We start from the raw sequence: 288358 nt of genomic DNA on the forward strand, positions 1-288358 counted from the left end.
TTTAATATTGTGCTTCACTGCTAAGCAATTAATAAAAAAAAGGTATTTGTTATTTGTACATATTGCATATCTGTTTTTGCATCAGTGGTTACACACCAGCGTACATCTTTGATTAGCAACATACCTGTTCAGTTATAATACACAAATGTAATATATAAACGACTAATAAAATGCATATTGCTTTGAAAATTTTGTGACCACAGCAGTCAAGATTTTCAATGAGTATAAATGAATGTAAGCATTGCTTATTGTGACTATTACGGTCTTAAGATTGCACTTTTGGATCTCTTTGTTGCTTTCTGAGGAAGAGTTTTTGCTAAATTAAATTAAAAACAATTAGAAATTAATAAAAGTGATTTTATCATCCTAAGAATAGCTGCATATTGACCAAGCAACATAAAGTAAAACAAAAATCAAATGCATGCCTTCATCAAAAAGCTGTTGTCAAGTTGCACTGTGGGAAATGTAGTTTTGGATAAATTTTAAAGTTAGCACATGAAAAAAGCGATTTTGACACTTGTTGCACACTTTAGATACTCGTTTAACATTTTTGAACGTCTTCACTGTTTTAGCACATTAACACAATGACAATAAGGTGACTTACAGTTATTTATTGGGACTTTATTTTATCATTTTAACACGAGAAGACAACGGAGTCATCATATAGGAACACGAGAGGTTTCAACAAACATGTACACCCAATCAGCATTTAATATCTATCCAAAATAATGAAGTCCACTGAGACAGTTTAAATAAATACACCATACTGAGCAGCGTTTCCTACACGGAGCGTCCTCTGTAGCAGCTCTGTTCAGCCGGCTCCGAGCCCTGGTGTTTTGGACCCAGGTACTGTTCAAACTCGCTGCGGTCCAAGTCGTACAACGTGTCCAGCTGAACCTGCTCCAAGTAAACGTCCAAGGGGGGCCCCTGCTGGAGCCCGTAGGCCCTGGACTCCCTCTGGTCCATGGGAGGACCTGCGGAAGAGGGCAAACCATGCTGCAGGTGTCCGTGCTGGGAGCCGAAGTACGCCTGAGGCTGTGCCTGGCAGGCAGGAGGGTACGGGCACACAGCGGCGCTGCTTGAGAAACTGTTCGCCGCCGCGGCTGCGTCAGAGTCGTGCACCGCAGGGTTTATGTATCTGTTACAGTGCAGCGAGGATTGTGGGAAGGCAGGTGGGTTCTGGAAGGCCTGCTGCTGGTGGTTCTGGAGCAGATAGGTGAGGTTGTAGGGGATGCTGAAGCCGGGGCTGCAGAGCGGAGAGGCTTCGGCAGACTGCGGCTTGGGGCTCTTCTTCAGCTGCTTCCTCCGACGGGGCCTGTACTTGTAGTTGGGATAATCGATGGTGTGCTGGACCCTCAGGCGCTCGGCCTCCTGCATGTAAGGCCGTTTCTCGGCCAGGGGCATAGCCTTCCATGTTTTTCCTGCAAGAAGAGATCGTGGTGAATAACTTTTACAGGTCCAGTTAAAGTGAAGACTGAACTAAAGTTTAAACCAGAGTCGGACCAGGACGGTTAAAGGCCCTGAACAGAGTTTCCTTTTTAGCCCCACTTCCAATTCATGAAGTTAAACTCATAGATTTATTACATGCAAAGTAAGACATTACATCTTACAGTTAATGAACACCCAAAATTCAGTTTCTCTGTAAATCAATCAATGAAATAAGAACAATAAAGAATGTTACGGTGTGGCCGTATTATGGCCTACACACACAATCATGAGAAAGACTGCAGTGGCATCGCCCACAAGGAGGTTAAGCCCCAACTTGGGAAATTTCATGGAAGAAAACTTTTTACCAGAAAAAGGAGCACAAGTGACAGATGCAACTGCAAACCCTTTCTTAAAGAATTGTTTAAGAACAAAGCTGGCAGAAGAAAGGGTATTAATAGGCTTGCTTACTGTTTTAGGCTACCTGCAGGCCTGGTACCCCAATAAAGTGGAAAATAAAAAAAAAAGGTTGTGAATCCTCAATTTTTATTTCTCAAAGCGAGTTTTTAATCCAGGTTGAAGGGTGCCAAAGGTACAAGTGGATAAGTCAACATGTTCGGTTGTTCATTACACCGTCCTCCAGCGTGCTACGGAAATGGCCCGTTTGGAGACAAGTTGCTCTCAGAAGCTCCTCAGAACAGGGGACGTAGCGGTAAATTAACAAGAAATTCAAAGTAAAGCATTGTGGTTTTACTTTATAAAGGCCACAACTGAATGACTTCAATGTGAAAAGGAAGAATAGAGAAGTTAAGTAAATCTGAAAGTTCAGTATTAAGAAATAGGAAAAGGCCTATTGCATAAGGCCACTAGAAAGAGTTTAGCTTGTGCACCCTTTTCTACCAAATGTCTTCCTTCCACTTAACTTTCTATTGACATGTGTGGATACAGAATTTCATCACTGTGCAGACAATCAATTTAACATTTCTGTATAAAAAAAATATTTTTGTCTCATTCAAAATTTCTAATTTATGGAGAAACAAAATTTTAGATTTTCATAAACTGTGATAATTTTACTTTCACAATTAAAATAACCACTCGAAATATGTCCCTTTTCAATTGAATAAAAATAAATAATATTCTCATTTATCTGGATGGACCTTCATATGTATACAACTAGCACATTTGTTAATTTCTTGTGATTTAATCTCTTTTGGGGCCCCAAGGTCTCTGAGGGGCCCCATTTAGTTCACTTATGGAGGTGCTGTTTTTTAATTATTTAATAATTAAATAATTATTAAAGGGATCTAATCCCTTTAATAATTATTTAAAAAAATATTAAAACGACATAATTACCAAGTATTTTGCTGAGATCCGTGTTCTCCAGGTCTGGGTTGAGCTGCGCCAGCCGCCTGCGCTCCTCTTTGGTCCAGATGATGAAGGCGTTCAGCGGCCTCCTGACCCTCTGCTGCGCCGGGGCCGACTTTGGCTCCGGACTGGCGCAGCTGGACTCCGAGTGGATAGACAGGGGACTGGAGGGCCCCGAACTGGGGGAGCGCACGTCGCTCATCGGCTCTCCGCCTTCGCTCTCCAGCGGGTTTGCGCATGGCTGGAAACCGAGGGCCTTTTGGCTGAAACGCATGGTTTTGTGTTGATGTTTTTGTGCTCCGCTCGCAGGCCGCTGTCACCCTCCCGGTGATGACGAGTGACGGGATATAAGAGGCCGCTCCGCCAATGGGAATCCGGGGAGGAGTGGATTTAAGGTGTGAACTCTCAGGTTGTATAGATGGGACCCATCACACCCCATTCAATGATCCCTTAAAAATTTTCCCATGGGGGTCTTGGGAATGTAATAAACGTAACATCTAACACGTCGACGCTGATGGAAGCGCATAAATTCACGCCAAATTAAGCCATATATAGCCTACATGATGCATGTTTATCGTTTTTCTAATTTTACAACCAGAAAAAACAATAATGTGATCAACCAAATTGCCTTATTTTTCGGTTAGACTTTTAACTATGTCAATTAAAACAGACTTTGGCAATATTCGTTTCCCCTGATTCACTCATTAAAGGCGCGTCGCCCCTTTACCCTCTGCACAGAAACGGAATCAATAGGACCTGTAAAAGGTGGGGAAGGGAAACATCAAAGTTATTTTTTTTTTCCAGCACGTAGAGCGGGTTACTAATTACATTGAGCCTCTCAGCTCTTATCGGCCATCGTCAAAGTACATTTTACAGGACCGGCATAAAAAAAAGAGAAGAAGAGCATGATCAAGGCGTGTTTGTTGCGAGATTAAAGCGCACAAATATTTACTTCACGTACAAGAACGAAAAAGAGAGATAACAGGCCTGTACAAAAAGGAGGGTGATTAGCTCAAAACAAAAACACAAAAGTAACTTTGTCAGAAAAGAGGAATCTCATCACATCTTGAGTTTAAGCCTGCAAAGAGCTGGAGGATTCCTTTCAAATTTTAACATTTCGTTACATTTTATTTCATTATTATTAGTGTGTTTTATTTATTTATGTTTTGCGTTCACTTGTTTGCCATCTACATGTAAAGAAAGTGGCACACTCTATACAGTTTTGATCGTTTCTGACCTATTATACTCATTATGGTAATATTATTAGGTAAAAAAATATTTATATATATATATATATATATATATATATATATATATATATATATATATATATATATATATATATATATATATATATATATATAATATTTTTGCCCAAGAATAACTTTTGGTTTCATTGTCACAATTTTTTTTTAAATTGAAAACGTGCGCTTTGTTTTGCAAAAAATAACATGTAATCATAAAGTAACATTAAGAAAAACATCATTGCCACTTCGTCTTTAATCTGTAAAGTTAAAAATCTTTGTAACCACACAAAAGGAGGCAGAACATCGATTGATAATCGTGAATTTTGCACCATTTCTGGTTTGGGAAGGAGATGCATATTTGACACGCCGTTTGATCGTTTTTATTTTTTTGTTTATTTGTTCACAATTATATATTTATGTATGATGAATGTATACTAAAGAAAGATGTAATCTGCGGTTTGAGAATGCTGCAAATGCATTTCCCTGTCACTTTTCGCCGCGAAACCAAAAACGTCCGGCAGGATCAGCGTCAAATCCGCAATCCACGCACCTGCATACAGCTTTGATCCTGCAGAGGCCTTTTAAAACTCCAAAACGTCTCCTCTACATTAGCGATCAGAGCAAAGAGCTAATAGACACGGACTAATTAAAAGCAATCAACAGCGTTTTCTCTCGGAATATGCATGTTGCAGAAATCCCATAAATGGCTCACATGTCGTTTTAGACCTGCATAAAAAGCCGATTTAGCGGCTGTAATTAAATACCTAGACTGTTAAGCCCCATTCATTTAACTACAGCGGCTGTCTAGTGCGTAATTGCTTGTTGCGTTGCAGCTCGTTAAGAATTAAACGCTGAATCCACATCCGGAGTGTTGAACATGACGCACACTCCAATGCGCAGTTAGAACAAGCGCTAATGGATTTAACCAATTAGCTTGTACGACCCAGCATGAATACAATAACGCAGAGTTTCGGCCCACTCTCGGCCTTACATGGGTTTGAATAAATATTATAGCCTGGATTCTCAAAGTTTTTACAGCAAGTACAGCCTTGCCCAGATGCGGCCAAATGCTCATTGTTTACTTGATGTAGTTCTTCTGTATTTTTTTTTTTGGAGAAGAGGGACTGAGCTGAATGTTGCCTTTTACAAGCACCTACATGAAGGCAGTCAATCCCCGATCCAGGGCCGGTCCGAGTTACAAGAGACCTTTGCGACTCTTCCCCCTTGGCCTTTCATGGAACGTAAAAGTAATACTCATCATTACACACACAGGGTCATATTTTAAATATTTATGTTTGTTAATTTGGATGATTTATGACTTCAAGCTAATTGAAACCCAAAATATCCGTTTTAGAAAAATAGTGGATTGCTTAGGATGGCAAAAAAAAAGGATTTTTAATAAAGAAATGTCTTCTGGAAAGCATGTCCATGTACTGTACAGTATATGCACGCCATACTTGGCGCTCCTTACTGCATCAGTGCGACATGGCATGGAAGTGATCAGCCTGCTGCTCTGCTGAGGTGGTAGGAACCTTATTAACAGCGGCCTTCATCTCCTCTGCATTGTTGGGTCTGCTTCTCTTCTCCTTTGGTAATACTCAGATTCTCTAAGCTTGGGTCAACTGACTTTGCAAGTCAATCAAGCACAGTGATGCCCTGGTCACAAAAGGTATTTAGTCTGTTGACAGTATGGGGAGGTGCCAAGTCCAGCAGTAAAGTTAAATAATACGTTCTATTATTCTCTACCACGTTTTTTTTCCTCTCTCTGAACCTTCCATCACTATAATTGTGGGCTGCACAGCGGTGCAGTGGGTAGCGCCAGGCCCGGATTATGCATAAGGGCCAGTGGGCCAGTGCCCAGGGGCTCCAACCATGGGGGGGCACCACATGACACATGCTTTAAAAATATATTTTTCATAAATTGTTATATTATTTACTCGAAATTGTTGAAAGAACATGCATTATTCGTTTTGTGAACACAGATGTCACAATAATATTAAATGATAAATAAATCAAGATTTTTTTGATTTCAACATTTTAAAATTAGATATTTGAATATTGCTCACTGCTCATATGCCTACATGTAGTTGTGTAAGTTAGTAAATAGTAAATTGCATTACAGAAATCCCCTTGATTATGTCTGATGTTTTTGACCGAAGGACAGCATGGGTAAGGGGGGGGGGGGGGCTGCTTTGAGGTATAGTGCCCAGGGGCACCACGTTGTCTTAATACGGGCCTGGGTAGCGTTGTTGCCTTGCAGCAACCTTGGGTTCGAGTTCTACCTTTGCCCTGGGTCTTTCTGCATGGAGTTTGCATGTGCTCCCTGTGCATGCATGGGTTCTCCACAGTCCAAAAACCTGACTGTTAGGTTAATTCTCCTTAGGTGTGAGTGTGTGCGTGAATGGTTGTTTGTCCTGTCTGTCTCTGTGTTGCCTTGCGACAGACTGGCGACCTGTCCAGGGTGTACCCTGCCTTTAGCTGGAGATAGGCACCTGCACCCCTTGCGACCCCAATAAGGATAGATGTGTTGGAAAATGGATGGATGGATGGATAACATAATTGCATGTAACACTCAGAGGAGCCATCTTCTTCAGCAATTAACCTGTTCTCTTTTGGTGGGTATCGATGTCTGTGGCGGTTCACTGTGAAGTTCGGCGGTCTTCCTCTTGATTGTGTAAGCCATAACATTTCTGTTTTGAAGATGTGTGTTTAACTTTGTGAGTTGAAAGCGGGCCCCCAATTGAAATCTGCTCGAGATTCGGTTTCAGGACCCAAGTTAATTTTCTAGAAGTAAACACTACTAATGTTGTTTGCTACTATTACTACTGGGAGGTCCCTGAAGTATTCCCCACTGTAGTTCCCGTTTACCAATGCCTGCTTGGAGCAAAGATCAACGTGATTGATCTACTCACCTTCTTGGGTTGTTTGGGCTGGCTGGCTCTATAGCTCATTCACCTTTAGCAGAATTTGAGAAGCATGGTTTTTTGACTATAAGCCACGTGAGTGTGTGGATCTGCATTTTGAACATTTAATCAGGCCTTTATTTGTCTTAAGCACATTTTAACACATACTTCATTTAGCTTGCCCTTTAATAAAACCCAATCATCAGGTTGCAAATCAGGTATCAGAGCATTGTCACATACTCAAACAAGCAGATTGCTCGTGCTCAATGGGCACTGTGCTTTCTGAATGGGGATTGTTCTATTCACAATGTGCTATTGTGTCGGACAAAACCCATAAATGGGACGCTCCTCTCCGTCTTCACTTTGCGATCAGTGATGTTCAGGCTGGCCACAGGTGGAGGTGAGCGTTCGTGCTGCAGCCGCATGAAGGGAGCAACTTGCTTTGGATTTATTTTTTCAAATTTTTTTGGGAGCATCGTCGCAGATTTAGCTGGGAGAGATTTGTGGTTTCATTTCCAAAGAAGATGCAACAAATTCAGCTGAAAACTTTTATTCCAGCATCTTTTTAAAGCAAAGAGTGTAACACAGCTGGCAAGATCTTCCATGTTGAGGACCCGTTTGAAGGAGAAGGATGTGGGGAACTCTCGATAACGAAGCTCTGTATTCCAGCTCCGTCCCATGACAGTGAGTCATTTAAAGGCGCTGCATTGTTTCATGAAGGTGTGAAGAGGATATGATAGTGTTGTCTCAGGTAACTATGATCTTCGCAGCGTGGGGAATGCGTTGTTTTGTGCTGTATTGTATGGACTCAGCGGGCCAGCATCAGGATACATTCCATTCTACGCAACCTCTGCTCTCCTAATCAGATGTTTGAGCAGATTCAGCAGAGTTAACGGAGAACCACGGGGGTGAGTGTGAGCCTCCACACGCCCCTGTGTAAACAGCACCCTGCCCGGCCCGGCCTGGCCCGGCCCAGCCCAGCCCTGAACGTCAGGCCCACTGAGAGGATTACATGCCCCCCTGGTTCAGACAGGCTTAAAGGGGCCTCATTAGCAGAATACAATGATGTTCCCCACCCCTGAGCAGAGATAAGATGCAGGTTGGTTTCAGAATCAGGTCGGAATCAGGCCTGTTACCAGGTAGGGCAAAGTCCATGCATCAGTTGTGCATAAGAACAGGGGGAAAAAAACCAAAAGCTACACCAAAAAAGTAGAAAAAGGACATTTTGGAAGGTTAAATTACAAAAATTATCTAACATTTTTGTAAAGTACATTTGATTCTGAAGATAGAGTTTAAATAAAATATTTCCTGAATATTTTTATTAGAATTGATTTTAACAAGTTGGTTCAGTCAACTAATAGCTTTTCTCTGTTGTCTTTCATGATATCCAGATCTTCAAACAAATTTTGTCTCAGATCATTAAACTTGTTAAAAAGAGGATTTGTTAGATAAACAAAACTATCCATACCAACACTGTGTTAAGTGAAAAAAATTATTATGCTCTTAACCTAATACCTTTGATAAATTAAATCCTCATTCTAAAACTGCTTTTTGAATTTACTACGGCTAACTTTGATATTGAAACAAAATACTTGTAGGGGAGCAAATACTTTCACAGGAAAGTATTCACAGAGGCTCAGCCGGCTGTAATGAAAATATACAAACTTTTTAAAAGTCAAAAACTCTCATAAGACTTTTTCCATCAGAGGAAGATCTAAGTTTGTAAACAGGTTTAGCTAGATTAGCGACCTAGCTAATGCTAAAGTTAAACTTGCTATCCCTGAGGCAGTTGTTTGCTGCTAAAAAGCACATCCTAGCTGTGTTTTCAGGAAATAGTTTAGCATGTAACCTTGTTTAACCCTTGTTTAGCCTTGATAAATTTCTAAATGTTGTATCCAACCAACTTTAAATAGTTTATTAACTAAGAAACGCTAATGCTGTCAAACTTGCTAGCGCTACTCATGGGAGGAGGCCTTCTCTCATTTCCTGTCTGATTACTGCAAATAAATGCTACTGGTTCCACAAAATATAAAAAAACAAAAACAAAAACAAAATATGTGGCGGCAAAGGTAGCCTTTTAAAACTGAAGCCACTGTTGCCTATGAAAAGTTCAGCAATAGCTGCTCAGAGAAATGGTTTACGTGCCATCTATGTAGAACAATTTTAATAAGTGTATTACTATTTCTGTAACATTCTTTGTCTTGTTCTCTTTTTGTTTTTGTTTTAACAGGTTCCTGTTCCTGCCAAGGAGGATCCAACAGATGCTTCAGTGTGATTAAGGCTCCTCTGCATCCTTGAAACTTGATTCTGTTCAATAATGACTACAGTTTTGAGAATGCATCCTTATTAATCATGCATTATAGGTATTTACTTATCTGAGCATGTAAGTTTTAGATTAGCTATATCAATAAATGTGAATCTCATTCTTAACCTCGTTATATTTTCACATTACTGATCTTTTATACTGATAAACTGCAAGGTTAAGACAAAAAACAAGCCTGTAAATGCATGTTTAAAATTAAAGGATTGTGTGCAACTCAGACATGTGTCATGGTACCTACACATTTTCAGGAGGAAATTAAAAATGTTTTCACTCTCTTTTTGGACTACTTCTGATCTTTAATTACAAACAAACATACTGGGAATGAACAGTAAATGTTCAGTTGTTTGACTTGATCTGAACTATATGCTCCATAAAAAAACAAGTTTCAAATGCTATTGATATATTTAAGTTCTAAATCAGTCTCAAAATCTCAAATACAGATGGCTGAAATGATCAATCAAAACTTTGTTGTGAAAATGAACAAAAAAAGTTTGGTTAATGGTACTTTTGGAGAAGTATTTGATCAAAACATCTTTATTAACATTCATGTTACTGCTTAGTTTAAAACTTTCAATACTTTTTCATTCTTTTGCATGCGTATTCAACATTTTCCAACAGGCAGTAGAGGGGATGAAAATAATCAAAATACAACATAAAAAACAAGAACAGCAGACATCATTAACAGGGAAAAATAGAAAAAGGTGATATTTTAAATTGAGTGGGGCAATAAGACTTAGAATAGGAAAGCTGCTTAAAAGGTGTTTTTTTTTTTAAATTTCTCTTTCAGGACTTTAAAGTGACTGAGGTGGCTGGCGTTGCAGGTTGTCTTTCAAAAATCAGCATGTAAATCGCACTCGTGTACTAATAATACATTATCCAGAAACAGTGTGTATTTTTGGGTTAAGTCACCTCAGAATTGTAATTCATGCTTGCACCCAGCCATCAATCATCAGTCTAGCTCCTTTCCACCTCAAGCTGTAATCAGTTCAAAGCTCCACTCGTGCCCCAGAAACAGCCCTATTCTTTGTAAATTAGGAACCGCATTCAGCTCTGATAAGACTCTTTATCTGGTGAAATGAGGAGGTCTTTGGAGTGTTTTATTGTCCACGCACTGATTGAGCCCCGGTGGTGGGTTAACGTTCCCAGTTCTCATGATTCACTACCTAAGCACCAACCCAACAGCATCACATTTAGCTGTGATTAGCCCTAATTATTAACCGAAACTGGTCTCAGACTTGTGAGACAATCTGTCCTAAATGGCTCGTTCGTGGCAGCAGTCTGGCCCTGCTGCTGCTGCTGCTGCTGCTTCTGCTGCATGTGTAATTAAAAATGTGTGAATTGGTTAGACTCAGACATTAGATTATTTGGAGCACACACCTGAAAGAGGCCAACAAATCCATTGTGGCCAAAGTGAATTAATAGAATCCATTTCTCCCCTTGTTTTTTTGTAAACCCTCAGGATTGATGTTTGCGCCTCAGTCACTCCTCTCTTTCTGCTGCTGCTGCTGCTGCTCGTCTGAGACTTGATAGAAATTCAAAAGGATCTGCTGCTTTGAAGATAAGCGCCGCGGCTCTGCCATAAACAATGATTGTGCTGTTTCTTTCCTGTGGCGTGATTTATTTAAAGTATTATGCTGTAAGGATTTGGGCTGGTTTTTCCTGGCGGGGCCCGCTGTGTGTGTGTGTTTATCCTCGACCTGTGAAGCTTATTGGATAGTTTGGACTCAGGAAAACACTCAGGGAACCACAAGCAGAGTCATCAAAGTGAGACCTTTGACTCAGGGGGTCTGATATTTACCATTTCCCATAACACAAACTGCCTAATGTCATGTAATTCACTTTGGGTGAACATACCTTAATTTTTCCTCAACAAAAAAAAAAAACCACAGGCATGTAGAAGAAATAAAATGCTTTGCTTTCACACATGGAAATGTGGTGCCTCGCAAAACAACTTTTTCATATCTTGGGTTTATTTCTTTTCCCAGTTTTCTTAAGAGTATTTCAAGCTCAGTCAGATGTCATGTAAAGCACCTATGAGCTTCATATTTTCAAGTCTTGCCAGAGGTTTTTAATTTGCTTTTCTTCTAGACGTTGACTGGGCCATTCAATCACATAAATATGCTTTAATCTAAACTGATTACATCACAGCTCTGGCTGTTTCTAGGGTCGTTGTCCCGCTGTAAGGGGGAACCTCCTTTCTAAATCTCAAGTCTTTTGCAGCTACTAACAGGTTTTATTAGATAGAGGATTATCCAGTACCCCCCCCCCCCAAAAAAAAGTAAAAAAAAATTAATAAAAATAATCAACTCTAAGTTCTCGATTCCTGCTGAAGAAAATGATGCCTGCAGCACGTTTCACCAGAGGTGATCACATTGTTGTTTTTCATCATTACCAATTAATTTGCTTTGCATGTAGACCAAAATAAACTCATATTTGGTCTATTCTGATCCAGAACCTTTTTCCACGTTAGCTGTGTCCCTACATGACTTAAGTCAAACCACAACTATTACTACTTTCTTTAGTCAATCACTTTTTTTTTTTTACCACTCTTCCATAACTCCTGTAGATCTGAGGAGCACAGATGCTCCTACTGATGGTAGTTGGTTGCACTTTATTATGTTTTGTGGCATCAGGGCTGAATAAAACCAGTGCTTTTTTCTTTTCTTTTCATATTTGTAGAAAACCATGCATGAGAATTGTGCGCTCGTTTGTGTCGGCCGATCGTGTAAACCGTGATTTAAAACTATTCGATTTCTGGCTGCAATGTACAAAGATTTAAGAGATAGTTTTGCAGGGCGCTGTGTGCTTCCTTTGATAAAACTCTTCACACAATCTGGGTAAAATACCAAGTTATTTATAGTTTGACATTTCCACCTCGTGGAAACTTCGCATACAAGAGTTCCTAGTGTTCTAAAGCAGTAAACAATTAAAATATAGCAGGTATGAGGCAACCTGTCAGCATTAATCATAAACAAATCAGAAAAAAAAAAAAAACAATACGCCGAAGAGCCCACACTTGGCTAACTGAATAAAACGTCTTTGCTGGGATCTGATGTGTTACAGTGGTGTTTGCCTGTGATTGTATTCCAATCACACGGGGGGTGGGAGTTGGGTTTAGAGGGGGCAGATGGATCTTTTGAACGTCCACTCCAGGATACAGCTGCATATGACTAATTTCAAACCCCCCCCCCCCCCCCCCTTCTAGGGGCCCTATGCAAAGCCATTTCACAAGTAACACACATCACCAGGCATCTGTTTCCTGTTTTCATTCTTTGAGTTATCTTATTTTCCTTATTTCCCCCTCACCTGTTACAGTTCCTTCCATCATGCAGTTTTTGCCGAGACGACAGCGCGTTCAGAGCCACGAGATTTAAACAAACAAACAAAAAACTCTAGATGGAATCAACATAACTTTCAAGATTAGGTTTAATTTGGACATATAAAAGGACATGTGTACCAAGTTAGCACCTATGAGGAGTAATATTGCAGCAGTTTCTCGTCAGTTGGTTTCAGGATCTTCTTCTCCGGCATGTTAACGACCCAGCCTGGAGACAGGCCAAAGAAGATCTGTCGAACATCCTTCCTCATGGCCAGCATGTGACAAAGTTCATCCTTTGAAATATCTGGCAGCACGTAGCCGTACTTCTGCGCCAGGGCCAGGCGGGCCTGCTGGATTTCTTCCGGATCTGCTAAGTAACCTCGGTTTTCAGCACTCATGTAATACGGAACCATGTCCTCCCGCGGCAGCATCCGCCTCGGGATCGGCTGCCCCCGCATGAAGAACGGGACGGGTTTGATAAGAATTCCTGTAAAAACAAAATCAATAAAGATTCACCAGCCTTTTATCAATAAATACTGTGATAAATTAGTGGCATAATAATATTCAGTTTACCGAGACTTATGGGATCATAGAAGCTGGTGGTGATGACGCCTCCGTTTCGTTCGATAGCAGCTATGGCTCCCTCAGACGCTCTCTGAACCTCAATGTTGATTTTTGCTGCAAAAATGTCAGACCCCTGAGAGAAGGAAAAAATACATTTAAACTAAAGAACTGCGCAAATCAGAAGTCAACAAGAATTAGCCGCAACACCATCATGTGGCGCCACCTGCTGCTGGAAGGTGAATCATAATGAATCTATTGAAAACCTACAATTAGGCAATTTTTATGCACATTTAAAAGGGTTTTCAGATGCCTATATGTTGCCTAATCAGATGCAGAACTGTCTATGACTTTTTATTTTTTGACATTTTCTTCTTTGCATCACTTTGTGGTGTTTTTCTGTTTAAAATGCCCAACTTTGAAGCAGATCTACCAAAATCTGGATCTGCTTTATAAAGATCTAGCTGAAAATATTATAATCAATGATATGGTTTAGCTTAAAATCCAAAAAGTATTTGCATCCTATTCACATTTTGTGTCACGAATCAAGTATATCAAACACAAATCTAACTGTAATTTATTGAGAATTCACCTCATTTTTCGGACAATAAGGCTACGTTCACACTGCAGCGTGAAGTGACCAAATTCGGATTTTTTTTTTTGCCCATATGGATCTGATCTTTTCATGACAGTCTTAACAACAAAGATCGAATTTTTTCAAACACAACCCAGGCCACTTGGATATGTGGTCCTAATTCCGATACGTATCTGATCTTTGCATATGCGACTTGTGTCTGTACGGCTAGGTCGCATTAATCTACGTCACCGATACTCGACAAACGTCACTATTCTGCAGAGCGTTGTGTGGTGCAGCTCGAAGGGCCCAGATGAAACAGAACCCTGTTGTTAGGCTGTCTGTGAAGCTAATAACAGCTAGCGCTAGCTTACAACTCTATAGTCCGGGTTTTTTTTAACTTTGTTGATACACCTGAGCTTTATGTTGCTCTGAAACATCCACGTCGTACTGTTAGCTTAGCACGTAGCACCACTACGCTCACTGTCTAATTTTGGTGTAATTTTGACAAAACTTTGCTGCTTGGAGTTGCTAAATTATCCCATTCATCCTCCCAGGTATGTTCCACGTTATTCAGCTGTTTTCTGATGCAGCTGTGTAATTTAATAAACTGGTTTACCAGATTAAAGGTCAGATTTTAGTCTTGGATTTCGTGAAAGAAATTGCTAAATAAACAGGTGTGACTTATATATGTTTTTTCCCTCTTTATGACACATTTTTTGAGTGATACGACTTTAAATCCGAAAAATACGGTACGTCACATACCAACATAAACTAGCACATAATTGTCAATTGGAAAGAAATTGATGCAAGCTTTTTACGATCTAAAATCTGAAACATGTGTATTTATGGTGTGAATTTATACTTTGGTCACAGGGCAATATTTTGCAGAACCACCTTCAGACGGCGTTACAACTGCAAATTATTTGAATTTGTAGTGTTTGTTATTTTCAAAAGGAAATGTGAAAAACACATCATTTTACTATTACTTTACAATTGTGCACTACTGTATGTGTGTTATTGTGTGGTCAGCCTGGTTCATTAAAGATCATGATTTTTTTTCAACAAACAATTCAGATGAAAAGCTAACACTGTTCATCCTACGATGTGAAAATAAAGTTTTTTCTTTGCCTTTCCTCTTTAGCAGATGTGGGTCATTGAGCACTAATGAAGCTACTGCCTACCTCATCAACAAGCTGGACTCCATAGTCCCTCTTCATAGGCTGGATGGTCACTCCTCTGGCATTGACAAGCTGGGTCAGGTCTATGGGCTGTGTTGGGTCGACCCGTCCCAGATCAATCAAATACTGGAGTCGTTTCAACGTCAACGGGGGATACTGTGGACGCAGACTAGGAAGGGAAAACAACAGAAACGTACGTATGAGAGCTAATACTGTTACTTTAGGAATCATTAAGCACAGCATTTAATGAAACTAGGCTCATTGTTTACCGACAGGGGCAAACACAAGTTTATACTTCCTTTTGATCCTTTTCATTCATAATGTTATTTCTTTTTACTTTTTTTTCCTCCAAGGAAGGTTGTGTTTTTCTTTTACTGAACTAAATGAAAAATTTAATTAAGAACTGTCTGCGACAAGTTTACTTACAGAAAACTTGCGTATAACCCATAAACTCTGCACAACATTCGCATACTTGCACATTTTGCATCACTGCATCTCCATCTAGCATTACAAATGCTGCCGAACTCTTAGTTTTTAAATGCATTCTTGCACAAATGCCCTTTGCACAATCAAATTCTGTACATACAAATGTTTTTTTTAAATACTCACCTGTACACTGTGACTTTCTCCTGCATTGTTTACATTTCAATTGTTTTACTTTTAAATCAGTGCTGCACCTTATACTGTATTTTAAATCTATTGTAAATTACAAGCTGTATTCTTGCACAAATGCCCTTGCACAATCAATTCTGCACATACAAAATTTTTTTTTCAAATACTCACCTGTACACTGTGACTTCTCCTGCATTGCCTACATTTAAATTGTTTACTTTTAAGTCACTGCTGCACCTTATACTGCAATTACATTTTTACTGCAATTTACAAGCTGTATGCAACGGAATTTCGTTCTGTACGCACTCTGTGCATACAAAATGACAAATAAAGTTCTTTAAGTCTAAAGGCCTTTGATGATGCCTTTGCAAAAGAAAAAACACATTCACCATAAATAGATGATGCAGTGCTAACCTGACAAGCTAATAATCGGGAGATCGCGGTCACCTCGCTAGCAATCAATGCATTTCTGATAAACAATAGTCTGTATCTTCTGTGGCCCCGTCAGCCACCCACGGGTCGTTCTCACTTAATTACCTGTGGCCTTCATTGAAGCCGTATTTGGGAATCAACAAATAGAAGGGGGTCTGTCCTCCCTCGAACCCCAGCCGAGGTCTGGTTCCCCTCTGCCGCTCTCCTTTGTGACCTCTCCCGCTCCTGTTGCCACCGTGCTGCCCTCTGCCCCGCCGCCTTTCCTGCAACACATCAGCGGCACCAGATCATGCTCATGCCCTCCTAACGCCAGCCACTGTCATTCTGTTATTTACTGTAGCCATGCTAGCTCCTGTTAGCCGCTAAGCGTAGCTACTAATAAAGGAGGGAGACAACACTTACAGCCTTCTTTGCTCCTGGTTCAGGCCGTAAATTTGCTAAAGTTATTCTCGGCAAATTCTGCAAAACGTCCAGTGCCTTACCGCCGGTCTTTTTAGTGAAAGACATATTTTTTGCTGCTCACATGTCAGATGTTAGCGAACCAAGGACACGGAGGTCACGTGACAAGATGGCGGCGGAAGTATTCCTTTTAGACGGACCGTTAGATGTTTCAGAATAAAAGCCTAAATTTGCCATCGTTCAATCCCGGCGTAAAAGTGCGGAGCACAGCTCGGACAATGTTGTTCTGGTGCCAAACAAACAGCAGCAGCAGAACTAATTAATTAGTACTTAAAATAAGTTGTTGACATATACGAACCGATAAATGCAACGAGGCTGTCACGAGGGGGCGCCAAACTCCCTGAAACACGAGCAGTTCGGTCAATGAAAATGTGCAAATTCCTTTTAACGATTACGAAATAATAATAATAATAATACTAAACAAATACATGCACGTTGTAAAGAAAAACGCAGAGAAATAAAATAAAATGTTTAGTTATAATTATCCATAATCTGTTTATCCTTGCATGGATGTGGGAAGTAGGATTGTACACAGGGCAGGTTGCCTGCGCGTCACAGGGCAACTTAACCATGTACAAACACACAACCAAGGCCAATTTAGACTAACAAGTTTAAAAAATAAAATAAAAATAAATCGTGCTCCGAAATCAAATTCCAGCTTAGTTCGATTCCGAGGAGCTTTTCTTTGATGCAATCATTTTACAAGGTAATACTTTGTTGCTTTACTTTGTTGCAATCGTTTTACAGTTTTACAGGCTTTTTGAAAGTACCTTTTTTCTTTGGAGCCTTTTCCACTAATGTGCAACGCAACAAGTGAGCAAATTCGGAGGAATATTTTTTGTCAGACTCAATTTATCCCTTGAATATGTATTATTTATTTATTTATTTATTTATTTATTTATTTATTTATTTATTTATTTATTTATTCTTAGTAGTAGTAGTAGTAGTAGTAGTAGTAGTAGTAGTAGTAGCGTGTAAATAAAGCTCAAAATAAAATACTATATTCCCATCAAACGTGCTCAGTGCCATTATTTTGTAGTAGGCGGTGTTATTTTGCAAAGGATTTAACGTCCTTTGACCGCAACCAATGATTGACTTGCATCTCCAAAGAGGATCTGTTGAAAGCCAATCAGGTGACTCCGGGGGCGGGACTAAAACAGGCCGTTAGTTGGACTTCAGCTGGAAAACAGCCTCCTAGTAGCTTCGGGAGAGGCAGCTCACCTTTTGGATTCCCAGGGAGTTCAACTTCCAGAAAGACGTTCAGGACAGGGTCCCTGTCGGTAAAAGGAGGCGGGGTAGCGTCCACCTCCACCCGCTGTTTAAAAACAGATCCTCTACAATTACTGTGTGTTTTACCGTCTAAAAATCACCGTTTAGTGTTGGTATTTAGCCGAGAGGAGCTAACTGGTGGCCGTCTCAGCGCTGTATGTGCGGTAACAACATGTCAGCGCCTTTACCTGCCATCGTGCCTGCTGCCCGGAAAGCCACTGCGGCGGTGAGTTAACGAGCCGTTTCAGAGAGCAGACATTCCTGTTTAAAGTCGGCCAAAAATAAATAAAAACAAACTAAAAATAAACACAGCTAATGCCTCTGAAGAGTTGGAGAACAGAAGCTGCTAAATTCTGACAGCTGTCAGTCTCTACCTTCATATTTAATTAAACACGTGTATGTTCTCCCTTTTTTTTAGGTGATTTTTCTGCATGGCCTTGGTGATACTGGGTATGTGAAAGCCTCCATGTGTCCTATCAGACTGATTGGTGAGCAAACAGTGTTTCAGCCGGGTTTGTTTGTCGTTGTTGTTGTTGTTTTAAATTTGACAGGCATGGCTGGGCAGAGGCTTTTGCAGGCATCAGAATACCTCATGTGAAATACATCTGCCCTCATGCGTAAGTGCTGGCAGTCTGTAGAGGATATAAGAACACCTTCCCTTTAAACCACATTAACTGATGTAAACATGTCTAAACCTGCAGCCCCACAATACCTGTTTCTCTGAACATGAGGATGTCCATGCCTTCATGGTGAGTCTTTTATCATTTTATTAATCCTTTTTCCCCCACCTTGGTTTTAAGTTTACAGGGAATTTGTGGCAATAGTGACATTTTTATTTATCATTTATTTGTCTTAGTAATTTAGATATATTATATACATTTCTTTATATATATATATATATATATATATATATATATATATATATATATATATATATATATATATATATAACATTTTGATTGACTTTTATTTTATACCACTTGTTTAATATTGATAATAATAATGCTATTCTATTATTGATATTGCTTTTGTTATAATTTTTTACTTGGCTTCTAGTTTTTTTGTGATGTTTGTTGATGGTTATTTGTGTAATTGTTTTTATTTAATGCTATAAAAAAGGCAGATTGATTTGTAGGTGCACATTTCAGTAGACCGAGTTATAGAGATGCACTGACCAGATTTTGGACCAATATTTGATCCCTGATTTTATAAGGCTAACACCTGCCGGTTTTGGAGTTTTTGGGAATCAAATAGTTTTTTTTTCAGTCCCTACTTTTTTTGGATGAATTAAAATTTCATAAAACGTAAAGTATAATGAAGCAATTACTTCTGAATAAACGATTTAAAGCATCAAAGAAAAGCTACAACTTGAATAAAATCCTGCAGATTCTGCTGCAGACGTATCTATATATAAAATCCAACTAAACATAACTACTATTACAACATATCTCCTATAACTCCTTTAAAATATAGATTATAGCTCTCTATCTTTTTAAAAAAATGTGCCCACCTCAAAATATACATATATAACACAGTAATTACAGAGATGACAATTCTAACTCTCCTTTACAACTTATATCTGCAATTAGAAGGGTTTGCTTTGCTAAAACCGCAATATCTGTGTATTCCCTTAAGAGGAAGTAGATTCATAGCTTAAGCATGAGATTTTCAAATGACTGCCAACATTTCAATGTCCTGCATATTCCATAAAAGACTAAAGTGGGTTCCTCATAGGGATAAAAAAAAAAAGCAACTTTGTTTTAATATGTTCACGCATCCTTTTTACCAGCTGATTCTTAAAGTGGCAGCTGAATGAACCGCTGGCATCTCTCTCTTATTATTATTTTTTTAAATATACCGGTATAAGAATAAGTAAAACTGGGCCAATATTAATAACTCATGTTTATTTCTTCTAGTTGCTGTTTGTGTATGTTTTTCGGGAGCGGGTTGGCCGTGTAGTGTTGTTGGGGGTATGTGATAGTGATGCAGCGAAGGATTGTGGGATATTTATATGAAGCAGTGAATCTACATCAGCGGTGTGGCCATTTTCTTTCCCCTACCTGTCAAAACAATAGAGCTGTGTCTATATCGAAATATATCAGTAATTTGCCATAACAGCGACATTAATATCGTATATCGACATAAGCCCAAATCTTTGTGTCGGTGCGTCCGTGCCTTAGAGTGAGGCTCATGCTTATTCTACCATTTTTAGGTTTGATATCCACGGGCTGAGTCCAGAGGCAGATGAAGATGAGGCCGGTATCAAGAGAGCGTCAGAGAACAGTAAGTTTAATAGTTTAAAATAAAAAATTTGCACCCATGTTTTCCGACGCTAACGTTCTCTTTGTCTTCCGTTGTGCAGTTAAAGCTTTGATAGATCAAGAGGTGAAGAACGGGATACCGTCACACAGAATCATGCTGGGGGGGTTTTCGCAGGTAGGCGTGCCATGTTTGGAGGGTTTGTCACGTCACTCGTTGGTTCTTCACATGTACGCAATCCACAAATCTGTCTTTTTTCTGAAAGCTCTGAAGGTCTCTGGTGCTGGAAATTGGGCTGAACATCAATTAAGTCAGAATATTAATATAAATCACGAGGGCAATCCTACAGAGAGCAATGCTACAGAGTCATTTAAGGTCATTTCTTTAAAGGGACAGTGTGTAACTAATTTAGCCTTTAATTAGTAAGAATAAACTCTATGAAAGTCTGATATCCTTCTGCATCAAAGTGTATGTCCCTAACGTTTAGTACTTACTGTTTTTTTTTGTTTTGTTTTTTGGGAAAGCTTGTTAATGCAGATCCCAAATGTTTAGAGTTTTTATGTATTTAGCAAACAGGTAAAGAGTATCTTTGTAATTGTAGTTTTTATTTCTTACTGTTTGACCTGCTGATCAGCGGTCAGAGTAGATAAAAGGAGAAACGGATCGACTTGTGCATCCATTGCTATTAAACACTGATGTTGAATAAAGTGTTTTAATAAAGTTTATTATTGATATTGAATATTGAACAGTGAGATACTTTTTTTATATCAAAAGCAAATGTATACATAGATTCTTGGCAATAAAGAAGAATTTATAATCTGTAGAAAATAGATGTATATCAATTTTCATTATTATTCCATTTCAGTGTGGCTTGTTGTTTTTGTCCTTTTTTTTCAATGTGTTTCCAAAGTGTTTTTTTTAATTTTTTAAAGCTGTATATATTAAAGTGTCTGTGTGTTCGAATAGCAATCTATACACAGGGTCCCACGATGATCTGGAAAAATGTGGAAAAGTATGAAATTTGAATTAGTATGGAGAATTTTGTTATTTATTTTTTATTATTATTTTTTGCAAATTGCATTATCTAAAATATCCGTTGGCCAGCTTGTCGTTCCATTGATCCGTTGTTCTCTCTGTCTGCCCCTTCACCCATGCAGCCACTCAGCCTTCCACGCATCTATCATTTAGGAGTCCGTTTGTCCATCCGCACATCCACTATAAAGACACCTATTGTCCATCTATCGGTCCGTTTTGTTGGTTGGCTTGTCCGTCCGTCCGCCCACCACCTTTAACTCCTCTGGGTTTTCCACGTTCCACGTTAAAAGCCAGACGACTGTAGAAATATCTGCCCTAAATTAACACTGAACCTTTTGCGCTTTATGCTTTAAAAGTATTTCCAAGAGGAGAGAGGCGGTAGATCAGGCGGCCCATAAACGGAGGCTATTAGTCCTGGACACGGTTTCTCATTCCCTCATGTGGAGGTTCGTTGTCTGTCTGGAGGAATGTAACACATTGGCCATAACAACTGATTGTTGCTTTGTTTTTCTCAGGGCGGAGCTTTGTCTCTGTACACGGCTCTGACAACTCAGCAGAAGCTCGCCGGTGTGGTCGCTCTGAGCTGCTGGCTTCCCCTCCGTAAATCCTTCCCTCAGGTAAGAACAGAGGAGGAGGAAAAACAGAGCACTGCAAAAAGGGAAATAAAAGTAGGTAAAACCTTCTCGAAATTAGTGTATTTTCCTTGATTTGAGCAACTAAATAAGACTATTTGCCAATGGAACAAGTATTTTTACCCCTAAAATAAGATAATTAGACATCCTACACTTGAAATAAGATGACGGAGATGAGTTGTTCCTATTTTAAGGGCAAAAATCTTATTCCATTGGCAAATAATCTTATTTACCTGCTCAAATTAAAGAAAATATACTAATTTCAAGAACATTTTACCTACTTTTAGTTCCCTTTTTGCAGTGAAGCGCTACATTTTAAGGAATTATTTAAATGCAACTTCAGGATTTAGTAAAGAAAAATGAGTCTAGCAAACAAGATTTTATTAGTAAGAAAATGTTTAGAAATGCACACGTAAAGGACTTTTTTTTTTTCCATTTTATTTCTGAACCGTCCCTTTAATGAAAGTACACTGCAGGGATATTCCGCTCCTGCTCATAATCTGTCATAATCGGATCATAAAAACAATCCTAATCTCTTCTATTCTCAGGCGGCTGCCAGCGGCGCTAACAAGGACATGCATGTCCTGCAGTGCCACGGGGATGCCGACCCCCTCGTCCCGTTCATCTTCGGCGTGCAGACGGCGGAGAAGATGAAGAGCCTCATCAACCCGGCCAACATCACCTTTAAATCGTACCGGGGCCTACCTCACAGTGCCTGCCCGGAGGTGGGTGTGCTCTCTCAGCAGCTCTAGCTCTCGTTTCTGTTGGGGGGGTCACGCTCTGCATCGCTTTCTACTCCTGCAGGAAATGATCGACGTCAAGCGGTTCATAGAGAAGCAGCTTCCCGCCATCAGGGACGAGTGAACACAGCGCCCCCCCACCCTTCTCTGCTCGTCTACTCAGAACGCTCCCAGGCCCTTTGGCCTCGACTCCTCCGTGAGATTTGGTGGACTTAACGACCACGGACTCCACCTGACAGTAAATCTGCGCTGCTGCTCCAGAGACCTGGGGCCCCACTGTGACAATGCTGCATCTGCTCTGGAGCCACAAACTCAAACCCGGTGTTACAGTAGAGGAACGTTAGCTGCTTGGTTGTAAAAGCATGTCGCCGCAGAGACGAGCCGTTTTTGCACGAACCGTATGTATTATTAAAAACTAGGGCTAAACTTTTTGAATTCAGTACTCACATACTTACAATAAATGGCCTCTTTTAAACAAAATAAAGCTTTTTATAGTTCAACTTAATTTATTTTTGAGCGACACATCCCTTTTAATTATGGGAGTTTCTTTAGCTGAATTGCCTTGTTTCTAGAGATGCACCGATTCTTGGGTGAAACTGAGGTCCGACGTGCCGATTTTGAAATTTTCTTTTTTGTTTCAAATGGGGAAGAAAATGCATTTCATGTTCCTTAACAGAGGGAGTCTTTGTTATGACAGGGTTCCTTCATTTTATTCTCCGTCAGACATATGGAATTAGATTTTTGTCATTTTCAACACAGCATGGGCATTTCAAAATTTCACTTTTTCCTAACTTTACTCCTTATTCCATCCATTACCTGAAACGTAAATGATAAACAATATACAAGGATTATTTAGATTCTTTTTTCCATTCAGTTTATGCCTTTTTTTTCTCTTTTCTGTTTTAAAACTGTGCAACGCTTATTTATTTTTGGTAGTGACCAATAACCTACTGGTAAATGATTACTCAATACAAAATAAAAAAAGGTTCGGTTATCGCTTCTATACTTCTTAGATCATAGTTTTAAGCAGGACACATATTTATTAACACAACAATTAGCTTTGAGAACCAGATTTTTTTTTTACAGACAAATCCATCTGTTGTTTCAGAAGTATAATTATTATACATTTTGAATTAGAACTGATTTATTTGGGGAAGATATCATAGAAAACAGTTTAGTACTCCAGTAAGTCCCTGTGGGCAACTTTAACATTCAGTCGTTTCATGATTTAGGAAACAATAAAAAAGCAGCTTAAATGTTCTTAAGTCAAGTGTCAAGTATGATGTAAAAACTGGTGAAATAGAAAGAAATTTGAAGTATGGAAAATATAGGAATCCTCTTATAAGATCATCCCTGTTTTTGCAATAAAATACACAAATAACCTCGGATTTTTATTTATTTATTTCTAAAAAGGCATCAGAGTAAATGCTTTTCTTAATAGACCAAGGAAGAAGAAGAAGTAGCTCTTGGCTTCAATGCATTACTGGCCAATCAAGGAGGGAAATAAGCTGATTGATTGGTGCATCTCAGCTAGTTTTAGTTGCTCCCAACTTCTGCATTTTGAATGTTTGCTCACATTGTCATATTCCCAATATAGTGTAGCTTTAGTAAGTATTTAAGGCCGTGAGCCTGGCATACAATGTTGCTCATCACTGGGGAGATTATGGACCTTTAGTGATCTAATTGAACTGATCTTTCATTAAAGTGGAAATGTAAACGACAACGAGCATCTGTTGATTTTAAAGACAAGAATTTGGTGTGCACATTTAAATTTCTCGTGGATTTTCTTTCACCCTGAAATAGTCAAAACACAGACTTAACAATATACATGCGGCGCCACCGTTTTGAATAAATGTCAGGTAGCAAGTTGCAACTAGACTACATGCTGTTTCTAGCCTTCTTGCGAAATTTTGGCCAGATGATAAACCTCTCTTCTTTTCAGAATTATTACATTATTTAAATGTTTTGGTTTTCTTTCCCCCGGACTCGATTTTTAAGCCTAGTCCACAAATGTTTGGAGTTGGTTGAGGGTGGGGCTTTGGGAAGCCAATATTGATGTGCTTTATCCATCTCAAAACTTGCTTCAGTCTCTGGGATCCAGGCCCTGATTGAACACCATACTGGGTAGACTGTAGATTAGTGGATATAGTACTCATTTTGCTATCTGAAAGTTATGGGTTCAATTCCAGCGTCTTCCTGCCACCTTTTAAATTGCCTATTGGTCGCTGTATGAATCTGAGTCCAATTGGATGACGTGCCTCTGGTGTAAAGTGCTTTGAGCGGACAATATCACCAGAAACGTGCTTTATAAATTCAGTCCAGTGACGACTGAGGAGCCGTTGTTCCTCTTACGTCCAAACTGGAGCCTTTCAGAAAGAGAGTTCAGTATCCAGTAGCACGATGTGGTACTGAAACAGAGGGAAGCTGGTTTGCAAACCAAATGCTGGGGGATTATTGAATCAAAGGCTGAACTATAATCAACAAACAGCATTTGTACAAAAGTGTTCCTCGCCTGCAGGTGTTGAAGACTGAAATGAAGTACGGATGAAAAGCCCTCTTCTGTAGAAAGGTTTGAACGGTAAGCAAACTAGAATGGGTCAAAAACACGGCAATAGCCCTACAGAACGGTTGCCATTCAGGTTATTGTGACCTTAATGGACGCTGTTGTGATGGTGGCTGTGTTAAAGCACGATGGAACAATGGCCTGGGTCAGAGAGGTATTGAAAATATCTGTCAGAACCTCAGGTACCTCATCCGGCCTAACTGCCTTCCTTATGTTGACGTTCTTCAGCGTTCTCCAGACCTCCACACTTTCAAAGGACAGTGTCTGTTCTAGAAAGGACTCAATTTTTTTTTCCTATAGAGATGAGTGCCTCAAACCTGCCCAGGTCGTCTTTACAGGACACCTGTGAGGTGTTGTGACATACTACGACCCTGATCCTTTTTTTAATTCAGTTTTATTTATATAGCGCCAATTCATGAAACATGTCATCTCAAGGCACTTTCCAAAGTCAAATTCAATCAGATTATACAGATTGGTCAATTTCCTAGATAAGGGAACCTAGTAAATTGCATCAAAGTCTTGACAAGCAGCATTCACTCCTGAAGAAGTGTAGAACCACAGGGAGAGTCGTCTGCATTGTCCATGGCTTTGCAGCAATGCCTCATACTGAGCAAGCATGAAGCGACAGTGGAAAGAAAAACTCTCCTTTAACAGGAAGGAAAACCTCCAGCAGAACCAGGCTCAGTATAAACACCTCTGCCCTCCCGCGTCCTCCGCATATTGGTAGACTGGTAGAGACTCCACGTTTTATGGCCATAATCACTCTTTGCTCGTCTTGTTGCAGGTTTCAGGTTGGCTGTAGCGATTTTAAGAGACATCGGGTCTCACGATTCAAATGCATCATTTCATGCTTTGAGCGTAGCGCACATATCTTGCTGCAAATGTGTCCGCACCGCTTATATCCAGCGCGGAACATACACGCGTCAAGCATTAACCAGCTTTAAAGGAACAATAAGTAATAACGACGCCTCGTGGTTCAGATCTGAACGACACACACGACGCCTTTCACGGAGACCCGCCATTTAGACAACAGTCCTGCAGCTGTGAAGCTCCACTGAGCCGAACAGGTATGTATTCTGTTCTATTTCTGGTCCGCTTCTCTTACTGGCTTCATTGTTTGCAGGCTGTTGCTGTTTTTCCAAAATAAAATACCAAATGATGCGCTCTGTTTTGGGAACCCTGGGAACTCTCATATGATTGGCTGAGGAACCAGGAAGTAAACACACGGGCTACACTCTGAACCAAAGTTCTTCTGGACCGTACCTCTAGGTTTGAAAGGAGAAAGATAATGGTGACGGAGAGGACCGATTGTTTATAAGGAATGTTACTTCCATCCCAGGTGAAAAATCTGAATAATTTTGCTTGATTTTACAGTCAATATCTTACTTATAGCTCCTTTAATGCATGCATTTAGAGGGATGTAACGTACTATGACTTTACAAATTTCTACGGCAGTAGCTCTCTCTGGTTGTACATAAATGTTTTCCCATTAAATTACCACCCCCTTTTGGCTTATTGTATTTTATTTCTGTGTTTTTCGCTTAATTTTTGCTCTATTTGTTGGTAACCAGAGCACTTTAAAACATTTATTCGTTATCTGATCAGCCTCTCCCAACAGATTTTTGGGGATTATTTGCGCTCCTGCGCCTACAGGTTCCTCCAGCAAAGGACACATTTCTGACATTTCCTTGTGCAGATCTCAGCTAAAAAGTAGGAAAAACCCCAGTGTTACAGAGTAAGTTTTGTCATAATTTGATTCAGGGTAAAAGTTACCCAGCTTTCTGAAACAGAAAACCCAGGGTATGTAGGAATTGACCCCAGAACATACTCTGCATTTCTACTAACCTAACCCTACTTTGTGAAATGCATCCCAGGACAAACACTTGGCGTATGTTGTTTTATGTGAAGATGAATATATGTTTTTTTTTGGTGTTTTTTATAGTGACTATGCTCATTTAAAAGTTTGTATGTATTTTGAGATGTTGAAGATGTGCTAATGGAGCACTTATGCAGCCTAATAAAGAAAATAATGAACATTTGGTCAATGCTCGTGTCAAATGAACATATAATTGTGCTTTATTCAATTCGTGAGAATTCAAATAGCTATTTCACACAAATTCCCCCTTTTTTTATCATACATAAATATATCAGTGTTCATGGTCATTTATTCAGCATATTTTTCCCTGTTCTGTTGAAATCAAATATATGACTAATATCACAGTATTGAAACACACAGACAAGATCAATTTCTGGGTATCAGCTCGTCGAGTTGTAAAAACTTTTTTTTTTTTTTTCTTTTTTTTTACTTTGAGAAGAGCTGAAAGCACCAACATGATGTGACGTCATTGTCGCTCCCTTCACGTCGGACTAGAAGGTGCTTGTGTAGAAGATGTTGTTCCAAGGCACTTTCCTTTCTTCCTAAGGTACATTTAAATAAAACCTACAAGTTTCTACAAGACTGAATATGCATTAGGCTCACAGTATACCTAAATACAAATGCAGTGCTCACAGATACATGCTTTCCCGCTTTAAATAAGGTAGAAAAGTGCAATGTCAAGCGCTAGGGAATATATTTATATATATATGTATAAAAATATAGATATGTTTTCTGAACAAATATAGTAACGGATGCCGAGCCTAGCATCCTTGTTCTTGGTTGCTCTGAAGGGTTTGGAAATCCACTAATCGTGCGGAAATAAACAGCAGTTACAAGCTAGATAAAGACTGGCTTTCAGCTGTGTTCATTTTCCTGTCTTGTCCTTCTCTAAATAGCAGGTCTCTGACTTTTTTTCTTTACACAAAAGATCCTCCTTTTTTTTTTTTTGTTAAAGTATGTGTGTGTCTGGGGGGGGATGCATGCGCTGGAAAGCTAACGGTGCTGCAGCGGAGGGAGTTCACGGCTCGGGCGGAGGCTCCTCCAAGCTCTTCAGCAGGTCTGTGTACGCCGACGAGTTTATGTAGCGAGGGTACGAGTCTCTCTGCATCAGCGTGTAGATCTGCTGCTGAGCGTCGTCGAACGTGCACGAGGTCGGCTCCAGCATGTTGCGATTTATCACCTCACGAACGCGGGAGTCCAAGCTGACCTGCGGCGGCAAGAAAGAGGAGTGATGCAGAGGTGAATAATAGCCTTATTTTATTTTGATCAATCATGAATTAACTGAGAAACCACATCTATTTGGTGCAATCTCACTAGTCACACCCATACCTGATTACCCAGTGGTCTGAAGAATCAGGAAATGACTAAAACTGAACCTGTCTAACAGCACAAAGTAGGCCAAAAGACCTCAGAATGCAGCACGTCATGCCCCGATATAAAAATGTTCAAGAAGATAAGATTATCTTTATTGATCTCACAATGGAGAAATTCACTTGTCCCATCGGCTCAATAGTCAAAAGTCAGAAGAAGGTGCCAAAGTACGTAAGTAGAATCAGTTAGATACAGCTATATACAATTCTATACACTTTTATGTATAAATAGGTTATTGCACATATGTTATTCACTTTATACAGGATTATTGCTCAGGATTATTGCACGGGTTATAGCACCTTGTATAAATAGCTTATTGCACATAGGTTATTACAGTTATTGTTGCATCTATGGTGCATGGTTGCAGTAATTACTATAATGGTTACTATACTACAATACTATACTATACTATACTAATATACTACTACAATACTATACTATACCATATTTCCCTAAAAGATGGGAAACACAGTTATTGACCATCTAACAGCTTCAAAAGGGAAGCATTTCTAAGGTTTTGGGCATGAAGTGAACCACGGAGACGTGGAACGGGGGTGAAGCTTCCCAGGAGGGACCGTCCGCGTCGTCCAGGAGGTCAGAACAGAAACCACGAAAACATTTAAAGCACCGATGGCCCCAATTTGAGTCATTAAGGAGCCGTAAGAACGAAACTATAGCAAAACTTGCATCATTACAAGATGACAGCCACTGCTGAGAAATAAAGAACCGAAAGGCCGAGCACATATTTATTAAAAGCATCTTGACTTTAGCACAAATGTTATGCGTGCCATCACATGTTAATTGCATTTCAGAAAAATAACAGAAGAATGTGGAGGCAGTGTGATGGAGCCATGCATTCTGCTCCTTTCCTGCAGGAGAATAGCAGATAGAAATGCTGTGATAAAGGAAATACTGCATGCATGTGCTTGATCCAGTACAACTTCGGTTGAAAATTTGGATCCCTATGGGTCGTAGAGGTGTTATGGGGTTAGAAAACAAAATAATTCTTTATGATGGTTTAAGACCCATGTAGGATGTCCAACAGGTTTGGACCCAATGGGCCTTTTTTAATCAGCCAGAGGAGGTCCGACACAGGAAGCCTGTTTCGAGCCTCACTTCCACCTTAAGCAAAGTGCACATACCAACGCTGCCGGGATATCTGCTCTGTTTACACACACATTTACAAGAATTTTGTTGAAATTGCTGTTTTTCACGTACAATATGGCCGGGACCTGTTGAACCACTAACGGTTCTGGTTGATTTGTTCCTTGTTTGGTTCTTGTACCGTTATGGAAAGAGATCGTACAAAACCGAGAACCAAACTGCATGTTGATTGAAAAAAAAAAAATGAAGGCTGCAGGTAGAAAGTGATGCTTGCATTTCTATGTGTTTCACGACATTTTGGAAGACCCACAACGTCCTGAGGACATCTCTGATATTTCTGACATCTTTCGATCCAGCTTGAGCCCAGAGTGCTGCTCTCATGGTCGCCTAATTCTTTATTCTGACTTCTCTCGGGTCCAATTATCGTATCTGGCAGGACCTGAGCAGTGACGGAGGGTCTGATCCTGTTTTAGAAAACTCATTTCTGTGCCTTTTTCCTCAACAGAGTTTTATGGCTCTGTATCTCTTCAGGCTGTTCGACATTCTTCAATCTGCTTGATCTTACATTAAAGCTTAATTTCTGATCGCTGTGTCTCGCTAAGAAGAAGCCGGGACTAAATTCTATTATTCTGTCGACGAATCGTAAAAATGATCCAAAATGGTACAGAAGAATATCAAATGTGAAGCTTCGGTTACACTGCTAAAAGTGAACTAAAATTAAATAAAAAAAATTTCTTAAAATGAGTGTATTTGTCCTTGATTTGAGCAGGCATGTTTAAATGATCTGCCAATGCACTTCAAACAGTGACAACTCATCTTCGCCATCTTCTTTCATTCCATTGGCAGATAATCTTTTTTCTGCTCAAATCAAGGACAAATAGACTAATTTCAAGAAAAAAATTACTTACTTTCAGTCCCCTTTTTGCAGTGTAGTGGAAACCCTTCAAACTTTATCGCAGATTACGATAAAAAAAACCCCAGCAAGGCAGGCCTGCAGACCAATCCCTGGACCAGATCAAATAATAACTTCCATTTTCACTTATTGATTCATTTTCTGTCCACTCCCTTTTCTGTCCACTTATTCTAACCAGGTTACACCCCCCCCGTCGCCTCACCTCCTTGGGGGAAAGAATGGAGATGAAGTCCTCGTATATTTGGCGGACCTTCTCCTCCACCACGGTCTTGTTCGTCTCTTTTTTCAGCTCCTCACAGGCGAGCCAGAACATCATGTTCTCCTCGCTGAACTCCGTCCTCAGGAACTGCCTGAAGCAGCTTCGGCCAGCTGCGCTTTTCATCAGCCTCTCAAACGACACCGCCCAGCAGCGAGCGTCGTCCAGAGTGGGTTTCGGGCTGGGGGAAAAAAAAAGGGAAGATTTCAGTTCGCAGCGATGGTTTGGGTTTTTGACAAAGTCATTTCTTAGTGGAGGACGGGGAGGAGTCACCTTTCTTCACAATTAGAGTTTCCCTCTGGCCGCTGCTCCAATGTTGACCTCTGTATGGTTTCTTCCTCGCCTCTAACAGTCAAACTGAAATAAAGAACAATTAAGAGGAGGCGGTAAATTTGTCAGCCCTAACAATAAATCCCATATTCAGAATGTTGTCCAAGATCTTCAGACATTTCTTCAAATATTGCTTTCATCTTCACAATGGTCTTCATCAAGGCACGTCCTTTGCAAAGGTATTTCTAAAACATTCGCTTTTTCAATTTTTATCTCATATTGGACCCAGAATCCTAAAACTGATCAATTATGAATGTTTCTTTATATATATTTTATCACGAATGAAAGTACGACACAAGCATTTAGGATTCAGGTGATGTAGGGGACACGGCGGTGGTGGACACACAGAAAACACCGTGTGATGTAAAATAACGCTGCGTATCACATGGTGAAGCACGGCGGAGGCAGCGTCATGCTGTGGGGATCATTTTCTTCAGCAGAGACAGGGAAGCCGGTAAGAGTTAAACACACAACAATCGTGGAGGAAAACTGGCAGCGAAAGCCTCCACTGCAAAAACCGAACTAAAAATAAGTAACATTTTCTTAAAATTAGTGTATTTGTCCTTGATTTGAGCAGGTAAATAAGATGACCTGCCAATGGAATAAGATTTGTTTTACTTAAAATAGGAACAATTCATCTCCACCATCTTATTTCAAGTACAGGATATCCAATTATCTCATTTTAGGAGTAAAAATACTCATTCCATTGGCAGATGATCTTATTTAACTGCTCAAATCTAGGACAAAAACACACATTTTTAAAGAACATTTTACTTATTTTTATATCCGTTTTTGCTGTGTCGGGACTGGGGCAGAGGTTCACCTTCCTAGAGGTTTAGATCAAAGGATATCCATCTGCTAAAATCACCAAGTTTGTGACCAAGCATGGATCTGATTGAGGATTTAAAAGAGCTTTGGACAGATCCGACTCACCTGTCGAATCTGACTCAGCTGGAGCTTTATTGTTCAAAGAAGAATGAGCTGAAAACTTCGGCCTCTAGATGTGCAAAGGTGGTAGAGATGAGCCCCTTTGCAGACATAATTGCACAGAAAAGCCTTTTAGATTTCTTCTCGTAAAACAAAAGGAAAGAAGGATTTCGCAACCTTATACACCTTGTTCGTACACTGCAAAAACAGAACTAAAAGTGAGTGAAATTTTCTTGAAATCATTGTAATTTTCCTTGATTAGAGCAGGTAAATAAGACTATTTGCCAATGGAATAAGATTTTTGCACTTAAAATAGGAACAATTCATCTCTATCGTCTTATTTCAAGTGCAGGATGTCTAATTATGTTATTTTAGAGATGAATTGTTCCTGTTTTAAGTGCAAAAATCTCATTCTATTGGCAAACAGTCTTACCTGCCTGCTCAAATCAAGGAAAAATACACAAATTATAAGAAATTTTTACTTATTTTTATGGTAACGTGGCAAAATGGGGGGAAAAAGTTCAAGGGTGGAAAAAAAACCTTTGCAAGGCAGACACACGGAGAACATCCAAACACGAATTCTCTGTACGAACCTCCCGACGTTCTGGAATTGCTTGAACCAACCCGGTGTTTGTTGCTCATTTGAACCGACACAGCGGCGACGGCGGGTTCTCCTGGGAACACCTCGGCCGATAATTAAGCGTTTCGGCTACCTTGTTGCTCCTGTGGCTCTCACCTGTGCATAATTAAAAGCATTTCCCTGCTTCTGCTGCAGCAGCAGCTGTGCACGGAGTAATTGGTTCAGGTGAGAGTCCCCCGTGGGCCATCCCAGCTGGGAATGTGGCCGCTGTGCAATGATTGCAGCCAAATTCATGTACAAGTAGAGATGTAATGAATTGCTCATCTCCTGCGGGGGTGCATTTAAGGTGGCGTCTCCCAAGGGGGAAGCTCGGGGTCCGCCGGGGCGTAACTGCATAACAGGTTAAAATCTCCAGGGTGGGCTCCAAGTGTGGCCCCTGAGGGCCTGTTGTTCTGGGAGGAGGCTGTGGTTCTCAAGAGATGGAGCTGAAATCTCCCACTGAACAGTTCTGGTCAGAGACACATTTATATGTATTTAGAAAAGCCATAATATCTTCAACTGTGTGGAGATAGTTTCAGTCTCTGTGGTTTATTTACTTTTTTTTCTCCCCCACTTCCAAACTTCTTCCACCCTGAGTGAGACGATTCAACTTCAATTCAGTTTTAACGTTCAGTCTTCTTGAGTTCACCCCCGCAATAATTAGAGTTAAATCCGACTGACCTGAAATAGAGTTCAGTAAGGTCTTAGAGGGATTTTCATAATATTTCTTCATTTGCATCCTTTACCTAAAGCCAGAGTTGCCTGTGGCCTGACTAAATAATTTCATTTTGCAAATATATCCAACAGGGGAACATTACACTGCTGAAGAAATTTAAGAAATTTGGCCTGTCTTCTCTAACACCCAGTGGGTCGAGGCATATGACCGTTCACACTGAGCCTGGTTCTGGTTCTGCTGGAGGTTTTCCTCCCTGTTAAAGGGGAGTTTTCCTCCCCACTGTCGCTTCATGCATGCTCAGTATGAGGGATTGCTGCAAAGCAATCAACAATGCAGACGAGAGAAAACTTTTTGACCAACTTGTCTGGAAGATTTGATTTTGTAAAGTGCCTTGAGAAGACACGTATCATGAATTGGCGCAATATAAACAAAATTGAATTGACTTGAATTGAAGTGAGAAATCCCTTTTAATCAGAGTATAATGTAAAGTCGGATCAACTTGTGGAATATTGATCTGAGTGGCTAAAAATTACACTTCAGCAAACTGAACCGGCCTGCAGCACCAGTTTTTTTTTTTTTTTTTTTTTTTAGTTTCACTTTCCTGCTGACTTCAGATTAAGCCCTGTGTGGGTTGATCATTTTCATTTTCATCAAATGATGTGGCGTCCTTTTGTTCCCAACATATCACCTTATTCCATAGCAGGATGGATGTCCAGCAGGGTTTATTTCCAAAAACAGGAGGACATTTCTCCTGTTTTAGCCGCAGTTCACAGGCTACGGAACCATTTCCAGATGCATTTTTAAATTATTTTATTTTATTTTGAATGTTGCGTGTGGTTTTATGTTTTTTTATGTATTTGCTCTCTTTTTGAGTTGTGCTATTGTGATTGTGCTTTTATATTTTATTTAGCAATATTTTTTCTAATGTTTTATTTATTCTTTTTTTTTTTTTTTTTACATTTTTATCTTTTATTCTTGGCATTTCCTTAGAACTAACTTTAGATTGGACTAGTTTGTTTATATTTCTTCCCAATTTTCTTCCCAATTTTCCCTGCTAATAATTGTGTAACTATCTGTGTCCTTGCCACTGTCACACCCGAATTTCCCCAACGTGGGACACTAAAGGAATTCTTATCTCATCTTTCTATTACTGTGTTTTATGAGCCTTTAGGGTGTATGAAGCACTTTGGCCAAGTGAGTTGTATTTAAAGTGCTACAGAAATAAAGTTGAGATGAGTTCAATGTAATGCAACACTCTAACAAACTGGAAGTTTTTCCAGAATGGATGAAAAGCGAGGACAGAAATAATGAAGCATGGTGGTGGCAGGGTTACTTTTCTTCAGATAAAACTGAGCTTGTGTTTTCAACGTGGATGAAATCATGAACATTTTCAAATGTTCTTTTCAGTTGCAATGTTTTCCAACATTGCTGCACTGATTCCCACTCACTGTATGATAGATTCGTCACAGACGCTGCGCCGTAGTCTGAAGATCAACTCATCACCAACATGTGGGATTTGCACAACTAATTGTTACCCTGTCAACAAGTTCGACTCAGGTGAGAATCTCTGCAGCTCCTCCCGAGTTATCATGGATCTCTCGGCTGCTTCTCTGATCAAACGCTGTCCTCTTAGCTCAGGCGGACATCCATGTCTTGGCAGGTTTGCAGTTATGCGTCAATGTTTCTATTTATAAACGATGGATGGCGGACTGAACAATACCCTGTGAGATTATTGGAGGTTTCAATGTTGTCTTGTGAACTAGTCTGTTGTGTTCTTTGGTCCTTATGGTGCTGTTTGGCTAATAATATTAAATATTGTGTGTGTGACTTCACAGTCCTGTGCTACTCTTTGTCGATCTATATAAAAAATGCCAGTAACATACCAAAAACAAGTAAAAAACAAAGCAACTGGACTTGTTTTCTGTAGCTGAAGACGTTTCGCTTCCTCTCCAGGAAGCTTTCTCAATTCAAAAAGTCTGGATTAATGTGGAGTACCAAGCTTTATACTACTGCCTAACAAAGGCTTTCTAATGGCTTAAATGCCAGTAACATAGTTACATCCGTTTGCAAGGCACTATGGGTAACTGGTAAAAAAACATGCATTAAACCTGTATGAAAAAATGTTTTTAGGCTAGTTTTAGTTTTGCAAAGTACATTGACTGCAATTTTTTTTCCACCTGACCAGAAACCAAAGTCCAGGGTGAAACCAATCAGTTTTTAGTTGATTGTAATTTCTGAGAATGTTGACCATAGCCAGATCTTAACACTGTTGCGGCGGCGGCGGCGTTATTACCAGGAGCAGCTACAGCAGCAGCACCAGCAGAAGCAGCAGGCGTTTGAGGCGTTGGTGGGGGTGTTTCCCATTTTGTGGCGCGCTTGGAGGACACTGGCAGCTGCTTCCTGGTGAACCTGCATCTGTCTCTTGCGCATCTCCGCCCGCTCTGAGCCCATGGACTGCAAGCAGAGGAGAAGCACAGAGTTAGAGGAAGCCTTGAGCTCGAAGCATTAGGAGCAGGAACGATGCGAGACGTCGGGGAGCGAGAGACACGAGACGGGAGACGTTGAAAGGCCTATTTGGTGATAGGATCACCTTAGATTGGGAAAAAAAACACATGAAAATGACAATATATAAATTGGTCAAACCTGGACTGGACTTTCTATACTCATTGCAAATTTATCAATAAAAAGAGTGTAGTTTGGAAATTTTTGCTATATTACTGAAACCAAATATCCATCCATCTAAGACCTCCTGGGGGGGTCATCTCCAGATTTATGGATTAGAAATTTTGGAGTATATCCACTTTTTAATATGGCAGATTTCTGCTTTTGAGCATGAAAAGTTATATTTTTTTCATCGTAAATTTACGACTTTTCAACATTGCAGAACATTTTTTTTTGCTCTGATGAACAAAGCAAGTTTTTTTCTCGGAAAGTTTTTGGTTTTTTTGTGTAAATGTACTCCTCCGTGGCCAATCATTTATTTTCTTTAACCTACGATGGCCCTAATCCTATATTTTGTTTTAATTACCAGAATGAACAAAGTCATTATATTAGGTGTATAAGGTCACATATTCGTTTGCGCAATAGTTTCAGAGTCCCGATACTAATCATAATTTCATGATGAGGTGCAAAAACGATTAAGCATTTTCTTATATTCTCATAATTTACACCAAAAGAGACCGAAGGAGGTCGCCAGTTTCTGGGACTGTTATTTTGCGGATCACAGCTTGAAAAGTTTGGGAACCTCAGTTTTAAACATATGTTTGACGTGTTCAACAGGACCAATCAGGCTCATCACAGACTCCTTTTTTCAACAATTTAAGTTCTGTCAGTTGTTTTATTTTGGCTTTTGATTTTCAGTTTGAACCTTGCTTTCAGTGATTCGCCTAATCTATTTGTATTTGTCACTTGCTCCTTGTGCATTTTGAAACTCTGCTTATGTATAGTTACAATTCAGTAGCATCAATGCAAACAGTTGCAGTTTCGTCTTCATCCTATGCAACTGTTCATAGAAAGACAGCGCGAGAGGAAAACACCGCCCACACCAACGTGGAAAAAGCACATCACTGTGGAGGAACTCTTCTTTGCAGAATCGTTAAAATCTGACCACATTGGAGGGTCTTGAAGCATGACCAGCCTTTTTATAGCATCTCAGTTGGATTTTGTAGACTTTGACTAGGCCACACCAAACTCACTAGTAGGATTTGGACCACAGATCTACGGCATAGTCCAGGTGGTCATGAGTTTAAAGCAATGAACTTAGATTTGACCGTTCAGATGATGTTGTTGTTCTGAAATGCCGTTGGTTTTCACTTGCTGACTTTGGATGAACGCCTTCCACTCTCGTCTTCTCAGTTTACAGAAGATTCTCCCTACAAGCTTGAAGATCATCCAGACGCTTTATTTATTTACTTTAGGACAATTTGAGAATTTTTCAGTTTATGTCCAGCTGCGCTTTTGGCCTTGCAACTTTTCCCCAGTTCTTATCTAGTGGCTGAATCGTGAAGATGGATCCAAACCAAAACAAGTAAAGTCTGGGTTGCTTTAGATGTTCTTGGTTCCTTTACGACCCACTGGAAGAGGTGTTGGAGGACCCTGGGAGTAATCTTGGTAGAATGGCCAGACCCTGGAAGGTAGATGTCGGCATCCACTGATCGATGTCAGGGAATTTGTCACTTGAATCTCTTTAGTTCGTGTCATGATTTGTTGCTTTTTGAGCTCTGTTAGCCTATTTCATGCCATCATCCAGCTTCTAGATAACACATTTCTTTATACCTGAGTGTTGCAAGTGAAAGTATCCAAAAAAAATAAAAAAATGGTTAAACCCGGTTACTTTTTCCCCACAGCTTAGGTTGAATCCCCTTTTACCTTAACCCCCTAAATCCTCATTTGAAACTTGTGACTTGTATTTACATAAATTATATTTAGATAATATTAGAAAACAGTTTATGGGTCTGGCACATTTAAGCATGTCGGAAAAAAAAAAAGCAAAAGCAGAGGAAAGATACTTTTTCAGAACTGTTGGTAACCGATTTACGCCAATAAATCAACTTTTCAATGATATTCCAATGTATTGGGCCTAACCTGTATATATATATATATATATATATATATATATATATATATATATATATATATATATATATATATATATATATATATATATATATATATATATATATATATATATATAAAACTATTCTTTTTTTTTTTTTTTTTTTTTTGCAGGATGCATTTGTACATTTTGAGATCATGTTCTGTGCAGCGTTTTAGGTTTTGTTAACGCATTTTCAGAGCCAACTGTAAAGGAAATCCTCACAGCATTCTGGATTAGGCTGAATGTAGAGGGGGGATGCCAGCATGACGAGCAGCTCCCCTCCTCTCTGTCAGTGAGCATGACAGCGGCTCGGCGTCACTCCTCGGACCGCAGAGATCACATCCATCAGATGCATCCTCGGGAGGATACGCACGCGTGATGGCACATCCAGGCAAAAGCGCTCAGCCCAAAGCGAGCGGCCATTTATAGAAATACAATGAAATCATTTGATCAGAAGGGCTGATAAGATGTTGCTTTCCTCCCGATTGCTGTTGTTTTTTTTTAAGCAAAGAGCACTGACAAAAAAATAATAATCTGATTAAATTAGCGATGATCATACAGAAATCATGATGCGGATGAATAATCCTAACATTTATGTGGATGCTGGAGAATCCAGATAAAGATGTTCCTGATTTACCCGCGTTGCGTGATATTAAAAGGAGCACAAACGCGAGCGCATAGCGTTTATTTACACGAAGGGGGCATAATAAAAAAAAATGCAATAAATCGCTTACTTACTGTGTCACCATGAATGCCAGAATACAGGTGATTTTCAGCTCGATCACATCCGTCTGCCTCCGACTTGACACAAACCAGTTGGTCTCCTCTGCGCGCATGCGTTCCCTGCAAGTGTGAAAAAGATTTGTCTGCAACCACATGCTTGCAGGCACGGCCAGAACACGATCTGCCGAGGCGACGGCGTCTTCAGGAACAAACCGGGAGCCTGCAAGGCTTCTTCGTGGCTCTGGTCAGTGCTCATGATTCTGACACTAACCAGAAATCTTTTTTTTTTAAACGCAAGATGCTGTTTATGATTAAAAAGCCTGGCTTCACACAGCATATTTTAAAATTGCACACATGCTATTGCAGTTATATCAGGGTCTTGAATTTACCAAGCTGATAACGTTTCTTCTTTCTGTACATGCTGACGCTCAATAATTCAGTCAAACATCTGAAAAAAAAAAAAAAACTCCTTTCCAGCATCCAGAATCCCTCAATCTGCATCCCCACTTCTCCCGATGCGGCGCAACAATGCTTGACTCCACCAGAGGGCAGTAGAGATCCATACAAACAAACGAGGGTATCGACAGCAAAAAGTTTTATTTTAATGTAGGCAAATACGTATTTATGTAAGCGGTAGGGAAAATAAAAAGCGTGGAAAATAAACGAACAAATCATAGAAATACCAGCTAAGTGATATATTAAATGTATAATTAAAGTTTGAAGTGGAAATCCATTAAAATAATGCTATTTATGTATTCATGAACGAGTTACAATACTATCTATCAGTCTATCATGAAATAGTTTAAACAGTTTTTGTAGTTCATCAAATAAGCACTTTCATGTGACTGTTTACTGCACAACAACAACAACAACAACAACAACAATAATAATAATAATAACAATAATATGAAGTATGTTGTTTTACAAGAAACACAGGACAATAAAATGTGTAATCTAATGTTTATATGAGCTGTTATGCATTTTATTCCAACTTGCTTTTATTCTGTTTTTATTTTCCTATGTTTTAATCATGTAAAGCACTTGTCTTTGTACTGAAATGTGCTATAGAAATAAATTTGCCTTGACTTGCCTGTTATTTAAACTAATGGTTCCCATACTTATTTGTGTTTTACAAATAATTTACACATAAAATATACTTATTTAGTTCTGTAATGTATGCATTTCTAAGACATGAATAGTAATCTGATAAACTATTAACTTAATGACTTATTTATTTCAAGGTAATCTGAACAAAAACAAAATGAACAAAAGCATATACATATGGGGGAAGCAAAGCTGGGTAACCATGGCTTTATTAAATGACCACGGAGTTATAAAACCAGTCTGAGCAACTTCCTGTTCAATCTCCTCTGTTGCACGCCGAGAGGAGCCAAGAAGTATAAATGTTAGAAATAAATTCATTTCATAAGCAGCTTTTAGTTAATCTATGAAATATTTGATTTTAAAGGCTGTTGTGCAGGGAATTACTAACATCATGGGACTGCATTAAAAAGCTGTGCATTAATATTTCATTGTATTGCTAATCCATATATCATAACTTCAGAAATAAATTATGCACATTTTACTAAAGTGCATTGCTGAATACTAACTGTGGCTGTTTCATCACAACCACTCCTATGAAGATTTTAACGACATTAATATCTTCAGCCAGGAAGTAGATTTTGTAGTAAGTTTATTTGGTCAGAATAACTGTTGCCCCAGCTTCTCCGAAGATATTTCTATGTTTTTGTTTCAGCTTTGGCTCCTTTTTCAGCCCCTTGCACCCAAACATGGTTTCCAGTTGTGTGGCATCTGCTTCTGAATAAGGAAAGTGAACGAGTGTCAGGTTTTGAACTTTATTTGCAAGTCACGCCTCTAAGGAACGGGAGGAAAACAAATCCAGTCGCTTCATCATTGGCTGCTTTATGCCAAGTTTATGGCTCACGCAGTTCCTGGTTGTATTGTTGGACCTGGAATGATTTCTGCGTGTACCAACTTTTTTTATTGCTCACTTTTTCAAAGATTACGCTAAAAAAATGTTGTCTTTGTGACCTGCTGCTAAGCATCTGCCATACCTTATGCAGTGTGCTGCTTCAGTTTAGGAGACCTTTTATGTTTTATATGTTTATTTTGTGTTGTGAGTAGATTTTTTTTGCATGGCCTCGAAACCCCTCCTCTCATTTGCTTTTTGAGATGGTTTTCAGTTTTTTTTTTTTTTTTTTTTTGAAAAGCCGTTCACTCATCCAAGGTTGTATTTTGAAATGATGGAAAGGAGGGTTACTTGACTTGGAAAAAATGCAAGAGAGCAGAAATTTAAGGAATAATTATTCAGCTGTTTGTGCTTTTTGCTTATTTCTCCCTATCAAAATGAAAATGAGATGTTGCACCTTTAGCGTTTACTGTGCATCACTGCAGCCTTTCTGTTTTAAGTAAAAACACAGAGCTTATGTCATCCATTTCTGTCAAAATGTCTGTGTGCTACTGTTGCACCCTGGTGTTTGTCCCCCAAGATTACCCAAACCATGAGAATCTCATCCTGGCCCATGCTTCGAGGGGCTTTTGTTACTCAGCATCTTTGCAGTCAAAATTGCTATGTAAAAGTGCAATTAACTTTTAAAACCTTTATATAACGTAAGTAATACACACCTTCTGGATGTTAATCTAAATTACCTTCACCTTTAATAGCTCCAGTGGAAGAACTCTGTTTATGAATATGGTTAGGCTTTTTTTTTTTTTTTTTTTGGACTAAAAGTGTTGCTGCTGCTGCAGCAGTGAGGCAGTTTAATTTAATTTATTCATTGGGAGGCCCTGCCAAAGTTTGAAACATTCACTCAGATTAAGGCTTGAATAACAATTTATGTCCATGTAAAACCCTAAAGTCGTACGCATTATAAACTCCCAGAGGAGGAAGGGGGGGTAGACCAGCCAATTTAGCTTTACAGCCACATCCCTCACTGGCTTCTCTCAAACTGCGGGCACAACTCTCAAGAGCTGAATTATTTTTCCAGGAGTCTGTTTTTATGCAGCAGCTGGCATCTCTCGGGGGCGGCGGCGCACAATCTGACCAGAACAAGATCTATACGTGTCACTGCCGCGGCGCAGGCGCAGTCGCTCCATCTTCTGCAGACACACGCGGGTGAAAAGCCAATCAATTTTGGGAACACTTCTGATTTGTGTGTGTGCCGGAGTTTCATTGGCCGCTGCGCCTTGTAAAATGTGATTATCCACTTCAGCTGAAGTTGCGAATGTGGCGGTGCGTTGGTGATTGCAGGAGAGGAGATGGCCTTCCCACTGTATGTTGGAAGGCCATCTCCCCCCCCCCCCCCCCCCACACACACACACACACACACACACGCACACACACTGGGAGTAAATCAGACGTCTTGTAAGCTGCAGCAATCTTTAGGAGGGATTGCTTCTGTAATGGACCCTTCTCTCTGGGGACAGCACCGTTACTGTGATCTACAGCTGGAACACATCTGCACCTCTGGGAGCATTTTTATCTTCCCGTACAGCACGGAGCAGGAAAATCCAGCTTTGACTGTACGAGACGAGAGTTTTTAAAATTCAACGGGGTGTCAGTTTTTTAAGAGCTCGCAGCCCCTAAAAACCTCCACACCGAGAGTAAATCATCAGCTGCGACACTTTCTCACAGATTGAGCTCGGAGGATGTGCGCTCTGAATATTGTGTTCCACGTTTTTTTTTCTTCCTTCCTTTCCAAGTCTGCTGCTCGATTCATTAAAAGTTATTACGTTCTGCCTCAGAAGTAATTGTTTCTCACTCATCTTTCTCCGTCGTAATTTAAAGCGGAGTTAAATGCTATGAATTCATGAGCACGAGTTTATCTCAGAGCCACAGAAGGTTTGAACCACACAATAAGTTTAACATTTAAAAAAAAAAATATATAGAAATAAATTCTGGATGAAAAAGCTCGGTTACCCATGCTGCATTGGCGTTGACTGAAAAGGCACAACGGATAGATAGATAGATAGATAGATAGATAGATAGATAGATAGATAGATAGATAGATAGATAGATAGATAGATAGATAGATAGATAGATAGATAGATAGATAGATAGATAGATAGATAGATAGATAGATAGATAGATAGATAGATAGATAGATAGATATGTGTTTTTGCATAGTGGATAAACAAGTTTAATGGTGATGGTCAAACCTGGTTGTTCACGTGTAAAAGAGGACCATCAGCCGATCAACTGATCATGCTCTGAAGGTCACTTATTGTTCCCTTTGGGCTGAACCAGTCTGTGACTTAATGTTTTTTGGGGTTTGAAAGCCAATGGTGTGTTATATTTAGAAAATGAAGGTCTCCGTTTCTCTGAAACTCCCACAGCATGGGGGATGACTGCTGTGTCTGGGTTTGGGACCCTCGTTTGCACCTGTTGGCTGGATGGAGTCCTCAAGAAAACCTTCAAAGGGAGACCCTCGGAGAGCCTGAAAAACTGTTGACAAAGACCAATTTAAAAATCTGAGAAAATATGGCTGCTTGGAAGCAAAAAAGCTAAGAAATGGGGGCTGATTCAAGACCTTCACACACTAAGTTGTAACTACATTATTACACCAAAATGTCAAAAATATATTGAATTAAAGGAAAAGGAAAATACTAAGCTATATTTTTGTGGGTGGAAACAGTAGAATCTCAATTTACGGTTATGTTTCACAGAATTTACCGGATTAATAAATAAAGCTCATCAGAAACACCTTCCAAAGACGAGTTCCTAAGAACAAAATATTTTTTTGCATGCATGCACAATAGGCATGCATTATTGCTTGTAACATTTAACAAGAAGACAGGAGCAACTCAGAGGGAAGCCTGTGTCCAGAAGCTGTTTCGTTGTCTGCTTCCAAGCAGGTTGCTCCTAATCTCACCTATTAACACATGATTCCTCATTTGTTTCGTCGGTTCAAAAATCAAAGTGTAAAAACTCCAATTTGCTTGTGAACACGAGCAAACCGAGTAATTCAGAGCACGGAGCTGTTGCCTGGTAACTGGTGGAAACTGGAGGAAGTTGCTGCTTCCAGCTCCTGTTCGCCGCTCAGAGTTTACTGTAAGTCACTGATCAGTACGGAAATCCAAATTCATAACAATGGCTCATGTTTTCTGGGATCTATGGCACCCAGCCCACATCAGAGGGTTGTAGGCGATCGCTTTTGTTGGCGCTACACAGCGGTGCGATTGGTAGCAATGTTAACTAGCAGCAATAAGATCCTGCGTTCAAATCCCGGCCCCTGGTCTTCCTGCAGGAGTCTGCATGTTCTGCCTGAGCGTGTGTGGCTTCTCGTCTGGTTCCTCCTGCAGTCCCAAAACAGGCTGTAAACATGTCTCTAAATTGCTATGTGGGGCTATTTGTCCTGTGGGTCGCGATGTTGCCCTGTGATGAACTGGCAATCCCCCCGTCCAATGACTGCTGGAGATGGATCTTTTTCCTTAACTTTAAGTGTGCTAAATGGGATCTGTGAAACATTTAGAGCCAAAAAAGGTAAGCTAGTTATTTAGACCTGGATGGATGGATGGATGGATGGATGGATGGATGGATGGATGGATGGATGGATGAATGGATGGGTGGCTGAAATGAAAGAAGATCAATAGATTTATGGATTAGGTGGAAGGAAGACAGGATGAATGGTGGAAGGAAGGACAGAAGACAATATGGAAAACAAAAAAAAGGAAAGAAGGATGATTGGAAGGAGGAAATTAAGGAAGGAAGGATAGAATGATTGGTGGGTGAAGAAAATAACAAAGAAAGAAACTCAGTAAGTAAGTAAGTAAGTAAGTAAGTAAGAAAGAAAGAAATTAAGAAAGACAGAAAGAAAGAGAGAACGAAAGAAAGAGAGTGAGTGAGTCAGTGAGAGAGAGAAAGAAAGAAAGCAGGCAAGAAAGCAAGAAAGAAAGAAAGCAAGAAAGAAAGAAAAGAAAAAGAAAGAAAGAATGAAAGAAAGAAAAAGAAAGACAGTAAGCAGGCAAGAAAGCAAGAAAGAAAGGCTTGGGATGTTAAAATTGGTCTCCTGTGAGCATAGCTCTGACAGATTCTTCTAATTTCACAAAGAGCAACCAGCCCAACATCATATTACAGTAAAACCGCTTTTGATTTATTTTATTTTCCCACTAAATAACTTCAGTGTAACAACCAGATTAATCTCTTCTTGATTAGCGGAACTTCATTCGAACCCAACATACAGGACCACTCTGTGAGCGAATCGATGGTAATTTCCCACATTCCCCCAAAGCAACGTGTCCACTCAGAAGTGGACGTGTCTGTCTCCATTTCCAACCGGCACGCCGTCGCCAAAGATCAGAAGAAGAGAGAGAGAGGACCTCAGACGGCGGCACGTTGCTTTCATTCTGACAAATGAACACTTCAGGGATGCATTCATTTGCTCTCTTGAACGCAGCTGTCGTTTTGTTTGTTGCCGAGAGAACAAACTTCATCCATAACGTTCTTTGCAGCCAGGAGGTTGATGAATATTACCTGGGAGTGGAACGTTACGCTGCCGTTTTTTCTTTTTATTCAGAGCTGGAATTAAAAATGAATGTTCCCTGACTTTCTCTACAATGTGCCTGGACACTAAATAATTTCTCAGGGCTGCCAGATATTTCTGCACAGACCCAAGCTCTCTATTATTTGCTTCCTCCAAAGGCAGGAGGTTAAATCTGTTGTTCGGCTGACTGTCATGTGTGGTCCAATGAGATGACAAAATGTAACGAATTTATAATATCATAGCCACAGGTCTGCTTTAGACACAAATGAGGGTGAATGTTCATAGCAGAAACTCAATTCAGGGATCTCCACTGAGTTTCCAGCAGACCGTGCACAGAAGCACCTTTGCATGAGACGAAAAAGCTCATTTTGCTTTTATAATAACTGAAGGTCGAGGAAAAACAACCAAGGTGTTACATGGAAACGTTATGCAACGCGTATAATTGAAACAAATCAAAAGTGCACTCAGATTTAATGAGCTTTTAGCCGTGAAGAATTTGTCTGGGTTTTGCAGCAAAATTGAAACGTGCTCGTCAACAAACAAAAAGATGGAAACACGCAACTTTACCTCCTCCACGTTCATTTGTTTGACAGCTGACATGCAGCGGTGTATTTGAGATGCACTTATCCTGTTCGGAATAAAGATTAAAACATAATAAGATCCGACAAGGTGCATTACAGCAAAAATACGGTATAATATTGTACAACTGCATACGGCAGGGTAAGATGCAATATAACAAATATGTTAACGAGACAAGATAAAAGAAAATAATAGAGGAGAAGAAACCATAAAGATACAATATGATAAAATTTGATGAGAATAAAAGAGCTTATAACAAAATAAAAGAAGAAAACATATGATACAACAAAATAATACTGGAAATAAAGGGGCAAAAATATGGAAGAAGATGATACAGTCTGAGGCAGGATATGAAACAATATGATGCAAATAAAATAAGAGGTGATACAATATTATGCAAATTGATACAAAACAAGTAGATAATATGCTTTGATGATATACACAATACTACAGATAAAAGATAAAACGCAATAAGATTTAATAAGATGGGAAACATTAAAAAGGACTAGATTTTATACAATAAGATACAATATAAGATACAACTATATATAATAAGGCAGGATAAGATACAATGAGAGAGAGAGAGTGAGAGAGAGGATACGATACAAAATAAGTTCAAAGTAGATATAAGATACAATAAGATAAATTATACATTATTAAGACATATTGAGATACAAAATGTTTAGACAAGATACAAGACACCAAAATAAGACACTATAACATGAAATACAGTGTGACACCGAAGGATAAGATACAATCAGATAAAATAATTAAGATAGGATGGAATAAGATGAGGTAAAAGAGGAAATAAGATGCAGTGAGACAGAATACATTTTTACACCATACAACAGAATAGAGTAAAATAGCATGATGTCAATGTAAATTTTATTTATAAAGCACATTAAAAACAGCTTGTGACTGCAGCAAAGTGCTGTACAGTTTTCATAAAACCATAAGTTAAGTATGCACATTTGAATAAAACACATACTAAAAAAACGCCACAAATAAGAACAAATAGGTCAGGTAGTTTACAAAGGCAGACTTTATTTAAATGCCCAGAAATATAAATGAGTTTTCAGGAGTGATTTAAAATGTTCCAAACTTTGTGTTGGTGAAGATTCTCAGTCCTCCAGGTCGTGATCAATTCAAAAAACATAAAACAACTGGATTTCTAATCTGGAGCTGAAGACGTTTCGCTTCCCATCCAGGATGTTTTCTCAATTTAAAAAGTCTGGAGTCGTGTGGAGCTCTAAGCTTTATAGACCTGCTGGCAACGCCTCGTTAGAGCTTAGATTCACCTGGAACTGATCGCCCCAACAATGGAGAGTCGTTAAGATCATCGTTAGCCTGGCTCACTGGAGAAATGTTGTGTTCACATAAATGGAGGTGTGATTTGGATTGAAACTTGGCAGGAATCTCTGATAACAAAAGGCCCGTTTACACTACACTTTTTTAACCGAGACCAGTCCGAGCTCGGTAACCGAGATAACTCTTGTGTGTAAAAGGTCAGCAGACTGAACTGGACCGCGCTAAACATAACCGGACCGCGCTAACTGCAGACCAGTTCCTGAGCAGGTCCCGAACTGTTTTTTTTTTTATCCCGGTTATCTGATAAAGAGCGCATGAGCAGACCGCGTCATCCCCTTACAGTCAGCTGACTGTCCGTGGTTTTTCCGGCGTGTCTGGCTGCACGTCCCGATTCACACTCCATTCAGACAAATTTCAGACATTCATAATAATACTAGCTTCCTTACCGTGCCACACGATATCCAGAGATGATTCTGCTTAGCAGTGTGATGAACCTCAGTGTCTGTCGTTGTTTCCTGCGTCTGTAAATCCTTATTAGACGTTTGTTTGTCTTATCCACGTCCCAAAAGCCGACTCTGTCTAACAATAACATCCTGATTGTTAAGGGGTCCGCCATTTTGATTTGCTCGATCCCGCCTTCAATCCCAGGGAGCAGCAGTACCACAGATCGCCACTAGGAGGCGAGGAGCAACCAAGGAACCGGGATAGTGTGGTGTGTAAACGGTCGTCTCAGCTTGGTTAACTGATCCAAGCTCAGACTGGTCTCGGCTCGGCTCGGTTAAACAAGTGTAGTGTAAACGGGCCTAAGGAGTGCATGAGCAGACCGCGTCATCTCCTTATAGCCAGCTGACATTTCAGACATTCATAATAATACTAGCTTCCTTACCGTGCCACACGATTTCCAGAGATGATTCTGCTTAGCAGCGTGATGAACCTCAGTGTCTTTCATTGTTTCCTGCGTCTGTAAATCCTTATTACACGTTTGTTTGTCTTATCCACTTCCCAAAAGCCGACTCTGTCAAGTAAATTCACCAATAGTTGCCTTCTTCGCCTGACTCTCCGCAAACAACGAAATATCAGAATTATAACCAAGCATAACTTCCTGAATGTTACGGGCGCCGCCATTTTTATTTGCTTGAGTCCCTCCTTCAATCCTAGAGAGCAGTAGTAATGTAGATCGTCACTAGGAGGCGAGGAACCGAGCTAGCGTGATGTGTAAATGGTCGTCAGAACCAAGCTCGGCACGTTTAACTGATCCAAGCTCGGTCTGAACTCGGCATGGATCGGTTTAACAAGGGTAGTGTAAATGGGGTTTATGTCTCTTGGCTAGTCCTGGAACCTTTTGGGCTTTCCCCAGAGGAGCTGGAGGAGGTGGAAAGAGAGGGAGGGGAGAGGGAAGTCTGGGAGCCTCTGCGACCCGGCCCTGGAAAAGCAGAAGATGACGAGTACGAGTACAACAGATTAAGATACAATAAGAATACATGATAAGAATAGACAGTGCAATACAATGCAAAAAGACAAATGATGAATACATAAAAGAAGATTTAAGGAACAAAATGATAAAATAAAATCTGATACAATGCAAGACCAAAAACAACAGGCTGCAACACCATACAATACGGTGAAACGCAGCCAGATGATACAATAGAGTAGCGTGAGGTGAGAAAAGTTGAGAATTCAAAAATACACAGCAAGAGACAATGCAATTTAATGAGATAGAACAGCATTCAACAAGGTACAAAAAAATACATACTTTTTTTCATTGTGAAGCAGTGATAAAAGCCGACTTTATAGTGTGTGATCACGTTTTATCCATATCAATTGCTCTTGTTCTTCCATGAAAAAGGCAGCAAGTCTCCAAGCGTGCAGTAATATCTGTAATCAGTATTTCCAGAGAGAGCGACTGTAATGGGAGGCACAGGGAGCAGGTAATGGGGTGACGAAGAGGACTGGATTTGAAGCTCAAGCCTCATTCACTTCAACTAAACAACAGTGTCCGCAGTGTGTCTGAAGGCAAACAATACAGGAAGAAAACATCACAAATAAAAAAAAAAACCTGCATAACCTGCATGTACTGTCTGTTTTTAAATCTTTCTGTATCAGCTTAGAAAACTGAAACGTCGTCAATTGTTTTCATTACAACAAGCTAAAATCTAAATCGTCCGTCTCCTCATAAAAAAAAAAAAGACAGAACTTCTTCCTGAAAGCCACACGTTTCAGTGTTTTCAGGAGGTTCTGTTTTTTAAAGCCTGTCAGATTGGAAACCCTGTTAAGGTTTAATGTTCCTCCACGCTTATCGCTCAGTTTCAAGGCTCGCCTCGGCTCCAGCGGACGGCAACTGGAACAACTTCTCCAACTAATTACTGAGCTTTCAGGAACAAGACGAAGGTTGGGAGAAAAGGGAGTCGGTTCCTGCAAAAGATAATTGGACTGAGAAGTTGATGGTTTGCTGATTTTTTTCTGTGGCACTGAGGCTTCATAAAAAAAAAAAAAAAAAAGGTTTCTATCCTCCCACCTTATTGCTGTTAGCTTCATCTTTTCGTATTAGTCAAGGAATCATCCGTATTTATTCATTACCGATGATGACATAAACTGTTAGGAGAACATCAGGCTCTTATATGCCACAAGAGAAAACAAGCTAAAGAGGAAATATTTCCTCTGCTGTGGCACTATTAGCCACTATAAATCATCATAAAGGAAAAAAAGTAATAAAAACAGAAGCTTAGAAATATATCTATGAAGTTTTCTGATATATAACTTCAAACTGCAACAGTGCCGAAATCACTGCCATGATTCTAGCTTTATTTGCTTCTTCTTTGTGCTACTGGGCTTGAAAGTGATTACAAGGAGCAATCAGTCTCCATTTTTATTGAGATATATCCATGAAAATAAGGTTGCAACGCAATTCTTTCTACAACGAAAGGTCACATTTGGAGGATGTGTGTGTGTGTGTGTGTGTGTGTGACAGGGAGTGCACATTCAACTTTAAATTTGCTTAGCAAACTTTAAATCCGCACTTTTGCCTGTGTTTTCCTAACAAACCTCCCCCCAGAGAGGGAGAACTGAGCTGGATCTGCTTTGTAACTTAAAGTAATTGCATACTAAGTCTAAAAAAAATTGCGTTTTCCCAATACTTTGCCAATGCTTTATGCAGGACTAACCAGAGATGCGCTGAGAAATCGACTGGCGACCAGAATCTAAAATTTTTTGATTGATAGATCCAGCCAAACAAACAAACAAAAAAACTATCCAAACCTTTTCCGTTCAGTGAACTGACCTGCCAACTATACGTCTTGTGTGCATGTTGTTAATAAGCAAAGAAGACCCAAGCTTGGCTGTTTTCTGTATCGACGAGGGATGCACAGAGATATAGGAAAACATTTTAAAGGAAACTGTATTTTCCACAACATGGTGAGTTGTGTGAGCAGTTCGTTCAGGCTGTAGCGGAGGAAGAGAGCGTGAGACTTCAGCAGGTTACAGGAAGTCTCAACATAAAGCAAAGTTGCTTTCCTGTCTTTAAAAAACATGTTTTTAACCATGGCTTTAACTCTGGCAAAGTGCAGCCTACCCTTGTACTTGTAACAAACTATTAAAGCAGGAAGAACCCAATCCGCTTTACTTGAACGGTGTTTTTTCGTTACCTGTTTTCATAGTTACCTATTTAAAACTGCTTATGAACATTATTTTACCATCCATCCATCCATCCATCCATCCATTCATCCATCCATCCATCCATCCATCCATCCATCCATCCATCCATCCATCCATCCATCCATCCATCCATCCATCCATCCATCTGCTTGTCTTGAAGAGTACCCATTTTTTCATGTATCATGTGAATTTGACTTTTGTTGTGTTTTCATAGAAAAACAAAGACAGAATTTAAAAAAAAACACATGCTGCTGTTATGTCAGAACAGCATATATTGCCAGATAGACATATGCTTAATTTTTATCCAACCCAAATAATTCCCGAGTAACAATATGAACCACAGCCAGTTTTTTCATTTTTATTTTAAACATGAAAAGAAAATCAAACCAAATTTCCGCACTAACTTTTTTTTTTCCACCGCTAAAAGCAACTTGAATTTCAAATTAATATTGCATTGTTTGGTTTTATTTATTTAGGTTTTTTTCTCTTAATGCCCCTGAAACTTCCTTTGTGTCTGGCAGTTTCTACTTTCAAGAAAAAAACAGTACAGTCAAAACCGATTTTCTCTTTAAAAAAATGAAAATAAATTCAAATATGATGAATAATTCTCCATTGCACATGCACATTAGAGAAAATGTATACCAACCTGAGAACTTATGCTGTTTTGACAGAACACTGGCTGCTAGCTCCAAGGAAATGGCCACAAACAGGAGCAATGATGATGTAACCCCAAAAAATAAATAATACAATAAAGTTATGACACAGTGAGAAGAAATAATGTATCCTTAAGGTCAAACCTACTGGGAGCCAGAAAAAATAAACGGAACAGCATGTGAAAGTGTGTAAAACTGGGTTGGGAAGAAAAAGTCCATATAACTTGTTTCTTTGCCACCACCATCCTGAAATACACCTCCATCTTTATCTCTGATGTCCCTAAAATAAACCACCATCTTTGGCATTGTAAACCTAAAATTCCCAGTCTTAACAACTTCCACCCTAAAAGCTTTTATTGCTTTATTAAAATCATGTGCAAAATGTAGCAAGACAATTCGCATGTACTCCAAAAATTGCAAATTACTGTTGAGGAACTTTATGGAGTGAACTTTTAATTTTCCTCTGTAATGATAAAAAGAAGAGTCCCCCCCTCCCGCTGCTGAACGAGCTGTGATGGTTTTCTTTTGAAGCCAACAGAACTGCCTTGTTGAATCACCGGGAGCGCCCACATCCCAGCAGGTAAGCGCCGACCCCGGCTTTTTCTTTTCATGTATGTCAGAGGGAGCAGGAGGACCCGGGGTGGTAATCCCACACATACGACACGGGTCGTTTACTCTCTGGTGGCTCATTGCCTCCAATCATCACAATAAACACGGCTCACATCTCATTTTCTAAAAGCTTTGGCCTAGTATGCCAGTTTATTTGAATAATAAAAAACAGGAGATTTTTAATGATATTTCAAAGCAAATGTCTTGCTTTGTTTTAATTTAATTTTGTTTAAATCAATGTTTAATAATTTTGAGGCAGTGCAGGCGAAGAGGTCGGCGGGGACATTTAAAAAGATGAGCTGTCTTTACGTTTGTGTTGCATGTGTACGTTAATTCAGTGTAAAACATTTTAAAGCAGCGTCGTCGTGAATTATTCTGTTGTTTTGCCCAGTTAGTCATCATGACTCAAATTCGATGTAAAAGTGCAGCTTTTATTCTTCGTCGTAGATGTGAAAAGTGGAAATAACATCTTCATGATGGATAAAAGGCCTTTCTCATCTACCGACGTGTTTCAGATGATTAATCCCTTCTTTCTAATCTTTTGTATTCAGTACACGTGAGTAATTTTCCGCTCCTGAATCAACGTGTTAGATTTTATTTATTCTGGTTGTCATAAAGTTGTTTTTTAGAGAGCTCTGCTTTAATTCACCTGGTCATAGCAAAATGCATTTTTTTCTTGTTTGTGGTATAGTGGCTTGGAAAAGTATTCACACCCTTTGAACTTTTACACTCCATCCAGTAAAGGCACAAAATATTAGGTATCTCGTTAGTATTTTATGTGATAAATCAACACAAGGTGGGCGCCGGGAGGTGAATAGGTGTTCAGAGGCCAAACCAGCAGCTGTAGTGTTTGTGACACAGTACTGACCCAGATTGATAAGCGCTGACGCAGGTTCTGGGCCTCGTATGTCAGCAAACTAACTGATAATGATAATTAATGATGATTGGTTTACGTCAACGCTCTGCAGAACGAGAATAAGCTAGAATTACCTGCTTCATCACCAGTCACTGTCCACTCCTCTTCACTCCATTCATTCAGGTCTGCTCTGCTGCCCTCCCCCCCTCCATATCGCCTGCTTGTGACATTCGTGGACGACAGCACCGCGTCGGGACTCAGTGGTGCTCAGATAATGACCTTGTCCTGAACAGCAAAACTAAGGAGGTGAGCAGAGGTGCCAGCCCCAGCCGACACCCAGGAACCCACGCCCATCCCCAGCCAGTGGCGCCTCTAGAAATATTTCATAGGGGTGGCCAGATGGGGCCACTTAAACTTTTGGAGTGGAACACTGAAACTAAAAGCTATAATTTCAGGATTTTATTCTACTGTGGTAGTAAAGCTGCCTGTAGAAAACTATTTTAAATTCTTAAGTAAACACCTACTAACGTCTTTTGGTTTATTGTTTGATTTTTAATGTTACTAATGATCTAATATGCATATTGAGTTGAACAACAATTATTTTTGTGTAATTATATTAGTAATAAGGTGTGCTTTTATAAATTTATTGAAAAACAAAACAATTACAAGGGGAAAGTAGATACTGGCAGATACAAATAAAAGCATGATACAAGGTGAAGAAGAGTGGCTGCCTTGCTGGCTGTGCATCATGGTAAGAAATGCTAAATTGACACTACTACAATTTATACTGGCCAGTGGGGGGGCCAGGACATGGAATGGGGGGGCCATGGCCACCCCTGGCCACCCCTGGCCACCCCCTGGTGGCGCCACTGTCCCCAGCCCAGACCCCACCTGGGTGGCACACTCCTCCTCTAGGCTTCAAACTCTGGATGGCAATCGGAAATCAGGGGTGTGAAAAAGACGGCAAGTCTGCCTCCACCTGCTCAAATGTTGTGTTGTTGTTGTCATGCTGTTCTCAAGTGCATTTAAGACTTGGAAGGTTAAAAAGGGGGAGTGAAAAGGGCAGCGCCGGCTGACCTCCTCACCCCCCTGTGTCCCTTTGATGCTTTTTCCTGCCTGCCCTGTTGTTCTTTCTCTCTGCAGGTATGGAAGCAGCATCCTAGGATGCTGTCTTGTATTTGCTTTATCCTTCCGTCTCTCTATTCTCATATCCTCTCCCTTATAAACTTTTGCTTCACCTCTCTCCCGTTCTTTATTCTCTTCTTATCTTTTGTTTATGTCTGCTTGTCTATTACATTAGAAACGATCCAGAAATAATGTCTAATAAAGAATTTTATATACATTTATATATCAAGCGGAGCATTATAGCGAAGTCTGCAATGCTCCGCTTGTGAAAGTTAATCTGTTGGGCTTCTCCTTGGCACTAAGAAAACTATTTTGAGTGCTACATTGGAGGCGTAAAAAACCCCAACAAGATCTGGTGCAACAATAACCTTAAAACGTTACATACAAGTGTCACATCACCGTCAGTATAAATCCTTATTTTTCTGAAACAAAACATCCCAGAGGGTACATACATACATACATACATACATACATATATATATATATATATATATATATATATATATATATATATATATATATATATATATATATACATACATACATGGCTAGAACTTTTATTTTCATGCATTTGATCATCCCTGTATTTTAGCTTAGCTTAAAGCTTTTTTATTTTCAGGAAATTTTTTTCTTCTGAAAAGCCCAGCTTTAGTGTTTGTTATTTAATACTACTACTACTACTACTACTACCACTAATAATAATACTAATAATTTAGGACCAAAGTGCAGACACACACTTGGGAGCAGCGGGATTCATTTGAGGGTTTTAATGTAATAAACCTACAAGACCAGGATGAGGTGAATGAAGCATCAATCACAAAAACTGCACAGAGAACACGGAGTGCCTAAATAGTTCCTGAAACAGGTGCAGATTAAAGTCAAAATGAGAAGCTGCAGGTGAAACAGAGATGTTTAATAACCTTGTGGCTACGATCGAGGGAGAGTAATTACAGTAACGGGTAGACAGGAGGAAAAAAAAACACAGGGAAGAAATCTAATCAAACACACAAGACCAAATGAAGAACCTATAAAATAACTAACTGGTCCATGAAAGTAAGAACTAATATAAAGCAAGTTTAAAAGAAAATTAATCAAAGAAAGCATTATCTAGGACACAACAAAAATCAAAACAATAATATATTAGGTATAAAACAAATAAACATAATCATCACAAAATAAAGATAGGACACAGATGGGATAATGTTCTACAGTTCATCGCCCCTTATTTCCTCAGACGACTTAGAATTTAACCAAAAAGATTTGATTTGTCTCATTTTGAACAGAACATAAAACAGAACAGAACAAAAACTGTACAAAAGGTTTTGCACCCTATATTCCTGATGGTGAAATTTCCATTGACGACTATGAGACAGGTCTTAGATTGCTTAGAAGCTGGTCTGGCGTCTTATCGATCTTTATCGAGATGAATGCGCCTTTATTCTCAAATTCATCTTGTCAGTTGACAACTTCTGGAGTTATTTGGAAACCGTCTCCCATTTCCCTCCTCCTGCACACAGTCGGTCACCGGCAGAGACCAAACTCAAACCAAAAAGAGGAAGCGTTGCAAAGAGCACAAACAGCCCTCCTCTCTGAGCTCCTCAGATATCTCCTTCATGAAGATTAGGTTTAAAAGTAATTCTAAATAATAATTTGTATTATATCCATACATTAAAACAAGTTTAAAAACCAATTTATTTCTATCTTAAAACAGTCCCTTGTTGTACACCCTCCTATGGGTCATGTCTGCTACACTTCAAAAACGGATCTAAAAATAAGTAAAATGTAAAATTTGTGTTTTTGACCTAGATTTTAGCAGGTAAATAAGATTATCTGCCAATGGAATGAGTATTTTGACCCCTAAAATAAGACAATTAGATATACTGCACTTGATATAAGATGATGGAGATGAATTGTTCCTATTTTAAGTGCAAAAATCTTATTCGATTGGCAGGTCATCTTATTTACCTGCTCAAATCAAGGAAATCTTCACACATTTTAAGTTCTTTTTTCCTTTTTTTTTGGTTCGGTTTTTGCAGTGTAGGAGGGAAATTACTACATATGGTCATTACGTTAGAGGAATTATTGCTTCTTAAATCCCGTCTCGGTCTATCTGAGCAATATTGTGATTGAACTGTGAGAGAGAGCTGTGCTGAAGTCCTTTAAAGAGAATCAGTGATGACCAGAGTAGAGAGTGCCGGACATAAGCTAGAGAAATAAATGCTTTTTAAAGTAAAAGCTTTGTTTAGAATCAATGTTTACCATGAAAGTTATCGATGTCATCTTGGTGCTTGACCTTCCGATTAGCTGCATTCAATGCAGAGTGATTGACCGTAATCTGCACGATGAGAGATGCATATCTGCACCAACAAGGCCGGGCTTCGTCAGCTGTTCTGCCATTAAAAGGTGCGGCAATAACAGGCTTTCAATCAGGCTGGTATACTGAGGAATACGGCATCGAATTATGACTCAAGGAGCACAAGAAAACAAATGGTATTATAAAAAACAAAGGAATGCTAACAATGAAAAAGAACAATAACCCTCCTCATTATAAGGCAGGGAAGGTGGCCAGGTTTTTATCGAGGCTTCCAAGATTTCTGCCTACAAACCTCCTGTTTCAAGCTCCTTCTCATGCACCGTGCGCAGAGTGATGAAGCTCTTATATCTTGCTCAGGGAAACACCACGGTGGTGTCTAAGAATATGTGCAGGCTGCGGATAAAATAGCCGTATCCTTTCTGATGCACATTTCTTTTGCAGCATGAATATAATTTAGTGGGTCATTTATAGATGTGAATAACAAGAAAACAAAAAAAGAGAAAACTCTTTAAGTGGAACTTGGCCTGTAGGAAAGCTACAATGGATGTCTACGAATAAGAGAAAATGCATTAAAAAAAGAAAACTACCGTCCACCTTGATTCACAGTAGCTACATGTTCACTTTTAAGCTTTTAGAGTCGAGCAGGTTTGATTTTCTGCTTTAATGTGTGTTTACCACAGTGCACATCACCCGAGAGGATATCCATCCACATCAGGGCGACTGTATTATTAAAAAGTAAAATATCATCCAGCTCAGTCAGAGATCACATGGTACGTTGCATGAATTATGTTGTTACTTTTAACCCTTTTTACATTAAATAAGACTTGAAGGATCAGATTCTGATTATGCATACCAGCTTATTTATTTGCTTTGTCAAATAAATAGTTATTTTATAGGTTCTTCATTTGGTCTTGTGTGTTTGATTAGATTTCTTCCCTGTGTTTTTTTTTTTTTCCTGTCTACCCGTCACTGTAATTACTCTCCCTCGGTCGTAGCCACAAGGTTATTAAACATCTCTGTTTCACCTACAGCTTCTCATTTTGACTTTAATCTGCACCTGTTTCAGCAACTATTTAGGCACTCCGTGTTCTCTGTTTGACAAATCCAGACAACAGAGGCATTAAATTTAACTTTTCAAATTAATGCCTTTTTGCACCATCGTCTTTGCACTATAAACATGGTTGAATATTCTTCTGAAAACTTAAAAACCCCCAAAAACTAACAAAATAAATCTGCTTTTCTCCTGCACTGTACATTATTATCACTGCTGTACTGTTTATTGTAATGTTATTTAATTTCAATTGCAATCTCAGTACATTGTCCTAAGCTGTATGCAACAAAATTTCGCTTTGTATGCACGCTGCATACAAAATGACAATAAAACTTGTCGAAGTCTAAGGTATAAAGATGCAGCTTTCTCTATACTTTGGGAAGCTGGAAATCGATCATTTATGTGTGTTTATATTTTTAAGCAGTGATTTACTAAAACGGATTTGGATATGATTCAGTAAATTACCACTCCTGTTTCTTGTTTGGTGGTAAGTCGTGTACCAATCTTTAGGGTGACAATTTCATTTTCACGGGGCGTTACAAGCAAACACGGCAGGGCTTTTGGTGGTCTTTAGATTCTTCAAGTAAAGTCGTTTTGGTTTCTCATCAGATGTTGATAGATGGACAATAATCCACGGATCCCATAAACAATCTGTCTATAAAAGGTACCGGCCGAAGCCGCGGGTCGATTAAAGGTCCAACCACAAATAACGTGACGTGTAGGGATGTTCAGCTGTGTCCGAGCTTCAAAAGGTCATCTTTTCAATTTCATTACTTCCATAGTAATTTGGACTTATTTTGTTTTGTATATATCAGTACCTGATAAAAATGAAAAGTACAATTTTCAAAGAAATAATGTTAAAATACTGCAAATATTTCATTTCGACCAGAACACAAAAAGAACGATCAACAATTTTCAAATAGGATGTTATTGAAATCACATTGTTATTAGTTTGTTTAGTAAAAGAAAAAAAAAGCATAAGTAGGGATTCTTTAGGTCTCTTTTTCTTTTTTAGACAAATAGCAAGGGACATGTGAGGGTTCAAGCACAAAATATATTTCCTGAACGTCATATTGTGTTCATTCTGGTTTCAAGATGGCTTTTTTGAAGATCTTTTGTTTTCAGGAAGTTTCCAGATGCAGGTGAATTGAGACCAGTGAGCCAAGTGTGGCTGCAATTATCCCGCACACCTGGGAAGCCGGGCGAAACTGTCAGAGTAGATCGGATACAAAGCTGAAGGAGTCCTAAAAATACTCAAGAGAGCAAGAGAGGCGTCAGACTGCAAATTAGTACCTCTGCTCGTGATTTTATACCTCCAGGTTTAGTCCATTACATAAAAAAAAGATAAGAAAAATAATTTACCTTCGCTATGATCCATTAATCATTCTGGTTTTATGCAACATCCTTTGAGGAAATATGTGTGGATATTTAGTTTTGTGAGTGAGACTGAAGAAAATGGAACTCAAGCTGGATTTATGTGGTTGACGTCGTCAGGAAACCAAACTAGAAGGACTATTAGAATATAAATGTGGTAAGAGAAAGGAAGAAAAAAACAAAAACAAAGCAGCAAATATGCCGAAGGAAAGTAATACAAGTCCTACTGATTACATGAGGAGGTCAAATGAAACACCAATCATTAGTCAACAGCAAAAAGAGAAAAGAACTTACCCTAAAGATGAAAAATGCGTTCTACAATGAAGCACAGGAGTTATTTAAATATTGCCATATGATAAAAACACTTTTTATATTACTTCTTAATTCAGAATGACTCATGACTCATTAAAAACCTTTTTATGCAGCTGTTTTAGCAAAGTACAGTATATCTAATGTGGTGCAAATGCGTCATCTTTTGCCTTGAAGAGTTGCACTGAATCCTCTAACACTTAACACACACACAAAAAAAAAAACTATTTTTAAAGTTTAAATTCTGCTCAACCTTTTGTAAGAACTGTCATAAAGTGATTTGCTTCAGTCAGATTTTCTGAAATAACTCTTCTGCCTTTTTCTTGTCTGGGTTATGACTACTGTGTGACTATTGGTTAGAGAAGCTCTATACACTAAAAATCACTGACTATTTCAATATTGTCACATTTTATGAACTATGTAATATTAAAAAGGTTTTTAATTATTATTAAAAATTATTCGCTCCCAGATATTCATAGCTACGTCACCTCAACGCAGTGAAGCCATTGCTCTGAGGATTACAGAGAATCCCTTGCTACTCATACTACTTACTGCTGAAGATTGAGGATCATTTAAACATTAAAAACATTATACATTTATCCCGCTTTGCAGAAGCCCTCACTCTGCACAATTTTTACACTCTTTACAACCCCCAAAATTAAATAAATCCATGTGGCCTGTATCATTTTGGTTATAGTAAGGTAAAACACCACAATGTCCCACTTAAATTGAGTCTGGATTACTCAATTTGAACCCAGTAGATGACAAAAATCTTCATTCATTAAAAATAGATTTGTGGTTGTTTCAGCTACTATACCTGTATTACAGCGTACAGGTGCAGTATACAGCTGCACGTATGATGGTTTTCAGTAAAACCTGGAAGTTTAACAGAATTCAGCTGCAGCTTCTCTGCTTGTCTTTGGTGTGTCGCTTGCCCGTTAATAATAACATCTGGTTCAAAAGAGGAAAAAAATTGGTTTAATCTTTTAGTTTTTTGGGTTGTGGTGTGAGGGCTCAGTTAATAGCTAAAATGTTGATGTATAAAGTGAAGTGCACTGTCACTGCTTAGTTGCGTGTAAGCTGCAGCAGGTGCACACACAGACACACAGCAGTCACACAACACTCACCTTGAGGGAAAAATGCTGCCGCTGGTTCACTATCAAATAGTTGTCCCCTATAAAATGGAGTGTAAATCTTTCATTCATTAAACTTCTCCTTCAAAAAAGTGTTGTTAAATGATATGAGTTAGCTATTGCTACTTTCATGTCAGTCACACAAAAACACAGAGTTGTTTCTGCTCAAAGGTCTCAGAAATATGAGCTCTACTTACAACACTGACTGTGAATATGATGGTGGAAAAAAACTTTTATTGTTCAGTACTGCACTTCAGGCTATGTCTGATGGGCTTTCAGAGGCTGTGCGTGTGCATGGCCCTGGATGGTGTGTTTTTATGCAATATTCATATTTATTTGCCTATGAAACACAGTATTATCAGAAAGTATCGTAGGAGCTCTGTGTTTTGGGAATGTTGCTTTTCATAATGAAGTCATCTTGATCATCTTAATCTTTTAATTTAATTAATAAAAAAGTTGTTTTTGTAAAACAAAATCCCTCAAATTTACATTTTCTAACAAGCTGTATTAGCGCCCAATTTATATTTTTTCCCCTAATCATTAAGGTTTGCTAAAGTTTTCTGACAACAATGGGATTATTCATCACATCCTTACAGCTGATGCTTTGCTAATTCACATTTTGACATCATTTTTTACTTAAGTAAGGAACTTGGGAATGACTGTGGCTCAGTGTATAGTCATCTTGAGATTGCAAAGTTGTGGGTTTGATTCCACCTTCCTGGAACAACACGACACTCTGCACATCAGTGTTTGCATCTAATATCTATACTATTTACTGAAATAACAGTTTGAAAAACCACATTAGATACCAAAAGGCCTGACTGACACTAAAAGGCATCTTGGTATATTTAATTCACAATCTGAATGTCTGAACCTATTTTTACCTGCTTTCCAGTTGGGATATACAAATTGTATCAAACCTGAGAGAACAGTGGTAAATATGGAGACACATTATCTTTGTTCTGACAGAAAACCAGAATTGCTCCTTAGGATGTTTTAATGGTTCTGTTTTCTTTGTTTCATTTCACTTAGTTTTGTCTCACAAGAAGCGAGTCGCATTGAAATTATCTTGTTCCTCAGACTCAGCCTGTGGGAGTGCACCATCGCTCAAAACTACTCCCTTTGTCTTTCGGTCTGACTAAATGAACCGGCTCTGCTTGGCTGGAACCATTTACACCAAAGTAGAACGATAATTGCTCCCTTGTTGACATCCTAACTTTAAAAGCAATAATTGGAGGCTGCAGAAATCACACATGCACCTCAAAACAATTAGAAACATCACCTTTCCTGTATGAAAACCTGCTCATTGCATGTAACATCAATGTGTTAAAATGTGTTTTAAATAATTTCCTATCAATTTCTAAACCAATCTGGATATTAAAATTGCTGTAATTTGAATGCTGTAGATATACGTGTGATTTTCAGCGGACTACGTAGTATGAGACAACAAAGGCTTAGTTTAATCTTTGCTGTAAATGAGATGTGCTGTCAGGCTGAAAGAACTGCTAAAGGCAGATGATCAGAGCAAAGCCGAGAAAAATAACTGTGGAAATTAGAAGAAATTAAGTTGTCATAAAAGCAAAAAAAAATCTTTTTCTTGTGAGAAATTTTCCATTAAAATCAGATTTTTTTTTGTTAACAATCATTCTGTAAAAAGATTTCTCTGCTTTCTTATGTCAACTAAATAGAGTGAAAATCAGTTTAGATAAAATACTGCAACCTGAGTAACCTAAGTTAAACTAAATAAATTAGTTTGAAGGATGAATCACCTGAGATAGACTGGCGACCTGTCCAGGCACCAGCACCCCTCGCAACCCCACAAGGGATAGACGTGTTAGGAAATGGATGGATGGATGAAGGATAAATCATTGTCTTTCCTTAGACAGACCTCTGTAAAAATGTAGAGGAGAATAAAGAGGTTTTTAATACATTTCTCAGGATTAGGAGTTATTTGAATTGACCGCAATGTGATAACACCATAATTAAAATAAGAAAAATAAACAGATGAAAGAATCCAGAATTAAATTGCTACTAATAACACTAAGATCCATTACCAAATGATTTATTCACATCAAAAGAAACGCATAAAGACACTAATGCTAATTCTACTCAACAACTACAATCTGAGGGGGAAGTTTTATCAATAGACAATTGAATGTGGAAAATATTAAACTAATCATAATCTGAAATTCTTCAACAGTTTCTCAGCCTGTCTAGTGCCTGTAGTAATATGATTTTATACAGCTTTTACTTTTCACCCTATTTTCATTGATTGCTTCCATGTATGCTCACCCTAGCTAATGAGATATGACAGATAAGAACTCTGACCAAACCAGATAACTGTAACACCAATTTGAGACTATAGCCCCATTTACACTACCCTTTTTCAACCGTGTCGAGAACGGTCCGAGCTCGGTAAGTGAGATAACTATCGAGTGTAAATGGAACGCAAACTGAACTGAACCGTGCTAAATCTAGACCAGTTCGATAGGTGGGCTCGGTCCGGTTTTTCAGTAACATGGTTCTCAGATAACAAAGAGTGCATGAGCAGGCCGCGTCATCTCCTTACAGTCAGCTAACTAGTTTTGCGGTTTCAGGAATTCATAAAAATAATAGCTTCCCTACCGTGCCACACGGTTTCCAGAAATGATAAACCTCAGCGTCTGTCGTTGTTTCTTGCATCTGTAAATCCTTATTAGACGATCGTTTGTCTTATCCACGTCCCAAAAGCCGACTCTTTCAAGTAAATTCACCAAAGGTTGCCTTCTTCGCCTGGCTCTCCGCAAAAAGCAATTATAACCAAACATAACTTCCTGAATGTTACGGGCGCAGCCATTTTTATTTGCTTGATTCCCTCCTTCAATCCTAGAGAGCTGTAGTACCGTAGATCGTCACTAGGAGGCGAGGAACCGTGCTAGCCTGATGTTTAAACGGTCGTCAGAACCAAGCTCGGCACGGTTAACTGATCCAAGCTCGGTCTGAACTCAGCATGGATCGGTTAAAAAAGGGTAGTGTAAATGGGGCTAATGTTCCACGCACTTTACTGAAGACTGTTTCCTGAATTTGGGTAAATTCAAGTCAGGGTCTTCGAACAAACAGATTTTGAAAGAAACTTTGTTACCAACACTGAAGGTGGCGACCAAAACTCTGTCATTACCCGTAAGTTTATTTAATTTCAAATGCTATCTTGTCTGATAAACGTATGTGCACTTTCATCAGAGCCCACGATGCTAACACACGTTAGCCTCATGTGCTCAAACACTCTATTGTGAATATATTTTCAAAGATAAAATCTTTATTTGTATCTGTCTCAAGTAAGTGGTTAAAAAAATTGCGACTTTTTGAGTCTTATGTGTGCGCTCAGCAGTGTCTAAACAACCTCATTTAAGCCTGTTTTTCGAGAAGCACACATTAATGTCAAATGTAAGGAAGGTGTGTTTATAACTGGAAAATCAGGTAACTGACTGAGTGACCAGCTAAAGCGCCGGTTCTTATGATGCCAGCTGCATGATGTTTCTGCAGCCAGCTCTCCTACACGGTCCTGAATACACCTTTGTACTCTGGTCCTGCTGTGTGGATGATGAATCGCGTCGCCAGGGTTAAAGCCTTTGGTCAGCTTGGCCTCACCGGTCTGAGATCCTGCAACACAAATACTTCCATTAGCCGTAATACCAGAATAATGGATTTGAGACGGAGTGTTGCACCGAGCAGAGCGGTGTGGATGGAGGGAGAAAGGGCGTGATTGACTGGTTTCCCAAATATGGTTGTAGCCAATCAGAGTGAAGTCGACTAGGAAGAGCTGCATATCATTATCATTCCCAACCCTTTTACAGAGGATGGAAATCTGGCCAAAACAACCCCCTATAAAAAGGTGACATTATTTTTTTTTAAATGAAACTGTCTGGAGAATTTACATGCAGCAATATCAACTGCATGAAATAGTTTATATTGTACAGTGATGTCACCACACCTTTAATATCATAGCTTATATGACAGCTATAATAAAAGTTAGAAGTAACGGTAGCAATGTGCATTTACCATGATGTGGGATAACAAAAGCTGATGAATCACTGTCAGGAATGGATAAGCTCAATATCACAGTTCAGATTGTAACTCACACTCCACTCCAATGTTAAAAGTCTGTATTTTTACATCAGAGGTCAGTCAGTTTGGTTAAACCTTTAAAGCAAATCTACAAGTAGATTGTGATATTGTTGGAAGCCATTGAAAAAGCAAATAAACAACAAAAATCTGAATTTAACCTCAGCCAAACCATATTACCCCACAGGAGGTAACTCTGTTTTTAATACTCTCTGGTCATTAAAAATGTTGGCATTGCAACGGTTAAACTTTTTTTCCCCCTCCTACACTTCTGGGAGATAAAGGGCAAGCCACTGAGTGTTTCAGCTTCAAGCGGTGCTAAATAAGCTGCCATGACATAATTGAAAGAAGCCGACTATAATCCTGTGCACCCAAAGGCATGACAGGATGGAGACGGTGTAATTAAACCAGGGAGTAAGAAAAGCCAGACCACAGAGTATTGATCTGATGTGTTGTCATTGTTTGTGCTTGGAGAGGCGGGGGTGCCTTTAACTTAAAAAAAAAATACCTCATTTATTAGATTATGGATGGTTTTCAATTGTTTTTCCTTCAGAAGTAAGCATTGGTTTTAAATTCAAGAGGTCATTCCTGTAAGGTGAAATTACTTAGAGTAGAAAAGTGAAGGTTTGATTCTGCTTTACTCTGGGCATGAACAACAAAGAAAGGGCCTTTTTTTATGGGGAAAATGTGTAATAATTTAAATCTATCTAAATATTGCCTATTCTGGGTCAAAATCAGTTGTGTATAATCAGAAACATTTAAACAGTCCCCTGCTGAATCCATTTCTAATCAAATCAGCACTGAGCAAATCAGTCAGGTTTTGAATTATTCAGATTTCCGATATTAATTAAGCATTTCTGTTTTTTGCAGCCGTTCTTTAGATGCAAAGGAGGAGGACGGCCAAGGCACTGTGGTTCAGGCTGTTGCAGAATAAATAAACAAACTTCTGTCAAACATACAAAATGTTTTAAAGGAACTGATGAGGGTAATAAAGGGTAATATTTATAGCTAAATATTGATGACTGAAAAAATGGCTTCTGTCATCCAGGGCCAAAGGACTTTAGCACCACTAGGGGTCTAGCTGTGCATGTGCCGGGAAAAAAGGAACAACAGGGAAAATCGCAGCCTTGAGATGATTCTCCAGTAAAATCCATTCAAGAAATTAGGCGAGCTTCACTAGGATCGATGCTGGATGTCAGCGCTTCAAGACAATTATTTATGTCCAGAATTCATCAAAAGTAATACACAATGGTTTGAGTACAATGGGTGTACCCGTTAGCAAAGGGCTAAATCTGACCCACAGCCAATTAAAGCAGGACACAAAAAAACAAACTGATCAACAACAGGTAATAAAAAGAAAAAAAGCATTAATGGTGAAAAAATCATAACTGATTAAATGTAATTTTAATTTCCACCAAACAAAGAGGATACATAGTGATTACATGATCTTCTGTCATGTTACGGTTGTTGAGCTAAAAGAGGCGCTAACTGACCATACTTTGATGTTTCATATTATGTCATCACATTTCTGCCCTCAGCTGCTCTATGGTGTGGGTGCTGAATATTTCAAAAAGTGGGAACACCAAAGAAAGGCTGCTGCCTCAAGTGTTTGAGTGCAAGCAGAAAGATCCAGATCTTTACTTACACTACATTGATTCTCCTCACTCCCGCATCAAACTCTGTACTGCCCAGACCTGTAACACACCACTCAACACTTAAAACGTCGATAAAAGGTTGAACGGAGGACTGTTTTTCAGTAAAATGATCATATTTAGAGCTAATTTTATTTGGGAGGTGTGTTAATTAAAAATGTGGCTATAAAAAAAAAATCTTTACCCACCTCAGTTACATAAAGATAGACGGTGGGAGTAAGACTTGCAGTGCATAGCTAGATACTGATTTTTCCTGTCTGTCTTAAGAAGAACATTCTGAGAGGCCACTCAGTCATAAGCAAAGCACGAGGCGGCAAAGAGCAGAGCTGCAAGATACGCTATGATGTTTAAAGTACAGATGTAAAAAATAAAATAAAAATAAAGTACAGATGTCAAGCATACAGTTAATGCTACCACTGCCTGAAACTGTGTGAATGCCGGATGCAAAAGATGTAATCTGTTGTAAAAAGGGTCAGGTTGTATTAACATGTATTTATAAATACACAAATGTTCAACCGGGCCTTTAAAAGCTAGCTTTTATTGCAAAATATTGTACTTTTCTGAGTGAAATAATGTTCTTTTTCAGTGCATACAGTCATATTTAATAAATTGGAATATGCATTTCTAAGATGCTTGTTTGTCAGATTAAAAGCACCTATTGAAGCAAAATTACCTTTAAGCCAGAATTAAACATACTTTTCATTAAGGCTCCATTTCTGCATGAAAATGTTGCTTTTTTTATTGGTTTGATGCAGTTATCTGATCTATAATGAATTAATTATAGATTATTCCAAAAGCTCCTCTGACTTCAAAGCTGGCAGAATAGGCTCATTCATTATAAAGAGCACTTTGACGTGTATTGATCTCAACAGTATAGAAATTTCCTAAAACACTCGCTAGCTCAAAGGAATAAAATAAAAGGTTAAGACCAGGTCTACAGTCAGGGCGAGGGTGTCTCAGAAAACCTGGGTGGAAGTAATTAAATGTGTGAAAAAGGTCAGATCCGAGGTGGTCATGTGCATTTCAACAAGGTCCATACACAGAAAAATGTCTTTTTATTTATTTTTGACGAAATCAGTTTCAGTTTTAATTAACACCCACAAATGCTGCATGCTTTTGGTTGGTTTTGTCACAGCGAAATAGCAAAACAGATTGGAATAGCAGGCAACGACGTTCTGTTTGATGAGGGGGAAACGTGAGTTGGATTGATTTTCAGTCTTTGTTTGGACAGTTTGTTTGACCCCCGATTCAACTGGCAAGTCAAGAAACCTTAAGAATAGATCATCGTTTTGCTCAAAGATCAGGCTGAACATGTTTTTGTCTGTTCTACAGTACATAAGGCTGTGAAATTTCAACGTAGCAAAAAGGTATTCCAAAGTTAACAACTCTTTTAAAAAGCTCTAAAAAACAAAGATATACCAAAAATCAACTGAAATTTCAGAAACTTTCTGAAGTGCAAAGAGATATTGTTTTTTTTTTTTAGGTATTCGCAGATAGTAACTGTTGGACATCTGTCGCAAAGCAACAGTGATTGCTTTTCAAATATTTCTGGATATAGAAGGTTTTTAAGGTCCAAAACGATGCATGCTGGGTTACCTGGGGATCCTAAACAAATCATTACTGAGAATATGAACATGCTTGATTGTTTGGCTCTTCTGTCTTAGCATCAAAGTACAGCTGGGAACACCCAAAAATACTCACCACTGCTATTAAAACAGGACTAATGCAGAACATTTTTGTCATGCAAATTTGACAACCTGAGATTGAGTATTTTTTGGAGGTCGAAAACACCCAAACCCATGAATGTCCGTCAGGAAGACAAACCCATTTCGTGGATGGTCTTTGTGTTTTGGTGCAACCATAAATGCAGCGTTATCAGATACAAGGAGAGTGATGAAACCATAAAAAAGAAAAAAAGCAACACCTTTACTTTCATTTGCTATAGGTGCCAACCAGTGGAGGAGCTGAATCTGTTGGAGTAGTTGTTACTGATAGAAAACAACAAACAAAGCTTCACACTGTCGCTGCGGGCTAGGTGGCACCCGGGGGTGGTTGACACATTAATGTTTACAGTGGAGGATAAATGCTATAAAAGCTTTTTAGCTGTTGCTAATGTATATTCAGCCTCTAAAAACACAACATTTGTCAATATACGGTTGTTGAGTGTGCAATGTAATAAAAAACAGACCTAATAAATACCAAAAATGTGCAAATGTGCTATGCCTGCCACAAAAATCCAGCACAACCAACCTAACCAGTAAACGGAGGTGTAATTTAATCTGAGTATAGATGCAGCTTTTCTGTGAGGGTGAGAGAGTTTTGTTAAGGGAACGAACAACATCATGAAGACCAAGGAACACAGGGACAGGGATTCATCAAACAATGTCCCATGATTTGAGCATTGGCCAAAGTGCCGTTCAATCCATAGTGCAAAAACTGGAAAGAGTAGGGGACTGTCATAGTTTCACCAGCTTCTTTGTGGACCTATGTTATGCAAAAATCACTCAGAGAAGCAGTTCTAAAAAATGATTTCAGCTTTATTTTACAGCTTTGATTAACAACATGTTATTGGAGGAGCTGAGATGTGAGCTCTATGTGGTGGTTCTGCAGAGATTTTAAGAGTAGGAAAACAGACGTTAAATCAGCACCAGGAAGCTAGGCTGGAGGAAGATACATTATATTACCAAAAGTCTACAGTCATATTCTCAAACTCAGGCTTGATTGACATCTTTGTCTTTGTCCCTAGAGATTAATATAATGTCAGACCACCCTTTGCAGCTATAACACCTTTAACTCTTCCAGGAAGAGCTTTCCTCAAGGTTTAGGATTTTTTTTTTTTTTTTTTACAATTTTTCCAGAATGACGTTTGAAAGATCAGACACCTCACAACTGATAAGGCGAATGCCTGACTCGGGTTCCACTCTGATTCATCCAAACAAATGGCATATCAGCTTATGGTTTCGGGACTGTGTGGAGTCCAGCCAAGCTCTTCCCCATCAAATTTGCTCATACGTGCCTTTATGGACCTTGCTTACTTTGTCACGTTGGAGCAAGAAGAGATGGACCCCCAGGCAGGTACCTAGGGAGTTTAGCAGAAGGTGAAAGTGTTAGAAAGACTTTGGTGAAGAAGTTTGAACATCACTGCAGCTTGATATGATACAAAGACTGTCTCAGCGTTTTCAATCTTTCTCAGATAATGACGAGAGGTAAGACTCAGACAGGTCTCTCTGGGACACGTAGAGACTCGAAGTAAGATACCTGCGGATATTCGGGAGCATAGATCGGACTGACAAAAATATAAGGCTATGTGCAAATCCTGGTCTTTTAAAGACAACAACGAAAAGATACACAAATAACATAATTGCAAAATAACAAATTCAAGCAGAAGAAACTTCTCTAAACCATTTTTTTTTGCAACATTAAACTTTAAAACAATACTTACAGCAGGTAATGTATATAAAGTACGTTACAACAATGGAAAGTGCTTCCAAAGGCGATATCTGCCGTGTACAGTACGTTCATTTGACCTCCATTTGGCTCAATGAGCTCTGCCGATAGAAAATAAGATTAAAATAACCACGCCTGTGTACGAATAAGAGGTCTCACTTTAACATAAACTCTAGGTTTTTGTCTATCTGGTGCATTTTTGGTTAAAACAAGTGAGTTCTTTATTCTTGAATTTGCTCGCGGTAGGTAGAGTTGACGGAAGTACCAGTAAGAGTGGCAATACTTGAGTAATAACTCGACTCAAGTAAAAGTAAGTACAGTGCAGTAAAACAACCCCAAAAAGTACATTCTATTCAAAAGGTTACTCAAGTAAATGTAACTGAGTAAATGTAATTAGTTACTACCTACCTGTGCAGCTACATATGACACCACAGCAACCTAAAGAGTTGCGAGAAGGAGAAAACACCACAAAGATCTCCTAAAATCATGGTAGGCACATCTCATAACATGACCATCCCTTCTGGAGGGTCTGCAGAGATCCACAGCCCGGCTGGCAGAATCTGTTGATAGGACAGTTGTTAGTTATGCACTCCTCAGGGGAGCAGCAAGGGGCTTGGAAGCAGGTCAGAGTCGATTAGAGCTTAACACATGCTGCAAAACACTAGACTGGAGCAGAGGTTTATCTTCCAGCAGAAAAACAACCCCAAACATGCAGCCATAGCTACAGCGGGAGGGTTTAGATAGAAGCATACACACGTGTTAGCATAGCTCATACAAAGTCCAGATCTACTGTATTTCCAAGCGACAATTTTTGACTTTAAAATTGCTGTTCAAAGTTGCTCTCCATCCAGTCTGAGTTTGAGCCGTGTTGCAAAGAAGAATTTTGGAAAGCTGGTGGAGACAAACCTAAAAAAGCTGTAGATGGATTTGCAGAGTATTTATTCTGTTGGGCTGAGTACAATGGCACACAAAACTTTTGTAATTCACAACATAGGGTAAGAAACACTATCATATTTCATCCTCTCCACAATTATGCAACACTTCATTTTGGTTTGTCGCATAAAATCCATGTAAATTACATTGAAATTTTATGCTCTAACACAAACAAACTTTCGAAAACATGTGTGCAAATCTGTTTGCAAAGCCCTGACTATTAGTATTACTTGTTGGCAGCTTGAGTTCCCTGAGAGGCAGACTATTTATGGTTAACTATCAGCACGTGTGGAGCTGAAAATGGGTTTGAGAAGGCCATGACAGATTATTAATTATGTTTAAAGAACCTTATGATTACGAGAAGCCTTTTAATATTGAGAATTAGTTGTATCAGAACATTTCTAGAGAATCTCGGAGGTAAGCTTTGCAGGGTGCCCCTTTCAAAGCTCACCAGAGATGGATAAACCAGTGTGAGTGATTGTAGCTCGCTGCTGCTGATTGATGAAATCATTTAGAGAGAAATTACAGATTGTCTTGCACATACTGGGGTGTAGAGGAGCAACAGTTTTCACAGTCCAAAGGAAAATCTTGCTGTTCTCTAATTTCCAGGATTTTTGCCCCCTTTATATGTTTTTGGTGACGAGAAGATGAAAGATCAAAACCACAGCAGTCATAAGGCTTTTAAAGTAAGATTATTGCGGTTCGATGTTGCTTTTGTTCAGGTTGTGCATATGACCTGCTTAGCTTCTCTCTCCATTGTTTTGTAACACCTCCACCGATCCATTACCCCCACCCACTCAACCCCAGCTAGTTTTCAAAGGACTGCCTGTTTTTTTTTTTTTTTTTTTTTCATTTCGCCGCAGGCTTGAGTCCATTGAAGTCATCAGACCAGGAAAAAACTTAAAGTTGAGACCGTGGGTGGAAATCCCTAGCAGGCTGAGGTTTTGACACTATGCTCACCTGTTCAGAAACCCTTGCTTTTTTACTGTTTGAGATGGTCCTTCCATCCTGATTGTAATCAATGCATTATGTATTCAGAAAAAAGTAGGTAAAAAAGTGATCTCTGTTAAAGCTGCAGGTCTGTAAAAACTCTGACCAATCACTGTCCTTCACACCCAAGAGTAGTGATTGGTCCTGCCCTCACCCCCCTCTGTACCTCAAGCTCCGGGGTTATCGCCTTATCTATTGGTTGTCCTATATCCCAATCAATCTGACGCACTAACGTGACGCCAATGTGCGTGCTCGTTCCTTGTTAGTTTCCGTTTGCTACCTGCGCATGTGCACTTCTAGTGTTTATGTATCTGGTTAGCTAAGCGGTTAGCTTAGAGGTTAGCTTCCGAGTTAGCCGTTCATTATAGCTCCTCCGCTCTCACCGCTTTGAAAAAGAAAACCACGTACAAGTTTATGAGAAGAAGAGGAAGGCCTCAGTAGAAAGAAATAAGACCAGGGTTGATTTGGGGGATTTTTTTTCATGCAGTCCCCCTGAGGAGTGAAAGAGCAAGGTAAGAGGGTTTTGCGTATGTGCAGTTATTCAAAAAGAGACTTGGGTAAACTTCTGGAAAAATTGCAAACTCTACCTTTAAATTCAACAAATAATTTATGATGTTTCTTAGTGTGAAATTTCAACCCTACTGAATAATTGTAGCCACATAAAACAGGGATCTTACGTAGTCTAGACAAAAATAGTTTTGATCTGAAATATTTCTCAGGTCTGGATAATATGTAAAAAGAAAATATTTGTATTTTAGGCCATCGATTTCAGTCTAATGGTCAAAATGGTCCATCCATCCGTCTGTGTGTTGTTGTTTTTTTACAGGTTTTATATATAAATCTTCTATCATAAATTTAAACTTTTTCACTTTTGTATTCATATTTTAATATTTTAAGAACTAACAAAAATTGACTATGCAAAAGTATACAATTTCTTATGTGACATAAATGTTTATGCTGATGATATTCAGAAAACTGGCCCATTTTACAAATTTAAACACATCTTTACCAGAGATGCCCAACAATAGGAAGAGTGGTATAAATCTATACACATCTTTTGTACGGGAATTACTTCTTTGGTGTTGTTGATGTATTTCAGCCTAAAGGCTAGCTAAAACTATAAATGTTCTCTTATGGTTTGATTTATTATTTTTTTTTGTTTTTACAACCAAAGCTTTCAACCAACTTTGAGCCAGTATACAGTACATCTATTTGTTGTGTTTGCGTGTTTACCCAACAAAGATCAATTTTGCGAGCTGTGAGTGTAAAGATGGCTTGCTGCCCCCTGATAGCGTGCTAATTTAAAGTGTCATGCCCCTGTTTTCTTAAACTCCTAAAGTGTCTTTGTGGCTAATAACTGCCTTTTAAATACTCTAGTTAAAATTATGACAGGGCGATAATGGCATCTGCCATGTAAGTTTAAACATGTAAGGTCAGCCGTGTAACCATACAAGGGAGGAAGCTCCCATTAGCTGGCCACCTGTCAGGCTAATAACTATTATTAGGATGGCACTTGCTGGTTGTCACCTCCATTAGAGAAAAGAGCAGCGAGAAGAGCTTCACCCCCGCTCCCCCCCCCCCCCCCCCCCCCCCAAAGGTGCCTTAAGCCTTTTATGAAGCTGGCTGATGGGGAATGGAAGCACAGATAGTCATAAATTAAGGTGATTTTTACATGAATGTTATGTGTTTTCTGTGTGAGAATGCCCCAAAAAGCAATCATTCAATACTCCAACATCCAGGGATGCGAAAGTCAGCAGTTTTTACTTTTAGATGAATGCATGTATAGATCCAGTCACTCACGCATGTTTGAGCAAGTAGGAGATTATTATTATTATTGATGTTTTCTACTGAGGAGACAATATTATTTGCCCCTTTGTCTTATTCTGATTACATCTTGGGATGAAAAATGCGCACTGTTATTGTTTTCTGGCAAAATGTAATACCCATCAATTCCTATCTGAAGGGTGTCTGAAAAGGCGTGTTAGCATCTTAATATATTTTAAAATACCAGCTTTTAGGATTCAGGGAACCTTTATAAAGTAGAGATGCGCTTACAAAGTTTGGGAGTATCACAGTGATGGGCTTCAAGTGTTGAGCTGGACAGATGTCCTCATCGTTGTTTCTGTCTGACAGCAGTAATTTGACATGACAGGAAATGACTGAAAGAGCCGTCCTTCAATAGAGAAACACAACATGCGTAACCGTTCACACCTTTCTGCACCCAACAATTCTGGAGGAGTGGGAATGGCAAAAGTCAGTGTGCAGGAAAAATGTTGGATATCGCTTCCTCTTATTTTCCTCTTCCTCCCATTTTTTCTCCTATTTTTCTCCCTGTTTTTTTCCTGAAATAAACCTTTTATTTTTGTTCTTGTTGTTCACCAGTCCTGGAAACTTAAGATAACAATGTGGTTGGTCTGGTTCACTTGTGGTGTTGGAGGTTTATTTGCTGTACAAGAAAGTACATTTTATTTACACAATACCTTTTACAAGTCAAAAACCACAAAGTGCTTTACAATTAAAAACAAGCATAAACCCACTGAAGATAAAGAAAAAACAAGAAAAAGAAAGGATGCACAGGGAGTTATTACATTTAAATAACATTTTTTCCTTCGGGAACCCCCAATGCAAATTAATTTTTACTGTCAAGGAAAGTTAAGTTAAGAAGGTTTGAGTTGCTCTCACAAAATTAAGAAATCAGACATTTCTTTCTTTTTTGCTTTCTTTTTTTTTTACTTTGATAAATGTATTTTACCAAGAATTAATACCAATTTAGCAACATAATAAAAATAATCAGTTTTGCACAGAGATTTAAAGTCATTAGTTTCAGTAAGTAATTGAACCCTAAACCTAACAGCTGGTTTTGCCAGAAACTGACATCAAGCATTTGCAATCACTTGGAAATTAGTTATTTTTAATTTTGAAAGCAATTCCGTCCCACTCTTCTTTACTGAGTTGTTTTGATTCTGCAACATTGGAAGGATTTTAAGCATGAACATCGTGTTTTAGTTAACCTCTTTAGGTTATTTTAAGCTACTCAGAGGTGGACTTACTTGGGTGCTTTGAATTCTTGTCTTGCTCCATAACTCAAGTTTGCTTGAGTTACAAATTGATAGCCTGACATTCTCAATAGTATTTTCTGGCGAATCAATGGCAGAAGTCGACCAGTTCCTGAAGCAGCACAGCAGCTCTGGACCATAATCCCACTGTCATATGGCGAGAAAACATAGCTGAATATATCTGCGTGTGTGTAATACATGATTTGTAAACAGTTTAAAACGGTTTGTGTAGCTTTGGGTGCTTGTATGTGTAAAACGTGATTTGTAAATCCTAGAAAAAAAAACATTTTGTGCATAACTTTGAGTACTTGCAAACCTGTGCTCAAATGCACACACATAAAAAAAATTAGGAATACAAAATAAATATGCACACGATTACAAATTACACAAACATTACAATTTGACACTTGCGGCCTCACAAATGTGATAATTACTAATTCAGCCCCTTCTCATAAAAATCGTTAAATATGTTTGAACTGCCTGATACAAATGGACAAAACTACATCTACGTTCTGATCAGTTTACAAATAGACAAAAGGTTCTGAGACTCATTTCATGCTTCAGGGGAGCATCACAGATTGAGTGCATGCATGGTGCGTTTATATGCTGGAGCAAATCTGGGTTATTTGAATTTTCTTCGGAGTCGAGCTTTATCTCCCACTACTTGTACCAAAGTGGTAAAAAACATTTTTCTGTGGAAAAAAAAAGAATATCTTGGCATTTTTCTTGGCAATATAGTTATAAGATAGACCCACGTTTACCTTGTAATATTCTGGAATTGTTTATAAAGACATAAATATATTTATGTTTATATAAATTATTTTTTTATTAATCATTCTTTTTAATCTGCCATTGAGCACGCATTTGCAAGTACCCGAAGTTATGCTTCACTAATCGTGTTTTACTCATACAAGCACCCAAAGCTACAAACAAAGAGGTTTACAAAGCAAGCATTAGATACACAGTTATATTGACTCTATTTTCTATTTTATGACCTGCAGGTGACCTGTCAGTGTAACTTTGAAAGGCTGACCACTCCTGAAAAGGTCGCTTCATGTTTTTCTCAAATATTAACACCTCAAATATTGAGGTGTGATAAAAAAAAACAACTAACAAATAAGCAAAAAAAGTCAAGAATCTCTTGGGGGTATGATACTTTTCACTGCACACATTTGACATCCCGTGAGAGATTGCAGGATTTATTTCCCCCTTGGAGAAACAGTATCCTCTTAAAATTATTGATTTTACGTTATCTTGAGAGACAGGTGATTTATAACTGTGTCATAAAAAGACCAATCACATCAAAGGGTTTGCAAACAGCCTTCGGGCGCTTTAAGGCATTCCAGTTTTATTTTGCTTATGCCGGTCATCCTTTGACCTGGAAATCAACGCACTTCTCAACAGTAAAAGAAGAGTATACTTCACTCACTGAAAGCCTCGGCGTGATGATTAACTGGCGTCGGCCTCCGTGTGGGGATGCAGGAAATGGAGAGTTTTTGTAATTGGCTGATGGATGTGCAGCATGCTCCGCTTTGACAAGACTTATTAGTGAGAGTAATGTCTGCTGTCAGGAGGCCACCTCTGCCCTCCCACTGATGGTATGTATGGCCGTGTGGGATGTGCTGTTTGGGTTTCTTCGTCATAGTTAAGAATAGGGACAAGTGTGTCACGCTGCCTGTTGGTAGACGTGCGAACACCGCGATGACAAATCAGAGAAACATCCACGGCCTCCACTCAGCTGAAGTACATCTGAAGTGACAGGGATGCGACTTCAGAGGACATTAATATAACAACATAATGACTGCCATGTCATGAAATGTTACTGTTATTTTCATCTCACAGAAATGAGGGAATCGGCACGCAAACCGCTCACAGAAGGCAGATTGCAGTTCTGGACATCACAGAAGTTGAGGAAACCCCAGAAGAGTAGTAAGTCGGCCCATCTGGCCTTTTTTCCTCAGAAATCCCAGAGATTTGCTTTAAGTCTCCGTCCTGGCATGGTTGACTTCAACCTTCTGTCTCCAAACTGGAATTAATGCTGCCAAATTATGGAGAGAAAGTTTGAACACCAGTTTGAAGCTGAGTGTAAATTGGTGTAATTCTGTTTTACTTCCCTTTAACGCATGGATCTGCACGTATTAATAATCACACAAGTAAATCATTTATCATCACAACTATTATTTTAATATCTCCTTTTTCAGATGAATCAGTACATGCCACATCCACTGACAGCCAGGCAGCCGGTAGATGTGAGGCGTTTAAGGACCTCTTTGATCAGCAGTGTCTCCCCTACAGCCTGGATCAAGAGTTTCCATGATAACCAACCGCTGTGAGGTCAGTGGGTGGCAGCAAAGGGTTGCCAACTTTTCTGAACTATTCTGAAGTAAGCATTCAGAAAAGTTCTGGGGAAATCTAACAACCTTTTCAAATTTTCACAGAGAAGCGTACTCGTGTACTTGTGTATAGTTTAAGTTCTGTAGAACTTAAACTTAAACTTATAGTTTAATGTAGAACTGCCACTGGCTGGGCTGCAGCTTCTTAGTCATGGAGACCTAGTTACGTACAGCAAGTATTCATCTTTTATTAAACAGACTTTTGACATTCTCTTTAATTTCACAATAACATCTATCCAATGATATTGAATTACTCAGACTTTGGTGCATTAAAATCTGCTTTGAATTCAGTTATGAAAACTGGCTAATTAACAGCAAGTCTTCTCAAAGAACAACTGATCCAAATATTGTTCTTATATTGCTAGACCCAAAAAGGGTTCCATTTATGATTGTTAAAAAGTCAAATTAAATTATTCAGAATAATTTGCAAACTGGAAGACCATATTTTATTATGACAAATGAGTAAAACCCTTTTTTTAAATCTGAATCTACACTGCTTTTCTCATTCATTTCCTTCGAAAAATCTGACTAACTATTTAATATGATAATTCTATGATAAATCATATTTTGTAGAGCAGGTAAAAAATAACAGAATTTTTCTGGTTTAATTTTTTTTTTCATTTTTTGGCCCTCAAGTTCCTTTGACTTGACAATTTTGGCCCATGTACCGAAAAGTTTGGACACCCCTACTCTTGGCTCTGTGGAAACCATTTCCAACAAGAGTGGAAGCTGCTAAAGCTTCAAAGGGTCAAAAACAAGCAAATACTTCAGGCAATATATTGTGTGTACTAAATATTCATGTAAAGAAACTCATTATTATGCTATGGGAGTTTACTAAGATAAATTTCTTATATCCCCACGCCTATGTTTTAACCTCCATTTTCATTTTTGCAGAAACAAAAAGAAAGCCCAGCAAGGCTCCCAAATGTAAAAACCCTTCCTCGGCTCTCAGCTGGTCGGCTCCTTTGCAAACAGATTAATTACACCATTGTGAGACTGCTTTGAGAAATTGGATTTGTGCCTTATTTAGAGTGATGAATTAACCACAACCGCTCGCTGAAAGTCTGGACTTTTCTTACTGTTCAGAAACCACTCAAAATGCATTAGGGTGCCAAATGAATGAAGCAGTGCCACATTATCTTAATTATGGTGGAAATATGTTAAAAGTGCAGCAGCTCACCAGAGGAAGCTTTAAAATAGAAGAAGAAAGCAATGTAAACTGAGCTATCAAATAACTATCTTATACACCTGCTAAATAGAGATCTTCTCCTCAGATATTAAGTAAAACCATGGGTTGGTATTCAGAAAATAGGATAAATAAACAATTAACATTGATTTATTCCGAATACTTGTTGGAATATAGATGAAAACACCTGGTTAGGTGTATCTTGAATGCTCTAAAATGCCTGTAATTAGCTTTTCTACATGAATAATTGTTGATCTTGTGTTCATTAGCCGCAAATGATATGTATAAGAGATTGCACATGGTTTTAACCTTGCAGATAATTATCACCTCTGCGCTTCTGCAGAGGAAGCATTTCCCAATCCTGCTGTGAGGGACCCCTGCCTCGCTCGCTCGTTTTTTTTTCTCCTTCTTTTTTTTTTTTTTCTACGTTCTCCTCCTTCAACACACCTGCTTGAAATGCATGAGTCATTATCAGGTCTCTGTGAGCTTGATGACAAGCTAATGAGGCAAGCCCAGCAGCTGAATGAGGTGTGTTGGGCGCTGAGAGACAGCAGGCACAGACACAGCAGGGGGGTTCCCAGGACAAGGATTAGGAAGAAATACTCTCAGGATGTTTGGAGGATAATGCTGTTCTTTCTCTTCTTTCATTTCATTTCTTTTTTTTTTTTTTGGATAAGCGTGAGTTTTTGTGTAGTAACTCACTCCAGATGAATATTTAAAAAGTAAGGGCTCAAATATTTTCTTATAGATTGTACTCATGTTTGCAATTAGCTTTTCAAAAACTGTCACAGAAGGACTGTTTGTTATTTTTAGCAATCAAAAAGGATTATGGGATGACATCAACATGCTGTTTGGTAGGCTGCCTTGTGAGACAGCTAAATTGTTGGCTGCGCTTGACACAAACCAAAAAAGGTTTAAAAAAGATAAAACAACTGGACATCTATTCTGAAGAGGAAGACATTTTGCTTCCCGCCGAGGCCTCGTTAGAGCTTGGATTCACGTGTAGATTCACCTGGAACTGATCGCTCCAACAATGGAGAGTCGTTAGGCTCATATCGTTTGCCTGGCTCACAGGAGAAATACACGGAGGAGTGGATTTGGGTGAATATTGGCAGGAATCAAACCTATAGCTGGGTTGTATGTTTTTGAAAGTTGAAATCGGAGTCGTCGTCCCTCTATTTAAAGTTTTTTTTTCTCGCTTTACATAAATGGCTTCCTTCATCCCTCTCTCAAACCATTTTTCTTCTCTGTCCAAAATGTGAACATTTCGGTCCTCAAAAGAATCCAAGCTCTAACGAGGCGTCGCCAGCAGGTCAATGAAGCTTGGAAATTCAGACGACTCCAGACATTTTGAATTCAGAAAACTTTCTGGATGGGAAGCGAAACTTCTTCAGCTTCAGAATAAAAGTCTAGTTGTTTTGTTTTTTAACCTTTTTTTTGGATTGATCATGACCTGGATGACTGAGAATCTTCACCAACATCTTAACACAAACTTTCTGTAATTTCTTTTCTTGTACTTTTCAGTTGTTAACTTTTGTATGGCATTTTAAATAGTTTTAGATTTGTTCTAACTTTTCTTGCCGGTCTCAAGTTTTGTGTTGTTTTATAGTTGTTCTGTACATTTGTGTTTGATGTTCTCTAAACTATAAAAGACATTTACTGTGTCTATTTGTAAACCCACTTTTACCCAGAACATCAGGTACGTTTTAAAATTGTATTCAACCTGGTCACATTCCTCCTCCTCCTTCTATTAGACATCTCTGCATCCCACTCATCCTCCTCATTACTTTTTCCAACTCATCTTCATCCTGCTCCTGCTTCTCATTCCTCTTTATACCCTACGTCAATATCCCTGGTCACAATCCCTCTTCATCTCATTCACCTTGTATGACATCTCTTTATCCCACTAATCCTCCTAACAACAAGTCACCATCACCTTCATCCTCCTCATTGATGTTTATGACACCTCATCATCCCACTGATCCTCCTCATTCAGTCTTAAAGATGCCTCTCATTTATCCTAACTGTCCCTGTTTACACCTTTTTTCCCTCCCACTCATCTTTTTAACATCCTGTTCGTTAATCTTTTGATTCTCATCAATGTATACATTGACTCTTGGTTTCACTCGTCCTCTCAGTGCTTCTTGACAATCCTCTTCATCCCTCTTTACAACACCTTATCATCCCTTTTATTCTCCTCATTCCTGTTTATGAAATTTTATCATCTTATTCTTCCATCTCTTTCCCCTCGACAACACATCTTCATCCCACCCATCCTCTTCATCCCTCTTTACAACCCTTCTTTGTACCTCCCATCATGTTGATCCCTTTTTCATGACACTTCTTCATCCCACTCATCTTCCTCTATACAACCCTTCTTCATTCCACTATCCCCCTCATCCATTTTCAAGACCTATTGTTCATTGCAATTCAGTTCTATTTAGCTTTGTTGTAATTTATAAAATGTTTATTCTTACTTCAGAGCACAACCAAAAGATATCAAAAACACAAGACTTCCGAACCTTCTGATCCTTATATTCCCTCATCATATTTACAGTAATTGGTAAACCAATAAAATAACAATGTTGTGGGATGGATGTTGCAAGAGAACTTGCCTTAGCTGTATTCTGATGTCCTCAACAGTTTATAAAGAAATAAATTAACCAAATTGGCTGGGTGGGGGACAGAGTCAGTTGCTCTGAAGAGCTTTCCAGCATCTAGTGAAGCACTTTCTATCAGAACAACAGTACAGGACAGTTTATTTGAAAGGATTTAAGATGATAAATCACCTTTTTATCCAGGAGGAGCCCAAACATCAACCTGTCAAAATCTTTTATTCATTAAACCTTGAAGTTTGCAATCCCCAGTGGCCTTTTGCTTATTCACTTTTTATGTCATATATATATATATATATATATATATATATATATATATATATATATATATATATATATATATATATATATATATATATATATATATATATATATATATATATATATATATATATATATATATACACCACAATTTTATGACTAATATTTAGAAGCAGTCATTTAGTGAATTGTATAAAATTTCCCATTGAGAAAATAAAACTTCTGATATTCTAGTAAAAAGGAACACGTCACACGACCAGCTTTGAACCTTGGTTTGCTTTCTTCCCCTCATCTTCTTAGGTGAATTTTAGGTTTTGATGACACCCACTTCAATTTTTCTATTCCTTGAAGGTGCATTCAGATTCTCCATGCATTAAGCCCTTATTTTCCATACCCTATCATTACTCCCCCTGAGGCACTCTCCGGTCATTTGCGGCACCACTTCAGAAAAGAGTCAGCGCCACTGGAGCCAAAACCCTTATTGCTCAGCAACAGATGCAGCCGATGTGTCGAATCCATGTTTGGATGTCATTGTTGGAGCAGCTGGGCTTTTAGAAAGCAACGCCGGGCAGAAAATTGCTCCAAACATTTTAGGCTATATCAAAATGAACTTGTTCCAACCTTGAGCTGTGCGTGGATGTTTTTTTTCCCCCCTAAGTTGCATAGAAAGGATAATTAATCTATTTTATTTAGGCATGAATTACTGCTTTTGAATTGTCCACCATGAGCTTATTTGGGCCATCAGGTTAGAGGCAAATGGATTTATTAGGTAGCTGGAAAGGAAATTAAGCTGAAAATGAAAGTTTTCCTCATTCTCTTTGTGCTGTGAATAGAAAAAAAAAAGAAATGAATATATGTGTATAGGGCTCTGCAGTGGGGGCTCCTGGGAAGCTTCTGCTTCATCCGTTTGTTGTCACTTCAAAGAGTAATTTCCAGTGGGGGGGATATTTCTCTTCTCTTTCCTCCCTTACTGATATGAGAAAGGTCTGTAACTGCTTTGCTTTTTTGGCCCTGAAGGGTCAAAAGTCTGAGCTTCTGTGCTTGTTTACCAAACACAAGCCATTCATTGAGTTTTAGTTAGAATATTTAACACATATTCCTTGGCACATTGGGAAATTTGGAGAGGGGAAAAAAAGTAAAGTATCACTAATTGTAGACCCTTATATCACAGTTATTATTTTCTCCATTGCATGGATGGATGGACAATAAGGTTGGGTCACAGATTGGTCACATTTGATTGACAGTTGGTCTACGGTCTTCTCACAGTGGGATGCTCATGAAAAGCCCTCACAGACAGGAGGCCAGGAGGCATCCCAGTGAAAAACAAAAAGCCACCTCGATGGACTGCTTTTTGAGCTGTGGCTCTGCACCAAACCTCCCCCAGGCAACAAAACCCCGTTCTCTAGTGCCGAGCTGGCCTCACCCATGGAGGAAGCTCATTTCAGCTGGAGAGTCAGGATATTCAGTCAGGACCATGTTGTGAGACGTTGGACGTGACCAGACCAGTAAACTGAGAGCTTTGCCTATCAGCTCAGCTCATTTTTCAGCCAGTCTGGAGTAAATGTTTTATTTTTTATTTGGAGGCATGGCATCAGACTTACAGTAGATGAGTTGACTCTCATTCCGGTGGCGCCAATCTCATCCAATCTAGTGTATCCAGAAAAAAAAGGACTTCAAGAGAAATACATGTTCTGCATTAGACCCTGAAGTTTAAAGACCTCTCACCCTGTTTTGATTGACTAAGCTTTGAGATCTTGACCATGATCACAAGCAGCGCAGCCCATATAAAGCTCCAACTTGTACCCGAAAACAAAGTTTGTACTGGGAAAGCTTCTGCAAAGAGCCCAGGGGGAGGACGGCTGTGAACCTTCTCCAGAGCTCCAACACACACATGGATCAGACCATCAAACTTTTATGGACAACACATCCATTCTTCGTCATTAACTATGCAAGGCCAAAGATGTGGTCCATGAAAGCAGAAGCCTCACTGTTCCCCTTTAAATCATTCACCAGCGAGTGCCTGGTGGCCTGTTGGTCAAACCTGCACCACCTGCTCTGAGTCTCAGACGCATGAATTCTCAGCATGAGGATATCACGCACAGTTTTAGTTACTTTTTGTCAGATAAATACGCATTTTTAATCAATCTCCGTTTTGCAAACGATTTAGTGGAACTTCCTCCAGTTGAGACACTATTATAAATGACTATTTTTACTGACTCAGCACTAAGCAGCACAATAAGGTTGCCTCATTGCTACGTCATCAGGTACTTTTTAAATCCCAGGAGCTTTTAGGAAAAACAAATCTTACACATTTTTGGAAGCCTACAGTTAACATGTTTCAAAAGAGACAGGATTTAATAACATCACTGCAAAAACCGAACTAGAAATAAGTCAAATCTTCTCAAAATGAGTGTATCTGTCCTTGATTTGAGCAGGTAAATAAGATGATCTGCCAATGGAACAAGATTTTTGCACTTAAAATAAGAACAACTCATCTCCATCGTCTTATTTGAAGTGCAGGATGTCTAATTATCTTATTTTAGGGGTCAAAATACTCATTCCATTGGCAGATAATCTTATTTACCTGCTCAAAGCCAGGGTAAATACATTAACTTTAAGAATATTTTACTTATTTTTAGATCTGTTTTTGCAGTGATTAGATGACGCTGGTGGGAGGCAGTACAGGAGACTTTATCAACTGAGTGTATAGAGTGTATGGCAAGGAGAAAAAGATCCCACTTTGTGAATGTTACTTTGACGAGCATCCAAATCAAAAGTTCATCATTCTTAGTCCTAAGTATTGCATATGGACACTTATGAGCACGATTGGGGGTTTGGGGGATAGAAGACTGTATTTCAGCTCAAGTAATGATAAAAATCTGTTTTACAGTCTTGTTTAAAATGTAAGATGCATGCATTTACATGTAAGAGGTCAGGTTTTTGTGAAAATGTGATGCCAGAGTCTGCGATAGACTGGCGACTTGTCCAGGTTGAACCCTGCCTCTCGCCCATTGACAGCTGGAGATAGACACCAGCACCCCTCATGATCCCACAAGGGATAGACGTGTTAGAAAATGGATGAATGGATGGATGATGGATGATGCCAGAGTCACAAGAATCTGTGTCATGTTGAACTGCCACACTACATTATTTTTTTATACAACTACAGGACATGTGGGCATCACAAATGGCACACCGTTTTCAGCACCGTTGGTCTTATATTGGAATCTGTACATTTCGGTTTGGGGGTTTGATGTTGATCTGTATGCATTCTGGTTTCCTTTCACAGTCCAAACATATGCATGTTAGGATAATTGATCTCTCTGAACTGACCCTCAGTGTGTGTATGCATGGCTGTATGTCTGTGTTGTCCTGTGAGGGACAGACAACCTGTTGTGCTACATTTTCTGAGTACACGATAAAAACAATTAAGATTGTTCCTTTTCCTCATAACTAACAGCCTGGTGAGGGTATGCCATGCCTTTTGTCTAACTTTTGAAGTTACAGTACTCATTTTGTCAGTCACAAAGATATTATGGAGTGCACACATAGCAGCACTGTCAGGTTTTAGAAAGGACTTCTGTATTAATTCAGATTTTTCTTTTGAGTTATGTGGTTTGGTTGTCGACTCCCTCCTTGACGGGCAAACGGTGGCACAATGTCAGAAATCTGAGTGCTTGGCAGCTACTGTAGGGGTGTTTTCTGCTGTGTTGGTATTTTTCTGTGCTTCGTTTAAATTCAGATTACCTTGTGCTCCTCCATTGTGTGCAATTGATTTACCATTATACAAGTTGCCCTCCTTTGTCTTTGTTTTAGGTCCGTTTCTTCACTTGAGCTGCTTAAACTTTGATAAGTCCGTCGTTGAGTCTAGTTGTATTTAGTGGAACTCTTTTATGGACCAAGTAAATATATTTTTTAAAGCTTTGGTTAAAATTTCACTGTTCAGCAGCTCACAACAAAAATCTAATTAATCACAATCCAACCGTGGATTTGGTGGAAGGTTTTATCCATAACTGGTGGTTCTTTAGGACGTTTGCAGCGTTATGTTGCCCTTAAAAGCCTCTTCCACTATTATGAAGTGAGTGTGAAGCTTGTGCATTTGAGGCCATTGTGTTTGTTGTGGTGCTCCATGGCTCTAATCAATGTATCATAGAGAATAGAGTCAGTTCACCTTTCTGTAAAACTGATTGCAATAAACAAGGGGGAAAAAAAGGCTGTAATTACTTTTGAGCTCACCGGGCTGTTGCTAATTTGTAATTGGAGAAAGTCTTCATTATCGGGTTCACTCATTCGGATTGCTGTTCTCCTGTGTTCATTATTTGATGTTTCACAACCAACTCTCTGCAGGAGAGTTCTCAGTCTGTCAAACTAAAAGTTAGATTACTAAATGTCCTCTGGAGGTTTCTCTAACATGTCTTGGTGCTGGTAAGATCCAAATGATATGAAACTATAATTGTATAAAAGATGTAAAAGTTGCACATCTGATGCACATTTAACAATCAAAGCATGATTACTGATCACGTCCCTCTTTCTAACAAGCCCATCTGGTGAAAGGCTGGCAAAAAAAAAAAACAATCATCTGTTTGGACAGCTCTTATACAGATGATTTTAGATGATGATTCTGACCATTGTCTTCACATATTGGACACACAGCTCAAGAATATAGGAAATAAAGCTAAAAAATAAAAAATTTTCTTGTCTGACAAAGAAGAAATCGCTCAAACTTTGTTTTGGATGTGCCAAACCCTTTCAATCAAATCTAATGTCTGTTGTACCAATAAGACTTTCTGCAGCTGCTTGATTTTGACCTCCTTTTTGAGATTTTCCTGACCCAGTTTATGATTATAGACACAATCACAAACGCCCAGATTGTGCATCACCTGTAGGCTGGATGTTTTTTTTTAGGCATCATCCATAATTTTAGGCAATTCAGTTTGATTTGTATGACGCTAATTCACAACACATGTCATCTCAAGGCACTTTACAAAGTCAAATTCATTCAAATCATACAGACAGATTGGTCAAAAAGTTTCCTATCTAAGGAAACCCAGTAGATTGCAGTCTTGACAAGCAGCGTAGAGCCACAGGGACAGTCGTCTGCATTGTTGATGGATTTGCAGCAATCCCTCATACTGAGCATGCATGAAGCGACAGTGGAGAGGAAAACTCCGCTTTAACAGGGAGGAAAACCTCCAGCAGAACCAGAACCAGGCTAAATGTGAACGTTTATCTTCCTCGACTGACTGGGGGTTAGAGAAGACAGAGCAGAGACACAAAATAGCATAAAAGTACTGATGCAGGTGTACTTTCTATGTTAGAGAGGATAGTGGCAGATGATCTGCTCCCCAGGATTGCGTGTCTGTCAGGTTTGAAGTGTGTGAAAAGGAGCTGAAGTACAGACAAGGGCTAGGGAGCGGCTTGATGATGATTTGTTGTGAAACCAAAAAACAACTTATAGGTTAGGCAGGTGATGACAAGAGCCAGACACATGGGGGCATAACGGAGGACCTGACAATGAGTATGTGACTATACTGAGTCAATAAACAGGGGAGGAGACAGAAGGGAAGACAGGTGGAGCAATTAGTGTAGGTGAAAATTCAGAGGTAATTAAGATGAGGGAGAGAGAAAGCAATGATCTGACAGAGACACGAGGAGAGCAGAACCTAAGGAGAAAACATGGTCAATGAGCAGATTTGATACAATAAGCTAACCAAACTGAAGACAGGCAGGCAAGAAAATAAGGATAAACAATAATAATAAATAATGAACAGAAAACTCCACTGCTACCCGTTACACATTGCACCCGACCCCTTTGGCCCCTCCGACAGGTGGTGAGCCCATCGGAAGGGGGACCCATGTCGCCTCTTCGGGCTGAGCCCGGCCGGGCTCCATGGGCAAAAGCCAGGCCACCAGACGCTCGCCAACGTGCCCCACCTCCAGGCCTGGCTCCAGAGTGGGACCCCGGTGACCCGCGTCCGGGCGAGGGAACACGAGGTCCAATAATTGTATTCATCATAAGGGGCATTTTGGGCTGCACTTTGTCTGGTCCCTCACCTAGGACCTGTCTGCCTTGGGTGACCCTACTAGGGGCTTAAAGCCCCTGACAGCATAGCTCCTAGGATCACTGGGACACTCAAACCCCTCCACCACGGTAAGGTGGCAGCCCAGGGGAGGGGACTCACCTCGACGCACCGCTCTGGCTCCGGAACCAGTCTCCTTGAGAGGGGCTGGACATTCTTCCACTCTGGAGTTGCCCATGGTGAGAGGCGCCGAGCTGGGGTTGGCATACTTGTTGCCCCCCATCTCGGTGCCTGCACGTTGGGGTTTTCCCCGGTGAACGAGAGGGTGGCCTCCCTCCGCATTCGTGTGGGGGGACGGGTTCTGACTGTTGTTTGCGCTTATGCGCCAAACAGCAGTTCAGATTACCCACCCTTTTTGGAGTCCTTGGAAGGGGTACTGGAGAGTGCCCCTCCTGGGGACTCCCTCGTTTTGCTGGGGGACTTCAACGCTCACGTGGGCAATGACAGTGGGACCTGGAGGGGCGTGGTTCGGAGGAATGGCCCACCTGATCTGAACTCGAGTGGTGTTTTGTTGTTGGACTTCTGTGCTCGTCATGGATTGTCCATCACAAACACCATGTTCAAGCATAAGGGTGTCCATATGTGCTCTTGGCACCAGGACACCCTAGGTCGCAGTTCAATGATCGACTTTGTTGTCGTTTCATCTGACCTGCGGCCGCATGTCTTGGACACTCGGGTGAAGAGAGGGGCGGAGCTCTCCACCGACCACTACCTGGTGGTGAGTTGGCTCCGATGGCGGGGGAGGAAGCCGGTCCGACCGGGCAGGCCCAAACGCACTGTGAGGGTTTGCTGGGAACGTCTGGCGGAGTCCCCTGTGAGGCGGAGCTTTAACTCCCACCTCCGGGAGAACTTTAAACACGTCCCGAGGGAGGCGGGGGACATTGAGTCTGAATGGACCATGTTCCACGCCTCTATTGCTGAGGCAGCTAGTCGGAGCTGTGGCCGCAAGGTTGTCGGTGCATGTCGCAGCGGCAACCCTCGAACCCGCTGGTGGACACCAGCGGTGAGGGAAGCCGTCAAGCTGAAGAAGGAGTCCTACCGGGCTTTTTTGGCCTGTGGGACTCCGGAAGCAGCTGATGTGTACCGGCAGCCGAAGCGGCAGGCGGCTCGGCTGGTCGCCGAGGCAAAAACTCGGGCGTGGGAAGAGTTCGGAGAGGCCATGGAGAAAGACTTCCGTACGGCTTCGAAGCGATTCTGGTCCACCATCTGGCGTCTCAGGAGGGGGAAGCAGTGCAGCACCAACACTGTTTACAGTGGGGGTGGTGTGCTGCTGACCTCGACTCGGGACGTCGTGCGTCGGTGGGCGGAATACTTCGAAGACCTCCTTAATCCCACCAACACGTCTTCCATTGAGGAAGCAGAGCCTGGGGACTCTGGGTCGGGTTCTCCCATCTCTAGTGCTGAGGTTGCCGAGGTTGTTAAAAAGCTCCTCGGTGGCAAGGCTCCGGGGGTGGATGAGATTCGCCCTGAGTACCTTAGGGCTCTGGATGTTGTGGGGCTGTGTTGGTTAACGCGGCTCTGCAACATTGCGTGGACATCGGGGGCAGTTCCCCTGGATTGGCAGACTGGGGTGGTGGTCCCCCTATTTAAAAAGGGGGACCGGAGGGTGTGTTCCAACTACAGAGGAATCACACTCTTAAGCCTCCCTGGTAAGGTCTATTCAGGGGTTCTGGAAAGGAGGGTCCGTCGGATAGTCGAATCTCGGATTCAGGAAGAGCAGTGTGGTTTTCGTCCTGGCCGTGGAACACTGGACCAGCTCTATACCCTCAGCAGGATTCTGGAGGGGGCATGGGAGTTTGCCCAACCAGTCTACATGTGTTTTGTGGATCTGGAGAAGGCATTCGACCGTGTCCCCCGGGGGATCCTATGGGGGGTACTCCGGGAGTATGGAGTACCGGGCCCTTTAATAAGGGCTGTCAGGTCTCTGTACGACCGGTGTCAGAGTTTGGTCCGCATTGCCGGCAGTAAGTCGGACTCGTTTCCGGTGAGAGTTGGACTCCGCCAAGGCTGCCCTTTGTCACCGATTCTGTTCATAACTTTTATGGACAGAATTTCTAGGCGCAGCCAAGGTGTTGAGGGGATCCGCTTTGGTGGCCTTAGGATTGCGTCTCTGCTATTCGCGGATGACGTGGTCCTATTGGCTTCATCAGGGCGTGATCTACAGCTCTCACTGGAGCGGTTCGCAGCCGAGTGCGAAGCGGCCGGGATGAAAATCAGTGCCTCCAAATCCGAGACCATGGTCTTGAACCGGAAAAGGGTAGAGTGCCTTCTCCGGGTTGGGGAGAATGTCCTGCCCCTAGTGGAGGAGTTCAAGTATCTTGGGGTCTTGTTCACGAATGAGGGGAAGATGGAGCGGGAGATCGACAGGCGGATTGGTGCAGCGTCTGCTGTGAAGCGGGCGCTGTACCGATCCGTTGTGGTGAAGAGAGAGCTGAGCCAAAAGGCGAAGCTCTCGATTTACCGGTCGATCTACGTTCCTACCCTCATCTATGGTCACGAGCTTTGGGTCGTGACCGAAAGAACGAGATCCCGGATACAAGCGGCTGAAATGAGTTTTCTCCGTAGTGTGTCTGGGCTCTCCCTTAGAGATAGGGTGAGGAGCTCAGTCATCCGGGGAGGACTCAGAGTAGAGCCGCTGCTCCTCCACGTCGAGAGGAGCCAGTTGAGGTGGCTCGGGCATCTGGTCAGGATGCCTCCTGGACGCCTCCCTGGAGAGGTGTTCCGGGCACGTCCCACCGGGAGGAGGCCCAGGGGAAGACCCAGGACACGCTGGAGGGACTATGTCTCCCGGCTGGCCTGGGAACGCCTTGGGATTCCTCCTGAGGAGCTGGCCTAAGTGGCTGGGGAGAGGGACGTCTGGGCCTCCCTACTGAAGCTGCTGCCCCCGCGACCCGACCCCGGATAAGCAGAAGACAACGGACGGACGGAACAGAAAACTAACTAATGGCACGAGCCAAATCTACAGATAAACAACACTAAACAAGAGCAAAACATAAACCAGACGGGACGATCCCCAGGAACCTAAAAAGAATCAAAGACCTGGGGATCATGACAAACAGTTCAAATAAATTTTATTTGTTACATTGTCCAAGAGAAGGCTTGTCATCTTATCTGGTGACGAGGAGGTAAATGGTGGACAAAAACTCAACCATTTATATTTAGAATAAAATTAAGTAATTTAGTCTTACTGATTAGAGAAGCAGGATAAAAAAAACAGGTTAATCATTCTGTGCTTTCTGTAGAAAGTGCAGAATCCTCATATATTTATTGGGAAATACCAGGAATTCTGTAAATCCTCAAAGTTAGAGTGGAAGTTATGTTTTGGTTGGTTGACCAAGAAAGCAGCAATGCAAATGTATGAGCTGAGAACGAAGACAGTATCAGCGTTATGATGTGGCCATCCCTCTAATTTTACATTTAAATTTCACACAATCCAGCAAATGGTCTTGCAGATCCTGGAGATTGTTGGGCAGACTTAATAAAGGTACCTTTCTGATTAGTCATCTGAAACTTAGCTCCTTAATCAGTTTTCCTTAGGATGCCATAAAAGAGCTAAATTGCTCCAAATTACATCTGATGGCTTCAATGGCTTGCTCGCACCATTTGCTACAGTAAATTTGCAATTAGTGGAGAAGGAAGCATCACTCATTTATACGGATAACTAAAAAAAATATCCTCTTTTCAGGAGGACTTCTTGGTGAGCATGCATGTGATTAATTGTGACTCATTTTCTGTCCCCTTACTAAAAGAAAAGGAAAAACATCAGATCTAAACCCATAGTTCTAATCTCTGACATTAGCATCTTTTGTTTCTGACTTTGCTGAGGCATTAAATGTGCATCCAAACTGCTCAGGAAAATGCTAATTTTTAGTTGTACACCATCACTTCTTCAGAAATACTATTCTTTCAACACAGCCTTTGGGTCCTGTGATGAATCGGCCACCGTCTCCCGCTGATTAAAAAATCAGCGTCCATGCGTGCATTTTCCCTGACGAAGCACCTCGGAGGACGGAAACAACAGGGCTCGATGAAAGTCAAATTAAGTCAATTAATTTGAAACAGCATATTTTTGACCTTTGTACGCAGAAACCTTTTCTTCAACAGCTCTTCGCCTGACTTTGGGTTAGCAGGCTAATCTGCTCGTTCAACCGGTGGTCATGACAAAACTCGTCTGGTGCATTTCACAATACCTGCTTCTTAATTTGTCTCACTGTGAAAGAAAGCCCCCCCCTGATTTATAAGTTTAATATACAGCGCACAGAACCGGTGATTTAACGGATGTAGGAGGGCTTACACGCAGCAGGAATCAGGGCACAAATTAAGTTTGGGGCTGACATCCCTTCAGGAAAACGTTCAAAAGCAGCAGGGTGACTTTTTCACCCGAACGGTTTAAGTCAGAGCTCTACGAATGCCCCCCCCCCCCCCCTTTTATCATTTCAGACAAACTCCCTCCACTTAAATCTGTGGATCCACAGAGAACACGGGAACCACCTTTTAACCACTGGTTTGCTTTCCCAGCGCTCCCGCTGAGCAGAAGCAAACAAACTGCATTAATGAGTCCCACATTTGCAAAGCTTTTGGGATCAAAGCGTTTATTTTTTTTTTTTTTTTGTTGTTGTTTCTATCGTGCCTGACTGAAAGGCTTTTTTCATGGCCGAACTGTATATGACAACTTTTACGGAGCAAACCGTTTCATTAAGCCGTACCTTGAGGTATATTTTAATTAGTAGGAAAACGGTAAAAGCTTTTTCTTTTCAGCTTTTGTCAGCGGTTGTCCTAATTTCTTCCATTTGTGAGTCATCATTTTTTACAGCATATGGCCATGCGCGTACCTCCATCACTCAGGCCTGATTAAGGTGGTTGTAAAACTGAGAATGAATCTATAAATACATGCCGAGGCAGCGCTGTCGGCCCTTTTTTTGCACTGATCATTCAAATTGACCTGACAGCACTTAATAGAAATGCACTTCCAGCACCTTTAACACCCATCTCTGCCTGATGTATTTATTCAGGACTTCTGCGTAGTCTTCAAAAAGCAGCTGCTTCCTGTCTGTAAAGAAAAGTGAAGTCAGGACAAGAAATCTCAGCTTTCGTCCTCAAAGAGAGAAATTATAACTCTTCCAACCTATTTGATCCATTTTGGGGGAAGTGGATTATGTTGACTTCACAATCTGTTTATTAATTTGTGGTATTCACAATTCAGTACCAGATAATGTAACTACACCTGTTTAGACCTGAAAAACCATAAATGTTGGCAAGAAGATAAACAGATGTATCTAAAGCATCCTGAAACATCATGAAAGGAGCATTCTGCAGCATCCTGTGGAGTTGAAAAACGATTGATTGCAGAGTTCTGGCTCTTTATCCTTTATTTAAATGAAACATGCAATGTTTTTCACAAGGTGTAATAATATTCGGAGGACCTAATAAAATGTCTTGTTCTTGTTCTGCTGGAGGGAATGTAGGAACACGGTGTACCCTCACTTCCTCAGGATGGGTGTATTGACTGAAATTACTCTCAATAAACCATGATGACAGACTACAGAGCAAAACCTGACTCTTCACATGATCCAGGTTCTGAAAATGCTACACTGAGGATGCAAAATTAATAACTCATCCATTAATAGCAACATCGCTGGTTTACATTATTGGGTTCTCCTCACGAGTCAGCTGGCAGAACATCTGGAAGTGCAGATGAAAGGATGAATTGTTTCTATTTAAGGGTTTGCTAGCATGACAGTATAAATGGATGGATGGATGGACGGACGGATGGATGGATGGACGGATGGATGAATGGATGGATGGATGAATGGATGAATGGATGGATGGATGGATTGATGGATGGACGGATGGATTGCTGGACAGATGAAGGAATGAATGAATGAATTAATTCATTCATTAATGGACAGACAGACAGATGGGTGGATAGATGGATGGACAGATAAATGGATGGATGGATGAATGGATGGATTCTATTTAAGGGTTTGCTAGCAGGACAGTATAAATGGATGGATGGATGGATGGATGGACGGACGGACGGACGGACAGACAGACAGACAGACAGATGGATGGATGGATGAATTAACAGACAGATGGATGGATGGATAGACAGACAGATTGCTGGACAGATGGATGAATGAATGAATGAATAAATTAATGAATGGACAGACAGATGGGTGGATAGATGGATGGATGGACAGATGGATGGACAGACAGACAAATATCTGGACCGATGGACGAATGAATGTATTAATTAATTAATGAATGGAAAGACAGATGGATGGATGGATGGATGGATGGATGGATGGATGGATAATTGAATGAAGAGATAAACAGATAGGTGGATGAATGAATGAATGAATGAATGAATGAAGAATGATGAACAGAGGGCTGGACAAATGGACGAATGAAGGAATGGACAGACATATGGGTGGACGGACGGCGGACGGATGGATGGATGGATGGATGGATGGATGGATGTACAAATAGATGAAAAGGCAGCTGCAATCCAGGAGCAGAGAACATTACTGAGAAAAGTCAACTCTGACGATAAATAACGATGAAGATCTAGTTTAAAGAAAGCAGAAGAAGCCAAGATGACAAAAACATGGAGAGAAGCCGAGACAGGCAGCCATACAAGTCCAGGATAACTTAAACTAAAAGGAAGCAACAACAAAATATATGACACAACAGCATATAAGTCTTAAAAAACACCTAACTTGTTTCAGGACTTGAGAGAAATGTGTTATTTGAATATTAGCTGGCACTGCAAACAGAGACGCAGGAAAAAAAGCAGTTTAGTTTTCCCATTTTTGAAGGTACAGTGAATCCAGCATGAGAGCTGAAGCTGAAGTTTTGAGGAGATTAAGATAAGAAAGCATTGTGTTTTCTACCCTGAACTCAATTTTACCCCCCGCTAATCTAAACTGCTCACTGAATAGATATTTTAAAAAATATGGGGCCCTTAATAAAAGTGACGGTAAAATGAGCATTTTCTGAGTTTTCCAGTCGACAGTAACTTCATACACCTCGATTTACATTGTGAACCCCAGACATAGCGAGACATTTTAATTAAATGTTATAGATATGGCAGGGCAAATATTAAAACTGCCATGGTTTTACTGTGAAGCAACTGATCTGAAACAGCACCATTAAAATTATCCACAGCACATTACCGCTCTTGTGATAACGTGTGTCAGCTTCAGCGCGTCTGCAGGAGTGTTGATGAAACCACATTCCTGATGTGGTGCCACAACAGGTTTTCAGGCAATTCACTTTCGGCACTAATGCACAGCAGCAGTGGCCCCGGTGCCTCTGCTTCAAAACATACTGTGAGCTGCTCCAGCCATATGTTATTAAGTGCATGTTATTAAAAAAACAGCTTTGCTGGGATTTATCAGGTTAATTCTTCTGACAGGTGGCTCGTACTCACCCAAACACACACATGCAGCTGATGTTAAACTCTGCACAACAGAAAATTAATTGCTGAGCAAATTGTGAAGCAGTGATTAGAGTACCATCATTGTTTAGCAAACCAATGTTGGATTTATATTAACATTTACATTTTTGTGACTTTCTGCAGTGTGACTATATTATTTACGTACAAACTTTTATTTGAAAAGAGACAGTTTCTTTGAAAGTGGACATATCATGCTTTTTTCGCCTTCCTTTTCATATTTAAATAATTCAATTGTAGTCTATATAAAGTGGAACTGCAATGCTTTGGTCTAAATTCCTAATTATTGTTGCCCCACAGCCCCTCTTTTGTTTTGCGACTTGTTTTGACGCTATCTCTTTAAATGCAAATAAGGCACTTCACACCCCGCCCCCTCCAGGTCAGAGAACGTTCCACTCCACCCCTTTCAGCCATTTTGTAGTATACTTGGGGACTCTGTAATGAACAACCAAACATTTTGAGTTAATCACTTTGCGCTTCGACATCCTTCAGCACACTGCAGAAAGAGAACTTAAAAATAAGTAACATTTTCTTGAAATTAATGTATTTGCCCTTGATTTGAGCAGGTAAATAAGAATATTTGCCAATGGAGTGAGTATCTTTAACCCTAAAATAAGATAATTAGATATACGGCACTTGAAATAAGATGATGGAGATGAATTGTTCCTATTTTAAGTGCAAAAATCTTATTCCATTGGCAAATAGTCTTATTTACATGCTCAAATCAAGAAAAATACTTTCATTCCAAGAAAGATTTTCTTATCTTTAGTTAAATATGTGCAGTGCATGGACTACGAAAAAGTCAGCGATAAATAACAATGGCGGATTCACTAAATTGGAGAGCTGGAAGTCCATGACCTTGTCTAGCAGCTCCACTGCAAATACTGTGACGTAATTGTTCAAAACATGTAATAGGGGACAGAGGAAAGTGAACAGCTTGAAATATATGACAAAAACAGAATATGGAGATATGTACGCAACCTCTGGAGAGACAAAATTCAAATTTCCTTCACTCCTAGAGACTCCCAAGCCAACTAGCAAATGTATCTAAGGCCTAAATAAAGTGGATTTTGTATGATATGTCCTCTTTAAATATTACAATATCACTTGGGACACATTGGGACGTTTTTAATGACAGTAAAAAATGATAGAAAAATTAGGACACCCAAGAAAAGTGATGGTTTTTCAACATGTGCAGACATCTGGATTGTTTTAATGATAACTAAAAGGGGTTTATGCTTACAAGATAGTAACTTAGTCTGAAATGTTTAATATAAGCAACCCTAGATGAAATACATAGTTGAACAGATTACAGATTTGGCAAGAATCCAGTCTGTTTTGTCTCTTGCGCTCCTTTAATTAATGCATAATAAACACTTATAAACACACTGCAAGTGTTTATAGATTAACTTATAACATAGCTGTAAACTATTTATCAGCCATCTGTAATGGAACCCGTATAGCAAAGTGGTACCAAAATTGCCTACTCTGAGTAATCCTGAAGAAAAGATATCACGAAAGTCTCAATTAAGTAGCAACATGGGGAACTTTTTGCACAGGACTATAGGTGTAGCTGTACACAAAAACTCATTCATGCGGTGTTTTCAAAGTTTTGCCAGATTGTAAAAAATTGAACTGCTTCTACATAAGGACCGGTTTTTGGGTGGCTGGAACAGCCGCCTATTTTTTTGCTAAATTGAGCCAAATGATCCAGCTCTCTGATAAGAGCTAGAAAGCCCATCACAAATGTGATCCACAGATGACCGAGCCCATTTCAGATTTTAGCAAGGGACAGAGTGGGACAAATAGAAACAAGAGTCCCTTGCAGATGTTTGCTGTGCGTGTTGCATGCTTTTTTCTCCTTCCTGATCTGCAGGATCTGAATCTGTTACATCCTTAGTGAAAGGCGGACAACAGACCAAACTTTGAGTCTGATACGCTTTATTATGAAAAACAATGAAATCCAACCTTTAATGAAAAAAATAAATCTTTAAGACTAATGAAATCCTTTAAAAAATACTTCAGTCTCTGACATATAGAAAGTAGAGTCTGATAGAACATTTCAAGGACATGTTTTAGTATTTTTGGCATTTTTGCTTATTTCTGATAAAAGTTTTTTTTTTTTGTCTAATGTTTTTCATTAAATTTGCGCTTGCCTAAAATCTTGTTCAGCTTCTGCAGATGTTGAACACAAAAACAGATCATATTTGCCCATTGACCTACAAGCCCCTCTTACCTCTGTCCCTTCAAATCTGATCTTATTTCTTATTTTACAAAGGTGGACCACTGACATCTCCAAAAAAAATAATACTTTTATGGCCTGGTTGAGCCAAAACGAATTCCTGTCTGACCTTAATATACAGATGAAACCAGATGTTAACAAAAACTAGGCGCAAAGACAGATAACCATTTTCCTCACTGTCTGAGATAGTTTTTCCTGTTTAGGTACCTTAGGATTACCAAAATTATTTATTTTTCCTATGCCCTGCGATGGACTGGCAACCTGTCCAGGCTGTACCCTGCCTCTTTTTTCCTAAATGCCAAAATAACAGCAGACTTTTTAATCACTTTCTTCAAAGTCAGGGATTTACATACAAAGCCTGATACAACCTTTTAATTTTTATACCTTTAAATAACTTGTGAAAGCCCAGATGATGATGTCATGTTTTGTAAGCTTTTGACATGGATGTTTGGATCATGCAAGATGACCTTTTGCCGATTTGTAATTTCTGAAAGTTTTGAAAGAATCCTTGATTTGTCAGAAATTCAAATAGGGATCATTGATTTGTTAAACCTTATATCTGAATGTGTATTTTTAATCAACAGAAGAACTATATTTTTGCAATCTTGAATTGGATAGCTATTTTATCTATAATGATAGCTGGTTGAGATTCTTGGTCCCTCTCTGGTCTGAGGACCGTAGTTTCAGAAAAGTAAAGGTATTTGCTTTTGTTATTCGTTGTCTAAAACAATGTATCTCTTGTTGTATCCCAAGTCTGCTTCTGATTGGCTGATCAGCCCCCCCCATGACGATTCCTCTTCCAGTGGCATATTCTGCTGAGAGGTGAATTTATGAACAATTTTAAATATGTGAGATTGATTGCTTTATGATCTTAGTAGGTTTATAATTGTGGAATAAAGTCACATTCAATAAATTTGAATATTATTTAAAAACTCATTTATTCTAGTAACTTCATTAACTAAGGGGAACATATTATATAAATTAATTACACACAGCTCAATGTTTTCATGCCTTTATTTGTTAATGATGATTTTCCACTAACAGTTAATGAAAACATGGCATTTTATATTAGAAATTTACATTGGACCAATAAATAAAATTTTTAATGCAAAATTGTGAGATTAATGAAAAATATATTTACCGTACTATCTGTTTACATGTTGATATTTTTAAAAGGTACCTTTAATCTGCAAACAAGCCTCAGAAGAATGCATATTTCTAATTGATTGAATACGATTGTAGTTTAACATAGTGTACTGACATTACAATAACTATACAAAACTTTATTCAATTACTTCAATTATGTACTTTTCATACAGGACGAAAATTAAAAGGTGAATCTATTCTTGAGATATGATTAGTATTTGCCTCTTAAATTTCCCCATCAAACATAATAAATTAGCATGTATGATTGGATTGAGTGCTCTCGTAATTTCGGAGTTAATTAATATCACTTACCTTAGAGAGGCTCGTTAAGTCCCAGGATTCAACTGTATTTCCTCTGATCGAAGTACACAAAATGAGTCTATTTTTAGGAGACTCAAAATCAGGTTGATGCAGAGGCAAAATGACATTATCACTCACTCTGACTTGAAAATATAACAAAAATGGAACAAGAGAAAACAATTGTGTGGCTTAGAGAGAACCTGAGAACCTCATAATGTCACTATTTGTTTACATTGAGTTCCATTCTGTATTAAGATTCTATTTTTGATCATGAAAAAGTTGATATGACAGTTACAAAAGATGCTTGATTGTGCTTGTTTGAAATTTATTATGTGGTAGGATTTTGACATTTAAAAAAACTGTGAGTGTTAACTCTTCGGTCTGATAATGTACTCACTCTCTGTCAGTAGAGAGAAGAGACTCAAAGATACTGGGATAGATGGACTCACGTAGCATGGTGGATAGACCCACATGAGTTAGGGAACTGGCGATGGGTAGAAGAAGCATGTGGTAGTAACCCCTGAAGTGCCAAATGTGGATTCAGGAATGAGTTAAGGCTACAAAAGGACCAGAGACAAAACCAGGATAGCAAAGAGAAAGGATGGATGGCTCTTAAAACATCGGCGAAGATGGCAAGCTTTTAATATCAAAGGCTCAACTAACCAACTGGGATTTTATTGCTTGATGAGTGTAATCAAGTGGTCGGTTACTCAACAGCCAAATAAATCAGAAAAATATATTTCACTTTCAAGTTTCAAGCATCCAGAGGTGAGTGAAGCATCTGCATAGAATAGGTATAGATTGTAATAATAATTGTAGTAATGCTACTAATGGGTTATTGCAGCAATGTTTGTGCTGCATTTGCATTGATTTTGTAGAAGTAGTGGATAAATGCCGAAGTTTTTGACATGTCCAAAATAATCTGTGGGAGGCTGCCACATGTGATCAAACTGTTTGTGATACAATGGTAAATGCATAGAAGGGCAATATGAGAATGTTGTTTTGGACAGCATCATATCTTGCAGTTATACCAACCAAAAGGCTGTTTTTTGATAGTGTGCTACGGTAGCCCAACTGATCATATATGATAGTATGGGCAAAAACAGCAACGATGAGTTTGTCCTCCATTATTGACTTCCTGGATTTCATGGTCCTTCCATCCCGTCGGAAAATCCCCCACATTGTGGGGTGACTGTGGCTCAATGGGTTGAGAAGTTGTCTTGCAATTGGAAGTTGGGTTTGATCACAGCATCCCCTGTCACACCAAGTTGCCCTCTAATCTGCGTTTGGGTGTATGAATATGTGCGCGTTAGTGAGTGCGATTGAGTTAATGTGGCTATGGTGTGAAGCACTTTGAATGGTCAGTATGACTGGAAAAGCGCTATACAAGTTTTCAGATTTTCCAACTCTAGAGTCTGTCGCTTTAGATGCTCAGACGCTTGAGTTCTCAAAATGTTCCACAGCCGATGGGTGAAACGCACCACTCTACGCGCCGAGATTTGCGTCCAACATAAACCAGACACCCCTGAGGCTTAAATCGCGTTTGGCCTAAAGCCTGGATTATGCTTGACGCATCCTCGAGGTTAGCTCAGCCACATTGTTATTTTGTCTACCACACTGCTCCTCCACGCGGCTAAAAGTTTCAGCTTCTCACACCTAGGAAAATTCCTAACTATGCGGACAGTCCCTATGTGGATGTGAAAAAACATGGCGGACGAGCAAGCGCTCCGTCTTGTGGAGGTTCGTAAATATAGCCGTCTTTATGATTCTGCTATATGTACTATTTTTAGGTGAAGTCTACGCTTGGTGTAGGAGCACAATGCTGCCCTCTAGAGTCTTGGAGAATAGTGCTACTTCGGAGGAAAAGCTGAATGGAGCATACGTGTTGCAGACCTTGTGTCCGCATGTTTAATTTCTGCGCAGAATATACATGCATGAAGCATAAAACAGGTTTTAGGGTTGGCATAAATAACAGAATGACACAATGGTGAAAAATAAAATAATTTAAATAAAATAATAATATCCAGGTATGATCCTACGATTCAGACCTGGGTACTATCCAGCTGTGTAGTGCTTTTTTATTATTATTAAAGCCTATATTTAAATATATATATATATTTAAACTCATTTAAACAGCCTGATGTCTTATTTTTATTCCTAGAGGGTACATTTTGTCAAGCTCTGTTGTTGCAGTACCCTTAATTTTCTAAACTGAATGTACAAACCACTGAAGTTGTGCAGCTTTCCAACACAAATGTTTTTTTTTTTAATGTCCTTGCCCCGAGGCCTCTTGTCTCATAGTGTATCCATATTCTAAAGTCTCAATACTGCCTGTGAAGAGCAAAGATGGCAACAAAGGGCTATTGTTTGTCTGGCCTATTTACTTTCTGTTACGTTTTCAAAGAAATGTAATCATAGAAATAAAACAAGATGCTGGGAATGTTTTCTGACAGTGACCATGTGAGCATGTTTTATTTGAAAAGCTCCTTGTGTGGAACTAGTTTAATACAGAGGCCAGCGTTGTGCATCAGTGGGCTGACCCGAGATTGCAGGCTTCCTTTGTTAGAAAAGCAATGGGACACATTTTAACAAGATAGAAGGACGATGCTTGTCTAAACTCATAATGAAGCCAAATACATGGCCTAATTTTTTGTTTGATAAAAAGATTAGAAAAAAAATCCATTAGATGTATTAGATTTTGAATAAGAGAGGAAATTCTAAAGTGTGCGAATGCAATTTTTTTCAGATTGAATAGGTCTTTGCAATACTGCTATTTGTATTTGTGTCTTTACTGCTAAATTCCACATAGAGTAAAACCCCATCTAAAATAAGAGAAAGTACAAATAATTCATTTAAACTCATGGTTACATTTTGTTACCGCTGTCAGTTCAGTTCGTCTGTGTAGGACCAAGTCTAAAGAAAAATGTCAAATCTTGAGGCATTTTACAAGACAAAGGGGCATATAAAGGATTCCCGTCCAGTTACACAGAATCAAAATTCGGCTCAGATTGAATCAAGATCACTTTAATAAATCAGAATACAAAACCACTCAGATTTAGATCCATTTTACAACACTGTTACACCTTAGCAACTGAACTCAGAGAGTTTTTGGGCTCGTACGGTTGGTTGTAGGTTTGAGATTAGTCCTTGGCCAATAAAAGGATTTAATAGATTTTCTGACCAGAAACGTTCTCAGAAAATTTCTCCCGATCCAGTTAAACTCCCACCCATGAAAAACCCTATATTATCTGAGCTATTCCTTGAAATGAACTTTGTGTCCTGACTAACAAATCACAGTAATTAATTTCTAACGTCACCACTCACTTCTTTAAGATGAGAGATTGCTGCAAAGTCAAACCCCCTGATGCAATTTTCTCCGCTTCCCTGGTATAAGATAAAATTTTACCAACTTGTATTAAATGATCAAGTGAATCAGACCATTTTGTGCTTTAGTTCAATTGGACTGCATTTGATTGGACTTGGACATGACTGGATTATATTATAATGAAATTAGTTTATTTGAGCTTGACATGATCAGGATCTGAGTCTGAAAAATAAAATTCTCATCTGGGAATAAAAACATGCTTTAAATATGTTGTTCCTCTTTTTTGTTGTATCAGACTGAATCAGGACAGACTGATATTTTGTTTTGTGTTGTTCTCATCACTTGAATTTAAAAGCACAAGAATATTCGATAGGGTGAAAGGGATGAGTTGCTACTCTTTCAGACGGGGGAGTTGAATGTGTAAAGACCTACATTCAAGGCTTATTTCATCAGATTTAACAAAAAAAACCCCGTTATTTCTGAGCATGAGCTCTAAATCCTTCAGGTTGAGACACACTATTCGTAGGGGAAAATAAATAAATAAAAACAAAACAAAAACAGAAGCCTTATGTAATATCAGTAAATAGCCCTGACATGCACTGAAATAGCAGTGTAAATTTTAGCTTTCACCAGGCTCCGTTGGCTAAATTATGAATCATGTGTACTCGCTTTCACACCCATCAAGGCCATCTCTCTTCAGAGCTCTATATACATATAAATATATGTGTGTGTAGGAATGAATAATCAAACAGTACAAAAAGTCAGGAATCACCGTATGGCAGCGAAATGAGAAGTCAAGTCGCTGAAGTTTGCACCAGCCATCCTATTGATTTTGTTCATTGACAGCTCTCAGTTCTCATTAAGTGGCAGGCATAGATCAAAAAGCTGGATGTTTCCCAGGTGGATGCTGGTGGAGGATCACAACAGGATGCATTAATGAATCATGCAGGGCCGGGATTGGAAAAACCTCCCATCGTGTGGGGAGTAAAGTCCTGGCTGCTAAATAGACCATGATGACATCTGACAAAACATCTGAATGTGGTTTGGATCAAAACACTGGCCTTTATATGTCTGAAATGTACGGAGCATCTGTAGGGGCAACAAACCGTTTGTGACCGCAGGAAAATTACAGAGAATTGCAGAGAGCACATCTGCTGCTGTGAAAAAAAAAGAAGATTACTGCAGACCTTGTCAGTAATATCAACTTACGGTGGCTTAGTGTTTTACTAATAATAAAGATTTGCAATAGGGTTGTATTTACATGGTGTTTCTGACCCAGTGTGAAGTGGTTCTAAAAGTCTGCATAACCCAGTAAAAATGTGAGGTTTCTCACTTAAAATATGACACTAAATGCCAATTTGTTTTAATATTACACCTCCTGAAAAATTCATGAAATATTTAATCAGCTATAGAGGGAAAAATGGATTATACAAATTAGGGTGCAACAATCTAAAAACACAAGTGTGCTTAGTTTAAAACCAAACATACTCCATTACTATACATTTTGCTAAAAAAAAATGCATGGAAAGAGATTGTGATATAGTTCTAAAAATGCTAAAAGTTTTTTTTTATTTTAATGATTATATTTACATAAAAGCTAAAGACTAATGTATCAGTTATGATACAAACAAAACAGAAGTCACTTCCATATTTTTTTTCTTGTATCTGTCATCATTTAGATTTGGTTTTCTCTGAAACTCTCAAGTAGAACAACGAGAAAATGGAAGTCAGATCTAAAATGTTTGCTCTTCAGCTCCTCGGGGAGTTTCTGAGAGAAAGTGGAAGGAAGGCAAGATGACTCGAGAGGAGTCGGTCCACAGATGAAGAGGATTAACATGAGAAATTGATTTAAAGAGCTCTGATATAGCCGTCTCACTTGGCTAGACGGATAATGGACTCAAAGGAGAGGGAACCATGTTGCTTTGCAAATTGAAAGACGGAGCTTGCATCCTTTGGAGAGGTTCCCAGGTGGATCTTTAAGTAAGGTGGAGGAGGGTGAACAGGCAGGTGAGTGGTTTCCAGGAAGTGGAGCAAGCAACTTAGGAGAATCTCTTGTGGATACGAGGAGTATGTGAACACGAGACCTCCCAGGAAATCCGAGATAGAGATAGATAGATAGATAGATAGATAGATAGATAGATAGATAGATAGATAGATAGATAGATAGATAGATAGATAGATAGATAGATAGATAGATAGATAGATAGATAGATAGATAGATAGATAGATAGATAGATAGATAGATAGATAGATAGATAGATAGATAGATAGATAGATAGATAGATAGATAGATAGATAGATAGATAGATAGATAGATAGATAGATAGATAGATAGATAGAGTAAAGGTATCAGTCAGGATAAGAATAAAAGACATTTTGCCCCTAAAAAAGCCCCAGACAAGAAATGTACTCATAATCCGATAATATCGGAAAATTTCTGCAAAGTAGAATGGGCAAATATTAAAAGGGCAACTGGTGACATCTTGAGATTTACCTACTAAGGGAAACTTAATTGTAACTGAGTCAAACGGTGCTTAAACAAAGGGCTAAGTTATAACCAGGTTATTACATATTTTTCCTCTAGATTTTCCACCTAAGGTCGCATTCAGGGAATCTATAAACTTGACATGCATATTCAATTAATATGTATTATAATTAATTATCTCTGATACAGAACCTTTGTCAAGTCAAATTACAGTTGAGATGAGTGTATTTTTAATAAATAAATAAAGATATAACTTGCACTAAAGAGATTCAATACAGGTGTGTACAATTCACTGACGACAGTAGCGTCAAGCACCAAAATGGAGACAACCTGCTTAATTGCTGCCTTTTGCGCTCAAGAGCTCACGACGTCACGCACCCGACGCATCCCTGAAGCGCAGGTGTGATATCAGACCCAAGTAAGAGCAGAAGTTGTTGAGACACGGATGAGGATCCTGTTAAAATTAATACCAACGTAGCACGTTGGTTTGAACGTCTACACATATTGGAGAGGCAGCCGGTAAGAAGCTAAACTTAAAATCTGTGCTACGGAGCTGCTGCTGCTGAGCCGTGTGGGAATGGTGTTTGTTTACTTGGTAGTGTGCAGCAAAATGGATGCATAGCTCTGTTTAATACGCGTTATTTGCCATGTTTTGATTGTCTTGATGAAATGTGTGTTAGTATGACCATAGGCTGCGTGTTTCTTAAATATTCTTAGAAAGGGTTTGGTCGATTGGTGTAATGAGAGGGTCTGCTTTTTAATTGGGTTAACAGATTTAAAGGATAAATAGGTTAAATGGGGTTTGTGCAATTAAAGTGGCAATATGTGGTTTGTGCTACGTAAGCTTATGTGTTTCAGTGTTTGGTGTTATTTATCAAGTAGCATTTTGTATTGAATGGAATATTTAAGACTGACATTTACATGTAAATTTGTAAATATTTATGGATATTTATGTGTTTATGCGATTTACTTATGGGTGTATTTTTTGGTTGTTTAAAGGTTTTTTACCTGTTTGACCACTGCTAAAGAAAATAAAAGGAAAAGAAAGTGGAAAAGGAAACAAACTGAGTGGATTCCAGTTTTATTCTCCATGTAGACGGGTCAAAATCCCTTTCAAGTTGGGGAATCTGCACAACTGAGCTGACAACTTGACAACCTTTCAAAATGAATTTTAACAGTGCATTGTTTCACTTTAAAATAGGACATTGCTTTAAATGATGTGGGCCTGAATTGGTAATTCAATTGTAACAACATCGCCTTTCACATATTGTTGAAGACTTACCTGATAAACAACCTATCAGTGTCGGCATTTAGACGCATGCTGAAAAAGATGAAAACACACGGCTTCCTCCGAAAGCTGCAAGGCTTCGGTGTTTTAAATTTTCTTTTCACCTTTACTGCTGACACTCCTGTGTTTCTTTGTTTGAGCACCAACGCTAACACATTCAGTCATTACACCCCTACTCTACACATTTGCTTTCCACTCAATGCCACAGAAACTACTCTGCGATGTTACATTTTAAGGTTTGACGCTTGAGTTTTAACGGAAGTGTTTCAAACCAAGAATCAGCCAGATCAATCTCCCAACAGAACACGTAATTACATTACATTGGTCCACAGGACAAAATGTTCCACGGGCTCGGAAACGTGTTTTCCTTCTTGTTCACATTTTGTGTTCAACACACAATCTGCCCATGAGCCTGTTGGTCACCACGTCAAGATGTGAAGCCTCTTTACAAGATTACATACTGGTGATATTGCTTATTTTGCTCTAAGTTGTCAGAAGAAGAAAGAGGGGGTGGCAAGAGTGTTAGACCATTGGCAGCCGTGCCAAAAGGACATTGCATTGACCATTTTTAAACACCTATTCAGTGGAAATGATTGGAGTTGGAGGTGAAAGTCGCTTTCGATACCTGCTTTATGTTGTGCAGGGTCGAGAGTGGGCAGAAAAATATGGCTTAGGATATAACTATCTCAAAGAGGACGCTGTTTCCAACATCCATCAAACAACAACAAACACCAGGCAGAAGAATTGAACACCAACCTCCACGTATTTACCTGGAGGAAAAACAATAGGATGCAGCATGTTTGGATCCCCTTAAGAGGATGGAGTTCCCATCTGGCACCAACCCAAAGAAAAGAAAGAACCTTCAAGGCACCAAGGATTTCAATAATTGCACAAGTTTTTTTAACGTTGGATTCAGAAACAAAATGTAACTTTTATGGAAATGTGATCTTCTCAGTTTTTGTATTTCTAGCTCAGGATTTATGATGCAGACCGTGTTATTAAGCTTTTGTGTACCTAGTAGGTCTTAGAGGTCTTCAGATCATTTTTATTTCAGATTTAAATGGGGCGGGGGGGGGGGGGGGGGGGCAGCACCCAGACTTTCTAACCAGCTCCCTCGAAAGCTGATTTATTCAGGCTGGCTTTTAATATCATGTAGCACCGCAAGATTCTGTTCTCCATTTTTAGACTTTATTGGCTGTTATGATGTTTTTATGGTTAGTTTTATTTTGTTCATCTCTTTGTTTTTATTTTAGTTTTTAATTGTCAGGACTTTAACTTGCCTTTGCTGGCTGTGTAAAGGGTTATATGAATAAAAGAAAATTGATCGAGGCCCGGGAGTGATTGCATTCAATATCTTTCAAAATACTGGTTTGTCTATTTTTGTATTCGATTCGATTCAAAAATACTGTATTAATCTAAAAGGAAAAATAAATTTCATCACTCATATTATACTGGTTTCTTCAATGAGTTTTTGTGGATGCTGATGGCAGTGGGCTTTTTAGGAGCAGATCTAACTTTCTGTGTATTGTGAGTAAATGTATGGTTTGAAGGAACTTTCTCTTTTACTTTTGTTTGCTGCTAATGAAAGAAAATTTCAGACCTAGACAGATAAATCCTGAGAAATAAGAAAAATTATGTCAGAAATCATGATGAAATGGTCATTTCAGTGGAACGAATTTCGTCTTTTATATTCTCTGTAATAAAATGGGTTTAAACTGTCCTTGTCCTTGTCTGGTCTCATGTGATTCAGATTAATAATTTCTATCATTGACACAAATATTACTTTTAACAAATGCATAAACCTTTTTGCAAATTTTTCTATATTTTCCGACTTAGTTCATTTATTTTAAATTTTCTAAATGCAAAGCAATAATCCAGCTCCTATTATGTGTTAGTAAAAAGTTTTCCAAATCCAGAGCCAGTTTCTGTATCATCTGGACAATAATCCCTCCATGTTATCCCTCGCTTCATCTTTTTCGAACCTTCCATCATTTCTGCCTCTGTTCCCAAACTTTCCCCCCACGTCAACCCCTTAAATTTTCCATCTGTCCCCCATCTTTCTCAGTGATGTAGAGGACCATCTGAGAGCGGTCCGGTTGCCCGGTCATTGATTGTAAATGTGCCGCGCTCCCACAGTGCACATTCAGCAGCTTCGGAGATGATCAGCCGTTCCTCTGAGTCATAGATCAAAACCGAGGCGTCTCAGCGGCTCCACTCTGCAGACAGCACTGCAGCAGGCAGAGGAGACTTTGTTGCATTCACGCAGCAGGATGTGGCGTATTAGTAAAACCAAGAACTGGTCACTGCTGGTTTTCACATCGTTATGATCTTTACAGCGAGCTGCTGCTCTGTTTGCTGTACTACATTGACTTCATTGTTGTAGAGCCATTGGTCTGTGGCAGGGATTTCATCAGCAGACATTCACAAGAGTAAATTTGGTTTCTCATTTTCCATTTGAATGCTGTCGTAGACAAAAAAAAAAACTTGGGGCGCTCCTTTCAAGGTTCGGTCATTCGTTGAGACTTGTTGACACGTTCCCGTTTTTCATCTGTGGTAAAGAAAGTAAGGCACTGCACCAAACCAGCAAACCCACCTTGTTTTACACGTTAAACTGAAGTTAAGATAAGAAAAATGTGCATTCCTGCTTAGGAAAAAGGTTTGGGACCCAACCCTCTCATAGCTAGTGTTAGCCTTTTAGCTGATACCCCTACCTGTTTCTGGCATCAGTCCGAGAAATAAATTATCCTGTTCTTTATTTTAGCTGGGAGAGTTTTGAGGGGTTTCTTACATTTCATTGAAGCACCCTCTGATAGACGTTAGAATTACAAACGGGATTTTTTGAAGGTGAGCTGGTCGGATCCTGTTGGAGCAAAGCAGCTCCAAAACATGACATTTCCAGCCCCGTGCTTCACGGTTGACTTGAGTGGTCCAAACCACTCAAGCCTATCAGACTCATCTTTCTAAAGATTATTATTCCAGATTTCCTTGTCTTTAAAGTTTTCCCTGCAAAGAGCATCCACCAGGCCACTGGCAATGTGTACTTGTTATTGATCCAATTTCAAGAATCGATTCCGGTTCTTAAGATTTGGAATCGATTCTTTTTTTTTTCTTTTTTCGATTCGATACGATCCGATCTCAACCTGGATTGCTTGTATTAAAACATTTTTTAGCTCTTACCTGAATTCCATGACTGTGTAGTTATGCAACATATTGATGGTAGTATTATATCAACATATAACTGCAAGTTAATAAAGCAATGTTAATGTTAATAAAGCAAATTAATACAGTAATGGGCGACTGTTGCTTGATGGGTTAAGTAATCGTCTGGCAATCAGAAGGTTGTGGGTTCGATTCCAGCTTCCCCTTGCCACATGTCGATGTGCCCCTGGGCAAGGCACTTAACCCCAAATTGCCTACCGAGCTGTGTCTCGGTGCATGGGGAGTGTTGCCCTAGTGGTTAGAGCAGCGCGCTTGCACTCAGTGAAGGATGCAAGTACCTGGTTCAGCCCCAGTGCCTGCACTCTGGGTCCCTGAGCAAGACCCTCAACCCGAGAACACTACCCGGGCGCCGCACATGGCAGCCCACTGCTCCCCAAGGGTGATGGGTTAAAAGCAGAGAACAAATTTCGTTGTAATGTATATTTCAATGACAATAAAGATGATATTACTATTACTATTGGTGGCTTTGAGACAATTGCTTTCACAAAAATGCTGTGGGGCAGAATAATGGTTTGTACTTGTATAGCGTTTTAACAAGTTCGACGACCCCAAAGCACTTTACACTACAATCAGTCATTCACTCATTCACACACACATTCACACCATGACGGTGGCGAGCTATGTTAGAAGCCACAGCTGCCCTGGGGCAGACTGAAAGAAGGGAGGCTGCCATACATCTGCACCAGCTGTCAAGGTTAAACAGCAGAAACTAACATTAAATGGAGAGGTTTCATCTGTCCAATATTACATTCACACCTCTTTGTTTGCTCGTCCACAAAGCCTGTGTGAATCATCTGTACCCCCCCAACCCACCCACCCACTGGGATCCACAAGAACTCTCTCTGGATGTCTGGTGACTGGGACCAAGTCGGGTTGGTTCGCTTTCTATCCCTTTAAAATTTAAGTCATAACTTGAAAAATGACTTACTTTTTTGTGACATTTTGAATTTGTCTTGATGATATGAATTTGTTTTATGACATGGAAACATTTAAATGTGGCAAAAAGCCGGAAGAGAATAAAAATGTAAGGGGACAAACACTTTTCTACATCACTGTGTGCAGTTTTCATATTCCGGAGAGGTCCGACTGTTGTAGTCACTAAAACGATGGCTCACCTCACAATGATGTCCATTATATAGACGGCTTATGGACAAAGGACTACAAACACACTTCCAAATGGATTGAAAAGGATTTCCATTGGCAAGACGCCCGTCTTGTTAGAGGACAGTCTAATTAAACGAAGGCCATCAATATCTGCCAGTTTAACAACTTTGTACAAGCTAAGTCGTTCGAGGAGGGCAAGTTTTTTTATGGCATGTTGTTTAAAAAGTTGTAACAAAGCGACACTTTTACAGCATCCATTAACATTCAAAACAACAACAGCACGAGTCTGCCCGCAACACGTTCCATTCTGTCCACTCAGTGAGGAATCAGTCTGGCCAGCGCCGCCTTTGACTCAGCTGCTCGCGCTGATACGATTTAGAGAAAACAATTCCTCCCTCTGACCTCTGAGATGGGAGATTATAAAGCCAGACTCTTAGTTTTCTCTCTCCAGGGTGCACACACACGGACATTTCAATGTTTGCGAGGGACACTAATGCCTTTGCAAACACAAAGCAACAAACTCCCGCTTCCCCACATATAGGCTATATGTGTCCAGGATGGAAAACCTCCAGGGTGTAATAACTCCAGTCGCATCAGAACCTACACATTTTTTCCCATTTCTGCCACGTTGTAACAAGATGTAGCTCTGATCGTACACAATAACACACAAACACAACTGCAGCCTCTCAGCAGTGACCTCTATCTGAAAAAAAAAAAAAAAAAAACAAGAAAAAATCCCCGTGGGTTGGAAAATGGGTAATGATGCCTGTGGAACTTGTAAATCAGGGAGGAAGAATGATTTGCTGGCAACAGATAACGAACGGCGTTCTCTTTCTGTCACGCAGTTTCTGTTTGGTGGGTCTGATTAAAACCTAAATGAGGAAGCTTTAGGGGCGTGAGCATCCACTGACAACACAAGGGCATCAGGGAAGTCGTTATGCACAACAACTAAAGGTTGAAAAATACAGTGCATCGCATGAGTAGTCAACCCCCTTGATCATTTTCACATTTTGTCAGGTTACAGCCCCTAACTTTATCACATTTTTAGGGAATTTGTTGCGATGAACCCAAACACAAATAGTGCATAATTGTGAATTGGAAAGAAAATCCTTTGGTTTTAAAACTTTTTGCAGATAGCAATCTGTTAAATTTGAATTAATTCCCTTTAATTAAACCAGCTAATCTCTCGTGGTATGTCTGTAACGGCATTTCACATCAAACGAATAACATCTTTGTCCGTTCTTCTTTGCAAAATAGCTTCAACTCATTCAGATTGGTGGGAGAACATCTATGATAATCTACATAATATCCAAAACCCAAAACCCACTTGTTCAAGATTGCCTTTTCGCTAGGATTTTCTGTTAATTTCCTATGTGTTTTTACCGGTGCAGTGTCCTTGGGTGATTTGAAAGGCGTTTGAAATAAAATTTATTATTATTATTATTATTATTATTATTATTATTATTATTATTATTATTATTATTATTATTATTATTATGAGCATCACTTTTTCAAGTCTTGCCACATGCCTCGATCGGATTCAGAGTTAGGACAGCCCATTGTGCTTTGAGCTAAACCGTTTAATTGTTGGTGTATCTGTGTGTTTTGGGTCTGTGTCCAGCTGGAAGGTGAGCTCCCTCCCTAGTCTGAAGTCTTTTGCAGCCTCTGACTGGGATTGTGCCATGGTTGCCCTATAACTCAATCTGTCTTCCATTTAACTCTGACCAGCTTCCCTGTTTCTGCTGAAGCAAAGCACGATGCGGCCAACACCGTGTTTCACCAGTATCGTGTGTATGGCTGGTTTTCTGCCAAACATGGCATTTTGCATGAAGGTCAAGAAGCTAAATTATGGACCAGAACCCCTTCTTTCACGTTTGCTGTGTTTATGGCTAAAACACACAAAGAAAAATAACTATGGTGACTTCTGCCTTTTCCGAGTCAGGGTAAAGGAGCAGCAAACAGAATTTTTTTCCCTCCGCATTAGACAGAAAAACACAAGCCCTCAAAAGACAATCGCTGAGAAAATTTGTCACCCAGAAAGCAGAAACTGCTTTATATTCCTCTCATGGCTGTGGTTTTCCCTGTCGCTTGTGCATTTCTTTTTTTAAACCTTATTTTTTTCCTTTCACTCACCTTTCTAATAACATCCGTTGGAAACATCAGCCTGTAAACTGCCAGCAGGTCCGGCGCTGACCTAATATAGCCTTTTCTCTTTGTGGAGCGTCAAAAACACACTGCAAAGAGGGAACTAAAAATAAGTAACCTTTTCTTGAAATGACTGTATTTGTCCTTGATTTGAAATAAGAGGATCTGCCAATGGAATATGATTTTTGCACCTAATATAAGATAATTAGATATACTACACTTATAATAGGATGAGGGAGATGAGATTTTCCTATTTTAAGCGAAAAAATCTTATTCCATGGGCAGATCAATGTGTTTACCTGCTCAAATCAAGGACAGATACACTCTCTGACCTGCTGTGTCCCCCACTCCCACTCCCCCACACACACTTATTTAAAAAAATACAAAATAAATGAGTAATCATATCTCATTGAGGAACTCAACTCCTAAAAGTAGAAACATTCTTCTGCAATTTTCTTTATGTTTTCATTAGATCTGAGAATCCCCTCAGACCCTCCCCAGGTGTGGGGAGGGGAGAGTGAAACATGTCGAGGTATCCATCAGTCCTTTTGCGGGGCTTGCGAGCTCAGACCAAGATGTGAAAGATACTCCTCCATCCTCCCACACGGTTCCAGGAAAGCAGCGAAGCACGGAGCGCTGGTAACGGCATCATCAGCGCCGTGCGTGAGTAAACGGCCAGATCGATCGAGCTTTCTGTCAGAACGACATCAAACCAGTCTCCCACCATGTGGTTGTGGTTTAAAAATGATCCACCTGTACACTGCAAAAACTGAACTAAAAATTAGTAAAATATTCTTAAAATGAGTGTATCTGTCCTTGATTTGAGCAGGTAAATAAGATGATTTGCCAATGGAATAAGATTTTTGCACTTAAAATAGAAACAACTCATCTCCATCATCTTATTTCAAGTGCTGGATGTCTAATTATCTTATTTTAGGGGACAACATACTTATTCCATTGGCAGATAATATTATTCACCTGCTCAAATCTAGGATAAAAACACAAACTTTAAGAACATTTTACTTATTTTTAGATCCGTTTTTGCAGCTGTCAAGATGGACACAGATGTTAGCAGATCGAGCTTGACAGCAGCAATTCTATGGGTATTTTATAGAGAAAAAAAGATAGATAAATAGATAGATAGATAGATAGATAGATAGATAGATAGATAGATAGATAGATAGATAGATAGATAGATAGATAGATAGATAGATAGATAGATAGATAGATAGATAGATAGATAGATAGATAGATAGATAGATAGATAGATAGATAGATAGATAGATAGATAGATAGATGAAGAATGATGAAGTCAGTCAGTTGGCTGCACTAGTTAAGCTCACTTCCTGAGATTGTTGTTTTGTTATTGTCTAACAAAGCAACAGGGATGCAAAGATAATCTTCTTCTAAATCTATTTAATCCCTTTCTGCGGAGATAACCTTTAATTTTGGGTCAGAACGGTCACGGATTGACAGGTTTTCCTTTTAAGCCCAGCAAATCATGATCCCGTGGAGAGAGCGGATTGGATTGTTTCTGAATATTAATGCTACGTTGAGTCCCGAAGGGAAATTCTCCTGACTCTGCCATCTCTCAGAGCAGACCACAGGTCAGGTGTTGAGTAAGGAGGAGGAGAGAGCATGACTGAGGATTTGTTCATGAGTCCTTAGACTTGGATGTACAGTTTACTTCCTGAGTCATGTCTGGGTCATTCATGAAGCTCATTCTAAAACAGCATAGGTCGGCCAAAGTGCTGGACAACTGAAAATGTATCCCTGTCCTTGCAAACATTTAGTCACGATTAAAAGCCATAAACTTTCAGAAGTGTATCAAAAATGTCTAATGTACAGAGACGTCTTTCACACTACATGAACAGCTACTCCACAATGTTTAAACATGGATTTGGGAACAAAAAAAGAAAAAGAAACATTGACCATTTTTCAGCAGACGTCAGTGATCCGTGCACGAATTCTGTTGGGTGCAGTCCTATCCAAATGTACGAAAAACACCCTTTTGCCTTCAGAAATAACTATAATCATAGCTTATAAAAGGTGTCAGATACATTCCTCAGACATTTAATGCCATATTGACATGATAACATTTTATATTTGCAACAGATCTGTCGACTGCACATCCCAAAGGTGGTCTATTGGATCAGGATCCGTGACAGTGGAGGTCATTGGAGTACAGTGAACTCTCTGTCACGTTCAGGGAAAACTGTTTCAGATGAGATGAGTTTTGTAACATGGTGCATTATCCTGCAGGAGGTGGCTATGATCAGAAGATAGGTAAAGCCTGGCTGTCTAATTAATCTATATAACGTGCTTCACTTTGTGCATTGAATTGCTGAAATGAATAAACTTTTCAATGATATTCTAATTTATTGAATACTGATGTATAAATAAATGTTCTACTCAGGCGATTCCTTGAAGCTTAGGGTCCTTATGAAAAGCCTGGGGGGCATTAGGGCATTGTGCCGATTGTGTTTCTAGGTCTGCACTCTTCTGGGCAGAGATCACTGCGGCTGTTCCTTCAATCCGCTGTAGCCGCGCCTCCCGTCTCAGGATGCATCATTGACTATTTTTACTATTGGCTAATAATCTTGCTTTTGGAAAAAAGGCTCCTCTCTACAGCATAGAGAGCGCACGCCCGGATTTAATTCCTCGGAGCACTCACACCCACAGTGTAGAACTTGTAGGGTTTTAAAATGCACAGTCCTACACCAAATGCCTTCAAAGGATTACAGCAGTCTGCTGTGGATTATAGCAAAAATTCAAATTTAAACACGGCTATGTCTAAGATTTAGAGAGGATGTTCACACGCTCATTTCTTATGCAACTGTCACCAGTGCAGCCGAGCTCCTAAAACAAGGTTCAGTCATTCACGCTGCATAAGCCCCAGAGATTTAATCCGGATCCACAATGAAATGTTTGCACACAAATAACAACTTTTCGGTCAAGGATTTTGTAAAGTTATTGTTCTTCGACTTTTCTTGCTCGCAGAAAAATCTTACTTTGGCATTTTTAGCTGGTGTTTGGCACATGGATAATAAGTTGGCACAAAAACCTGTAAAATTAGACTCGTACTGAGTCAGAAGGCCGCAGACATCTCGTCAAAAAGCTGCGTTTTAATAATACGGGGCAACCATGCACAACAAAGTGAAAGAGTTTTTCAATTTGCTTCTGGCAGACTCAGATTGTTATGATGTTATGAAGCTGTGAAAAGGGGATTTTGGTGTGGAGAGTTGTCAGAGTCAAGAATAGAGAAGAGAAGAGTGTAAAGATCAGCGTTTACTGAAGATGGTTGGTCTTCTATGTGCACACTGGGTCAATTAGTTAAAAACCAACAGGAATCCAAATACATGACTAGGAAATACAGCAAATGTTCATGCAATGTAAGGAATTCGGTCTTGAAGGCTTTAGCTGCTAACGTAAATGACTGAATGTGATTGTATATCATACACTTGAACTACTTATAGAAAGGACACAACAAAAAACGTGAGCAAAACAAAAATGTATAATTTCTATATAAATGATATAGTAAATACGCTAATTGAATTTGTGTCCAGAACCTGGTTGTTCTTTAAACTTTAACTGATTAAAACATAATTAATGAATGACAGCTAGTATGTGTGGATTCAGGTCAGGATGTTTGGGTGATGATTTCAGTGGAAATGGACTGAATTTAGGAAAAGCTTTTCTAGTCATACTGACCCCTCAGTTCTCTTTACCTTGGAGCCATATTCAGCTAATTGTGCTCACAAACCCGCACACATCCATACATCAGTGGGCTTATTGAAGTATGTTGACACGTGACAGAGGAAAGATGGAATCCAACCAACAACTTTCCAATAACAAGACAACTCCTCACACGCTGGGCTAAAGTAGTCCCAGTTGAACACTTTGGAAGTGGTTAACACTGTTAACGCCTACACAAAATACATCCTCCACACAATAATCAATTAAATTGAAATTCAGCTTTCTTTCCAAAACTGTTCATTCCTTTGGCCACCTTTTTCAGTAATGTGTAGGAGTGTTTGAATGGTGTCTGGACCCAGATTATTAGCTTGATGGACCACAAAAACTAACGTTAAACCTGACGGGCCTTGATGTGGGCCCAGCCGATACAGGTTTTTAAATTCTAGACAAAATGAAACATGGCTTTTTTTCTTATTGGCTCGCAAGAGAAGAATTTAAAGGAGCTATAAGTAAGATATTTACTGTAAACTCAACCTAAATCATTCTCATTTGTCACCCAGAATGGAAGTAACATTCCCTATAAACAATTGTTCCTCTCCGTCAACAATGTCTTAGTCAAGTTTTTCTACTTTCAAACCTAGAGGTACGGTCTGGAACTACTTCAGTTCAGAGTGTAGCCCGTGTTCACTTCCTGGTTCCTCAGCCAATCATAGGAGAGTTCCCAGGATTCCCAACACAGAGCGCAGCATTTGGTATTTTATTTTGGAAAAACAGCAACAGCCTGCAAACAATGAAGACAGTAAGAGAAGCGGACCAGAAATAGAACAGAATACAATATCATATGCCTGTCCAGTGTAAGTAAAAATTCACAACAGTAGCAACACCGTTTAAAAACTGCATATTAAATTGTTGTGATTAGCAAAAAGCTGTTGTACTGATTTGAGAGCCATGATGTCAGTATTACTTATAGCTCTTTTAATGTCTCCAAAACACCCCCCCCCCCCATTTTCTTTGCTCAAATTCTATGTGTTAAAGCTATATAAATATACCTGATGAGATTTAAAGGTTCTCTAAAAATGGTGGACATTTAGAAAAAAAAAAACACTACACAAAACACACATCTACCGACTCAAATCACTCATGTCCAGTATCATGTGAAACTAGAGACAACCCCCTTCGAATTTTGTAAAGCTTATCTTTGTCTGTATGCGTAATTTTTGTCCATAATCTAGTCTATGATTTAGTTTTACACATTGCTTTGCGCATTATTGATATAACGTTGTGCACAACGGCACATTTTGATGATACAAGGAATAAAAGTGTAGACCAAAGACTAATTCAGTTGCATAATGTGTCCTACAATGGAAATCAACTCTTTTATTTGATCAGATTCAATTTTATTAGGTGAAAAACAGTTTTGGCACATTTGGTTAAATTGTGCCAAAATCACAGGTCCACTAAAACCTTTGTGGAACAAATATGCTTCAACCGATTCTGTCCAGATTTGCTGCAGTTGTAATTAAGATGTCGATCTATAAAAGCTGATGCTCTTCCTAGACTTTCCAAAAGGTTTTCATAATGTTTTGTAATGTTTGTTTACAAACAAATTAAGCGAGGCTCAATAAATTGTTTTTTTTTTTTTTTTTTTTGCTCAATCACCATTAAATCAGGCATAGTAACAGTTGCAATAGCGGCTCCACTTGGAAAATATTCTCGTATGTCCTACCTCTACACAGGTAAGAAAACATAGCTTTGGTACTTTATATTATGGAGCTGTACTTGATTTACACCAGGTAAGTAATATCAGGAGAAAACTGCTCCTTGGCACTTCACAGGTAGGCCTTGATGCAAGGCAGTAAACAGTGATAAACCGTAGGGATTTGTAGGACTTGTTACATTTAGAAGAATGTTTGGGATGCAGTTCAAATTATTCAAAATTATTATTTCTACCCAAACCATGATAGTTTTTGGGGATTAGTAAAATGTGGTAATAAAACCGATTCAAAAGATATTGTGTTTATAACAATTTCTTGTATTTGGGAGAGAAGTTGTTTGTGTTTACTCTGTACGTGTGCAATACTTGCTGTTTGAGAACACCAGAGCATGAATTCAGTGTATCTGGCCGGTATTAGTAAAGCAATAACTGACAGAGACTGAGAGCGGTTTGGCAATTATTTCCTAACAATAATGATCATTTTGATTAACTTAACAAACTTTATTAATAAGTGCTCTTGACATTATTAGTTATTCACAATCTAACCAAAACTATAGTTGCACAACACATAATCCCTTCTAGGAACACTTGAAATGCTGCAAGACCCTTTAAGAAATGTTTTTTTTTTTTGCTTATTTGTTTTGTTACAGGGGTCAGACATGCAGAGTGTAAGAGGGTAGCATTATATCACCTTAGGTTTGATGTAGTCAAACCCAGATGCAGAGAAAAATGACCAAAGCTTCACTTTGATCATGTTTGTTGTGACGATTTTCATTTTGTACCCATCTGTAGCATGGGTGGCAATTGAACTAATAACTCTGTGGAGCTCTCATACTGAGTGTTGTAAGCAATATTCAGATGCCCTGAAGTTAAACTAGGCATTCATAAACCTAACAGAATGACAACTGCATTCATAAGTGCTTACAGTTACTGAGTGGTTGTTTAGTCAATCAATTAGCATGAAAAGATACTGTAGATATAAGCTGCTAAGTCGTATGGCACAGCTTGAATTACCAGAAATGGCCCAACTCTTTTATATTATCATGATTTTTGACATGTAAAGGAGTTTTCCTTCAAACTAAATATTCACAATAATTAGTAAAATAAGCTTGCATATCCACAACCTACTGTGAGCCTCCAGGACAGAACAGATGAGACCCTGTAATGTCCTCAGACATAAGCCGTAATGTCGTACACTGGACATATTCTGGATGACTCACTTTATGACCGACTATTTATCAGTGCATTAAATCTCACTAGGAATGACCAAAGGCATCTAATCTACATTTCTTTTAGTCTTTATTAGAAATGATTCATCTGAATTGCTGTCGTCCTGAAGGACTTTGTTCGGTTGTGAGAAAAAGGAAGAAGAAACCGCGTCTGTGTGTCTGAGAATTGGAGTAAAAACTGACGATGGCTACAACTCATCAGATTTTTGATTGTGAAACATAAAACAATCTATTCATTTTTATGTACTTCTTTGTGTCGGTAAGTCACATGAATGCCAATAAAACACAATGATGAGTTTGATTGAAAATGTTTAAAGGGTGTGAATACTTCTAAGACACTTTACATTGAGTTTGCGATATACAGCTTTCTTAGAAAAAGTGTTTACCGTACAATGTTGATGGAGTATACATGGTACAAATTAATAAATGTGTCTTTAAGAAGTTTAGCATAAAAAATAAGTGTTGTTCACTAACTTTGGCAAACATCGATAGATAGATAATATTTTATTCTAATGTTATTGGTACTTTTTTTTAACTGAATTACAACCAATAAATCAGAATCAGCTTCACTGAATAAGATTGTGTGCACAAACAAGGAACCTTTCATGTATGTGTATATATATATATATATAAAATGAAGGAACAAAGGTAAAAACGCAAAGTACGAGCAAGAATAGTCACATTCCATAGATGCATCATGTGAATGAAGCAACTAGTTTTAATGTTACAAAAAGGTGCCGGGCAATAAATCTATTTAATTACACAATTCGAATTTACAAATTATCAAGATTTAATTTTTGGAAAATTGGTATTTTATCTTGCAAATGCACTCACTGGGCTTCCATGAAGACAATAGCAAGCAATGCTGAAAATATGTTCAGGAAAATATATTGTTAAAATATTGTAAAGAGGAAACTTTGTTTTACAATTAGATGAGGCATTTCAATTTATTTATTCTCTTTTATAAAGTGTGCTTGAAGTTACACAAGTGAAATTAAGCTTGTTCTTAGCTCATTGAGTAATACCACTAACACCAAACATTGTTTGCTGCCAGTGGCAGGGCCGCCATCTTGTTTGGCAGCTTGTATTTAGTTGCACTTTTATTCCTGGTCAACTCCCGGACAAAATGCTAGTAATGAAAGTAAGATTTTAAAATAATTAGTTTAATTTCTTTTTGTGAAATGAAAAGAGCCTAAAAAAATCAGTTAATTGGATTTGGTATCATAAAATAAAAGATTTTATGTATCGCCCAGCCCTAGGTAAAATCCTAACATCCACCAATTTCTGGATATTGTTAATTTAACATTATTAGCATGCTTAAAACTGCATTTGACTAAATAAATATGACTCAAACAGATGTTTTCCTTCCTCTGAGCGTGTAGCAATTCAGTCGGTCCCACAAGTCCTCAACAGAATAACAAGCAAACATCAGTGAAAATGGTCCCATTTGTTTTTGTGTTGTTGTGCGACCAAGATTTGTGCCTTTTCTTAGGTCTGTTCTCTGTTTTGAATGTGCAAGACTGTGACCATTCCTGCTCCTCTGGACCGACACGTGTCTCCAACCCAAGCTGAGCATATTTATGAGCTTTCTGCATATTAAGATTTTCTTTTGTCCTGCGATACACGGTCACATCATACCACACACTCTCATGGAGGTTGTGAAGGATATATACTTGAAAGCGTGGTCCTCTTCAACACTCTTACGTCCTGGAAAAACAAGCTTTCCTCAAGCGGTGGTAATACTCTCCGGGTGATTCATGTTCCTTTTTGTAGGATTGCCAAAGCATCAAAAGCAGCGGAAGGCCGATACAGAGTAATCTCCTCTTAAAGCTCGGCAGAGAGCTGAATAAATGTCCCAAATGTCTGTGGGAAGAGTGTCTATGAGCACATGAGCCCCCCCTAATTGTTGTTTGCCACATTAGCTTCAGTTTTTCCACGAGAAGATGAAAAGGATGGGTCAAGGAGACACCTCAGCGTTCGACCTGTCGCAGATAATCATCAGTATTTGAATCCTGGCAACCGGATGGGAGGGACTCAAGTGGGTGAGTGCGAAGACCATAATGAAAAGGTGGGCCTGGCCTATCTGAGAGGTCCCGCTGGTGACGTCCATGAAATGGTGGATGCATTCAAACTAACCTTTGAAGAGGCAAAGGAGATTGCTCGTGGCGTAATTGAGAGCTTTTCAACATGTGAACTCGTGCATTTGATGGTGGGTCAGGTCTGTAAGGGCCACTAGAGCCCTGTGGGTTAGTCTCCTGGTCAGAAAGGAGGGTGGTACGAGTAACCCATAAAATAACGTATCTGAATGGACATATATGCAGTGGAATATTAGGTTAGATGCTTTTATTACTGTATAGTTCAGTCAGGTTGCGAGCTTTAGTCTTGCACATAAGAACACACTAGAATAAGTATCAGCATCTGGATACAGATGTGCAGTAAATTTGAATCAGATCGTGAGATTAGTTACAAAGTTAAACCAACGTCAAATCTATGGCCAACACAAAACAAACTGAAAGGTTTAAAGGCATCTGATTATTGGCAGACAGCAAAACTGTGAGGTTGAATCAAGTCTCAAACTATTGCCTACACACAAAAAAACAAGATTAGGCAAAGCGGTTTGGTTATTCTGTGAGTAACTATTACCAGGAGTAATTGCCATGTCAGTTATTAATAAAGTTGCTCATTTTAATCAAGATGACCACCTGATTATCAGCCGCCGTTCTCAAACAGCAGGTGTTGCACACAAATACAGAATGAACACAAGTTCTCTCCTAAAGACAAGAATTTATTCACAAAATACTTCAAATCCAGTTAAAATTCTTAATTCAAGAAACTCTTTAACGAGGCTTGTAACGTTCGACTAAACAACTAAGTAAAATTTAAAAGAATAGGGAATTAATGGGAATAAATAAGAATAAAACTGAAACACCAACGACCATTAAAACAATACGGCGATATCACAGTTTAGCGTGAAAATGTATGTTGAATAACCAAGCTTTGTTTTGAAGCATTGGGAATAAAGTCAAACTCCCTCAGCAAGCTAACAAGGAACAACAGTTGCTTGGTGTCCAATAAGCAGTTCACAATGCATAGCAGAAGAGAAAATAAACCATTATTTTAATGAAAATTCTAAAATTATTTTCAGGTTTAGAGATCAGTAACATTTGGACAACCGATACCTAATGTTGTGTTAACTTGCAATCACAGTGGCTTCTTTATATCAGTCACTATATAACGGATTAATCCACATAGCATCTCTATAACTTGTTTTAAAATGGACTGATATCAGACTTCTCAGACTCGGATCCAAATCTCAACAAGGCCTTAAGACTGTTTCTTGTTTTTGCATGCTTTAATGTAAAAAAAAAAAAACCATTGTAAATACTAAGTCTGTGTATAATGTTATTTGTGTACATCCTAAGCCGGTGTCGGTCTCAAAGCAAATTTCACCATGGTAACACATGGTAACACAATAAAGATTCTTGATTTGAGTGATGGACTACCAAGATTAAAGAGCCAAAAGGATGTGGACCTACAGTTGTAGGTTGTAGTTATAGAGACTATGCAGACATATTTTTATCCAGCACAAAATCTTAACTTCATTATTTTCAGTTTTACTTAGTGGTATTCACGTTGCAGGACTTTTAGTCCACCAGGTCGTCACTTGAGGACGTTGCAACTTCACTAAGTGGTCAAGCCATGTCAAACATTATTTGAAAACAATAGTCGACCAGTTCTACACAGGGTATAAAAATCACAGTTAAAAAGTGGAATAAAACAATGCATCACAAACAATGGTAGTAAAATAAAATAAATAATGAAAATTAAAATCTTCTGTTCAACTAGAACAAAAGTACCGTAGTGGGCTCTAAAAACGATGTTAAAATGGTTAACAGTGTGCCTGCCGTTTTTAACCATCCAGCCTGATAACGAATGAATGAAATCATTATTCTGACCTTGTAAACAACCCACATACACATTTTGGCAATGCAAAACAACTGAATGACTCGTTTATTTTTCTTATTTTGCCAGTTTATCTGAAAAGAAGAAGCAAACGATTAATTGTGTAGATCTTAATGAACAATATTCACCTAAACCAAACTTATCACAAATATATGTTGTGAATCCCATTATCTTACACTTATTCAAGAACAGGTTGTGTTAATCAGTTAAATGATCTGATTGCATGCTCACGTGTTTTTGCATGTGAGCAACCAGTTTTGACTGACACAGTTAAAGTTGTTGATCCATTATGCGAAGGTACCTCTTAGAGAAGAGACAAAACTTTTCAATAAAGAAGAGCCTGTCCAGTGGACCTATTTAATTTTTATTTTTGTCTAATTATATTTTTCTAGCTTAAAATGTTGTCAAAATGAAAAAAAAAAATTTTAACATATTGCATGGGATCTGGCAGTGATACATCCGGATTTAAGCATGATTTATAAATGTATTAAAGGAAAGCCTGTAAAGTCTTGATATTTCATTCTTATTTTTGCTGAAAAAGAAGGAAAGGACTCAGTCGGGGTTAAAGTTTTCAACATGGCTTACAGATTAAGTTTTTAGTGCATTGAAAAGTTTTTTTTTTTTATTTGAATTTACATAGTTGGTGTTATGGAGCAGCATGCCAGCAACAGCATGACATATTTAGAGCTGATTCCTTATTTTAAACAAAGTGTGTCTTTTCTTCTTAAAAAAAAAAAAAGGTGAATTTCTCAGATTGACTTTTTGGTGAAACTGATATTATCGTATGAAGACAAAGATTGAAACACGTTTTCTTCCCAGTCAAGTTGCACAACCATAGAGACAAACGCAAAGGTTTCACACCGGTTATCGCTGCATTTATTTTTCCAAAGGCCCGTGGTGCCAAAGCTGTAAGACAGAGAGAAGCAGTTTCTGGCAGCCACGCTGCAGGCTTTTCTTTGGAGAATAGTAGCTTAATACAGCAGGCTTTGAGAGCTTTAGATCTCAGGAAAAACAGCACACAATCCATCAAGAAATGATCCTATTTCTAATGGGGCCGGTCTGAACACTCGAGAAATATTGTGAGTTATTCCTAAAACTCAAGAATTAAAGAGTTTGTCGCTCACGGATGATGTCAGAGACTTACACACGTGAAAGACTCGAGTTAAAACGCACCACAACAAGCTCATTCCATTAACCCATAAGAGGGGACGCGGTGAGCCGCCGTGACACTCAGTTTGGCCTTTTCAGGCTGCATATTGAAGTGGCAGAAAAAAGGATTTGGTATGTTCTGTACTTGGTCAGGTACCCTGAGGTGGGTCCCAGCTGGGAGCAGCAGGATGGATTGATGGAGGAGCTTTAAAGAGTCCTCAGTAACAGCAACTTTCTCTTTGCTCTGCTTCTACAAAGAGGTTGGGTTCGAGTGCGGAGTTGGGACGAGTTTGTGTTCTTTTACTGGCAGAGAAGGTGTTGTATCAGGATGCAATATTGGCTGTGAGGATGTGCAATGCTTGGAATAAAAAAAATATGAATAGCTGTTGAACTTTATTGCCATTTTGTCACTTGCCAAACACAAACTTCTATGTATTTTTGACTATTTCATGTAATGGATTGACACAAAGGGGTGTTTAATTGTCAGGTAGGGGGAAAATTGTGGCTTGTGTTGGTGTATCACATAAATTCCCATAAAATGTTTCACAACAAACATGGCTTTTTGGGGTCTTTCAGTTGAGCCTGCCCACAAGTTGCCTGCTAAAGAGCAGGAGTTTCACCTGTTCCAGTGCCAGCTCCTACATAATTGAATGGTCCAGAAAAGATATGGGCTGTAACTAATGCCACGGTTTATGTACTGGAACTTTATACAATATAAAACCTTAATAGGGAGGATGAGTATGGGTGTGCCTAATGGAACTGTTGCATTAAGCTTCCCATTTGCACACTCCTCGTGTAGCTGTCTGGTATTTCTGTGGGAATCACTGCTTCATCAAAGGCCAAAAAACACTCATTTAAGGATGTCAATAAAGTGACTCTTTGGAAATTACACTCGCTGAGAAAAACTGTAGAGGAACTAAGTGAGGGAACGCTCTGATCCAAATGCAGTTTAGTTATACATGAGGACCAGTGATGGAAAGAGCTAAAAGGTTCAAATTAGATGAAACTGACAAATCTAAAACGCCTCCAGCTCCGATGAAGAGTTAACATCCACGCATCTGCTCGAAACTCATTCATTTGGGGATTTGAATAATTTATCTGAACCATTAGTTTCCAGGTTGCATAGAACTACCAAAAAATGTGCTATACAAATTAATTTTGCTGACTTACTTATATTTTTCAAAGAACAAATGACAAACGAGTTTGACTGCATTGTGAATTTTCTCTAACCCACACAGGGTCAAAGTTATACGCGCAGATTCAAATATAAGCGTATGCAACCTTTGGTTAAATCCGTGTAAGATCTCTGACACACTGTTTTCATCAAAAAGGAGCTTTTGGGGATAACTGGGGCTGGATATTTAACTACTCTTCATTCAAACTGCTTGCCTTTTGCCAGCAGATGCAGCTTTTAATCTAGACCAGGCTTTTTCCATATTATTTAGGTCAGGCCATTCCAGAAGCTTAATGCTATTCAGCGTCATCCATTCCAATACCGGTATGATGTGTATGAGTATTTGACCACAGCGTTTTCTTTACATTTCAGTCTCACTCTGACTTCTTTACCCTTGGTTTTCTTGTCATTGTGGCAAAACAGTTCAATCTGTGCCTTAGGTGATCATAAACAAAACTTCCCCAGAACAAGTTTAGTTTGTCTTTATGGGTATTTTGTCCTTTTATGAAGGTGTCAATTATTATGCGCTCCCTCAAGGTTAACGGAAATGCAAACTTGCTTCACTTCAAATGGATCAGGTGGTTGGATTGACATGATGCCAACTGTAAGATTGCTCTGCGGAACCTCTGACAAACAAAACATTGTAATGGTGGTGATGGTGAAGCTCACAGCGTTACTAGAGGCATTTTAGCCTTATCTACCAACATTAAAGGAGCATAACATAAATTCCAGGTTTTTAGCAGATGTCTGCCCCCTCTGGCGACAAGTTGAAATTACACCAGTGTTATGCGCATGCATGCGAGAAGAGGAAAGCATCTATCGATGCCACTGCACAAGTCTTTTGTTTAGAGGCGTAATGTATTCTGTGGTAGGAAAGTTAAAAATATCTAAGTTAACCCATCTTCTCTCCCTAATACATCAGTTACGTCGGAGTGTGAACAAAGCAGCCAGGTGAACAATAATGGCCGCAAAGCATTTGGGGAAACTGTTACTGAATCTTTCATGTCGCTTTTTGCGTCTTGGTCCTCTCTTTGCTGCAGACTTTTTAAGATGCAGCTGCCCTTATGGTATTTCAAGCGTAAATGCGTCTGGTTAAAGCCATCCATCAGCATCTCTGGCAGATTAAAGTACAGACTTTGATTTAGTCATTCAGAGGCAGACTGGCTGGTAGGCCTTGTATCAATGTTCTGCTGTATAACCAAAGTGTGTTTGAGCTCAATGTCCCAAACTGATGGACAGATGTTCCTCTTCAAGATTCAGAACGGAAATCATGGTTCCAAGTTGTCCGAGTTCTGAAGCAGCAAAGCAGCCGGAGACCATCCCTCTACCATCCCAGGCTTTGGATCACCAAGCTGTCTTTTGTGAGACCTGTGACAGGTCTTTGTGTTATTTTTAGCCAGCAAAGGTTTTGAACTGAAGCAAGTAAGGCCTCTTTTTTTTACCCTTGTGTATGGGTTGTTAATTCGCTCCTATAGTAATTTTGATTGGCCGGCCCTTCCTAGAAAGGTTTGCCATATTTTCTCCCTTAAAACGCACCACTACAAGCCCATTCCAGGCTGCAGTGCCTCCGACTGGAAGAACGTGAGGAGAGTGGTGAGGACTGCAGAAGGGATCATCGGGGCTCCTCTTCCCTCCATAAAAGACATTTCATCTCAGCCCTGTGTGTCCCGAGCCCGTAACATCATCAGAGACCCCTCACACCCCCACCATTGACTGTTCTCCCTGCTGCCCTCTGGGAAGAGGTTCTGCAGCATCCGCTGCAGGTCCACCAGGTTCTGCAAACGCTTTTTCCCTGTTGCCATCAGACTGTTGAACTGCTGAACTACAACCTATAAACTCTGCACAACATTTGCATATTTGCACATTTTGCATCATTGCATCTCCATCTAGCATTATAAATGCTACCGAACTCTTAGTCCTTAAATGCATTCTTGCACAAATGCCCTTGCACAATCCAATTCTGTACATTCAATGGTTTGTATACTGTGACCTTCTCCTGCATTGTTTACATTTCAATTGTTTCTATAGTGTATTTTAAATCTATTGTTTACTTTTAAACCTCTGCTGCACCTAAAACTGTAATTTAACTTTTACTGCAATTTACAAAGCTGTATGCAACGAAATTTCGTTCTGTACGCACTCTGTGCATACAAAATGACAAATAAAGTTGTCTAAGTCTAAGTCCTGTTCGGACAATGATTCTAACTGTGGCTCACTGCAGTCAGAAAGCCTTAGAAAAGGTTTGTGACCCTTTCATTACTGACAGATGTCAGTGGCTGCTTATCCCTCTTAACATTTTTATAATGTTTTGCTTTTTCAGATATTTTCAGCCTACTTCATGTTGCCAGACATGTTCTATTACAGGTTGCCTTGATTCCACTGTCATTTTACACAGTTTCAGGTTAGTCTGTAGAAATTCTTTCCACACAAGAAATGAAATCACATTTTGAAAAAGCTTTGATCTTTAGTGTCCCATACTAGATGTGCCATGTCCTCACAAATCTAGTCATTACATACCCATCACTAGTCATCATGTGTAACCAACAACATGCAAATCAGACCACGGTGATGCCCAACTGTTTTGATAAGTGAGTGTATTTCCAATGAGAAATGCAACAATAAAAGGCTTCTGGTATGCCTCCTCATTGCTTCTAGAAGCTGTGCAACCTTCAGCCACGCGGAAGAAGATATCGTGTCATTGAATCATAAACAAACCACCATGTGCAACAGCTTCATTTCACAGGCAGTAAAGCTGCTCATTTCCCTTGTTAAAACGCTGGACGGCCTGAAAGCTCCGCATGCAATATTTCAGCAAAAGTAAATTTAGTGGGAACTTTATTATTTTAGAAAATAGCATTGGGTGTTTTTGATAACTGTATATGACTATACACCTTTGATTCTGTAAATCTTTTTTGTTTTAAGTTAAATAGCAGCCTGTCATGCCCACAGGCTACATGCAGGTTGTGTTTGTCCGTGCCTCGTACCTTTTCATTGCAGGATGTGTCTTGCAGGTGCATCCTCACAGCTGGTGCTCATCCTGGTCCAGTCAGGAGGAGCTCACAGAGGAGCACATCCCCTGTGGCAGATGCCAGATGTTTTCCAACTCACTGAGTGGTAATCAGGTCGCTTCGTAACTTGTTCGCTTACCCTATGCTCTTCCTTAATCTCTTGTTGTCCTCCCAGAAAACTAGAATCAGGTCTACGGTCCATTCCAGGACTCCAGTCCTCTGCTTCCTCGTCCCCAGAGTTCAATAGAGAACTCATCTCAGGATCGTTTCGACAAATCTTCTCACCGTTCGTCTGGTCGCTCCTCTGGATCGCTGTCTGGATTCGCTTTCATCATCAAAAATGAACTTATATTGCTTCCCTTAATAATTACTCACCTCTCCTCTTCGGTACTGAGCTGAACTCCTCCCGTGGACCCGGAAGAAAGAGTCATTTTTTCACTTTTGTCAATAAACCACTTTAGTATGTCTCTGTGGTCCCTAGTTGAGGCCTGCACATATCAACATCATGACCCAGAATCACTTTGTTACTAGGTTATTAATTGTACTATAATAGCATTCGCTCTGCTACACACGAGAAAGTGACGCTTGAAAAGCTGGTGTCACTGGTAGGTTTCTGCTCACAGGTAAAACTATGAAAAGGACAAATAAAAAATCCAGATTTTAAAGCAAAAAGCTTCTGCTTTAACAGAAAGCAGGAACAACATATTGCAGGTACCTTTGTGTATGCGTGTCGGTTCCTTTAAGGTAATCTTTAGGGGATTTATTGAAACCCTCCGGATTTTCCAAGGATTTATAATTGCACACTTTTAGATGTACTGAAATACTTGGGTTTTTTTGCTTGTAAATGAGCCCACATTGTGAAATTATGGGTCAGTTTCCTCGCTGGTTGGGTGGTTTAATATCTGTGTAGGAACTCAGTCATTCATCATCTTTTTTTTCCCTTTGTCCCTGAACGTTTCTCTGTCCAGTAAAGCAGAAATCCCCTGAAAAGTGCAGTGTTGTGTCCAGTGAAAGTGGTTATGACCCTCATCAGCGCGCAAACACCGCAGCTGAAAGCTTTCAGATTCATGTCTCGTGTCTTCTCTGAGCTCTCGCTGCATTTCACGATTTAAACCCACTCCAGAAAACATGAAGACAGGGACTTTGGAAGCGCAGCTGGGCCTTTGTTGTGGACTCACATGCAGCTGAGACAAGATATTTTCTATAAAATAAATATACTTTTTTTTTTTTCAGTTTCTGAAATTAACATTTCCAGTTTTAGATGAGCTAGGATTACCAAAGTGAGTTATTTTTGCTAATTTCCAGGATAATGAAGGAGAAAATGATTTATTACATTCTTTAAACTCAGAAGTTTACATACATTAAGTTTAATAGGTCTTTAAAAAATGTGGTTGAAAACTCAGGTGTGTGATGGGTTATTAGCTTCGTCTCTCACATCGTTTGAGTAGATTGCAGGATTGATCTACTATCATAATGGGGAAGTGAATAGAAATCAGCCAAGACATGAGGAAGAGAACTGCAGACCTCCAGGAGTGTCGTTCATCCTTGGGTTACACTTTCTAAAGGCCTGAAGGAGCCACAGTCAAATAATTACATGCAGGTAAGCACCATGGGAAAGTCCAGCCATCATAAGGTGATAGGTTCTCGGTCCCGGAGATGAGTGTGTTTTGGTGTGAAGTGTGCAAATTAACCCCAGAGCAGGAGCACAACTATGCCGTGAAGATGTTGGCTGAATCTGGTAGGAGAGTTTCATTATCCACACGAGCCCTGGACAGAAAAAAATCACTCAAAGAGGAAACATGGCAAAATAACAAGCCAGGTTACCGTTGGCAAATGCACTCATAGGTCAAAGAACTGTATCTCTGGAGACACAATATGCGGTCTGATGAATTTAAAATGCACTTGTTTGACCATAATGACCATTGTTAGAGTTGGAGATCACACAGAGAATCATGTAAGCCTGAGAAAACCGTCCCAACTGTAAAGCAGGAGGTGGCAGCATCACGTTGTGCAGTAAAAAAGCTACTAATAATAATCTAAAATAATATAATGTAAAATATAATATATAATATAAAATAAAAAAAACATGAATTTATTGTGTTTTCAAAAAGGTAGTTGTTCTGGGGGAAAAAACACTAAATGAAATATAGATATCTACATATATATATATATATATATAGATATATATATATAATATATATCTATATATATATAGATATATATATATATGTATATATATATATATATATATATATATATATATATATATATATATATATATATATATATATATATATATATATATATATATATATATATATATATGGGGATTTTATTACTTTTTTTTTGGCCATTTGCTCTTTTCACACCTGGACCTTTGTTTCAATAAAGGCATGAGCCTCTTGCATGACCCTAAGTTGCTCCTGAGAGTATGTCTGGAGAACTTTCCATAAATCATCAGCGGGGCTTTTATTGAATCTCTCTATGCAAATCTACTGCTCTGTGTTTCCTACGGACACAAAGCAGGGACGTCCTGCTCAATGATGCCGAACGGTTTTTCCTCAGTTATGACAAATATTGCGGAGAGCTCTGCGCCTGCCTCCAGGTTATTGTCATCGCACTGTCATCTCGTATTTTGTGCGAAACGTGTGTGTCCATGCGTGTGTGCGGTGCGCGCGCACGTGTAACGTGCCAGGCAGGTCAGGTCTGATTGCGCGCGCGCGCCCTCCTCCATCTGCGCGTCTGCACGACTGTCCGCATAGCCGCCGACACCGCCGCTTCTGTACTCCGAGCGCGCAAAGCCATCGCACAAACTTTGATAAGCTGGATCCTTCGCGCAAAGGAGCAGATCCCATCGTTCTTTTCCCTAAAGTGCAGAGCGACTCGCTAATTCTGGGTGATAAAGGTGAGTAAACCGCGAGAATTACAGCACATTAGATTAATAGACTATGCGTTTTCCCTTTCTCCGATCGACTTAATTTCTATTGGGATAGCAATTGCGCATGATCCACAAGTGTCTCCTGAATCAAATGGTGTCAGTTTAGATTGACTGTTTTGCATACACATGTTCAAATGTGTGCTTTTAAAAATGTTCCGCATGGTTAAAGAGATTTGGCCACTTTGTTTGCGAATTTCTGGTATTGTCGCGCCTATTTAATTTCGGGTACCACTTTGTTTTCTATTTTTTTTTCTTTTGGTGCCCAGCTTAAGAATAAGATCTGGACATGGAAAGCACTCCAGTTGAAATTTTTAAAGAAGACACTAAGTGCCTGTCCGGGCTGCTGGAGGACTGCCCGGTGAATTCATCGGTCTGGATATCCGGAGAAAGCCGCAATGTGACCCGCGATGATGAGAGCTGGGAGCAGGAGAGCATGTCCCCCATCATCCCCATCATCACCGCGGTGTACTCCGTGGTGTTCGTAGTCGGCTTGCTGGGCAACTGCCTCGTCATGTATGTGATCATCAGGTGAGCTCATGTTTCACTTCAGACGTTTATTTTGGTTCGGAAAATGCAATAAGAACAAAAAAAAAAAAAAACATGTTATTGCGGTGAAAGAGGGATGGACGCGTTTAGGTCTCAATAAATTAGAATGTTATTGTAAAGTTGATTTCAGTAATTCAATTCAAACAGTGAGACTCGTAAATTATAAATGGATGATTATGGATTACGACTAATGAAAATACATAACTTTGTTTCTTAGAAAATTAGGATATTACTGGTAAAATCATTTTTTGAGGCAGAAATGTTGGTCTACTGAAAGGTATTTTAATACTGCCCCATTAATGTGCTTAATACTCGGTCGGGGCTCCTTGTTCTATGACTTATCAGTGTGGGGTGGTATTGAGGTGATCGTCCTCCAGGTGTTAGGGAGCTCATGTTACTTTTGTAGTGTTCATCAGCTGCTCTACATTGTCTGTTCGTGTGTCTCTAAGGGCTCTGCTGGTGCAGCTGTTTTTCTTCCACTCAACTTTTCCCTAACATGTAGCGCTCTGTGGACAGATGCCTTCTTTGGCATTGACCTTTTGCTGCTTACCCTTTATGTGGGAGGGAGGTGCCATTGACTGTCTGCTGCATAGGCACTCTTCCCTGTGATTGTGTAGGCCATTATGTGAGTGTAACTAAGCATTTCGGAATTTAGGGGTTTTCATTTCCTGTACGCCATAATCATTAGATAAACGCTATTATACAATAATATTCTAATTTACTGAGATGCCCCTAGGATCCCAACATCATTTTGGTAAACATTACCCAGCTAGAGAACTTTGTGTCTCTGCTTTCTTTTCTATGTAGGTAGTTACTTTCTTGAATAAAAAGAGGGGTGTTTTAACATCTCAGTATACAGGGTAAGATAGCCTACTGTACATATCAAGTGCCGAAAGAGTCATAATGTAAAACAAATTTAAATATTTTTGTCTATTGTGTATAGTTAGATGAAGTAAAATCATACAAAAAATGAGTAAATGGATTAATGATTATTTAAATGTGGCAAAAAATAAATACGTTAGTAAACAGTATTTTCTGTTAGCTTAGGACACATTACACCAAAACATTCTGAAATAACCAATTATTTCAGTAATTAGTTTTTAGTTTTGTCCGAATAATTTCTCGTAAACAATGAATTTTTATAAGTGGCAATAAACCACTGTTTTGTGAAATACCGACAGGTGTACTCCAAGGATCAGTTCTTGGTCTGCTTATTTGTAGGTAATGCTTAAATGATAGGCCATATTAATGTCCTGGCGCAGGCTCTTAGGTGTATGCTGACTCTCACACTGTTCCCTCCCTCTGCAAAGTCTCTATATGTCTTTATTTTGCAGTCTTACTATGTAATTGAATTTTATGTTGTATTTTAGTTTGACAGTGGTGTAATGTTGTGATCAAGGTGGTGCTCTAATAATACTCAAGATTGTACAACCCACATTAAGTTGACTTTATGCAGTCAGTAAAACAAAGTCTTTATTGACTTAAAGGTGCATATCGACGTTATTTGACTTTTTTTAAAAATGTGTACATCAGTAACTCACTCTGGTTAAATACACAGTTTTTATGAAAGATTATCACATCCTGCTGGCGTATTAGTTGTTATTTTGGTGTTTTATGCTTTGTTTTTGCTCAATTGGTTAGTAAATAAAGCCTTTCGGGATTTTTTAAAATGTATTTGTGATTTTAATGGAAGTTCGTACTGCGCATGCTTAGTACGGGTTAAAACAAGGAAGTGGCTAACAGCTATTAGCATCTCCAGGGGAAACAATAAAGAATGTTTCAAGATCTAGTTAAGCAAACCAGCATTGTTATAGTTCTGCGATACTGTCTTTAGATACCGGCACTGTATATATCTGTTTATATCTGCTAATTGCACCCGGCACTGGGGCTATATTCATCCACAAAAAGGACCATCAAAACATTATCAGGATGGAGGCTTGATGTATATAACCTTATTTTATCATGATCAAACTGTTTTTGGTCTTTTTTGTAAAGCATATAATGTGGCTATATATGGAGCTTGAGCACTGTCTGTAGACCAAACTAAGACATGTCTCAAGTCATGCCTCTCTCTATTTCCCTTTCTCACCCATTGACTCGTATCAGTCTATTTGCAAAGGATAAAAACACAGCAGAACAGCATCACCTTTCAGAGGAGCATGTCTAGAGAAGAAGTAAGTAACTCATAACTTTATTATGTTGTTAGCAAGAGAAGGTTTTGAACCGATGGGTGTGCTCTCCGCCATTTTATGGGCAGGGTGTGGGTAAGCCCTGAGTGGCAGCTGTTCGCGTGCACGTACGAGCACCCGTGGCCGGCCCGGCTGTGTAAACAAGAGATTGGAGAACAATACAGAGAGATCATGTGTGATGTTTACCCATAGTCCATTTAAAAAGATACCTTTAGTTCTTCACAATTTTTTTTATTTCTTAGTTCTATCTAAAAATAATTTTGCTTATTGCTCCTTTAAGAAGACGTGATAGTTCATCATATCTGTAAGAAATCAACAACTTTAAACACTGGTTTGAAAGCAACACCTGTTCCTAAATAATAATTATTAAAAAAAATCAGAAGCAGTGGTGTTAGACCCCAAAGCGGTTTGGTAACCAAACTTCACTGATCATTCATCAAATCGTGGTCAGTCAGGTGGGCTGTACCTGTACCTGAGGGTTCAATTAGCCAGCATGTTTTCTTGGAACAAGCATATTGATAAACAACAGAACATGACCTGGAAAGTTTTAGTATCCTTGTTGCCCTTTATGTCTGATCTTCCAAATCTTGAATTGTTCTTTACAGCTTACAAATTTATTTAGATTTCAATGACTTTTATATTTTATGTTGAACTGTCTATACTGTCAATATTTGATTGTTAAATTACAACATTTTTTACTGTCTCTACTGTCAATCAAGGTTCACGTCCCCAAAACAAGTTTCCCCACAGGGAATATAGAAGTATATTGAAATGGATTGACACAGTTTTTTATGTAGCTGGAAAGCTTTTTCACTGAGTTTTTAACACAACAGTTTTTGGTATTTTTTGTTAACCTGACTCCCGCCAGATGGATGTAGTTCCACCGAGCTCCACACGGCTCCACACATCCATCTGGAATCGCTGCTACTGGGAGGGTTTTCAGTACCCCATAAAATGAACGAACCAATCAGGATCGCTGGGTGGGATTTTCGTTGAGGTGATGCATCAGAGAAGTGACTGTTTGGATTCAGACAACAATGGCGGCTCGCAGCGAGGAAGCAAGCCCATTATGGATGACTTTTCCCCGGCAAAAGCTGTTCCAGGAAATGTCCCCGATTTCTGTGTATCGTGATGGAGTAAAAAAGTTTATCGCAGCAAGAGGTATTTACCCGGCCCTGCCGCTGTCCAGTTTGTCTCAGCAGAGGAGCTGAGACACCTTCCCCGCCCTGTCGGCGTTGCAGATCGGGCAAAACAAATCAACCCTCCGACAGAGACTCTGTGCCCACCCGCTTAGCAAAATCAGAGACGTCCCCGGTTTTCATTAGAGAAATCTGGTCCCCCGGTAACATTGATGTTGCTTTTTCATCAGTGTTGTCCAAGCTACTGATGAACATTATTTATTTAAAAGAACACCAGAGAACAGCTTTGATGGCTTTTGTTAGTGGAAACGATAGTTTCGGTTTCGATGTGGTTGAAGTAGCACGTCAGTAAAGATGACAGACAAGTGGTTTATCCAATCATATGCAAGGATTTTTGATAAGGCCCCTCCTTCTGAAATACAACTCGAATGGAGCGATCCCAGATGGATGTGAGGAGGCCTGAGGAACAAAATCCATCTGGCGAGAGTCAGGTTAATTTTTTGTATCAACAAAAGTGATGTTCCACGTCAACTGTTTCTGTCAATTTTCTTGCTTGAAGGTAATAATTCAAATCTAAAGATCCCCACTGATTAAATCAGTCTAAGAAGTAACATATGGGTGTTAATGTTGAATTTTTATTGAAGAATTGAAAAATATTTCAAAGAACGTTAAAGAGAGTTGCAAAAGCAGTTAGTTAAAGTATCGGCTAATTGAATACTGCAATGTTCTTTCCCCATTGAAAATAATCTGTGACTTATTGGTCAAAAGCAGCATTTGCAACAAGCCGAGGCACTGAGAATGACATAAATCAAGTGCTAAAAGGCCACATTAGATCACACTTGGCTATGAAGAATTTTGAAATTGAACTAGATTCTCAAATCTTAGGCTTATTTTTAAATGTCCATATCCAGGGATTTTTGAGTGATCTTTTGACACCACTTAAAGCTGCAGGTTCAGTAACTCATGGAGCATCCAGTGGGGCTTGATTGATACCTTTTCTATAAAACTTCTTTGGGACATTTCTCAGTCTTCTTAGACATTTCTGTCTTAGAGGGAACATTGCAGAATTAAAACTGATTCAAACTGAAGCAAGACTAACTAAAATGATAAAATAATTTTGTCTTGTGCACTTTGTTGTGACCTTGAGCAAGACACTTTGCCTGCTGGCGGGTGTCATAGGGCCCGGTGGCGCCAATGTATAGCAGCCTCGCTTCTGTCAGTCTGCCCCATTGCAGCTGTGGCTGCTAACATAGCTCACCACCGTCAGGGTGTGAATGTGTATGTGAATGGATGAATGACTGACTGTAGTGTAAAGCACTTTGTGGTCGTCAGACTTGATAAAACACTATAAAAGTACAAGCCATTTACCATTTCATCACTCTTTATTACTCTTTGCTTTTTGTTGTTGGGCTGTAAGTACTGCTTAAAGGGTAATTCAACCCCAAATCATCTTATTTTTTAACTAAGCTGTGAACAAGGTTGTCCTCTAGTACTGTCTACATATCCTGGTCATTATTTTTAAAAATTTGTGCATAATTGTTGAAATCCTGCTATTGTGTCTAAAATTGTCAGTGAAGCGACCTCCTAGGGTTAAATGGTGGTCTTGCATTGAGTTTGGTTGATGTGATGTAATTCGGACAGGGTGATGTTGGCAGCTCTGCCACTGTGGGGTATAAAAGCAGCTGCAACTTGTGCCTCCATAGCGAGCACTGTTGCACATCTCAAACCCTCTAGCAACTTTTTTTTCTTCAAAGAAGCGACTAGATACAAATCCACCAACTTTTTGTGTTACTGGCGAATTTACGTGAAAACAACCAATTGTTCTTCCGTTGGTGTCTTGAGGCAGCCGGGAAGGGGCTGGTGTGAGATCGCGCTGAAGTTGGTTTTGTGGTGGATATTGGGTATTCGCGCAGCAGACAAAGAGCGGCAGCCCCAGATCAGCCTCCCTGTATCATCTCGAATAGGAAGCAGTCGCCACTGAAGCCGTGCAGCACGAACCTCTACTGTCCAACCTAGGACTAACTTCACCGCGGTTGCTGTGAACTTCCCTCTCAGCCTTCCCTCGTATTGAAACCTGCCTGCAGTCAGAGCAAAGAGATTAAAAAATGAATCATGATGTGCAAAGCTGCCGGTTATCCCACCTGGATTACAAAGCGGGAAATAAATCTGATAATATATAACTGTACCGATCCTGTCCTCCATTGCCTCTGCAGCATTGGGTTTGGGCTTCACTGAGTCAGCGCCTTGAGCCAGCAGCTCAAACTGAAAATGCCCATTCCCGCTGGGCTCCACAAGCCTCCGCCAACCTCTGTGGATGAGGGTATGAAAAATCACCCACCTCAAAAGAGAGAACCTTGGTGTAACTACCAGAGTAACTCTGCTCACTTCCTTATAAAAAAAGATCAAAAACCGTTTGACCATGATAAAATACATCAAGCCTCCATCTTGACAATGTTTTGATGGTCCTTTTTGTGGATAAATATAGCGCCAGCACCGGGACCTATTAGCAGGTATATACTGACGTGGTGACATCCTGCGACAGTATCGCAGAACTATCATAATGCCGGTTTGCTTAATTAATAAATCACTTGTAAAAAATAAATAAAGTGGCAGATTGGCGTGATCGAAGACCAACCGTTATTAATTTAAAAAACAATCTAAGAGCAACTTTAAGAACCTCATATCAGAACATTTACTCACGTCAATCAACTCTGCTGTCAAATCTGAGTCTCGGCAGGTTTAGCGTCTGTGTCAGTGAACACCAACGTTCATACTGTATCCCTAGCCGTATTTTAGAATACGTAAAAATTGTTGCTATACAAAATAATTGTCAGCATTGTTTCCATAATAAATTGAACTAAATATTTAAAGCTCTTAAAGCCATAAATAAATTTAGCCTTTATGTGTGCAGTTAAAATAAATCGTAACTTTCCTTTAGTGAACCTGTTGAGCAGGTCAACCACGGCAGTGTTAGCCCCTCCCATTTCCTCTGACGAGTGAAGCCCCGTCCACACGAAGACGGGTTTGGCTGTTTCCAACACACCGCTTGATCGAATAGGGGATCCCATCCAGACCAAGGCGTAGCGAAACTGACATCTGAGCCTTAGACCTCATCTCGCCTCTCCCTAAACAGGCATGTGCGAACACAAACAACAATAATGGAGGACTTGGGAGTTGTGGGTGTGTTTCAAACATTACTCAGTTTACTGTGGATTTTACACAAACACATTTTTCCTCTCTACTGATCCCCTGTGGACCGCTTTGTCATCAGTCCACACAAACGGCTCATTTCTCTCTCCTGCGTTCGTTGTTTCCACCCTTCCTCTTTCTTCTTCCTTCTTTACTTCTGTTGGAGTGTTACTGCGCCACTCACTGGCGTGGCGTAGGTATTACAATGCCGATTACGGCTTTGCGCAGTTTCATCTGTACGCTCAAACGTTTCTGTGTGGATACGGTGTGAATGTAGGCTGAAAAATTAAATAAAATCATTATGTGCTGCAGCAGGCAATCATAAAATTATTGAATATTAAAATAGTTTCATATACTTTTTCAAATTTATATATACACTGTTAAGATCTTATTTAACATTTATTTACTTCTTTGTATATTTAACAACTCATTTATGTTACCTCCCATTTGAATTATGAAAGTCACATTTAAGCAATAATTTAAGTTTGCATTTATTTATTAAACTGTAGCAATTTTGTTCTTCCACAAAGAAAAATCAGAAACATTTGACTTTTTCATTTGACTTTGAGGCTCTGATCATCACAGGCCAAATTGCATTTAGGTGAGGGAAAGGTTAGGATGTGTGCTGTCAGTTCAAATTCAACATATAACAGCAGAATCGCACTGATTCGATTCTGCCTCCTTCAGAGACAGAAATAGCTTGTTTTTATTAATCCAATAACTCTCAGGACCTCCAAAATGTAACAACGGTATTAAATAAATCATTTAAAGTCAGTTGAATGGGATTTTAAGTGCAACTGAAACTGGCTGCTTTTAATCACACTGATATCCTGCAGCTTATTGGACATTATTTATGATCTGTGAGGGTGACAAATCCTCTTATTATGTTATGTAAAAAGCAGACGTGCCACACGGGATGTTTCAGGCCATTGACAATCAGTGGAAATGGGATTGATAGCTCTACTTGTAATTGAAGGAACATCTTATCACATCAGTTGCAGAAAACACTTCCTTTAATCTAGACGGTCTTTGGGGGACAATTTAGCTGAAGGGAAGGAAAAGGTTTCATGATTATTTATTGGAAACAAAAAATTAAATTACACTAATAAACAAGAGTCATAAAACAGGGTTTTGCTTTTATGAAACACTTTCAAAGCATCTATTTTTGTGCTCCCATTTCATTTTGTTTCCTGGAATTAACGCTGCGAGATACGTTTGTACATTAACCCTTTCCTGAAAAATCTTTCCATTTTATATCAACAGAAAAGAAAAAACATAAAAGACTGTTTGCATTGAGGTGCCCGACGAGAACATTTCCTGAATGCTTCATGCAAACTTGGAGCTAATGTTTCTGCATTTTCAAGATATAGATAATAATCCCCCCAGGTGTGTCGTTACAGTGTTGATTATTCAATCTTAATAGCCTTGCCATCCTAGTAATCCTGGCCACATATTGCTCTTTTGCAATATGCCATATTTGCTACAGAGGCTGTTAGGGATGTTGCGTAACCTGACCAATATCAGTTTAGGAAACCACTGAAAAAATATGCAACAATTATGGCAAGAAATCTACAAAGGTATCATAAACACTCCCATTTTTATTACCCCAAGAGGGATAAGCATGTAGGAAAATGGATGGATGGATGGATGATACTGAAAGTAGTGAGTAACTAACTTCCTGTGGCAGCAAGCTGAGCTGGAGTATGTAGAGATTACAAACACCTCAGGTGTGACCGTTAATTTACTTCTTTATCTATAGTATTACTATATGCGCTCACATAATTTTTAAAATGCCATCACTGAATTCCAGTTTTCTCTGAAACATTACTCTCCATCCATGCAGATGCCGTCTCACTGCCATTCAAATGTAGGAAACTTGAACTCGGTAGTACCCCTCCTGTCTTGAAATGTAAGGAGTTAAAAATAATTCACGATTAGCTGTAGGTTTAGATATTATCAGTCATTGTGCCACATGTTTAATGTGAATGTGGTGTTATCTAAATATGTAAGGCAGTAGTTATTCATTGACCACGAGCTTGATGCTTAAAATGGCTGGGTGGCCATCCTGAGGGTAATCTAGACTTTTAAAGTGATTGATGGTTTTCTGACAATTTGAGAGAAATGTCCATTTTCTTTTTTGTTATGGATTGAGGAATATAAACTGGTATTAGTTAAGGATTAACTAAAGAGTGGTACTGATGAGACTTGACGTAGTTATCACTATCACGGATGTGTGAGTCACTGTTAGCGTCAACCCCTTCCAGTCGACCAAGAATGGACCATTAGAGATCATTTTAGAGAGATTAACTGGACTACAGTGAACTGCTTTTGTCAACATAGCACTATAGGTTGTTGCGTTTACTCCTTAAAATAATTTTGTTGATTCCCTTGCTTCACTGCGCTGTCTTGCTGCATCTTTTGGTGGGTCACGCTAACATCTGCCTCAGTGTGACCCAGAAAGCGACAACTACCTAACACCTGTGCTGAGTGACAGCATTGCGCCATCTGCAAAGCAAACCCAGGGGCTAGTTCAAAGAACAATGCTCTAAGGAGGGTTTTTCACTAGACAGAGAGAGGAAGCGGGTCCCTGGACAGTCTGCTTTTTAATGAGTTTTGTCTTTCTGCTGTAAGTGACCAGGTGTTTAAAAGGCTGAACTGATCCCCCCTTTACTAATCTCCTTTAAAGATAGATTAGAATGGGAATAACTGAAGATATTTACGTTTGGGTTTCTGGGAATCAGATAAGCTCTGAATGACCATTACCATTTCCGAATTTAAATGACATTAATTCATATTTCAGATAATTCCCCTTCAATTTCTTTAGCAGTAGAAGTAGTGTTGGCTTCATACACAGACAACAAAACATTTATCTGAATAAGACAGGTGTCTTTATGTTGTGAAAACAAATGGATTAATTAATCTAAATAAAGTTAAAACCAGGAATTTATTGTATTTTCAAAAAGGTAGTCTTTCTGGGGAAAAAAACACTAAATGAAATATAGAAATCTACCCATATATATATATATATATATATATATATATATATATATATATATATATATATATATATAAATTTCAGATTTAGAATGTTTTTCACATCACACACAACACTTGCACAAACATTTAACGTGATTCTGTATGTAAATGGGGTGTAAAAAGAAGGAAAGTAGTAATTTAGCACATCCTTAGCAAATGATGCTTACCATTTGTTTTGTTTTTTTGTTTTTTTTGTTAACACGGTTTGAGCAGTCAAAATCTTACCGTCAGTAGATAACTCTCTCAGTGGTTTTGCGTTGATGAAATAGAGGTATTTCCTTAACTAATTTATCTGCCCACTGCAGCTTTTAGCTAGCTCAAAATGTATACATTTCATTTCATGTCAAAACAACTTTAGAAACCTATAAGCAGCCATAACATTAGGGGGCTGATCCTACTGTCCTTGTGTTAATTAACCACCAGAGATACTTTTAATATGTGCTTTGAAAACATTTTATCTGAAGTAATTTTCTATAATCTACTTATGTCCTGCTGTGAGAAATTTTTATTATGTTCTATAAATATAATTAAACAGCAGGTGGTCACTTGGAGTTGTCTTGTTAGATAAAGGGACAGATTCAGACACGTTTCATAAAAGTAAACTGGACCAGACGTTGGTCAGAGTCAAAACTAATGGAAATGGTGTGTTTTCATGTTTTCATGACCATTTCAGTGCATAATTTGGAAAAAAATTAACTTAAAAAAGACCGATAAATAGTTTAAGTACAACGATTTTAATGTTTTCAGTAGGTATAAAATGAAAGGGATGAAATGGCAAAGGGGTGTTAAGATTCTGGCCCAGCTGTCTGTCTGCTGTCATTTACCTCCTGCACTTCACATCTGTGATCCTCATCCCACAGCAGCCCAATCAGGCGTATTCCTTTCACCTGTTTCCCTCCCTTCTAATACTGAGGCCTTAAGGACCTGTCTCAAGCCTCACCCCTCATGCTACAGCATGACAGAGAACCCTCTTCTGTTGTCCGTCAGAAATACGGATGAAAGAGCGAAATGCGTCAATTTCTGAAAACGAGACGAGCCAGACAGGAAGTCAGACCCAGGAAGTGTAAAATGGATCTGGTAATATTTCTAAATAAAGGAGGAAGAGGGGCAGGGCTGTCTTGTAGCATGACCGGATCCAGTCTGGATTGCTGTGCGGCACATTTTGCAGTTTAAGCTAGAGTTGGCGATTTTTTCCTCTTCTTCTCATAAACATGTACGCAGTTTACTTCTTGCAATTCTCAGATTAGTTGTAGTTTTTACGGGCTTGCAACTCTCACAGAAAATTTGTTTTTAACCTCCATTTTGTGAATATATAACGTATTGGCTACTTTCATGGTTTAAGGACGATTTTATCCAGTAGAACAAAAAGTGTTTCTGAATTGGATTACCAACTATAGTGTTAACGAACAGCCTGCACAAGGAACGTGGTAAATGTGAAGCTGGCTTCAGTCCTGTCTGCCTGTCACCTCCCAGACTTCTGCAGAGGTTTTGCCTGCCTGCACCAGGGCTTGATTTATTATTTTTTTTAAGAAACTTGTTTAAGGCTAACACCGTGTCTGGCTTGAATATCAGGTTCTCTATCAGTCTGTGAATTACAAGGGGTGAATTGACCCAGAGCTATGTGTTTGATTATGGTAGAGTCTACTTGTACTTTGAACTCAGATTTCCTGGAAAAAGGTTCTCATCATAAATAAAACGAGAACTTCTGAGGTAGTGTAAACTCTAAATGAGGAAGTTGGAAACCACTGAGCTGCCTAGTTTTAGATATCAGAATCAGAAATACTCCAGAGGTAAATTATTTTCGTTACACGCTCCAGATATACAGATATACAACAACATTTTTATATATATATATATATATATATATATATATATATATATATATATATATATATATATATACACACACACACAACATTCCACACAAAAAATGTAAATATATACATATCTAACTATATATATATATATAGTTAGATATGTATATATTTACATTTTAAATTGAAGTGATATAAACCTTTTTTTTAGCACTTCTGATCATTTACCTCATTAAGGCAGATGCATACATAGTACTGTAAAACCTTTATTTGTTCCCTGATGATTAAATAAATAAAATAAAATGAAATACTTTATTAGTAGGTTGTATTGCTAATATTAGCTACCGACCATTAATCAACAACTGATTTGTCTGACTTTGAACAAAATCGCACTCTACCCAGGTGTAAGGTTGTTCTGAGAACAGAGTCTGCTTCTTAATGAAGACTCCCCCCCTTCACACACACACACACACACACACACACACACACACACACACACACACACACACACACACACACACACACACACACACACACACACACACACACACACACACCAAAGTTTGGTGAGCTGTCCCTTTTGGCCTAACTTAGCCTCTGCATTAATCTTCATGAACATGGCTGACCGATGGCTCTGTGTGTTCGGTGTTTTGTTTTAAAACTTTAAATTGAACTTAATGGGTAAACTTTGCGGAAGCAACTCTACTGAGAAGGCCATCATAATTTAATGAAGCTTAAACAAAGCGATCGGCAGAGGTCTGCAGTGAGCAGCACGCCATACATGACAATGAAGTGTGAGTCAGGCAAATTGTGTTTCTGATTCAGGAAGGATTTCTGGGTTAATGCACTCTGCTTAACACTTAATGAGTAAAGAGGAAACGTCTTCCACAGAGAAACAAAAGCTAAAAGCTGCTGCTGATGATGTCTGGCTGAATGCTTGGCTTGAGTCGTATATCTCAACAAGAGAGCCTTGTGTGCTGCATGTTTAACAGATACACAAAGATGAAGACAGCCACCAACATCTACATCTTCAACCTGGCTCTCGCGGACGCACTCGTCACCACCACCATGCCCTTCCAGAGCACCGACTACCTTCTGAACACCTGGCCCTTCGGGGAGGTGGTGTGCAAGGTCTTCATCGCCATCGACTACTATAACATGTTCACCAGCATCTTCACTCTCACCATGATGAGCGTGGACCGGTACGTGGCTGTGTGCCATCCTGTTAAAGCCCTGGACTTCCGCACACCCATCAAAGCCAAGATGATTAACGTCTGCATCTGGATCCTGTCCTCAGCTGCAGGGATACCTGCATTTGTTCTGGGGGGGACACAGACAAACAGCGGTAAGGAAATACTTTCATTCCTGATCAAATTTAGTTAGTTTTCCATGCATTCAAGGTTCTAAATTTTACTAAACAGACTTTAGGAGCAAACAAATCTTTCAGTTTTAGTAGGCATAGTCTGGCTTGTGGGTTCACACAACTCCCAAATTTGTAACAAAAATGTACAAGGTTGTATTTGTTTTATTTAGAACAAAATAAGCAATGCTATTCCATACTGCTAAATTATTTTACATATTATTGTTTAAATGTAGGGGATAAGACAAGACAATACACAATAATGGGTTCCTGAGAAACAGACATGATTTTAGCAATATCTTTGGGGAAACCAACAATTTTGTTTAGAATAATCTCTAATCAGTGTATAATAATACAATCTAGTGATGACAAGTTTATATATGAATTTATTCTATGAACAATCCAGTTCAAGTATGATCAAAGTATATAGGATTTTCAAGTAAAGATGAACAAGTCGATTTACACTTATTTGAAACTTTAAAATTGGCTTTTAGTTTTATTAGATGATAACATTGGCATTGTTACTGACTTAAGCCAGGTTTATGTTTATGCATCTGCATAGTACCTTTCTTTCAGGCAGCTAATCAGCAATCAGAAGTAACAGGTGGGGGGAATTTAGCCCTCTCATCTTCAAAGAATAATGCAGGTTATTACAAATTTAAGTGGAAGGACAACATGTTTTAGTAAAAGGTGCAAAAGCAACACAGATAACTGCAGCATATTTTTATCAGTCATTTCTTTTCTTATCTTCTGGAAATTTTATTTTTGCGTTTCTTCTAGCTGTTAGCCATGATCGTTAAAATGAACCAAAATAGTTCATGTAAGACATATCTCTGCTTGTTCTGAATCTAAATAAGATAAATTTTACCTTTATTCTGTTAAATAACTATTCGGTGATATTTCAATTTATCAGGCAAATGCAAACTGTTGTCCTTTTTTGACATACGTGGGGCCCTTATGGGTCACAAATTTTCCTTATACCTCAGATAGGCCTTAGTACCTCTCTCAATTTTTTGGCTAGTTTATAGATTGTACTTTTATTCTTAAACAATTATATTATCAGAAGAACAAGCAAAGTGTTCCCAACTGCGAGCAGATATCACAAGAGAGAGATGAAAGTGGAAATTTATGAAAGAAAAAAACCCTTCTAATCTCTTTGTTCCCCCTTTCTTTCTGCAGACATAACTGAATGTGCCTTACAGTTCCCCGAGCCTTACGCCTACTGGGACACGATGATGAAGATCTGTGTGTTTGTGTTCGCCTTTGTCGTGCCTGTGCTCATCATCACCGTCTGCTATTCCCTCATGGTCCTGAGACTGAAGAGCGTACGGATGCTGTCCGGCTCGCGGGAGAAGGACCGCAACCTGCGGCGCATCACGCGGCTGGTGGTGGTGGTGGTCGCCGTCTTCGTGGTCTGCTGGACGCCCATACACATCTTCATCCTGGTCAAGGCGCTTGTGAGCGTGCCCGAGACAACCGCCATCATGGCCGCGTACTTCTTCTGCGTGGCTCTGGGCTACACCAACAGCAGCCTCAACCCCATCCTCTACGCCTTCCTGGACGAGAACTTCAAACGCTGCTTCAAGGACTTCTGCCTTTCAGCCAAACTGAGGGGGGACAAGACGTCTGGCAGCAAGAAGGTGCCCAGCACGGTCCGGGCCACCGCCATCCCCCTGGAGAACCCGGACAGGACTAATAAACCCACCTGACTAGCGGTGGAACTGTCTTCAATTTCCCAAATGGGAAAAGAAGACTCCCATGACCTGGGCCTAACGCACATCACTTCAGCGATGTAGACTTACTCTGTTGTGAAAGCTGATCCACCTCTTGTTTTCATAATCACCATAAGGGGGAGCAAAGCTGACAAGACGTGTCAGCAACTTTAGCTTAAAAGCACATGAAAGTCATCTGTTTGACAACTTCATCCTCTTTGGTGTTTTAGCATTTGAAGGTGATGTATTGAATTTGCAGGCGGATGCAAAGAAGACAGTGGTTTAAAGTTACCTATGAGAAGGGTACATTGAGAGGGGAGGGGTCACTAGCAATGCTTATGAGTTTGCTAGCCCTTCGTTTGGCCTGACAGCCTTATATGTCTTAGATTTTTTATGTGCGTTTAATCGTGGAGATTACCAACTTGAAGTTACCAAATTTATTTATTTTTGTGTAATTTGTTTATATTGGTTGACTTGTGAATCTCCCTCAATCACTCATGACCCGTCTCCATATATATATATATATATATATATATGTATGTATGTCACAATAGCATAATTAAACCCTACGTTTTAATTGGATTTAGTTTTCATGTGTCACCCTGGTATCATTTTGGGCCCCCACCATGGATCTCCTTTTTAAAATACCTTCTAGAGGTCCCTCTAGCAGGCTTAGGAAAAAGCATTAAAAGAAAATACTACATTTACCCAGTAGGTGCATCTCAGTGAATTGAAAAAACATCAAAATGTTTATGTATTTTAGTAAATACATTCAAAAAGTGAAACACATTACATTACATTGATTCATAGAACATCAAACTTCATTTTTATGATTATTGCTCAAAGTCAACGACAGCCTAGTTTGAATGTAGAATGTTACTTCACACCAATAACAAATGTTTTTTTAACTATTTAAACTTTATTTAATGGCCATTTATTACTCATTTATTGATCCATTACACAAAGACTAAACAATATTTAAGGTGTGATTTCTATATGTGTGTATTACAGCTAATAAAAATCCAACATTCTCTTTGTCGCCAAATCAGAATATTAGATATATAGGACCAACAAACCAGGGTTTTTAATCCAGAAATGTGGTGTCAAGGACATTTTATGGCTTAAGTAATCATAAGGAAGGCTACCAGCTATAAAGGAAAGGTAAGCCAAAAGAGGGCTTTGCTATTGAATATGTTTGCTCCCAGCGTGCTGAGATAGTAATGGACCATTGAGTGGAAGCAAAAAGGATGTCCAAGCTACAGGGACCATCGTAGCCTTATGTTGTGTCAAGACCACAGGCTGTGGTACAAGAGCCGCCACACCCAGAGATATTCAAGACATGGACTCCAGCTCTCCCATCTCTGATGCTAAGCCATCCATCCAGAGTCTATGCCCACTTATCTGTGCGGGGTTGTGAGGCTGCTGCCTTTCTCCAGCTGCCATTTGGCAAGAGGCGAGGTACACCATGGAAAGGTTACCAGTCCATATTAAGCCATTCCTTCTTCTTTTCTTTTCATTGTCACGTCCTGTTGCACGTTTGACACCTGGAGCCGAGTGAATGGTAGGACCAAGGTAGGTTCATTGGAGGTCCCTGGGAGGTCAAGAGGGAGGGTTGGCCACCAGAATCCAGAGTAGCTCCTGCTACCCAAAACCAACCTAACACATCCCCAGGACCCCATAGGCCACCTGACAGGACCCCATCCCTCTGGGCGTAGCCCGAGCACCCACACAAACAACCCACACCACACCCCACCCCTGCAAGGTCAATCGTTACACACATCAAGACTCTGGTGATGTGTGGCGTTGCATATGTTAAGGAAGAAGGGATGGGGTCCAGCTCCACAAATACAAAATTTTTTTTTTTACAATTCTAGCCCTTGTCCTGGATACACCAGTGAGTGGAGGCTCCCCATCCAGCTCAACAAGGCAGTTATATTACAGGTCCCCCCTTTTTATCTACCCCAACTTTTTCCTTCCACTCAACTTTCCATTATTATGCTTTGACAAAGCATCCTATAAACGGTTAGCTTGTTTAGATGTTTTGTGGAGGATGTCAAAGACTGTCTACTGGACAGTTAGGTCGGCTGTCTCCCCATGATGGTAGAACCTAACACAATCCTTCTGTATTAAAAAGCCCTTTCATTGATGCCATGCCACATTCTTACTTTATGATACACTTGAATTGGGTTTTTATTGGCTGTGAACCAAAATCAACTAATTTTTTACCAAACCCAGAGATGAAATGTATCACTCTGTGTGTCATGAACCATATAATATTTCACCTTAAATTTTTCTTTTAAGTTTCTGCAAAAAAAAAAAAAAAATCGATTTATTGATACGCTTCTGTAGGTGCAACTTTGTGTAGCAAAAATGAAAAAGGTGCATTTTAAAATTTGCCCTTCACTAAGAAAAGCATTTTGCAAGTGAAAATTAAATTAAATAGGATCTAAATAAGTCTAAAAAACAAACATGATTTACAATTATGGCCACATCAAGATATGTCTAAAATTTAACTCTTTTTTTTTTCTTCAGTAAGTTTGATATTTGCCAGCAGTGCCTTTCACAGTCCAGGATTTTAGGCTTGTCTGAGCGATGTGTGACATGTCTGGAGTCAATTAGCAGTTTTCCCATGAATTAGTTTGGCATGTCGGCGGTTTGGTTTGCGAGAAACTCTGAGAGTGGACGTCCGCCAAAAGCTTTTTCGTCTCCGTGAAGTGTGTGAATGGAGCTGATTGGTCGCAGTGTGAGAAAACTGACTCACGGATGGACTTTGAAGTTGCGTAAGAGTCGGTGGCGGGTTAAAAATAGTCAACCTACAGCTGCGTCACAGTAAGCTTGGCCAACAGGGAAAAGGAGTGGAAAAAAATAAAAATAAGAAATACAGGATAAATCCTGGACTCAAATGTGCATTTAAAATTTGTCCGAGGGCTCTCCGTCAGTTTTCACCTCTTCAGTGGGGTCCAAACTGATGCACTGTAAAATTGTACTCAGTGTTAAAAATTAATATATGCTTTTTATGGCTTTTACAGTGATGACATGTTCTCCTCTCATGCTGTAAATGTCGTGCAATCTGTTCACATGAATGGCAGACTTTACAAGTTGTGGACCTGTAGTCTATATAAACACCTGCACAACTGGGTTGTCCGTTTAGGATTTTGTAAAGACTACAAACAGGACACCTTTGCACAATCATCATGTAAATAAATTGTACATGTAGCATGTGAATCATCATCAAAGTGATGTAAAAGCTGACATCAGAAGCTACAACATGCTTAATGGACTGTGCTGTGTGTTTCGAATGTGCTGCCAAAAAAATAAAAAATAAAAAATTGTGTAAAATATGTATAAATTCACCTGTTTTGCTAAGGAACAGCCATAAAATATTTATTTCAATTGTTCTGGCTGCTACATGTGTAATATGGAATAGAACCGGATATGAACATGTCTTTAATGTAAAAAAAAAAAAAAAAGGGACATTATTCAGAGAAGCTGCACTGTGAATGATGCATCAGTTTTTTTAATTCTAGTGGTTTTGACCTCTGTGTACTCTCTTTAAATCTGCTGTACGTTGGATGCTTACATTTGTGCAGGACGTGTATTGATCCTGTCTGTGAAGCTGTCAAAATTAAATTAAAGTTTAATAAATCCAACATAATTCTTTCCTCTTGGAATGAAATTTTCACTCCACTCTTGGGTTTCATTCGCAAAGCACTCTGACATGAAGATGGACTCCTGAGGTGCACTTTGGGTTTTGCTCAGCATTGTGGTACACTGGGACCAGAGTTTGGGAGTAATTATTTTTTTTAGTGTCTGATATTGTGAGCTAGCAGCGCCACCAAGAGGACAGCGAGTGCTACTACGAAAACAGGGTTGAAAAAGGAAATTCCCAGTAACAGTTCACACAAAATCAGATGTGACAGTAATATTAAAGGTATAAATTGTATTTTCTATTACTTTTTTTCATCTGTGTGCAGCGGCTTGAAAAAAAAATATGTTTGACTTTTTACTTTTTTTTTTTTTTTTTTTTGGTCTTGCATGGCTGTGAAGGAATTTTGTCCCACTTCCCTTTTCAGACATTTCTTCAGTCCGTGGAGGTTTCCAAGTATGAGTCTGTGCAGAACTCTCTTAAGTCATCTTAACAACACAACATTTGAACAAGGTCAGGAATTCATAATTAATAATTTTTTTTAGTCTTTCTGTTGTGGAGTTGCTGGTATGATTTTTCATGTTCCGGCACATTTTTAGCCCATTTTGGTGTTAAATAGCAGGCTATACTTTGAGTACTTTGGTTTCTGGAGCGCATCGTTGACTAAATGACCTGCAGCAGCTACTAAATAATCCACGGTCATCACCCCTCCACCACTGTGCTTGCCGGTTGGCATAAGATGCTTGTACGCTCGTGCTGCGCTTGGCTTTCTTCAAACATGATGCTGTGAATCATAACCAAACATATCTATGTGTAATCTGTCTAAAGTAAATTCATCAAGATGTCATCTGATTAGTTCAAATGACTTCTTGAACAATTTACTGAGAGAAAAGAAAAAAGTCATGGTACCACCGCTCTTATTAATATTGTATTTACGAGTATAATCTTGTATTTGGCACCACGACACAAGGCGAGCAGTAATTGCTTGTCTAAGCAGATCTCTTTCCTTCTTGGTATTTTCATACCTTTGTTTTTCAACCTTGCAAACTGAAAGATTTCCTGGTTTTACAGAGATGGTCACACTTGCCGAAAACCACACAATCCAGTATATTTTCTCTAATTTGTGATCAGATTAAGAAATATATAAATTATGGAAATAGCAGCATCCTTTATTTAAGACATGGGTGTCAAACTCATTTCTATATTTGGCCACTTTGGCATCATGAAGTCATTAAAAGGGCCGGTTGCATGTGTTTAGATGATACTTTTGATTTAATTTCAGTTTATATGGAAATTAAAAAAAAAAAAATCACAGTAGCATAAAAGTAGCACCTTTAGGCCCCGTTTATACAGTTTATCTGCACAAAAAAAAAGTTGATATAGGGGTGAGTTAAATTTTAAACTCATCATTCTGCATCACCTTTTTCTCTTTTTTTGACATTTATAGGTTGTTTTAATGTGTTGTGGGAAAAACTGACATCTATTGGCAGGATCCTGTTACTACATGGTTTAAAAAAAATCAACATTTGCTGCAGGGGGCACAGGTTTAGCCACTTTATACAGTTCAAAAGGATATACGCTTCAACTTTATGACACAATATGCCTTTTTAGGCTCTTGAGGGCCGGATTGGGCCAGCGGGCCTTGAGTTTGACACGTGATTTAAGCCATACTTTTAATAATATATAAGCCAATGACAATTTCACAAATGCATGACATAGCTTTAAAGTCTAATGCCAAAATTGTGTAGAACATCTATTAGGATAAACCAAAAATTGTTAGAATGAACCGTCAACATTTCATACTTTCTCTTCAGGATTTGTGAACATGCAATAAACCTACATAATTAAATTAAGCATGTTACCATTAGTCAGATGGAAATACAAAATTTGGTTTCATGATAACACAGAACATCTGAACTTTTGGGGAAAAAACACATTGGGAAGCAGTAACTACACACACACGCACACACACACAAAACGTTATCAAGCAAAACATTTACATAGCTTTTTTGTCTTCAAATGCAGATCAAGGAAATAAAAGTAAAACTTTTTTATGTAAAAGGACAGTTTTTCTGGAGAACTCATGTCATCCACAGTGGGGTATTATTATTATTATTATTATTATTATTATTATTATTATTGCTGTTGTTGTCTGTAATATCTCAATATTTTATCTCGTTCTTCTTCTTATTATTAATACTATACTGTACATCTGTTTTACCTTTGTCTTCAATTTAATATAATTTTGCATTAATTTTTTTTTACTTGAATTATCCTAAAAACAGACAAAATTTCATCAGAATATAAAGAGATGAACACAGGTATGTGGAAAATAAACACCGAGGGGCGAGATCGCTGGAGGGCGTGGCTGGCTGGACGTGTCACGATCAGGTGACTCTTCTTACGTCATCGCAGAACCTTCCGGGTTGTTTCCCTGGTGTGAACTGGACTGCGGACTCCGGGGCTTTTGTGGCACTTTTAACTGTAGTATCGCCGACATGAATCGTATTTTCGGCCGAGGTAAACCCAAAGGGCCGCCCCCGAACCTCACGGACTGCATAGGAAGTGTAAGTAAAACCATTTCGTTAAACTTTCTCAACGGGGAGTTTACGTAAACAAAAGCCAACATGGATACCTGCTAACCAACTGTTAGCTAGCTTTAGGGGCAGGAGAAAACTAGTGGATATGTTATGGCGGTTTTTGGTTATGCGTTGTTATACATATATACGTAATCTAAATCATATATTAGTTCAATTTGTGATTATTCTTTTACCACAGACGTTTTTTTTATTCCCTGACCTGTTAGCCTGTAAAATAAGATTTGAAAACAGAACTTTCTCATTTTTCTGTTCGGGTAATGACTCAGCGTTAATACAATATCTACCTTACAGCCAAATAAGGAGGAAAAAAAGTGTTATTCTTTGTCAAAACCAGCTGAAAGAAACCAGTCAAGCCGGTCGGTTGTGTATATGGACAGCTATTAATACCTGACAGGAGCGGAAGAAGAAAACACACTTATAGTTTTTTAATTTAGGCTGTTTTTGTGTATTTCTAACTCTTGTCTTTTAGGTCAGAATGTCTTGCTTTTGAGTGTTTTTTTTCTTCTGGTGAAATCCTCTGTCTGTCCAGCTGAAATGTTGTTTGTTTTCCCATGTAGGTTGACTCCAGGGCGGAGTCCATTGACAAGAAAATCGCCAGACTAGATGCTGAACTTGCCAAGTACAAGGATCAGATGAAGAAGATGAGAGATGGGCCTTCAAAGGTGAGATCAGCTGTGTGAAGCTGCTGGGAAAAAGTATGACGGCTGGGTGTTTTCTCCCCACCCGCCGCTCCACAATAGATCCGCACAGATTTCAACACAGAGGCCTCGAACAATGACAGCGCAGGAATGCCTGTATGCAGATCACTAACCTGAGAGGACTTCTTTTACAATGTCTTACCTAAATGAAGTCATCTTCCTTGAGTTTGAAAGATTTATCAAGTTTCAAAACAAAGGATTCCATATAAAGGAGCTTTTTAATCATACCAGGATCATGTATATATTACAAATGACGTAACTGCGGGATTAAAAAGATCAAAATTCTGCCGCAATTAGTGCCAGTTTACATTGAAACCAGGGCTGGGCAATATGGACCAAAATCAATATCTCAATATTTTTCGGCAAATGCTCATATACAATATTTATGTTTTTCTTTTCATAAAGTAATTTTAAAAAGGCATCTGTAAATCAAAGCTTTATCCCAAATATTTCACAGGCATGTTTTTTTTTTTAACAAAACAACTGTAGATAAAGTTGAGAAACGGCTGTAAAATAACCATCTGGAATACATCAAAGTATAATTTTAACTCAACAAAGACCATCTCGATATAAACGATATAGTTTCATCTTATATCTCTTTTACAAAAATCGCGATATATTGTCCAACCCCAATTGAAACCCATGAAAAGTTGTGACCAAAAACGAGGTTTTGTGAGGTTGTTGAAATTACTTTTGAAAATGCTGCCTATATCTGACTCCGGTGTGAACCGTTTGCGGCTCTAAACTGTTCTGCATGCGCAAAAGAAAAAAAAAAAAAAGAACAATAACGATGACGGTTTGGTCCAGAAAACATGGAAGAAATAGGCTTTCTGCTCCTAAGTGTTCAATGGAAGCTATTCATTGTGCCAGCTGGTGTTAAGGGGAAACACAAATAAAAAGAAAACGTCCCTCATCCAAACGGTTCCTGTGTTTTCTTATCAGGCTTGGATAGAAGTTTCGCTGCATGTATTAATGAGGTGCAGCATCTCGCTGTCCCTCCATGGAGCAGCGCTGTGGCAGAGCAGACAGCTGCCGTATTTCTTGCTAATACTAACTGCTGTCACTTCTAGCCGGTGCAAAGTCGTGACAAATGTAGATGGTGACGTCAAAGACGTATGAAATCCGCCTTGGTGGTTCCCAAAAAGATCCGATATGAGTCAGATTCAGGACCACATATGGAGGAGGCCGAAATGTGACTTGAAAAGATCAGATCTGAGCGGTCCCACTTTTTCTAAATTGTCTGACCTGGTCACTTGAAGCGCAAAAAAATCTGATTTGGGCCACATTAGCCCTCAGTGGGAACGGGTCCTGCTATTTTATCCCAGACGTTAGAATAAATATCAGTGAATTGACCTGTAACAGTCATTTGAGCCTAGTCTGTTACTGTAGAAAAGTGGCTCTGTATCTTGGGGAAATTAAAGGTACAGTGGACAATTTTTCCAGAAATGTAGGTAAGAAACTCCCAAGTCCCTTTTTGAATAACTGTGCATACGCAAGACCGTCTTACCTTGCTCCTCTGCTCCTCAGGGGGATCACCTGGGGAAAAAAAATAAATCTCCCAAATACTCTGGTCCTATTGCTGTCTGCTGAGGCCTTCCTCTTCTCATAAACATGAACACGGTTATCTTCTTGCGACTTTTCAAAGTCTACGGTGAGAGCAGCGGAGCTACAATGAATGGCTAACACAGAAGCTAACCGCTAACCCAACCAAATACATAAACACTAGAAGTTTGGATGCACAGCCAGCAAGAGGAAACTAACAAGGAACAAGCACACATATTGGCATTACGTGAGCGCGTCAGAATGATTGGCTCATGGGACAACCAATAGATAAGGTGATACGCCTGGAACTCAAAGCCAAAAGTAGATTGTCCACTTTACCTTTTAAGCAAAATGACCCAAAAAATATTATTGTAAAGCATATTTATGCCAGAGTTAAAAAAAATAATAAATGTAGTACTTAAAAATACATGAAACAAAACGTTGGCGGACATATTGGCCGTTGATGCTGTTTGTGTTGTTGTCGTATCCCTGATCGACTTTAGTAGAAATTCTGTCATAAACAGCTAAGGTCAGGGTCACAGATCTCTTAGGATTCTAAAAACTAACCAGCAATAATTAAAAAAATTAGGGGCTGTTTAAAGGAGGTGTGGCACAGCCTGTTGCTTGATCACAAATGTAAAAAATGAGCCAAAACTAACAGCCACTAACTCGCTGATGGAAAGATAACCTACTGCTAGTGATCAAAATAAACCCATTTTTCTTCCATCGGCTCCGATCTGCTGCATTAGATTAAATGGAAAAAAAGTCTCGTCAAAGCCCCACAAATCCTGCTCTTTAAGAAAAAATCTAAATCAGCAACTTACTGATCATTTATATGGCTGCTCAGGACATCAGTTTCAGTAAGCGGTGCAATTTTGTTCTTTTAAAAAAGCGCATATCCGAAAAAAGCTAAATTGCTGTAATGGAACCAACTGCTGAAAAAGACGAGGGACGTAACAAGCCCAACAATACTTTTAGCTTTTGGAGAATGTAAACATCATGCTGTAATTTCTCATTGCCACAATAAATCATAATTCTCATTAGCATTAAATAATAATCCCAATAATGATAAACTTGTACCATAATTTCATACGGTTTTTAATGTTTTCTAGAACATGGTGAAGCAAAAGGCCATGAGGGTGCTGAAGCAGAAGAGAATGTAAGTGATTTAATCTATCAAACTCACTTTTTTTTTTTACATTATGTGAATTACTCATTTTTTAAGATTTTAAATGTTTTTTTATTTCAGTTAATTTTCTATTTTTATATATCTATTTTGGCAGGTACGAGGGCCAGAGAGACAATCTCATGCAGCAGTCGTTCAACATGGAACAAGCAAACTACACAATCCAGAACCTCAAAGACACTAAAACCACAGTAAGACGCCTTTATGGATCTCAGAGGCAACTACCGGGGACATTTTTATTTCTGTTTGTACTTACGTCACATTTCTCTTCAGGTTGACGCCATGAAAGTGGGCCTCAAAGACATGAAGAAAGCGTACAAGAACGTGAACATCGATAAGATTGAGGTGTGTACTCTGATAAATGCCTGAAATTATGACTGAGTAAATCAAATAAGATTAATTTCTTTGCACTTTTTTTTAAAAAGTCGTATAAATTTGCCCCTCAGCAATGGTAAAGTAATGCTTAAAATGTAACAACCTTTACAATTGTAACACTTTTTAACATTCAGGATATCCAAGACCAGCTGGAGGACATGATGGAGGACGCCAATGAGATCCAGGAGTCCCTGAGCAGGAGCTACGGCACTCCTGACATCGATGAGGACGACTTGGAAGCAGGTGAGGGAATGAAAATATTTTCATTTCAAAGACAAGTAGAAGTACGAACCTTTTGGTGAAACGGGGAACATGATTCTATTCTCAATCCTTTAGCAATTGACTGGTAAATAATTACAGTCCGCAGGCTCCCTGCAGTCTGGACAAGCCTAGAATTTGATTTAAGTGTTTTCTAGGTCTAGAGAATTACAGAAAAGAATATGGGAACTTTGTACTTAAAAATGCATCCATATAGTTATTCATGCATCTAAAACATTGCTCTGTCGATCCTCTTTTCAATTATCCATCCGTTAGTCCGTCTACTTATTATTGGAGTTCACCAACCACGGGTCTGTATAAGGACTTTTAGTGGTAAGCTATGCAGGAATGACCTGTCCAGGGGGCATCCAGCCTGTCGGTCACTAGCCACGTTTACACGGACAAACAAATGTCTGTAAACAGGCCAATCATAAAATCGCGATCAGATTAAGCTCGGTCGGAAAGAAACTGTAATCCAAATGAGATCCTTGTCAGGATCAAGTTGTTCTGAATGTGGCAAACGCACCTGAGTGCCCATGTGCGCCCGACGCAAACTTGACGTATTTCCGCATCGTTGAGTGGCGGAAATACGCCGTGAAGCAAAACTGGCTGCACCCCCAACACAGCCTGTCTGTTAGAAACATTGAAAGAGCTCCAAATAGTTATTTATTCAGTAAAGTTTCACAGAAGATGGTGCAAGTCCAGCCTGGTCGCTTGGAAAATAAAATAACTCGTACAATACTGCTTTGTTTACTATTTTTTGTTGTTCAGCAAAGACGAAGGTTCTTGTTTTTTTTAATGGCAATTTGATAACTACGCATATCAAAGAGGTTCTATTCTGATTAAATCCAGGCGCATGTACACGCACATTATGATCGGATTAATTTTTGTGCCCATATAAACGGCAAAAACGGATTATTTTGTTTTTTTAATGCGTATACTTTTCAATCCGACCACGTAAACATGGCTGTCGACCAAAGGAGGGAGGCCACTCCACCCCCGCTCTGAGGATAAAACATTTATTGATTTCATTTTGATGAGCATTTTGAGTTTTAAAGCATTTACGCTCAGTCAAAGAAGTAGAATATAAACGCTCCCAGTAATTAACTATATTTTGACACAGCTGACCGTTTTAATGCTTTTGCGTCCCCAGAGCTGGACGCCCTGGGAGACGAGCTCCTGATGGACGACGACAGCTCCTACCTGGATGAGGCGGCCACCGCTCCCTCCATCCCAGAGGGCATTCCTGCAGACAGGTCCACCAACAGGGTAACACATCGCCTCTCTTATTGCGTTTTTTTAATTACCGTAAAGTCCTCTTTAGTCTGTTTTACTACAGGAAACGCTTTTTGTCTTCCAGGAGGGCGTTCTGGTGGACGAGTTCGGCCTCCCCCAGATTCCTGCTTCTTAAAGGACTTATTAGATCAAATGATGTGCAAGTTTTACATGTATCATATTATTCTTTTCCCCTTGTTTGTGCGTATTTACCCAACTGACACTCCAGGCCTTTGAACACAGCAATGAAAAAATAAAATAAAAACCAAAGCATCTTCTGCCCGTCGAATGAGAGAATAGAAAGTGGCAACTAAGCTGCTTTAAGTAAAATTTGTGATTATGTTTCTTTAACTGGGCTCATCTCGGTTTGTCTGAATGGTTGGAAATGGGTTTCTCTTAACTTTGTACAGTTTCCGAATTTAGGAACACAATAAATTATATTTTTCAAACTGTAGCGACCTGCGTCACTGAGTTAATTGAAAATGATCATGTGTGTTTACAGCCACTTTAATGGTGAATTAAATAAGTCACAGTTCTGAACATACATCTTAAAGGCATTATTATTATTTTTTATGCGTTGAATTGCAGTTAGCAAAAATAAATAAGCATTTATTTAAACAAAAAGGCTCCCTGATGTTCACAGCGGGTTACTTCTTCTGATCACCAGCTCAGCCTGAACGTGTGAGGGAAGATCTTCTGGTGGAGATACTCCACCACGCTTCTCCTGCTGTTCAGCTCTTCAAACTCATAAAAAGGAATCTAGAAACAATGAAATCCAGTTAAAAAAAATAAATTAAGATTAGCCGGCAAGAAGCAGTCTGCACAGATCAAAGCTTGGGGGGAAGGCGGCCGGTGTCAGACCTGCACAACTTCGTAGCCCAGCAGCTGCAGGTGCCTCTGCTTTATGACCTCTTTTCCAAGTAGCTGTCTGACGTTGGTGGTGAACCTCTTCTGTCCGTCGATGCAAAGAGCTATCCTGTAAAACAGTAATAATCAGTCGTTTCTATCTGGAAAGTGGGCCGTGCGTTTGGACACAGGCTGCTTTATTTTGAACAAATTCAGAGTGATCAGCTGCCTTGTGGGACTGATTTCTTTTTTAAACGTATGCACTGATTGATGGCACCTTTTTAAATTTCGTTGTTCTTGTGACAATGACAAAGATTCGTTCATTCAACAAAAAAATGTCTGGTTAGTGAAAGGAGTCTACCTAAGAGGGATTTAATCTGGTTATAAACGCTGCTGTCCTGTGAAGGCTCGGAGGTTTATTAGTGAAGAAGACTGAGGTGCACAGATATAGCCTGACTGACTTACGGCGTATCTGTCTGGAAAGGAGCTAGTAGAGCCCGGCTAAATCCGAATACGTCAGCGGTCTCCATGATAAGTGCTGTCCAAATAGTGCAGTCAGTAAGGAAGGAGGTAGGAAAAGGAGCCTTTATGCTTCCTCCTGACGTAAATCAACGAAGATGTCCAGAGAGCAGAGAGAACAGTTTGTAGTTTGTTTTCCTGATCTGACTCACATCCTCCATGATGTCCGAGTTAAAGCTCCTTTCCTCCCTGCGATAGAGTTCGCACCGTTGACCCCGTGAAAGGTCAAGGAACGGGAGCCAGAAGCTGTTATTTAGGGTAATTCTGATGGAGCCCCTGATTTCAAAGGAGGGACCAACAGGGTCAGCGTCAACAGGTTAGCTCAGATAACTACGGCTGTGATGCAGAAAAACCCATTGACGCGCTCCGTTTTTGTAATTTCTGGTCCGAGAAACATGTCATGCCACTGAGCAAACTCTCCAGTGAACCATTATTGCTGCTTTTGTCAAAAAAAATAAAAATAAATCTGAAGCTGCATGGCCTATTTTCTTAGTTTTCCGAGGCACCAAGCAACAAGTTTCTGTGTCTATCTTGACTGTTATGGTTACAGAAAAGCACTGCTGCATTATGGGTAATGCTGGCGCCCCCCGTGCTGCGATTGGTCCGGTCTGTTCCAGGCAGGAAGACCATGGAGCCTTAAACCGTTTAAGTCAGTCGGGCTGGTGCAGATATAGACATGCAAAGCTGGCAGGAACCTGCTTCAAAAGACTTCCGGCTGTAATTGTAGTAAAAGAGGATTGTTTGATGTGTGAAGGAATATAAATGCACACAACACTTTTAGAACTTATTCATAAAACCGGGGATCTGTCAAAATGATGCCATACGTCTTGTTGGTCAAAAGCATTAAACGGTAATAAAATGCACAGAATTCTGCGCTTGTAACAGAACATGTGGAAATATTCAAGAAGTATGAAGACTTCCTCTGAGGAATTTACCTCTTGTGCACGTCGCTGGTCTGACTGGCTGGCAGCACGTATCCGTCCTCGTCGAGCTTTACCTCCACATCTACAACAACAACAACAACGGGTCAGTCTCCAGGAGGATGAGCTTTGGGAAACACTTTGCTTACACACTTAAAACAGGGTTCCTACAGCATAAGGCAAGTTAAATTCAAGACTTTAAGACTTTTTAATGCCGCTTGAAATAAAAAGTTAAGACCAACTTCCCGATAAACAAGATAAACCTGGTTGCGACAACTTCACCCAAATGTTTATTTTAACATAAACCATTACTTTCTGGCCCAGTAGACATGTTTAAAATTTTAAAAAACATTCCATATAGGAAGACAGCTAAAAAAACACAAATTACAGATATATTTTTAACAACTACTGAACTGAATTTACAAACTTTGTTTTGTTCTCTACTAAAATACAGCTATGGTCCGGCCGCAACAGTTTATATTGGTTCTGCTATCGGGGCGAAACCAATAATGGTTACATTGAGCCGTTCTGTAAATTAAAAAAAATATAAATAAAATATTATTTTACTGTTTGGTAAGGATTACAAAAATAAAATCCTATTTATGACCTGGCAACAATTTTAAGACCTAAGAAAGACTGATTTAAGACATTTTAATGCTAATTAAGGCCTTAGTTTTATATTACAGAATTAAATGCCTTTTAAGACTTTAAGGATCCACGGGAACCCTGTTAAAAGATAATTAAAAAAAAAATAGCACAGTGCATACCCAGTGTGTAGCAGTACGGCGTGAGAACTTTGGATCCAAAGAACGATCGCGCTCCAAATAAATCCACCAGCCCTGCTTTCACAGAATTATACAGTTGCTGATCGACTGGCGACTCAAGAGAGCGACTGGACATGAGGAAAGACTTGACCCGGTACTTTGGCAGGAGCTGAGGACCCTGATGTGGAGACAAAACTAATTATATACAAAAAAAACAACTATTTAAAACAAATGTGCAGAATTAATTAATTTAAGATCATTACGAAAAGCTTCCTCACCACCCCAGAGTCTATTGTAGCGACTCTGGATGGCTTAGCTTTCTAGAGCTAAAGTATATAAGCAGCGCTGGACAATACTTGTGCAGCATAGCAACAGCAAAGGATGGCTGGGATGCAATATTCAATAAGCTGGTATAGTCCAATACTTCACACTAAAACTGGGTTTACTAGTAATATAAATGCTCTCTTTATACTCATAACTGATACAGATCCTAATGATTCGAAAGCTCAGTGAATTAAACGATGGGGAGAAAAAAGGCACATCAACTGTATATAATCAAATTTAGCTGTGTTAAAACATTATATACAAATATTTAAGAAAAAAAAAGATTGATTTAGTCATTTTTGGAAGGTTGACTGCACCAAAGGGGTTCACATCACTAAAAACATAATTAAATACTAAAATCACTCTGTTTTATCATAACTGCATTAAAAATTTAAGTTACATATATTTTTTTACTGCATCATTTTTATGTGTCTCATCCATTAGTGAGTACTTTAAAGGAAATGTTATAAATTCATGTGATAAATTCACCTTCTAGAGTTCGTGAGCCCTTATCGCTCGCTTTAAAATATAAAATACTGCAGCTCTATGAATTTATGGCAGCCAGGCTGTAAGTGGGACACCAGTTAGGAAAGGGAAGGCAGGAAGAAATAAAGAGAACGGATGCGAGGAGACAAAGACAGCGAAGGACTGATAATAAAAAAAAGGAAGGAGAGACAGGAGGGAAGAAAGGATGCAAGGAAATAAAGAGAGGAGCAGCACAGGGAAGGAAGGAAGGAAGGAAGGAAGGAAGGAAGGAAGGAAGGAAGGAAGGAAGGAAGGAAGGAAGGAAGGAAGGAAGGAAGGAAGGAAGGAAGGAAGGAAGGAAGGAAAGAAACAATGACACAATGAAGGATACATAAATGGACAATTTATGAAGTACAGTTGTGTTCGAAATAATAGCAGTGCCTCAACAGCAGCAAGAAAATCACTGGTGTTATTAACATTTCAAACTCTATACCCCAGATAAGTTTCTGGGGGGTAAAATAAAGGTATAGAAAACCAACAAACCCAACAGGACAGCCATGCATACTGTGGATTCTGTGAAATTGAATGATTAACTGAAAAGGGTGTGTTCAAAAAAATAGCAGTGGTGAGTTCAATTAGAGAGGGCATCAATTAGGGAGGGTATTCTGGGAAAAAAGGGTGTTAACAGGTGATCCGTATTTAAGGATCAAGACAACTGGCATGCTGGCTGTGCATTTGTCCTGAAAAAACAAGGAAAATTGGTCGTTCAAAACACTGTTCTGAAGATGAGCGTTTCCTAATAAAAAAATTGATTAAAGAAGGGAAAACATACAAAGAGGTGCAGAAAATCATTGGCTGTTCAGCTAAAATGATCTCAAATGCCCTGAAATGGGAGCAAAAAACTGAAAAAACGAGGAAGAAAAAGAAAGACAACCCCTCGAATGGACAGAAGAATAGCCAAACTGGCGAAGACTCAGCCAATGATGGGATCCAAGAGGATCAAGCAAGACCTTCAGTTGACAGTGAGTACTGTGACAATCAGAAGACGTCTTACTGAGGTTAACCTTCCAGCAAGAAGCCCCCGCAAAGTCCCACTGCTGAGAAAAAGACATGTGCAGAAGCGTTTACAATTTGCCAAAGAGCACATTGACTGGCCTGAAAAGAAATGGCATAATATCTTGTGGACAGATGAAAGCAAGATTGTTCTTTTTGGGTCTAAGGGTCACAGGCAGTATGTCAGACGCCCTGCAAACACAGAATTCAAGCCACAGTACTCACTGAAGACCATTAAGCATGGTGGTGCAAGCATCATGATATGGGGATGTTTTTCATACTATGGTGTTGGTCCGATTCACCGCATACAAGGGATCATGGATCAGTTCCAGTACATCAGGATCCTGGAAGAGGTCATGCTGCCATATGCTGAGGAGGAAATGCCTTTGAGGTGGACCTTTCAACAGGATAATGACCCCAAACACACCAGCAAGCGAGCAAAAGCATGGTTCCAGATGAACAAGATTCAACTGATGGAGTGGCCAGCACAATCCCCGGACCTTAATCCCATTGAAAACTTGTGGGCTGACATAAAAAGTGCAGTGCATGAGGCAAAACCAAGAAACGCTGAGGAATTGTGGAATACAGTGCAATTATCCTGGGCTGCAATACCTGTGGAACGATGCCAGAAGTTGGTTGACTCCATGCACCACAGATGTGAAGCAGTCATCAGAAACCGTGGTTTTGCAACAAAATATTAGTTTAGGATACTCAGCTAGGTTCACTTATCAAGAATTTCTTTGTTTGTACAGTACATTTTTGAGTTTCCAAGGAAAGATGGCAACACTGCTATTCTTTTGAACATGCCATTTCTTACTTTATTTGAAATATTATTATTATTATTTAAGTTTTGATGACTTTGCGCAATTGTTTTGCTTTGGAATAGAATGTACTGTGTCCCCAATGTATCTGTGTTCATTAAAGTACAATTTCTTTGAAGAATTTTGACATTTACTCATTTTTCTAAAGGCACTGCTATTATTTCGAACACAACTGTAAAAAAGGAAGTAAGGAAAAAAGGGAAAGACAAGGAAGGACAGACAAAACTGACAGAATGAAGAAAAGACACAAGGAAACAGGAAATAAAAAGATTTCTCATACTCTTGTTAATTTTCCCAGACGCATCCAGACCTAAAACTATTAAGCAGAATTTCATAATACAAGTATCATTTACGTAATAGAATAGAAAATAGTGGTTGCGCAAGTACCAGTATCAGTGCAACATTCTGTTGCTTATATGATCTAGAAAATAAACTGCAGGATGTAGGAAATCCCCAAACATCTCCGATAAAACAGAACATGAGAAAAGCGTTATAACATCCGAGTTCTGTTCATTATACGAATTTCAGGAGGGAAGGGGGGCCCACAAAAAAAAAAAACAACAACAACAAAAACAGTGAACTGAACCGACAACACTGGTGCTAATCCGTAGGGTGTGTATTCAGGTTTCTGTCGCGGCTCTCTGCCGTTCCCCCTCCCGTGTGTTCATCCCTCTGAAGCCTGTTTACCTCGTAGGAGGGACACTCCAGCTTCACCGTCATGTAGAGCTGCGTCAGCTGGGCCAGCACCGCCCGTTCAGTTCTCACGTCCTCACCTAGGGCACAAAACCAGACGCCGTTTCATCACCGATCCACAGAAAAGCCGCTTCCTCTTCAATTAGAACAAGTAAATAAATCACTCATCGAAAAGTTTACATGTAAATTTTGTATCGGTTCGCCTCTCAAAAGAATTTGATGGTTTAACTGTTGGTTTTTCCTCATTTTGAGTCAGAAAATGAAAATTAAAACCCGAATTTCTCAAATTATGGCTTCCACGGTCATGTTGCAGCGGTCAATCCAAACTCCTCGTACCAGACGAAAGGGGACTTGTTTTTATTTGGTAAATCCCCATCCAGGAGTGTGGAGGAAACGCAGATGCAACAGCATCCATGGTGCTCGAGGTCCAGTGTGACATTCCCCCAGTCGGTGACGATCCGGGGAGCCATGCCGTCTGCTGGTGTCGGTCTACCGTTTTACCCAAAGCCCAGAGTCAGCAGAACGGTCCACCAGGAAAGCACTTCCTGCTTCCTTCTGCTGAGAAGCGTTCAGGAAAAGCAACGACCAACACCTGCTTTTATGACCGCAGCAGAAAGCTGGCCTGACCTGAATCCCAGGACGCAAACCTGCGGAGTATTTTAAAGAGAAAAATGGCAAACCTAATTTTAATCACACTTTTTTCTTCCACTAAACTTTCCAGGAATATACTTAGATGCAGCACTTTATAAAGACCCAGCCTTTTTTTTTTTTTTTTTTAAATCAATAACCCAGGGTTGGACGATATAGAAAAAAAAAAAAAACATATTGATAAAGTAGAAATCATATTGATTGATAATTATCAACAAATTCAAAACATGTATTTTAAGTGCAGCCCTGGCCATTTTATGCTGTTGCTTAGCAACCTATTTGTAGATACAGAACACATAAATACTGAATTGAAACTCAACCCCTTATTCAAGCAACTTTTTACCAAAACTAAAAGTTTTTAAAAAAAGAATATGTGCTCTCTGAACTCTTTGAAGGGGGCGGAGCTTGTGACGGAGCGTTCCTGTGTCTGCGTTTGTGATTGGCTGGGAGGATGTAATGACTGTAATATTAAACGACATCATCGGCTACAATGCAAAAAAGGAAGGATACTGTTATTCTATTGAACTTTTTATTGGCCCTTTTTTTCTATCATTTCTACATCTATTGATCAATATAAATTTTTATTTAATTACTGTCCAGCCTTACAATAACCATTATTATTGCTTAACCTCCATGTGGAGGATGTCGATCAGTCTTCCCCATGACAGCGTCGGTCGTAACATCACATTTCTTTATTAAAAAAAAACAAAAAACAACTTTGCTGAAACTAAACAGAAATAAACATCTGAGATCCCCCTGTGTGTGACGACTAGGGCTGAACAATTAATTGCATTTTTAATATAATCGCGATTTAAAAAAACGCAATTTCCAAATCGCCGAGGTCTGCAGTTTTTGGCTATGTAACAATCAGGGAATTAGACACGTCCATTAGGTGTTGCTAAAATGTTTAAAGTGGGTTTGCCTCCACATGGAAGGGAAGACAGTTGCAGCAGTGAGATAATCTAATTTTATTACTTGTTTTAGAGTTTATATAATCATACATAGCATTACGTACAGGTCAATCAGTTTAATACATAGACTTGTTTGTTGGTCGGACTTTATGTTCAACAAAGATTGATGTCCAAATCAACTAAAAGCTGTTCTCTTGAATAATATTCTGATTAATAGAAACATTAAAAGTTCTTGTTTTAAATAGTCCTTGTTTACAAATGTCTTTATTTAGACGCCATTTTTGTTGCTTGTGGTTAATGCAGAGAAAAGTCAAAATTGCAATTTTGGTTGAAATATATTGTAGGTAGAAGGCAATAATTTCTGCTCTGAGTTTAGATGCTGTGGGTCTTTTAGCAACTAATCTGCACAGCGAGGGAAAAAAAATGATTTGTTGTTTGTATATGTTTAAAAAGACATGATAAATTAAACTGGAAAAAAAAAATCGCAATATTAAGAAAAAAAATCTAAATTAGATTTTCCAAAATCGTTCAGCCCTAGTGACGATTTGTGCGTTTCACCCTTTGAACCGGGCTACTGAAGTCATCCCCCCTTCTCAGTGAGGTTCCTATTTACCGTGACGCGCCGACAGCATCTCTCACCTTGCAGCTGCTGCAGGAAATAACTGCTGAAGACTTTGGCGACGTGGTTGACGGGGAACCTCTGCACCAGGACGCAGGCGTGCAGCAGGTCGAGCAGCGTCCGCGGCTGGAACTGGGAGAACCGCGTCTGCAGGACGGTCTCCACCTTCCTGAACAGCTGGCTGGCGTTGGGCGGAAGGTAACCCAGCTTCCCGAAGGCGGCGATCTGCCGGGCGATCTGGCTGGTGCTGTAGCCGTCGGCTCGGTACACAAAGCTGCCGGCGACGGCGTCGAAGACGGCCGGGGACAGGATGCCCCTGTGGCCGAAGAACTGCGCCACCGTGGCCACCGTCTCCGGGTGGGCGGTGAAGGCCGCGGCGGGGACGTGCTTCTCCATCGCCTCCACGAAGTAGTGATCGCTGTGGCCGAAGTGGATGAGGGCGCGCAGCACGCGGTTCAGCTCCTCGTCGCTGAAGTGGGCCACGTGCCGCACCGCCTGCTTGCACAGGCTGATCACCAGGGGCATGGCCTGCGTTTGGTTCAGGGCGACCAGACAGCTCAGCACGCCGCTGACGGCGGCCGGGTCCATCCTGGAGGTGACGGTCACGGCGTGGGTGTGCATGGCGTTCAGCAAGTCCCTGTGTTTGCCCTCTTCCCCCACGCACCCCTCCAGAAGTCTGTACACGGCTACCAGGTCTGCGAGGCTCCACTGGCCGGGCTCCTGCTTCTGGATCTGCGCCATCGCCTGCTCCAGCGTCCCGGACCCCGGGCCCTCCGTGGCCAGCACGGCCTGACCCAGGGTGCACAGCTCCCCGACCGCCATCCGCCCTCTGATGAGCCTCCTCTGGCTCTCCGACAGCAGGCGCTCCATCAGCGTGCTCCGGGGGTCCAGAAACAGGCGGGCGCACGCGTGGAGGGCCGACACCAAGCCGGCTTCAGTCAGCCGTTCGGAGTCCTGCTCCAGCTGGTAGCAGAGGGCCCGGATGGTGTCCGTCTCCAGCACCGACGGGTCCCTCAGAGCGGCTCCCTCCCGCTCCAGGTCGGCCACGCGGTGAAGGGAGGCCGCGGCCATGGTGTCCGACAGGACCTCCACGGAGCGCAGCAGCTTGAGGACCTGCGGGGAGGCGGAGCAGGTCTCCAGGGCCCGCCGGAAGCCCCGCTCCTCCTCGGCCGACGGCGGGTGCAGCTGGGTCAGGCGGAACCGCAGCTCGGAGTCTCTGTGGAGTCCCACGTAGCTGCTGGCGGCGAACGAGCCCCCCCGGACCACGGTGGTCACGCTCCTCGTCCCGCCTTCTGTCCGGAGCTTCCAGCAGCCACGTCTCTGGACGCAGCGGCCGGACGCCGTACGCCCGCCGGCCGCAGACGAGGAGGGGCCCGCAGCGCCGGCGAGGTAACGATGGACGCCGCCCAACGGCGCCAGGAGCCGAAGGTTCTGGATGAGCTTCGGGGCCATGAGTCCGGTCCCTCAGCTGAAACACAGAAGAGGACATCTGAGCATCAGGGTGGGTGGAAATGCCAGAGGCAAACTAGAAAAGCAAGGCCAGGCCATACCTGAGCCGCCTCCCTGAGCACTAAAATGTGTTTATGAGGTTCATACATCATCAGAATTGTGGAAAACAAAATAAATTACATTTTGAAAGTCCTGTGGGTGGCTGGTCGAAAATTATTTAGGACAGTCTGAAAACACAATCCTTACTGATGGAAACAAGAAAAAAAACAAAAAACAAAACAATAAATGGTGCCTTCATGGTCCTGTAGGAGTTGTTTATTTGAAGCAGGGACCCGGAAGCTGGTCAGAGATGAAGGACAAAAATGCTCGTTTTCCTTCTCTGTGACGGTCCGCCACACAAACCTCCAAATAAAACAATAAAACCACAAAGGTTTCTGATTCTAATGTGACAGAACGAGAAAACTTCAAGGTTTCGGGAAACCGCATAGAGGCCGGTGCTGCTTTGCTGTGGCAAACCATAATAATGGCAACGCTGGACGCAGAAGGTATAAAAGTTTAAACACAGGTGGTGTAAAAGGGGCTATAAGTTGAACAGAATGACACCAAATACAGATGATCCCCCATATCAATTATTTTAAGGTTTTTATCAGCCTCGGACCGGATGATCCCAAGAAAACAAGCTGGGCTGCATAAACTAACTCTTCCTCTGCTCCTCTTAAGTAACCAACCTTCAGGGCTGCTGCTAGCTGCGTTAGCCTCCTGCTACGGTGTGAGCTTGTCTCCTTTTAACATTAGTCGTGTGGCTGGTTGTCATATAACCAAGTTGGGAGAGACGATGTTTTTTTTATTCACGGCAACAAAAATGCAAGAAATGAGGCTGTGAGCTGATAAAATTCATACCTGGACCTACCGACGGCCGCTGAGAGTGAAACCGGTGCTAACAGCCGCGGTGCTGCTCACGTTGTAGCTGTAGTAGCGTGCGGCGTTTGCGTCCCCTCGGAAATAATGGAACTATCGAACGTTTGATTAAGCTAGGCCCAATAAAACGTAAAACGCATCTAATAGTTGTTGTGTAACGATGCAGTCTGTAAATACACGAAATAATTGGCAAGTCGTTTAAAAGAATATGTCGAAATCATTATCCTTTATAATTCTTTATCGTGTACTTTTATGATTCCTATATTTTAGGGGTGCTCATGAATGTATCAAACTTACAGCCTTGACCCTGGCTGTGAGACACTAGAGGGCGATAAAAAACAATCCAAACGCACGTTAATTTGTGGTTCAAACATTTAGTTTAGTTCAAATGGATTCAGTATTCGTAATATCTGCCTTAATAGGTTAGTAGTCTTGGACATATCGAGATCTTGACTTTAAATGGGTTAGGCGACGCTAAGTAATGTAGTCACAAGAAAACAAAAGATGCGAAACCCTGAATGTTGTTTGGGTTTTTACAATAAAATTTGTGCAAAAAGTTTTTTGGTTTTTTTTGTTTGTCCTAAGCACGTTAAGGACAATCTGACTAGGCCAATTTTCGACCTGGCCACATAAATTGCATCCCATATGCATGCATGTAATTTCCAATAATTGAATTCGAAAATGTATACTAATATTCACAAAATATAGTACTCCTTTTATTTTGTTAACTGTGATTTGATTGGCAACTGATTAAAACAAATATTCAGTTTCTCAAGATTACACAAGACCTAATGAAAGCTCACACTGTCAGTACAGTGCTGTTAACTAAACATATTGCTGGAAAAGCAGAAGGAAAAATTATGGAAAATATTGCAAAAACAAAACCTCGGCACTTAGGTAATTATGAAGCGACACCCACTCCAACATTTTTGGGATTTCACAAGGTGTGGGACTGAAGCCTGAGAGCTAAAAAAAAAAAAAAAAAAAAACACAAACCATTGTCTCCATGACATGGCTTACAATTGTGCTTTCCAGGACTTAAAACCACAGCGTCACTGTGCTTGATTGGCCGTCAAAGTAGACTTATCTAAATCCCATTGAGATCAATTACATGCGTTTCAACAGAAAGATAAGCCCCGTGACCAAATGTAGATGTGCCTAATTCTATTAAATAAAACCTGGGCTGATCGACTCCGTGCAAAAGGATCCCTGACCAAGCATAGAACGCATGGACGTACTTTTCTGGAGGACAATACATTGAATTACTGTAATAAAATATACTAATTCGTTTGAGATGAATATAAAGAAAACAGAATTTGTTTGAACAGACCATGTTTATTAAAAATAACCTGGTTAAGCCTTACTGAAAGTGATCCCACACAGGCTTAACATTATCAGCAGACACCAGCACAGTAAAGACTGTTTTATTCATTCTTATTTTAAATGGGTGATGTGAACTGAGCCGACTCAAACTGAACGAGGTCATCCGCTGGGCAATCTTGACTTGCAGCTCAACGTCCCTTTGTGAAGTTAAGTGTTTTATTACTCGAGGCTTTTAGATTAACAGGCAAAACCAGACCGCTCAAATTTGCATCCGCACACATTTCTTGCCATGTAGGGCCAAACATGACAGAAACAGAAATATGATCTAGCACACGGAGACTTCCTGCTGGCTCCTAAAGAATCCAGCTTGTACAAGTCAGAACGCGCTGCATGAATTTAGTGGAAAAAGGAGAGCAGACTTGTCTCAACAACCCCACAGAGAAGAAAGTTGGTCCATAAAAATGTGCTTCAACACCGAGGAAAGAAAAGACAGAATAATGCACTTGGTTACAGATGTGATTTATGGAAGGGGAATGGTCAAAAAAAAAAAATACAATTTGATATAGGGCTTTTATTTTCAAAAGTTTATATAATAAGTGTAAAAATTCAGCTAAACATGATCACATGAACTGCAGAGTCTCCTACTAATGTTCTTCCACATCACATCTCGACAGATTTTACAAACTCATTTGGCAAAACTGCAAGTTCACAGCAAACAGAGAGGAAAGGTATTGCTTTGGTTTGTACAAACGTTGCCTTTCACTGTAAAATTGAGACATGCAGCATTGTGATCTAGCTGACGGCAGGGAGGGGGGGCGGTGGTGCTTTAATCGTCCTTGTCCCTGGCACCGTGCTTTAGGATGCGCGTGAACTCCACGTAGTTGAAGTTGCTCTTCTTGTCGATGGGGGCCTCCCTGAAGAGCTCGTCCACCTCCTCGTCTGTAAACCGGTCCCCCATCGTTGTGAGCAGCTCCCTGAGGTAATCCTCATGAATGAAACCTGAGGCAAGACGTTCGACAAACACAGCAAGGAGAATTAGAACCACGTGAAGAAATGATCATCTTTTGGATTTTTTGAAACTCAGAATTTTAAGAGCTACCATCAATTATGAGAGTCAACTTATTTTAGACTTTCAAAGTTAATAATTATGGGACAGGAAACAATTAAAGACCAAATATGTACAATATTACAATTGCAATGGACTGCTGGGATTCAGTATTGGCAAGGCTAAAACATTTCAGGTGAGGTGTATTAAAACTCTGCTTTCCAATAATATATCTTGATGCTATGGTGGATTTTCATTGTTCCTTATGCCTAAAATTTAGTTTCCATGAACAAAATCAGAAAGTTAATGACTGAAAGTCTAATTTATGAAGTCTCCCATGTGCAAACTTTATAAATTGGGGATTTAATATTTAAGGAAAACACAGCAGGGCCACATTGAATAACACACCCCAACTACTTTCTATAGAAACAGCTCTCACAGGAAGCAATTAGCTGGCAGCCAAGACGCCCCAATAACAATCTTGTTCTGTTTACTAGTGTCAAAGCTTTTGTTAAAAACTCCTCAGCTGAGGTCAAGTAATCCGTTTATACTTTGTGCGCTTCAGCGTGAGGCGTTCCATGACAATAAAGCATTTTATTTTCTGTGCTTCACTGTGGCACTGATGTGCATTCTTCTTGAGATTTGCCAAATATGGCCTGGATTATCATACATGTAGATACCAGATCTTTAAAGCACAGTTAAGAAAAAAAAATTTCTCACTGTACCAGGGATCTAAACCAGGATCTAAGAACCATGGAACCATTTTAAAGCAATAGGCAGACTGTCTTTCAGAACTTTAAATGAGGGTTTATCCCTCTCTGGCTTTTGTCAGCGGCTCCAAAGGTTTAAAAAAAAATAAAAATAAAATCACATGACATCAATACATAGGACTAAAAGTTCAGTATTGATCCAGCAAATCAAAGATGAAAGACGTCAGAAATAAATCAATTTAGAGAGAGAAAAAATGTGTACAAAGGAATCAGTCTAGAAAAGTCAAACATTTGTCCAAACATGTATTTCTAAGTTTAACCAGACTTAAAACTAGGACATCCGACTGATTCCAGATTTTCCAAGAATCCACAGAATCCCTGCATTTTGAGACTGTCACAAGTTTTATTTCTCATCCATAAAAAAAAAAAAAAAAAAAAAAAAAAAAAAAACACGCATAGCTCTTGAAGATGAAGGAGCTCAGATTTACCTGTTCCCTCTTCGTCGAAGCAGGCGAAGGCGTTTCTTATCACATCCTCCGGGTCCGTGCCGTTTAGCTTTTCTCCAAACATGGTGAGGAACATGGTGAAGTTTATCGGTCCGGGGGCTTCGTTCATCATGGCTTCCAGGTAGTCTTCATTTGGATTTTTCCCTTTAGAAAGACAAGTGCTCTTAAAATTAGACAGCAGCGTTTTAAAGGAGCAGAAAGTGAAAGCTTTAAGGATCATTTCTGCCACCCTCTGTTATCTCCGTCTGCATGAAGTCCATGTTTGGCAGCTAAACCGCTGCAGGTAGTACGGCAGGGGGGAAGCTCAGCTTGTTTCAGACAGGCCCGCTCAGTCTTACAGTAGAGAACATGAATGACCGTCTGGTCGTAACTCGAATCAGAACCCAAGTTTGAAAAAAATCCATTATCGGCTCTTATTTCATCAGCTTCATGAGCGACAATATTTCTGCCTGACAGGAACAGATATTCTAAACTTACAGAACACCTTTCATACACGCGTGCTTCACAGAAAAACCCAAACAGAAGGGAATTACTTTTTTTTTTTTAATTGGCCTAAACATGAGCGGAAAAGCTACATGTTGACATATGTGACGGTTTGAAGGACTGCAAATAAATAAAATTTACACTTGTAAAGTTCTTAATCACAGCAACAAACGCTAAATAGCAAACAAAATCAAAACTTAAAGCAATAAAATAATTTATAGAGAATAAAACATTACTAAAGTCACCAAAAAGCTAAAACAAAATTTAAGTTTGCTTCTAAAAAAACCTGCTAAAGACCTCCTCAGTTTGTTCCATAAATTGAGGCGTGGCCGCTCCTCGCCCCGAGCGCAGCACACTTCATCTATGAAGTGCTTTTATACATGAGAGAAAAGCACTTCTGCTTGCAAAAAGAATGGACGCCATTATGACTGAAGCAGCATTACCTGCAGGACTGAAAGCTAATAAACTGGTTTAAATGTATTCCCAAACTTTACTCACCCAGGGAGGCGAGCATGTCATGAAGGTCCTCCTTGTCCACAAAGCCGTCCCGGTTCTGGTCGATCATGTTAAAGGCCTCTTTGAACTCCTGAATCTGGGACTGGTCGAACATGGCAAAGACGTTGGAGGTGGCGCGCTGAGGGCGCTTCTTGGTGGTCTTTCCCTTAGCCTTTTTGCTCGCCATTGTGACTGCTTTTGGTTTATTTCTGCACAAGTGGAAAACACATCAGTGTAAACCAGTTTTTCCTGGTAAAGCTTAGAGAAAAACGTAAAATAAAGTCCACTTTAGGCATAGAAACCATGATAAATTGGCTATAGACCAAAAGCCAGGAAGTTACCCCTCAAACATGAAAGGCTGTCTTTTTTGTTTTCCTTTCTAGTAATTTAATAAACAAAAACTAAAAATTCACACAATTTTACAACAACACTCACTGAGTTTCAGTTAAAAACCTGGTATAGAGTATTAACATCTACTTAAATGTTTAAACGGCATTATTATTGTAACTGTTGCTTTCTACTTGAAGAATTATTTAATCGCTACTAAAGAAACTTCTCCTTTATGAGCCAATAGTCCTTAGAAAAGGTATAACAGAATACGCCAGAAGAGGAACTGGCCATTTAGGAGGTCCATTGGGATCTAGCACATTTTGATGCCCCACTCACACACATTTCTCTATCAGTAGTTGAAGTAGTACAAAATAAATAGGTTTGTGGGCCTAGTCTGCATGAATATTGAGCATTTCTGAACTGAAATAATCCATTTGCCCTTTCAAAACCGGAACCATTTCAAAATGTCCGCATCTATACAAAAAAAAATAATAAAAAATACCCCAAATACTACGGCCAGGACACAGGTTGAGCGTATGGTTAAAGCTTGATGTTGCTGCTTTACTTAACTTTTGGGGGGGAAGGGAGTTTTCTTTAACTAATAATTGTTTTTGCAACATGCATACAATAAAAAGCGAACAAAATTTTGCCCCAGGGATACGGTATCGTTGAGGAACAGCCTGTTCTGGTCATCTGTAAATGTGTGTGCAGCTGGAAACTGATGAAAGAGTCAGGACTTAACGCGTCACATGCATACATACCCGTTAAAAAAAAAAAATAATTCTAAATATTCACATGTGTGATTTTAATTACCGATCGACTTTAGACCTGTTAAGAACAAAGTCATTTTATTCATACACAGCAGGTAAATGAAAGACAAGGGGTTCGACCCCATCATACAAAAGAATAAAGTCTGTTAGATCATGCTACTCAAAATAAAATTATGCGATGCTACATCTAATCTCAGAGGCGATGCAATTTAATTCCCAGGCAGTGAATCCCTGGGGTTGTGTCCCCAGCTGAGCTAAAAATGGAAATGTTCCCCTGTTTTTTAGGCTGGACAGCTGGCTGCCTTCACTGGGGATAGGAAAGTCACTGATGTGAGGACGGATGCCCTTATCAGGACATGTCTGGAATGTAGACTTCCACTGCTTTGTCTTTACACAACGCTCTGGAGAGCAAATACAATCAGTATGTGGACACAAGCAACCATAACGAACTCAATAATTTAGGCAAGATCGATACAATCAAGTTTTACGCCTTGCATCACAACCTTTTATTTTTTAGACAACTCCTCATCTTGGTTATCACAAAAACAAACTACTTATTTCACACATGCAATAAAAACTGTCGACTCTTTTGGTTTGTCTTTTTGTCGCAGATTTAAAAAATGTTTGTAATAACTGTCACGAACTCCACTATTTTCACATTACCTTAACTATAAATACCAGAAACCGACCATTAGCAGGTCGTCAAACCTGTTACCTTTGGGGTTCTCTAAAGTGCCTTGAGGCCTGGTTTAAACATTATTATATAAGCAAATTAAACGCGAGCGGTACATAAATACAGCAACACCCTTTTAACAATGTAGATACATTTTTTTTTATAACTTTACAAACTAAAATTTCTGGGTAAGCAATCAAATGTTACATTTCATGCTATAAGGCTAGCTTCCTTGAGATTAGCCGCGCGGCTAACTGTTTTTATAGCTCTTAGTCTAGCTCTGGAAACGGTTAATTTAGGTGGTATTTACTTGTAAAACTTAAACAATTACAGCCGTTAGGCGACATAAAACATGTAAAAGACATTTGTGTGCAGCTAAATAATCTCTGAAGAATAATTTTAACGTAGTCTTACCTTTCTACGAGCTGATAATTTTAAGATAATTGCTGCTTCGCTGCTCAACCACCGCCCTTCACTTCCTGATGCTGTGGCTTCGGAGCTGAACGTCGGAACAAACCAAGTTTATAAACAGGAGGGGGGAGTAAACGCTGGTTGTCGCACAATTTATTCTTATTATAAAACAAATATGGAGAGTTTTTCCCCCCAAAATATAACGTTATAAAATTAAATTTAGTCAACTAATACTGTTATGAACATTGAGGCAAATGGTGAACTTTAAAAATAAATCTGCACTTTTTCGAGTTCCCCCGGGGGAATAAGTGTAATTTCCCACAAACGCTCCCTTGGCTTTGCTGCGTAGAAGTTCGCAGATATGCCCTTTTAAGGGAACGGAGAACATGCCCTGCTTTGTCTTTCGCAATTCATCCAGTTAAGTCGAGATAAAATTTAAATAGTCCCGAGTGGCCATGGCCGTTCTAGTCAAATATTGGTGCGTCTCGACACATTAGAAGATTATCAAAATAAAATGTAGTTAAGGGTTTCAATTCAAAAGATGAAACTCATATTGATTAGATTATACGTAGATCGATTATACAATAAAGCATATTTTAAGCGTTCATTATGTTAATTTAGCTCAATTTAGCAGTTGAAAACCCAACATTTATCTCATCTGAAAATCTGAATATTGAATTTGTCCAAATAATACAGAATTCCTAACAGTCAGCACAATGTTACTGTTGTTGGCCTCCATAATAATGGGGAAGACTATTGACTTGGCAGTTGTCCAGGAAACACTACAGACCCTTTACCAAGGAGGGTAAGTAACAAAAAGCCACTGCTTAAGACACAAGCTGTCCTCGTGATTTTGTTTTCAAAAGGATGGAAAGTTAGGTGGAAGGAAAAAGTGTGGTGGAATCACATCCAAGTGCAAGGCGCAGAAAAAAAAACACCACCAGGAAAATTCATTGCACTTAATGCTCCCCTTTGTTGACAAGCCTTATGGGGATTCAGATCTAATTTTCAGCATGACTTGGCCACAAAACCAAAAACTAATATAAAGTTTAATTACCCCATTTCTCTCCTGGACATAGCTATTAGCTGAGAGTTTACTGCAACTAACTGTATGTGCTCGTTTTCGTCCTCCTGACCAGAAAACTGGCTTGGAGTCTATCTGCTTAACTGTGTTTATTTCCAAGACACAGCTACACATGGAGCCAGTCTGCCATTATCCTCTCTAACATGGAAAGTATTATATTTTCTTTAGTTTTCATAATATGGTCCATAGTGTCTGAATAAAAGTATACACACATATACATATCCCAATTGTTGTATTTCTAAATATTTTTTTCTAGTATTATAAACCTCTTTAGAGTTGTTGTTCTTTTGGATTTGTTGCTGTAGCTTTAAATCAACTTTGGATCAGTTGGAAGAGCGGGTTTGATACCTGCCTCCCTCTGGTGGATGTTGATGTGCCCCTGGGCAAGGCACTTAACCTCAAGTTGCCTACCGATCTGCGTATCGTTGTATCAATGTGTGCATGTTTTATGCGTGTGAATGTGGCTGCAGAATGAAGCGCTTTGAATGATCTATGTGGCTGGAAAAGCACTTTATAGATTCTGACTGTTTAACATTTCTATTTAAAGGTTGATTTGTGAACTTTGGGTTTTTATTCTTTACCATAAGAATAAGACCTAAACTTATTTGAATAAAACAATAAATGCTGGTTCATTCACTTAACTAAAAACAAAAACTGAAAAAAAATATGATGACATGATGGATATTTATATCTACCGGTTGTCCAGCATGAGTGAGACAGCAGTTGTTTCAGCAGCCATTGTTTCAACAGAGGCTTTAGTGTTTCTCTGTTGACTCAGTGTTTAAAATAGGCCACATGTGTCTTTTTGTGTCCAGACTCATAACAAAGTTTAACATGCACTGTTTGTCATGGACAGATTTAGCTTTGTGAGGCAGGCCAAACAGAAATGATATTACATAGATTATGAGTCATTTACAAGCGGTTTTCAAATGCGTTGTGGAATATCATGTACAATTGGAGTGAAAAACAAACTTATTAGAGGGAAATATGTAAAAAAACAAACAACAACAACAACAACAGAAACCCTCAATAACCTGGTTGCTTTAGTGTACAAGTTCCTAAATGTGTAATATTCATTCTATATAAGATCCCACCTGTTACCAAATATATAAATCCTATGGACATTAAAGCTTAACTGTCCCAGATGAATTTTCCTGATATTTGCTCCTCTTCACACTTGGATGTTGTTCACATGACATATATTAGAAACAGCTTTGAGATTATTTAAAATGCATTGGAGATAAACAAGGATAAAGAAAATATGAGAAATATAGAAATGCAGAAATAGAGAAATAAAAAGAAAGGGAAAAACACAGCGACAAATAACAAATGCATATATGACAACACGTCTCTGAAAAGTATGCTTTAATAATTAATACAAAATTTGTGGCAACTGCAACTGCTACTAGGCACTGGCCCACTGGCCCTTATGGATAATCCGGCCCTGATCCTGATGCAGTGCTTCTGAGTTTGTCTCCTCCCTGTCCTCATCAGGTCACACTGCAAAAAGGGAACTAAAAGTAAGTAACATTTTCTTAAAATATGTATATTTTTCCTTGATTTGAGGAGCTAATTAAGACTATTTGCCAATGGAGAGAGAATTTCTACCCCTAAAACAAGATAATTAGACATCCTGCACTTGAAATAAAATGATGGAGATGAATTGTTCTTATTTTAAGTGCAAAAATCTTATTCTGTTGGCAGATAGTCTGATTTACCAGCTCAGATCAATGAAAAATACACAAATTTCAAGATGATTTTACCTACTTTTAGTTCCCTTTTTGCAGTGCATGACAGACAGACGAGCCACTTCAGCTGGATTTTTTTTTCTGTTTTAAAAGTGGAATTGTTCAGATCCATTCAGGAATCGAGCAAAGCTAGAGGATGCGTTATGTCTTGTTATTTAATCATTTAAAAATCTTCTGATAGGAGGATTACTGCCTTGGTATCTTGTGATTTTAAAGAAGCTAAGAAGGCAGGCACAGTTGCTTTGCAGCAAGAAGGTCCTGGAATCGAATCTTGGCCTGGGGTTTTATTGCATGGAGTTTGCATGTTCTCACAATGCATTGCTGGTTCTTCTCCAGGTTGATCCGGCTTCCTCTAACCATCCAAAAACTGGGCTAATTATTAGGCTAATTTGTCTTTCTACCGTAGAAGGGAGCGTGTGCATGCGCGTCTGTGTCTCTGTGTTGCCCTGTGATGGCCTGGTGACCTGTCCAGCGTGTACCTCACCTCTAACCCTATGACCACTGGAGATAAACACCAGCAGACTGTGACCCCTACAAGGATAAGTGAATAAAATCATTGGATGAATGGACCAATCACTTTTGTCTCAAATTTAACCACTAGAGTGCGCAGTTGTTATATGGAAACACTTTCTTTGGAAATGTTATGACATGATTATCCTGACTATTTTATTGTTATCATGTCTACATTTAAATATTTTCCTCTTGACCCATGAATACATCAAATATCAAGAATAATTATAATATACTAAAGTATGAAAAACTACAGAGGGTTTGTCACATCGACATCACAAGCATTCAGACTCCTGGAACATTTTCACATTTTGTCACACTGCAAAAAGAGAGGTAAAAGTAAGGAACATTTTCTTGAAATTACTATATTTTTCCTTGAAATGTGCAGCTAAATAAGACTATTTGCCAATGGAATGAGTATTTCTACCCCTAAAATAAGATAATTATATATCCTGTACTTCAAATAAGCTGATGGAGATGAATTGTTCTTATTTTAAGTGCAAAAATCTTATTCCACTGACAAACAGTCTTGTTTACCTGCTCAAATCAAGGTAAAATCCACTCATTTAAAAATGTGTTTGTACTTACATTTAGTTCCCTTTTTGCAGTGCACATTACAGTCACACATCACAATGTTTTATTGGGATTTCATGTTATAACCCAACATGAATCGACGTTGATGGAAAATAGTATAGGGTGTTTACTCCAGAAAAATTTAAAAACGGCACGGTGCATTTCTATTCAGCCCTCCTGTGTGGCTGGAATGTGGCTGCACGTATTTTGGGGGAAACCAATTGGTGAAATTATTCACCAATTGGATGAGTATTTTTATCCCTAAAATAACATAATTAGATATCCTGCTCTTGAAATAAGATGATGGTGTTATTGTTTTAAGTGCAAACATCTTATCCCAGTGGCAAATAGTCCTATTTATCTGCTCAAATCAAGGAAAAATGCACCAATTTCAAGAAAATTTTACATACTTTTAGTTCCCTTTTTGCGGTGTACCTTGGTAATAGGCTACAACCCATGTTTTGATGGCTCTTGGGTGATGAAGCTTGGCAACTTGAACTCTTAAACTGCAGAAAACAAATGTAAATCAGTCTTTTATTGGGTTAGATCTGCAAAGCACAATAATCAGTAGACAAAGTTAGAAAAAAAGGACAAAAAAGCAATAACCAAAAAACAACTGAATAGATGTATAACCTATTACACTGATGAAATCGGTCTGAGCTGTGTGTCCTGTACGACCTCCCACATTTAATGGCAGGCTGATCTCTTTTAATGGGCTCACATTTCACATGGCTGCCACAACATTTCAGCTATGCTGTCACACCGACCTTCGTATTATGTGGGAATGCAGTGGGTAAAGGCCAGAAAAGAAGGAACGTCCCGAAACAAAAGCCTCGGAAACGTTGAGTGACGTTTCTGTGGAAAATTGCCGGATGCTTGAGTTCATTTCCAGGACGGTGTGCAAATATCTGCGGCAGCTAAATTAAATCTGCCACCAGCTGTTGGATGCTTTATTCGAAAGGGAAACATATGTCAATCCTTGTTTATGGTGACTTCAAATACAGTGCTTTGGAAAGTATTCAGCCCCTTAAACTTTTCCACATTTTGTCCCATTGACGTCCAGAGACTTCAATGCATTTTGTCTGGAGTTTATCATGACAGATCAACACCTGGTGCATTTTTGGGAAGTAGAAAGAATATAACATTTCTTGTAAACATGTTGTAACTTGTAGGGTGTATGGTCCACCCATTTGTAGTTTAATCTCGGCATATAACAAATTATTTTAATGTGATGGCCTCACAGGTTGTTACTAAACACCATTGACCAAACAGCATCATGAAGACTGAGCAGCAAACCACAAAGGTAATAGATAAAGTTGTGAAGAAGTTCGTGGCAGGGTTACGTTATCAAACAATACCACAAGCTTTGGACGTCTCGCAGAGCAGTATTCAATCCATCATCTGAAAATGGGGTAGAATATAGCACAACTACACGTTGGTTGGTCAAGAGATGTGTATCTGATGGACAAATGTGTCAACAACACAGCTTTCAGTCTCGCACTCCGTATAGCTGATCTTTCTGTAAAAGTGGTGAAATATTGTACTCTTAGTTAACAAGAAGGAGATCAGTGAATTTTACTCCACCAACCTAGGCGCCCTCTGAAAACCTCCTAGGTGTCAAAAGTGTTAATAAGAAGCTTCTTTCAAATTTTCCTTTAACACTAGCTAAAATAATCTCTTTTAAAGTCCACAATATTGTATAACATGACATCATGGTCTCAGAGATGATCTGTGGCAAGATTGGAAAATTGTCATTCATCAATATTTTCCAACTAGTCCAACAGAACTTAAGCGAATGTCTCCAGGTGCGAAAAGCTGGTATAGACATACCTCAAAAGACTCGCAGGTAGTATTGATCCAGAGTGGCTGAATACAAATGCGAGTCATACGTTGCACATCTTTATTTGTATAAATAAAGAAATAAAATCATGTATCATTTGCCTTTCACTTCGCAATTATAATTTGCTTTTTGTTGGTCTACGACAGTCCCAAAACAATACATTGAAGTTTGTAATTGTAGCGTGCCAGGAAATCCTAAAATGTGTAAGGTTCCTGGATATTGTTCGTCTTTAAATCTAACCCTTCTTTCCAGAGCTGTTTATGACTGCTGGGGACAAGAGGGGACATTCGTGCTCTTCTAGAAATGAGAGAGGCTGAAAGAGAGAGTGACACCAGACGCAGGGACTGGCATTTGTTGAATGTGAAGGAGTAACAATAGCATAGCTAAAGTTAGCACCGGTCACAGCTGAGGCTGCTGGAGTAAAAAGCAGGACAAAAGCTGCTGAAGGTTACCTAACTCTGACAAACTGTTGGCAAAAGGCCAGATGGCAAGTTAGGAAAATCTAAAAATATATCCGCTTAGGGAATCATTGGGCAACAGTCAATCAGTCACTAAACTGGCTTTAAAAAGTGGCGTTGTGTTTACCTACACAGCACAGGTTTTGCTTATTGACATGAGGACCTGCACCCATAAATGTGTCCCACTATCAGAGAGCGGACCCGTGTCCCCACCGCTTGGCTACCGGCTATATTTATCCCCACCCTCTCCTTAAAAGGCCGTGCCTTCAGCCTGGACACTTTGGCCAGAGCCAATATTATTTTGGTTGTGTAGACCGCAGCACTGTAAGCACCTACCTGTGGGCTTGCTGGGATATCGGGCTGTAAAGAGTGGAGTTGGACCGTTTGTTTTTCTGAAAAGGTCAGCATTCTGAGGGATTTTTTTGTCCAGGGTAAGTGGACTCCTGCGGGGATGAGAATGTAGCTTGCCAGGTTGTAATTGGTGCATATGTCTGATTAAGCATGTTGATGACGTGCCTGATTGTCTGACACAGATGTCTTTGGAGCAGATGTTGCAAGTTTCCTGATGCTTCCAAGAACTTCTCTTTTTTTTTTTCAAATTAAATCATCCAGGAGTGTTTAAACTGCAGTTATTTTTTTTAACCATGAAAGATAGATGTATGTGCAGCAGCAGTGAAAACAAGAGCTTAATTAGTAGAAACCCATGATAAACCTGCTGTTTAACTGAACTAACGTGACAAACAGAAAGACAAGAAGAAACACTGGGCTATCATTTGGAGGGGCCTACAGCATGGCTGGATCTATACCCTTCTACCAGAAGCACCATCGCCACTACGACCGTGGCTACCGTAGCTCGGAGGCCGAGTCTAGAATGAGGCACTACCAGTCCAGCAGCACGTATTCTGCTGGGACCAGCCTGTCCGCCACCAGCAGGGGGTAAGAAGGAGGAAGGGGGGAAGAAGATTGGTGGTTAAAGCATTTATCAGTTAACTTCAATATCCAAAGAAAGCCCTACTACCTCTCTAACACCTCTGCCTTCCCCACCCCAGCTGAGCTGGTTCACCCCCATCAACCCTACTGGAACTCTTCCCAGTCAGAGCTTTGGGATCAGCTTTCCTTTACACCAAGTAACCCCTTTTTATCCCTCTTAATTTTCCCTTCTTTCATTTTGATGAGCCCTTCATTCATAACTGAAGATCATCCCTCTCAGTGTCAACACAAAACGGGTTTGTGTCCTGCATGAGGTTCTTTGCATGTTAATGGGGAGATGCAACGCGTGTTTTCATGCGAGACAAAACTAATATTTAACACATTCGACGTAAAAAAAAACTAAAACTTCACCACCAGATCTCATTTGCATTGATTGTTTTGGAAAGCTAGTTGCTTCCTGTAGAAATTAAATGAGTGGCTATCTGTCAGAGGTTGGCTTAGTACACCTGTTTGTTGAAGGTCTTGGACAGGTTAGCAGTGTTTCTAAAGATTGATTATTTTTATATGTATTTCAATGTCTAGGTGTGGGACATGACAAGACAAGACAACAGACTGAAACCATAAAAGAACTGTGGCAAAAGTTATAGATGATTTTAAGCCAATTCAGGGCACGTTATGCTTTTACAATCCCGGGTACGACTATTCAGTTTTCAATTCAAATCTGTGTCTTTATGTGGAGCTGATTCACAACTCACATCATCTCAAGGCACTTCACAAAGTCAATTAAATCAAATGCAGACAGATTGGTTAAAAGCTTTTCTATTAAGTTTGCATTGAGACATGCAACATTCACTGCTCCTGGAAGAGCACGTAGTGATAGTCCATGGCCTCTTGTATTGTGTCGCTGACTTTGCAGTAATCCCTCGTACCGAACATGCATGTCATGACAGTGGAGAGAAAAACTCCCCTTTAACAGGAAGAAACCTCCAGCAGTACCAGGCTCAGCGGGAACACCCATCTGTCACGACCGAGCAGAGACATAAAAACCCCCCCACAGAAGCATTGATCCAGGAATACTTTCAATGGGACAGAAAAGTAAAAGGGCAATGGAAATACTAGCTCCATTAGTGGCGTCACCAAAAACTGCTGATAAGCAGATTAGCTCTGAGTCAGTCTTCAAGTGTAGAGGATGAACCAGAGCACATACAGTTAGTTGCAGTAATGGCTCAGACAATACGTAGCTATGTCTAGAAGAGAGACAGGGTTAAACCGTGAAATGGAATGTACTTGTATAGCACTTTATCAAGTCCGATGAGCCCAAAGCGCTGTACACCACATTCAGTCATTCGCCATTTCCTTCACACAATCACAAGCTGACGAGCGGGGGGTGTCTTGCACCAAGGACACAAAGACTGAGATGACTTGAGTGGGGGTGGGGTGCGGGGGGATTGAACTGACAACCCACCAGTTGCAGAGGAAAAGTCCTAAAAGACAGGGCCAAGCAAGCAGTAGCTCAGCTGATGGCCCCTCCAATACCGTGTCACAGCTAACTGAACGGCAGGCCAAATTTGGCTATTATGAAGAGAGAAAACATAGAACGTGTTACAAGTTCAAACAATAGCAAATAATGCCGAACTGGAGAGTAGTAGGAGACTGTAGCAGAGTGAGAGGAAGTGGTCATTATGTTCTCCGGCAGCCTAAGCCTATAGCAGCATAACTACGGAGATAGCTCAGGACAACATATGCCACTCTAACTAGAAGTTTTATAAAAGGCAAAGTTTGAAACCTATTCTTAAAAGTGACAGGGTGTCTGGCTCACAGATTAAAACTGGAGCAAAACTTACTGTTTAATGACCCCGAATAAGCAAACCTACTGAGTGTGAAGAAGTTCAGGGACTTTAAGATCATCTGATAGTTAATGTTACATAACATTATCTCACTGCTGCAAGACTCTGAGCTGTTGTGACAAAGGGAGAAGAAGTGGAAGTTTACAATATGGCACAATACCATTTATCTCAATACCGTCATTATTCCAACATTTATGTCAGCCTGCACGTTTTATTGTAGATAAGACGGCGCTGTGGCTATTGCCAGTTCATCAATCAGTACCTTTTCCTACCAAGACATTGCTATTTCCATTTTGTAGCAATATCTTTGAACAATGGCATGTAAATAATTGTTTTTGTATAAATTTATATTTTCATGAATTACGAGGATGAATATTCACAAAATCCTCTAATCTAATTTATTTAATTCAGTTGTACATCATGTTCTGAAAACTTTGCATCGCCATCTGTCCCCACGTTGCCTGTTTGTTCTACGACAGACTGGGACCCCTGATGAAGACATAAAGACTGTAAATGACCTACTGCCGGTCAATGTTTTTCACTGGAGTCATCTAACAACATTTCCTCACAGTAAACCACAGTGGACTGAAGGAAATTACTTTAAATTGTCGGTTTTCATAGCAGGTGTATAATTTCCCTCCGGCACGTACAGCTCGCCACACGTCGAGGCCTGAAATGTCCCACTATAAACGTCAACTTCCTATACCTAAAAACAGTTCGGTAAGACTAGACCAAAACTGCAACAGTCCAAAATGGCATGGGGGTGAAATTACCCTATTGGAGCACCCTATTGGATAAAACTCCATTTCACAGCTCTACGAACACAACTTGTTTTTTTTTTTTAATTTAATATTGGAAAGTCAATTGATTGCACAAGTTATTAAAAGGATTTTGACCCGGACAGCTATAAAAGAGAGAGCAGCTGACCTTAACTTTTGTCGCTTTGCAGAGTTTGTTTTATCTCATTCTTCAAATAACTAACCCCACTTCCACGAGGTCAGATTCCCCCATGAAGTGAAGAGTTTAACTGGGATCCCCGCCCATAGATACGTCTCATTTTGACTGAAAACATCACAAACAAATAAGCTGAAAGTGAACTAAGACAACACTTCTTGGCTCATTTCCTTGTAATGCTGAACTGATCTACCCTTTCAGTCTCAGGATTTGGAAGCTGTTAGTGAGTTATTCAGGTTTTAAATGTTCTTTTCCTTGTTGCAGATTGCAGCTAATTCAATCAGTCTGATAGCTATCGCGGGGAGCTATAAATGTGCTGAACTAAACTTTTTTCCATCACTTTCCGTTAACCTACATCTAATAAATCCCTTGCTTCGCTTTTATTCAAATTGTTCTATGAAATATGGCATTGTCTGGCTTGTGCCAGACTGATGCTGTTCTGTTTGTCTCAGGCTTAAGGTGTCTTCCCACTCGGGACTGGAGGAGAAAAGACTAAGCCCCTTACCCAAGCGATCCAAGCCATCTTACTTGGCTGTTGACAAAGAGAACCAAATCATCGGCTATGTAGTGCCTATCTTCAGGGGCAGGTAAAACGTTCACCACACAGATAGCTCTGCACTGACTCAAGCTGTTTCAGGTATGACGATAACTCTCATTCCTCCAAACCCACTCCTGGTTCTGCTCTGCCGACACCGATAGTCAAGAATTTGTTACGGGATTGTCAGACACAGAGGAGGCCAGAGCGAGGGACACGGCTGCATACATGGCCCGCAGGGACTTGTTTACCAGTGGTCTGGAGATGGAGAGGTCAGAGGTGATTTCCAGGAAGGAGGCCATGCGCGAGTCGGCTGAACGCATCTCTCTGAATAAAAGGGTCAGTCCCAAGTTTCCAACTAATCCCAGAAATGGTCATGTTGATGTTTAGCTTGCCATTTTCTGCCATCGTCAATAAGATCTGTTAATGTGTGCCAAGGTCATGGGATTCTAGTAGCTACGTCTCTCAATGTCTGACATCAAAGCCTTTCCTGTTTTAGTTCAGTCAGGCTAATCAACATTTTCGTATTTTCTAAATGCCAGAATAAGGAGGGGGATCACTTTTTTTAGAGAACATTTGCATCATTTTCTTTGAATTTAGACGTTTTATTTTTACACTAAGGCCCCATCCTCATGGAGTCGAGATCATGTGTATGTGCAAAGATATTTTTTTGTGTAAGTTGTATATCCAGATGAATCTGCCGTTTTGGAAGAGTGTAAACAATAATCTTTGAAAACGGTCCCAGAGTGGATCAATTTCAAAACGCCGGTTCCCTGTTTCAGTCTGTACCTGCAAACAGCATCTTTTCTGAAATGACGACATCATAATTTCGCCTCTCTATGTGACCCGCATGCTCCTCACTCTCACAGATAACAACAAAGATGGTGCCGTAAGGTGTTGCGTTCATGCTGAGGCAAATATTGGCTTTGTCATAGTTGTTAGCAGCGTCCTTGGACTCTTCCTTTCTAACGGGCCCGCTCTACATGGCGTGTCCCCTGCCTATCCACGTAAAGACGCCCATTTCTCTAGTGGACACACATTTTTTATTAATCATTTATGAAAATTTGCTGTGTTTGACTGCCTGTGGACGGGCCCTCAAATTGCTACACCTTTAAACAGCACGAGAAAGACCAGATGGTGATCTCATGGCTTTGTTAGGTTCTGACCAGTTAATTTACAACATCTGAGCTATTTGAAGGACGGTATCAGGATGTGTTTTAGCACCTCAAACAGACTCCTTCCACACTACCTCTTTTTGATGTGGCATCGTAGGAAAATCTAAATAAATCAGGCGAGATACATCAAGGAGATATCTGTGGACCTCCACACGTCTGGATCATCTCAAATTCACAATTTCCAGATGCCTGAATGTTCACCTGTTCAAACAGGTATGCGCAAACATAAACACGGTAGGAATGTCCAGCCATCACAATGTTTAGGAGGGAGACATGTTCTGTCACCCAGAGCTTAATCTGTTTTGGTGAGAAATGAGTGTATGAACCCTACGACAAAAGCTAACGGCCTTGTGAAGACGCTGCTGAAGCTGATTAGAGTATCACTATCAAAATAAGTCCTGTATCGACATGGGTTGAAAGGCCACTCAATGAGGAAGAAGCCATTACTTAAAAGGAAACATAAGCCAGAATGCACTCAGGGACAAAGACCTACATCTCTGGAGACATTTCCTGTGCTTTGATGCGACTAAAATGTAAACATGTGGCCATAATGACCACTGTTTAGATTTGGAGGAAAGGAGGAAGCTTGCAAGACTGAGAATACCTTCCCAGCGGTGAAACACAGTGGTGGCAGCGTCATATTCCAAAGTTGGTTTGTTGCATAAATGATCGGCGTACTTTCCAAAAAAGTTGGTGTCACGAGGAAAGAACGCTATGTGTAACTATTGAAACTATATTTTAAGACATCAACCAGGAAGTTATGGCTTGGGTACAGAGGGGCGTCCAAATGGAGAATGACGCCTTTAAACCTTTAGACTTTTAAACTTGACTCAGTTACTTCTCCCCTGTCAGGACAAATGGACCAAAATCTCAGCGGACTGCTGTGAGAAACTTAGCAGAAGGATCCTCATATCGTCTGAGCCAAGTTTACCAAGCGGTTAGACCGTATGTGAACATATGCTTTGAAGAAACTATTGAAACATTCTTCATAAAATTTTTTTTTTTTCTGGCATTTGGCAAACACAAAATATTTTTATAATTCAAACTGACTTGAAACAGGAAAAGCTTATTATGTTTATCATGGCTGAATGTCAAACAGTGAACAGACATCTGGTTTTAGCTTTAGGTACAGATACGTCATATATACTACACACTGTCACATAATCTATGCAGACGCCCTGTCTGCGCCGATGAAGAATCAACTCACCATGTCATGTTAAACCTTTAGAAAGGCTCTATTTGACACACTCTTACCTTCTTCTTGATTAATTCAGCTCACTTAGACTGTGTACAGAGCATTAAACCCATTAAAAAATAAATGAGATGGTGACAGCAAAATGAATGTATTCCATCCTAATGTAGAAGAGCAATGGGAATTTCACAACCTTCTTCCCAGTCATGCATTATGCACCAGGTGGCCACATTATATCCATCAAAGATGTAGTGGGCTTGATGTTGATGTCAAAATGTGAATTTATTCATGTTTAGACCAGAGTACACTGTTGTATTAAACAGGGCAACATAAATGGCCATGCCTCAGCAGCTTTGCATCTCACGTTCCTTACCACCGGACATTGGTTTTCTTAGTGTTTCAAAAATGTCAAAGGAGTGGCAGATGGGGGGCCACTGAGAATATTGGTGTGACGCACAACATTGAAAATCCAGAACCTCAGGACTTTCATTTATGAACTCCAAATTCATAATCGATGGAAAGTCAGACCAGGGGGCCAGAAACAATGTCACAGGCAGCAAAATTAGGAGGGTGCCTACCTAGGCATCCTCTTGGTGGTGCAATCTGTGTTATTTAATAGCAAATGGATAAAAGTTAACAGTTTGGGTTCATGCTTGATGTGATAAAGCAAAGTTAAATTGCTGTAAGAAGATACTATAGCATACTCCAAAACTGGCTTGTTTTCTTAAATCCAAAAGGACACATTTGATTGGAATGTACAAAGCTGAAATGTTGTTTTCTTAGATGAATGAAAGACTCCTTTTTCACAAATGTGAAACAACTAGTGTGGATTATTGACTCAATCTCAATGCATTTTAAACAAGTTTGAAATTCTCTAGTTTAAATTAATTCTTTTAAATTCAGCTTGTAATCTTCATGTGACCATAGGATTTTGGGACAAACCTGCAATGTTGAGTATTGAATTTAGATGTCAAAATACAGTAGCTTGTTTAAATCTGGTCCTTTGGCATGTCTGCATTTTTTTCCCAACTTAAAAGCATGCCTCCAAAATTGTATTTGGGGCTTTTTGCAGCAATTCGTCGCCGGTAGAAAAGCTGGTGGCTGTTTTGAATAAACTGACATGCTGAAGATCCCTGCATATTTTGGTCATATGTGTTCCCACTGTAGAATAATTAACCTTTTAAAAGTAATATACCCTGCAGCTTCACAGCACTTAATAGGTTGTCTCTACTATTCCCTGAACCACAGTTACTTGCAGCAGTGAGCAGAAATGTGGAGAGCATTTGGATTATGGGATTTTCTTACATCATTTTACACAAGGAAGTTATTTATATATGTGAGTGATTATGTGAAGTAGTAGCTGGGCCATTTAACAAGCATTACAGACACCACAGTTACCACCCTCAGAGCCTTTATCTGTCTACACTCTGCCAGGCAGCCTCAATAGTGGGTGACAAATTCTTAAGGAGATTGCTTTTCTCGAGATACAAGGAAGCAGCATCCCAGTGGTCTTGTCATTTCATGAGCTGTACGGCGCAGAGCCACATACACCCAGCTATATTTAGGATATGACGAAAACCACGCTCTTCATGCTTAAAAGACATATCTCTGCTGCGTGGCTTGCATGCGCATCTAAAATTAAAACAGCCGCCGAATCTGCACTGTTTATGTACGTAATGTGAATTCTTGCTGCATCCATAAGGGTTTGGTTTGGTGCGAGTGTTCACTGGTGGCAAAAGATGAACTTGTCCTGAACGTTTATCACTGCGCTATGTTTAGATCCATGAACACGAGGAACACTTCAAGCGGATGAACGAAGACAGCCTGATGCACGCCCCGGAGTTCGTGATCAAACCTCGCTCCCACACGGTGTGGGAGAAGCAGTGTGTGCGTCTGCACTGCACCGTCAGCGGCTGGCCTGACCCCAGGGTCATCTGGTAGGCCACAGGCATGAATCACCCAGAACATGACCTCATATCGACCCTGGATTCCCTGACATCTTTCTAATTCCTTCTTTATGTTCTCAAAATGTTCTTACCTGACCCCTTTAAAATTTTTGCCCTTTTAACTGTTTTCTGCCATGTTCTCTACCTCTTAATCTAAGGTACAAAAATAATGTGGCAATTGACCCACTTGCCAGTCCTGGCAAGTTTAAACTGGAGAGCAGATACAACGTGCACACCATGGAGATCAACAAGTAAGTGTAGTCTCCTCTTTCAATCTTTAAATTAGTTAGTTCCTGTTTATGGTACTTTATACATAAGCTTAAAGTGATGCAAAGTACTTTAGCGAGGAGAGAGAAAGAAAGAAAATACACACAAAAAAAGACTAACTCAAGCTGTAACTGTACTGGAAGGCATTGCAGGACAGTCTGCTGGCTCTTACAGTAGCTGCGTCAATTGTCGCCATCTTGCTTTCTGATGGTCCTTCAGCTCTGCAGGCAGATGGCACAACAATGTTTATGTCGAAAACTTGGTGTATATTGTTTTATTTGAAGATGAATATGTGCTTTTTATGTTTTTCTTTAGTCATACGTAACTAGGCTCCTTTAAAAGAACTGCATAAGGTGTTCAAATTTGTTCCACACAACTTTACGTTCTCTCTGTCGCTTTGTTAAATTTTATCTTAGAAGTCAAATCTTGTATTTAGGAACTCAGCCATGTTCATTGTGACAAATTGGAAAACCATTGTCTATTTAACATTACTCACAGTCAGCAGCTCTAATCAACAGCACTCTATTTTTCATCAATTTACATAATAAAAAATTGCAAAAGATCTCAGGCTTAATGAGGAACCTCTGGTTTTGAAAATCAGCTTTCTGACTTGTTGATTTTAGTTACTAAGAGTGCAAGTTGAACACAACATTGATCTAACTAGCTGTCTTTCTGTCTTTGTACCTTGCATGCTAATGAAATAGTTAGGCTGAAAGCACCAAGAATAAAAAGCTAATTCCTCTGGGTACACCCTGGTTGTAACAGATAACACTGGCTCCATACTGCACGTAGATCACATTTTGCTTCATAAGCAAACAGCCAAACTCACAAGGTGGGCTGTTTTTCCGCCATATTCTGTGTCTGCCAATATCAGATTCAATCTGCTGCACACTGCACCCGACACATACTTTTACATTCCCATTTCAGTGGATGGATATGACATCACCGGTGGTGTCTAGTTATTGCCAGTGTATTCCTGGCTCGTACTTTTGGGAAGCTTTATGGCATGGGGCCCACATCGTTGGTGTTATGTATACATGGTTAAGAGGGCTGAAGCTGGAAATAAGGAGGGGGACGTGCATCAAACTTGTCTATTCCTCATTGGTATTACACTCATGTTTTAGTGACTGATGAACTAATAGTCTCATCTTGCAGATGTGACTTTGATGACACGGCCCAGTATCGGGTCTCTGCCATGAACTCCCAAGGAGAGCAGTCTGCATTTGCCTCCGTCGTTGTCAAACGTAGGTTTCACAAAAGCTCACCACCATCTCAACCCTTCCAAAAACACTGCCGATAAAATTGTTTAAAGGCACTCTTAAACGTCGAAATTACAGTATACATATGCTCCATGTGATTTATTGTATTATTTTCTTAACATACTGTACATACAGTTCTTCCTGCCTGTAATGCAATACTGGGTTCTGTGTACTGTATGTATTTATAGCAGCTGCTGCTTTTTTTCCCCATAGGGTTCAAAGGTGAAATTGATGAAACACTGCCACGGCCCAGACGTAAGTGTGAAATTCCTGGAGCGGTTTTAAGATTTTTTTTTGTGGTTGTTTGAGATAGGACACTTCCCAAAAGGTCTAATGTTGTTATTGTTTTATTCCTTTAGTTCTGCTGTAAAGATAACAACAGTAAGCAGGATTAGCATTCATAAGAACACCGGTTACTTGGTAAAGCTATGCCAAAAGTTTAACCTGTGTTCAAAGGTTGATGCTCTTATATACATGCTCTTAACCTTTTTAATAGGTGTCCTATAACACATTCTAACAGACACCCTGTAGCCAGTCAGATTTGAGTATTCACTTATGCCATGATCTGGGTGAATATTCTATTCTGATTGGCTGCAGGGTGTCTGTTAAAATGTGTTATAGGACACCCATTAAAAAGTTCTGGTCAAATAGCCTGATAAGCGCTGGCTCAGACGTTAGCTGGTAACAGCAAGACAATCGATGCGAGATATATTAAATAGTTCTCTCAGCCACGTCATTAAAGCTCATGACTTTAATGGTGAAAAAAATATTAAAGTATTAATAATTTATTCAATATTTATTTTATTCGTAAGTGACCATAGTATGAGCGGAATAATGGCCTTCATGGTGTCCATTATCAGAAATGAATAGACTTTGCGGCACGTCAGACTGCGTCATCCATTAACTTCAGATAACGGATACCTCATCAGGCATTATCCCTTAGATATAAAATATACATACGGTTGTCATGCTCAGTGTTTTTAGGAACATACAGGTGCTGGTCATGTAATTAGAATATCATGAAAACGTTGAATAGGCAGAGGTGACAGAGGGATAAGGCAGAGAGGCTTGGTTTGACATACTTGCAATAATTTGGTGTCCAGAATCAGAAGGCCAACGATAAAATCTGACAGGGGCGAGACAAACAGGCAGAAGTCCACAGAGCAGTCTGGGTCAATCTTAGGAGGACAGTCAAAGAACGCTGGAAGGTCTACTCATACAGGTGGCTTTTGAGAATCTGGCGGTTACCCACTGGGATAGCCAGTTTGAATAGTGCTCCTCCTGCCATTCTGCGGCGCCCGGAGAGCAGTCTGGGGTTAAGGGTCTTGCTCAGGGACCCAGAGTGGTAGTCTGTGGGAGTTGAACTCAGAACCTCTGGGACCTAAGGGCAATGCTCACAGATTTTCTATGGGGTTAAGGTCAGGCGAGTTTTCTGGCCAATTAAGAACAGGAACACCATGGACCTTAAACCAGGTACTGGCAGCTTTGGTGCTGGGTGCATGTGCCAAGTCTGGTTGGAAAAAGAAATCTGCATCTCCATAAAGTTGGTCAGCAGCAGGGAGTATGAAGTGCTCTAAAACTTCCTGATAGACAGCTGCATTGATCTTGGACTTCAGAAAACACAGTGGACCAACACCAGCAGATGACATGGCACCCCTAACCATCACTGACTGTGGAAACTTTACACTGGACCTCAAGCAATGTGGATTCTCTTCCTGCAGACTTTGGAGCATTGATTTCCAAAGGAGAAGCAGAATTTACTTTCATCAGAGAACATAACTTTGGACCACTCAACAGCAGTCCAGTCCTTTTAGTCTTTAGCCCAGGCAAGACACTTGACTCAAGAGTGGCTTGACACCAGGAATGCGACAACTGAAACCATGTCTGGCACACGTCTGTCTGGTGGTTCTTGAAGCACTGACTCCAGCTGCAGTCCACTCTTTATGAATCTCCACACATTTTAAACGGGTTTTGTTTCACAATCCTCTCCAGGTTATTCCTATTGCTTGTACACTTTTTTTTCTACCACATCTTTTCCTTCCCTTCGCCTTTCTGTTAATGTGCTTGGACACAGAGCTCCGTGAACCATCGGCCTCTTTAACAATGACCTTTTGTGTCTTGCCCTCCTTGGTCAAGGTGTCAGTGGTCATCTTTTGGGACAACTGTCAAGTCAGCAGTCTTCCCTATGATTGTGTCGCCTGCAGACTTAGACTGAGAGACCGTTTGAAGGCCTTTGCAGGTGTTTGAGTTGATTACCTGATCAAAGTGACAACAGGTGTCTTCAATATTAGATCTTTTCACAATATTAAAATTTTCTGAATACTGAGGGTTTTTATTAGTTGTCAGTTATAATCATAAGAATTTAAAGAACTAAAAACTTGAAATATATATGCCTGTGTGTAATGAATGAAATTACTGAAAAAAAAATCAACTTTTTCATGATATTCTAATGATATGACCAGCACTTGTCGTTTCCAATTACATTTTGTCCCTTTGTTGCCACTCCTTTCTGTTTGACTTTATTTGCCAGAAATGCCAAGACTTTTATAAGATTTGTAGATTTAACAGTATTTCTGAAAGCAAACCAGCAATCAGTTACTCTCCCATCTAGTACGTTTATCTTCTCAAGTGATCAAACAAGAAGGTTCTTGCAATATTTTGTATTAGTTAAGCAATATTGGGTTTTGTCCCCTTCATACAGTCTTTTCTGCTTTATGTAGTTTGTGTCATTGACAAATAGAAATACACTCCAGGTCACGCTACGTTCTCAACACATTAAACAGCTGGATTGCATCAAATAAAAAAATTTTTTTTTTTGTTTCGAAGTACTAAAATGTAACAACCCTTTAACTCTATTTTTCTACTAGAATTTTTGCTCACAGTCTATGAAAATTATTGAAGTTTCTACCTTACTGGGTAGGAGCAAGCTCCATTATGACTTTTATTAGGTTATCTACACTATGAGAGGATATGTGGCATTCTTCTCAATTTTTAGCATGCCACTGAGCATGGCATCCTGCATTACATCATGCAGTGCATTGTGGACATATTTTGATTGTCTTTCAGTGTTCTACAAAATACAATACCACAGTTCTCTTTTTCAGTATGAGAAGTACATTTTACACCAATCTGGCAATACGAGGGGCCTGAACGTCAGAGCAGTTTCAAAACTTTATGCACATTGAGGTCTACAGGGTGTTACAATAACTTACCAGGAGCGCCGCTGCTACGGGAGGTACTTCTTTGAATTCCTCCGATCAATCTATACAAGCATGGGTCGACCACAAGTCATGCTACCAGGGTTCTTTATGCAGCACTGAGGTTCCAGATATTTAGTGCCCTTAGCTATTTGACCTGCAGAGTTTTACCGACCTACTTGGTGGCAGTGGTATTCTTCTGTTTTGCCAATTTGTGGATCTTCTGATTTGCCTCTAGTTGGCCCAGTATCTGAGTACGGCATCACGTTCCAGATTCACATCGTTGATACGTTTGGCGTGTCATTCGGAAGAGAGGGGGAGACCATGAGTCTGGGTTGCACAGTAATCATCTACCCAGCTCTTCACCGCTACCAGCCAGAGATTCAGTGGTACAGAGATGGTAGGTCGACACACGCTACGACATTGCCTCACTTTTAAACCCTCTTCCAACCTGATGTCTGACGTTACCTGTACTCTAAAGGCATTTGGCACCTGTGTTGCTGTCACTTGCAGATGTGCTGCTGTCTCCATCTAAATGGACCCACACGCACTGGAGTGGGGACCGCGCCACACTGACACTCACCCACCTCAACAAGGAGGACGAGGGGCTCTACACTCTGCGCGTCGCCACCAAGTCTGGATATGAAACATACTCGGCCTATGTGTTTGTCAAAGGTAAGATCTCCAGGATACTTTTTCAAACAAAAGTCCACAGTTAAGTTTTAAGGGTGCATTAGGATCTGACATGACTGGCTTAAGACTGAATTAGCTCCACATACGTTCACCCAGGCAATTTTAGAAATACCCAACGAACCCGACCCATACGCTATTTGTGTACATAACCTAAATAAATGTAATCCTTGTCCACCCAAGCTGAACCCAAGTGGATTCCCCTTGCCTTTGTTTCTTCTCTCATGAGATCAAGGTCACAGTCACAACAGCCCCTGTTAAAACACTGCTTATTTATCAGCGTCTGAATGTCAGTGAGTGGTTTTAAATAGGATATCTCTAATGGAGGCATCACTAGACGGCAAGTCTCTGGTATCCATTTGAATGGCATGGAAAAAACTGGCCAGTTGCGCTTCTCTTTGTAGCCTCCAGAGACAACCCATCAAAGGTGGTTTCAGCATCTGCAGACGAGTCATGTTGAGCATTAAGAGGCTAGAAAATAGACCCTAATTCCTCCCTTGTTGCAGGCTCGTGGTAACCCAGTAAAAGGAGAGGCCAGGTATGGTCTCCATGATAAAAACACCCTCACCCTGGCTGCAGTTGTGCTATTCTAAGAGGCTTTAGTAATGGAATGAGTCTGGCTCTAAGTGCAGTGAGATTAATAGAGGCTTTCAGTGAGAAAGGACACGCTGCTCAGGTTAGTCAATGCACTAACTTGGATACCAGATGTTATCTACCTCACGAAGTATGTAAAGTATGTTTTGAATGAATGATAAACATATTTCAAACCTTTTTAAAGAGGAACTGCTCCCTGCGTACATCAGAAAACATTGAAACATCAGTTGGTTCAGGATTTAGAATGACTGTGACAAACTGTTGCTTCTGGTCATGAACATGAATGACATTTAGCTGATGCCTTGACATTAGCTTATCTTGACTTTAATGCGCTATCAAGGTTGTGACCACTACTAACAAGAGTGGTACCACAATTTCCTTGTAAAAAAAATATGTTCCCTGAATAATTTCATAATTTTACAGGTTGTTAAGTAAATGTAAATGGTAAATGGACTAGATTTATTTAGCGCTTTTCCAGTAATACTGACCACTCAAAGTGTTTTACACTATAACCACATTCATCCAATCGTACTCACTGATGGGCGCACATTCATGCACAATACGCAGATCAGTAAGCAGCAAAAGGGTAAGTGCCTTGCCCAGGGGCACATATGTACACGTATATCAGTCTACTGGGTTTAGGCAGCAAAGCTATCAATCAATGCATTTGCATTCATTTAGAAATTGCCGGGTTTTAGGCAGCATAATTTGCAGCATAATTTGGTTTGGTTCACTTTGTTTGCTAGAAATGTAAGGAAATAAGCTATTGTCATGCTTATCATGTTTTTATCAGATGCAGACGCGGAGGTGGAAGGTGCTCCTGGAGCCCCACTGGACGTGTACTGTCTGGACGCCAACAAGGATTACATTATTGTCGCCTGGAAGCAACCTGCTGTTGAGGGAGGAAACTCCATTCTGGGCTACTTTGTGGACAGGTTCGTCATTATGTTCTGGTTTGTTGGTTTAACTTATCAAACAATACAGTTTTCAAGACACATTTACAAGATGCTAATAGTCCATAGCCAGTACTTTTTTACTTTATGAAATATATCATAGAAATAGGATGGAAATAATTGTATAAATGAACTAAAAAAGGAAAGGGTTTCAGTCAATTAAAAAAGGCTTTACAGTGTCAGGGATGTGATTTGCACTAACCTTTGATGGGATCATTTTTTAAACATAATCAGTTGTTGAAATGTAATACAAAGTTTGCTAAATCATAGATCATAGATTTACGATGTGAAAGTGCTTCAACCTAGACCTGAACCAAGTACAGCATGACCGCAAAGTTGAAAGAAATGGATCCAGGGGTTTAAAAAGTTTCTGTCTAATAAAAAGCTGAGATGTGTGACCTGTTATTAATAGTAAAACCAGGCTACACTTTTCAGAAAACAAGCACATTTGTAAGCTTTTAGTCAGATAAGTTTGAAAGTAACTGTATGTAAAGAAATAGTGAAGTCTTGCCAAAGATTCTTAAATGTGTTTAAGCCTGGACTTTAACTGGGCCGCTGAATAAAACAATTCTTTGAAAAATGATTGTGCTGTGGTTAAAATCTGTATTTTTAATGTTGTTTGATAATCTTTAAAAGCATAACTAGCAGGAAAACCATATTTTCTATACAGTTTAACATTCTGCAGTTGTGTTGTTATGAACAGATGTGAGGTTGGAACCACTCACTGGATTCAGTGCAATGACACCCCGGTCAAGTTCGCCCGTTTCCCCGTCACCGGTTTGGTGGAGGGCCGATCCTATACCTTCCGAGTCCGAGCTGTCAACAAGAGCGGGATCAGCCGTCCTTCTCGGGTCTCTGAGCCGGTGGCCGCCATGGACCCAGCCGACCGTGCCCGCATGAGAGGTACTGAAACCACAGGACCTAGCTTCACTGCGTGTGTGATAAAAGTCTTTGGCAAAAGATCCAATGCATAGAGATTCATCATTTCATAAAGGTACAACATGCTGAGCGAAAATAAACACATAAGCAAACCCTTCTTAATATTAAAGTGAGCAGGTAGAAAATTGTGAAAATAGTAGATAAATTAAAACCAGGAAATGTAAACGTCATGCATGTTTTTCCATTAGGCACTTCTGCACCCTGGACTGGACAAATTATTGTAACAGAGGAGGAGCCTGCAGGTAGGAAAGTCAAAGTATTGGATGTCATGTTTGTCCATTTCTTTCTGTTGTTCACCTGAAGTTTGGGGCCCTTCCAACTCATCCTTTGACCTCTAGAGGGCGTTGTTCCCGGCAAACCTAGTGAGTTGCAAGTGACGGAGGCAACCAAAAACTATGTGGTCCTGAGCTGGAAGCCTCCTGGAGAGAAGGGCCTTGAAGGAGTCATGTACTATGTGGAAAAGGTGAATAGTAGAGGTCGTCCGATATATTAGCCGGCCGATATTTTGGGCCGATATTTGCATTTTTTTTCCTGTATTGGCATCGGCTGATATGCGCATCCATCCGCCGATCCGTTATCTAAACATCCTCGTCTGATCTCCAGCTGCCACGGGTTTTTTTCTGTGTACCTTTCAAACTGTGGTCTGAAGCTTTTTGTTAATATTTGCTGGTTTAAATGCAAGTTTTAAGACTTATGCAACATTTGTTATCATTCTATAATTTTTATCATGTAAATGGAGAGAGATAAAGCAATATCCGCTTCAAGAATTGACCCTCTCAAAAAAACGGCAGCAAATTTCGGATATCAGCTAGACTGAGGTCAAAATAATCTGTATCGGCCTGAAAAAAAACATGTATCGGTCAATCTTTAGTGAATAGTCAGACAAAGTTCTGCAAACCTATTGTATTTGTTCCAATGTTAAGATTTTTGTTAAATCTGTTTGACTCTTACGGCTTTGTTTGTCAGTGTGTCTCGGATACAGACAACTGGCAGAGGGTGAACACGGAGATCCCTGTGAAGTCTCCCCGCTTCGCCTTGTTTGATCTCGCCGAGGGAAAGTCCTACCGGTTCCGTGTCCGCTGCTGCAACTCTGCTGGTGTCGGAGAACCGTCCGAGCCAACTGAAGCCATCACAGTGGGCGACAAGCTCGGTCAGAAGACACAGCAACATGCAGGACTTTGCAAAAAGAGCTGGCCTCTAGATTTTTTCTGTCACATAGTTTTATCACAGAGGCCTTTTATCTGTTCGTCATTGGCTTTGTGGCCTGATAAGCATTCATATCTCTGTCCCAAAATGACACGCTCTCCTGGCTACTAGTTAAATTACACACAACCTAATATTATCAATAAAATTCTCTGTTTTTTTTTTTAAATGGAAGTAAAGATGGCCTGTTGAAAAATACTTGTAACCATTCTCAGTTATCTGTGGAAAAGCCTCTATTGGCATTACAAATATTCAAATCTGTGTTTGAAACAGGAAGTAGTTTCTGTCCACTCACAAACTGTTTCCAGGGTAATCTCAAGACGTTTTTGCCTCTTTCAAATAGTTTTTCTGCAGCATTTTGAGAACTCACTGAAAAAAAGTAGATGTTGACTAATAAGATATTTACTATGAGGAAATAACTATTAGCTGTTTTAGCTAGTATCTATTAGCTGTAATAGCTGTTTGCCATGAGCAACTAACAATGCCAAAATTGGGATTTGCTGCTATGCTGATGATGCATTCGCCTCATCTTGGAAGACAGAGGTGGGAGTCGGAAATTACATAAAAGATGAACTGAAGAGACGAGAGTTCTAGCTGCAAGTCAGAAAACATTTCACATGTATTTTGTCGGTCACCACTGTTAGAAAACACGAGTAATGAGATACAAACCGTCCTAAGTTTCATCCACGGGTGTCCAAAGTGGAACATGTGGGCCATTGCAGTTGTTTTCAACTTTGTGCCACCCGTGACCTCAAATAAACAAAAATACAAATCAGGAAACCGTATACCTTCATTTTATGAAGGCAAATGTGCAAGGTGCTTTTTATGTTAGGTTTACCAATCGCCCAGCTATACTTTTAGGAAAAAATGTCACTAAAATGTTATATTGTCCTTGTAAACTCAGAATCAGGTATCTCCTCAAGCCAGGTTCAACGCCACACCCCTACTCAAAGTGTAACCCTGTATAAAATAGCCTTTCAAGATTGAGTTCATGACCAATTCTTTGGTCAAAGTGTAAACATTAAACATAGCTACTGTACCACTAGCTTGCACCAACTACTTAGTGGGTAAAAGACTTGTAGAATGTATTATCCTGTAGAAGGAGTTCCTGGGAGCCTAACCGGGTCATTGCTTGGTTAAAAATGGCTGCTTGAGAGTATAATTGGGCTTTTTTTGTCTCTGAACTGCCAAATGGTCACATTTTCCTCCCAGTGTTTGTCTAAAACCACAAATATTACCTCAGAAAAATAAAAGCTCAACTGTTTGTGTCAAAGACAAAATGCAGCAGATCTTTTCTGGGTACAAATCTATCTTTGGCCTCAACATGAGATTCATATAGTCTTAATAGCCTGATTTAAATATCATGGAGTCACAGAAGCGCCTCGAACACCCTGCCCTCCAGCCGTAATTATTCACACAAAAATAATTATTAAATGCTGCATACTATAAAGCCATTAATCCCAATTTATGTTTGGCCTTTAAAACCACTAAACATTGCAATGCAGATGAATCATAAGCAGCCCAAGAATATTGAATGCTCTCGCCTACAGATATCCCATCTGCTCCAGGAAAAGTTGTTCCCACCAGAAACACGGACACATCCGTCGTGGTTAGCTGGGAGGCGTCTACGGATGCCAAAGACTTGGTTGGGTACTACATTGAGGCCAGCATAGTGGGGAGCGATGTGTGGGAGCCCTGCAACAACAAGCCTGTAAAGGGAACAAGGTAAGATCTACTGATCGTTTTTGTATTAATCAGATAAAAATGTGCATCTGTAATTGATCATTAATTTAATTTACTGTCTTTAAGGTTCATCTGCCATGGGCTGATTACAGGAGAGCAGTACGTGTTCAGGGTGAGAGCCGTGAACGCCGCAGGACTGAGCCAGTTCTCCCCAATATCTGAACCAGTGGAGGTGAAAGCTGCGATTGGTGAGTGAACAAAATCTGGGTCAGGATACACCTGCTGTTGTAATATTTGAAGATCCTAAAAGTATTAGATTGTTCAAGTCTCTGGATCTTTAGTGTGCATATCTAAGCACTTTTTACTCTGTGCCTTTCTATAAATATTCATATAATTATCATTAGAACTGTATATTTGGAAATTGATTTGCATTTGAATGAAAATATTTAGTATGCAATGACATGAGTTAAGGCTTAATTAGTTGAATGGAAAGTAATCACTTCTCCTGAGAGCACTCACACCTGTGATCTTTGATATCTGTTGCGTTTTTGATCCCAAATGTGGAAATGTATTTAGTTTAATAAAAAAATAGGATGGAACCACAATAATGATGATACTGTTTTTTTAATAGTGTCTTTAGATCTTCATCTGCACTCCCACAGTCTCCCTCTATGGTTCCCGCTCTGTCACACCGATAATTTTGTTCCACACCACCCTGTTCAGCTGCATCCACCCTACAGACACCTCCCTTCGGGGTCAGGACTTGTATACTTCCTCTATTTTGGATCGGTTTGATCCAATTCAGCGGTCGTTACAAACCGGATAAATGTGACACATCACTCCCTACATCTCCCCCCTCCCAACCCTCCCCTTGTCCTGAGCCGAGGTTGTGTCGGCTAACCCACGTGGTGCTGAAGGTACCAAAAAGATGGACCATCACACCCTGGCAGATCCCTTAGACTGCTCCTTGTTTTTTTGTTCTAACATTTTGCTTTTGAAGCTAACTTAATAGGAACTTTTTCTGCTTGTTCTAACACACGATACGCATTGATATACAGTTTAAAATGTACATTTAGGGTCAAAGTAATTCCTGAGAATACATTTATACAGATAGTGTTTGTGTCATGAAATGTGAATATTTTTTTACAAGCAGATATCAGCATAAATTACTCATTATAAAATATTTTTGTTTATTTTAAGAAACATTTTTATTTCATAAAATAAGCTACTATGACTAATGTGCCATTGGAGTTGTTATATTCCAATATATAACTGATATTAGTGACAGCTCCTTTCTTTTGTTTAAAAAAATCACTTTGTGGATAAATATTAATATCGCAAAGACCCCAAGGTCACTGTTTAGCAATAAATAAAGAAATATTTATGTTTAACACATTTTCTTTGGCTGTTTTTGTGAATTTATCAAGAAGGAAATAATTATGTTAATATATAACACTATACAGGTTCAATATATTCCTACCTATTCTTTATCCTTCATGTCATAAATCTTTGATGTCAAATTATGAATTTAGGTAAGTCTTTTTAAAGCAATAACATAATAACATATTTGGATTATTAGAATTGGACGGGAAAAATTAGGCATCATTTATAGATTTCTCCTGTTTGCTCTTCTTTGTCACCGTTAAAATGTTTAATCATCCAACCAATATCCACATTAGACAAAAATGGCCTGAGTTTATACAAAATGCAGCTTTAGAATGATTTCACTTACTAAGAGTAAAAAGCTCATGAACCAAACCTGGAAGTGCGGGAAAAATAATTTCCCCCAAAAAAATTAATGACTGGTTGCACCATCTTTGGTGGCCAAAACTGCCATTCAGCATTTGCAGGTAAATTGTGATTGAGTCTCTAACATCACTGTAGAAATCTTGGCTCATTGCTCTTTTTGGAGAAATGTTTTACTTCATGTAAATTGGAGAGTAATGGGCAGCAAAGCTGTTTAATTTCATCGCACAGCTTCTAACTGGGCTTTGACTAAGCTATTTCAAAACCTCGTTTAGAGCCTTTTGGAGGTGGACTTCGTTGGGAGCTCTGGGTCATTGTTCTGCTGTGTTCGTGCTAAGGGCCATGAAGTGATGGCAAGACATCCTTTTTTGGGATTTTCTACTGGAGGCTAGAGTTAAGGCTTGCATCAATTACAGGAAGTAGTCCAGGTCCTGAACCCTCTCACTACTACTGTCCTATTTCTGAAATCCTGCGTTATCATTAGGCAAATGAAAGATGGGCCTTCATGTTGTTCTGGTAAGCAGGGGTTTTGTCCTTTTAATTCTCCCATGAAGGCCATTTTTGCAAATTCTCTTTTTTTATTGTTGAATCATGAAATTTACCATGACTGAGGCAAATTCTGAGTTCCTTTGTGTTTCTGGGGTAATTTTGTCAGATCAGACGGCCATACCTAAGGACAGTGTGCCACTCCTGCATGTTTTCACGGGTAGATAAGGGCTCTCACTTTGGTTTGCTGGTGTCTCCAAGCCTTAGAAACGGCTTTGTGACCCTTTCCAGACTGTTAGATGTCCATCGCTTTCTAATCTTTTCTCTTCTGAGATCTTTCAGCCAACTACATGTCCTCAGACAGGTTTCTATCTGGATGGTTATTTTGATACCGCATTCCGGAGAGCAACCAAACCTGAGTGTGGCTGCAATAATAACATTCAAGTGTGACAACTACAGATAAAAACAGAGAAAGGGCAAAATAATTTTTTACAGTGTAGCATATCAATAATATAATATAATATAATATAATATAATATAATATAATATAATATAATATAATATAATATAATATAATATAATATAACATAATCAATCATCCATAAAAATGTACCATCAATAAGCTGTTTGTAATAAAATCTATTTGGAGCATCCTAACAGAGCATTTAGGTGTCTGTCATTTTCTGGCTAACCTTATGCTGAGACTCTATTTGTCCTTTGCAAACACATTCAGAAGCAATGCCAATAGATTTGTCTTGCAGACAAGAGTATGGAAATTTCCTGATATATTCACCCAATATGTGATACAATGTATTTTTGTTATTATTATTGAGAAAAAGGAAAGCTCCTGGAGGACAGGCAAACTAAATAAATAAATAAACAAACCAAAACAGGTTCCCATTTATATACAATCATATTGGAAAGGGACATATTTTTCATAGCAATATGATCATAGCGAAGCAATGAGTTTCAGTGCCTTGCAGAGTCATTGGCATTGTTTCTAAACAGCATAAGGTTGTTGCATGTCCTCAGCTTCCTAAATCCTTCTCATGTGGATGTCACCTATTGGCCATCTTGTCTTCATTTCCCCTCCCAGTCAGATGAAGACATTGCTTTGTATTTTACAAGACGACGTGCTGAATATTACGCTTATGTGTTCATGCTTTGTTTCCTGCTGTTGTGCTCCGTAATCGTTTTTTGTGACTTAAGTGCTACGTACTGTTGCCTTGTTTAAATCGTTTCTTGCTTTTCTTTGCTAACACCCATAGGGGGCGGCATTCCACACGGTGTGTTTTCGAAGATGGGGCCGGGGGGTAACGCGTGCCCACTAACCGAGCACCAGCCACGCTGGACGGACAAGCATGAGACTGTCCAGCCTTCCCATGACACTGTCCAAAGGCACAATAAACCTCAGGCCGACACTGAAACAGGAGAAGGGGCCCGGGTTGCTGGTTCTGGCTCTGCAGCGCAGAACCCCCTGGAGAGGGAAAACGAGGGGGGAAAGACAGGCAGCGTGTCCTGGGCCCCTTACCTTGTAGAAACCCCACTCTCAGAGTCGGGCTCCGTCTCTGAATCTCTTACCGATACAGTCCCAGCTGCACATTTTCAGACGGTCAGTCAGATTCAGGGTCAAACCGCTGAGGGGGACAAGGAGCCCGACGGTCCACCGGAACGTAAGTTCACTGTAGAGGCTCCTGGTAATGAGGGGAGTGGAAAGCCCGGGAGAGAACAGGCAGGTGAGGCCCAACCAGAGATGGGAACCTTTTAGTTGAGGTTTAATTATGTTCCAGTAAATTCACAGAAAGAAGTAAAATATTTTCACAGATTTTGAACCCTATTCAATCAGACATTTCCAAATTTGCATTGATTCTCCAAACAGCAAAGGTTACAGTGCCTCCCAAAAGTACACAAGTACATGTCCTTTGAACTTTTTCACATGTTGTCACATTGCAACCACACACTTGATTAATATTGGCGGGATTTTAATGTGATAGACCAATGCAAAGTAGTGCAGGATTATCAAGTGGAAGGAAAATGATGTGAGGCTTTTCGACTCTTAGCAAATGAAAATCTGAAAAGTGTGGCATGCACTGTCAGTACTTTTTGGAACCACCTTTTGCTGCAGTTACAGTTGGAAGGCTTTGTGGAGTGTATCTACCAGCATTGAATGCATCTGTTTATGCCCATTTAGGTTTGCAAAATAGCTCAAGCTCAGTCAAATTAGATTAAGATCGTCTGCAGACTCCAATTCTCAATTTTTGCCTCGCATTCTCAATTAGATTTAGACCTGGACTTTGACTGGTCCATTCTAGCACATGAATATGGTTTAATGTTAACTATTCCATGGTATCTCTGGTTTCATGTTTAGGGTCACTCTCCTGTCAGAATAGGAACCTCTCCCCAGTCCTAAGATTTTTTTTATACCAGGATTTAGCTCCATATCAAGTTATACCAGTTTTTCCATTAAAAAAAAACAAGACAAACAAAAAAAAAAAACTCAAGATCCACTGGCTTTATTTAGGGGTATCACAGTAAATTAGGCTGAATGCCACTGCACTGTTTCTTCTTTGAAACCAAAAATTAAATGATAAAAACAAAAACAGTATTTACCTCCCACTTCACAAATATGCTTTAAATTGATGTGACATAAAATCCCATTAAAATACGTTGAATATTGTGATTGTTCTGTGACAAAAGTTGAAAGATCTGTGTGCACTTTTCCAAAGAAAGTAAAACTACATTAAAGTTATTATAGAGATCATAAAGGGACAACTTCACCTGCGTTCTTCTGTTTAAGGTAAGTACTCACCGTGTTCAGTGTTTTTGTCTTTAACTAAGCACGAGGATTTCATCCTTTTTTTTCCCACCACTCCCAAGTCACTTCCCGACCCGTTCACCAGTCATCAGTCACCTCGGCGCCAGTCTCCGCTCTCCTGATGATTGATCCAGAGCACTTTAACTTACGAACATGCAGAAACTTTTCATGTCTGGAATCTCTCTCAGACTGAGGCTCCCCTCCTCAGAAATGGGCAACTAACCCAACACAAGAGCAGGACACTTGACCTTTCTGGAAGTGAAAGACTTTGGCTGCATCTCTTGGACAATATGAACCCACTTCCAGGCCTCCAAGCCAAAGAGTTTATCCAGTTCACAGTCTTTACGCTCATTGTGTTCCTGTAGTGATTTTTAGACAACTTGAATGATGCCTAATAGAAAATGAGGTTATACTCTCATATTTGCTCTGCAAACGTTCAGTATTGAATTCCTTAGCAACACGTGTAGGGGAATAATAATGCAGTTTGATTAATTAAAGATGACGAGTGAATTGGACCAGATGTGGTCAGTTTTCCTGTTATTTCACTTTCCCATGAGCTCAGCCTCCCTGCTGAGGCGGTTGCGGTGTTAACTTGAAGTCCTCTGTCCCAGCCTCTCCCGCTCCACCCTATGGCATCACCATTCTGGAGTGCGTGCGGGACGCCATGGTGCTCTCCTGGAAGCAGCCCACCTTCATCGGAGGCGCTGACATCACCGGCTACTTCGTGGACTACCGTGAGGTCGTCGACGGCGTGCCGGGGAAGTGGCACGAGGCCAACGTGAAGGCTGTGAGCGAGAGGGCCTACAGGGTGAGCGCACGGGAGGCCCCCTTTCTCCGTCCAGATGTTTTACAGTGGTCCGTCTGGTCAGCAGTTGGTTTACCTGAATGTGCGTTTTGCCTGCCAGGTGTCGGAGCTGCGTGAAAACAGGAAGTACCAGTTCCAGGTGCGAGCTGCCAACATGGCGGGCGTCGGGATCCCGTCGAGGCCCAGCGACACCTTCCTGTGTGAGGAGTGGACCATCGCTGTGCCAGGTGGGACGATCGAGCAGCAAGATCCTAAGAATCCTTCTCGATCTTAATTTATTTGGCAAACATTTGAATTAAATTATCAATTAAGATAAATTTAGAGGAATCACGTTTCTGTTTTATTAACTGGGCCAAATCCAATATACTGGTCAAACCATAAATGTATTTGAAGTTTTACTTCAGCTTCATGCCGCCTCTTTAAGATGTCCTATCATTTCATAGAGTTACTGCACTTTTACAAGGTTGCCAGGGCCGTCAGGAGAAAAACAGGCCCACTGCATCTCATATCCTCCGCCATACATAAACCGAGGGCATGGGGAGCTTTTCCACATTTTCACCCATTAAAGGTGAAAAGACTTTTTTTTAAAGAGAGGTCTATTTGTGAACAAATTTGGCAGAAAAGTTGTGAACTAACCAAACCAGCCAGATTTTAAGTGCCTTTTTTATAGGTTCAATGTGGATGGGAAATATGGGCTAAAAAAGTCAATATTTAGTAAAACAATATTTTTAATTTAAACTAAATCAAAGCAATGATTGGTTTTAAAAGATGTGGAATGACACCCCCTTTTTATTATCATTTTAAAAGACATTCAAACCCACCGTAAACATCAAAGAAGTGGTTGTCTCTCATTTAAACAACAAATCTACTCTATGCATCAGAATATGGAGACCAGAAACCCAGCAATGGAAATCATTTTGCTTTAGTTGGCCAAAAAAAAAAAAAAAAAAAGGCACAAAGTTTCCAAATACAGCCCAAACCTCCTGATTCTCGTTTTAAAACCTCCACATTTGCTTACAGGACCTCCTCACGATCTGCAGGTGAGCGAGGTGCGAAGTGACTCCCTGTTGTTGCTATGGAAACCTCCCGTCTACCAGGGCCGCGACCCGGTGAATGGTTTCTACGTGGACATCAAGGAGGGCGAGGCACCGGAGGAGGCCTGGAGGGGAGTCAACACCAAGGCCACCGAGAAGACGTACCTCAAGGTCGTTACGTTTAGTCCGTTTGGAGCGTTTCGTCCCGCCGTGGCGCTGCGGCAGCCGCCTGATCTGGGTGGTCTCTTTAAACATTGCAGGTTAAGAATCTGAAGGAAGGAGAGACGTATGTGCTGCGAGTGCGTGCTCAGAATAAAGCCGGCGTGGGCAAAACCTCCGACGTTACAGAGCCGGTTCTAGCTCTGACCAAACCAGGTAGGAAGATGGCGATGAATCAGCGGGGCGGGTCAGCTATCCCGCAAGGGTTAACGTCTATTTGGTTTTCAGGCACCAAGGAGATACATGTGGAAGTCGATGATGACGGCGTCATCTCCCTGAACTTTGAGTGCTCGGACATAACCCCCGACTCCAAGTTCGTTTGGTCCAAGAATTATGAAGAAATCACGGACACCAGTCGCCTGACCATAGAGACCAAGGGAACCAAGTGAGAAAACTTATTTAAAGTCTTATTAAAGTCAGGTTATAGAACCCTCCACACTGATTGACCCCCCTTGAACCATTTCTCTCTCATTTTGGGCACATGATTTGTATCGTTACCCTGCTGAGAAACCCAGTGGGCCCCCATTTTCAGCTTTCTGACAGAGGCAACAAGGTTTTTTTTATTTTATTTTAAATGTCTTGGTATTTCAGTAAGTTCATGATACTATACACTCCAACCAGGTCGCCAGGGATTTGGGATAGAAACAAGCCTGTAGGTGAAGATTCTCAGTCATCCAGGTCATGGCCATTCCAAAAAAAGTAAAAAACAAAGCAACTGGACTTGTTTTCCGTAGTTGAAGACGTTTCGCTTCCTCTCCTGGAAGCTTTCTCAATTCAAAAAGTCTGGAATAATGTTGAGTAACAAGCTTTATACCATTGCCCAACAATGGACAATGGTAATGCCTAAGCCATTGCAAGGCCTTTGTTGGGCAATGGTATAAAGTTTGTTACTCCACATTACTCCAGACTTTTTGAATTGACAAAGCTTCCGGGAGAGGAAGCGAAACGTCTTCAACTACGGAAAACAAGTCCAGTTGCTTTGTTTTTTACTTTTTTTGGAATAAACAGACCTGTAGCATTACGAGGCCTCCACCGTGCCTGACAGTGAACATTTCACATCCTGCTGGAGTGTTTGCTGTCAAAAAGCTCAATCCTGGCCTGATCTGAACAAAGCAAACATATCAGTAGCATTGCTTTGAAAAGGCTATTTCATGGCATCCCTCCATAACAACCAGTAGGACTGTAGATAGTATCTAATGCTTGTTATGGAGACCTGGTGACCCCATGGTGCCGAGATTGATTCCCCTCGGTCGCCAGCCTGCTCACGGTGTCTGGTTGATCTGCATGTATCCTTTCTTCTCACAATTTCAACTGTATTAAAGATTTTAATCATTGCTCTGATTACATATACGGTAAAGCTCATGAATGTTTCCTGATTTCTGAACATAGACACACATCTGCGTCAGAATCTCGTATCGTCTTTCCCATTTTCAAGACAAATGGTTACATATTTATCCCAACGAAAGCCCTGAAGTCAGACGATTTACTGCCAATGTAGTGGTGGTCAGAGGGCCCGGTGGCGCCGATGTAAGGCAGCCTCGCCTCTGTCAGTCCGCCACGGGGCAGCTACGGCTGCTAACATGGCTCACCACCGTCAGGGTGTGAATATGTGACTGACTGTAGTCTAAAGCACTTCCAGGTCGTCGGACATGATAAAGCGCTATACAAGTACAAGTCTTTTACCATAAACAGCAGACAATACATTTTAAAACAAACTAATAATAATAATAACATCACAAAAGTATACAATTACATAGATAAAGGCAATTAGATAATATTTTCCCTGACCCTGAGGGGCTATGCAGGAATCTGTCTGATCTGGACCTAAAACCTTATAAGGTTTTTCTTCATAAGGGACAGAAAATAACATTAGTAAGGTGAGATGGGTCTTTCGCTATCATTTGCTCATAATTTTTCAGAAGCAAGAGCATTATGTGACATTTATGTTTGAAAGCTCTTTGCTGATTTGATGTCTCTGTTTAACTCCAAGCAAACTGCAATGGGGAAGCTAAGAATGCTCCATTAAACGTTACAGTAGGAGCCCCTTTAAAAGGTCCTAAAAAGTCCTGCGTTACTAAGTACCGTACAAGTTAATGAATCCTAAAAAAAATAGTTAATTTACTCATATATTGAGATTTTTATGATGATAAAAATATACTCCAACTAGATGTTGGATTTCTTTTTAATTTCCAGAACAACCAAACGTAGAGGTTGCTTTACCCGTCAAAACTTGCACTTTCAATATCTTATGCCTGTTTGCATCAATAAAGCTCCTCATGTATACAAATAACTAACTATATGCTGATGTTATCGTACATTTGTACTTAAGACTGTCTGAATGCCAAAGCAATCTTTGTGCTCTTTGTTCGTGTTCAGGTCCCAAACGGTTTTCAAGAGTCCCGGCGAGGAAGACATCGGGGTTTACTCGTGTCTCGTCACCCACACTGATGGTGCTTCATCCAGCTACACTCTCTCTGAGGAAGGTGGGAACTATTTCTATTAACAAAACAACAACAACAAAAAAACTGGTTAAACGCCTGCTAAAATCACCACCCTTTGTGGTTCCTCAGAGCTGAAGAGGCTGCTGGAGGTCAGTCACGAGCACAAATACCCGAGTGAGTACTACCAAATTTCTCAGAGACCGGACCTTTTCTTTGTTTCTATTCGTTTCTTTTAAGACGAGCTCGTGTTTTTCCCCCCTGTGCACCAGTTATTCCCCTGAAGTCGGATTTGGCTGTGGAGCTGCAGGAGAAGGGCAAGGTGCGCTTCTGGCTGCAGGCGGAGAAGATGTCGGCCAACGGAAAAGTGGATTACGTTTTCAACGACAACGTTCTGTCGCAGGGAGAGGTCGGTGAGACTCTGAATGAAAACCTTCATCATGTTTCTCATGAAGAATTAGTGTCCGTACCTAAAAAAAAAAAAGAAAAAAAAGAAAAACTTTTCACTTCACTTTTCCTTGAATTGCTTATTTTCTGTGTAGAAATACAAAATGAACTTTGACAAGAACACCGGTGTGATCGAGATGCTCATGGAGTCTCTGACTCCTGCTGATGAGGGGACTTACACCTTCCAGCTGAATGACGGGAAGGCCACGAACCAGTCCAGCTTGGTGCTGATAGGCGACGGTACATTCAGCCAAATAAACAGAAATAATCACATTTGACATCTGTTAACAATTATATTTAAAACTTTTCGTCATTTTATGATGGTCGGAACATCTAACATACAATTACGTGTTTAAACTGTACGAAGGTAAAACATGATTATTGTGTAGTAACACCTCTTGTTTATTTCTCACTTGCTCAATTTGAAGTATATTAGATAAATTGTTAAAATATATTGAGATTTGCTGACAGGCTATATCTTCCCTTTGACACCTTTTTATTCTAGCTCTTAGCACCTAATAATAATAATAATAATAATAATAATAATAATAATAATAATAATAATAATAATAATAATAATAATAATAATAACACATTTTTTGGACACTCAAAGACGCTTTCCAAAAAATCAACAATGCAGAAAAAAGCAAAAAATCAGCAAGTTTAAATAAGTGGCTTTTAAAATGTGATTTAAAGTTCTGAAATGAGTCTGTCATTACAATCTGAAAAAAAATAAAACTTTAATTAATCTAACAAACACATTTTACAAAAATCCAGCCTTTACATTTATTGGGTGTGGGAAAAGACACAAGTTAGGAAATGTTTATTTCACTGATGCCACAAGTGCAGTCACTCCCATCAAGTATTATAACATATATACAAGTGACGCTTTTTAAAATTGATTATTATTTTTAAGTTGATCATAGTCTCTAGGAGCGTCCAATTTGTCCATAACTTCCTGTAACCCCTGGATATAAACATGCCATATGTAGTTTGCAAAACTCTGCTTTGATGATATTTGTGACTGTGTCCTTTGGTCGGATGAAACTAATATTACCTTTGAAACTAATATTACCTTCCACTATACTGCACACACTGTGCAGTATAGTGGAGGATCCGTGACGCGGTGGGCTTGCCTTTCTTCCACAGGCCCTGTGAACTTTGTTACGGTGCATTGCTTGAAGACCTCCATGAGAAAATACCAGGCCAATTTAAATTAAAATCTGGTAGCCTGCGATTCAAAATTATTTTTTTCTTCCACTTGATTAAGTCTGGATCACGCTATGTTAGCGTTTTACCACTAGAGGGCAGAAAAAGATCTTTTGAATTATAACAGCTGGACACAGGGCTAAATTCATGAAGTGCACTGTGCTTGTTTTCCCACATTAATCTTTATTTTGTCATAAAATATTAAGTTAGATTTTCTTACTTACTTCTCAGTGGCAAAACTATTTTCAGTTCCAAGTATGGCCCCGTCTCCATAGTAGGTGGGCTGAAAAATAAAATGTGAATCTCTACTTTTTATCAGTAACTACTTTAGTTTTTTCAAGGTGAATGTAGAATCAAGTGAAGTGCTCTGTCACATATTTTATTCCAAATAGACCTCTTTGTGGAAAAACTTTAAATTTAAAGTACTTTGTTTTTGCTAACATAGATGAGGTCTGGGGATTTAACTTAGACTTAGACAACTTTATTTGTCATTTTGTTTTTACAGAGTGCATACAGAACGAAATTTCGTTGCATAAAGCTTGTGAATTACAGTATAAAGTGCAGCAGTGATTAAAAAGTAAACAATTTAAATGTAAACAGTGCAGGAGAAAGAAACAATGTGCGTTAACAAAGTTTTGCTTAAAACAAATTTAAATCAAAACTCATATTAACTCTTGTTTTGGAATTTGGTTCATATTAATGCCCCTGCTGAACAAAGCTGACAGCTTCTGAAGCTGCAACAACCAAAGCTTTACAAAACATTACCTTCCAGATCACATTATTGGAATAAATGAACAATAAGAATTGCGTTTTGAGGGAAAGAGCCTGACTGCTGTTTATTCTTTTCCCTTCAAGTGTTCAAGCAGCTGCAGAAAGAGTCAGAGTTCCAGAGAAAGGAATGGTTCAGAAAGCAAGGTATGGTAAACACAATTACTAGAATAATCACTTTTTTTTAGTGAGCTCCACTTTCTTTATCAAAGAAACAACAAACGAGCCGTTTAGTCTCTGATTATGCCAAAACCTCTCCCGTTATTAACCGATGGTCATAATAATATAATAAACAGCAGTTTGCTCGCGTCTTAGGTCCTCACTTTATCGAGGGCTTGAGTTGGGAGGTAACACCAGATTGCTGCGTGATACTCAAGTGCAAGGTGAGTCTTAGCCCAAGAGAAGTACGTTCTCCTCCAAACGCACTATTCTGAACACTTCAAGTCTAAAAATACTCCTCTGCTGGGCTACATGTCAGGTTGGCAACATGAAGAAAGAGACCTCCGCTCTGTGGCACAAAGACGGACATCAGATCAAAGCTGACGAGCATCTTGGCTTCACAGAGGGAGTTCTCAAACTGGAGATTGCCCAGGTGAGAAACAAAAGAAGACACGTGAGTAAAATGCGATATGTTGCAAGCATGCATCAGGATACTCTACTACGATGCCACTAGAGCTGTAAAGCATCTGTTTTTATTTGTATTCCAAAAAATATATGGATGCTTCATATTTCATGAACACATGTCACCCTATACTAATGTTAATCATTTTTTAACTTATCGGTGTCAGACTGATAAGTAAAACTAGGCTGATACTAACAACCGATGATGTTTATCTCCATGTAGTTGCCGTTTGTTGCGATGTTTCGTTGGGAGAGGGTTGGTGATGCAGTTTTTGTTTGGTCATGTGACAATGATGCAGCGCAGGCAAGATTGTGGGGTTTTTCGCTAAAGCATTGAAGCAATGGCAGCGATATGGTTGTTTTTCTCGGTGTCGAAAGAAAACATACAAAAAGCAGTGCGTTATTACCCACATTCGAAAATTTGTAATAAACGTACATGTGTAGATGTATGTAATTGTTTATGTATTTGCATGCGCACACACATATACATCCTTATTCACACTTTCATTTATGTAAATGCTTTGCACATTTCATAGCAGTAACCCATTAATATTTCTTTATCCCATGACATGCTACGCTATGCAGAAGCTCTGTCTGCAGAGATGAAGGTTTACTCAGCTATGTATGCTTTGAGTGGCTGACATGGCAGGGTAGTTCTTGTTAATTTTCAATTAATTATCTGACCTCTTGAGGGCAAATATATATGGAGCATTGAACTTTCACCCCAAGATGGTCGGGCCTTTATTAGGTATGAAAAAAAAGAGAAAAAAGTGAGATGTATGTAGTTTTGTTATTTGAACTATATCATCAGGATTTAAAACGTAACACATTCTATTCAGAGACCTCTAAAATTTGCTTCTTTTATGCAAATGTCATTTAAACACACTAATCTACATAAATGCTTGAGCCCCTATTAAAATTATTTATAATAGTTCAGTTACAAAGGCACCAGGCTATCAAAATGCTCTATCTGTTTTAAGAGGTTTGTTTTGTTTTCTAAATAATTTTTTTTTTTTTTTGCCACACATGTTTTCTAAAAATTACAAATTGAGGGCTTCTGTGTGCCACGGGAGATGCATTTGCATTCATTTAGGCTTCCTGTTGTCAGATTTCCAGAAAGGATGCTGGTGTGTATGAAGTTGTCCTGAAGGATGAGAGAGGAAAGGACACGTCCACGCTGAATCTGACAGATCAAGGTAACCCTCCCAGAGTCAGTCTGTAAATACAGAAAGCGATTCACATTAAATGACCACGTTTGCTCTTCTTCAGGTTTCAAAGACTTGATGAATGAAGTTTTCAGTTTTATTGGTGAGAAGGAACATGTTTTTTCTGGTCTTAAGTAGTATTTAAGTTAAAAACAGCTGTTAAAATAATCTTTTTCTTGTTACTTTTTTAGCTAATTCCTCCACGCCACTGAAGATCACAAGCACAGATGAAGGAATCCGACTCTACACATTTGTCAGCTTCTACAATGACTTGCTCCAAGTCACGTGGCACTACAAGTGAGTTTAACAGAACACCTCGTTCCTGCTGCTCTTCTTGTTGAAATCTATCAGATACTCGTCATAAAAACACCAGGAGGGAACGCTGTGTGTGTGTGTGTGAGAGATTTTACTTGATTATTTGAGTTTTCTTTTCACAAAGCCACCTGCGTTTGCACTTCTTCTGCCTTTCGTCTCTCCGCCAGGGATTCAGCGATCTCCTTCTCTGACCGCATAAAGAGCGGGGTGGTCGGAGAGCAGCTGTGGCTCCAGATTACAGAGCCCACGGAGAAAGACATGGGCAAATACGCCATAGAGTTTAACGACGGGAAGGGCGGCCTCAGGAGAACCGTGGAGCTCTCCGGTCAAGGTGATTTTGTTTTTTTTAAACTTTGGCAAAACCTGAGCTGTACCCAGTTTTGATTCTGGACTGTGTTTAATTTCCCCTCATTATCGTTTGCGGGGACGATTAATGATGTGTTTTCTCCTCTTCTAGCATTCGATGATGCTTTCGCAGAATTCCAGAGGCTCAAGTAAGTTCCTGCGAGCTATTCAGTAACCCCACAGTTTCAGAATCACTGGCCATTTTATTAGGTCCACATGATAATGCAGCTGAGAGCGTTTAGCCATTCACACAGGTTTAGAGAGAATTAACCATTAGCCGTGTCAGACCCACAAGCAGATGTGACACAGCAGCAAAAAATAAAATAAAGAAAGTCATCTGTCATGGATAAATCTGAAAATGTATATGTTGTTTGTTTGCATGATGGTTAACCTTTGCGGTGGCATTCAGGTTTCAGAACACATTGTTCCATGCGGCTTTCTGATTGGCATGTTTTGTCGTCTTTCCCATTTTGAAGAGTGGATGATGAAAACGGGCTTCAGCGTCATGCCTTATTACTTTTAAAAAAAAAGAGTCATGGGTTACTAATTAAAGGGCCACAAACCCTCTGAAAGCCTTAAAAAGGTCTAAATGCAAAAAAGGGATCTAGTTACATTTAATGTTAGTATTTGTCAGGAGTCCAAGTAGGTGGCTCTTGTGATTTGTGGTTTTGTAAAAAAAATTAAATAGAAAAACATCAGTTTTAAAAAATGTATTTTTAAAAAAGGATTTTTTGATTTTGACCATTGATTTTTTGACTAGGATTTTTTTTCCTCAGATATAATTAAAGAAAAGCTTTATTAAAGTAAAATATACATTTATTTTTTTTTTTTTTACACAGCTTTAGAAACTGCTAACTTCAAGTACAGGCTACAGTTTTGTTATAATGATGCATACATTTTTCACATATTAAACTCGTGAGCAGGAAGCATCAGGCTTTTCAGTGTGACCTGATGTAGGATAAAGTGTCATATTACCAAGTCGATTATTAAGACTATATCATCTTTTTAAAAACCTGAAAACATGGGGAGGCAGGCGTCTGGCATCAACACAATGCTATTCACAAATCAATGGTGCACAGTTGAAAGCCTCCATCTTCTACTTATACATTTACTTGTAAGAAAAATACTTATTAATATTAATTTTAGCAGCCATATAGAAATATTTCTAACATGTTACAAGGATAGTGTTATTATTGAGTTGTCTAAGTCCAAAGCTTTTCACATACAACCTCACCAGTCAAATTATTGAGATTTCTATTGATTTTGACTAAGTAAAATACAAAATTTGATAAAAAATGAAGGCTTTGATCTTTGACTTAATTTGTTTTCTTTTTTTGTTCTCAGAGCTGCAGCAATTGCAGAGAGAAGTAAGTATTAACTCATGATCAACGTCATAGTCAAAGTCCTAAATGCTTGAACAGAATGGGAAGTTTCTATCTTTGCAAAAGGAGCTTCATGAGATAACAATATATGTTTCTAATTATTGTGAGATAATGATACAATTAAACTACATACACTTCAAAAAAATGACCTTTATCTTGAGATAATAAGATACAATATATAAGACGTTATCGCAAAGTAAAGAAACGATCTGTCACTTCAAAATAAGCTTCATTATTTTAGTTAATGGCATCTTTAAGACGTCTGTATTGCGTCTACATTTTATATTCATATTTTCATATATTATACATTTTAAGAGCGTAAAAATTTTGCATTTTAAATAAAACTCACCTTTTTCCTACTTTGAGATCGTGCTCGAGTGGCGGGAGGTCTGCCTGATGTGGTGACTATACAGGAGGGCAAGGTAAAGTGACAGTAAGGTGTATTTTAAAAGCCGCGTTGCCTCCATCTCTCCCATTAAATTAGGTGGTATTATTGGTATATTCGTAAATGTTTCCACCCTCAGGCTCTCAATCTCACGTGCAACATTTCGGGCAACCCGGTGCCAGAGGTCACCTGGCTGAAGAACGACAGGGAGATCACCTCCGACGAGCACTGCATCCTGAAGTTCGAGTCGGGCAAGTTCGCCAGCTTCACCATCACCGGCGTCAACACGTCGGACTCGGGCAAGTACAGCATCCTGGTGAAGAACAAGTTCGGCACGGAGAGCGGCGACTTCACCGTAAGTGTGTTCATCCCAGAGGAAGCCGGCGGCAAGAGAAAGTAAAAGTGGTCCAAGTCTTATCGTGAAAAACCTGCGAACGGGGCGCACTGGAGGGATAGGAAGAGCTCGAGGAAGAGTTTGATGTTTTGTGTTGTTGAGTCTAAAAAGAAACGTGAGAGGTGCTGAAACTGAACTTGAAACTTCCAGCAGTTCTGAGAGAAAAAGTAAAAACAAAAAAATTGGTCCAACACTAAGAAATCTGAAAAAAAATACGGTCATTTTTGACACTCTACCAAATCCAGCTATTACTGGTGCAATTTCTGTTTGTGTAAAGCTTTAGCATGCAGAAGAAAGTATTGGTTTCAAAGGAATAAAAAAAATAAACTTCACTTAACAAAAGAATGATAACTCCTAAACTGTTTGAATCCAATGCTACGACGCTGAAAATGTTAGTTGATGTGGAATGTCTAATAAAACTTTGATGTTTTTACATTTGCTACAGATTTTGCATACTTCACTGCTCACCAAGTTTAAAGAATTAATAATTGGATTCAAGTATTTCACCTATTCTATTAGTTATCGATAGTACCTTTGCCATGACTTCAAACTTTTTTCTTTCTTTTTTTAAATTTGCTGTCTTAAGCAAACACAATGCTGGGGCCAGATCTATGATGTGAGATTTGGGGTACTAAAGAAAATGCATTTCATGGCAACCTTTTCGGGACCTGGTGATGGTTACTTTGGAAATTATTATACTTGAGATAAAGTCAATGCCAGTAATCCCTTAAAGAGTCTCTGAATGTGATGCAGGTCCTATTAAAACTGAATATGACTCTAAGATAATCAAACCTGGACTTGAATCAAGATGTGATACTTTTTAATATTTGAACAATCAAATAACAAATGTAAGATTTCCCTATTTTTTTTTTTTTTTTTTTAAACTTATTCATAAATCATAAGAAGACTAAAACCGATAACGGTTCTTCAGCTTAAGGATTGTTTCCCAATACTATAGAAAACAAACAAGCAAAAACATTTGTGAAATTCTGCCTGCTCTGTTTCCTCTTTGCTTGTTTTCACAAAATCCAGGCTTGCAGAATAAGCACAATACGAGAAGAATACGCATAGGTCAACACTTTTTATACAGCACACTGATCTAATATCACTTGGACCTTTTTTTAACCCTGAATATAACAAAATTATTAGCAGAACATGGTAGTGGGAACATCATAACTTTTTTATCAGGGACAGGAAAGTTCAAAAGCACTTAATACACTTATTTTAACAGCTTTTCTCACTAGCAGTGATAATGCTGCTTTCATCCCACAGAGCTTCAAATAAAAAAAACTGTACGCCTTAAATATGACGTTAATAGTTCAGGCCCCAGCTGGACATCAGGTTAAATTTGTTGGTGCGCTTTGATTGTAAGTAAAACCGGTAGCAAATGCATTAAAACATTAAAACATGAGTCATTTCATTAGATTGTATGTTTGGGTTTCATTGCATTCACTGCCACTTTAAATGTGTTACCCTGACATCACTTTGTCCCACTGTCTCCAGTCAATATCCTGTGTCTGCACATTTCTTTTCTTTTTTTTGATGATGATGATGATTCTCACTGCTGTCATGACAAACCCATCACCGTCACTGTTATCACTGATGATAGCGGTTATTGCTCCACTTCCTGTTCCCCTGTCTCCTGACGAAACTAATAAATATCAGCATGTACATCCCCACTTCCTCCTCCCTCTCCTTTATGAGTCGTCTCACTTTGGTTTCAGCGGTCCAGCTTTCTCCTCTCTCTCACCTTCACGCTCTCCTTTCAGCTCACTTCTTCGTTCCTGTAGTCACAGTTTCAGTAGAGCTGGAGAAACCCAAGATCCGCCAGCAGCATGGAGACAAGCCACCTCCGCCGTGCTGCAAAACTATATTTATAGGGGAAATCCAGAGAAGCTGAAACAAAATCAGCAGTTAGGTGGAAAAAATACAAAAAAAGAACAACTTAAGAACATGGTTTATTTCCACAAGGCTAAACAAACAGCATTATGGTCAGCATTTTTTTTATTTTATCAGTGAGTCATGTACTTTCATCAGCATAACAGGATAATAATGTCTGGGAGTTTGGTTGACCAACGGTGTTCAGTATATATTTAAAATAATGTTTTAAAATAAAGATGAACACAACCGTCAAATTCGCACCATAATTTGATTCCTTAAACAAGCAATACCAGCGTTTGCCGCTAAGGTTTAAAAGTTTGCAGCTAAACTTCTCACCTTGCAGGACTTAGGACTGCTAGATTGGATTTAAAATCGCTTTAGTGACTTTTCTGTAAACTAAGATCCAGTTCACCTCAATGGATGGAGCTGAAAGCAGATATTTGCTTAAACTGTGTAAAAATGACCAGTTAATCTAGTTTTCCCCCCACTATCTGACTTCAAATCAAACAGAACTTCAGGTATGATTAGCTGATGTATTAATATTTCCTATTTTCTAAATATTTCTCTAAAGTTAGAAGTTTATAGACACTAAAATTACTGTGCCTAGGTAGTAAACGTCTGATGATGATATCATGGCCTTGTAAACTTCTATTATTTAGCAACAATTGTGTTTATCTATCTATCTATCTATCTATATATATATCTATATATATCTATATATATATATATATATATATATATATATATCTATATATATATATCTATATATATATATCTATCTATATATATATATATATATATATATATATATATATATATATACGAAGACCCGTGGGAGGGCGCAAAGCCAGCAGGAACATACTATATATAAGTGAAAATATTTCACTAAAATCATAGTCTCTTTTTCAAGAGAGACGTGGGAACAAAAGTAGCTAAACATACACACAAACTTGTACACCCCAAACTACATCCTTGTCAGGTATTGTAGAAAGTACCTGATTTCCAAAGAAATATCAAATAAAATATTATAGAATCCAAAGGTCTGTCTTTTCTTTGGCTACAAACTGCAGAGGCCTGAAGGTACCACATTTCATCATTCGAACAACCACACACAAGAAAACTCCATGGGAATGTTGAGCTGTCAAGCCGTTCAGGAAGGAGTGAGGTTTTGGTTCCAAAGGGGAGCATGTTTTAGGTGTTAAATGTGCAAAAAAAAAAAAAATAAAAGCAAAATACCTGGTGAAGATGCTATCTTAAGCTGGGAAAAGAGCATTGTTGTCCAGTGTGAAACGAGTCCTGTACCAACATTGGCTGAAAGGCCACTCAGAAAGCAACCATCAAACAAAAACATAAAAACCTAGGTTACAGTTTGCCAATACGCTCAGAGACGAGACTTAAATTTTCCTAGACAGGTCCTGTGGTTAATTGAAACAAAGTTGAAGTGTCTCAACTAAAAATGGGGAAATGCATGTAAGCCAGAGAACACCATGCCAACTACGGAGTATAGTGGTGTCAGTATCATGATGTGGGCGTGTTTGGCTGCAGGAGGGACTGCACTAAATAAAACAGATGTTATAGTGAGGATAGAACATCATGTGAAGAAATTAAGGCAGCATCTTTAAACATCAGCAAGAAAGGAAAAGGTTTGAGCACAAATAGATGTTCAGGATGGATGGCGACCCACAAATTGGTTTCAAAATGGCTTCCGGTCAATGTTTTGAAGTGGCTACCTCAAAACTTTCGTCTCAGATCCTTTAAAGAACTTGTGGGCAGATCTGAAAAGGTGAGTGAAAAGGTGAATAGGCCTACAAACCTGACCTGTGAGGAACAGGACAAACCACCAGCAAACTATTGTGAGAAGGTTGTGGAGGGAAACCCAAGATGTTTGACAAAAGTCACACACTTTCTACAAATTCTACAAAATACTAGGAAATCTCTGTCATAATTTTTTGGACATTTAGCAAATCTAAATCATTTTGGTAATCCTATCTGACCTAAAACGGAAAGTTTAGTCTGCTTTAATTTCAGGAAGTGAGAAAAACAAAACAACAAAATATGTTTATATTTTATTCAATGCAAGCAAATGTCTGGCTTGATCAGTACAGTTTATGATCTATGAAACAACGTACCCAAGTCAGTGTTTTCATTTGTTCTCTTTTGTTGAAACTTTGGGTTTAAAACAACGTAATATCCACCCTTCGATTATCACACTTTCAAACTTGAATTTCTATTTTGATATCACCTGAGGCAAAGGTCACATGTTCAAAATCCATAAATTTCTATTTTCCTTGTAATTTAGCTCCTCCTACAAAGGTGTTGTTATTTCTATGTGGCTGCAGCAAAAATGTCTGAGCCATCTGGAGAAAAAAAAAACTGTGTAAATGGATAATTTGACACAAAGAAAACCCTTTAAACCCAGAGTGGAATGGCCGGATTTCCTCGTCAATGAACTGCAGCAAGCATTTCGAGACAATAAATTTAATTGCTTCCGATTCCCTCTGCCTACAAGGGAGCTAATGCATTCTGAGCGCACCCTTCATTGGCAAAGGCGATAAAGGCCGCAAATGCATTCAGGTTATTATAGTGAACATTTTGGTCCTCACTGACAGGTCTGACCTGAGTGAATGAGTAAGTATGATGTTCAATCTTTAATGGGTTTTTGATGATTGAGTGTGTCCGCAGAGCTTTATTACATGAAGACGTCTCACCGCATCTGGTCTCCCTCCAGCTCGAGATCACGGAGGGGACGCCTGACCTGGGGGTGACCTCCTACTGGACTGATAAAGAAGGAAATGTGGTTTTTGATCCAAACACCCCGAAAGAAAAAATGAAAACCTCTGTCACAGGAACGAAAACCCCAAAAAGAAAAGGTAGATAGCGTGCATGAGTCGTCTGAACACCGCATCCACTACACGGTGGGTTTGTCTCACCATAAAAATATCCTCTTGCAGATTCTCCTGCTCAAAAGGTGAAAGACAGAAAGGAGAGCAATAGCGGGGAGTTGGAAAAGGAGAAGACTGCAGACCATGCTCCACCGGAACCAGAGTCTTCAAGTACAGACCAGCAAGCGGATGCAAAAGAAGATCTGTCTGAGCAGCGGCCCGCTGCTGACAAGTCAGACGCTCCTGATCAGCCTGCAAAGACCGTGGAGGAACCCAAAACAGCCTAAAATCACTGCAATATACAGTACTACAGTGTTATAAAAAAAAATAAAATTGCACCTGTTAAATTAAACAAATGTTAAACTAATTAAGATTGATTTTTGGGATTCACACATCTTTGTTTTTGTTTTATGGTTTGTTTTTGCTTTTGGTAAGATTGTACATTTTCAGTTTTTATCTCATCTGTTGTGTCTAGAAATACAGGAGAGCGGCGTAAAGCAGTTACCAAGCTGGAGGGATGACCAATGCAAACGTGACACATTCTTGCGGTGAAATGTATTTATTTTAATCATTGAGGAAACAAGTTAGTAGCACCAGTTTTAAATGGTAAATGGACTGAACTTACGCTTGTTATGGTTGACTGGGAAAATGTTGTTACCACACATCTGTAGATGATTAAAGTTTGGAACTTAGTTGCCACCATAATGCAGAAGAACCTGGATTGCTCATGTGGTCAAGTGACTTTTTTGGGGAAATGAAAACAGCTTACTTCCCTCCTCAGAACGTGTAAAACGGGATTTTACATTTCTCTGTTTTTCTTCTCTAGCCCAGGACTACAGTTCTTTTTCATCCACCTGAACCTTTTTTTTTTACATGTCCTGTTGATCTAACTTGGAACAAAGCCATAAAAACCCTCCACCTGCAGGCCTCCTGCTCTGTGGCTGAGTGTGACAAAAAGCAACAAATTAACTCAGAACACTGTTTTTAATCTACAAATAAAGAGATTTGGAAATTAAACAAGTTTCTTTTAATTAATGATGACAAATATCTTTACTGAGTAGATACTAATACTGCTGTTTTAGGAGTGCATCTTGCTGTATGTAATCCTGTTGTTGACTGCGGTAGGTCAATAATTCTGAATATACAGTTGATATAACCCTTTAATAACATCTATATGTGTTGAGAAAATTTAATAAATCCCCAAAAAAAAACATCAGCTTGATTAAAAAATGCAAAGTGCATGAAACTAATTTATGAAATTAGTTTTTTTTAATCGTGGTTTGCAAATGCAAGGAGACCACATCAACTGAAAAAAATATATTTATATAAAAATAAGTCACAGATTATTTTCTTCCATGTCATATAACAGCCTTTTGGGGGTTTGTCTCAGCCAACTTCGCACATTAAGATGAAACAGAGGTTTTTACTCATTCTTCAAAAAATCACGCAAGCGCAATGAAATAAGAAAGGAGAGTATATGTGAACATTCATTTCAAGACTTGTCACTGATTTGAGATCAGATTTAGGTTTTTGAATGGGTCAGACTAATACATGAATATGTTTTGATCCAAACCATTCCAGTGTGGCTCTTGTTGTAGAACCTGATCTGTGTTTGGACTATTTTGATCCACTTAAGCTGCCTGAGTTACCTAAAACATATGTTAAAGGAGAATTTTCCTTCCCACTGTCACTTTGTGCATGCTCAGTATAGGAGATTCCTGCAAGATCAATGACACAATACAAGCCACCGTCCACAGTTGCTACATTATTATTATTATTGTCTGCTATTTCTCTTATACAGAGAATTCACACATTTTCAAGTGACTGTGGTAGCCCATTTCCACCACTCTGAGGAAAAAAAAGTTCTGTCTCATAATTAAATATCATAATTTTGAAAAACTATGTTATAATCTTGAGATACTTTCTCATAATTATGAGATAGCTAAGTCATAATTATGACATAAAACTTTTTTTTTTTTTCATCAGAGTGGCAGAAATGGGCTTCCATAAAATCTAACGGAGTTGACAGAAAATAATTACAAATGTCCAAAGAAATGGAAGCATAAACTCAATAAATAAATTCAACTAATATAAGGCCACCCCTGTAAGAACCTAAATAAAGAAAACAGAACAACAAAAGAAACCCAAACATCAATGTTACTGTTTCACCGTGCCGTGACTACGGTGAAGCACCCTCGGTGGACCCAGTTCGTTTTACCCAGTCAGGCGACTCCCACTTACTTTTTACCTTGAATGTAGGACGCATAAAACAGACAAGTATGCTTTTAGTTATATTTTATCTAAGTAAAGACAGAGAAATAGTTACAGTCACACCAGCGCTGATGGGCCCCTGATCGGCAGGAAGGCCTCGAGTGCTCATCACGCAAACATTATAAAGGGATCTCGGGACACACCCATACAAGGGCGGTACACATCCAAACTGTGACATCAGCAGGGAAGCTGCGTCACCTCCAGGGTGGTATCTGATAGATATGTGCCAATCTTTTGGGTCAGTGCCATCTAAGTGTGCCATGCAGTTCTGGGATAAACAGCTCGTTCCACTTGACCTTGTTGATATCCTAACAGACCCCCTGATGATGTGTCATTATGGCACATCACCAAAGATGATCAACCAGTGGAACGACAACTCTCAGTCTGTCCCTCTCCCAGAACAGTCGGTTATTCCGTCCAGTCCAAGCAATCCACGCACGTCAGCTTCCGGCTTCCAGAGTCCATCCATCTGTGATCTCCATGGCAGTCGATAGTGCGGTTCAGTCTCTGGGGTCACACAATCTCTGCTGGTGTGACTGAAAAGCACTTTGTAAAAACAGTCCAGTTGTCCGTTAGCCCCCCCTGTTGGTGTGCCCCAAAGGCACATCACAACGAAAACAGTTCCGAGAAAAGGGCCGGACAAACCACAATGGAAACATCTTAGCATCAATCAGCATGAATACTTCATAATTCAGCCTTTTTTACTCAAGCCCACAGTCCAAGCATTTTATCTACAATTTAGGGTTCAACTATTCAAGCTAGGCCTGTTTTAGGTTCCTATGCGCACATTATTTTAAGTTTACTTTAGACTATATAAGCTAAAGGTGTACCTTAATCAAGGCCAAATTCGTCTACTCTACCCCCACCCCAAGAAACCTCCTACTTGGTTCTCCCCTCTCCATTCCTATGGACAATCATCCAACACCTTCAGTCCTCACAAATCCAAGAGTACCAGTAGGGGGCATCAGAGGGCAGGCTGAGTCTTCATCACAAAAAACCATCTCTAAGAAATGGCAAAAAAGTGATGGAGCCCAGTCTAGGGGAATCCCACTCTGGGCCAATCTGAGCGAGAAGACACCCTGTATTGAATCTAAAAATTAGCCTTACCGAGTAATTTATGGATCTGTGATAGCCATCAGATCCTGGTTCTCTATATAACAAAGCAAAAAGATTGCAAGAACTGTAGGTCTTGGTGTGTGTGTCTGTAACAGAGAGTTTTCATTTTTAGTCATAAAGCCATAATGATCAACATAATGCAACATCACAGTATAAACATCATAACACATAAAATCAAACATGGTGATGGAAGTCAGTGGAGAAGAGAAAGGAAAAAATCAGGTTTGTGATATAAAAAGAGTCTGTACGTCAATAACGCAAAGTTAATGAAGCCTTCAGGCCATTCAGGCACAAGGCAGAAAATAATCTAATCGCGCTTAGGGTCTCTTCAGGCAACTCCTCCCGTTGAAGAATAAGGAATCAGAGTTCACTGGCTTCTTCATCCCCAGTCCTCTTCTTGGTTCCTCCGCATGGACAAAAACGATTTAGTTGGATGGTAATGAGTGTCCTGTCCTTTTTCAGGCAAGAAGCATTTTATCCCCAGGAAAATGCTCTGTTGAGATGGTTGGCAGACACCAAGCCTTGTTTACTGTTGGATAACAGAAACAAGGTGTAATTAGTGTTCTTATCAAGACTCCCAATCCTTTTTACATTTACCTTCTTCAAACACTTTCACATCCAGATATTTCCGTTCACAATTATTATGCTCTTAGCTTTACCTCCTTTACTGTAATCATTAGATCTTGCATTACTCTTATACAAAAGAGAAATCTGAAAGTTCAACGTTATCTACAGCAGCATTTCTCTATAATTCTTTCCCATGTGTGTCTCACCTTACAATTGTCCAACAGTTGAAAAGATCTCTGCAATAGAAATTTATCATCATATGTTTCATGGCTACTGTGACACGGTTCATCTTAATTTATCTAGCACACAAGGAATTGTATTAAAACCTTTCAGAAACTTCTTACTGAACCAGCTGCAAAATACTTCATATTTTTCTAAAAAGTCCAACAGAAAAACCCTTAAGTTTGTAAAAGAAAGTTCCACTATATATATTTGCAGAATAATGTTGTGATATTAATAAGAAGCAGCCCTATGTACTTCTTGTCTTATTTTGAAAAGCTCAGCTAAGAGAAAGGAAGTGTGTGCATGCCCCTCGCCCACACGGAGTTGTGATTGGTTGCTATTCAGGAAGTGGGTGTAGCCCAGGGCGGAGACAGGAAGTAGTTCTGTGAATCACTTTCAGCTTGACGTGCATCAACCCAAAAGACTTGTAATTGAATGTGCCCTCCACCTAGAGCGAAGAGCAATTCTAACCCCATTAATTCTTGATTTTTTAATCCCTTCTGCTTGTTTTAACAGACAGCTTTTGTAAGCGACCTTGGTTTTTATCTTATGTCCCCCTGTTTGAATCTTGTTTGAAACAAACCTTTAAACTGTAGTATGCTGTGAGCAGTAACTCATTGTTGCTTATTAAACACATCGCCCCCTGACCATGTAAGTAGCTCCATACTGCTCTAGGTCTTTAAACCTTTTTCAGTCATTCAACATTAGTTTAATTGATAATACATCCAAGCATAATTATATCCCCAAGTAAATCAACCCTTTAACAAGTATCTAGTTCTTGTTCTCATGTGTTTAGTTTATCCTTGAAAAACTTTAAGCAGACATTACTCCGAGTGATTTTCTTACATTTTCATACATTTATTATTATTACCTTTGTGATCTTATATCACCCAGTGATCTATAAATCCTTATTTTATGTTTGCACCGTCTTGTCCCAGCAGATTAAAAATTCCCATTTTAGAATTTGCTTTTTTGTTTCATCAATCACTGTCTGTTGTGATTATTGAAGAAATTGTGCAGTTCCTTTAAACCCTCTTAAATATTGACCACCCATTGGTAAATGATCCGCTTTAAGTTTTGCCCTTTATCTAGTTCTTTGTTTAGCCTTAGTATCTGCTCCTTAAATTGATGAATAGTGGAATTCTTTGTATAAACACTTCTCTGTGTCCGTATTTGTTTTGGCCTCTATAATTTTGTTTTTTGCATTTTAAGTGTGAACCTGGTCAGGATAGAGAAAGTCATCTCCGATGCTCCTTTTGGCAACCCCAGCAAACCCAAACATAAAATTGTTCACAGTCAGTGTTAGGTTACAGGTAATCCCTGTGGGAACACGACGTCGTCTCCTTTGTTCAACCTGGTTCCAAGCGCCTGGGTCATCGAAACACTCCACCACCTGCGACAAATCTCTGACATTTTCAAACCACAGCAGCAATTCCTGGGTGTCCGCACCCCCTGCCTGAAATGTCTCTCGTCGTAAGCCCAGGCTTTCAGTTCATCTCCTGTTAAGTGTCCCCCTTTAGAGCCCATTTACCCCAAAGAGTCCAAAAGTGTGTTCTAGGTACGTTTCCTGAACGCCAACCTCTCCATGTCATGTTCGTGAAACCTTGTAGTTGAATTCCATCACCTGTGAAGCAAAGCAGTCATGCATAGTTCTTTTCAAGATTTTCTTTATCACAGCAGTAGTGTCACTGTCTGATGCCATTGCAGCTCTGATGTTCCTCAGAGCCAACCTTCATGCATTGATATCATGTTGGAGCTGTTATCCTCATCTTGTGTCCAGGAGTGCTTCTGCTGTCCTGACCAGATACCAAACGTCCAACTAATCTAATTGACCTCATTACTTTTCTGCATGTACAAGAGGACGATCGTTAGATTATCCTGGTCTAAAAGACCACTAGGTTAATAGATTGCTAAACTATGTTTATGTGTTCTTTTCTTCTGGATGTTTTAACATTTAGTTAAAGAACAACTATTGTGCTATTTTGTGTTCAAACAGATAGTTGTTAAGTCTCCTCACACCTTTTAGGTAACTGCGTACAATTCCAAACTATTTACATTGGTGCTTTAATCCTAATTTACCCAAGTTATTTATTAGAATAAGGCATTATTCTAAACCTGCAGTTATTCTGCTTATATTGAAAAATTAGCTTGCTCACTCGTTCGTTCAGTCGGTTATGCTATTAACTGTTGCTGTAATGCCTACTTTAACTTTTTCGCCCACTAGTTTTTCCATGATCATAATTATCGCCCATTGATGTAATAGCATACATTGTTCTTATCCACTTTCCTTTTACATTTAAACGGCCCCTCTATGTAATCCCCAAAATAAGTTGTCAAACCTTTTAGGTTTAGCATAATTACTTAAGCTGCTCTATGCTCTCATCCCGTAACTTAATATTTTGGTGCAAAATGGATGTCTTTTAGCGGTTCCCCCTATTTCTTCTCATGCATGATGTATTTTATGAAGCTTATTGTATCTTAAAGGTGCCTCTTTGAATCTTATTCAAAACCCCCTGTGGGGTTAATAAAATTCCAAAACATATCTATATGTACTTTAAATGATTTAAATAAAAACTTTGTTAGAAAAGTAAAAGAAAATCCCTCTTATTAGCGGCCCAAAATCTCTACCAGCTTTGTTTCCAGACCAGTACCACTTGTCCGAATGCGTTTGACCCTCTTATCGCTCGCTAATAACAGCTCTGACTTAAAACAATTAACATCCTAGGGGTTTAATAATAATCTTGATTGCTTTTAATCTGAAAGTTTTCTTCTAAGCGCATCCGCCAATGTGTATGTTTCTAATGTGTGTTTCGTGTTTTAATTATGTGCAGGAAAATCTGATGTGAAATGCAGAAGGGGTGTCTGCCAACTCATCTTTGTTTCGTGTTGCGGTCCACTGAAGGTTATCCGATGCCTCTGTCTTTTCCCCCGCAATTAGTTGTCCATTTTCAGTCCTCATGTCTCAATTCAACAGCACAACATCGTTCCAGAACGAACATTGTCCATGAATCTTCTTTCTCCAATCGTTGTGTCTGAAACCACAAGGAATTCTGCCAGCATTTTGCCAATATGGATTTTGTCCAAAATCAAATTTTCTAATACAAGAATTGTCTATCTTCATCCGTAGTGTAAATAAGTTGAAAAGAAAAAAATCAAAACAAAAATTACAAGAAAACTGTCTCAAAACAAAATCAACCACATCGTTCCCTCTAAAACAGAATTATTCTTGAAGTTTTTCACCTTTACCCCAGATCCTGATCCCTTAAAAATTTATCCAAGCAAAATATTTTACAGACAGTTCAACCTCTTTGTATAAGTTCATTGATAAAAACATTTCTCTTAACTTTGTAGCATCACATTCTCCTTTAAACCTCTATGCAGCTTCTGCAAACATTACTGATTTTTTTTTTTTTTTTTTTTTTTTTCAAAATTTGATTAAAAACTGGATTAGGCAGGAGTCAAGTACATCACCTTTTTCTCCGTCCCCTGGACCACTGTGGCACCGTACTAACTTGTCTCTGAGAATGCCTAAAAAGAGACTAAAATCTCTCCGTTAGCACATTCCAATTATATATGACCAGGTTTCCTTGCAAGAAAAAAAAGCAGAAAACAGGATAGAAATGTTAATGTGAGTCAGTGGAGAGTGGAACAGTTGGAAGAGGTACATGAACAATTTCCAAAGCCACCTTCTTACCGCTAGAAGGATACTGAATACTGAATTGTACTTTATAACTAAATTTGCCTTGCCTTGCCTAGAAGGTCTCAATATTACCTGTCATAAGTTTGTTAAACTTAGCATAATTTAGTCACTTTTGTCAATCCCTGCACGTCCATTTTAGATCATGACTTCTTACCATACGGCCTGAAAGAGCTCACTTTCCAGAGTCTTCTGTCGGAACAAAGTGGCTTTACAGTTTCATCTCACATCATCTGAAAGAAGTAACTCAGAGAAAAACAATTCTGTTAGTGTATTAGGTGACAAAAGAAAACCTGGTCTTTCTAGTGTCTTGGTTCTTAACGTGATGTGTCTAAGTTCTTGGTTGGTCCAGGGGAGGTAGGAATCTCTCGTTCCTTTACTTTCATCATTTTGTATTAAAACTTCTCCTTTTCTTAAATTATCTGCCGAACAACCTTAAATTTTGTCACTTTTTCGCCGCTGGTGATGTAAAAATTAAGGCAAAGGAATCATTTAACAAAGAAATAATCAAAATACACAAAACAATAAAAACCCGAAAGTAAAAAGTCTCCCAAAGCGTGCATCATGTGTGTTCCAATATCTTATAGCATTCTTTTGATTTCTTTCTAGCTCTTTCGATCATGCAAACTTAGTTATTAATGCTTTTCAATCTTAATTGGTTAAGGGTGAAACTTTAAAGCAACCGTTTTCTCTTTCAGGCTTTTGAGCTTCTAGTGTTTTTCTATACATGATAAGAGTTTTCCCCGTAATTCAGCACATTGAGAAAGCTTACCCAAAAACAAAGAGATTAGAAGTAGAATCTAACTCTTCACAAGCTGGCTTTATTTCATTCTTTCCCTCTGACATAGTTTTCGTGCCCCCAGGCCAGAACACACAGACCCAGCCTTGCCATAACATTCAGATGTTTACATCATGGTCAGATTTGTTTATCATATCTATTGTCCTGTTTCAGATTAAACTGACCCTCTGAGGCTTGCCTCAGCTCAGCATAACTGATAACATCAGATGCTTTTGTAACCGATGACATGCTTAATGTGGCCTTGTGATATCTTGACACTTCTCAAAATTAGCTGCATTCAAATCCCCAGTAAAAAGAAAATAAAATAAATTAATGCAGAACCCTTAGAAAAGCAACCATATTTAGTCCCATACAGTTTGTTTAAAGCACAGTTTGTCTCATCTATTTAAATCAAAAATCATGTATATCTTAGTGCTCTTAAATTCTTCTTTTTAGGCAGCTGTAAAATCCTTTTCTCCCCAACATTCTCCCATATGCTCCCCATATGCTGTTTGCCATTTTATTAATGTTCTAAAATTACAATATAAAAGCTTTTACTCTGTTATTATTTCAGCTGTCATGAATTCATTGACAAACACAAGCCAAACGCAATCTAATAGCATAACTGAATACAGCCCTAACGCCTCTGGTTGCTGTACTGCATATTTAAGCTCCAAACAACAAAAACTTTTATCCCCAGTCCCAAGTATTTCTTACAGCCCTGGGATATTTTCTGTTTAAGACACGTTAACATATCTCAGTGTAACAATTTAATTTGCCCAGATATTTAATGTTAAAAAAAACAAACTTTGTTATTTAAATCTCTCTTACTTTTACCTTTTTGTTAACCTAGTCCATGCTCAAAATGTCATTTGAATTACGGAGCTGCAGTTCTCCCAAAACAAATGATCATCCTGAAACCATGAACAATAATTTTTAACCGAATTAATTAATTCACACAGAAGAACGTTTAGTTACAAACGACACATACATACGTACAGTTACATACAGTTACATACATACAGATACATAGAAACTGACGACATTCAGACAAACAAACACACGCAGGCCTTTACTTCTGACAGGGAGGAAGGGCTGGTCAGATCCTAACGACGGTTAGGGCAGCTTCTTTCAAAATGCCCTGGGTAACCACACGTCCAGCACAAGGGCACATCATAACCTTTGGTTGGTCCCTTTCTATGATTTCTGTACTGCTGTGTATCTCTGCTGGGAATTTGTCCCCATGGAGGACTCTGATACATCTGAAATGGCACTTCTGGAGGGAGGGATCCCACAAACTGGTCTGAACCAAACACAGGTGTCGGGGCCATAACCATCTGAGCTTTTGCAACATTCTTCTTCCTCCTCCTCCTTTTACTTTGATTGTCTCTCAGCTGTTGTAGCTGTTCAGCTACGAGTTGTTGTTTTAAGTTCTGTATATCACTGCTAAGTTGCTCCATGTTTTTATCATCCATATCCAGCTGATGAACCAAAGCTGCCATCCATTGATCTAAAGGCATATCATAACTCGCAACCATTCTATACATGTTCTGCTTAACATCCTGTACCTGGCCCTTTAACATTGCTTGTTTAAAGAGTTGCTGCAGCGTGACTGATAACGGGCAAGAGCCTGTGTGGTTTTCCCAAATTTTCAACATTCTGTTCACATATGCTGAAGCCGACTCCCCTGCACAACGTGTAGTGTCATTTAAAAGGGCAGAATCCGTACTTACCGGATAAAACGCCCTCAGTGTGCTCCAAAGTTGCTGTGCCACCGGGGCCAGAGGGGCAGCTGTTCCTAGTACGTCCGTTCCAGCAGAGACTTCAACCGCATGTACCTCTTGTGGTTCCAGGTATGCTGATAAGCCAGTCCTCACATCACCAATAGCCAATACATACCCGCTTAAAGTCTCCACGAATGCTTTGATCCAAAGGTGCGCCCCTTTTCTGGGATCAGGGAACATGTGCCTCAGATGAACGTTGTCAGCACATGAAAGAGGGCTGTAAACAGCTGCATTCACCTGTCCTGTAGCACTGTGAGTCTGAAACAATGGCAGTTGCACACCTTGTTTTGTTGCAGGTAAAGAAAGATCAGTTTCGCTAGAATGCAGGTTACATCTGGGTCTTACGTCACAGCTTATCTGTCCCCCACATAACACCATACCAGGCACCTGCACCGAAGGGTCTGATGAAGTCACCACACTCCTGGCCTTGGATAACAGTTCTCCCTTATCACCATGCAGATTGTTTTGCATAGTTGTGTACTTACCTTCTTGTTTGAAAGAAGATGATTCCCTTACCCCCTGCAGATTTTCACTCTCTTGTTGTTTGTCGAGGCCTGAGAAGCACATGCTGAAATACAGTTCAGTTAGTTTTATCAAGCCTGCTATTTTGATTTCCTCTTTTTGGTATTTTTCTCGAGCAAACTCACCTGCATCACCCGTTTCTACTTGTGCTAGGGCTAATCTATTTTTTAACATCTGTAAATAGTAAGTGCACATTTTGGCCTCTGGTGGTGACCCTTCTGTATCACCAAAAACCCCGTCTCTTCTCATTTTTTCACACCACTCCTCAAATTGTTTTAAATGGTTTTCAGCATCTTTGTGTGGGAAGTTTGCCATTATGCTCCTTTTTCCTGTCTCCAGCAGTGTTCCTAAAGAACCCCCCTGGAGCTCATTTTCTGCCTGATTCTCAGCCATTCCAGCATTCACACGTCTTGGCCAACCTGCTGGGACAGCGTCCTGACCCCGGTCCAATGAGAGCTTATTTTTTATCTCTCAGACACCAAAACTTATTATGTTCCTATATGCCTTATTATTGTGTTTTTACACGGCAGTTTCAATGAGCCAGTGTACTCAGGATGAGAAGGCCCTTACCCTTCACTTCACTTCCACGGCTCAATGACAATAACGTGTCTCACACACACACACACACACACATACACACTCACACTCTCTCTGGCCAATCTTTAGTTAACTCTGTAGGTACCTCCGGTCTCAATCTCATACGCGCTCGTTTTTCGAAAAAGGCTGCTTTTATATTACCGCAAAAACGAAGATTTTTATATTCGTCCTCGCGGAAAATAAGGGAGCTCTAAACCCACAATTTCTAGGCTACACGATGTTTTAGAAGCCACGCGTGTTCTCAGTCTCATACGCGCTCGTTTTTCGAAAAAGGCTGCTTTTATATTACCGCAAAGACGAAGATTTTTATGTTCGTCCTCGCGGAAAATAAGGGAGCTCTAAACCCACATTTTCTAGGCTACACGATGTTTAAGAAGCCACGCGTACAGGCGTGTCTGTCAGAATGGCCGCTTTTATGCTACGCACAGAGGAACACGTATTTTCCTCTGTGCCTAACAAGGGGACCTTTTAAACCCTAAATTCTCAAGGTGCACAGTGTTGTGCCAGTTCAGACGTGACAGAAAGCGGTAACGGACTACGTTACCCATGATGCAATGTGGTCAAAATGGCCACCAACTCATGTGGTCAAAATGGCCACCAACTCCCATCACGCAACACGGCAAAATGGCCGCCGATCAAGGAAACAGCATCAATTCGGGACGTAACGGACTGCGTTACCCATGATGCAATGTGGTCAAAATGGCCACCAACTCCCATCACGCAACACGGCAAAATGGCCGCCGATCAAGATAAGGTTGCTATAGTGATGGCTATAAAAGCCGATCACACACGATGAGCTTCCTTCTTCCCTGGCTTTTAGCCAACCCGAGAAGACACGCACAGCTGATTCCCACGCCACGTGTTCGATTGCTCGCTGGACCGAGATTTTTCGACGCAACGGTTATTCCCTGCTTTATAACAGGAGGTCGACTTAAATAAGTACTTTTTAAATTCCCTCTGATCAAAAGACTGAGAGACGCCGCATCTCCCACTGATCGAAGAGGACCCCGCTTTTGTCTGGCCAACAAAGCGACTGTTGAACCCGGAGGAAGAAACGAAGCAGCTTCTCCCCCGTGCCGCTGCAGCCTGTGGACAACTGCGCTCGTCGAAGCGCGTCCAGAAAGCCACACTCGGAGCGTTCCGGACCAGCCCCGAGGCAACTCAAAGTAACGGGGTTTTTCCCCTTTCATTTCTGTTTCACCAACAGGGTGTTTAGAAGTGCCTGGGCAGGCGTAGAACTTTGTAGGTGTTGGTTAATGCTTTTATTCCACGACGAAGTTGGAATTATTTTGCTGAACATTTTCTTTGTATGTGCATGTATTTTACAATTGATTTTGCTGTGTTGATTTGTGATTCATCAATAACCCCGCCGTGGGTTACCGCCTTATTTCTTTGCATCTTTTCCCTGCTCCCCCCCCCTCTCTCTTTTCGCTTCTCCTTATCAGTTTAATCTCTTTGTCCGAGCAAGTCGCGGGCTTTGCTTTAAACTCCCAGTTAGCTACGCCCCTCGAAGCGAGGCATTACCCCCATCAGCGTAAGCGTGGTTACGTCATTAGGACCTCCCCTCATACGTCATCGTAGCAGCCATCTTGGGAGGGTCACGTGTATCTGAACTGTAGGTAGCTTAGCTGAATTAGCTTTCGTAAGATATCAAAGCGTCCAGTGAGATTCCCGAAGCTGTTCTGTCTATCAATGCTGATACGTGAAATGCCGGTGTTTCGAGGGCGGTGTTAAACAACTTTGAGTTAAGTTAAGATCTGCTAACCGCTCATTTTAATCCATTGTTTATTTTGTTTTATTCTTTATTTCCACATATATATTTTGCATGTTTTAGTTTAGTAATGAGTAAGAATTCCAAAGTTGTTTGAATCAGAGAATTACTGTAACAGGGAATTGCTTTTGGTTCAATAAAACCAACCACTGCGGAATAGACATTGTTTTGTGTTCAGTCCAATTCACAGTTGCCTGGGTATTCAGAAATCAGAGCTAACCTCCTTTGGAGTTAACATCTGACATTAATACAGAGACAATATCATTGGATGGTGATAAGGAATAAGGATTTAAACTCTAATTGCAGTTACATTGGGGTTCTCACAGCCTGCTGGATAAACCTGGTCGGTTAACAGTCCGACCTGATCATTTATTCCAGCATAAATGAGTTCATAACAGCAAGTTAACTAATGCATTAGTGGTATAAATACTTATAAGCTTATAGCTAACATCACCACCATTTGAACTATATTTGTTATAGCGAAATTTTGAGTTGAATGATTTATTATTTAAATTATAATACCAAATTATAATTAATAATAATAAGCATATTCAACCAGCTTATGGCATAGCAACAGTATTTTCGGAACCCTGGCCAAGGATTCCCGGACTCTCACCTCTGTGACCGCACGCAAATCCCAAATTCTCATCGACACGTTTGCAAACAATTATCCTCAAACCTTTCTCTGCCTTTAGAAATACAAAAAGTCGGCCCTCCAGGAAGAAAAAGACACTAGGAGATGAATGAAATCTCCTTACCTTTTTTGTGCGGCCGCACGTTGTGTTTTTCTTCCGGAATGGCGTCCTGACCGAAAAAACGGAAGTTGGTACGTCGTCCTTTGGGTCCGGGCGGAAACACCAATTTGTTACTGTTTCACCGTGCCGTGACTACGGTGAAGCACCCTCGGTGGACCCAGTTCGTTTTACCCAGTCAGGCGACTCCCACTTACTTTTTACCTTGAATGTAGGACGCATAAAACAGACAAGTATGCTTTTAGTTATATTTTATCTAAGTAAAGACAGAGAAATAGTTACAGTCACACCAGCGCTGATGGGCCCCTGATCGGCAGGAAGGCCTCGAGTGCTCATCACGCAAACATTATAAAGGGATCTCGGGACACACCCATACAAGGGCGGTACACATCCAAACTGTGACATCAGCAGGGAAGCTGCGTCACCTCCAGGGTGGTATCTGATAGATATGTGCCAATCTTTTGGGTCAGTGCCATCTAAGTGTGCCATGCAGTTCTGGGATAAACAGCTCGTTCCACTTGACCTTGTTGATATCCTAACATCAAATAATCATAGTCATGGCTTGTGCTGCGTCCTAATACCGTAATATTTCCATACATGTGTGAAGGTATCCAAAAAATAAACATATTCAAAATAACAGTGGCTAAAGTATAGTTTGGGTCGTCTTTTCTGCATATAGTGACATTTTAAAAGCGCTAAACACCGTCAGATGTGAAAACAGGCTCTCTTGTTTAAAACCTAATCTCCTCTCCTCGCGCGTCGCTGTCGCGTCAGCGCGGTGGGGTCACGTGACCGTCAGCAGCCGCGGCAGCAGTGACAGGAGGAGGAGGAGGAAGAGGAGGAAGAGGAGCGGAGGGACCCGACAAGCGTCGGGCGGAGGAACTGGCGAACCGACTGTGTGCGTCTACCTGCCACCGGTGAACCTCTATTCCCAGCAGGTAGGAATATTTGCCCGCTCCATTCTCACTGTACGCTCTCTTAACAGGTTCACAAAACCAAACATAAACCGCGTTTATGTCGTCCTTATTCGCGTCTGAGAGGTTCCCGACGAGTCATTTAAAGTCAGCATTTAAAGTTTCGAGCTGTGCTCTGAAATATGCCGACATGGACTGTCTCAAAAAACAGGTTTATTATTATTATTATTATTATTATTATTATTATTATTATTATTATTATTATTATTATTATTATTATTATTATTATTATTATTATTATTATCATCAAACCTTTATTTATTCGGGTAGACATGAGTTTTCATAAACAAGATAGACCTGTCACCCGGTTGGCTTGTTCTTTATGTAAAATAATAACTAATGTCTTATTACATTGTTTTACTTAGTTTCTCTTGTAAAACCCTCATAAATTAAATGAAACCTCTGTTGTGTTAAAACGTCCAAAATGTTTTATTACAAAAAATATATTTTTCTGAAACATGTCATATTTTGGAACACACTCGGATTATTTCGAGGTAGATTTTCTATGTTTCTCGTAAACATAAATACCCTCTCCTCCCTATGCTGGCTGATGTGGGCTATTTCCCAGACACTTGTTTTGATTTGAATTGTTACATAACAAATGAGGAAAATATGAGGACGCCACAATAAAGCTTACAAATAAAGCCATACATTCATTTTAAGCAAGTTATCAGCTGACCGATCCAGTAAATAATTACATTAAAAAGGGTCAGTTGTTGGAAAATAACAGCCTCAAGAGGCCAGAAACAGAGAGTATCACGTGGGAAGGTTGCCCACAGTCATTAGGAGAAACGTGCAGCAGCAGGGAAAGCTAGATTTGGCCTGATCTTGTTAACAGGATTAACACTTCTTAAGGGCTAGTGTTGTCACCCCACACTCAGAGAGTGAGAGAGAGAGAGAGAGAGAGAGAGAGAGAGAGAGAGAGAGAGAGAGAGAGAGAGAGAGAGCGAGAGAGAGAGTGAGAGAGATAGGGAGGAGGGGGGATTTCTTTGGTAAAGTATAGGACACTATACTTTATAGGCAAAATAAAATCTGTAATTAGAATGTGTAGCTTACACAAAGCACTCCCTTTGAGAACAGGGAAGCTCAGCTATCCTTGAAATGTTTGTTTTCAGCAAACAAAGTAGTTTAAATTCTGATCAAAGATTTACATTTATTTCATTTATTGGTAGTAAGCAATGTGGTTTTCTACTTGATCTACTTTCCCCATACTGGTTTTAGATTGTAGTTTAGCTAAAGTGTTTTCCACCCACTGTCTATACCAGTTTATTTTTGTTTGTTTGTTGTTGTTTTTTTTGTTTTTTTGGGGAGGGGGGCATAGAGGTGGGGTAGACAACTCGCAGGTCCATAAAAGTGCTACCAACTACTCCCCAGTGCAGCCCTAATATTAATTCTTCATATCTGAAGTCAAAGGTACTCTGTGGTGAGCACAGTCTTAATTGCACTGGGAGAATGACCAGTTGTGGCAAAAACATTCATTTGAAACACTTTTATTCTAGCAGGTTTCACATAGACTTGTATTTTTTCTCCGGTTCTGACCAGCACTGGTGCTTTGATATGCACGGGTCTGAACGCTCCCATTTCTCCAAATAACTGTGTCACCGGAATGCTTTATTTTAGGGAGCCATGCAAAGTCTTAGAGTTTATCTACGATACAGCAATACACCTGTCAACATGACATTACTATAATGTCTTCAGTCGCGCCAGAGCAACCACATGTTGGGTCCAAATTAGTTACTTCAAGCAAAATCAGGTTCCATTTTCACGTGGTTAATGGAGTTAAAATATTCAGGTGGGATTTGCAATAGAAAACAATGGAGAGAGCAGGTATTGCATCACTGGATGTTTTTTTTTTTTTAGTAACAGTGAACACAAAATATTTTTGGCTCAGTGGTTAAGAGTAGTTGACTTGCAACCGGAAGGTTGGGGGTTCGATTTCAGCTTCCCCCATCTGAGAAGATGTAAAATTGATGTGCCTTTGCGCACGGCAATTAAACCGATCTGAGTATGGGTTTATAAATGCGAGAACATCAGTGCATGTGATTGGGTGAAGGTGGCTATAGTGTGAAGCGCTTTCAATAGTCAGTATGACCAGAAGACGCTTAATAAATTCAGACCATTTACTGGAAGACGTAAAACCGTAATTTCTGGACTAATTATTTTCACCCTTTGGCTCTCTTTTTTATTGTTCTTTCACTTAAATCCACAATTCACTTTTATTTATTTTTGGTCGTAATCCTCTTGAAAAAAAACAACAGTTTCCCACAGAGAGCCTGTTTTGGGTGGTTCAGGAGAAATTGTTCTGTCTAATTGGAAATCTTTCTCCCTGGCCCTGTTTCCTAATCAGTTATTGTTGTCGTTGTTTTGCCAGGTATTAAATAGTCCTTCTATTCAGCAGAAGCAAAGAAGGTCCATCACCGTTTAGGAAATTTAGTGCTTTCATAGTAAACATTGTCTTGTCGGGTTCTGTATCAGCATATTCTTCTTTTTACCGTGACAATTTGTACACACAAACGTCAAGCTCTAACCAAATATATAGTGCCGAGCATGCAGACAGCTGGCACTCTGCTGCCTGGGCTGACTGATTGTGCAGCACCACCATGGTTTCATCCAGACACTTCTGCTTTGTCTATTCAATGAGCGTTGAACTCTCAGTTCTGCTGTGATGTGCAGGCCGAACCCACGGAAGCACAACGCACACAGAGCAATGTCGTTAGCATAGGAGAAACTGATCCTTGTAACTTTATTTTAACTTTACTAGCCGGCCTAATATGCGGTCCTATCATCACTGTTAACCGTGTAACGAATCAGTTAATTTATCAGGCGATAAAGTCTTTATAATCCACCGTTCTAACAACATCCAAGTCTTTCAAGCGATTAAAGTATTACTCAAACAAAAAGATTAAGCCGTGCCTCCAAGCTGTTTTGCAATGTTTAAAGGGTTTCGAGCGCACGGGATGGTGGCGACTGGGTACTGGTGATTGGATAGATTATGTAAAAAATTTTAGAGTCCAGGTTGGGGATATTTTTCTCTCTGAGTTCCTGTAGAAGGGTCTCAGAAGCTGCGGTACATGGCACTGAGAAGCGGGGCCTACCAGATGAAAAGGACGTAGCGTAAAACGGGGTTTAGTTTACCTTAATGCTGCTGATGTAACATGGAGGTGTCAGGGAGGAGATCCGCAGAGCAGCGGGAGGACCAGCGGCTGCACCTGAAGACCCCATGGACTCTGGTCAGTTCAAGCCATCGTTTTGCCTCTGCCTGAGTTTTCTGTGTAGGCAACGTTGTCCTCTTTTTTTCTCCTCTCTATGTGGATCTCATTCACTGTAGAAGCAGAAGTTGGATAGTTTTCAGAAAGATTACAGAAAAAATGATCAAACTGAATTGCTTGAAACAAAGATTCAACATATACGCAACTATATCGCCTTTGGGGAGCCGATCCCTGAACTCCAACTAATCCCATCTAGAATGACAATTTTGACCTAGTTTCTATTCCCTCTCCAAACAAGCATAGCAATTATTGATTTAACGCAGATGATAGATTTTCAGTTTGCTTCTAATGGATTTTTTATTTCTTTTTTGCTGCCTCACTGGTTGCATGGGTTCATATTGAAATCATGGTACCAGCTTAAAGTCAGCGCAGCTTTCAGCACACACGTTTGTCATCTAATGACTATTGAGAGAGAGAGTACAGTATGTCCAGAGACAAGTCATGGTGTACTCCTGCTGTGTCATTTATTCATCTGGGCGGTTTTGACACTCAGCCTCAGCAGTTTGAATTTAGCTAACCAAAGTGCACTCATTTTGGATTCATGCTTTTATTATTTTAAGTGAGGATGTAAGAAGTGTTTAGAAAAAGTTTTTTATCAGATTTAGACCAAGTATGTTGGAGAATCAAATAGTTTTTATATCTGTTGTAAAGATCCCTCAAGCTGTCAGTCGAGCTACAAGTTGGTTGAAATACCAGACAACCAAGCTAACATTTTCTCCAGCTAACAGCCATTCAAGCCAGCAGCTGCTCAAAGGGAAAGCTAACTAAGCTAACAGCTACTCAAGCTAAGACGTCAAACTAACAGCTGTTCATACTAACAGCAAATCTAGCTAAAAGCTCCCAAAGATCATATATATAAGATAGCAGTTAGTCAAGCTAAAATAAACTAATTGAAGGGTCTAAAACAACAACAACAAAAGTCCCTATACCACATTAGTTCGAGGAAACAATCCTCTGTAGTTACACCATAAATTGAGATGCTCTTTTACATTGTTGGTATTTTTTTCAGCTGAGAAAATTGACATGGGAACCACAAGAGGTTTGGCTGATAAAAATCCTCTATAGCCTGCTGATAAGCGTAATCTGTCTGTTTCCAAACCTCTTTCCACACATTATGTGGATCCCACGCTTAGGCTTCATCCAAAAAATTGTCTAATTATAGCTCCTAGCTCCTGTTCCTTCATCATTCATGGGTCAACAGTAAGAACTCTATTGTGGAGAGGAAAGAAGCTCCAGGTTGCTGTGCTGATTTCGGACAGCCTTTAACTCCTACGTCGTTACACAATAAAAATGCACATGGATGATGTGAGTCACTCCAGAAATGAACTACAAAGTGGGCACTTTCTTCTCTACGGCCATTTTCCAAGAGGTGGCCTGTGTTTATGTGTCATGTCACGCAAAGAATTGTGGGATTCCTTATACTGTAGCTCCCTGGCGCTGGTAAGGCACATCATGAGGTTCCTATGCTAAATTAGCTGTGAGAGGAAGCATGCAGGCTCTATTTCCTGTCTCCTTCTTTACTAATTGCACTATTTGGACATCATTTATCATGGCGACCGCTGACATACTTTTGCTTTGGCTAAAGAGTCCTTACCCAAAAGACATATTTGGATGGAGCGTAGCCCTTCCTGCCCACATAAAAATAATTATTTTCACTTTAGTAATCACACACTTTTTTCTGTTTCTTGTTGTGACATTAGATTTGTGAGGGGATGCATTCAACAGCCATATTATCCTCTGCTGTTGAAAAAATTGTGACATTTAATTCTTCTCTAATCTCCAGTTGATCGAGGCAGATGACCGTTCACTCTGAGCCTGGTTCTGCTGGAGGTTTTTCCTTCCTGCTAAAGGGGAGTTTTCCTCTCCACTGTCGCTTCATGCATGCTCAGTATGAGGGATTGCTGCAAAGCCATGGACAATGCAGACGACTGCCCACTGTGGCTCTACACTCTTTCAGGAGAAGTGAATGCTGCTTGTAAAGACTTGATGCAACCTGCTGGGTTTCCTTAGATAGGAAACTTTTTGACCAATCTGTATAATCTGATTGAATTTGACTTTGGAAAGTGCCTTGAGATGACATGTTTCATGAATTGGTGCTATATAAATAAAATTGAATTTAATTAATTCTCTTACATACAAAAGGGAACAATTAAACATAAAATGTTAACTTTATATATGCAAATTATAATCAAATACAATAGAAGATCAGTTTATCACACCTTAGACTTAAGAGAGCTGAGCTCCTCTTCCTTTCTGACTAAATAGCATCAAAGTCCATCCAGCTGGCATGCAGCTACAATTAAAGCCAAGGTAAATGTACAACTTATTGTTATGCAACTAATTTGTACCAAACTATTGATCGTGCAAAACACAAACTCACAAGCAAGCTCAGAAAAAGTTTGCAGGATGCTTTGTTGACAAGAATGCTTGTGATTACAAGAAACATACTTGCAAACAAAGCTTCTGAACGGGGTGAGAAACTATAATCACCTTTTCCAGTGACGTCAGAGGAGGGAAGGTGTGTCCTAAAGCAGGGAAGACGCGGGCTCGAGCTCTGAAAACCTGACCCTTGTTTGATGTGATGTCAAACGGGTCACGTAAACATAAAGCTGTGCTTCCTATTAAACTGGCTTATCCAGATAATGACCTTATATGTAGAAATGTTGTGGTGTTTGCTCAAAGTTCTTTATAACTTCTTAGTCCAATTGGACCAAAACTTTACATGACACCCTTGTTTTGTTCCAAGTCACTCGTTTAGACTGGATCACAGCCACTATTCACAATATTAACTAATATGATCCTAGATTACTTCAACAACAAACTTAAGTAGAAGCTACTGTAAATATTGTAGAAGTAGTTGAATATATTTTTTGTTCCTTTACTTATCAGCAACAGGATTAACTTTTCTGTAGGCCTGTAATTATCCGGCTACATTCAGGCAGTTTGAAAGTTTGATCACATAAAGCAGAAAGGTCTTGGGCAGATCTTTGCAGCTCCCCTCTGAAACACCTAAAACATGAAATCCTGACCTGGAACTATTTATTTCCTGTCTAGATGATTTTGTTTCGATGTTAAATAAGAGGAAGAGTTCACTACAGAGTGACTAAAAATATATTCAGCATGTAAAGGGCTTCAAACAAATGGTGTGTCATTTAAAGGTTTTGGGCGTGTATTTCTATATTTCCTCTTCACGTGGTAGTGCAGTTCCTTTACTTTCAAGCTACAAGACATCAAGAGAGGAAGTCAGCAGGTTTTAGTGACAAGTCCAAGCCCAGTTGAAAAATGATCCTGAAACACTAAAAATATCTTGTGACCCAGTTTGGACCAGTGTAGCTCTTCAGTTCTGGCTCTTCATGGCAAGGAAACCATTGGCAGGAAACTAGTCAATTAAATCAAACATACTTCAAGGAAGGACATCTGCGGATTCTTTTTAATGAGATTTTATAAACATTTGGGTACTTAGATTTTACTGAGTGCTCTTTTCTGTTGCAGAAAAGGCCTTTTTGTTATATTTGATGTGTTTATTATACAGTAATTTAAACCATAGAAATTACCACATAAGAAACATGGTTCTGCACAATTTCATGAATAAGCTCTTTTGAAACTTGAAAAGGAAAGAAATAACATGGAGAAGCTGTTAATAGCTGTATATGACAATCCTAAACCAATACTCAAGCTGTAATTTACATCGCAGGTTAATGTAGCTATACGTGTGAATCAAAACAAATGCTTTAATCTACAAAACCAAACCAGTTTTCTGTAAAGATTAGACAGAAAACCGGCTGTAATGAAGGACTATCAAGGTTTTAAACACTTAGTTTGACCATAAACACTTTACATGTCATGTTGTCAGAATATGTTTCACACAGGAAGATCATTACTGGTGCACCGCCTCCTATCTCCATTTTCTGGGCAAAAACAATCCGGCTTCTGTGTAAATTACCTCCCAAAGCAGAAATGGCATTAATTTAAAGGTTTGTAGGGTCGGTTTTGAATAATCCACCATGTTTTTATTGAGATCCTAAACATTCTGATATGACAAAAGTCACAATTGCACTTAGCTCCTCTTGGAATAGCTGTTAACTTCATCCTCCGGGACCAGGTAATCTTTCCCAGGTAATAAATAAAGATGTGAGGAGATTTGTTCTCTGCGACTAAGATATCAACTGTAAGAACACCTCACTTCTTATTTTTTATTTTTTTTTTAAACTAAAGTGAGTTAATTTCTGCAGACTGGGGTTCTAGGTTGTTGTGGACCTCCCGCCTCTGCAGCCTTTGTTGCTGTAGCAGAGCCGCTGATTAAATCCTATTCAGCTCTGGACCATTGGAAAGCGAAATGGGACAGAACCTGTGTGTTTAGGGATAGGCTATTCTGAGCAACAGCAGCCTTGTTACAGGGACAGTGACCTAGCACACCAATGGTGTTTATTCAATGGAAACTTATAGTGAGTGTGTTTCCCCAACAGGTGGACACCATGAACTATGTGGGGCAGCTGGCAGGCCAGGTACTGGTGACGGTGAAGGAGCTGTACAAAGGCATCAATCAGGCCACCCTGTCCGGCTGCATTGACGTGATCGTGGTCCGACAGCCCGACGGGACGTTCCAGTGCTCTCCTTTCCACGTTCGCTTCGGAAAACTAGGAGTACTGCGCTCCAGGGAGAAAGTGGTGGGTACACAAGACCTTTTTTATAGGAAATGGTGTTGTCACATTTTGGAGGTGACACAACTTTTGAGAGTGCCTTGTAGGGCTGGATGACGTAGAAAAAAAGCCCATTGATAAAATAGAAATCCTATTGATTGATATCGATAATTATTGAAAGATTCAAAACACATATTGTAAGTTAAGCATTGCCCATTTGATAGTTGACCTAGTTTTTGATGAAGAACACACAAACACTGAATTCAAACCCAACCCCTTATTCAAATATTGAACCATTTAGTTTTTTTTTAACCAAAACTGAGAGTTTTTGAACAAAAAAATGGATTACGAGCTTTCTTAACTCTTTGAAGGGGGCGAAGCTTGGTAACAGAGCATTTCTAGGTCTGTGTTTGTGATTGGTTGGGATCATGTAATGACTGTAGGATCAACCTGCATGATTGCAGGTGCAAGCGGAAGGAAACTTCTTTTTTTATTGACCTATTGTTTTCTATCACACCACATGTCAATTAATGAATTTGTGAGTAAAAGATATTTCACCCTACTTTCGCAGTTTAATACTTCAAGGAGCAGTTTTACTGCATCTCAGTTTTTACTGTAGTAAAAAAAAAAAAAGTAATACTACTATTCTTTAAGTTAAATTTCGGGCTACTTGACCTTTAGATACTTCGCTGAATGAAAAACTAACAGGTTTTAACAGAAAATTCACCAGACACAGACAGACACTCACAGTTTGCATTAAAGTGAGACTTCTTGTTTCTACGCAGTCTTCATTGCTCCGATGTTATTTTCTATCTGCTGAGCCCACTGAGCCACTGGGATATAGTAAACAGTATATATTGTCACAGGGAGAACTTTTTTTCTATTCTTATATTACTTACTGTCAGGGGTGGACAGAGTACTCAGTTTCTGTACTTGAGTCAAAGTACAGATCCTACTGGTGAAGTATTACTCCAATAAAAGTAAAAGTATCTCTGTCAAATTACTACTTAATTAAAAATACTGAAAGCATATGCTTTCAAAAGTTCTTAAGTACTCAAAGTGCTTGAAAATCTGAAAAGTTTTTACACATTACATTTTGATTGAGTGTAGTAGAGAATAATTGGGAAAATGTTCTGCTATACTGGATCAAATATATATTATTAATATTTTTATTTAGCGTTTTTCTATACGCTTTGCAATTTCAGGCATTATTTACTGACTCCTCTTTTTGGTGAAAGCACCACTGCCATTCTGCCACCACAATCACACAGTCACAATTCCTACATGGGCAAGTTGAGTTAAGCGTTATGCACTTGGGCTGGTATTCAACCTGGCAACCGTCCTGGTTGCAGGGCAAACACCTACCCAACGCAGCATAGATATAGCGTTTTTAAACCCGCCCAACAGTTTTACAGCACGCTTAGATTGGTGGTACAAATATAATGTCACACAAATGCAGCCTGTCCGGTCTGCTTGCACCCACTGTACCGGTATGGCAACACCAGTAGGACAAAAAGACTTCATCTTCTCCACGCAATCAATTTAGAGCTCCACATCGCAACCATCATCCACCTCGCAACCATCTTATAGGGATGAAGTGTGCACCCACTGGGAGGCGCCATGTTGCGTCACTATTTCTGATTTCAGTAGCCAAATGTAGACAAACTGTCAGCCATACATTTTCCCTGTCTGTCTTCTATATGAGGACGTGCTGTTGATGGAGGAGTAGAAAACAAGCAAAGACGCCATAGATCATTCTATTTGCTATAAGAAAAAGAAGTAGTAACCGGGAGAAAATGAGAGTCTATATAGGCGCAGCTATTATTACCAGGTGCAGATAATACATGAGGGAGTTTATAGTCGCCTATATTAGACCCCAAATAAGCGACTGCAACTTCAGAAATGAGAATATATATAAAATACCACCACGCATGAAATTTACATGTGACTTTTGAAAAAAGAAAACAAGCAGACTTGGCAAAAGTGTTAAAAACCATTTCACATGATGACTGTAGCTATTAGCTATTAGCTAATACTTGGAGATGTTGACATTGTCACATTTATGATACTCCGTGGCTTCTGTAGTAGCCATTACGCGCTTAACGGCGAAGTCACTCGTAATTTATTCAGCGCACCACTAGACGGTGCACCATTGAAAATCTCAGTACTCTAAATTTACTTAGTTACTGCCCACCTCTGCTTACTGTAGGTGACCTATTGACTTCAAAAGACGTGTTTTAAAAAAAGGGTTATTTCTTATTTTCTTCCACCTGAATTTTTATTTTATCATGATCTTATTAATTTTTACCCTGCTCTTGTTTTACTGTATCATATAAAAAAGCTTTTAGATTAGACTAGCCGGTTCTTTCTTTCAGTACTAATTATTGTGTGTAACTCTTTCTGAGTCCTTGCCACTGTCATACGCATGAATTTCCCCACTGTGGGGCAACAAAGGAATTTATTATGTTCTTAAAATACCACAACTTGGACATACCTATCTTTCAAAAGTTTTTTTTTTTTTTCACAATATGGCTGTTACAGTTCATCGAATGATTTGAGGATCTCAGGCAAATTATCTGCCTTGAAGCTTTAACTATTCAGGGCACTGTGTTCTGGTCTGCCCGCTATCGCTAATGATAGCCTACCCTAAAGATACATTGCTGCCAAGTGCGGTTTGCATCAATGGAGAGTGACAGCGACGGACAAAAAGAAGCACAGAGAAAGTGACATCAAAGGTAACTTCAAATCTAACAAAAAAGAAAACTGCGCTGTGAACTGGCTGCAATCGACTGAGCTTCTAGCGCTGTCGGAGATTAGCTCTCAGATTAGCTCTTAATTACTGATAGCTTAAGTAATTAAGTAAAAAATCTGCAGAATTTGCTAATTGTTTTCATCCGATTAAATTATTAATTGTCAGAATAATTGATAGAATACTGGATTACTAAAATAATCTTCGCTAACAGCCCTAGTTCACTGTTGGGTTGCCGTTTTATCAAATACTGTTACTTGACAAATTTTTTTTCAACAACTGTTTTTTACTTTTACTTGAATAAATGTCTATTGAAATAGTGTCACTGCCTCTTGAGTAAAATTTTTGTCTGGTCTGCTTACCCCTGATCAAGACTAATGTAACGTATCTCATAAAGATAAATTTAATTAACTATTTGATTAGGAGTTTCCATCTCAAGCACATTGTCCTCCAATCCACTCTTCTTCTCACAAGCAAACTTTTCTCTCTCTCCCTTATTTATTGACTACATAGCAGCCTACTAAGTACTAAGATGGGAAGATGAGGCTAAAACTTAAATGAGCTTCTCACTCTCAGTTTTTATTAGTACATCCCATTGAAAAAAAATGATCTGGTAGATTGCATCTGTTGTAGAGTTACAGGAGTGTTAGACTGTGCAGGAAGTAGGCTGTGGGTTTTTCACTGGTGGTTTAAAACATCCTTTTCTGCAAAGAAAATATGAAAGCAAATACAACACTGTAAAATGTCTGTGTCTTACGATTGGATTGGGTTTATTACAGTAACCTTCCCCATGCTTCAGATGCAAGTAAACTATTTTAAATGCATGCTTTATGCATTCCTTTTTGCTTAATTTGTACATAAAAATCACCCCAGAAGCCATTTTTTTTGTGGCCCAGCTTTAAAGTTCAGGTAAATTTGGTGTGCAGATTGTTGTTTTCTGTTAAGCTTCATCGCTATTTGTGTCAGCCTAAAGCAATCTGAGAATGGGGACTTGCTACACAGTAAGGTGTTGTTTTGAAATGCTGATTCTGCAGATTGACATAGAGATCAATGGAGAACCTGTGGAGCTGCACATGAAGCTCGGAGACAATGGAGAGGCCTTTTTCGTGCAGGAGGCAGAGCAGAGCAGCGTGAGTTTGCATATTTTAATGAGTGGTTATTGTTCTGTTTTATCTGTGCAGGGACTTGCAAGAATATTTTATACTCTCAAAAGCTTTTTTTCACCATAAATTCACAAATCCTAGTGTATTTTATTAAGGTTTTAATGTGATATTCTCAAATAAAATAGTGCATAGTTGTGAAGAGGAAGAAACATGATGCATGGTTTTAAACATATTCAAAAACATCCGCAAGTGTTTGTTTCTACCAGCACGCACACCTAGAAAGGTATTCTTCCCCTTCTTCTTTGCATAATAGCTGAAGCTCAATGAAAGTAGACAGAGAGCATCTCGAATCAGTGGTCTAAGCCTTGCCACTGATTTGCTGTTGCTTTCATAGCTGGACTTTATAATACATCAAACTTATATAGTGCTTTTTTTCTGTTTTTGGACACTCAAAGACGCTTTCTCCCCCACCCCCAGAAATATATTAAAAAAAAATCATACTTTAATTGGGCCATTTTGATCCATAAATATGCCTTGATCTCAAGCATCCTATTGTAGCTCTCTAAGAGGTTTTCTTCCAGGATCGCCCTGCATTTCGCTCCATCTCCACAATCAACTCCACTCTTCACTCCGGGGCTGAGGAAGCGCATCCAGCATGATGCTGCCACCACCATGTTTCACTCTGGATGTGATGTGCAGTGTTAGTTACCCATTACACGTAGCAGTTTGCATGTTGATCAAAAAGTTAAACTTTGATCTCATTAGAGCTCTTTCCACCACACGTTTGTCATCTACATGGCACGTGACAGACTATGAACACTCGCTTTGTTTTAACATTGGCTTTCTTTTTGCCATTCCTCTATAAAGCCCAGATTTTTGGGGTTCAGGACTATTAGTTGTCAGGTGTCGACACATTTCCCCACTGTAGTTGTGTAGAGCTGCAGCTTCTCCAGAGTTACCATAGGCCTGGCTGCTTCTTTGATTAATGCGTTACCAGCTCTGTTTATAAGTAGGGTCATGTTTTGGAGATACATGGATACTCTACTGTTCCCTTACAACTAAATGAACAGTTACACTGGATTTCATTTAGGTTTATCAGAGTCAAGAGGGTTTCGGAGTCTCTTACCATGTATAACCTTTCTTTCACTTGACAATGATGCACTACTTTGTGTCGATCTGCCACTTACAACTCCAGCTAAATACCTTCAATATTGTGGATGTAATGTAATAATATGCAAAATACATAAATAAAAATAATCAAAGTGTTTCAAAACTGTTTCAAGGGACACCTCCTTTAGTGACCCTTTTATAATTATACCCTCTGAAATAGGAGGTAATTCCCGCCCACTTGGTGACGTCGCCCATCCCCACGGAGGAGGTTCTGATCAGGAACAAAGAAGCCAGATGTGTGGGGTCAGCAGAAGCCTGTCAGCCCCTTGTTCCAGAGCCGGACTCTGCACACCATCAACTTTGCTCAAGCTCCTCTGGCAGGAAGAAGAGGCGACGCAGGAGGAAGCACAAATCCGAGCCACGCAAGGAGGAGCAGACATGCGCATTAGGGGAGCAGGAGCTGTGTGAGTGCAGCTCAGATGAGGAGCAGCATGCAAACGGTGGAAGGTGAGCCTGAACTGAACTCTAATCTGCTGCTCAGTGACTGTGTTATTAATTTAATTTTTTAATTATCAGAACATCATCCCTGTCAATGATGAAGGACACCGTGGACCATAGGCAGCACTCGCCTCTCACCGCCCTGGAGTGGGACAGCTACCCTTTCTCTGATGGCGACTGGTCTCCCTGCCCCTTGTATGAACCTTTCACTCCATGCATTGCAAAAGTTTTTACACCAGTTGAACTTTTTCACATTTTGCCACCATGCAACCACAGCCTTGATTCTACTTAACCGAAACTGTATGCAACACAAAAACACCCGTGTTAGGCAAGTTACTTAAGAAAGGTAACTAGTTATAGTTACTTCTCCTAAGAAGTAACAGAGTCACTAACTCAGTTACTGCCCTATCAAAGTAAGCAGTTACTTGGTAAAGTTACTTTTTACGATCTAAAATGTCAATGAATTTGGAGGATTTTCCTGTTATTGGTACTTTAAGCTACTAATGAGTTCACTTATTAAATATAAAATGCAACCTAATTAATTAAGTGGACTTAATATCTGACAACATTGAACACTCATCTATGCTAGTTTAGTGTGTGGTGGGACAAGTGAGTTAAGAATCAAGACAATTTGCAGTATATTTCTGTAGATGTGATTGTTATTATGTTTAATGTACATAATAAAAAATAATAAACAAATTAGATGCTTTAGAATGTGATAATTATTGCATATGATGACTGGTGGTATATGTACAGCAATAATAAAAAATATATATTTTCAAGCACTGTGACAAATTAAAATGTACTTCGTGTTAAAACCAAGTCGGGGCCAGACAACAGCCAGACAGAAATTACTTCAAGCATTTTCATGATTATGACAGTAAAGAATCACCAGCATACCGCTGAAGAGGTAAAGTACAAAACTAAGGAATCCAACTGCAAACCTAACTTAAAACAACCAACAACTTTAGCTTTAGCATGAGAAACTTCAAAAGGGTGTTTATAATTCTAAAAGGGACTGTAATGACATAATAACAATTAAAGAAAACTCCCTCAAGGTCCCTGGTAGTGACTCAGTGGAAATTTGCTGTTTTTGTTTTGCTTACGTCAGGAATCTGTGCGAGCCCTCGTCTCCCAAAAGTGACTCCGAGCTGATGGTGAAGCCGGCAGACAGCATGTTCAGGTCCGATTCCCACATGCAGTGGAGCTGGGGGGAGCTCCCTGAGTCAACAAGGGTCCGAGTCATTAAGCTACAGCAATATTCACAGTTACTCCATACAAAGGCCTACGTAGAGATATATTTACATCATTTTACTTCCTCTGTCTGTGTCCAGGTCAACAAAAAGTCTGAGACAAAGACGCTGAGCATCACCCCGTCGGAAAGCACACATTTCAGGGTTATTCTGAGCTCAGAGGCCATGGAGGAAGAGCCGATCATGAAGCAGAGCTCCACAGAGTCCGTTTGTACCATTGTGAAGCCCGAACCTCGGCTTGTTAAACCTCGTCAGTGCAGCTGCAGTCCACAGCCCCCAGAATCACATGGTGCGAACAATACCGGACCTAAGCAGGGCTTTTCAGACATAAAGTCGAGCCGCTTTTCCTCTGAGTCGAGTCCCGCCAGCGCTGAGTCCAGCTCAAAAAACGTACGGAAGCCCAAGTGGACGTCTTCACCTCCCAGCCGCAGGAACAGCGGCTCTGCTCCCGGCACAGGAAGCGCAGAAGCTGGAGACCCTCTGGCTGTTAGTCCTGATGCTAAAGCCTCATCTAAGACCACAGACTCGCCTGTCAAAAGGAAAGGTAACGCTCTAAAAATTCTCCACAACCTTTGAGCTTTGCAGGACGGAAGTACAGACAGAAAGAGATAAAGAACGTGGACGTTAGTCAATCTCAGCACATTTAATTGTCTGAAAAGAAACATTGAAAACATTAAAACAGGAAAGAATAATAGTTGGTAGTGTCTGAGCTAACAGGCTTAGGACTTCCTCCAGATCTCTGTACGCGACAACAACTACACCCAGTCTGAATGTAAGTGGATGCTAACAGGCAGGATGTGGTTTCAGCGCGGGCCTTTAGTTCACACTCTGTGTCTGGGGCTCCACTTCGATCACACACCGAGGTCAAAAACAGACGAGGAAGTGAAACAAAGGGAAGTCGGGCATCTCAGCAAAAACGTTCTGACAAATTTGTTCTTCTCTCTTTACGGAAAAGTTGTGAGGAAGAGGAGCCAGCACCAAGGGCCTGAAGATATTTACCTCGAAGACCTGAGTGCTCTCGAGCCTGACGTTGCAGCTCGGTACTTCCCAAAAAGGTGCAAAACCGGAAATTCTCTCAGATTTTAATTCAGCTCTAAGGGTTATTTCTGTATTTGGTAATAAGGCATCTATAATCAGCCTGCAATATAAACAGAGTCTCAGAGGAAGTAAATAAAAATCATCACTGGAAACTTGGTGTTGACTGCATTTATAGCTTTAAAGTATCTGAATCTGGACTGTCCCTATTCCAGTGAGACTGAGCAAGAACCGAAGCACTGGGTGGAGACGGGGCAGCGCTCTGGATCCCAGTCCCCTCAGTCAGTGGGGAGCGCAGCAGCAGACAGCGGGACTGAGTGTCTGTCCGACTCTCCCAGCGACCTGCCGGACGTCACGCTGTCTCTGTGTGGAGGCGTGGCCGAGAACGCAGAGATCCCAAAAGGTCAGCGGTGGTCTTTGTCAAGAGCCGCAGACATGTTTGATTTACTCATTATCAGGAACCAGGGTAGTTTTTCTAGGCCTATTATTTACCCGCCTTCTTTTTCCACTGCATCTCCAGCAGCTGCTGTATGTGCACAGTTCTGTTGCTACATGTACCACTTAAATATACGTATAATATACATTTCCTAAGAGTTTTTAGGGTTTTAAACGTGTTTCAGATTGTAGCCGCTGAACAAGAGGTTATTGCAGTACATCACGGCGTTGTAATCCCGATAAGATGCAATTAGTGCAGTGAATGCATAAACACGTTCATCTATGTGTCTAAACAGTTTGAAGTGACTTTACAGAGGTTTACAGAGTGTAGCTGCTGTAAAAGAATAATTTGTGAACGACTTTTAAATGTATTTATTTCTCTTGAACGCAGCCTTTTTTTTCCACTCTGGAGGCAACACACTCCTCCAGGTGGTATAAAGGAGGAGTGATCCTCTTAGCATCAGTGGATGTAATTTACAGTAATTTACAGTAATGTAATTAACAGCTTGAAGATGATGATCTGAGATCTTCGCTCTTAGTTTAATACTTCTAGCCCTTATTTTTCTCTCTCGTCATAAGTTTGAAATCTTGATTATGTGACAAATGAAACTTAGTTATTAAACTCAGTTTGTATAAGGTCAGCATTTCTGGGATTCAATATTCCCAATTCAGGTTCAGTACTCTTAGTGTCCGTTAAAGGGTAAATTTGGGTTTATTCCCATAATTAGAAACAACCAAGCCAACAAAACACAATAAACAAGAAGTAATCTGGTGTAATAAAAGCTTACATAAAACACAGACTACCAAATTTGAGCTAAAAAAGTAGGAACAAGTTAATAAAGTGCTAAATTAAATTATGGGAAGTCATAGTAGTAATAGGAGGATTTAAACACCAATCTCCACACTTGTTGGCACATACTTGTATTAAAGGTTGTTTTTATCTATATTGTCAACAAATGTAGTAAAACAGAGTACATTTTTTTGCTTTTTGAAGATTTTAATGCAGAGGTGCCAATACATGTTGAGTATGAGTTCAGGTTTTAGGGAGTATAGTTCTCCATGTAGAAGGAGGAAGAAGAAATTGCTTTAAGAAGGGATCAAGGCTGGACTTTGACTGTAATTTTCGTCATAGATTTGTATATAAGGTTGCTACATTACACCAGCTATTTCACTGGGAACACCAAAAGGTTTGAACGAGCATTTTCCGTTTTGTACACAAACCGAAAAAGTCTGTTTTTTGTATCTCGTAGCCTTTCAAAATGGGCTGTTGACCAAAGTTGTGTTCGTTTTCATTCAGAAAAATTCATGGAGCACATGATCACCTACAATGACTTTGCAGAAAACCCAGCTATCATCGACAATCCAAATTTGGTGGTCAGGATTGGTAACCGGTGAGCGTCATCCGTTCAACAAACATCCCAATTCGTTTTGTTGAAAGGTCTGAAAGATTAGGGATTAAAGGATCTGTATTTTGCAGATATTACAACTGGACTCTGGCAGCGCCTTTGATTCTTAGCATGCAAGCCTTCCAGAAGAATCTGCCGAAGGTATTCTCTGGTCTGACGTGTCTCGCTTGCTCTGGTCGAAGGATTTTTTGCTCATAATTGGGTTTATTTGAATGACAGGCCACAGAAGAAGCCTGGGTGAAGGAGAAGATGCCCAAAAAGTCCGGCCGCTGGTGGTTCTGGAGGAAAAGCAGCACAAAGCAGGTGGAAACTATAACATATCTGGTTGTGCAACCTTATGAGTCACATATGTGGAGGACAATGGAAATTCCTGTTTGCATTGCAAATGAGGAACATGTTGCCCAAAAGGCCCAGCAGCCTCGTCGTCCTTGTTTTGCATTATTATGTACAGACTTTTTCCTTTTAGACGAGCTCTTTATATTGTCTCCCTTTTTAAATATTTATAACGTCTCCCTCCTCTTCCTCTCTTTAGTTATCAATTGAGAGCAAGCTGGAGAGACAGGAGTCTGCGAGCAGAGAGAGCCCTGCCCTCCACCAGGCCCCAGAAACCCAGTGAGTCAGCAACCGGGCTGCGTTCAGAGTCCTGACAACACGACAATAACAGAGCAACACGAGCTGTGTGGGCTAAACCTGTCCCACATAGGATGGATTAGCATGTTAGTCAGCGCTGAGGTCTTGTGACCTATAAACCGATGACCAATAAACTCATTAAGAAGCTAAGGCGCAAAACATATCCAAAACAGATTATTTAGCGCACACGCCTCATGCTTTTCAGGGAAGAGTTGTCCAATTAGGGATTTTTATAGGTAATTATTATACATAGCTGCAGTTTTAAGCAGATGTTAGGTGTGATTTATGTAGATGAGCAGATGTGCTGCCCTCTGGTGTCAGCAATAAGTACTGCTGATCGATCTGATTTTTATACATTAAACAGAACTGAGTCTTTAACATCAGGGAAATAATTATTTCTTATGTAATTTAAGTGACTTCAAGTCAGATAATGTTTAAGCATTTGAGCTATTCTCTTTCAGGGTGGAATGGTTTTGCACAAAAGAAAATCCTGCAAAGATTTTTTTTCAAAACAAAAATTTGGTTTGGATTTTCTCCAATCCACTCAGTTCAAAATTATACTTGGAGGCTCAAAATATATATAAATACATCAACCTTGATTGATATTTGGTTAAATGTTCCTCAAAATACAAGGAAGTCCTAAAGAAACTCAATTTGTTAGTTTTTTAGCCTACAACAATTTTCTGTCTTCATTCTAGCTCAATATTCGGTTACTCTGCTCCTCAAACCAGTTGAACTTCCCAAAGCTCTGAACTCAGCGTTGTTGAAAGTGTGCTGGTTTATGCCTAAAAAGAGAGTTCAGTGTTTAGTTTATTTAAATAAACTATCAGTTTCAATAGAAACCAGGTGGATACACAACCAGTAATTTGCCAGAAGCTTGTTGGTGGGTACAAGGTGTGTCGTTTTCATGCAACTTTAACTAAACATAAACAGGGTGAATATACACCTTATAGAAAGATATAAGGAACACGTCAAAAACACATTAGATCTTAAATGCAAAACAAATCCCTTTGGATATCCATACTGAAATGGAATTGGTAAAGTTTCATGAACAAAAGGATGGCACGTTATCAGGTCAGGGCATATGGCCTGAAGTATCACTGCAGGAACTCAAGATGTTTCTCAGTATTTTGTATATAACAGTGGTATCAGTTCCTCCAAAAACTGCTTGCCGGGCATTATCATGCACCAGGAGGAGCTTACTGCCCCAGCGAAGGGTCTAACAACAGCTCTAAGGATTTCATCCCGATGCCTAATGGCAGTCAGGTTGCCATTGTTTATCCTGTTCAGGTCTGTGCGCCCCTCCATGGAGATGCCTCCCCCACCACCAAACTGATCTAGTTAAACAATGCTGCAGGCAGCATGTTGTTCACCACAGCTCCCACAGGCCCTTCACATGAGCTCAGAGTGAACCTGCTTTCATCTGCTAAAATAAGAAGGTGCTGAACTTCTCAGTTCTGGTGTTCTCAGGTAAATATCAGTCAAACTTTGTGGTTTCGGGCAGTGAGCACAGGACCTACTAGAGGACATCGGGCCCTCAGGCCACGCTCGTGAAGTCTGCATCTAATGGTTTGGTCAGAGACATTCACACCAGTGGCCCGCTAGAGGTCCCTTTGTGGAGCTCTATTGGTACTCGTCTTGTTCCTCTTTGCAAAAAGCAGCAGATACCTGTCCTGCTCATGGGTTTAAGGACCTCTGATGGCCCTGTCCAGCTCTTCTAGAGTAACTGCCTGTCTCCTGGAATCTCCTCCACGCTTTTGAGACCGTGCTGGAAGACGCAGCAAACCTTCTGGCAATGGCTTGTATTGATGTCCATCCTGGTGGAGTTGGACCACCTGTGCACCCTCTGTAGGGTCCAGGTATCGCCCTATGGTACCAGTAGTGACACTGACCTGGGTCAGCTAAAAAACTATAAATAAGTAGCCAAAAAGATGAGGAGGGAAAATGTCAGTGGCCTCCACTAGCAAAACCATCCCTGTTTTTCGGTTCGTCTCATTGTTGCCCCTTTAGTGAACCTGTTGTTAATTTCATTAATTTCATTCATTCAATTAACAACCACTGAGCGGACCAGATCAATACTTGAAAAAGCTCCTTAGATTTTTTTGAGCAGCAGGCTATAATATTCTATCCAGTATTTCTTATTTTCAGTCTGTGAGTTAGAAACTTTCCACATGAATTCCAACTTTTCCAGGGGTGAAATGATAATTTCACCCCTGGAAAGAACAGGCCATGTAACTTTTATATGTTTAAAATAGATGTGGATCAGTGTGTGTGTGTGTGTAAACGTCTCACCAGAACTGTTTACTGTCTCTATCCTGCAGGCAGAAAGCTTCAGAGTGGTCCAGTGACGAAGAGACCAAGGAGCTGAACGGAGGAGCGCCTGGTCTCAAACCCAGTGAGCGCGTGCAGACAGAAGCCACGGCCCCGTGTCACTCCTACAGGAAATCCCTCCGCCTGTCGTCTGATCAGATCGTAAGTTCCCTGGCGTGAGCCGTGTGGATCAAACAGAGTTTACATGGCAGTGTCAGAGAAACGTCTACTCGGCTGTTTCAGCTCGTGTGGATAAAATAATAATAAAATCCTGGCATTCTTCACCAGAATATCCCTTTTTTTTTTAGAAAAACAACAATTTAGCACTTTGAAATAGAAGTACAAATCAGACCTACAGATTTTAAGTACATTTTCGTACGTTTCTGGTGCTGCCAAGGAGTTAAGAAATCCTTTCTTTACAACTGAAAACCGACACAGCAGCAGAAAATTCACCAGAATATGCATTAAACAATTACCGTATTGATTGGGTGCTTCTCAAGACTCTGAGCGTCGCTGTTGTCCAACCTTGAAATAAATTAAACTTAGAGGTAGAGGGAACATTCATATTTCATGGGATTTAAACTGGGATTCATCCTTCAGTATGTAGAATTAGGACATACAAGCTGAATAACATATTGTTAGACAAATTAGAAAATAGTTTGTTTCACCATTCTGACTTACCTGGTATTTTTAAATAGCTTAACACTCATTTCAGTTTAATGTAGTCATATTCAATACATTAGAATGTGTTCCAATGTGGCACATTTGTCAGGTTATATTTTAAGTACCTTTTAAAAAGAACCCTTCAGAATGCATTAAGATAAATATACTTTCATTAAGACCACATTTCTGTATTAAAATGTTTTGGGTTTTTTTCAGGTGAGGGTGGAATGGGTGTTGATGTAATATTCTGATCTTAAATGTGTTTTCATTGGCTGTAAGCAGAAAATCATCACGACTAACAGAAATAAAGGCTTGAAAACATCAGTCTTTATGTAATTAACCATTAGAATGTTCCACTTACAATAAAACCAAATGTCAAAATGTAAAGCTATTTTTGTGGTGATCCTTTTCTTATTTTGTCACATTTTTAAAGGCTGAGTTTATTTTAATAATCTCAATTTAGTACATTTAGAGATGCTGCATTGCTACAATGTCTTAAATATGTGGCCAGTACAAGGACATTTCCAATTCCTTCTACCCCCCCCCCCCCCCCAAAAAAAAAAACAACAAAAACAAACCTTATGTTTGAAACATGAAGACTTTCTTCAACAATACACACGTCAATGCAATCTTTGGCTCCATAAAGATAAACTGTTAATTGTATATATTTAGAGCTTCCAAACTGTTTATCTGCTGCAGGCCAGCCTGAAGCTGAGAGACGGACCAAATGACGTCACGTTCAGCATAACCACTCAGTACCAGGGAACGTGCCGCTGCGAGGGCACCATCTACCTGTGGAACTGGGACGACAAGGTCATCATCTCCGACATCGACGGCACCATCACCAAGTACGGAAAACGTCCACACTTGGCCTGCTGTTGTGGAAAATATCCATGTAGGATGTGTCACAGAACGTTAGGCTCCAGAGCAGAAATCAGCTTCACCATAGGGGTGCACTGATGTAGCAGCAGGGCTGCACAGCGACCATGGAACTGCTGGTAGCGCTGTTGCCTTGCAGCAAGAAGGTTCTGGTTTTAAATCCTGGCCGCATGTTCTCCCTGTGCATGCGTGGGTTCTCTCCTGGTACTCCAACTTCCTCCCACAGTACAAAAACATGACTGTTGGGTTAATTGGTCTCTCCAAATTGCCTTTAGGTGTTCATGCGTGGCTGTGTCTCTGCATTGCCCTGTGATGGACTGGGACAGAAACCTGATGAGGATGTAACCAACCTGACTTTGCTGCTTAGCTTTTGAACTAAATAGAGCTCATTATGTTGACTATTTCTATGTTTTATGTCTGTTTAAACTAATGAATTATTCTATTCATGTCTTTTGTGTGTTCTTTGTTTTTTTAACTACCTCTGTCAACTATCCAGCTCTTGCGGTGAGAATAAGACTATAAATAGACCCACTCACAATGCTGCGTTACACACTGAAAAAACTTAATTAAAAATAAGTAAAAATTTCATTAAATTAGTGTATTTGTCCTTAATTTGAGCTGGTAAATAAGATTATATGCCAATGGAATGAGTATTTTTACACCTAAAATAAGACAATTAGATAAACTACACTTGAAATAAGATGATGGAGATGAGTTGCTCCTATTTTAAGTTCAAAAATCTTATTCCACTGGCAGATCATTAAAACTTGCTGCTCAGATCAAGGACAAATACACTCATTTCAAGAAAACGTAACTTATTTTTACTCATGTTTTTGCAGTGCAGTGAGCCGGCCAGTCGATCCGCATATTTATCCATGTCTCCAGCTGCTTTGAGAGTGATGTTATTTTCAAAAGATCCAGCCCAAAAATGTTTCCGTGCTGCTTTAAATCAGCACCACTGAGATCAGATTGTTCTCCTGTTTCTAACAACAACAATAAAACCCATTCGCCCTCTCGTGTTTTCTTCACAGATCGGATGTTTTCGGTCAGATTCTGCCTCAGCTCGGCAAAGACTGGACTCACCGGGGAATCGCGAAGCTTTATAACTCGGTGCATGAGTAAGAGCCAACGTCAGCCTCCACGACCGCACCAAGACACATTTTAGTGAAACGCCTCAGCCAGTGATCATCTGACTGTTGCAGGAACGGCTACAAGTTCCTGTACTGCTCGGCCCGGGCCATCGGCATGGCGGACATGACCCGGGGGTATCTGCACTGGGTGAACGACAGCGGCACTCTTCTTCCTCAGGGACCGCTCATGCTTTCACCAAGCAGCCTCTTCTCTGCCTTCCACAGGTGGGAAATCCTGCTGAGATCAGACACGCAACTGCGTGAGAACATGACAGCAGTGATAAAAAGATCTGACTTTAAAGCTAACCAGATAAAAATGCAGATCTGTGCATTCAGTTGTGCCTTCATGATTGAACTTGATTTTGTAAAGTGCCTTGAGATGACATGTTTCATGATTTGGCGCTATATAAATAAAATTGAATTGAATTGAATTCAAGTTGCTCTGTGCAGATCTAGGATCAGCAGACGTTTCGTCAGAGGATAAATCTCCGTTTATTTTTTGTTTTAAGAGAGGTCATCGAGAAAAAGCCAGAGAAGTTCAAGATCGAATGCCTCGCGGACATCAAGAACCTGTTCCACCTAAACGCTCAGCCTTTCTATGCTGCCTTTGGGAACAGGGAAAACGTGAGTTGAAATATTCTTGCAGTGTTGCAAGTTTATGGTTATTAAATGTGTAAAAAAAAAAAAAATCATCCTTTTCCTTTCATGTGCTTTCCCCATAAGGATGTTTTTGCCTACAAACAAGTGGGTGTGCCTGCGTGTCGGATATTCACAGTCAATCCTAAGGGGGAGTTGATCCTTGAGCAATCCAAAGGCAATAAAACATCGTAAGTAGCGACAAATCATTTCTTGTTTGTCAGCCGTTCCTCCCGTACACATGTTTTAAGATTTTTTTTTTTTCCCCCCGCGTTGCTTGTTGGTAATATATACAACTAAACTTGGCAGCTACAGCAGGCTGAGTGAGCTGGTGGAGCACGTTTTCCCGCTGCGGAGCACTCAGCACTGCGCCACCTTCAGCTGTCCGGACTTCAGCTCCTTCTGTTACTGGAGGCAGCCCATCACAGAGGTGTGCTTCGAGGAGCTGCTGTAACTTCAGAGATGCACTTTTTAAATTTCTAAATTTACAGGCTGCTAAAGTAGCATTTGTAGCATGTGGATGGGTAAATATCAGGGATATGTTCATGTATTCCTCAGTACTTCAAGCATACGGTAGTGTCTGCATTCTGTTGTATTTAATGCTTAAACTACACAGAACATATTTGCACCTATAAATCCCAACTTGAAATGCAATACTCTCAAGCTTTTACACCTTAACATAAAATGCAAAATGGTTAAAGCTTTGTGCAACTGTAGCAGACCGTAAAAAGGTTCATAAATGTTAACATTTGATCACAGGTAGGAATCATAAATCTTCATGTAAGATTCAATCTTAAAACCTTCGACTGACTGGATAGTGCCCAATAAAACTAGACAATCAGAATAGAGACAATTTTGTTGCATTTGTAGTCTTCAGGAAATGAGAGTTGTCTATCTTTTACTGTCTATTGAGGCTACACAGATGGACAGATGGCGCAGTATTTACCAGTTTTATCCAAAGCTGTTTGTATTCAACATAAAAATATCATCTCGTTGTCTTAAAAGTTACAATTTCTCCACAACTAGCTACACTGAAATATTCTAGCAGAGTTTTTGTGAAGAAAGTGTTCTGTTTAATTTTGTGTAGTCAGATTTTTTGCTTTCCACAACAGACAGTTGAACCCAGAAACCTCGTACCGTCGATCCTTTAACAGCAACCGATCAATATTTTATATGGTTGGCAGACTTGATTGGTTGCTGTCCATTAAGTTTGAGTTGTAAAGATTGTGCTAATATCGGCTCTCGTAAGGCTCATACAGAGGGTAGCCAAGTTTTACACCCAAATGTCTGCTTTCTAGCTGTGACCAGAGGTTCACATACTGCAAAAAAAAAAAAAAATTCTACAATTGCACAAAAAATACTCATGCAAGCACAAAATATTTAGCCCAAATTTGTGCACAAACGTTTTTTTTTTTTCTAATTGACAACCGTTTTCTTGCAGTTCTGATAAGAGGTGGATCCCTAATCACTTCTGTAGGGATTTAATGGAGTCAGTATATAGCGTTCCCTTTATGGCCTTACATTTCATTTAGTTTGAACAGCTTTGGAGAAAGAAAACAGGTTGTGATTTGCTGCTTGAAACTGCATTAATGTGGCTCAGTCCAGACAAATGAATGTAGATCCTGCTGCTACTTGATAATATTTTCTGTAAATCTATAGTTAAATTCAGGGTTCACTGTTCATTTGTTAATGAATGTTGACTTTTTGCCAGATGCTCCTGCAGGATTTTCTTTGTGTTATTAGTAGAAACTGTCTAAAATGTATCGCATTCTTTCTGTGAAAGTGACAGGCTATGTGTGAAGAGACCACACTTTATATTAGTTTTATAAAACTTTACTTTTATTTGCCAATGACGAACCTTAGGTACTGCAGGTCATTTCTATAAATTGCTCAGACCAACTTGTAGGTATCGGGTGTTCGATAGCTACAATGTAAACACAAAAAGACAAAAATGCATTAAACTGTGAGGCGAGCTGTACAAATGTATGCACAGATAGTACACTTCATATCATATCTTTATGCTGTTGTATTATTAAATGATGGAAAAATTTCTCATATTGAAAGAAACCTTAATAAAAAGACTAAATTTAAAATTACAAAGCATTTTCTTCATATTTAAGCTTTGACAAGATGTGTTTGTGTGCTTTTCCAATTCTCTTGAACCCATAAAGCAAAATAAAATTTAAAAAAACAATATATTAATACTCATAATGCAGACCATGTCACACTCTTTCTGATAATTTACCCACGGCGAATGAAAGTGCTCCATCCCAGCTGTTTGTGTAACGAGTCAGAGGAGCTACCGCTTTAACGGGCTGCCGTACAGAAACACGACGCTGAAAGATGACAGGATCTGCTGGGAGTCAGAGACGGCGAGTTTCCCACTGGTCAGCACGAGTCCCATCGGGTCTCCTCGCTTCATCGAAACAACCAGACTCAGTGACGTCGGGCCGCTGCAGCTGCATTGTTCTGGAGACAGTGGCGCTGTGGCCCCAGAGGAGAAGCCTGCAGAATCCAGCAGCTGGATGCTGTTGTTGGACACCGAGAGCACGGCCGCGACCCTCTGGCCCCTCTGGGCGGAGAGCACGGCCGTCACCAGGTAGCGGCCGTCTGTGGGAGCGGTGAATATGCCTGGAAAAGAGAGACATGATCTTAGGACAGTGCTTGCTATCAGAGACAGTCACCAACTTCAGCAATTTTTTTTTTCCTTGTGATTGTTGATCAACCAAGAAACATCCTCAGATTAATATAAACTTAAAGGTACCAAATACAAAGATGGTCGCATGAGAAGTTTCAGTGATACTATTGGAATAGATTCAAAAGACAATTCTATTTTAGTTTGTATTTTACTGGTTTTTGATACAGTGACATCATCACCGCTGGGATCTCTTGTCTTGATCTTCAGTACTTCATCTCTTACTTTCTGAGCATAGATTTTATGTGGCGACATGCAATTTCTCCCGAGTATCCCTGACCGGTGTGCCACCAGGGTAGATACTTGGGTCTGTCCTTTTCCCCCTTAGAAAAAACTATTTCTTTTTGCACTTTTGTCTCACTTAAATGTTTCAGATCAAATAAAGTTGAAAATCCGACAAATATTTCTGGAGTAAATAACAAAAAGCTGTTTTCAAATGCATATTTCCTTTAAGTGGCTAAACAAATTATCCCAACCAACCTGGCCCTGTGTGACACAGTAAAAAACAACAACTATTTATCATGACCTGAATCGTGATTATCCACATTATGTCGATAAATTTCACTAGCCACACCCAGGCCTGCTTTCTGTTTGCACAGTAAAATGGAGAAACAGCTTAAATAGAACATGTCTGACAACATCAAGTAGGTTAAAAGATCTAAAAAGGTAAGTCATTGTGCCCTGATCTAAAAATTCAGAAAATATTCTAGCATTGACAGTCTGGGAAAGAGTAAAAAAAAAAAAGATTTCAAAGGTTTTTGGAATCCAGTGAACAATGAAAGGGTATTATCTGAAAAATTAGAGTAAAGTAGAGAATCGTCAATGGAGTGAGTCCTACCGTGATTCCTCAAAGAGTACATCATCGAGTCATCCTGGTGTGTATATTTATGCAACTGAGCCAGGACCAAAAGCGAGATCCAACGAGAAAAACTGTAACCTTCTGCACTTCTACCAGAAAACAACTAATATTTCATAACAAATGAACACTCTGTGGTACAAAAGGCAATAGTTGATCCTATATATCCTATATATATGCCTATAGTTGACTTTGGACGCCTTAAAAAAAGCACAATAGAGAACCTTATTAGGTCAGTTATTTGTGCGTTACAGACACAGCTCCTCTGCCCCTCAGATGCCACTGCTGTGTCTGTTTCTGGGTGTTAGCTGTTGGTATGTTGGCATAACCTTTTTCCTAGTTGAATGGCGGATTTTTATTTTTTTCCATTTGCTAGGTTCTTCTAATGATTTATTCTATATTTATCCCAGATTGGGGGGGGGGGGGGGGGGGGTCCAGACACCCCAGTGATTTCTGCCTATGGTTCCAAGTGGTGTCTGGCCTCTTGATGTCTGTTTCTAAATCTCTTTTCCACATGTTTTGAGGCCATCCTCCCTCCTTTTTCTTTCCCTGAGGGTTCAAGGTCAGAGGTTTCCTGGGGATGTCATTATTAGGCTTGCGTAGCGTATGGGGGATCCATTGCCAGCATCTCTTGAGAATCTTCTACAAGCAGCTGGTTTGTTTGTTGTCAAAGGTCACTGTTGCCAATTTGATCAGGCCAATAAACGTACAGGATCTTTGGGATGCAGCTTCCGTCCAGGTTTGCTGTTTTCTTTGGCCACTGCTGTTCTCCTCCAGGTCTTAGCTCTATGTTGAAGCAGCAACTTCCCAGTGACATTGAAAATACCAACTCTGTTTGTTGTGTGACAAATTTGTGACAAAAAAAGTGTCACAAATTTTGTTGAGTCGCTGGAATGATTCCGAAAAAGTTACTTGGAAAAGAAGAGGCAAAATGTTTCACCAAGGAGAAAACTGTCCAGATGACCTGCTCATTTTTTTAAGTTCCCGATCATCTGGAAAATGGAGGTCAGGGATTCACAAAATTCCTTTTTTTATTCTGGGCTGTTGAGACCATCATGATCCAGTCAGTTACCCACAGACCTCTAATCAATTAAAATATTTAAATGAGCCACCATCCTCATTAAGTCCAAAATGTTTTTAAATGGATTTCCACTTAAAGATTTTCTAAGTATGTCAAACAAGGCAGGTTGCCATAAGTTTTTCTCTTTCTTAGGGGTTTATGTCAGTCAATTGAAGCTTCCTTGTGGTTTTGGCTTGCTGAGAAAATAAAGCAGTGAATCTTTGTTTTATGAGTATCTTTAACAGTAAATCATATTCTGTATAATGTAAAAAATGACCAAATTAACACCTTTTTAAAATGTAGGTTAGAATCAGTTAATCTAAAGTTGATTGAACTTATCGATCGACTAACGATTAATTGATAAGTCCTGATTTTCTTAAAAACCCTAGTTTTCTCTTGTATCGAGAGGCTCTTTCCATAACATGAAGGGCAAATTTGTTTTACAATATGCTAAATTTTGAAAGAGGCACATCATTATAGTTTCACAATTTATTGTGCCACCTGTATAAATACTGACTGAATGAACAACAACTGTGGTTTTCTCACACATTATTAAACTAGGACATATTTATAAAATATAGCAAAACAGAAACCTATTGGGTTACTGAATAGAAACATAAGTTCAACAGAATAAAACGTATGAAACAATAATAATCGGAATGAAAGCCCTCACCATCAACAGTTTTATGCTTCTCTGTTTACTTTTTAAATTACAGCGTTACGCTAACCTGTTTGAGGGTCATAGTGTCCTCCATCGTTGACCAGCACCTTGTTGAATCGGATTATTCCGACTTCTGCTGCCAATGGTGGGAGAGTCAGACCAGCTGAGAAGGACACCTCACCTAAAGGCCAGGACAGGAAATATTGGACAAGAGCAAACATAATACTAACAGATTCCAGCTCCTATATCAACTCTAACCTGAGGCAATGCTAGTTTTGTGTTTGGGAGATCTCTGAGGCATACTCACACCAGTCGATTAAATACCAACATAAATAGTTATTTGCACCTTAAGAGTTCAGTTGTGATGCATCGCAGAACAGTTCTAGGAAAATGTACCTGAGACTAGAGGCTTGCTGGTTCTTAAAGAGTCTGTGGAGATAACAGGGGGAGCTTTGGACAAAAACAATGAGAGACAATGAATAATGTGGAAAAAAACAACATGCAGAGTATTTTGTAAGCAATCTTGTATTACCTGGAGCACCAGCAAATCCCTGAACGGACATCAGGTTGAGGTCCATCCCTTTGGGCAATTCGGACGTCATTTGTCCTGGTGGACCAGCCTCCCCTGTCTCCAGCACAGGTAGATGCTGGAGAGAGGGCTCTGCAGGGACAGCTGACACTCTAAAACTCTCAGCTGAGACCCGGGGAGGTCCTGCTTCCACCGGCCCAACACTGGCACCTGAACAGAACCAGAACATGTTGAGGCTGCAGGTTAGAGTTAACGGATAAGATGGGTGTCGCCGTGTAAGGCTGCAAAAGACTTTTCCCATGACATGTTTAGGTATAATTATTTTAGAGTCTCTTTGAAGTGTTAAAAACTCATAATTGACTGCAGATGGCTGCATGAATTGTTCTTTTATGCAAATATTCAACAAATATGACAAGTATTACTAGAAACAAATTTTCTTTGAAAGCTAAAATGTTGACATGTGGGATAAATCTGTAACTCAAAGCATTCTTGTTTCGGTACATTGCTGTTATTGTTGTTTTCATTTCCAAATTATATGAAAACAAATTACTGAAGATGATTAATGTAGACAGCAAAAGCCTCTTTAAAGCCTACATGTTAGCAAAACCTTTTGTGTTAGTGAAACCTTCAAAAGCCCTTCTTATTAATGTTAAACAAGGTTGGAATTATTTCCTCACTTAAATGTTCCAAAACACAATCTGACTTTTCTGAAATATAAGGGAACACATCTGTTTGTCTGTTATTTCTCAATATAAATTGTAAATTGACAGTTTTCCAGTCAAACATACACTGGTAGAGTTAGTTTTCGTTTATGGTTTGTTTTTAGTTCGCAAATAACTAACCTGATGCAAGAAACAAAGTATTTAGCAGTATAGACACAGTCTACTGTTGCACAGGTTATTGTTTTAAAGCCAAAAACAGATTAAAAAAATTATTAAAACAATAACAAAGAATATCTGCAACAAACTGTACAACTTTTTTGTTTTGGAGTCCCACCAATGCCACTAACCATTCAAAACAGCATTGAATCAAACTCTTTTTGAGACTTTATCAAGTTGCAGGTATGACGTAATTCCCTTTTCTGTAAGTTTAATATAAATGAATGTGTAAAAGTACTTTCCCATGCTGACTCTCAGGATCCACTCAGAAAGTGAAAACAGATGCAGAGCCCAATGGGAAATGTTTTACAAGGTCAAACACAAAGGGAGAGGCTTCATGCAGGCTCCTCACATGCAGTCATCTTTTAACTGGACCTAAATTTTGACGTCATCGACACGAATCAACAGAGCCATCTCCAGTGGCACAAATGTACCGTGGAGCTTCTCAGGGATCGGTCTGTAGTCCCCTTCTATACTCCAATTCTGTTTCATATTCAGAGCCATTATATAAAACAAGACCATTTATATTTTTGTGGCTCCTGCTGTACAAGAGTTTAATAGCAATAAATAGTTTTATACCAGTTTTGTTACAAAAAAGAAGGTACATTCTTTCAACTTTTAACATAAAAAAGGCAGATTGTCAATATTTATATGCGAACTTAACAACCAATCTTCCTAGATTTAATTTTCAGTCTGTATGAAAGGTGACTAAACTAAAGAAACTGTTTAGAATTAAATATTTTCAAAGTGCATAACTGTCTCCAATATTTAGGAATAAGAATGCAATTGCCCTTTTCTGTTTAGGTCTTGCATTTTACATAATGTTTTGATCTCTTTGTTGAAGCATTTGAATTTATATACTTAGTTTAGCATTTTCTGGTGTGATATATTCAATATTGTAAATTTTTTTCACATTTGGAAACCTCTGTGTTGCATTGACGAATACGAAAAGCACTGTTTAAATAAAACCAAGTGGTTGTTGCATAGTTTCCAGTTAATGTTTACTCAACCTCTATCGGCTCATCCAACTTATTTTGGGTTTCTCCAAAAGTAAGTTAAATGTCAAGGGAAATCAACAATAAATCCTAAGTGAGAGAGAAGGCGGCGGGACATTTTTGATCCTTGAAAACTGTTTCTACTCTAAGCATACAAGCTCTCATCACCTAATGGCCACGATAAATCCACCTGGCCATTACATGAGTTATGAGGAGGTAAAATTAACTTAAATGTCTACCCTTAGGCAGCTACATGTGTTTGGAGATGGGTTTTACAGTTTACCACAAATTGAGTTCTTAGTCTTTATACAAGCATCTTTCAAAGTTACCCCCCCATCTCCTTTTAGGAAATGGGAAATAAATAAATGTAGATTGTTAATACGCTGTCAGTCACAGTTGGTGTGCCAATTTTAAGGCTTATTTCTTTTAGAACAGTTCAGTTCGCCATTTAAACCTGCAAAGATCAGGGTTGGCAAGTATGACCTAATGAAATGTCAAAACATAAGAAACATAAGTTAAAAAAGGAACACCAACTATATGCACTCATAAACTATGTACATGTGCATAGCAGTGTTTGTACTCCCATCCATCCAGCTAGCAGTTATTCTTTTTCCTCGAGTTATCCCAGCCCGGGATGCAGAGGTAAAACATCTAGGAAGTGACAGGAAAGCTAGCAATGCCTCCTCCCAGCAATATGTTCTAGCCGCCCCTCAATGCTCCAGAGGAGTACCCAGAAGAAAGAGTTATATGACCGCTTCAGGTGTCAGGGAAAGCCTCCAAATGACAGCCATTCAGAAAAGGACCAGCTGAAAGGAAACATGAGCTTTCTGTTACTCTCTAGCTACCTGCCATCACATTTTTCCATCACGCCATGTGTGCCGGCATTTTTAAAAACACTTCACACAGGACTGAACATGTGCAACTGTTTAAACTGAGTTCTAGTTTCTTATGACATCACGTTTCCCAATGCTGTTAAAGCAAAAGGCTGAGAGAGTGCAGTAGCGTTACAGAGTTATCACAGTTATCAACACTTTGATTTGTGGGATCTTAAACTCCTACATCATTGATGGATGGATTAACAATCCAATAAGGTTTAGGTTTTGTCCACGTTTTATAGAGACACAGTGGACATCAGAAGAGAACCGAAAACAACATCTACAGCCCCCCTGGCTTAAATTGCCTCAGTTAAGGTCAGTGTTCATGATTAAATAGTGGAGACTTGGCAAAAAGGGACAAATATCCCTAAATAAATGTTAATCAGTCATTATTATGATGGTACACTGCAAAAAAGGAACTAAAAGTAAGTAAAATTTTCTTGAAATGAGGGTATTTAACCTTGATTTGAGCAGCTAAATATCATTATTTGCCAATGGAATAAGTATTTTTACCCCAAAAATAAGATAATTAGATATTCTGCACTCGAAATAAGATGATGGAGATGAATTGTTTCCATTTCAGGTGCAAAAATCTAATTTCATTGGCAAATAATCTTATTTACCCGCTCAAATCAAAGAAAAATACACCCATTTCAAGAACATTTTACTCACTTTTAGTTCCCTTTTTGCAGCGTAATAATCAATACATTCCACTGTACGTTGTATATAATACCTTTTTTGTTGAAGTAGGATTAATACACAGTTTTCAGTTCAAAATAAACACAACTTTGTCATGTTAAATCTTTTCCTTTTAAATATTTTGGTGTGCACTGCAAAATCAGCACCTTTTTTAGCTTTAGCTAGGACATGAAAATCTCTGATTGTCCCATACCTAGTTTATGCTCACATTTTTTTTAAAAAAGGTCTGTTCTAGAGCAGATCAGAAGCACTGATTGGTAGATATTTCCAAGGATTCTTCCCAGCAACAGGACCATGGGATGCAGTCGCATGGAGCTGATGAGTTAAGTGCCAGAGGACTGTCATTTTCTCTCTTCAAGTACCTAATAACGGGGTTTAGATAACCATTAGATGTGGAGGTGTTAATGAGGCCTGTTGCTGGTCTGGCCATAAAGATAAGCACAGCTGTGTGGGACAGATCTGAAACAGTGGGGTTATTGTAGCAGGTTTTCTTCTGAGGAAAGTCATCTGGAAGCAAACAAAGAAAATAGACCACATGTGGGAACCCGACTGGAAACCGTCTTTAATGTAATTAAAGTGGCCTGATTTATATACTATTTCAACTGAGCCATCCTCAATGTGTCAGACTGGTGTACCGCAGGGATGCGTGTACAGTTCCAGTTTATTTTACATTCATACGCTTACTGTTAAAAACCTAAACATACAGAGATAAAAAGTCTGCAAAAAAAACAACATTTTTTTTGTTATCCCAGATAGGAAACCAGCATACCAGTGAGGCACAGTGAGGAACTGCCACATGTTCACCTGGCAATTAGGGGAAAAGGGTCACTTCAGAAAAGTCTGCCTGTGAAGCGCAGTATACGGTGTCAGACCAGAGTCCCGCAGTAAAAACAGCACAGGAGGTGGCCTGCAAAGCGTGCACTTTGGTCGTGTTGCTACGCGTATAAAACCCGGTATGCCCTACTCTTTGATCTGCGCAATTCAAAAGTGATTTCCTAGCGGCTGCCAGAGAGATAAAAGAGCCAAAGACAGGATGTGTAGCTGCACGGGAGAGTGTAGTTCTGGGATTAAAGAGGTGAGCTGTAAACAAATACAGCTGGATCTAAATGTGTGTGTTCACCAAACAAGCTCAGGGAAGGGAAATCCTCTCTCTGTTGTTAGTCATTTACCCACCAGCAGTTTCTGGTTACAGTAGTCTCCTATGACGCAAAAAACGGACACTTTCTTACTTTATAAATCACTTTTGAATAATCACTGCGCGGCAGTAAGTTGACTTTATGAGTCATCAAAACACGCTGGGGCCCTAAAGCTTTGATTTAGGAATCTATGCATGCAACCTCTGTGTTTGGCGGCCAAAGCAAATCCCAGGAAAAAAAAAAGAGGAATGATAATGAGGATATATTTCTCAAGCCCTGTCACAAACAGATTCTAAATGAGGAGGCAAAGAAAACAAAAGCTGAAGACTTTATTGTTCCTGGAGGCCATCCGCCAGGAACCATTATTTAGCCTCTAGGGAGGATTTGTCATCTTATCTCTCGCAGGTCACAGACCTACGAGCCTCAACACTCGGCAACGTCACAAGAGGAAGGGCATTGCTGTCTTATCTCCAAAGGTTTCTGTAAAGGAGCTCTACGGCGCTGTCATGAGAGGCGTGATCCAAAAAACACAAAGAGGACTGCTTTATCACAACTGGAGGAGATAGGAGACTTAAATATGGCATTCAACTACAAAGCAAGCGTAGAAGTAGACGTCAGCAGCATGTGGCTCTCTGTCTTCAGCCTGTTTTTATGTAGTGGAATCGTCTTCGCCGTCTTTAGGCTACAGTGTGTTTGTGACGACTTTGAAACAAGTAACAGGAGTTTCTATCACAGTGCTGATCGCGTTATCATGGGAATTCTACTTTTTAATTGAGAACTTTCTCTAATGGAGAATACGTTTTAGAGTTTTGATCTCTAAAAGAACAATTTTCAAAGCCTGAAAACCAATCTTCGGATCGAAGATCAAGTCAGTCCTGTATGGCAAGCCGATTAAGCCAATAATCTTCCGTACAATAACGTGCAGTTGCAACCCGTATTTTATGCGAGCGCGCATTTTTTACGTCACCACGCATTTCCAGCCAGAACTCGCGGTGACGTAAAAAACGTGCGCTCACGTAAAATACGTGCGGTGGTTTTAATAACGTTTGGTGGCGTTTTTTGCATATTATATTTTTAGGAGGTTGTCTTTTATGTGCTCAGCCACTAGATTTAAAGGTGTTTTACCCAATAAGAACACTGCAGCACCAGACACAACCACGAGGTCCCTGATTGTTGGGGTAAGGCAGAAAGAAGATGCACCTTCCTTTCTGATCCTGTCTAAATCCTGCTTAGTTCAATAATAAAGTCTAAAATTACACAAAATTCACTCTGCTTGTTCTCCCTACTTATGCCCTTGGTGCAGAAGATAAATGAAATCTTTAACAGAAATGTTATTATTAATTCTGAAAATATTATCATGTGAATATAAATACAAAGCATACAGAAAATACAGCTTTATTAAGTGACCTGGTTTATTTTATTTAGCTTTTAATTTCTTTTCAACATTTAGTTCTACTACTTGGCTTGTGCTTTGGTAGTTTCATGTTTAAAATGGCAAAAGAAATATGGTGCTGCAGTGTTCTTATTGGGTAAAACACCTTTAAATCTAGTGGCTAAGCACATAAAAGACAACCTCCTGATAATATAATATGCAAAAAAACGCCACCAAACGTTATTAACGCCACCGCACGTATTTTACGCAAGCGCGCGTTTTTTATGTCACGGCGCGTTCTGGCTGGAAACGCGCGTTATTGTATGGACGATAATTGGCCTAATCGGCTTGCCATAGTCCTGGCCCAATCCACACCTTATTCTTAGCCCACGTTCAGCTGAGGCTCATTGGACAGCTGTATGAGAGAGGTCTAACTAAGCCTTCTGGCTAAAACAGTAAGTCATTAATAATCACAACACTCAGAGGAAAGTATTCAGTTTATGAGCAGGAGAATGACTATTTCTGCAAGTTTAATGCTAACTGTCAGCAAAGATTTCCCAGTTCAAAGACCCCCAAAAGAGATAGACAAATGCTTGCTGAAGATTTTCTTTTGTAGCTGGTTTGTCAGGTTGAACACTGAACAGATGGAACGTTGAAGTTTAATGTGGAAAGACGTGACATGAATAATTCTTTAGTGCACATGAACGTACACATAGAAGATGAGAGAAAACGTGTTGTGAAAACAAGCCAAAAGCTTTTCTGACTGGCAATGAATTCCTCTTTCGGCTTTTCCCTTTCTAGTGTAGCCACAGCGAGAGTCATTTATCCCCATCTAAACTTATCTTTTGCATCTTCTTCGTCCTCTTTAATCCACCCAAAAATCTCTTTTTTTTGGTCTTCCTCTAGGCCTCCTGCCTGGCAGTTCCAGCCTCAGTCTCAGTCTCCGTCTACTAATGTGCTCATAATCCCTCCCCTGCACATGCCTAAACCATCTCAGACGGGCAATGAGTTATTACAGTTAAGTCAAGTCAGAAAATTAACTGGGACTCCCCCTGAAGTCCGAATTCCAATTGGGAAAGTTTCTCATCAACTCCGACCTCAAAAATCGGACTGTTGCAAGTACAGTGTCCTACAAAGGTATTCATGCTCCCTGAACGTCTCCACATTTCTGTTACAACCACAAATGTGAATGCATTAGGACTTTATGTGATAGATCAACCCAATGAAGTGTATATTGACGCATCAGTACAGCTGTTGGAAAATTCTCCAACATACGTCACAGGTTTGTTGGAGAATTTTTGTGAACGGCAGCAGACGGGTTAGGGAGAACATTCTGGAGAAGTGTAAAGTTGAGTTAGATGATTTGAAAACGTATCCCACGATTTGAAACTCTACGGAGCTTTGTTCAAGCCATCATGCAAAAAAAAGAAAAGAGTTGCACAACTGCCTGGCTGTCCACTTAAATTGTCCTTTAGCACGTTGCAGAGAAACCTCAAGCCTTTGCAATCAGGTAAGAATCCACAAATTATCAACATGGTGGGGGTCTGGGCATAAATCTTAATGTTAACCTACTTTATCTGTCCCCAAACCAGCTTTGACATGTGTTTGGGGTCTTTGTCCTGTTGGAAGGCTCCAGTGTGTCTAAGGTTCAGCCGTCTGCTCACATTCAGATAAAATGAAATTGGTCAAAATGTTTAAGAACAACACAGGAGCCATCAAGTCCCAAGCTTGCCATACACCACACTGCAAATTATTTGGTTCTTACAAAGATAAAAAAGAAAAGCTGAGCTTTAGAAGTGTTAATGTATCTTGTCTTGTTTTTTATTTTAAGTGTTCAACTTCACACTATTATTTTAAATCAGGAAATCTTGTCAGGTGAACCTATCTTGCTACATGGACAGATAATTTCCCTTGTTTTGAGGACCTCTTCCCTCAGATTTAATATTCTTATCTGGATTTTAGACACCGTATTTTTTTGCAGGGCAGAAACTGTTGGGTGTCCCTTTTCCCACTCAAGCTAGTTCATCAACAGAGAACTGTAGCTGCCCAAATGGATAAAACCCAATGTCATCTGAAGAAACATTTAATGGTCAGAGGAGAGAAAGACTTTACTAACTAACAAACATGGCGGCGGCAGCAGCATGGTATGTTTTCTTTTTTGCAGACAAGGGTGCTGCTGAAGGTGGACTGATAAAAGGAAGGGTAAATATCCAGTGAGGTAAAAGGTGGACTTTCCTTTAAACACTTTAACTTCACCTTAGATCATAAGCCAGTCAGTTGGCCTTGAAGCTGATTGGGTGTCCCAAACACACATCAGAGCAGGCTAACATTAAGCATGAAGAAGCTGAAATGGGCTATGCTCAAATGTGATATTACTGCAAGGAAACCAATATATTTAAATGAACCGTACTGTTTGTGATGAGAAGAGCGGAAAGCAATCCAGCCAGATTCAAGGCAGAGGTTTCTACATGGCAAGAATGACTGAACAGCATCATTAGAATCTCTCATGAGTGGGTGTAAACGTCTGCCTGGAACTATAACTGAGAAAATAAGCACAATGTCCAGTAGTTTTCCCAACATTAAACTGAAACACGCAGAAGTTGGCGGTGACATCACTCCCAGACCCGAGTCCTGGTTTCCAAAGTAAGCGGACTGCAGATTTCAGTGATCTCAACCTGGTAGTGCTGGATTTTACGCATAAAGCAAAGTTTAAAGGCAGAAAGCCTTTAGACAAGAAAAAAACAACTGAAGGCGGCTGTGGAAAAGGCAAAGCGTGACAAAAGAAAAACTGCTTTCTGCTAATAATTCAAAGCGTTGAAAACAAACCAAGCAAACACGGCATAGAAGTGGTTGCACCCTCTTCAACAAATTGGAGTTTGTTTTTACTAGCAGAGGCAGTCTAAGCACATATGATATCAGGATCTAAATATTTCCTGGATTAACTGCATATCTGTCATGACTTCACAAGCAATCATAAATATCTCCAAGAATGACCCAGTTACGGCACTGAATGAGACAAAAAAAAAATATCACAACTGTTTCCAGGCCTTTTCCTAAAGATTCAAAACTGCTGTGACATCATTTGTAAACATAGTCACGGACGGCCTCTGGGAGCATAATTCACTTCTTTCTTTCTTGGACAGACGATGTACTCCCCCAAAGAGGATAAAAAAAACATTTGACAAAAGAAGATGAAGGAAATCTAATTTTACTAGTACAAAGGATGCTGATGAATATGTTCGTCCAGTAGCACCGTAACACGCTAAAACTCCTGGCTCTGAAATTAAAAGTTGTCCATTAGTGACAATCCACGTTAAGGTGTGTGAAGACGGCTCTGTGACAAGAGCAGCATTTTCCAGCCACTCCAGATAAGCTCGACGTGAGATAACACGGAACAAGCCAAGCAGAGAGCACACAGAGTGGGGTCGGGTATGTAGGAAACAAGAGTGCCAACCCCAAACTAGAACATCTTGCAAACAGGAAAAAAATATGGATGACATAATTACAAAAAGCCACAGGGTGGAGTGACAATATTTCTGAATCACTGCAAAATCCTTTTTCAGGCAAAAAAAAAAAATAATATATGGAAAAATGGAATCTCAAAGATGAAGAAATGAATCAGAGGAAACAAATTAAAATAAAATTAAAAAAAGACACATTTTAATGAAAAACATTTAGAAACCTGCACATTAAGCCAAACAAAGACCACCCTCTAAAGTTACTCCAGACTGGACTGCATGCTAAATCACCTGGTCCAATAAAAAAACAGCAACTTAAACTGCTCCCAAAGGAAGAGCTCTGATATATAAACACATTTGGGAGTAACTCCTAGATCACATTCACTGTGGCTGGAGTCGAGCTCGGTCTCATAGGTGCCATCAATGTGTAGCTTCACATGAGACGTACACAGCAGTATGAAAATCTATTGGTGCAAAATATATGCTTCCCATAAGAAAAGCCAAGTATTACTAAAGAATAAAACATGAACAGTGGACAGAAAGAGAAATGTGGATGTTACAACGTGTTAGCCTTGCTGTAGAATACGTCATTTGGGTGGGACAGTAACAGCTAAATTGGCATATTATGCTGTCATGAGTCAAACTCCATGATGGACTATAAAAAGGTGGAAGGTAAAAAAAAAAAAATCCTCTTTATAGTCCCACAGAGGGGAAATTTATCTCTGCGTTTAACCCATCCTTTAAGGAGCAATGCGCTGCCGGCATTGAGTGGCAATCTGTGGTCAAGGGTCTTGCTCAGGGAACCAGAGTGACAGACTGAGAATCAAACCGCCAACCTTCGGGGCCTCTCCAAGGCGCCAACACTCAACTCTCTAACCACCAGGCCACCATCTCCCCCAAACTGAAAGATTAACAGAGCTAAAGTATTTACACCCCGTTTTGCCACAGTACAACCAGAAGGCTCGCTGTGTCTCTCAGCGCAATCTCAGAAGCATGGAGGTGATGCCATGAGACAGGCAGTTACTCTACGTCTAAAAAGGGCCGTCTGAGGTCCTTAACTCATCAGCAGGACCGGTATCTGCTCCTTTGTGCAAGGAGGAACAGGATGAGTACAGCTAGAGCGCTATAAAGTGACCTCCAGTGGGCCACTGGCATATATTTCACTGAACAAACCATTAGAAACAGACTTTATGAGGGTGGGCTGAATGTCCTCTAATAGACCCTCTGCTCACCTAACCAGACGAGCCAGATGAATTTTGCTCCGCCTAGCTTCACTCGCATCCATCTGGGACCTCTCCCATAGAGAGTGATTTCTCCAACCAATTTTATTGTCCAGCCAATCAGGACGCAGGGCTGGAGTTTCATAGATGTGACGTAGTGGAGAAGCCACCGTGACGTGGGACTGTTTTGATTCAGACAACAATGGCGGCTCGCATCGAGGAAGCAAGCGTTAACATTGATGCTGCTATTTCTTCCGTGTTGTCCAATCTACCTAATATTGTTTCATTAAAAGAACATCAGAGAACGGCTCTGAAGGCTTTTGTTGGTGGAAACGATGTTTTCGCCCTTCTCCCGACCGGATTTGGCAAGTTTTGTTTTTTCCTGCGTCGCTTTCATCAGCGTCATGGGTTGGCTTCGGTGTGAGTGGTTGAAATAGCACGTCGATAAAGAGTGTTGAAGCCTTCACTGTGTATCTTCAAAGTAGAAAGTCATAAAAATAAGGAAAAGCCATTGAATGACAAAGGTAAGTCCAAACATTTGAGGTGTATACACAACTTCCAATAGAAATCAAACAGCATCATCTTGAAGGCTGACATTTGACAAAAGATTAACATCCTCAAATCTAGCTTTTATATATATATATATATATATATATATATATATATATACACACACAATTTTTGAGAAGTTAATCTCAAAGAGACCAGAAATCAAAGTGGAACAACAGAAATGAATATATGGCTACAAGAGTCCATTAAAGCAACACAACATTGCCAAAAGTCTTCACTCACCTGCCTTGACTAGCATATGAACTGAAGTGTCAGTCCATGTTTGATCCATAGAGTTCAGTATGATGCTGGTCGGCCCTTTGCAGCTAGAACAGCTTCAACTCTTCAGGTAGGCTGTCCACCAGGTGTTGGAGTGTGTCTATGGGATGTGCATTGCACCTAGTGATATATGGCTTGATGTATGCAGCTGCTCAGCCATGGAAACCCATTTTATGAAGGTCTCTCTGCACTCTTCTCGAGCTAATCTGAAGGTCTGTAGTGACTGACTGCAAAAATTTAAGGACCTCTGGGCACCATGCACCTCAGCATCCACTACCTCCACTCCATCAGACCTACCACTTCATGGCTGAGTTGCTGTCGTCCCCAATCACTTCCCCTACATATCACAACTGTCAGCCGACAGGGGAATATTCAGGAGCGAGGAAATTTCATGAAAAGGTCTTGTTGCACAGGTGACATCCAATCACAGAACCACACTGGACTTCACTGAGCTCCTGAGAGCAACCTGTTCTTTCCCAAACGTTTGCAGAAACAGCCTACATGTCTGGTGCTTGACCGTAATACACCTGTGTTGGTACACCTGATTTTCATTATTTGGATGGGTGAGTGAATACATTTGGCAACACAGTGCACGTCTCAGTGCCGCTGTTAAAAAGTAGCATTTGTGCCACAGAAAATAAGTGCTTTTTTTTCCTCAGGCAACAGTAATGATACCTCTTGTTTCTTCCACCATGATCTGCGAAACGCTTAGGCCAGAAAAACCCAACGTTACATGAACAAACTCACACCCATAAATTGCACTCCTGGATGCACGAAGGAGTCTGGTTAGCTGTATTTCTTGATGCCAAAGAATTGCTCAACACAACATGGGGTCTGTTAAACCAAGCATGTGTCTTCAATCAAGCTTGCCTGCCTAAAATGAGAACACAGCTTAAAGAATATCCAGCTCCCCCCCCTCTCGCTCACCCTCTGAAACACAGGCCAACATTTGAGGCTCTCCTACAGTAAATTCAGCACATCATAACGTGTTAGCAGCTCAGGCTAAAAGGTTGGCACAAGCATAGTTTGCTTTTAAAACCTTTGTGTCTGCTAAAGTACATTAAAGTTTTCTATACTACCGTTGAGGTAAATCAAGAAGTTTACTTGCAGGATCTGGACTCGTGGAAAGAAGAGATTTTGATGCTAAAAAATCAACTTTGGTTTGATTTTAAGAAACTTATATTGATTTTCTGCAGTTCTTTCTTCATTTTATCTTGGGAGCCACATAAATACTTTTGCCTCAAGCCAAAAATAATTGAGGATTCAGACATGTGCAAAACATAAGCCCGAACACTCATGCAAAGATGCAAACATTTCACTCCTTCTACTATTGATTAATGTCTTCGGGTGACAAATATGTTGAACTAAATCGCCCTTAATCCCACAAGGAGCTGACAGAACTCGAAGAATAAACCCGGGCCGGTTCTGAGATCGTTACAGCGTCTGAACCACCCAAGAGGTGGTGCTTCCGGTCCTATAATCACACTGTTTTCTGTCACCGGACCTCCAGGCTTTCACGTTTGAGTTCTTCTCGTAAAAGGCTTTAAAAGTTTCCCTCAGAGTCCAGTCAGGTTTCTGTGTGTAAAAGCTGATTCTACCATTTCAGAGTAAGAGAGGTTGGGGGGGGGGGGAGATCCTTGGCAAAGTTAAATGTTCATCAGCTAAAGGTAACAACCATTCCTTCCCCTTCAGTATTCCCTTTATTCTCTTTAAATTGCTAGGAATAATCATTAAATATATTAGTGCGGTTATTAGTTTATTCCATATGAAGTGTGAATATTATGAAAACTGTTTTCTTGATTTATCCCTCCTATTCTTTTCAACAAGCATAAAGTTTAAGCTCCCTAACAAAGAAAGTGCACCTTTCAGACGGGGGGGAGTTACTGAGATTGAGATGGTTATGATTACATACTGATACTACATCATGCGTAAGCTTTATGGTGACATCATTCCTGATTCTATTCTCACAAAGTGTCAGCTCACGACTGATTTGCAGGACAGGCGGCTTACCTTCCTTCCCAGGAGAGCCGTACGTTAGGGTCTGAAGGTCTCTGGCCACGTTTACGATTTGACTCTCAAGGGTCTTGCACGTTCCCCTCAGCCCTCCGATCTCGTGAGCGTGAGCTCGGGCCGTGCCGTTCAGCTGGTTCACGCAGGTCCACAGCCCGGTGACGTGCTTGTTCAGGCCCTCTTTGATCCTCTGGAGGTTGATGGAGATGGGATCCAGCTTGCTGCACAGCGCCTCAACGTCAACAATCCGGCTAGCCATGCCGGTGAGCTCTTCCCCGACGCCTCGAGTTGTTTCTCTGCAGCTTTTGGCCTCAGCTTTCACCTCCCTGTCCAGCTCATCCAAATGCTGTCTCAGCTCCTGATGCTGGACATTGTGTTGGTCCAAAAGGTCCTTGACCTGCTGCATGGCCTCTTCTTGTATTCCACTGGAGGAGTTTAGGTTCTGCTGATTTATTACGTTCGATATCGAGTCTTCTACTCTGTCCAGGCGGTCACCTAACTCACTGTTCGCATTCTCAACGCTGCCGTTGATGCTGAGGAGTTGAGCCTTCATGGATTCAATGTGCCGTGTGTGAGCGTTCAGATGCGTCTCCATTTTATCCACTGCAGATTTATACCTCTGAATGTCTTTGTGGAGGTCTTCTAATGCGGTTAAATTAGCTTTGCACTCTTCTGAGCACACACTGTCCACTTTAAGCTCCAGATCATCAACGGCGTCCGTTAGAGGGCTGACGTCTTTCAGCAGAGCATCCGGCTTCTGAAACGGGAGGCTGGTGTTTGCGTCTGTCAACTGGTTCAGGAGTCGCTCCTGTACGGACGCCAGTTTGTCGTCCAGCATCTTCTCCCAGCCTTTGATGGCCTCTTCCCGCCCGTTGCAGGGGTTCTCCCCTACAGCGAGGCACTGCGCCGCCAAATTCCTTTCGGATGTGTTCAGATGGTTCTCGAGGTTTTCCAGGCGAACCAGAACAGAGGGAGACTCTCCTGGTTCCGCTCTCTGTAGATCCGCAACTTTCGTGCTGAGGTCCTGGATCTCGCTGCGGAGGTCCCCTTCTTTGGAATCCATGAGCTCGGCCAGGCTGAAGTAGTTGGCCTCCTGTCCCTCACACTGTTCCTGAACCGATATGATTTTATAATCACAGGCGCTCTTCAGGTCGGCCATTTTGATTTCCATGCCCTGCATCAGCTCTTCTCGCAGAGCGCTGATCTTCCCGTCCAGGTAGGCTCTAAGATCAACATCGCTACCCGGCGCAGCAGGGGGGGCCGTGGATTGAGCTTTCTGAGCAGCCTCCATTAGCGTTTCAATCTGTCTACTGTTGTGGTTTACTCGGTCCATTAAGCCCTCCCAGGTGTCTCTCTGTACCTCCAGTTCATCTGCAACCTGGTTAATCTTGTTCGTGACCTCCACCATAGACACGTTCTCTTGACGGAAAGAGAAATCCTGCACCTGAAAGCTCTCCGTCTCTGCACCCCGAGCGCTGGCTGGCTGTTTGAAGTCGCTCAGCAACGTGGCTAACATTTTACTCGCATCCTCCTGGAAATCAAGCCTCAGGTTGGAGGCCATGTCTGTCATCCTGGCCTGCATGTCGAGGACCATCTGGGACAACTGCTGCACTTCCTCCTCCAGGTGCTGCGTGCTCTGAGGTCTCCCTTGGCCCTCCGGTGGCCTGTCCGCCGTTTGACCTCTGATCTGCCCCTCCCATGCTGATGGATGGTTTCTCTGAGGCTCAATCCTCTGACTGGGAGCTACAGAACATTCAACAATATTAGGAACCTTTAACTGAGGTTTTTTTAAGCAGTTCAAAGATTTTAAATATATCCCTAGCTGCTGACCTTGTGGGTTTGAATACCCAGAGTTTGAAGAGGCCTGGGGCAAACGCTCCACCTGGAGAAGTTTCATGTCTTTCACCTCCATGCAGTCGTGACCCTTGTACCCCGGGCAGCACCTCCACTGCAGTTCGGTCACAATCTTGTAGCCAATCTTGTATGTGGGCCTAAAATGTGTTTGATATCTGCAAACAAACAACAATAAGATGAAAAGATAAAGTAAAATGCCAGGATTTTCTCTAGATACAGCAAAGAAAACAACAACAACTCTACGACACACTAATGATTGCAAAATAAAACTATTGATTCTCCTTATCAAATAATAAGATAGATCACATGTATCAATACAATATCTGCTGGATGTAACAGTGTAAGTAAAATCTTTGTTAGAAAAAAATAGCTTTTATTAACAAGGAATTAGAACGCACATAGTTTAGTAATTAATGCTACTATCCATAACTTTGCTTGCCTGCACAGTCCTGTTACTTATCGATACCAATTAAGCATTTTTTAATTATGCAATGCATCACAGTTTACCACAAAATGTTATGTTTTTTACTCTTATACCCCCAAATGAAATGTACACCAATCAACATCTTTCATAAATCTGGTAATTACAAAATGTTCAGACTATAAAATATGGGGGGAAGATAAGATAAGAGATAAGATAGTCTTTTTTTTTTATTGATCTCAGGTTGGATAAACCATGGTGGTGGCAGCAGCATGCACCATATAGCCTGAACATATATAAAAAACAAAAAAAACAAACTCCTGTTTCTTCTTTACTGTGCTACCAAGCAGCCAGATGATCTTATTATGGGTAATTGTCTTGGTCAACAGCTCTTTAGATTTTAGTGTTTAATAGGAACAAATTTCAGGCTGCTGATGACAGGATATTTAACCATTCAATAAAGCTTATTTGCCAATTGTCTGTTATATGACATGTTATATTTTAGTAGCGTTGTCAATGTCAGAGTTTAGTGGCTTAAACGGCCAGACAATTGTCACTGATAGATTCAAATTAGTATAAAAGGCAACCAAATCCGACTAAGACATTCTAAAAAAAGACACCTTTAGAAAACATGGATAAATTATATAATAATAAATAAATCACAAGAAAGTCTGACTGCTTTAAGACGTATTGCCTCAGACTTTTGTAGCCTATAAGGGTGGATCAGATGGTTGTTTCTGGACAGTTTTACCCCCGATTCGCCCCAGCCCAGCTGGTAAGAAGATGCTTGCAGACCAAAACACTCGCCCACGCAATAACGGTGCCTTTGGGAAACTTACATCACTTGTTGCGCACAGTTGGGCAGCTCCGGCGGACACGGTAAAAACTCTGGCTGCGCAAAGCTCTCCGTGCCTCCAACCACGGCGCAGCTCACGTTCTTGTGCACGACGTAGGCGCACCAGTTTCTGCACAAACAGATGCACGTTTCCATTCTTTGCACTAAAGCAATTCAGTGATCTGAATAAAAAAAAGAAAAAAAAAAAGAAGAAGAAGAAGCGTGCATATTACTCACTTGTTTCTCTGTCGCGTTTCGGGGGCAGAATACGCGTTTCCCTGAAACATGTTGTACTGAAAGGGTGATCCACTGATGAGAGGGAAAGTTAGGAGAAAGTTTAAGAGATGCAGTTCGCGCTTCATGGTTAGGATATCAGAAGAAAACACCCCGCAGCGCCTCCTCCGATTCTAATAAGCAGTGACTGTTGTCTGGAAGTCAGTCAGAGCTCTGTGGGTTGTTTCCTTTCTGTGTTGCGCTCATCCAAACAAGCTCCTTCCTTCAGGCATCCTGGAGATGACGTTTCAGGTCCCCCACCAATGCTGACAGATGCGCCCTTTTTTTCCCACTGAGTAAGACCTACTTCTCTGCCACACAAAGTGAAACCCAAAATCCACACGAATGATATTAGAACACAGTGATCAGTTTATCAGTTTACTGACTTTATGTTTTACAGCGTTTTTCCTCTTGCTTAGAGGAATCTGTACAATTACTATTGCGTTTAGAATTCAGGATATTAATCTTCTAGAAGTGTGGAGAAAAAGAGATTTTGGGAAATATGAGTATCTTTAAAACAAACAAACAACAAAAGATTTTGGTTGCAATGAAATGTGTCATGTCTAAAATGTTGCGAGAAAAAATATTCAAGGATTTGAAAAACAAATTAAATCAAGTTTAACAGAAGTGAACACAATATCAAAGTAACAAAACTAAATGGCTGCCATAGGTTGATATTTTACAGATAAAAAGGAAAACCAGAGAAAGCCTTGCATAAGGAGCTTATGACATCAAAACATAATGCATCAGAAGGAAACAAGTTTATAAAGAGAGTGGGAAGGAGCAACTTTAATGTGATTTATTGCAATTTTTGAAAATTACCATAACACAACACCAAAAGAACAAGGAAACTAGTTAAAATAAATTCAAACAAAAATTATAATAACAAAATAATAACATTTAAATTAACAACAAGATGTTTTTGCCAAATCTCGAGTTAAGTTAAAAGGTTTCTCGACACGGAGTTCCGTCTTGGACGCTTTGTAACGATGCCGGGCGACTCTGCAGAGTTTTCAGCACCTCGTTTCCCTGGTCTCACTGATGCTGACTCTGCAGAAAAAACAGAAAACTCTTTATTATAGTTTATTTATTTATAGTCCAATAAATCTAAAATAAAACAAATAAATAAATGGGGGAAAAGGTACCAAGTTGTCTGTCAATGTCTTGTAGCTCCTTGGTAAATCCATTTTTCTTGGTTTCGTTTTGGAGCAGTTCATTGACCCATTTCACTGAGTGGTCCTTATGATCCTTTTCTACTTTCTGTTTGTCTTCCACTGCTGCACGGTATGACCGAAGCCCATCTAACATAAAGAAATCAATGAATAAATAAATGTTTCCGTATACGAACATAGTCTCTCTCTCTCTCTCTCTCTCTCCGCAAACACCGAAATATCACAATATCAAGCGTAACATCCTGATTGTTAAGGGGGCCCCCGTTTTGTTTTGCTTGGTTCTGCATTCAATCCAAGAGAGCGGTAGTACCGCAGATCATCACTAGGAGGCGAGGAGCAACAAAGGAACCGAGATAAGCTTGGTGTGTAAACGGTCGGCTCGGCTTGGTTAACTGATCCAAGCTCGGACTGGTCTCGGCATGGATCGGTTTATCAAGTATAGTGTAAATGGGGCTTCAGTTACTAAGCTCAGACCGGTCTCGGCACGGTTAAAAAGGGGTAGTGTAAACAGGGCTATAGAGAACACGATTTCTCCTGACAATCCTTCCAAATGAGTCACACATGCTGAATATCAGAGTAAATGCATTTCTTTAGACGCCCCTGGTAGCTAATATCCTTAAATCCTATGGAAGAAATAAGGGTATGCTAAGTTTTTGACAAAACAGTTTGCTTTTTGTTCATCGATGCTAATGGTAAATACTAACCTGTACCTAACAAATATTTTAACACAACAAGGGAAATAGAAACGCTTTAAAAGGAGTCTGAACGAGCTTTCACCTATTTGTTCCTTCAGTAAGTAGTAGCGTTCTGGTAGAGGAGCTCCAAACACTTTTAACTTGTCAATCGATGGCGCTCTGTTCTGTGCTCCGCCAAATTTGCCCCTCGCACTGAGCCGGTCCCCCTGTCGGGTCAGTATGGTGGGACAGGATATGTCGTTCTTCACAACCTGCAAGCAGCAATGCGTTTAGAGGAGAAACAACCTCCTGCAGGTTTGCTCTGTTAGGAGTAAAATCACTCACCTCTCTCCTGTAGCTGGTGGCCGAGTGCAAGTCATCCATCAGGATGGTATCACCGAGGAAGGTTTCAAACACTGGCAAAGAAACAAGAGGGAAGCTTTAATGATGCTGTTGTCCATAGTAAGATAAACCAAAAGCTAAAGAAAATCACATAAACAGTTTTTGCTTGGATGAAAGAGCCATTATTTCTGCTCCAGAGCGTGAGGAGGACTCCCTCAACACCCCCACCCTTCCTGTGTGAATTTGGATACCAGGTTGAAATATTAACCCAAAACCCTACTGGGGTGACAGAGAGGCACAGAGACCTAGATGAAACCTGCAGTGGTACATAAACGTCAGAACAACTTGAAACAGACATTATCACCTTTTTTCACTTTATCGGTGTCACAACTCTGCTGTTTGTGGGGATAAGTCAGCAGGTCCCTGGCAAAGGTTGGGTTCCCGGGAGGTTTAAAAAGTTCATGGCCGTTTCTTATGTGAGGCATGGGTCTGCAAGATATTCAAATTTTTGTGTAAAAGAAGGAATTACACAGTAATAGAATTGCCAGACAGATTCTAAATTTCAGCTTTAAATAAAAATGCATAAAGATTTTTGACACGAGCCAGGCAAGAAATCGAACCGGGGAAAAACAGGCGCGTTTGTATCCGGTCAATCTCATCTTCAATCTATTAGACATTTTCTGTTCCTGACTGTGATAAATAACCACTAGTTTACCAACATGTTCTGGTTTCAGATCAGGATTTCTCTCAGATATAGGTTATAAATGATTTTACTTTAATGGATTTGACACCTTTAAAAAAATCAAATCAATTACTATCACTGTACCGGTTTTCCTGTGGCACGTGAATACTGTCGAAGGCCGTGACCTGCTGATTTCCACCTGAGTCCTTGTAGATGTTATGAGCTGCTTCTGTTGTTGTGGTGATGACACAATCCATGTCTCCCTGCAGTTGCCAGGAGATCAGCCTTGCAGCATCATCATCTGCAACAAAGGCCAGGTGGCCAACCTGCAATCAACAATACAAAGTGTATGAAGAGACCGCTAAAGCAGCAGTTTGTGAAAGTGTGTCAGGTAGCTTTTATTTATTTTCCAGAAAATACAGCATAAATACAGCTGTGGGGACATTATGCAGAAATCCTGCTGAATTGAACAACAACACCATCTGCTGTTTTGGCCTGTACCTGCAATCAGTAGACTAAGTAGAAAGGGATTCTGGGTAATCCTCAGACCAATGGCTTTACTGCATTGAAGGGACGTAGCGATGGATGTCTCTGGACGAATAATACTAATAAACTACTGAAAGAGCCTGAAACTTACTGCAACCTATGAAACTTGATGTAACTGAATTTTCTCTTTAATGTTAGCGCCTTGATACTATTCTCACTATATTTTCAGCTTGTCTTTGTATTCTATTGATGATGAGATTCATAGATCACTCACACCATCTTTCCAGAGACACGACAGGTGCTGCATCTGCAGGAACTAAACAGTTTTTTTTAATCCTTTTTTTTGACAGCAGACATGTGTCACTGTATTATATTGCTAATATGACATAGTTTAGAAAGGGTGGGGGGGTGGGGGGTGGCCTGGTGGTTAAAGCGGTGAATGTGCATACTATGAAGGCTGCAAGAAGGTGGTTTGATCCCCGCAGATTGCCACCGTGGGTCCCTGAGCAAGACCCTAGACAATAGATTGGCCCCTGTGCGCCACTAGAGTAGCATAACACGGCTATTGAAGGAAATGAACGGGAAATAGGGGGAAAGGAAAAAGGGAATATATATATATATATATATATATATATATATATATATATATATATATATATATGGCAATGTTAAAAAAAGTAACAGTTGCTAGAAACTGTTATGGTACAAAACATATTTAACTGTTATAACATGTAATGGGGATTCTGGGTAATCCTCAGTGCCACGGACTCACTGGATTAAGAGATAGAGAGAGAACATTAAAAGTTACATTTTTGACCAGTTTTGTTGGGATGTTGAGGAGCCTGAAAAATGTTTCATCCTTCAAATGCGGCGCCGCAGAAAAAAGTTAGAGAACCAGTGGAATATTGCTTTGAAAGTCTTCCTCACCATTCCAAGAACATCGGGCCCGCTGAATCTGTTAGAAATGGAACAGACTCGTCTGCGAACTTTCTCCATTTTTTCCACCTCTAATGTCTTTTCTTTTAGACATTCCTCAATAGCAGTGATCTGAAAGAGTTAAAAGCACATAATTGGGACACTGAAAATAAAGACTACAATTTAGAGAGAAAAATTAATAAAAGATCCCCAAAACTTACTGATGATGGGTGTTCTATGTTTACGCCTCTTTTGTTCAGCTCATTTCTGAGAGAAAACTCTTTCTGATCAGCATCTTTCACTTTATCTAGAGTAAGAAGAACATCTTAAGCTACAGAACAAGAATAAAGAAGACGAAAAGCTGGAAATAATGTAAAGATCAAGAAAGCCATCCATCTATCCATCCATGCATAAGAAACAGCTCTTTTACGCACACCATAATTTGGTACAGGAAACATCGAAGAAACAGGTGTTTTTTTTGCTTTTGTAAAAGGTTCTGTCCAACAGAAACCATTTAATGCGTCTCCTCAGCAGGTGTTCATGAGGAAACACAAGAATATAAAGAGAGTGGCATTTTGTGAAACTTTGACAGCCAATTTAGCACATTTCCTACGTGAGCCTTCTAATTTGGCTTGAATAGAAGTATCAGTCCATATATTAATGAGATCTAACATTGCTATGCCTGAACTACTGTCACTTACTGCTGGCACAAAGTTGTGTAAAATGTCAATGGAAAGTGACGTTGAAGTTACATGAAATCCACTTTGGTTATTTCCAAATAAGTCACTTTCGAAAAGAATTGGATGAGTTGGAAAATGACCCAAATCTGACTTGGTGCCACATGGACCAAATATGAGCATTCACACTTGTTTTAAAAAGTGTGATACGGTCACTGGCTCACCCTCCAAAAAAATAAAATAAATAAAAATCAACTTTGGGCCTTAGACTGTCCAAAGGGGAACCCGGAGAAAACATGTAAACTTCTTCCAGAAAGACACCAGGCTGGGATTTTTAACCCAGGACCTTCTTGCTGAAAGCCAAAAGCATGCAGCCACATAAGGAAACAGTAACGTATAAATATCACAAAAAAGTCTTACTTTCAAACGCATCTCTTTTTTTGCGAATTGATTCACTTAAAACCTCGCAATTTTTAGCAGCATTAGTCAGCTCATCCTTCTTCCTCATAAGTTCAAACTTTTTTTGCTGGTTCTCGGCATCTACAATATCAGGAGAAATAAAAAAAATTAAAAAAGGGCGAGGACCAATAATGTATACACCAAAGGAAATTTTGTTTTTACAATCCAAAGAAATATCACGGAAAGGCAAAATGGCATTTAAACCTCTATACTTTCTTCCGAGCAATGTAACC

General features: G+C 39.8%; 12 protein-coding genes and 1 long non-coding RNA gene across 21 annotated transcripts in view; 6 read left to right on the plus strand and 7 right to left on the minus strand.

The window, feature by feature from the left end:
• Positions 1–592: 592 nt before the first annotated feature.
• sox32 (SRY-box transcription factor 32) lies at positions 593–3098 on the minus strand. The gene is made up of 2 exons (XM_012853119.3): positions 2779–3098; positions 593–1421 (listed from the first exon to the last, which is right to left on the minus strand). The coding sequence occupies exons 1-2, from the start codon at positions 3062–3064 to the stop codon at positions 781–783; spliced, it is 927 nt and encodes a 308-aa protein (XP_012708573.3). The 5' UTR covers positions 3065–3098; the 3' UTR covers positions 593–780.
• A 9573-nt stretch (positions 3099–12671) lies between these two features.
• mrpl15 (mitochondrial ribosomal protein L15) lies at positions 12672–16528 on the minus strand. Its single transcript, XM_036125542.1, has 5 exons — positions 16345–16528; positions 16048–16205; positions 14902–15067; positions 13156–13279; positions 12672–13069 (listed from the first exon to the last, which is right to left on the minus strand). Exons 1-5 carry the CDS (start codon positions 16447–16449, stop codon positions 12732–12734), a joined length of 891 nt encoding a protein of 296 aa, XP_035981435.1. The 5' UTR covers positions 16450–16528; the 3' UTR covers positions 12672–12731.
• Positions 16529–17565: 1037 nt separating this feature from the next.
• lypla1 (lysophospholipase 1) lies at positions 17566–24054 on the plus strand. Its single transcript, XM_036125394.1, has 9 exons — positions 17566–17896; positions 18089–18120; positions 18222–18287; positions 18372–18419; positions 19883–19953; positions 20033–20106; positions 21480–21581; positions 22145–22321; positions 22401–24054. Exons 1-9 carry the CDS (start codon positions 17828–17830, stop codon positions 22458–22460), a joined length of 699 nt encoding a protein of 232 aa, XP_035981287.1. The 5' UTR covers positions 17566–17827; the 3' UTR covers positions 22461–24054.
• Positions 24055–27203: 3149 nt separating this feature from the next.
• Positions 27204–38425, minus strand: LOC105918115 (regulator of G protein signaling 20). The gene is made up of 5 exons (XM_036125598.1): positions 38307–38425; positions 35265–35425; positions 30693–30776; positions 30366–30600; positions 27204–27982 (listed from the first exon to the last, which is right to left on the minus strand). The coding sequence occupies exons 2-5, from the start codon at positions 35420–35422 to the stop codon at positions 27794–27796; spliced, it is 666 nt and encodes a 221-aa protein (XP_035981491.1). The 5' UTR covers positions 35423–35425; positions 38307–38425; the 3' UTR covers positions 27204–27793.
• Positions 38426–76142: 37717 nt separating this feature from the next.
• On the plus strand, positions 76143–145537 carry LOC105918113 (kappa-type opioid receptor). 2 transcript variants are annotated; one of them, XM_012853125.3, is made up of 4 exons: positions 129865–130018; positions 130318–130579; positions 142957–143309; positions 144504–145537. In XM_012853125.3, exons 2-4 carry the CDS (start codon positions 130338–130340, stop codon positions 145031–145033), a joined length of 1125 nt encoding a protein of 374 aa, XP_012708579.1. In that variant the 5' UTR covers positions 129865–130018; positions 130318–130337; the 3' UTR covers positions 145034–145537. The 2 variants fall into 2 exon arrangements, with proteins under 2 accessions (XP_035981503.1, XP_012708579.1); XM_036125610.1 differs by lacking the exons at positions 129865–130018; positions 130318–130579 and adding an exon at positions 76143–76269.
• Positions 145538–151107: 5570 nt separating this feature from the next.
• chmp5b (charged multivesicular body protein 5b) lies at positions 151108–157070 on the plus strand. Its single transcript, XM_012853204.3, has 8 exons — positions 151108–151249; positions 151840–151944; positions 154635–154681; positions 154806–154899; positions 154982–155053; positions 155218–155326; positions 156495–156610; positions 156702–157070. Exons 1-8 carry the CDS (start codon positions 151181–151183, stop codon positions 156750–156752), a joined length of 663 nt encoding a protein of 220 aa, XP_012708658.2. The 5' UTR covers positions 151108–151180; the 3' UTR covers positions 156753–157070.
• A 37-nt stretch (positions 157071–157107) lies between these two features.
• Positions 157108–167665, minus strand: fastkd3 (FAST kinase domains 3). 3 transcript variants are annotated; one of them, XM_012853203.3, is made up of 7 exons: positions 167549–167665; positions 165220–166667; positions 163016–163101; positions 159669–159843; positions 158917–158986; positions 157478–157592; positions 157108–157375 (listed from the first exon to the last, which is right to left on the minus strand). In XM_012853203.3, exons 2-7 carry the CDS (start codon positions 166649–166651, stop codon positions 157277–157279), a joined length of 1977 nt encoding a protein of 658 aa, XP_012708657.2. In that variant the 5' UTR covers positions 166652–166667; positions 167549–167665; the 3' UTR covers positions 157108–157276. The 3 variants fall into 3 exon arrangements, with proteins under 3 accessions (XP_012708657.2, XP_021166626.2, XP_021166625.2); XM_021310951.2 differs by having other exon boundaries at positions 167559–167637; XM_021310950.2 differs by lacking the exon at positions 167549–167665 and adding an exon at positions 167377–167520.
• A 1216-nt stretch (positions 167666–168881) lies between these two features.
• myl12.1 (myosin, light chain 12, genome duplicate 1) lies at positions 168882–174450 on the minus strand. Its single transcript, XM_012853202.3, has 4 exons — positions 174316–174450; positions 172132–172337; positions 171133–171294; positions 168882–169888 (listed from the first exon to the last, which is right to left on the minus strand). The coding sequence occupies exons 2-4, from the start codon at positions 172313–172315 to the stop codon at positions 169716–169718; spliced, it is 519 nt and encodes a 172-aa protein (XP_012708656.1). The 5' UTR covers positions 172316–172337; positions 174316–174450; the 3' UTR covers positions 168882–169715.
• A 6357-nt stretch (positions 174451–180807) lies between these two features.
• Positions 180808–218182, plus strand: myom1b (myomesin 1b). 5 transcript variants are annotated; one of them, XM_036125496.1, is made up of 37 exons: positions 180808–180956; positions 181270–181461; positions 184709–184843; positions 184956–185130; positions 188938–189095; positions 189263–189355; positions 190527–190615; positions 190844–190885; positions 194066–194227; positions 194341–194502; positions 195905–196046; positions 196768–196967; positions 197192–197245; positions 197342–197466; positions 197970–198153; positions 199757–199931; positions 200016–200137; positions 205548–205744; positions 205842–205968; positions 206762–206946; positions 207036–207150; positions 207223–207379; positions 209371–209477; positions 209565–209609; positions 209705–209841; positions 209975–210119; positions 211944–212003; positions 212172–212239; positions 212335–212448; positions 213586–213673; positions 213747–213785; positions 213874–213979; positions 214165–214328; positions 214455–214491; positions 215687–215709; positions 216091–216146; positions 216249–218182. In XM_036125496.1, exons 2-37 carry the CDS (start codon positions 181316–181318, stop codon positions 216507–216509), a joined length of 4395 nt encoding a protein of 1464 aa, XP_035981389.1. In that variant the 5' UTR covers positions 180808–180956; positions 181270–181315; the 3' UTR covers positions 216510–218182. The 5 variants fall into 5 exon arrangements, with proteins under 5 accessions (XP_035981389.1, XP_035981391.1, XP_035981392.1 ...); XM_036125497.1 differs by lacking the exons at positions 180808–180956; positions 181270–181461 and adding exons at positions 181637–181652; positions 181736–181751; XM_036125498.1 differs by lacking the exon at positions 181270–181461 and having other exon boundaries at positions 180809–180956.
• A 2257-nt stretch (positions 218183–220439) lies between these two features.
• On the plus strand, positions 220440–222374 carry LOC118556904. Of its 2 annotated transcripts, XR_004927468.1 has the most exons (3): positions 220447–221254; positions 221336–221570; positions 221742–222374. It is a non-coding gene; the product is annotated as an uncharacterized LOC118556904 (long non-coding RNA). The 2 variants fall into 2 exon arrangements; XR_004927467.1 differs by lacking the exon at positions 221742–222374 and having other exon boundaries at positions 220440–221254; positions 221336–221633.
• A 13797-nt stretch (positions 222375–236171) lies between these two features.
• On the plus strand, positions 236172–261824 carry LOC105918105 (phosphatidate phosphatase LPIN2). Its single transcript, XM_036125167.1, has 20 exons — positions 236172–236281; positions 244053–244253; positions 248010–248105; positions 249409–249695; positions 249765–249881; positions 250798–250921; positions 251021–251483; positions 251895–251994; positions 252190–252377; positions 253707–253800; positions 253887–253956; positions 254035–254118; positions 254348–254427; positions 256767–256917; positions 258118–258266; positions 259329–259415; positions 259500–259652; positions 259937–260051; positions 260151–260254; positions 260373–261824. The coding sequence occupies exons 2-20, from the start codon at positions 244062–244064 to the stop codon at positions 260515–260517; spliced, it is 2799 nt and encodes a 932-aa protein (XP_035981060.1). The 5' UTR covers positions 236172–236281; positions 244053–244061; the 3' UTR covers positions 260518–261824.
• Positions 261825–261880: 56 nt separating this feature from the next.
• emilin2b (elastin microfibril interfacer 2b) lies at positions 261881–283052 on the minus strand. Its single transcript, XM_012853201.3, has 8 exons — positions 282683–283052; positions 282450–282575; positions 281166–281344; positions 279336–281078; positions 265868–266074; positions 265732–265785; positions 265403–265516; positions 261881–262694 (listed from the first exon to the last, which is right to left on the minus strand). Exons 1-8 carry the CDS (start codon positions 282805–282807, stop codon positions 262363–262365), a joined length of 2880 nt encoding a protein of 959 aa, XP_012708655.2. The 5' UTR covers positions 282808–283052; the 3' UTR covers positions 261881–262362.
• A 450-nt stretch (positions 283053–283502) lies between these two features.
• Positions 283503–288358, minus strand: part of smchd1 (structural maintenance of chromosomes flexible hinge domain containing 1) — a 62258-nt gene continuing 57402 nt past the window's right edge. Inside the window, 9 exon segments of the mRNA XM_036125166.1 lie at positions 283503–283768; positions 283864–284019; positions 284668–284836; positions 284910–284980; positions 285271–285395; positions 285733–285914; positions 287002–287121; positions 287211–287296; positions 288087–288206. Of these exon segments, the coding sequence (XP_035981059.1) occupies positions 283656–283768; positions 283864–284019; positions 284668–284836; positions 284910–284980; positions 285271–285395; positions 285733–285914; positions 287002–287121; positions 287211–287296; positions 288087–288206 (1142 nt within the window). The 3' untranslated portion in view covers positions 283503–283655.

Source organism: Fundulus heteroclitus, chromosome 21 (assembly GCF_011125445.2).
Source record: "Fundulus heteroclitus isolate FHET01 chromosome 21, MU-UCD_Fhet_4.1, whole genome shotgun sequence".
Taxonomy (NCBI): domain Eukaryota; kingdom Metazoa; phylum Chordata; class Actinopteri; order Cyprinodontiformes; family Fundulidae; genus Fundulus; species Fundulus heteroclitus.

What these genes read in the sequence shown, in the direction of transcription:
- sox32 (XM_012853119.3), bottom strand. Translation starts at nt 3,064, where the DNA reads ATGCGTTTCAGCCAAAAGGCCCTCGGTTTCCAGCCATGCGCAAACCCG. An exon ending in GGATCTCAGCAAAATACTTG is followed by an intron (nt 1,422 to 2,778) that starts GTAATTATGTCG and finishes CTCTTCTTGCAG; the next exon opens with GAAAAACATGGAAGGCTATG.
- mrpl15 (XM_036125542.1), bottom strand. Translation starts at nt 16,449, where the DNA reads ATGTCTTTCACTAAAAAGACCGGCGGTAAGGCACTGGACGTTTTGCAG. An exon ending in GAGTCCAGCTTGTTGATGAG is followed by an intron (nt 13,280 to 14,901) that starts GTAGGCAGTAGC and finishes TCCTTCTCTCAG; the next exon opens with GGGTCTGACATTTTTGCAGC. An exon ending in CTATGATCCCATAAGTCTCG is followed by an intron (nt 13,070 to 13,155) that starts GTAAACTGAATA and finishes TTGTTTTTACAG; the next exon opens with GAATTCTTATCAAACCCGTC.
- lypla1 (XM_036125394.1), top strand. Translation starts at nt 17,828, where the DNA reads ATGTGCGGTAACAACATGTCAGCGCCTTTACCTGCCATCGTGCCTGCT. An exon ending in CCCGGAAAGCCACTGCGGCG is followed by an intron (nt 17,897 to 18,088) that starts GTGAGTTAACGA and finishes CCTTTTTTTTAG; the next exon opens with GTGATTTTTCTGCATGGCCT. An exon ending in AGGATGTCCATGCCTTCATG is followed by an intron (nt 18,420 to 19,882) that starts GTGAGTCTTTTA and finishes TACCATTTTTAG; the next exon opens with GTTTGATATCCACGGGCTGA.
- LOC105918115 (XM_036125598.1), bottom strand. Translation starts at nt 35,422, where the DNA reads ATGGGCTCAGAGCGGGCGGAGATGCGCAAGAGACAGATGCAGGTTCAC. An exon ending in TGCTGCTGTAGCTGCTCCTG is followed by an intron (nt 30,777 to 35,264) that starts GTAATAACGCCG and finishes TCTTTATTTCAG; the next exon opens with TTTGACTGTTAGAGGCGAGG. An exon ending in AACTCTAATTGTGAAGAAAG is followed by an intron (nt 30,601 to 30,692) that starts GTGACTCCTCCC and finishes TTTTTCCCCCAG; the next exon opens with CCCGAAACCCACTCTGGACG.
- LOC105918113 (XM_012853125.3), top strand. Translation starts at nt 130,338, where the DNA reads ATGGAAAGCACTCCAGTTGAAATTTTTAAAGAAGACACTAAGTGCCTG. An exon ending in GTCATGTATGTGATCATCAG is followed by an intron (nt 130,580 to 142,956) that starts GTGAGCTCATGT and finishes CATGTTTAACAG; the next exon opens with ATACACAAAGATGAAGACAG. An exon ending in GGGGACACAGACAAACAGCG is followed by an intron (nt 143,310 to 144,503) that starts GTAAGGAAATAC and finishes TTCTTTCTGCAG; the next exon opens with ACATAACTGAATGTGCCTTA.
- chmp5b (XM_012853204.3), top strand. Translation starts at nt 151,181, where the DNA reads ATGAATCGTATTTTCGGCCGAGGTAAACCCAAAGGGCCGCCCCCGAAC. An exon ending in TCACGGACTGCATAGGAAGT is followed by an intron (nt 151,250 to 151,839) that starts GTAAGTAAAACC and finishes TTTCCCATGTAG; the next exon opens with GTTGACTCCAGGGCGGAGTC. An exon ending in TGAGGACGACTTGGAAGCAG is followed by an intron (nt 155,327 to 156,494) that starts GTGAGGGAATGA and finishes TTGCGTCCCCAG; the next exon opens with AGCTGGACGCCCTGGGAGAC.
- fastkd3 (XM_012853203.3), bottom strand. Translation starts at nt 166,651, where the DNA reads ATGGCCCCGAAGCTCATCCAGAACCTTCGGCTCCTGGCGCCGTTGGGC. An exon ending in TGGAGTGTCCCTCCTACGAG is followed by an intron (nt 159,844 to 163,015) that starts GTAAACAGGCTT and finishes TCTCCACATCAG; the next exon opens with GGTCCTCAGCTCCTGCCAAA. An exon ending in ACCAGCGACGTGCACAAGAG is followed by an intron (nt 157,593 to 158,916) that starts GTAAATTCCTCA and finishes ACTGTTTTACAG; the next exon opens with GATAGCTCTTTGCATCGACG.
- myl12.1 (XM_012853202.3), bottom strand. Translation starts at nt 172,315, where the DNA reads ATGGCGAGCAAAAAGGCTAAGGGAAAGACCACCAAGAAGCGCCCTCAG. An exon ending in TGACATGCTCGCCTCCCTGG is followed by an intron (nt 171,295 to 172,131) that starts GTGAGTAAAGTT and finishes GTCTTTCTAAAG; the next exon opens with GGAAAAATCCAAATGAAGAC. An exon ending in CTTCGACGAAGAGGGAACAG is followed by an intron (nt 169,889 to 171,132) that starts GTAAATCTGAGC and finishes GTCTTGCCTCAG; the next exon opens with GTTTCATTCATGAGGATTAC.
- myom1b (XM_036125496.1), top strand. Translation starts at nt 181,316, where the DNA reads ATGGCTGGATCTATACCCTTCTACCAGAAGCACCATCGCCACTACGAC. An exon ending in CACACCATGGAGATCAACAA is followed by an intron (nt 189,356 to 190,526) that starts GTAAGTGTAGTC and finishes CTCATCTTGCAG; the next exon opens with ATGTGACTTTGATGACACGG. An exon ending in GTGGACCATCGCTGTGCCAG is followed by an intron (nt 205,969 to 206,761) that starts GTGGGACGATCG and finishes ATTTGCTTACAG; the next exon opens with GACCTCCTCACGATCTGCAG.
- LOC105918105 (XM_036125167.1), top strand. Translation starts at nt 244,062, where the DNA reads ATGAACTATGTGGGGCAGCTGGCAGGCCAGGTACTGGTGACGGTGAAG. An exon ending in CAGCATGCAAACGGTGGAAG is followed by an intron (nt 249,696 to 249,764) that starts GTGAGCCTGAAC and finishes TTTAATTATCAG; the next exon opens with AACATCATCCCTGTCAATGA. An exon ending in TCCAGAAGAATCTGCCGAAG is followed by an intron (nt 253,957 to 254,034) that starts GTATTCTCTGGT and finishes TTTGAATGACAG; the next exon opens with GCCACAGAAGAAGCCTGGGT.
- emilin2b (XM_012853201.3), bottom strand. Translation starts at nt 282,807, where the DNA reads ATGAAGCGCGAACTGCATCTCTTAAACTTTCTCCTAACTTTCCCTCTC. An exon ending in AACTGTGCGCAACAAGTGAT is followed by an intron (nt 281,345 to 282,449) that starts GTAAGTTTCCCA and finishes GTTTGTTTGCAG; the next exon opens with ATATCAAACACATTTTAGGC. An exon ending in CGGCTCTCCTGGGAAGGAAG is followed by an intron (nt 266,075 to 279,335) that starts GTAAGCCGCCTG and finishes GGTTCTGTTCAG; the next exon opens with GTGCCAGTGTTGGGCCGGTG.